The sequence below is a fragment of the Moschus berezovskii genome, chromosome 8 (genome assembly GCF_049115385.1).
Source record: "Moschus berezovskii isolate FMDL1 chromosome 8, NW_MosBer_1.0, whole genome shotgun sequence".
NCBI classification, from domain to species: domain Eukaryota; kingdom Metazoa; phylum Chordata; class Mammalia; order Artiodactyla; family Moschidae; genus Moschus; species Moschus berezovskii.
In genome coordinates this window covers 99,901,498-100,189,855 of record NC_142467.1, presented here as the reverse complement: position 1 = coordinate 100,189,855, position 288,358 = coordinate 99,901,498, and the positions used below count along the sequence as shown (strand labels likewise).

Genomic DNA, 288,358 nt, shown 5'->3' with positions numbered 1-288,358 from the left:
TTTCCTACAGCCCCCTTCCGTTCCGTTCCGTCGCTCAGTCGTGTCCGACTCTTTGCGACCCCGTGGACTGTAGCCTACCAGGCTTCTCCGTCCATGGGATTCTCCGTCCATGGGATTCTCCAGGCAAGAATACTGGAGTGGGTTACCGTTTCCTTCTCCAGGGGATCTTCCCGACCCAGGGATCGAACCTGGGTCTCCCGCATTGGAGGCAGACGCTTTAACCTCTGAGCCACCAGGGAAGCCCACAGCCCCCTTACTCTCCTGTAAGTAAGCCCTGCAGTCTTCAAAGCCAAATGTTTTGGGGGCTCATCTACCCAGTGCAGGACACCTAGGCTTGGGAGTAAGATGGGGGCAGGGCTTGGACCCCCTTGCTCCTTGGGACAACTTCTGCAATTATAACTATCCTCCTGTTGTGGGTCATGAGTCTTGACTCTAACTTTTATCTACCTTTCCTACTGGTCTCACTGTGGGTCCTTCTTCCTATCTTTACCTGTAGATCTTTTCAGCTAGTGTTCAGGTCTTTCTCATCAATAGTTGCTTGGTAAATAGTTGTAATTTTGGAATCCCTATGGGAGAAGGTGAGCTCAGGGTCTTCCTACTCTACTGTCAGGAAACATCTAACATGAGGTTTCCTGTGTGCTGTTTTGGATCTGTCAGGAATTCTCTGTTCCTTATTAATTCCTGAATATTCAGGAATTAAGAGGAGAGGCAAGCCTCTCCTGGGGGCTGAGGAATCCAGGCATTTCCTTCATTAGTTTTTCTATACGGTGACAAGTACCCTCTTCCTCTTTATGAACTATTTGGTAAAAGTGACTATTTACAACTCTCTCTTTCATATGGATGACCTCATGTTCCCTTGATAACTTGTAAGTTTTGATTTTATCTCTGCTGAAAACAGCTATCTTGTGAGACAGTCTAAATACCTACACAATGTTGAATAAAATGCCTTTGCTCCAACAGAGCTTTTGTCCCCGTGTCTTGCTCACGCTCTCTCTTCCTCTCTCTCTTTCTCACCCTCTCTCTCTTTTTCAGGCTAATTTCTGGGGCGTAGAGGCTCTCTGGGTTCACTTTCCTGCCCGGGCTTCTAAGACTCTCTCGAGAAGGCGCTCTGTGCCTTCACCCCATCGAGAGGGCGCCTGAGGCCTTCGTGAACAGAGCAAGCCCCATGCCAGGGGCTTTATTGGCCTTCTGCGTAAACCAAGGAATATCAGCCTTGTTCTCTCTCCTTTACTTTCTCATGGGTCGACTCTGGACCACCAGGTTCCGGTCCATTAAAGGACCAACAAGTGGTGCCCAGAAGGTACATGTAGGCAGATTCAGATGGAGGACCTCAGGAGGCCTATTGAGGCCAATAAGTACTAAGACATGGGTAACAGGGCTGGAAAGCCCCATCGCTTTTCTACTATACTTCAAAACTTATTTAAAGTTCAGGGACTTAATGAAATGTATGCTGATTTTTTAGCAAGAAACTGCTATTTCCCGTACTGTAATTGGAGAAAAAGTCAAAAGGCAGCTGGAGAAATTACTTGCTTATGAAAATGCAAATCAGGAATGTCAAAAAGTTAAAGCTCCAATTCGTGAGACAGAGACAAGTATTGATTATTTAAAGGCTTGTCGCAATCTACGATTAGAAACTCAAAAGATGCAAATGGTAGCTGAAACAATGGTTGCTGCCTTTAGAAAGGGAAATGAAAGATGCTTTATGTAAGGTCGAAAGGGCCCAATGATGTTAAACAAAAGAACCCAAACACTAAAGAGATAATGTAACAGGCTTTAATGGCTGTGCACCCCCGGGCGGAACCCCAAGACCTAACAGAGCGAGGTCAGGAAGTCCGCCCTGAACAAAGGCAGAGAGCGACTTATATAGCCGTTCAGTAAGGAGCAGCCTAATTCTTCCCAAAAAAGGCGAGGCCTAGAGTGGTGGTCTCTCATAGGTCAGTTAGCCAGGGGGCAAGACTGGGTTGGTTGCCCGATCTGCTCAAGGTTGTGCTGACACAGCAGAATAGTTCTTGCTATTTCTGGGCAGAATGCTATTTCTGGACAGGAGGTTAGGAGGGGCTTCCCTGGTGGCTCAGAGGTTAAAGCGTCTGCCTCCAATGTGGGAGACCCGGGTTCGATCCCTGGGTCGGGAAGATCCCCTGGAGAAGGAAATGGTAACCCACTCCAGTATTCTTGCCTGGAGAATCCCATGGACGGAGAATCCCATGGACGGAGAAGCCTGGTAGGCTACAGTTCACGGGGTCACAAAGAGTCGGACACGACTGAGTGACTGAACAGAACGGAATGTAATCTCTACCAGGAACCAACACCTATAGGACATTCCAGTAGTGGGGGAGGGAATGAGAGAATAGAGCACAATAGTCAGCCTTTTTCCGCCAGTGGGAAGAAGAAAAGGGGGGAAGGGAAGAGGCCAAAATGGCCACTGAGGTCCAACCTTACACTTTACATGTAAAAATAAGAACTATTTAAAAAGAGACTGCCCTGAAAAAAGCTAAAAAAAAAAAAAAAGGAAAAAATAAAAAAAGTAAAAATAAAAAACCTCCAGGAATCTGCCCTTGCTGCCATAAAGGAATGCATTGGGCCAAAGATTTTAAGTCTAAATTTGACATAGAAGGAAAACCTATTTCAGGTAACTCCAAGCAGGGGACTCCCCCCGCCAGGTCCCCTTCAACAAAAACCAGGGGCAAATTCCATCTTTTCCCTGAAACCCTCAACATCTGGCAGTGCTGCCATCGATATACCAGCTTTGTTTTTAGATAACTTGAAGTTAATGAGCTCTATATAAATTCATATTCACGTGAACTAAAAAATATTCAATATTAAATATGTTTATTTAAATGTAAACATAATTTAAATATAATTGCTTGCTAGTCTATTAAGACATGTCTTAAGTCATCAACATTATATAATACTTTTATACCTAGGTTTAACTTAAACTAAATTTGTCAACAAAAAGGTAACTATATATATATAAATATATAAATGAGATGAAAACTTTTAGATAAACTCTATTAAAAATAATTATATTTTTAATAAACTCTATTAAAAATAATTATATTTTAATAGAATAATCTATTATTATATTATTATAATCTAAAAGAATCTCTTAGGATTGGGATAACTTAAATTTCTAGAGTTGTACTAAACTAAATAATAAAAGTTTATTAAATAACTAGGTCATTTCCAAATAAAATAAGATTTTAAAACATTAATTACTAAACATTAACTTCCTCTTACAAAAAGTTTTTCTTACAGAAAAACTAGAGAGATTTTAAACTATTAATAAATTATAATGTATAATATATAAAAATATAAATATATACTTTTATATAATAAATATATATTATGATATAACAAATATATTCACCAATCTATAAAATGCTAATATACAAGACACTTCATAGTTGCTAAAAAAAAAATGTAAGATATATGCTTTTAATAAAAAGATACAAGATATGGCAAACTCAGATATACATTCCACATTCTTCCTAGGGGCCACTGCTCATTTAACAAACAATACAACTATTAAAATAACTTATAAGTATGATAAGCCTATTTGGACAGAGAAATGGGCCCTCACCAAAAAAAAAAAAAGAAAAATTACAAACAGCTAAAAAACTTATAGTTACACAATTAAAATGAAAACATATTGAAGAATCTTGTTCTCCTTGGAACTCTCCTATTGTTATAAAAAAGAAATCTAACAAATGGCATCTCCTAACAGACCTTAAAAAAGTTAATGCATCTATGAAACCTATGGGTGCATTACAACCAGAAATCCCATCATCTACCACTATTCCTCAAAATTGGCATATTATTATTATTGATTTACAAGACTGCTTTTTTAATATACCTTTACACCCTTTAGACCGAGAGAAATTCGCTTTCTCTCTCCCTTATCCTAATCATATTGGCCCTCAAAAACAATACCAACAGACTGTACTCCCACAAGGTATGATTCAAATTTTCCCACCATGTGTCAAAGCCTTTGAGCATATGAGAAAGCAATTTCCTAACTTTCTTGTTAATATATATTGTTTTCGGCTCCATCTATCTTAAAAACTCAACACGTTTTTGATATAGCTCAACTGTGCTTAAAAAATTCTAGATTAATTATTGCCCTGAAAAAATTCAAACTTCTACACCTTACCATTACTTGGGGTTTGCTGTTAATAGACAACACATTAATAATAGACAACCAGCTAACTTAGATCAGTACTGATAAACTATCAACCTTAAATGATTTTCAAAAACTCTTAGGTGATATTAATTAGATTAGACCTTCTTTAGGTCACCTGACCTGCCTCTTGAGAAACCTGTATGCAGGTCAGGAAGCAACAGTTAGAACTGGACATGGAACAACAGACTGGTTCCAAATAGAAAAAGGAGTACATCAAGGTTGTATATTGTCACCCTACTTATTTGATTTCTATGCAGATTACATCATGAGAAACGCTGGGCTGGAAGAAGCACAAGCTGGAATCAAGATTGCCAGGAGAAATATCAATAACCTCAGATATACAGATGACACCATCCTTATGGCAGAAAGTGAAGAGGAACTCAAAAGCCTCTTGATGAAGGTGAAAGAGGAGAGTGAAAAGGTTGGCTTGAAGCTCAACATTCAGAAAATGAAGATCATGGCATCTGGTCCCATCACTTCATGGGAAATAGATGGGAAAACAGTGGAAACAGTGTCAGACTTTATTTTTGGGGCTCCAAAATCACTGCAGATGCTGATTGCAGCCAGGAAATTAAAAGACACTTACTCCTTGGAAGGAAAGTTATGACCAACCTAGATAGCATTTAAAAAGCAGAGACATTACTTTGCCAACAAAGGTCCGTCTAGTCAAGGCTATGGTTTTTCCCGTGGTCACGTATGGATGTGAGAGTTGGACTGTGAAGAAAGCTGATCGCCGAAGAATTGATGCTTTTGAACTGTGGTGTTGGAGAAGACTCTTGAGAGTCCCTTGGACTGCAATGGACTGGTTGGCCAGTCCATTCTAAAGGAGATCAATCCTGGGTGTTCATTGGAAGGACTGATGCTAGAGCTGAAACTCCAATACTTTGACCACCTCATGCAAAGAGTTGACTCACTGGAAAAGACTCTGATTCTGGGAGGGATTAGGGGCGGGAGGAGACAGGGACGACAGAGAATGAGATGGCTGGATGGCATCACCGACTCGATGGACATGAGTTTGGGTGAACTCCGGGAGTTGGTGATGGACAGGGAGGCCTGGCGTGCTGTGATTCATGGGGTCGCGGAGAGTCGGACACAACTGAGCAACTGAATTGAACTGAATGTTTAGCAACCTTTATGTGCTTTTGGCTATCTGTATGTCTTCTTTGCAGAAATGTCTACTTAGATCGTCCCTTTTGTTTTTGTTTTTTTTATATTCAACAGCATGAGCTCTTTTTGTTGCTTCAACTGCAAATATGTTGTCCTATTCTGAGGATGGTCTTATGTTTTCCTTTGCTATGCAAAAACTTTTTTTAAACTGTACAGTCTTATTAAGTGGCATTTTACAGAGGGGTTGGAACTTAAGTCTGCGAGTCAAGAAAAATTGAGAAAACAAGAATGGGGGCGGGGGGGCATGTGCTCCAGGTACAACAAACCAACTGTTTTCTTCAAGAAAGAAAATGTGATCACAGTCCACTTTTTGGCTCAATTATTTTAAAAAGGAAACACAAAACACATAAAATGAAAGTTACTGTACACAAAAGGAGACAAAATCTAAATTTTTACCTTCTGTCATATGAATGTGTGCTAAGATGCTTCAGTCATATACAAGTCTTTGTGACCCTATGGACTGTAGCCCCAGACTCCTCTATCCATAGGATTCTCCAGACAAGAATACTGTGCACAAAATCTTGTAAGAGTAATTAGATCCAATTTGTTTATTTTTGTTTTATTTTCATTACTCTAGGTTGTGGATTGAAGAATAGATTGCTGTATTTATGTAAAAGAGGGTCCTGCCTGTGTTTTCCTCAGAGTTTAATAGTGCCCAGCTTTACTTGAAAGTCTCGAATCCATTTTGAGTTTATTTTTGTGTATGGTGTTAAGGAGTGTTCTAATTTCATGTTTTACATGTAGTTGCTGCTGAATGGTGGCAATGGCAGGAATTCAGAGTGATCTGATGGTCTGGCACTGGGAGCCTGGCATGTGGGAAATTTTAGATCAGTGCTCCCTATGTGCCTAGAAAACTGCAATGTCAACAGTTATAACATATATAAGGCAATTGTACTTCTATTTCTACTGATAAATGAAAAAACTATAAATTATAGGTAAAATAGGAATGCACCTGGAAACCCCTGCCACCCCGTGGCCACAGCGTTATTGACGTATAACTAAATGACTAATAAAATTCCACTTAAAGATTACAACGTGATGGTCTGATACACTTGCACTGTATCGTACTATTGAAATGTCCTAAGACAGTGGATCTTCAGCATTCCGACCACACACACAAAACTGAAGGCAACTAAGTGAAGAAATTGATGTATTGTATCCAGGCAAGTCTTTGGTTCCCAAGAGACTGCATTGCAAAACTCTTTTCCATTGTAAAAAACCACTTTATCCACTGGTTTATTTGAAAAGCTAAAAGAAGTGAAAAGCAAAGAAGAAAAGGAAGGATATAAGCATCTGAATGCAGAGTTCCAAAGAATAGCAAGGAGAGATAAGAAAGCCTTCCTCAGCGATCAATGCAAAGAAATAGAGGAAAACAACAGAATAGGAAAAACAAGAGATCTTTTCAAGAAAATTAGAGATATCAAGGGAACATTTCATGCAAAGATGGGCTCGATAAAGGACAGAAATGGTATGGACCTAACAGAAGCAGAAGATATTAAGAAGAGGTGGCAAGAATACACAGAAGAACTGTACAAAAAAGATCTTCACGACAGAGATAATCACGATGGCGTGATCACTCACCTGGAACCAGACATCTTGGAATGTGAAGTCAAGTGGGCCTTAGAGAGCATCACTATGAACAAAGCGAGTGGAGGTGATGGAATTCCAATTGAGCGATTTCAAATCCTGAAAGATGATGCTGTGAAAGTGCTGCACTCAATATGCCAGCAAATTTGGAAAACTCAGCAGTGGCCACAGGACTGGAAAAGGTCAGTCTTCATTCCAATCCCAAAGAAAGGCAATGCCAAAGAATGCTCAAACTACCACACGATTGCACTCATCTCACACGCTAGTAAAGTCATGCTCAAAATTCTCCAAGACAGGCTTCAGCGATATGTGAACCGTGACCTTCCAGATGTTCAAGCAGGTTTTAGAAAAGGCAGAGGCACCAGAGATCAAACTGCCAACATCCGCTGGATCATGGAGAAAGCAAGAGAGTTCCAGAAAAACATCTATTTCTGCTTCATTGACTATGCCAAAGCCTTTGACTGTGTGGATCACAATAAACTGTGGAACATTCTGAAAGAGACGGTAATCCCAGACCACCTGACCTGCCTCTTGAGAAACCTGTATGCAGGTGAGGAAGCAACAGTTAGAACTGGACATGGAACAACAGACTGGTTCCAAATAGAAAAAGGAGTACGTCAAGGTTGTATATTGTCACCCTGCTTATTTAACTTGTATGCAGAGTACATCATGAGGAACGCTGGGCTGGAAGAAGCACAAGCTAGAATCAAGATTGCCGGGAGAAATATCAATAACCTCAGATATACAGATGACACCATCCTTATGGCAGAAAGTGAAGACGAACTAAAAAGCCTCTTGATGAAGGTGAAAGAGGAGAGTGAAAAGGTTGGCTTGAAGCTCAACATTCAGAAAATGAAGATCATGGCATCTGGTCCCATCACTTCATGGGAAATAGATGGGGAAACAGTGGAAACAGTGTCAGACTTTATTTTTTTGGGCTCCAAAATCACTGCAGATGCTGATTGCAGCCAGGAAATTAAAAGACGCTTACTCCTTGGAAGGAAAGTTATGACCAACCTAGATAGCATATTAAAAAGCAGAGACATTACTTTGCCAACCAAGGTCCGTCTAGTCAAGGCTATGGTTTTTCCCGTGGTCATGTATGGATGTGAGAGTTGGACTGTGAAGAAAGCTGATCACCGAAGAATTGATGCTTTTGAACTGTGGTGCTGGAGAAGACTCTTGAGAGTCCCTTGGAATGCAAGGAGATCCAACCAGTCCATTCTAAAGGGGATCAATCCTGGGTGTTCATTGGAAGGACTGATGCTAAAGCTGAAACTCCAATACTTTGGCCACCTCATGCGACGAGTTGACTCACCGGAAAAGACTCTGATGCTGGGAGGGATTGGGAGCGGGAGGAGACAGGGACTACAGAGAATGAGATGGCTGGATGGCATCACCGACTCGATGGACATGAGTTTGGGTGAACTCCGGGAGTTGGTGATGGACAGGGAGGCCTGGCGTGCTGTTGTTCATGGGGTCGCAAAGAGTCGGACACGACTGAGCAACTGAACAGAACTGAACTGAACACATATTGTTAGAAGGCATCCATTAAGTGTACATTTTATACATTTCAGGATATTTGTAGATACATGCAATCATCATGACGATTAAAAAAATATAAATATATATATATTTTTATGGACTTCCCTGTTGGCCCATGGTTAAGAATCCACTTTTCAATGCAGGGAATAGGAGTTTGATTCTTGGTTGGGGAATTATGATCCCACAAGCTCATGATGGACCTATGCCTTCACACCACAACTAGACATAAAGTCTATGGGGTGCAATGAAAGGTCCTGCGTGCTGCAAGGAGATATACTACAACTAAGACCAGACACAGCCAAATAAAATAAATATTACAATAAAAGAATTTAAACAATTTTAAAATAATTTATTTATTTACATGACTGAGTCAGGTCTTAGCTGTAATACAGAGGATCTTCGATCTTTCTTAAGGCATGCTGGATATTTTAGTTGTGGAATGAGAACTCTTAGTGAAAGAGTCAATTCCTAGGCAGGTTGATAAGAAGTCTGGGGGTCCCCAAGGAGAGAGGGGTCTGGAATTCTCAAGGAGGAGGAAAGGACAAACTTTTTTTCCCCTATACATTCCTTTCTGCTGCTGCTGCTAAGTCACTTCAGTCGTGTCCGACTCTGTGTGACTCCATAGACGGCAGCCCACCAGGCTCCCCCGTCCCTGGGATTCTCCAGGCAAGAACACTAGAGTGGGTTGCCATTTCCTTCTCCAATGCATGAAAGTGAAAAGTGAAAGTGAAGTCGCTCAGTCATGTCCGACTCTTAGCGACCCCATGGACTGCAGCCTATCAGGCTCCACCATAGAGTACCGGAGTGGGTTGCCATTGCCTTCTCCGCTACATTCCTTAGGATTATATAATAATAATGTATCCTGCTTGAGGACATTTTCTGGAAAAAACCTGGCTAATCCTGTAATCTTAAAATATAAATTATGGGAGTGGGTCTAGTAAGGTCTTTACAACCTCCAGACATTCTTTTGATTCACTGTAATAAGTAATTAAAAAGTATATAACTCCATTGCTAACACTAGCAAGGGGGCACTCTTTCTGCCCCCTTCTGATGTCTATGTCAGAAGCTTTCTCTATCTCTTTTATACTTTTACTCTATTATACAAAAGCTCTGAATGACTGAGCCTCGTCTGTGGTCCCAGGTTGAATTCTTCTCCTCCAAAGGCCAAGAATCCCAGCATCTTTTATGGTTCAGCAACAACCTTTCATTAGTTGTGGTGTGCCAGATGAAGTTCCTGGAACAAGGATGGAACCTGGGTCCCCTGCACTGGAAGTATGGAATCTTTGACACTGGACCATCAGAGGAGTCCCATCGTGAGATAATTTGATGAAAAGTAATCAATGCCTCATGTTCCAGAAATCTTGAAAGAGTTGTTTTAAAGTTTATAATTATGTTGTGTTTACTAAGCATCTTTCTTCAAGTGCATCCTTAAATGGTAGATTTCCACAAATTTTAGAAATGAATACTAATGTGTTAATTCTGTAAATTATCTTTCAACACAAGTACGTAATGTTTAAAGGTAGAGATTTTTCCTTTAATCAGATAATTGAGTTTTTTCTCTTCCCATTTGAAGTCTGTTGAATCCCTGGGTGAATTTCAGTGTTATTTCTAGAATGCAACTAGAGTTAAATGTTTATAATGGTCTGTTCATTCACAGGTAATGGGCCATTGAAAAAAATGAGTTTGATATTTTATTTAAATGCTGATTTCTGTTTATGTGGCTGTGGTACTTGAGATCTTTGTTGCAGCATGTAAACTCTTAGTTTCAGCATGTGGGAGCTAGTTCCCTGACCAAGGATGGAATAAGGGCCCTTTGCACTGGGAGCACAGAGTCTTAGCCACAGGACCAACAGGGAAGTCCAGACAGTTTGGTAGTATGATTTGTCTTTCCTTCTGACTGGTACTTGTTGAATAGACTATGAGACTTGTGATAATACAAAAATAAATCTAGAGTTGGAGATATCCTGCTTGTGAATAATATTAGACATAGATTTTCTAGAATCTATTCCCTTTCTGGTTCCATTTTACATTCATCTGTATGTGACTTAAGAACAAATTCAAAGACATACATTCCTCAGATATTGGGGAACCAACACCATACTGAGACCTCTCCATCATCTGTAACACAGTCTGAATCCTAATTTTTTAAATTTATTTTTTATTGGAGGAAAACTGCATCACAAAGTTGTGTGGGTTTCTGCCATATATCAACATGAATCAGTAATAGGTTTACATATGTCCCCTTGCTCTTGAACCTCCTCCCACCTCCCACCCCATCGCACACTTGGGCAATGATTTAATAATGAATCATAATTTATTATTATTTTTTGCACTGCCATGCAGCATGCAGATCTTCCGCAACCAGGGATAGAACTGTGCCCTCAGATTTGGACGTGTGTATTCTTGAGATGGAGAAGCTCCATTGCAGTTAGCAAAAACAAGACCAGGAGCTGATTGTGGCTCAGATCATGAACTCCTTATTGCCAAATTCAGACTTAAATTGAAGAAAGTAGGGAAAACCACTAGACCATTCAGGCATGACCTAAATCAAATCCCTTATGATTATACAGTAGAAGTGAGAAATAGATTTAAGGGACTAGATCTGATAGAGTGCCTGATGAACTATGGGCAGAGGTTTGTGACACTGTACAGGAGACAGGGATCAAGACCATCCCCATGGAAAAGAAATGAAAAAAGCAAACTGACTGTCTGAGGAGCCCTTACAAATAGCTGTGAAAAGAAGCGAAGAAAAAAGCAAAGGAGAAAAGGAAAGACATAAGCATCTGAATGCAGAGTTCCAAAGAATAGCAAGGAGAGATAAGAAAGCCTTCCTCAGCGATCAATGCAAAGAAATAGAGGAAAACAACAGAATAGAAAAGACAAGAGATCTCTTCAAGAAAATTAGAGACACCAAGGGAACATTTCATGCAAAGATGGGCTAGATTAAGGACAGAAATGGTATGGACCTAACAGAACCAGAAGATATTAAGAAGAGGTGGCAAGAATACACAGAAGAACTGTACAGAAAAGATCTTCACGACGAAGATAATCACGATGGCGTGACCACTCACCTGGAACCAGACATCTTGGAATGTGAAGTCAAGTGGGCCTTAAAAAGCATCACTACGAACAAAGCTAGTGGAGGTGATGGAATTCCAGTTTCAAATTTCAAATCCTGAAAGATGATGCTGTGAAAGTGCTGCACTCAATATGCCAGCAAATTTGGAAAACTCAACAGGAGCCACAGGACTGGAAAAGGTCAGTCTTCATTCCAATCCCAAAGAAAGGCAACGCCAAAGAATGCTCAAACTACCACCCAATTGCACTCATCTCACATGCTAGTAAAGTCATGCTCAAAATTCTTGAAGACAGGCTTCAGCAATATGTGAACCGTGACCTTCCAGATGTTCAAGCAGGTTTTAGAAAAGGCAGAGGTACCAAAGATCAAATAGCCAACATCCGCTGGATCATGGAAAAAGCAAGAGAGTTCCAGAAAAACATCTATTTCTGCTTCATTGACTATGCCAAAGCCTTTGACTGTGTGGATCACAATAAACTGTGGAAAATTCTGAAAGAGATGGGAACACCAGACCACTTGACCTGTCTCTTGAGAAACCTGTATGCAGGTCAGGAAGCAACAGTTAGAACTGGACATGGAACAACAGACTGGTTCCAAATAGGAAAAGGAGTACGTCAAGGTTGTATATTGTCACCCTGCTTATTTAACTTGTATGCAGAGTACATCATGAGGAACGCTGGGCTGGAAGAAGCACAAGCTGGAATCAAGATTGCCAGGAGAAATATCAATAACCTCAGATATGCAGATGACACCACCCTTATGGCAGAAAGTGAAGAGGAACTCAAAAGCCTCTTGATGAAAGTGAAAGAGGAGAGTGAAAAGGTTGGCTTGAAGCTCAACATTCAGAAAACGAAGATCATGGCATCTGGTCCCATCACTTTATGGCAAATAGATGGGGAAACAGTGGAAACAGTGTCAGACTTTATTTTTGGGGGCTCCAAAATCACTGCAGATGCTGATTGCAGCCATGAAATTAAAAGACGCTTACTCCTTGGAAGGAAAGTTATGACCAACCTAGATAGCATATTAAAAAGCAGAGACATTACTTTGCCAACCAAGGTCTGTCTAGTCAAGGCTATGGTTTTTCCCGTGGTCATGTATGGATGTGAGAGTTGGACTGTGAAGAAAGCTGATCGCCGAAGAATTGATGCTTTTGAACTGTGGTGCTGGAGAAGACTCTTGAGAGTCCCTTGGACTGCAAGGAGATACAACCAGTCCATTCTAAAGGAGATCAGTCTTGGGTGTTCATTGCAAGGACTGATGCTAAAGCTGAAACTCCAGTACTTTGGCCACCTCATGCAACGAGTTGACTCACTGGAAAAGACTCTGATGCTGGGAGGGATTGGGGGCAGGAGGAGAAGGGGACAACAGAGAATGAGATGGCTGGATGGCATCACTGACTCAATGGACATCAGTTTGAGTGAAGTCCAGGAGTTGGTGATGGACAGGGATGCCTGGTGTGCTGTGATTCATGGGGTCGCAAAGAGTTGGACACGACTGAGCGACTGAACTGAACTGATTCTTAAACACTGGACCACCAGGGATATCCCAGTCTAAATCCATTTCAATCTTTGATCTTTCCCAGCATTGAGACTTTCCAATCCCCACTGATTTGGTACTTCAGGTAAAGAATCTGAAAACACTTTGCCCTGGTTAGAAGTTTGAACCCTGTAGCCCAGATGGGATGCAAGGTTTCTTTTCAAACACAGTGTGAGATAATTCATTAAACAGTCTTATGTATATTTCATACTGGAAGGAAATTTTTGGTCAGGTTTTGCTTCAAACCCTAGTGAACTTTGACATGTAAATAACTACAGTGTCCCAAGGAAATTGATTCCTGTTTTTTTCTGGTAGAAGTAACACACTAAATCTTTCCATAAATTGGGGTCACCTGGAAACTGTTCTCCCTCCCTTTCTGATACCAGAAAGACAGACAGCTGATATCAGTTATATGTAGAATCTAAAATATGTCACAAATGAATTTGTCTAAAAAACAGAAACAAATTCACAGACATCTAGAATAGACTTCTTGTTGCCATGGGGGAGAGATGATGGTAGGAGGGATGAACTGGAAGTTTCAAACTGGCCTAATTAAACTATTTTGCATAGAACAGATCAACATCAAGGTCCTACAGTATAGTATAGGGTCAATATCTTGTGAAAAACTCTAATAGAATAAAATATAAAAAACAATGTCATATACAATGGAATCACTTTGCTATATAGCATAAGTTAATGCAACATGGTAAAACATCTATACTTCAATAACATTAATTTTTTGAAAACTGTAAAGTCTTTCAGAAAAGGTTCACTGGCAGAATGGTCCTATCTTTCTCTCAAGCCATCTTTTATTGTCTCATAATTTACATAAATTTATAAGCCTTGATTATGTTATAAGAGAGATTAAAAAATGTTACCTAGGATACAAGGAACTGAATTTATGTATTCTATAACCCCAATACAGTGACTTAAAAAAATGAAATCATAAAAATAACCAATAGTTCCCTTGCCTTACTAATATGATACAATGAAGCTTCTTACTAATTAAGTTTAACTGCATGAGAAAATTTTTGCCTTGAAGAAAATGATTCCAGTCATCAGTGATAAAATAAACATCTGAAAGCATTCAATAAAGAAAAACACCTTGCTCCCTTGCATAGCAATCCAATTCTCTAACACAAGTGCAACTCCTAGAAGAAGGCCTTTAAGTGCCCTCTTACTGTTACATACCACAGTCTTATGGGCTTGTAACATTCGTTTCTTCTTAATTTTTATTGAAGTATAGTTGATTTGCAATATTATTTCAATTTCTGCTACAGCAAAGTGATTTTATATATATATATACAAGTATATCTCATTATATATATTTCTACTTTATTACAGGATGTTGAGTACAGTTTTCTGTGGTATACATTAGGATATTGTTTATCTGTATTCATTCTTAATAGAATTTATTTCATCACAGTAATTGACTACAGGAGAGTTATGATCTTAAGGGTCACTGGCACAAAGGTATTGAAACATCCCATGATTTAACTTTTACAGTTAAAAATTAGAAATTACTTTTGATACAAAACTGTAACTATATCTAAGAAAATGGCCTGAGGATGAAGTAGCTGAAATTCTATGCACAGGATAAAACTGTTATTGTATAATGATTAACTGAAAAAAACTGCAAGGTTTTAAAGAATACTCATAAGTAAAATGGGAACTTTATTCTTTCCAGAAATGAAAAATTAGTTTCTTAGCTAAGAAAAGCTTCCAAAAGACTCAGTAAAATACTTGAAACTACAAAAAACTGTTTCACCAAAAAAACAAACAAAAAAACCCCAAAGGCTTCCTGACAGAAGGAAGGTGTTTATTCTTATGGGGAAACAAAAAGTCTTTTCCACATCGTTCATATTTTATAGGATTCCTGTCCAGTGTGAATGTTTTCTTACCTCAGCACATAAGAGGAAATGAAGGTTTTCTTGAATATTTTTCAATCATTGGATGTCTATAGTATGGGTTCTTAGATGTTTACTTAAATGAAATTGATATCTATAACTTTTACCACTTTGATGACACTGATACAGTTTCTGTCCAGTGTGACTCCTTTCACGCATCTTAAGAGAAATGGAATTAATGAATGCTCTCTCACATTCCAGTTTAGTATGTGTTATTTTGTGTTTCTGGAGGCTTTCCTTATATCTGTAGGCTTTCCCACATTCCATACACTCAGAGTTTTTCTCCACTGTGGATTTTTTCATGCCTTCGAAGAGAGCTGGACAAAGAGAATACTTTAGAACATGTTTTACATATATATGTTGTCTCTCCTGTGTGATGTCTTTTGTGTGTCTCCAAGGAACTCAAATAACGGAAGGTTTTACCACACTGCTTACATTCATAGATCTTCTCTGCCCTGTGAATTCTTTCATGTTTTTTAATTCTTTCAGGACTTTTATTAAAGGCTTTTCCACATTGTTTACATTGACATGGTTTCTCTACATTGTGACTCCATTCATGCTTTCAAAGATCACCAGAAGAAATGAATCCTTTCTCATATTTCTGACATTTGAAAGGTAAATCACCAGTGTGTGTTACCATGTGTCTTCGAGAAGTTACTTTCCCCATGAAGGCTTTCCCACACTCTTTACATTCATAAAGTTTCTCTCCAGTGTGAGTTCTTTTGTGTTCTTGGAAGGAGTTTTGATATGGAAAAACTTTTCCACATTGTAAATATTCATAGCGTTTCTTGCCAGTGTGACTCTGATCATGTATTTTAAGATAACTGAAATTAATGAATGCTCTCTCATATTCCTTAAATTTATAAGGGCCATCTCCAGTGTGCTATCATGTGTTTCTGGAAGCGTTCCTTAAATCTGAAGACTTTCCCACATTGTATGCACTCATATGGTTTTTCTCCACTGTGGATTGCTTCATGTTTTTGAAGAGCACTAGCACAAGTTGATACTTTAGAACATATTTTACATACATATTATGTCTCTCCTGTGTGAACACTTTTGTGTGCCTTTAAGGAACTCAAATTATTGAAGGTTTTCCCACACTGGTTACATTCATAGGGTTTCTCTCGCTATGAATTCTTTCATGTACTAGAACACTTTCAGGACTTTTAAATGCTTTTCCACAGTGCTTACATTGATAGGGTTTCTCTCTATTGTGTTTCCTTTCATGACTTCTAAGCCAACTGGGAGTAAGGAATGCTTTCTCACACTTCTGACATTTATAAGGTAAATCTCCAGTGTGTGTTAACATGTGATTCTGGTAAGTTATTCTCCACAAGAAGGCTTTCTCACATTTCTTACATTCACAGGGTTTCTCCCCCATATGAGTTTTTTTGTGTTGTTACAAAGAGTTTTGATATAAAAAAACTTTTCCACCTTGTAAACATTCATAGGGTTTCTCTCCAGTGTAACTCCTTTCACGTGTTATGAGGGCACTGGGAGAAAAGAATGCCTTCCCACATTCTTTGGATTTACATACCTTCTCAGGGTACTTTTGATAGTCTCTTGATTTGTCTTCAATGTGACATTTCATGTATCTAGTAAGGGGTGAACCACTCATGAAGGTATTTTCATATGCACTGCATTCCCATGGTTTTAAATCAGGACTTTTCCCCCTCATTTTGAGAGTTGTAATAGGATAGAATTTTTCTCCAAAGGAAAAAAGAAAACTTTTCTCCAAAGGAAAAAAAAAAGAACTTTTCTCCAAAGGAAAAACCTTTCACAGAGTTTCTCTATCATTGAACTTCTGCAAATAATAAGAACAACATTCTAAATACCTTTATTATTTTACATTTTTGTATTTATTAAAATTTATAGGAATAGTGAGGTTTTCTATCTTGTGTGAATTGTAACAATTTGAATACACAGAATGCTTTCCAACAGAATTTCAACCTTTCTATTAAAGAGTGATATTGAGGGCTTCCCTGGTGGCTTAGTGGTAAAGAATCCACCTGCCAATGCTGGAGACATGGGGTCAGTCCTGGGTCTTGGAAGATTCCATATACCGCGGAGAAACTAAGCTCTTGGACCACAACTATTGAGACTAAACTCTACGGCCTGAGACCAAAAGTACTGAAGCCCAAACTCTACAACAAGAAATACATAAATAATAAAATTATTTAAAAATAAACTTATATTCAAATATAGAGTTTATAAATATGAACTGTAAACAAATTACATTGGAAACATGGAACATTTCTTCCATATTTAAGAAAATATTTTGGAGAGACATTTTCAAGAATAAATAAATTTGAAGATGGGGCTATGTCTTTTCTTTGATTCCTATAAAATTTTCATTATACACCAAGATCTGTACATGAGACACGCTGTGTATCACGAATATGGCTCACCTAAATTTTTTCCCATGATTTTTCTCCTGTTCATCAATGTTATGATCTGGCTGTTTTGCCACTGAAATGCAGAACCAGAAAAAAATATGATCCAAAGTACTAGAAATTAAAGAAAAATTCAGTGGATTTTAGGTCCATGATGAACTCTGACCCTGCCCGGTTTCTGTGTCATTCTTTTTTTCCCCACCATGTTATGTAGCTTGTGGGATATTACTTCTTGAACCAGGGATTGAACCCAAGCCAGAGCGGTGAAAGAGTCAAGTCCTAACTTTTGGACTGCAGGAGAACCACCCTTTCTTCCCTCATAGTTTCTCTACCAATGTATTGTTTTCCACACTCCACATCTTTGAACACTATAGACAGGTTAGAAACATTTCTCTAATAGATCAATGAAGGCAATTTTGTCATTCTTACCTACTGATGCCAGGTTCCTGATGTTTTCCAACATCACATCTCTGTAGAGTTTCTTCTGTGAGGAATCCAGTAAAAGCCACTCCTCGCGGGTGAAATTCACAGCCACATCCTCAAAGACCAATGAGTCCTAAAACATCCAAAAATATGTGCACAGTGAGATGCATGAGACTGACACACTAAACATCTATACTCCATTTGTAAATGTTATGCAGCTTATGTATGATTCTGTTCTTTAACAAGAGTTATGCTATGACTTGATCATGAGAAACTTATACACTTCCTCAATAATGGAATAGCATCATGAAGAAACGAAATTATTTACACATCATTTCTGTGGTCACAGTATTACTTATATCACAATCATGGCCAAGCCAGAGAATGGAGGGAAATGACAGAAATCCTTTACAAATGAAACAAATACAATTTCAGGAACACTGATTTCTTGTGGAAAAATTCTTTCATCTTCTTCCTTATGGTCTACATTTTACACTACCCCATGGGGCAGATGATCAACATTGCATAGGGTTTCAATGAATAAAAACCCAGTAAAAAAACTGGAAAGCCTTTTCTAATTGTACAACCTAACATCAGAGGCCAGGTGACCAGTACAACTCAAATTTGACCAAAGCCCAGCTGTCCACACTGTTCCAATGTCCTCCAGGTCTTTTGAAAAAAATCACTTGCCGGAATATAAATATTCTGCTGAAGAAACACTGCCTTTAGTTGGTTGAGAATAATCACAGAATCTCCTTTTCTCTTCTCTCTACATAAAACTTGATGCAGATATCAAGTGATTTCAACCTTAGACCTCGGAGATGAAGAATCACTAACAATATGTTAGACCACAAAATTTACTCTACCCAAGTGCCTCTGGGCACTTTGAACCAAACTTTAAATACACAGTACAATTACACACCAGAAAGACTCTTTGTCATCACACACTAACAGTATATCCTGGGTCTTACTGCCTTAAGCACAGGTTAAGAGCTACAGCTACATCAACATCCATAACACTTTGAGGGTGAATTTTCCTGTGATCATAAAATATGTGAGGGTATCATCATTGGCTTAAGCTTCTATCCTGGAATTTCAAGAACAAGTGTTTCGCCAGCAGCCACTATAACCCCAGAGAGGTGTAAATCTGGTCTGATTTGTGAATTTAAATATTGTGATTCTGCATCTCACAAGAAGAGAATGAAAAACTTGAAATAAAGAAGTTATCCCACAACCATCAGAGCATGACTGAAAGGTCAAGCTGGAGTCCTAATATTGAGATGAGAAAAGAAAGACATTTAAAAAATATTCCTCAAATATTTTGCTCTAAAGGCCTGTATGCCCCAAACACCTGTTTCACTAGAGTTTAACACAAAGACTAAAAATATAAAAAAAACACCGAACAAAATATTCATGAAACCTGACATGACATGACATTTTTTAATGGAATATTTCAGGTACAGCTAGTGAAAATAACTGAATGAAAAGAGAGACAGAAATCACAAGCACTGAGGTTTTCCTAACATTAATGACAGACAACACCTGTCCAAGGACAGAAAAGTCAGCAAGCTGCAGCAAAGATCCAAAGCAGTCAACGTAAAGAAGATGAGAATAATAATAATAATCTGGCAAATAAGAAGTTGAAACTTCAAAAACAACGGGGCAAGACTTATCCTAATTTTGGAAGAAAATCAGTATCTTCCTAGAGAGCCACATTGAAGTTGGACAAAGAAAAGGAAAGGCAATTCAGATGAAAATAAACTTTTTTTTTATCAAATAGTGTAAGAATTAATAGATATTCACAAACACACAAATAAAATGAATGTTGACACAGGGCTTACATATTTTACCAGAAAAATCCTCAAAACCCTTACAAATCTAAATGTAAAGCACAAAAGTAATAAACTCCTGCAAAATTTCACAGAAGGAAATTAAGTCACCTTGGCTTTGATGATTAATTTTCAAACAACAAACACAAGGCCTATAAAAGCAAATAAGTATAATTTCACGTCATTAATAGAAAATACCTCTTCTGAGAAAGAGAGTGTTAACAGAATGATAAGCCAAGTCACAGGACAGGAGAAAATATTTGCCAATCACTTATGTGATAAATGGGGCATTCTGGTAGCTCAGCTGAAAGAGTCCATCTTCAATGGACTGGTTCGATTGGAGAACCAGGAGACCCTGGTTCGATTCCTGGGTCGGGAATATTCCCTGGAGAAGGGATAGGCTACCCATTCCAGTATTCTTGCCTGGAGAATCCCCATGGACAGAGGAGCCTGGTGGGCTGCTGTCCATAGGGTCACAAAGAGTCAGACACTACTGGGCAAATAAGCACAACACCACACATATAATAAATGACTAGTATTCAAAACAGCCCCACAACTATGAAAACCAATAGTAAGAAGACAAAATAATCCAATTAACAATGGGCAAATGATCTCAACAGCTGACCAAAAAGCATATACAGAAGGGAAACAGAAAATATGAAAACAAGCTGAACATTAACTGTCAACTGGAAAGTGCAAATAAAACAATAAACCATCACTGCACACTCATGACTATCAAGAAAAACATTCAGAATACCAATTAGATGTGAAGATCATCCTCATTCGCTGCTGTTGTTGTTCAGTCGCTAGGTGGCAACTGTGAGTCCCACTCTCTGTATCCCCACGGACTATAATTAACTATTCCAGACTCCATAGTGGTGCTCCAGGCAAGAATACTAGAGTGTTTTGCCATTTCCATCTTCATGGAATCTTCCCAGAGCAGGGATCCAGCTGGAGGCTCCTGAATTGGCAAGGGGATTTACAGCTGAAGAAAATGAAATTTGATACCCCTATCTAGGAAGACAGCAGCATTCTTTGAAAACAAAATGTACTGTTACTAAGTATCTTAAGACCCATCTATACCACTCCTTGTTATTTGTTGAAATGAGGACAACTCTTGTATTCACACAAAAGTCATACACAAATGGTTGTATGGGGCCCAGGGAGCAGAAGTTAACAGGTAAGCAACAAATCCTGCAAGAGTCAAATAATCAGTGGTACATCCATACAATCAAATACTGTTCACTAATGAAAAGGAATGAAGTGTTAATATCAAACTATGAAAACACATGAAGGAAACTTGTATTAAAACTGTACTGCTACCTGAAAGGAGCCAATCTGAGAAAGCTAGAAACTGTGTGATTCTAAGTATATGAAGGGTTTCAAGTACTTCCCCTCCACAGGGACTTAGCTGGGCACTTAGCCGGAAGACAATGAACCCAGGCTCTGCTCCCCACTACAGGTGCTCTGCACCACCACTAAAATGTTAAATACACAAATCTTGTTTGACCAATTCAGCAAAAACACTCAAATCCAGTGTTTATGTGGAAATGAAAGAAGACACGTACAAGTCACGTCTACTACTTCACCCAGAAAAACCACAAATAACTATTCCTTTCATAAAAATATATGTCAATCATTATTTTCAACACAAGTAATCCTACTTGAATACTGTTTGTCTGCAACTGTAAATCCTGGAATGCCATTAGAAATCGACCAAAAGTAGAGCGCACCCCGCCCCCATGATTTCACTATATTCACTCAGGGAATGAAACAAAGTGAAACAAGTGGAATATAAGAATGGACTATTTCCCAACTGACATTCCCATCTTAAGTCTTCCGAAATATTGTATACGGTTCGTTAAACTCCATTAATTAAATATATCTTACAGTATAGAAAAAAGAAACTTAAAGGAGTAGATCTAAAGGGGACTCACAGGGTAGTTCGTCAATAAAAGTCCCCCCCCCCAAAAAAAAGGAAAACCTTTATGAAAGGATTTCCTATGGAATATCTGTTCCCAGTAAAAAATCGGGTGAAGAATGGCTATCAGACAACCAACTTCCAGGCGGTTACCCTCGGCTTTCCGCTAAGGTAAAATACCTATGGTTGTCTCCCCCACATCCCGGAAAAATGCCATCCAAGACTCTGAGCAAATAGGATAAAAAAATTAAAATATTGGGTTTGTTTGAAATGCACCACAGAGACGATCATTTCAATCGGAATCTTGGGAATGAGGTGAAAGACCTGGAAGTTTAATGATTACTGCCAGTCATAAAAAGGGCTTCCCTGATGGTCACAGGCCAAAATACCACCGGCCAATGCAGAAGACGCAGGTTCCATCACTGGTGCTAAAAAATCCCCTGGAGAAGTAAATGGCAACCCCCTTCAGTATTCTCACCTGGAAAATTCCACGGACAGAGGAGCCAGGCGGGCTACAGTAGTCCATGGGGTCCCAAAGCATCGGACACGATCTAGAAACAAAGGCCTGGGAGTCCTCAGACAACATCTAATCCTACGACCTGACCCAGGAGAACGAATAGCGATTGTCCCCTGAAGACCATGCACGTGGTCACGCACAATCTTGGGAAGAAGGGCTGTGCACGCCGAACTTCCGGAGAGCGGTGACCTGGCCAGACGCCCGGGTGTGGGGCCATCCCCCGCGCTGCGAGCCAGAGGGGACTGAGGTCCGACTGGCGCCCCAGGCCCCGCGTATCCGCAGACTCCGGCGGTGACCCCGAGGAACCCGTAGCTGGCTTCGGTCGGTAGCGACCAGTCCCACTCCGGTGTCAGTAACTCAGTCAGCGGACTCACCATTTCAAGTTGCTTGGAAGGTGCTCTGAGTCCCGCCCAGGAGCTCCAAAACCTGCGCACATCGCAGGGCTTCTGAGAGCTAAGAGCTACCAGACCGGTGAAACCGGAAAGACACCCGTCCTTCTCCGCTGTGGGAGAAAGGAAGCCCAGCAATTGGCGCAGAATTGCCCCGCCCACGTGCCTCAGCGGCCTCCTGGTTGGACAGATTAAAATGTCCCGCCCTCTCCTCCTGAGTGACAACCTGTGGGAGGTGGGATTGGACCTCCCCTGGCCTGTTACTTGTGCTTGGAAAAAGAATAGTTTTGAGGTCTATGATTCCTGATTCCGTTTCAAGATGGAGTAAGTACAGATAAGATGGTGGCCCTGGCCAGTCCTCCTTGGGACAAAAGGGTCTCAGATCCTCCCGGGGTCAAGGGCTTGGCGTAAAATTGTGTGGCCAGGAATGGAACTGTGCTTCTTAAGAAAGGCAGACACTGAAATGTGAACTCACCGTCTCTAATAAAGGGGTCGCTTCCATTTTCATTTTTGGACCTACGGAGGGCTGAGCTTTCCACCCATCCCTGCCCCAGCCCCACTCATTAGGTCCCCCTTGGCTCTGGCAGGAGGTCTGAATCACTCAGCCTTACCTGGGTGCCAGCACGAACCTCAGTCAAACCACACCCTGTCAGGTCTCAGGTGTACGTTTTACACCAGAAGAAATTTTATTGACTAAGTTATTAATTTGTTAATTTTATTCCAGTGTAGCTGATCTACAATGGTGTGCGAGCCTCAGTAGAATAGCAGGTGAGTCGGTCACATATTTATACACGTTGTAGTTTGGTCATTAAGTCGTATATGAAACTTTTGTGACCCTATGGCCTGTACCTCACCAGGCTCCCCTGTCCATGGGATTTCCCAGGCATAACAACTGTGGTGATTATTGTATGTATCTGCAAATATATTAAAAGCATAAAAATGATTAATTAATGGGTGCCTTCTACTGGAGGTGGTGGTGGGGGGGTGGCCTGTAATACTCTCCAGGTATGTTCCAATTGACAGTATCATTTCTTGTTTTTATTCTATTATGGGAAATAGGAATACAGTTACATTACATATATTTTAACTGTTGACATTACAATATTTTGTTGGTACTCAGGTGGTTTCAAAAATCACTCAATCTAAGAAATGGAATAATTTATTCAAGACAGATTTGAGGATTATAATCTGGGAAGAGCATCTCAGATAGCTCAGCATAGGAGGAGTTGTGGAGGACAGCAGAAGCAATCCAGGCCTGGGAAAACTGTTAAAGAACCAGAAGTGCCTGGCAGGGATACATGCCAGGGCAGCCGCAGAAATGACTCCACTGAGCAGCCATCCTCCTGCAGCTTGTCACTCAGGCACGAAGGGGTGGGGTACTGAAATCTACACAGCCAGGAGGCCAGGAAGGCAAGTGGAAAGGTCCACTGGCCAGTTTCTAGTTGCCATCCTGTGTGGGTGGGTTTTGCTAACACTTGTGGGTTCCTGGTAGTTCTTGAGTATCTTCTGTGACTTCTGTTTGTCTTCAGAGTCTTTAGGAGGGACTCAGACCTTCTAAAGAGTCTGTTCAGAAGGCCTTGCTACTTTGGATTTCTAACCTGTTGATCTCATTTCTTTTATTAAAGAGTTTGAGATGCTAGCCCAACCTTTCATCCCAAGAAATAGTCAAACTTGGTCATGCTTTGTAATACTTTTTTCATAATGCTGGTTTGTGGTTACTAGTATTTGTTGAGATTTTTGAATCTATATTCAGAAAAGAAAATGGTGTGTGTTTCTTTGGTTATGTTTTTTCTTGTTTTTTTCCTTTTTTGGTAGTTCTCATGTGGGTATAAGAGAAAAACTGGTGTCAAAAACGGAGTGTGGAGTATTGTCTGCGTTCTATTATTTACAATAGATCGTAAAAATCAGTAAATAAATTTGGCACCAAGGGGAGCAATCAGAGTCCATTACACACAATGCCTAAATAGTGTCTTAACCAAATACACTTGTTCTCGCCAAGGAATCAAGAAAGTCCAATTCCCTCATTAAAAAAAAAGTTTTTGGCTGCATTTTGCAGCATGGAAATAGGTTTCCCTTGTAGCTCAGCTGGTAAAGTAAATGCCTGCAATGCAGGAGGCCTGGGTTCGATCCCTGGGTTGGGAAGACCCTGTGGAGAAGAGAAAGGTTAGCATTCCAGTATTCTGGCCTGGAGAATTCCATGGACTGTTTAGTTCCTGGGGTCACAAAGAGTTGGACATGACTGAACAACTTTCACTTTCACACAGCATGGGGGATATTAGTTCCCAGACCAGGGATACAACCTGTGCCCCAGTGGAAGTCAGTGGAGTCTTAAGCACTGAACCAACAGTCAGTCAGTGTTACCCTTGTCCCTTCCCTGTACAAAGAGGCTGTATGAATGGTTGACAGATAATTTGAATCAGAGAGGCAAAACTGACTTTGGCAAAGAGAAGAGTGCACTAGAAATTTAAGAATTTATTGCCAGCCCTACATAAAGCCCATCTAGGGTGGAAAAGGTCTTCGATTCGAGATTCCAAGTCCCAAACATTTGGAAAAGGAGATTCCACGTGTCCTACCACCGCCCAGAATCCTTTTCACTAACATCCATCTTGACTGACCAATATGTAGGCCACCAGGAAGGACCCTGAGTCATAGTGACTGGCCAAAGACAACCCGGAAACTAATCCCATCACCATTAAATCCGGGCCCTGTGGCAGAGCAGTTCTCCTGGGTTCCCTTACCCTAATGCTCTCTGCCTGGACACAATTCATTTCCCAGTGTTAGACAAGAGCTCCCTTTCATAACGCCCAGGGCAACAGTCCCGCTAAACCTGCGAATCTAAGGGACCGAGGTCTGATCAGCACCACAGAGCCTCGCACAGTCACACACTCTGGCGGTGATCAGGAGGAGACAGGGTCCAAACAAGGTCGGTTCAGCCGCTCCCAAAGAGTCCATCTGCTGTGGCCACAGCCGGATCAGCACGCTCACCATGTCCAGGTTCCTTGGTCTATCCGAGTCCCGCCTAAAGGACGCCAAAGACTAGTGCAGATCAGGGGGCCAAACAAAGACTTGAAAGTTACCGGGCAAGTGAACCACACAGGAAACAAGGGCAACCTTTTTCGCGGTTCAAGAAAGTAAAGAAGTGTAGATAAAATCGCGGCATCGCCCCGCCCACTTGCCGGGGTGGCCCCCTGGTTGGACAGATCCTAATGCCCCGCCCCGCGGGCCTGACTGACGGCCTACGGAAGGTGAGGTGGGACTTGTCCCCCCAAGTATGTTTGCTTTCTAAGAGTACTTTTTCCTGATCCGGGACTGCCTCTACTGTCTTCTCCAGATCTTCCTGCACTGGCATTCCTGATTCTTGTATAGTTCGAGATGAGGCAATGAAGAAAGGAAGACGACCTCAATAGAGACAGGTTACCTTTATTCAGGCAAGGAGAGGCGATGGTCTGTCTAACAACCAGGCTGAGCACGGACGGGATCAGGGAGGTTTCATTTTTAAGGCGAGATTTGCGGAAGCGCTACGGAGACATTTAGTCAGGCGGGGCGTTCTGGGTAATCTTTAGCTGAGACGGCAGTTTGCAGTTAACAACAGTGGGGTCCCGGGCAGGGGGTTAAAAGTCTTGGGCTCATGCAATCTACCCGGAGCATCAGGGTGGGACTTTTAAGTTCAGCTTTGTTTTCCCCGAAGTCAGGTGGTCCAGCACAGGCCTATCTCCTTTTTCCAGGCCCGAGGACTCCTTCAATTCTGTTTCAAGATGGCGCAAGTATAGAGAAGAGGATGATCCAGGTCAGTCCTGCCTGAAACTTGAGCCTCTTGGGTCCTCTAGGGGCAAAGGCTTGGTGTAAAACTGTGTGGCCAGGCATGGAACTGTGCTTCTTGTTAAGAAACGCGGAACTTATGGTGAACTCACCATCTGTAATAAAGGACTGGCTCCATTTTCATTTTTGGTCTTTGACAGCGCTAGCCTTCCACCCATCTCTCCCCTGTTGCCACTCAATGGATACTTAAACTAAAGAATCCCAGAGCTCGTGGCTCTGCTAGGAAGTGAATCAGCCAGCTTAAGGGCATGCGAGGACAAGTCTCAGGATGTGAGGAAGGTACATTAAGTGCTCAGGTGGACATTTAAAACTGGAAGAAATTTTATGAGTTAATTAATTTATAATTTTTATTGGAATATAGCTGATCCACAATGCTGTGCTAGCTTCAGTTGTCCAGCATGGTGAACAGTCATGCACATACATATATCAGCTCTTAGTAGATTTTTCTCACATAAAGGCCATTACAGAGTACAGAGTAGAGTTCCTTGGGCTACAAAGCAGGACCCCATCAGTCATCTGTTCTATAGATAGTAGCATGTACACTTCCATCCCAGTGTCCCAATTTATCCCTCCTCCCTTATTCCTTGGTAATGACAAGTTTGCTCTGCACATCCCCGACCCTACCTCTGTCCTGCAAACAAGTTGATCCATGTGTCCTGGTCCGTGCGTGGGTTGGAAAAGAATTTCCAGACATGAGGCAGAACGACAGAAGAATAAAGTTTGTTAGAGTGGGAGAAGCTGTTAGAACAGTGGGCCGACTCGACTCAAGGGGGAGCCAAAGGCTTTTGAAGACTTCTGGCCAATTTTTATAGGTTCAAGCCAGAAAAATTCCTACTGGAATGGTGGCATTAGGTGATTGGGTAGAATGCTATAGGGTGTATAGGATGAGTACTTTACATTATATGGGATCAGGGAACTGGCCAGTTTATATCCAGAGGCTCATGGCAACAGTTGCTATGGGGCTTGGTCAGTTCCAGATATTTTTATCCTGTGACCGTGGTATAGAGCTCTGCACCACCTGTAAGCGACATCATGTCTCAAGGAAGAGCCTATTCAGACTCTATGCTAGGTCTGCTTCTTTTTTTTACTGCTTTTGTTATTAGTTTTGCTCAGAGGCTCTGTGATATCCAACTCTTTGAGACCCTGTGGACTTTAGCCCACCCGGCACTTCTGTCCGTGGAATTTTCTAGGCAAGAATACCTTAGTGGGTTGTCATTTTCTACTCCAGGGGAGCTTCCTGACCCAGGGATCCAACTCACATCTCTTGCCTCTCCTGCACTGGTACATGTGAAAGTGAAAGTCGCTCAGTCATGTCTGAATCTGCGACCCCGTGGACTATACAGTCCATGGAATTCTCCAGGCCAGAATACTGGTGTGCTTAGCCTATCCCTTCTCCAGCGGATCTTCCCAACCCAGGAATCGAACTGGGTTCTCCTGCATTGCAGGCGGATTCTTCACCATCTGAGCCACGAGGGAAGCCCCAGCTACCACGGAAGCCCCAGGAAGCGAGCACAGGGAGCCAGGCGTGGGGCCAGCGGTTACGAGCGGCAGCGGAACCCAATGAGGTGAAGAAGGGGGAAGGCGATCACCAGGGGGCTCCGGCCGACCTGCCCCGTCCTGGGTGAGGACAGTCTCCGGCCACTCTCAGTCCACAAGGGATGCTAGCGCCGCCGCGACGGCGTGGAGGAACCAGGGAGCGGGGCCTAAGTCACTGGCCCAGAGCCTTGGGAACGGCTGAAGCTCCCTCTTGTCCTCCGACGCAAGGGGCGGGAGGCACTGGCATGGCGGCCGGTCCACAGCGGCCGGCCGGGGACCGGATTCGCCCTCTTCTGAGCGCACCCGAGCTGGACTGGACGCGGGGCACGAGTGCTTCCCCTGGTTCGGCACGCAACGACGTCAGCGGATGGATGGCGGCGATGGGCAACGGAGCTGGACCGCGGCAGGCCCGGGGAGAGAGACGCACCAGGGCTCGGCCCCGGGGATCAATAGACAGGACGGACGAGGCTGACGGACAGACGGAGACGGGCACCGATGGGGTGCGGCCATGTAGGACTACATCATGAAGACTCGGCAGCAGCAAACAACCGGCCGTGGACGTGGGTGGCCTCGAGCCACCGCGAGGATCCATAGGGCCCTTCAAAACGACCCGGAAGTGAGTCAGCCGCTTGCATTTTAGGCAGATTTTTTACCTCTTGGCCACCTTTGTTATTATAAATAAGTGAAGAACTGCCTTAGGGAACCCTGCCCCTCCCTGGAAGAGATTAACACCTTCCCTCCCTAGTGGCAGAGACATTACTTTGCCAACAAAGGTTAGTCAAGTCAAAGCTATGGTTTTTCCAGTAGTCATGTATGGATGTGAGAGTTGGACTATAAAGAAAGTTGAGCATGGAAGAATTGATGCTTTTGAACTGTGGTGTTGGAGAAGATGCTTGAGAGTCCCTTGGATGGTAAGGAGATCCAACCAGTCTATCCTAAAGGAAATCAGTCCTGAATATTCATTGGAAGGACTGATGCTGAAGTTGAAACTCCAATACTTTGGCCACCTGATGCGAAGAACTGACTCCCTGACTGCCTTGAAAAGACCCTGATGCTGGGAAAGATTGAAGGCAGGAGAAGGGTTCGACAGAGGATGAGATGGTTGGATGGCATCACCGACTCAATGGACATGAGTTTGAGTAAACAACGGGAGTTGGTGATGCTGGTGAGGCCTGGTGTGCTGCAGTCCATGGGGTGGCAGAGTCCAACTCGACTGAGCAACTGAACTGTCCGAAGAACTTTTAAGAAAATAAGGTAGGAGATCCCTGGAGAAAGAGAAACACGCATGGCTTTCTTGACAAGAAGAAGCCGTTTCTGGGTTAACATATTCTGTGATCTAAGCCTGACCTGGATGCTTGCCCTTGAACAGGTCTGAGCAGTGATCTTAAAGGAACAAAGGAATTGAAAGAACAGAGAAAAGGCAGTCAAACACTGCCTAGTGCAGTGATACAGTAGGGTCCTAGTCCTTCCTTATGGGAGATACATAACAATATATCTTTCAGTTATGTAGGAACTAAGGCCTCTACCCACGTGTAGGATGGAATTAGGAAGTTTGACCCTCCTGATTTCAATCAACTATAGCTTGGACTCTGTCAAATTCCTGGATAAAAAAACATTAATATCCTAGACAAAGTGCGTGCTAATCACCTCAGTCATGTCCAACTCTGTGACCCCGTGGATTTTAGCCCACCAGGCTCCTCTGTCCATGGGATCCTCCAGACAGGAATAGTGGAGTGGGTTGCCATGCCCTCCTCCAGGGGATCTTCCGGACCCAGGAGTCGAACCTGTGTCTCTTATATCTCCTACATTGGCAGGCAGGTTCTTTACCACTAGCGCCACCTGGGAACCCATCTTAGACCAAAAACACCTTGTAATCAGTTCCCTCAGGACTGCTTCCAGCCAAATTTTAGAACACAGTGCAATTACAGGCCAGAAAAACTCTTTCTCATCATACCCTAACAGAATACACTGGAGCTTACTGCCTTAAGGAAAAAGTTAAGTGCTACAGTGTACAAGGGAGTTCTCCTACATCCACAATAGTTTGATGGTGAATTTTCCCATGATTATAAAATATGTAAGGGTTAAATCATTGGCTTCCTTCAAAAGAATATAAAGTCTCCTTGTAATTTCAGGAACAAGTGTTTCCCAAGCAGCCACTATAACCACTGACAGGTGAAAATCCAGTCTTTGATTTGTGTGAATTTAAACGTTGTGATTCTCCATTTCACAAGAGGAGAATAAGAAACTTTGTAATAAACAAGTCCTCCCAGAGCCATGAGAGCACTGACTTCAAAGGGCAAACTAGTGGGTGTCCTACAACTGGGAAAGAGAAAAGAATGAAGTTTCTTAAATATGGTCCAAATATTCTGTTCTTAAGTCTTGTATCCAAGAAACTCTGTTTCACCAAAATCTAACACAAAGACAAAAACATCAATAGAGGTATAACACAATATCCTGGAATCCTGGCATGACCTTTATTTTTTTTCATTTTTAAATTTATTTTTTTGGCTGCCCTGTGTCTTTGTTGGGCTTCTCTGGTAGTTTAGATGGTAAAGAATCTACCTGCAATGTAAGAGACCTGGGTTCCATCCCTGGGTTGGGATGATCCCCTGGAGAATGGAATGGCTATGCACTCCTATATTCTCGCCTGGAGAATGCCAAGGATAGAAGAGCTTGGTGGGCTACAGTCCGTGGGCTCCAAAAGAGCTGGACATGACTGAGAGACTAAGCACACAGCACATGTGTCTTTGTTACTGCATTCTGGCTTTCTCTTGTTGAGGGGTGACTCTAGTTGCAGTGCATGGGATTCTGATTGTGGTGGTTTCTCGTGTTGTGGAGCACAGGCTCTCAGGTGCAGGAGTTGCAATATTACCTGCAAATGGGCTCAGTAATTAGGGCACACTGAGTTTAGAATGTGTGGGCTTTAGTAGTCGTGGTACACGGGATAGTGGCCTCATGGCATGTGGAATCTTCCTGGACAAGGTTCAAACCCGAGTCACCTGCTTTGATAGGCAGATTCTTAACCACTACACCACAACCAAAATCTTATAGCATGACCTTCTTTAACAGAAAATTTCAGATACATATAATGAAAATAACTGAGAAAAGACAGAAGGAACAACCACTGAGATTTTCCTTTTATTACTGACTGACAACATTCACAGATCCAGGAAACTCCCTAAAGGGTAAAAGTGAAAACATCTAAAAATTGAAACCAAAATATATGCACAAAGTATAGAAAAAAACAAAGGCTAAGAGCATTTATTGTAAGAAGCCAGAAGTAGAGTTTAGGTAGGGAGAAACAAACACTAGAATGAAATTGTAGTTCTTTTCATGAAGAAAAAAAAAAAAACAATGAAAAACAAAAATAAGCGAGAACTGAGACTTCCCTGGTGGTCCACTGGTTAAGAATCTGCCTTGCAATGCAGTAGACATGGGTTTGATCCCTGGTTTGGGGACTAAGATGTCACACGCTGCAGGACAACTAAGTCCATGTGCGTCACAACTGCTGAGACAGTGTTCTAGATCCTATGAGTCAAAACTATAGAAGCCTGAGTTCCCTAGAGCTGGTGCTTCGAAACAAGAGAAGACATAAGATGCTGTGCACTGAAACAGAGAGCCCCTGTGGTAAAACAAAGATCCAGTGAATACAAAAATAAATACGTAAATATATGAGCCAGAACCAAGTGGAATGAAATATTTAAAGTTCTGAAATTAAAAAAAAAAAAAAACTTTTCTAGATTTCTGTTAGGAAGCAGAATTATTCTTAAAATTAAGAAAGATAATGCCACAAAGCTTCAGGGAATTTTTCACTAGTACACCAACTTTGAAAGACAGGCCTAAAGATTCATCAGAAAGAATGTAAATTATGGATGAGGATTAAAAGAGGAATAATGCTAAACACCTTTTATATTTCTTCTATAACAGATGACATGTCTACAATAATTTAGCAACAATGATGTTGGGAATGATAACTTTTGTGATTCAGTGAAATAAATGACAGTCATGTGGTGGCTAAGATGGTAGAGAATCCACCCGCAATGCAGGAGACCTGGGTTCGATTCCTGGGTTGGGAAGATCCCCTGGAGGAGGGCATGGCAACCCACTTCAGTATTGCTTGGAGAATCCCCAAGGACAGAGGAGTCTGAGGGCTATAGTCCATGGGGTTGCAAAGAGTTGGAGATGACTGAGTAACTAAGCGCAGCATGTGGAAGGGGACAGAGGAGGGGAACTGAGAATAGTGTGGAGTGAGGTACCTGCACGGGCTTCCCTGGTGGCTCAGAGGTTAAAGCGTCTGCCTCCAATGCGGGAGACCCGGGTTCGATCCCTGGGTCGGGAAGATCCCCTGGAGAAGGAAATGGTAACCCACTCCAGTATTCTTGCCTGGAGAATCCCATGAACGGAGAAGCCTGGTAGGCTACAGTCCACAGGGTCGCAAAGAGTCGGACACGACTGAGCGACTGAACGGAGGTACCTGCACAGCCACTGGAGAGGTACTGTGTTAAATTGCAGAGGATGAATGTTAATTCTAAATGTATACTAAAATCTCAAGGATAACCACGTGAAAACCTTTTAAAAAATGGATAGGCTAAGAAAAGAAAAAAGGATGCATGAGGTAAAATGCTCATTTAAATCCAGAGAAAGTAGGAAAGAAGAGAAAAAACAAAAGAATAAGAGTGACAAAAAGAAACTGTAAAACTGTGGTAGTTATTAATCCAACTGTATTAATCACCATCTCAATCATCAATGGTCTCAATATATATGAAAGAAAATTTTACAGAGATGGCGGAGGAATAGGACGGGGCGACCACTTTCTCCCCCACAAAATCAACAAAAGAACATTTGAACGATGAGTAAATCCCACAAAACAACTTCTGAATACCTGCAGAGGACATCAGGCACTCAGAAAAGCAGCTCATAGTTGTTGAAAGGAGGTAGGAAATAGATAAAAAGATAAAAAGAGAGACAAAAGAGGGAGGGACGGAGCTCCCTGGAAGGGAGGCTTAAAAAAAAAAAAAAAAAAGAAGTTTCCAAACACCTGGAAACACTGGCGAGTGGAACCTCAGAGGGCCGCATAACTGGGAGACAAAATACATAATTAAAACTCACAGACTAAGTGCCCAGAGGACACTCTCAGCGGAGAAGCGTCGCACGGCCCGTGCCCCCCACTAGCAGGTGGGGGCTGGGCAGGGAGGCGTGAGCAGCAGCGCTTAGAGGGAGAACCAGGCTTGAACACCCCAGGGCAAACTGAGGGCTCGAACTTAAGATACCAGAGCAGCGGTTGCAGCTGAAGGGCGAGAGGGCTGGGAAAAACCTGCGAAAAGCCCCAAGCCAGGACTCCGCCAGCCCCGCCCACAGAACAGGGCGCTGACGTGGGCAGGGAGGGCAGCCAGCGCCAGGGCGGGGGCAGCCGCGGCCCCAGAGAGGCTTCCCGTGCCAAGCTGCAGGCAGGCTTCCTTGCTGGCCAGGACTTCTTGGGTTCAGGCTGGTCGATATCCGCCTGAGAAAGTGTGCCGGTTGTACTCCCAGAAAACTGAGCAGCAGGGACTGGGTAGGCGATAAGTCGCAGTGACCGCGCTCGCCAAACGCCTGGTCACCTGAGCTGCTAGGACCGGGGAAGGCACAAAACGCAGGTCCAGCCAAGTCTGCGCCTTTGTCGAGTACCCAAGGACCTGAACCCGAGCCGCTCAGACCTGGGAAGGTCATGCAACCCCGTGCCAGCCGCGGACAGCTCCCAGCAGAGCAACCTAAAGCCTAAGCAGCATAAACAGGGAAAGCACACACGCCTCGAGCGGGAGCAATCCCAGTGTAGCCGAGACACTGTGAGCACTCCCCACAGACGCCAGGGATATTTGTTAGCTGTTCCTCCCTCCCCATAGCAGGAATGAATCGGTGAGCTGGGAAAAAAAAAAAAAAGTGTCCACCACCGCATCCTGGTGTCAGGATGGGAATTAGACACTGAGGAGACCAGAAAACAGAAGAGCTTTTTCAACAGAAGGAACTGCCTTGGAAGTAACAGAGGGAGAAGACTTGAGCCTACTGCAAGAATAAGACTGAAAACCAGAGGCAGAGGCTTAAGGCCAAATCCTGAGAACACCAGAGATCTCCTGTTCCAGAGAACATTAATTGATAGGTACTCATCAAATGCCTCCATACATACACTGAAGCCAGGCACCACCCAAGGGTCAACAATTTTCAGTGAAAGACATACTATTCAAACTATCCAGCAACACAGGAGAACAGCACTGAGTTTCAATAGACAGGCTGCCCAAAGCCACTCCAAACCCACTGACATCTCAAACTCATTACTGGACACTTCATTGCACTCCAGAGAGAAGAAATCCAGCTCCACCCACCAGAACATCGACACAAGCTTCCCTAACCAGGGAACCTTGACAAGTCACCCATCCAACCCCACACACAACGAGGTAACTACTTAATAAAGAGAACTCCACAAACTGCCAGAAGACGGAAAGGCCACCCCGAACACAGCAATATAAGCAAGATGAAGAGGCAGAGAAATACCCAATAAATAAAGGAACAGGATAAATGTCCACCAACACAAACAAAAGAGGAAGATATAGGGAACCTACTTGATAAAGAATTTTGAATTTTAACTGTGAAAATATTCAAAATCTGGAAAGCAAAATGGAGTTACAGATAAATAAACTGGAGAAAAGGATTGAGAAGATGCAAGAAATGTTCAATAAGGAATTAGAGGAAATAAAAAAGAGTCAGTATACAATGAATAATGCAATAGATGAGATCAGAAACACTCTGGAGGGAACAAACAGTAGAATAACGGAGGCAGAAGACAGGATAAGCGAGCTAGAAGATAGAATTGTAGAAATAAATGAAATAGAGACGGAAAAAGAAAAAAGAATTAAAAGAAATGAGCACAATATTAGAGACATATGGGACAATATTAAATGCCCCAACATTCGAATCATAGGAGTCCCAGAAGAAGAAGACAAAAAGAAAGACCATGAGAGAATACTTGAGGAGATAATAGTTGAAAATTTCCCTAAAATGGGGAAGGAAATAATCACCCAAGTCCAAGAAACACAAAGAGTCCCTAACAGGATAAACCCAAGGCGAAATACTCCAAGGCACATATTAATCAAGTTAACAAAGATCAAACACAAAGAACAAATATTCAAAGCAGCAAGGGAAAAACAACAAATAACACACAAGGGGATCCCCATAAGGATAACAGCTGATCTTTCAGCAGAAACTCTTCAGGCCAGGAGGGAATGGCAAGACATACTTAAAATGATGAAAGAAAATAACCTACAGCCCAGATTACTGTACCCAGCAAGGATCTCATTCAGATATGAAGGAGAAATCAAAAGCTTTACAGATAAGCAAAAGCTGAGAGAATTCAGCATCACCAAACCAGCTCTCCAACAAATACTAAAGGATCTTCTCTAGACTGGAAACACAGAAAGGGTATATAAACTAGAACCCAAAACAATAAAGAAAATGGCAACGGGATCATACTTATCAATAATCACCTTAAATGTAAATGGCTTGAATGCCCCAACCAAAAGACAAAGGCTGGCTGAATGGATACAAAAACAAGACCCCCCATATATGTTGTCTACAAGAGACCCACCTCAAATTGAGGGACACATACAGACTGAAAGTGAAGGGCTGGAAAAAGATATTCCATGCAAATAGAGACCAAAAGAAAGCACGAGTAGCATACTCATATCAGATAAAATAGATTTCAAAACAAAGGCTGTGAAAAGAGACAAAGAAGGAAACTACATAATGATCAAAGGATCAATCCAAGAAGATATAACAATTCTAAATATTTATGCACCCAACATAGGAGCACCGCAATATGTGAGACAATTATTAACAAGTATGAAAGGGGAAATTAACAATAACACAATAATAGTGAGAGACTTTAATACCCCACTTACATCTATGGATAGATCAACTAAACAGAAAATTAACAAGGAAACACAAACTTTAAATGATACAATAGACCAGTTAGACCTAATAGATATCTATAGGACATTTCACCCCAAAACAATGAATTTCACCTTTTTCTCAAGCGCACACGGAACCTTTTCCAGGATAGATCACATCCTGGGCCATAAATCTAGCCTTGGTAAATTCAAAAAAATTGAAATCATTCCAAGCATCTTTTCTGACCACAATGCAGTAAGATTAGATCTCAATTACAGGAGAAAAACTATTAAAAATGCCAACATACGGAGGCTGAACAACACGCTGCTGAATAATGAACAAATCATAGAAGAAATCAAAAGAGAAATCAAAATATGCATAGAAATGAATGAAAATGAAAACACAACAACCCAAAACCTCTGGGACACTGTAAAAGCAGTGCTAAGGGGGAAGTTCATAGCAATACAGGCACACCTCACGAAACAAGAAAAAGTCAACTAAATAACCTAACCCTACATCTAAAGAAACTAGAAAAGGAAGAAATGAAGAACCCCAGGGTTAGTAGAAGGAAAGAAATCGTAAAAATTAGGGCAGAGATAAATGCAAAAGAAACGAGACCATAGCAAAAATCAACAAAGCCAAAAGCTGGTTCTTTGAGAAGGTAAATAAAATTGACAAACCACTAGCCAGACTCATCAAGAAACAAAGGGAGAAGAACCAAATCAATAAAATTAGAAATGAAAATGGAGAGATCACAACTGACAACACAGAAATACAAAGGATTATTAGAGAATACTATCAGCAATTATATGGCAATAAAATGAATAACTTGGAAGAAATGGACAAATTCCTAGAAAAGTACACCTTGCCAAAACTGAACCAGGAAAAAAAAGAAAATCTGAACAGACCCGTCACAAGCACGGAACTAGAGGAAGTAATCGGAGATCTTCCAACAAACAAAAGCCCAGGTCCAGACGGCTTCACTGCTGAATTCTACCAAAAATTTAGAGAAGAGCTAACACCTATTCTACTCAAACTCTTCCAGAAAATTGCTGAGGAAGGAAAACTTCCAAACTCATTCTATGAGGCCACCATCACCCTAATCCCAAAACCTGGTAAAGATCCCACAAAAAAAGAAAACTACAGACCAATATCACTGATGAACATAGATGCAAAAATCCTTAACAAAATTCTAGCAATCAGAATCCAACAACACATTAAGAAGATCATACATCATGACCAAGTGGGCTTTATCCCGGGAATGCAAGGATTCTTCAATATCCGCAAATCAATCAACGTAATACACCACATTAACAAACTGAAAAACAAAAATCATATCATTATCTCAATAGGTGCAGAGAAAGCCTTTGACAAAACACAACATCCATTTATGATAAAAACTCTCCAGAAAGTGGGAATAGAAGGGACATATCTCAACATAATAAAAGCTATATATGACAAACCCACAGCAAACATTATCCTCAATAGTGAAAAACTGAAAGCATTTCCCCTAAAGTCAGGAACAAGACAAGGGTGCCCACTCTCACCACTACTATTCAACATAGTTCTGGAAGTTTTGGCTACAGCAATCAGAGCAGAATAAGACATAAAAGGAATACAAATTGGAAAAGAAGAAGTAAAACTTTCACTGTTCGCTGATGACATGATCCTCTACACAGAAAAACCTAAAGACTCTACCAGAAAACTACTAGAGCTAATCAATGAATACAGTAAAGTTGCAGGATATAAAATCAACACACAGAAATCCCTTGCATTCCTATACACTATAAGAATCCCTCTCATTCCTATAATAATGAGAAAATAGAAAGAGAAATTAAGGAAACCATTCCATTCACTGTTGCAACGAAAAGAATTAAATACTTAGGAATATATCTACCTAAGGAAACAAAAGACTTGTACATAGAAAACTATAAAACACTAGTGAAAGTAATCAAAGAGGACACTAATAGATGGAGAAATATACCGTGTTCGTGGATTGGAAGAATAAATATTGTGAAAATGAGTATACTACCCAAAGTAATTTATACATTCAATGCAATCCCTATCAAGCTACCAATGATATTTTTCACAGAACTAGAACAAATAGTCTCACAATTTGTATGGAAATACAAAAAACCTAGAATAGCCAAAGCAATCTTGAAGAAGAAGAATGGAACTGGAGGAATTAACCTGCCAGACTTCAGGCTCTACTACAAAGCCACAGTCATCAAGACAGTATGGTACTGGCATAAAGACAGAAATATAGATCAATGGAACAAAATAGAAAGTCCAGAGATAAATCCTCGCATCTATGGACACCTTATTTTCAACAAAGGAGGCAAGAATATAAAATGGACAAAAGACAGTCTCTTTAACAAGTGGTGCTGGGAAAACTGGTCAGCCACTTGTAAAAGAATGAAACTAGAACACTTCCTAACACCATACACCAAAATAAACTCAAAATGGATTAGAGAGCTAATGTAAGACCAGATTCTATAAAACTCCTAGAGGAGAAGGTAGGCAAAACACTCTCCGACATAAATCACAGCAGGATCCTCCAAGACCCACCTCCCAGAATATTGGAAATAAAAGCAAAAATAAACAAATGGGACCTAATTAAAATCAAAAGCTTCTGCACAGCAAAGGAAACTATAAGCAAGGTGAAAAGACAGCCTTCAGAATGGGAGCAAATAATAGCAAATGAAGCAACTGATAAAGGATTAATCTCCAAAATATACAAGCAGCTCCTGCAGCTCAATTCCAGAAAAATAAGTGACCCAATCGAAAAATGGGTCAAAGAACTAAACAGACATTTCTCCAAAGAAGACAAAGATGGCTAACAAACACATGAAAAAATGCTCAACATCCCTCATCATCAGAGAAATGCAAATCAAAACCACAATGAGATACCATTTCACACCAGTCAGAATGGCTGCTATCCAGAAGTCTACATGCAATAAATGCTGGAGAGGGTGTGGAGAAAAGGGAACCCTTTTATACTGTTGGTGGGAATGCAAACTAGTTCAGCCACTATGGAGAACAGTGTGGAGATTCCTCAAAAAACTGGAAATAGAACTGCCATATGATCCAGCAATCGCACTCCTGGGCATACACACCGAGGAAACCAGAATTGAAAGAGACACATGTACTCCAATATTCATTGCAGCACTGTTTATAATAGCCAGGACATGGAAGCAACCTAGATGTCCATCTGCAGATGAATGGATAAGAAAGCTTTGGTACATATACACAATGGAGTATTTTTCAGCCATCAAAAAGAATGCATTTGAATCAGTTCTAATGAGGTGGATGAAACTGGAGCCTATTATACAGAGTGAAGTAAGCCAGAAAGAAAAACATCAATACAGTATACTAACGCATATATATGGAATTTAGAAAGATGTTAACCTTAACCCTGTATCAGTTCAGTTCAGTCGCTCAGTCGTGTCCGACTCTCCGCGACCCCATGAATCACAGCACGCCAGGCCTCCCTGTCCATCACCAAATCCCGGAGTTCACTCAAACTCATGTCCACAGAGTCGGTGATGCCATCCAGTCATCTCACTCTCGGTCGTCCCCTTCTCCTCCCGCCCCCAACCTTTCCCAGCATCAGAGTCTTTTCCAGTGAGTCAACTCATTGCATGAGGTGGCCAAAGTATTGCAGCTTCAGCTTCAGCATCAGTCCTTCCAATGAACACCCAGGATCGATCTCCCTTAGAATGGACTGGTTGGATCTCCTGGCGGTACAAGGGACTCTCAAGAGTCTTCTCCAACACCACAGTTCAAAAGCATCAATTCTTCGGCGATCAGCTTTCTTCACAGTCCAACTCTCACATTCATACATGACCATGGGAAAAACCATAGCCTTGACTAGATGGACCTTTGTTGGCAAAGTAATGTCTCTGCTTTTCAATATATTATCAAGGTTGGTCATAACTTTCCTTCCAAGGAGTAAGCGTCTTTTAATTTCATGGCTGCAATCAGCATCTGCAGTGATTTTGGAGCCCCCAAAAATAAAGTCTGACACTGTTTCCACTGTTTTTCCATCTATTTCCCATGAAGTGATGGGACCAGATGCCATGATCTTTGTTTTCTGAATGTTGAGCTTCAAGCCAACCTTTTCATTCTCCTCTTTCACTTTCAACAAGAGGCTTTTGAGTTCCTCTTCACTTTCTGCCATAAGGGTAGTGTCATCTACATATCTGAGATTATTGATATTTCTCCCAGCAATCTTGATTCCAGCTTGTGCTTCTTCCACCCCAGCGTTCCTCATGATATACTCTGCATATAAGTTAAATAAGCAAGGCGACAATATACAGCCTTGACGTACTCCTTTTCCTATTTGGAACCAGTCAGTTGTTCCATGTCCAGTTCTGACTGTTGCTTCCTGACCTGCATACAGGTTTCTCAAGAGGCAGGTCAGGTGGTCTGGGATTACCATCTCTTTCAGAATGTTCCACAGTTTATTGTGATCCACACAGTCAAAGGCTTTGGCATAGTCAATGAAGCAGAAATAGATGTTCTTCTGGAACTCTCTTGCTTTCTCCATGATCCAGCGGATGTTGGCAATTTGATCTCTGGTGCCTCTGCCTTTTCTAAAACCTGCTTGAACATCTGGAAGTTCACGGTTCACATATTGCTGAAGCCTGGCTTGGAGACTTTTGAGCATGACTTTACTAGCGTGTGAGATGAGTGCAATTGTGCGGTAGTTTGAGCATTCTTTGGCATTGCCTTTCTTTGGGATTGGAATGAAGACTGACCTTTTCCAGTCCTGTGGCCACTGCTGAGTTTTCCAAATTTGCTGGCATATTGAGTGCAGCACTTTCACAGCATCATCTTTCAAGATTTGAAATAGCTCAACTGGAATTCCATCACCTCCACTAGCATACAAGACTGCAAAAGAGACATAGGTATATAGAACAGTCTTTGGGACTCTGTGGGAGAGGGTGAAGGTGGGATGATTGGGGAGAACGGCATTGTAGCATGTATATTATCATATGTGACCAGTCCAGGTTTGACGCATGATACAGGATGCTTGGGGCTGGTGCACGGGGATGACCTGGAGGGAGGATATGGGGATGAGGGAGGTGGGAGGGGGGTTCAAGAAAGGGAACACATGTACACCCGGGGTGGATTCGTGTCAATGTATGGCAAAACCAACCAATATATTAATGGAAGGTAATTTGCCTCCAATAAATTAAATTTAAAAAGATAAAAAATAAAAGGAGAAAAGTAATCATGAAAAAAAATTTTTACAGTAAAATCGGATTATTTGTTTATTTTTATTAAAGGAGAGGTGCTTTACAATGTTGTGTTAGTGAGAGAGTTAATTCCTAGGCAGGTTGATAAGAAGTCTGGGGTCCCTGAAAAGGAGAGGGGTCTGGGGCTCTCAAGGAGCAAAGGACAAAGTTTTTTTTCCCTCTACATTCCTTAGTCTTAGTCACATAAAACGTTTTTTTTTTTTTTTTTCTTCTCTCTCTCTCTAAGCCTGGAACTGATGATTACACAACTCGGTTTAAACTCTGTACTAGTGATTATATAACAGTGTATCCTGCTTGAGGACAGTTTCTTCTTCCTGAAAACCTTCTGACTAATCCTGATATCTTAGAATGTGTATTATAGGCGTGGGGTCTGGTAAAATTTTCACAAACTTGAGATATTTTGATTTATTGTAATAACTAATTAAAAAAGTATATAACTCCCTTGTTAGCACTAGTGAGGGGGGCACTCTCCGTCCCCTTCTGATGTCTATGTCAGAAGCTTCCTCTGTCCCTTTTCATACTTTCATCTTGGGGGATCTTCAGGACAAGGCAAGAATGCTCAGAGCTCTAGACTCTGCTTTCTCAGTATACACATTTTCTGCCTTACCTTACTAACTCTACAGTGTGCTTGTGTGAATGAATGACATGCCCTGTGCAAAGCAAGTGATGAGCCCTGCTCTGCGGTTTCACGATGCCTCATGACTGAAGGCAGCCCCCAAAAGGGGAGCCTTGTTGGGGGTTTATACCTTCCCATCAATGCCAAGAGACACTCAACATCCCTGTGAGGGGAGAGGCCAGAGATGGCCGAAGAGTGTGGACTGAACTTTCCTCTCTTGGTCACCTTTTTCTGGTCTCTTTGACCATTTCGTAATTGCGTGGGGAATTAGAACTACTAACACAATCTGTCAGGTCATAGACTTTCAAGGGACTTGTGATCCGTGCTGTTACTATGTACTTTTGCTTGGACTCCGAGCTTGGTAGTCATGGAAGCACCTAGCCTTACTAGGAATCGAAAGTTACAGGAGCATGTTTGGGAGTGAAGCGTAACTCTAGCTCCGTGAACATCTCTCAGGCTAGAGGTCTTGGCTGCCAGCGACCAAGACCCTTGGTTGCCCTGACCTGTCGCTGGTCAGGGGCCAGAGACCTGAAAGTGAGTCTTTTTCACTGCTGTATCTCCTGTCTATGTGGATAGAAGCACTGCTGGTGACTATGTAGTTTTTGAGGACAAAGATCGGGAATTGCAGGATCTGGTCAGATTGGAAATGCAATGGGCTTCTTCCTTTGGTAGCGCTAGCTCTTAGTGAACCAGAGGAGGTTCTCTGGTGGCTTTTGTCTCAACTCCCTAGATATTCCTTTTGTGGAATCTGTGGGAATGAACTGGAAGGATTGGCCCTAGTATCCTGAAGACAGAAATCACTTTTTCCTCACTGGCCAACCCTCCACCACCTCTTTTGTTGTACTGGTGTGGTGACACTCGGAAGGGACATCATGGTTGTTGTTCACCCCTTTATGACTCACCATTTCTATGGCAGTCAGGACTGTACTCAGGAATGTACATGGGCACATGTAAGACGGATGCTTTCCCTAGTAGTCCTAGCTTGAGAAATATTCTGGGAAACTACTCTGGCAAATCAAACAAAGGTCTTGGTAGTGTGGAACTAAATTGGTCTGGGATACCATCAGATCTACCCTTGGTGTATCTCCACTCCCATCTCGGTGATAGACCCCGCAGGGACGAGTAAGATATCTGTGTCGGTAAGGGACAGACTAAGTCCGACCAGGAAAGGAAAGCTTCAGTGGAGAGTCTGTCTACAACCCCATCTAGAACAGGGAAAGACACTTCCAGTGGAAAACTGCCACGACTGTGGATGCCGCTTTTTTCTCTCTTACAGATGGGAGCTAAAAGTTTCAAAACCACTCCTTTAAAATGTATTAAAAAAACAACTTTGGGACACGTTTGATCCCCAGAATTTAAAAAGACATGCCTGATCTTCTTCTGTGATACTGAATGGTCATAGTATCCTTTGGAAGACTGGGAACGCGGACCTGTTGAACGATTTCAATTACTACTGTTTTACAACTAGACCAGTTCTGTAGAAAATAAGGGAAATGGGTAGAAGTGCCTTATGTGTTGTTCTTTATCTCTCTGAGAGACATGCCAGACTTATGTCTTAAGGGTACAGATTTGGGTGTGAAACCTTCAGCTCCCTCCTGTTCTCTTACTTTGCCCCTTTATCTGGGACTCCCAACTGAACAGGCTGAGAGTTGGGGCACCCTTCCAGGAGGGGTTGCCTCAGTCTTGGGAGAAATTCAAACAGTACCAGTTGCAGTTGAGACTATTTAGAGGATCCAAAAAGTGCATAGAAGACTTCTACAGGAGTACCTGTACAAGACTGTAAAGACTACCAACTTTACAGATGGTATATTATGGTAAAGAAGATGAGGAGAAAAATAACAGAAAAAAAGAACCAGGCAAAAGACTGAAGTCCCAACAATGGCTGTTAGATCTGCTCTGAAATAGCCTGAGGAAAAGAAGTACATAGAAGACTTTACTTTATGACCTTACTTGGTGAGATGTAATGTATGTCTTGAAACAGACACTGACTCCTGACTCGAAAACTTGAGTTCTGGGGGAAGCTACTACTTTTGGAGATGAACGGCTTGAACGTGAGACAAGGGGCAAGAGGGAACACAAAATAACCCTCTTTCCTACTGGGAACCAAGTGGTTCCAATAACAGAGCTGCTTTGCTGGATGTATTCCTGAAGGACTTAAGCAAGCACATGCTAAGACTTTAGACTATGCTAAGTTGGCTGACATAGAACAGGGAGAGAAGGAAACTCCTGATAAATTCCTAGATAGACTATGGGAGGCTCTCTACAAGTTTACTGATGTCAATCTTCAAAGTGCAGAAGGAGGAATGATCTTAAAAGATAGATTTCTCACTCAGTCAGCTCTAGATATCTGCTCTAAGTTATGAAAACAGGCGTTTGGACCAAATCAGTCTTTAGGAAAACTGTTGCAGCTGCCTCAGACAGTATTATGGTAGAGACTATGAGGAGGAAAATAACAGGAAAAAAGAACCAGGCAAAGGACTGAAGCCCCAACAATGGCTGTATATCTGCTCTAAAACAGCCTGAGGAAAATGCCCAGAGGAACCCAGGTGAAAAGGGACGGACTTGCTATTACTGTGGGAAGGAGAGGCATCTCAAGGGAGATTGCCCTCAGACATCTAAGCTGACCCCGGCTCCATGTTCTGTCTGTAAAGAACCATACGGGGGAAGAACCTGCCCTCTGAGCTGTAGCCCCAGGGGTCGGACTTTCAAGACAATTGGGATTGAAGGTGCCCCAGGGGTCCCCACACAGGCTCCCATCGTAATTACACCTGAGGATGGACATGAGTTTGAGTGAACTCCGGGATTTGGTGATGGACAGGGAGGCCTGGCGTGCTGTGATTCATGGGGTCGCAAAGAGTCGGACACGACTGAGCGACTGAACTGAACTGAACTGAGCCTCAGGTATTAATAACTGTGGAGGACCAATCAGTCAATTTCTTTTGGACACTGGGGCAAATTTCTCCGCTCACTAAAGCCCCTGGTCTGCTTTCCTCCCGATCCACTACCATAATGGGGCTATCTGGATGAGTCAAACGTTATTATGTCAGTCATTCTTTAAACTACAACTGGAGCTCTGTGCTATGTTCACGAGTTTCTAATCGTGCCAGAGTCTCCCTCACCCCTTCTGGGGAGGGATATACTGAACAAGGTCCAGGCCTCTGTTTTCATAAATATGGAACCTACTATTTTTAATGGAACAAACTATAAATCCTAGAGTGTGGACTGATGGAAAAACTATGGGTTGAGCACAAAATGCTGTTCCTGTCGTTATCAAGCTCAATGACCCTCACTTATTTCCACATCAAAAGCAGTATCCACTAAAGCCCGAGGTTAATGACTGGGCAAAATCTTACTGTACTGACTTCTCATGATGTAAGTGGGATCTTAAACTCTAAAGTTCAGAGCAACAATGCTCTACCTTTAAAGCTGCTGTAACTCAAGGGGTGTCAAAAGCTCTAGGAACAGAATACCACTTACACTGTTCCTGGAGAGCCCAATCTTCAGAAAAAGTTGAAAAGATTAAAAGACATTATTAAAAGATTAAAAGACATTATTAAAAGACACCCGTGTAAGCTAACTCAGGAAACACAAGACAGTTGGTTTACAGTTCTACCTGTAGCTTTAATGAGTGCTAAAAGTGTCCCTGCTGGGAGAAAAATCAATAGCCTCAGATATGCAGATGACACTACCCTTATGGCAGAAAGTGAAGAGGAACTCAAAAGCCTCTTGATAAAAGTGAAAGAGGAGAGTGAAAAGGTTGGCTTGAAGCTCAACATTCAGAAAACAAAGATCATGGCATCTGGTCCCATCACTTCATGGGAAATAGATGGAAAAACAGTGGAAACAGTGTCAGATTTTATTTTTTTGGGCTCCAAAATCACTGCAGATGCTGATTGCAGCCATGAAATTAAAAGACGCTTGCTCCTTGGAAGGAAAGTTATGACCAACCTTGATAGTATATTAAAAAGCAGAGACATTACTTTGCCGACCAAGGTCCGTCTAGTCAAGGCAATGGTTTTTCCCGTGGTCATGTATGGATGTGAGAGTTGGACTGTGAAGAAAGCTGATCGCCGAAGAATCGATGCTTTTGAACTGTGGTGCTGGAGAAGACTCTTGAGAGTCCCTTGGACTGCAAGGAGATCCAACCAGTCCATTCTAAAGGAGATCAATCCTGGATGTTCATTGGAGGGACTGATGCTGAAGCTGAAACTGCAATACTTTGGCCACCTCATGCAGCGAGTTGACTCACTGGAAAAGACTGTGATGCTGGGAAAGGTTGGGGGCGGGAGGAGAAGGGGACGACAGAGAATGAGATGGCTGGATGGCATCACCGACTCTGTGGACATGAGTTTGAGTGTACTCCGGGAGTTGGTGATGGACAGGGAGGCCTGGCGTGCTGTGATTCATGGGGTCGTGGAGAGTCGGACACGACTGAGCGACTGAACTGAACTGAAAAGTGTCCCTAAGAAGGGACTGTCTCTATGACAGACTGTTCTTGTGCACAGATATTGTTATAGACCCTGAAGCCTTAAAATTAACTATGTGACTCAGCTTTTAGCTTTTCAACAGACATTACTGGGAGGTTAACTCCTGACCCAGCCTTTGAGTCAAACAAGCTGCTGTTTGAGCCAGGAACCAAAATGGGCCTGAGAATCTAGGTGGGCTTGCTTCTGCTGACCCCCCAAATCCTGAGTCTGCCTTTGACTCCCAAGACAATGCCTTCTGGTCCTGGACTCATTCCTATGCTGCATTCCACAATCTATCGAATTGCTGGGTCTGCAGAGAACTCCATTCCTCATCAATGGAAGATTTCCCATGGTGGGTTTCTCCACTTCAAGGAAAGGACCTTTTTCAACTCTGTGATGACATCTAACAATCCTAAAATGGACTGGTATTGGGGCTTCCCTGGTGGCTCAGAGGGTAAAGAGTCTGCCTGCAATGTGTGAGACCTGGGTTTGATCCCTGGGTCAGGAAGATCCCCTGGAGAAGGCAATGGCACCCCACTCCAGTACTCTTGCCTGGAAAATCCCATGGATGGAGGAGCCTGGTAGGCTGCGGTCCATGGGGTCGCTAAGAATCTGACACGACTGAGCAACTTCACTTTTACTTTTCACTTTCATGCATTGGAGAAGGAAATGGCAACCCACTCCAGTGTTCTTGCTTAAAGAATCCCGGGGGCGGGGGAGCCTGGTGGGCTGCCGTCTATGGGGTCGCACAGAGTCGGACACGACTGAAGTGACTTAGCATCTGCAGCAGCAGACAGCATATTAAAAAGCAGAGACATTACTTTGCCAACAAAGGTCCATCTAGTCAAGACTATGGTTTTTCCCGTGGTCATGTATGGATGTGAGAGTTGGACTGTGAAGAAAGCTGATCGCCGAAGAATTGATGCTTTTGAACTGTGGTGTTGGAGAAGACTCTTGAGAGTCCCTTGGACTGCAAGGAGATACAACCAGTTCATTCTAAAGGAGATCAGTCCTGGGTGTTCATTGGAAGGACTGATGCTGAAGCTTAAACTCCAATACTTTGGCCACCTCATCCGAAGAGTTAACTCACTGGAAAAGACTCTGATGCTGGGAGGGATTGGGGGCAGGAAGAGAAGGAGACGACAGAGAATGAGATGGCTGGATGGCATCACTGACTTGATGGAGGTGAGTTTGAGTGAACTCCGGGAGTTGGTGATGAACAGAGAGGCCTGGTGTGCTGTGATTCATGGGGTCGCAAAGAGTTGGACGTGACTGAGCGACTGAACTGAACTGAACTGAAGCAATAGCTGTATATCAAACAGTCAGGGCTACAGGAAATCCAAGATGGCCACTTGGTTTTTCCTAGCTCCCTGACAAACCTCATTTTTATTTGATGCGATAAAGCATTCTTGGCTGCAAGGTTAATGCCCTCACAATGAAAAATATTTATGTTTCACTGAACATTAAATCCTAGTTTTGTTACTCACTTCTGAGATAGTTCTGTGTCATTATATTATTTAAAATTTAATTGTTAAAAGGACACTCTAATTTTGTTTCTAAAGTTTATATCAGTAGTCAATCTTTATATAAAGATAAAATGCTCCATGATGTACAACCAGGAGATTAACACCTGAATATAACCATTTAACCAAGTCAGATGACCTGGGGTATATTGAGATATACCTAACGAAAGTTCTTGACTTAAATTCTTGCTTGTGACCTTACTAATAACTGCTAGTTACATTATTTCTATGTTGCCTGTTTCAGAAAATTATTGTCTCTTACATTACCAAGTGGGCTTCCCTTGTAGCTCAGTAAAGAATCTGTCTGCAAGGCAGGAGACCTTTGATTCTTGGGTTGGGAAGATATCCTGGAGAAGGAAATGGCAACCCACTCCAGTATTCTTGCCTGAAGAATCCCAGGGACAGAGGCTACAGTCTATGGAGTCACAAGAGTTGAACATGACAGCGACTAAACCACCACCACCATCACATTACCAAGTAAGTGACTGAGCCACTGATAAAATAATGATATATATATATAGTTCCATATGAGATCAATGATTGTAATAATGTAACTCTAGATATGGGAAGAGGCACTGAGTGGCTTGTCAATGGAGTCTTTGCTAGACCTGGAAATGAGCCTTTCCAGCACCATGGGACACAATGGCTATGAAATGCCCGCAAAGCATGGTGAAATCTGGGGCTATGAAGGGGCCCTGCTGACTGGAAACTGGCACTTGTAGACTGCCTCTGCAAAGATTAAATCATGGCCACTACTGTTGCTGAACTTCAACAACACTTGAAATCAATTCAGGGTAGATATCAGAAATTAGGCACTCAATCTATGCTCTGGAAAAAAATGGACAAAACAGGTCTTCAGATAGATGTTTTCAAGTAATGGTTGTTTTTTTTTTCTTTTTGTTATGAGCCCAAATTCTTGAATCTTTTCATACCTACAGAAACACTAACATAATGGACCAATGTCTGGTGCTAATTCTCCTGTCTAGCTTTTCTTCTAGGTACCTTAACAGCTCTTCTACTTTTATGCATCTTTAATCCTCTTGATCTAATCCCTTGAACCTATTTGTCACTCCCACTGTATAATCATAAGGGATGATCTGGGACTCTAGATGTGCTGTGACATAGGTCTTCCCAATGCTGTTTGAGTCTGGATGTTGGTCAAAAACCCAATTTGGTGATGTATTCTATGCTCTTTCAATTTCTCTTTTCTTGTAATGTCAGCATATTGAAAGTAAGCTAGATAACTCTCTAATAAATATTTGTATTATTTATTGTATATAACGAGTGCCTTATTTTGGTAACAAATCCTCTGAACCCGAGATGAAAGTGAAAACTTTTGGCAAAACAATTTACATAAATTTACAGGCCTTGATTACATCATAAATGAGATAAAAAAATATTACCTAGCATATGGAAGAACTGAATTTATGTATTTTATAACACTGTCTCACTGATAAAAAAATAAAATATGAAATCATAAAAATGACTAATAGTTCCTTCTCCTTACTAATAAGATTGAATGAAGCTTCTTACTATTGACCTTTAGCGATATGAGAAAATTTTTGCCCTGAAAAAAATGCTTCCAATCATCAATGACAAAATAAACAATGAAATCATTCAATAAAGAAAAACACCTTGCTACCGTGCATAGCAATCAACTCCTCTAACGTAAGTGTGACTCATAGAAGGCGTTCTTGTGACCTCTTACTATAACATACCACAGTCTTATGGGGTTTGTAATCTTTTCTTAATTTTTATTGAAGTATATTTGATTAGCAATATTAGGGAAATTTCTGCTGCACAGCAGTGATCCCATTATATATGTTCTTTCAGATCAGTTCAGTCGCTCAGTCATGTCCGACTCTTTGTGACCCCATGAAGCACAGCATGCCAGGCCTCCCTTTCCATCACCAACTGCTGGAGTCTACCCAAACCCATGTCCATTGAGTTGGTGATGCCATCCAACCATCTCATCCTGTCGTCTCCTTCTCCTCCTGCCTTCAATCTTTCCCAGCATCAGGGTCTTTTCAAATGAGTCAAATCTTCCCAGCAGGTGGCCAAAGTATTGGAGATTCAGCTTCAACATCAGTCCTTCCAATGAACACCCAGGACTGACCTCCTTTGGGATGGACTGGTTGGATCTTCTTGCAGTCCAAGGGACTCTCAAGAGACTTCTCCAACACCGCAGTTCAAAAGCATCAATTCTTTGGCGCTCAGCTTTCTTTATAGTCCAACTCTCACATCCATACATGACCACTGGAAGAGCCTTGACTAGACAGACCTCTGTTGACAAAGTAATATCTTTGCTTTTTAATATGCTGTCTAGGTTTGTCATAACTTTCCTTCAAAGGAGTAAGAGTCTTTTAATTTCATGGCTGCAATCTCCATCTGCAGTGATTTTGGAGCCCAGAAAAATAAAGTCAGCCACTGTTTCCACTGTTTCCCCATCTATTTGCCATGAAGTGATGGGACTGGATGCCATGATCTTTATTTTCTGAATGTTGAGCTTTAAGCCAACTTTTTCACTCTCCTCTTTCACTTTCATCAAGAGACTCTTTAGTTCTTCTTCATTTTCTGCCATAAGGGTGGTGTCATCTGCATATCTAAGGTCATTGATAATTCTACCAGCAATCTTGATTCCAGCTTGTGCTTCCTCCAGCCCAGCGTTTCTCATGCTCTCATGTAAGTTAAATAAGCAGGGTGACAATATACAGCCTTGACGTACTCCTTTTCCTATTTGGAACCAGTCTGTTCCATGTCCAGTTCTAACTGTTGCTTCCTGATCTGCATACAGGTTTCTCAAGAGACAGTTCAGGTGGTCTGGTATTCCCATCTTTTCAGAATTTTCTAGTTTATTGTGATCCACACAGTCAAAGGCTTTGGCATAGTCAATAAAGCAGAAATAGATGTTTTTCTGGAACTCTTGCTTTTTTGGTGCTCCAGGGCATGCTGGCAATTTGATCTCTAGTTCCTCTGCCTTTTCTAAAACCAGTTTGAACATCTGGAAGTTCACAGTTCACATATTGCTGAAGCCTGGCTTGGAGAATTTTGTGCACTACTTTACTAGCATGTGAGATGAGTGCAATTGTGTGGTAGTTTGAGCATTCTTTGGCATTGTCTTTCTTTGGAACTGGAATGAAAACTGACATTTTCCAGTCCTGTGGCCACTGCTGAGTTTTCCAAATTTGCTGGCATATTGAGTGCAGCACTTTCACAGGATCATCTTTTAGAATTTGAAATAGCTCAATTGGAATTCCATCACCTCCACTAGCTTTGTTCGTAGTGATGCTTCCTAAGGCCCACTTGACTTCACATTCCAGGATGTCTGGCTCTAGGTGAGTGTGAATGATCACACCATCGTGATTGTCTTGGTTGTGAAGATCTTTTTTGTACGGTTCTGTGTATTCTTGCCACCTCTTCTTAATATCTTCTGCTTTTCTTAGGTCCATACCATTTCTGTCATTTACTGAGCCCATTGCTGCATGAAATGTTCCCTTGGTATCTCTAATTTTCTTGAAGAGAGCTCTAGCCCTTCCCAGTCTATTGTTTCCCTCTATTTCTTTGCACTGATCACTGAGGAAGTCTTTCTTATCTCTCCTTGCTATTCTTTGGAACTCTGCATTCATATGCTTATGTCTTTCCTTTTCTCCTTTGCTTTTCACTTCTCTTCTTTTCACAGCTATTTGTAAGGCCTCCTCAGACAGCCATTTTGCTTTTTGCATTTCTTTTTCTTGGGGATGGTCTTGATTCCTGTCTCCTGTACAGTGTCACAAACCTCCGTTCATAGTTCATCAGGCACTCTTATCAGATCTAGTCCCTTAAATCTAGTCTCACTTCCACTGTATAGTAATAAGGGATTTGATTTAGGTCATACCTGAATGGTCTAGTGGTTTTCCCCACTTTCTTCACATAAGTCTGAATTTGGCAATAAGGAGTTCATGATCTGAGCTGCAGTCAGCTCCCGGTCTTGTTTTTGTTGACTGTAAAGAGCTTCTCCATCTTTGGCTGCAAAGAATATAATCAATCGGATTTCGGTGTTGACCATCTGGTGATGTCCATGTATAGAGTTTTCTCTTGTGTTGTTGGAAGAGGGTGTTTGCGATGACCAGTGCATTCTGTTGGCAAAACTCTATTAGACTTTTCCCTGCTTCATTCCATACTCCAAGGCCAAATTTGCCTGCTACTCCAGGTTTTTCGTGACTTCCTGCTTTTGCATTCCAATCCCCTATAATGTAAAGGACATCTTTTTTCGGTGTTAGTTTTAGAAGGTCTTGTAGGTCTTCATAGAACTGTTCACCTTCAGCTTCTTCAGCATTACTGGTTGGGGCATAGACTTGGATTACCATGATATTAAATGGTTTGCTTTGGAAACAAACAGAGATCATTCTGTCGTTTTTGAGATTGCATCCAAGTACTGCACTTCAGACTTTTTTGTTGAGTATGAAGGCTACTCCATTTCTTCTAAGGGATTCCTGCCCACAGTAGTAGATATAATGATCATCTAAGTTCACCCATTGCAGTCCATCTTAGTTCACTGATTCCTAGAATGTCAGTGTTCACTATTGCCATCTCCTGTTTGACCACTTCCAATTTGCCTTGATTCATGGACCTAACAGTCCAGGTTCCTATGCAATATTGCTCTTTACAGCATCGGACCTTGCTTCTATCACCAGTCCCATCCACAACTGGTGTTTTTGCTTTGGCTCCATCCCTTCATTCTTTCTGAAGTTACTTCTCCACTGATCTCCAGTAGTATATTGGGCACCCACCGACCTGGAGAGTTAATGTTTCAGTGCCCTATCTTTTTGTCTTTTCATACTGTTCTTGGGGTTCTCAAGGCAAGAACACTGAAGTGGTTTGCCATTCCCTTCTCCAGTGGACCACATTCTGTCAGACCTGTCCATCTTGGGTGGCCCCACTATGCTCACTTTATTTTAGGATGTTGACTACAGTTTTCTGTGCTATACATTAGGATCTTGTTTGTCTGTATTCACTCTTAATAAAATTTATTTCATCACAATATTTGACTACAGAAGAGTTGTGACCTTAATGGTCCCTGGCACAAAGTCACTGAAATGTCCCATAATTTAATTTTTACAGTTAAAAATTAGAAATTATTTTTGATATAAAACTAAATCTAAGAAAAAGGCCTGAGAATGAACTAGCTGACCTATGCACAGGATAAAACTAACTGATACTGTGTAATGATTAACTGAAAAAAACTGCAAGGTTTTAAGGAATACTCATAAATAAAAGGGGAACTTTAATATATTCTTTCAGGAAACGAAAAAGTTTCTTAGCTATTGAACAGTTCCAGAAGAGTCAGTAAAATATTTAAATCAACTACAAAAACTGTTTCACAAAAAAACCACACACTTTTAATGACATAAAATACAATAAAAAACATATTGGGGGTTATATTTGAGTAACAAAAAATACCCAAAGGCTTCTCGACAGAAGATGCTTATTCTTACATGGAAACAAAACGCCTTTCCCACATTGTTCATATTTGACAGGATTTCTGTCCAGTGTGAATATTTTCATACACTTGCACATGAGAGGACGTGAAGGTTTTCCTGAATATTTTTCAATCACTGGATGTCTGTAAAGTATGGGTTCTTAAATGTTTATTTATATATGATTGGTATCTATAACTTTTACCACATTGATGACATTGATACGGTTTCTCTCCAATGTGACTTCTATGATGTATCTTAAGAGATCTGGCATTAGTGAATGCTTTCTCACATTCTTTACATTTATAAGGACCATCTCCAGTATGTGTTATCATGTGTTTCTGGAAGTAATAGTTAAACATGTAGGATTTCCCACATTCCTTACACTCATAGGGTTTTTCTCCAGTGTGGATTCTTTCATGCTTTTGAAGAGAGTTGCAGAAATCAATACTTTAGAACATGTCTTACATACATATGGGATCTCTCTTGTGTGATGTCTTTTGTGTTCCTTTAAGGAAGTCAAATAATTGAAGGCTTTAGCACACTGGTTACACTCATAGGGTTTCGCTCCTCTGTGAATTCTTTCATGACTTTGAATACTTTTCGGACTTTTAAAGGCTTTTCCACATTGTTTACATCTATAGGGTTTCTCTCTAGTGTGACTCCTTTCATGCTTTTGAAGATCACTTAAAATAATGAATGCTTTCTTACATTTCTGGCATTTAAAAGGTGACTGTCTAGTGCGTGTTACCATGTGTCTTCGAAAAGTTATTTTCCATAAGAAGGCTTTCCCACATTCTTTACATTCATAATGTTTCTCCCCAGTGTGAGTTCTTTTGTGTTGCCGGAAATAGTTTTGAGATAGAAAACTTTTCCACATTGTAAACATTCATAGCATTTCTCTCCAATGTGACTCTTCTCATGTATTTCAAGAGAACTGGAATTATTGAATGCTCTTTTACATTCCTTACATTTAAAAGGGCCATCTCCAGCGTGCATTATCACATTTTGTTGGAGGCTTTCAACACACTCCTTACACTCCTTACACTCATAGGGTTTTTGAGTGTGGATTGCCTCATGCTTTCGAAGAGAGCTGGCAAAAGTCAATGCTTTAGAATATGTTTCAGATACATATGGCGTCTCTTCTGTGTGAAGACTTTTGTGTGCATGTAAGGAATAAAAATAAATGAAGATTTTACCACACTGGTTACATTCATAGGCTTTTTCTCCCCTGTGAATTCTTTCATGTATTTGAATACCTCGAGGAGTTTGAAAGGTTTTTCCACATTGTTTACACTGAAAGGGATTCTCTCCATTGTGGCTCCTTTCATGATATTGATAATGACTGAAGAAAATGAATGCTTTCTCACATTTCTCACATTTATAAGGTAAATGTCCAGTGTGTGTTACCATGTGTTTTAGAAAAGTTATTTTCCACATGAAGGCTTTCCCACATTCTTTACATTCATAGGGTTTTTCCCCCGTGTGAGTTCTTTTGTGTAGTAGGAAAGATTTTTGATGTGGAAAAGCTTTTCCACATTGTAAACATTCATAGGGTTTCTTTCCAGTGTGACTTCTTTCATGTATTCCGAGAGCACTGGGAGAAATGAATGGCTTCCTGCATTCTTTACACTTATATAACTTCTCAGGGTACCCTTGATGCTCTCTTGGATTGTCTTCAACATGACATTTCATGTGTCTAGTAAGGTATGAAAAACTTGTGAAGGTTTTTCCACATGAATTGCATTTCCATGGTTTTGAATCGTGAGTCTTTTTCTTCATTTTGTGAGCTGAAATAAGATTTTCTTCGAAGGAACTAATGTCCTTATTTTCAGGCAGTTTCCCTCTCATAGGACTTCTGTAAATCATGAGAATAACATTCTTACTTTCTTTATTCTATTACATTTTTGTATTTATTACATCTTACAGGGATAGTGAGGTTTTCTATGTTGTGTGAATTGTTACAAGCTGAATATATTGAACGCTCTTCAACAGATCTCCAACCTTTCTATTAAAAAGTGATATTGAGGGCTTCCCTGGTGGCTCAGTGGTAAAGAATCCAGCTGTGAATGCTGGAGAAATGGGGTTGATCCCTGGTCTGGGATGATCCCACCTGACATGGAGAAAATAAGCCTTTGAAGCACAAGTACTAAGTCTGTGTTCTAGCAGCCCAAGAGTCAAAAGTACTGTAGCCTGAGCTCTGCAACAAGACAAGGCACTGCAATGAGAAGCCTCCTCAATGCAACAGAGATAGCCACCACTCTCGACAAGTCGAGAAAAAGCTGGGCACCAATGCAGACCCAGCAGAACCAAAAATAAATACATAAATAAAATTATTTTTAAAACCTGATATTCAAATACAGTTTATGACTATGAACTGCACACAAATTACACTGGAAACATGGGACATTTCTTTTACATTTAAGAAAATATTTCTGGGAGACATTTTCAAGAATAACTAAATTTCAAAATGTGGCTATTTCTTTTCTTTGGTTCCTTTAAAATTTTCATAACAGAACTAAATTCACACATGAGACATGCTTTGTATCATGCAATATGGCTCACCTTAATTTTTTCCCATGGTTTTCCTCCAAATCTTCAATGTCATGATCTTGTTGTTTGGCCGCTGAAATGCAGAAACAGAAAAATGTTCCAAAGTATTAGAAATTATAGAAAAATTCACTGGATTTTAGGTCCATGATGAACTCTCACCCTGCTCAGTTTTGATTTCTTTATTTTTTCCCCCACCATATTGTGCAGCTTGTGGGATATTGCTTCCTGAACCAGGGATTGAACCCAAGCCAGAGCGGTGAAAGAGTCAAGTCCTAATTTTTGGACTGCAGGAGAACTGCCCTTTCTTCCCTCATAGTTCCTCTACCAATGTATTGTCTTTCCACACTCCACATCTTTGAACACTACAGACAGGTAAGAAACACTTCTTTAATAGATCAATGAAGGCAATTTTGTCATTCTTACCTACTGATGCCAGATTCCTGATATTTTCCAACATCACATCTCTGTAGAGTTTCTTTTGTGAGGAATCCAGTAAAACCCACTCCTCCTGGGTAAAATTCACAGCCACATCCTCAAAGGCCAATGAGTCCTAAAACACCCAAAATATGCACACAGTGAGATTCATGAGAATGAAACACTAGACATCTATGTGTGTGTACGTGCTTAGTCACTCAGTCATGTTTGACTCTGCAACCCCATGGACTGCGGTCCACAAGGCTCCTGTGGCCATGGGGATTCTCCAGGCAAGAACACTGGAGTGAGCTGCCATGCCCTTCTCCATTTATAAATGCTATGCAGCTTATGTATGATTCTGTTATTCTATGACTTCATCATGAGAAACCTACACTCCACACTTCCTCAATAATGGAATAGCATCATGAAGAAATGAAATTATTTATACATCATTTCTGTGGTCACAGTATTGCTTATATCACAATCATGGTCAAGCCAGAGAATGGAGGGAAATGACAAAAATCCTTTACAAATGAAACAAATACAATTTTAGAAACACATTTCCTGTGAAAAAATTCATATTCTTCCTTATGATCTACAATTTACAGTACCACATGGGGTTTCAATGAATAAAAACCCAGTAAAAAACTGGAAAGCCTTTTCTAGTCATATGACCTAACATCAGAGGCCAGACCAGTATAACTCAGAGTTTGAACAAAGTCCAGCTGTCCACACTGTCCCAAAGTCCTCCAGGTTTTTAGAAATCACCTGAAGCTGCCTGAATATAATATTCTTCTGAAGAAATACTACCTTTAAGTTGGCTGATAATAATCACAGAATCTCCTTTTCTCTTCTCTCTACATAATAAAACCTGATGCAGATGGAAGTGATTTCAACCTTAGACCTCAGAGATGAAGAATCACTAACAATATGTTAGACCACAAAATTCACTCTACTTAAGTGCCTCTGGGCACTTCCAGCCAAATTTTAAACACACAGTGCAATTACACACCAGAAACACTCTTTCTCATCACACACTAACAGTATACCCTGGGCCTTACTGCCTTTAAGCACAGGTTAGGAGCTACAGCTATATCAACGTCCATAATACTTTGAGGATGAATTTTCCTGTGATCATAAAATATGTGAGGGTATTATCACTGGCTTCCTCCAAAAGAACATAAAGCTTCTATCCTGCAATTTCAAGAACAAGTGTTTTGCCAGCAACCACTATAACTACTGCCAGGCATAAATCTAGTCTGTGATTTGTGAATTTAAATGTTTTGATTCTCCATCTCACAAGAAGAGAATGAAAAAAGATGAAATAAAGAACCATCAGAGCACAACTTGGGAAGTCAAGCTAGAGCCCTAATACTGGGAAAAAGAAAAGAAAAACATTTAAAAAATATTCCTCAAATATTTTGCTCTAAAGGCCTGTACCCTAAAACACCTGTTTCACTAGAGTCTAACAGAAAGATTAAAAATACCAAAAACACAGAACAAAATATTCATGAACCTGGCACGACATTTTTTAAAGGGATATTGCAGGTACAGCTAATGAAAACCACTAAAGAAAAAAAGAGACAGAAATCACAGGTACTGAGGTTTTCCTAATTAATGACAGACAACATCTATAGAGCCAGAAGCTCAGTGAACAAAAAATGAAAACAACTAAAACGGGGACCAATGCATGTTATATTCAAAATACAGAAAAAAACAAAAGCAAAGAGAAAATAATGTAAAAAGCCAGAGGTACACTTTTATGTATAGGAAAAGACTAGAATCAGATTGGACTTCCTTCTGGGACAAAACATAAACTAAAGCAAGAACCAAGTTGACTGAAATATTAAATGATTTCATATTTTAAAAATTGCTAGAATTTTGTTAGCAAGCACAATTAGGAAAAATTAAGAATACAAAGCTATTTTGAGAAAAAAATTGAGGGAATTAGTCATTAATATAACAAGTTTGAAAGATACCTTTGAAAATTCATTAGAAATGGGTATTTGCTGGTGGTCAGTGGTTGAGAATCCACCTGCCAATGCAGTGGACGTGAGTTTGATCCCTGCTTTAGGAAGAGCCCACATGCAAAGTGGCAACTAAGCCAATGGGCTGCAAGTACTGACTCTGATCTCTAGAGCCCTAGAGCCAGAACTACTGAGCCAGCATACTGCAACTACTGAAGCTCTTGCCCATAGAATCGATGCTCCACAAGAAAAGGCATCCCAGTGAGACACCTGCTCACTACAACTAGAGAAAGTCAGCGTGTAGCAAGGAAGAGCCAGGACAGACATAAATAAATAAATAAATCTTTAAGAAAAAATTCATCAGAAAGAATATAAATTATGCAGGTGGACTGACTAAAAGTGGCATTCTTGTTGTTGTTCAGTTGCTCAGTCTTTTCTGACTCTTTGTGGTCCTAAGGACTGCAGCACGCCTGGTGCCTCTGTCCTTCACTATCTCCTAGAGTTTGCTCAGATTCAGTGATAAACATGTAGTCATTATGACTACAAGGGAAGAAAGAAATAACGAATATAAGGAAGACACACAGGGGAAATGAAAACTTAAAGGACTTAGTAAAATCAGGCATCCATTTGTCATCACAAACAAGAAATAGAGGCAACTTCTACTTTCTAAGAAAGAACATGTTCCTGAATTCTGTAGGTAAATTCAAATAGTCATTCTGTGGCACATAACTATGTCTGTGAAACATCTGAAAGATACTTCAACAACAGATAACTCTTGGTTAAGGAGACATATTCAGAATCTTCCTTGGTAGCCTAGTGCTTAAGAATCTGTCTTGCAATGCAAGGGATGCAGGTTAAGAACTCTGCTCTAGGAACTGAAGTCCTGCATGTCCAGGGGCAACCAAGCCTGCCTGCTTTAGAGCCCCTGCTCCATAACAAGTGAGGCTGATGTGCCTGAACTACAGAAAAGTCAGCAAGCTGCAGCAAAGACCCAGAGCAGTCAACATAAAGATAATGAGAATAATAATAATCTGGAAAATAAAAATTTGAAACTTCAAAAACAACGAGGTAAGACTTATTCTAATACTGGAAGAAAATAAGTATCTTCCTAGAGAGACACATTGAAGTTGGACAAAGAAAAGGAAAGGCAATTCAAATGAAAATAAACTTTTTTAAACAAATAGTGCAAGAATTAATAGATATTCACAAACACATAAATAAAATGAATGTTGACACAGGACTTATATATTTTACCAGAAAAACCCTTAAAACCATCACAGATCTAAATGTAAAGTACAAAAGTAATAAACTCCTGCAAAATTTCACAGAAATTGAAATTAAGTCACCTTGGCTTTGATGATTTTCAAACAACAAACACAAGATCTATAAAAGAAAGTAAGTATAATTTCACTTCATTAGTAGAAAATGCCTCCTCTGAGAAAGAGAGTGTAAAAAGAATGATAAGACAAAGAAGGCAGCTGTGGTGGCGGCGGCAACAGCGACGACGGTGACAGAGACGGAGGAAACAGAAGATGGCTGATTTTTTGAAAGGGCTGCCTGTCTACAACAAAAGCAACTTTAGCAGCTTCCACGCCAACTGTCTGTGCAAAGCCTCGAACCGACGTCCACCAGTCTACCTGCCCACTCAGGAGTACCCGTCTGAACAGATAATTGTGACAGAAAAAACAAACATTCTTTTGCGCTACCTCCAACAGCAACGGGACAAAAAGAATGCCGCGGAGAAGAAAGACCAGGAGCAAGTGAACCTCGAGGCCGAGAGCTGGGCGTCCCCGTGCAAGATTCCACGGATCTATAGCCAGGACTGGGACGACTGGGACGAGGACCCTTGAGACTCGTGGCCCCACTCAGAAGCCTCCTGTGCTGTCTGGTCCTCGCCTGCCCGCCGGCCTGCCCACGCCCCACCGTTCACACCACTTTCAATATGATAAAGCCAATGTATTTATTTTCCTTGTGTTTTTATTGATGCTGTAAACTTACCAACTTATGATTAAAGGGGATGTCAGACCCACTAATGTGATGTTGGTAGGTGTATTGGTTTTTTTTTTTTTTTTTTAGGACAAACAAACAACAAAAAAAAAGAGAATGATAAGACAAATCACAGGATAGGAGAAAATATTTGCAAATCACTTATGTGATAAATGGGGCTTCCTGGTAGCTCAGCCGATAAAGAAAGAGTCCGCCTTCAATGCAGTAGACCCTGGTTCGATTCCTGGGTCGGGAATATTCCCTGGAGAAGGGATAGGCTACCCATTCCAGTATTCTTGCCTGGAGAATCCCCATGGACAGAGGAGCCTGGTGGGCTGCTGCCCATAGGGTCACAAAGAGTCAGATATGACTGAGCAACTAAACACAGCAGCACACATGTGATAAATGACTAGTATTCAAAATAGCCCCACAACTATGAAAACTCAACAGTAAGAAGACAAAATAATCTAATTAACAATGGGCAAAAGATCTGAACAGTTGACCAAAAAGCATATACAGAAGGGAAATAAGAAATACGAAAACAGGCTGAACATCAAATGTCAATTGGAAACTGCAAATAAAACAATAAGTTGTCACTACACACTCATGACTGTCAAGAAAAATACTCAGAATACCAATTAGATGTGAAGATCATCCTCATTCACTGTTGTTCCTGTTCAGTCGCTAGATGGCGACTGTGAGTCTCACTCTCTGTAACCCCAAGGACTGTACTATTCCAGGCTCCATGGGGGTACTCCAGGCAAAAATACTAGAGTGTTTTGCCATTTCCTTCTCCATGCAATATTCCCAGACCAGTGATCCAACTGGAGACTCCTGAATTGACAAGAGGATTTACTGCTGAGGAAAATGGAATTTGATATCCCTATCAAGGAAGACAGCAGCATTCTTTGAAAACAAAATACACTGTTACTAAGTATCTTAAGAGGCCTGGCATGCTGTGATTCATGGGGTCGCGGAGAGTCGGACACGACTGAGCGACTGAACTGAACTGAACTGAACTGAAGTATCTTAAGACCCAGCTATACCACTCCTTGTTATTTGTTGAAATGAGGACAACTCTTGTATTCACACAAAAGTCATACACAAATAGTTGTGTATGGGCTCGATTCCCAGGGAGCAGAAGTTAACAGGTAAGCAACAAATCCTGTAAGAGTCAAATAATCAGTGGCACATTCATACAATCAAATACTGTTCACTAATGAAAAGGAATGAAGTGTTAATATCAAACTATGAAAACACATGAAGGAAACTTGTATTAAAACTGTATTGCAACCTGAAAGGAGCCAATCTGAAAAAGCTAGAAACTGTATGAAGGGCTTCAAGTACTTCCCCTTGGAGGATACAAGGGGTCTTGCTGCTGCTGCTGCTAGGTCACTTCAGTCGTGTCCAACTCTGTGCGACCCCATAGACGGCAGCCCACCAGGCTCCTCTGTCCCTGGGATTCTCCAGGCAAGAACACTGGAGCGGGTTGTTATTTCTTTTTCCAATGCATGCCTGCATGCTAAGTTGCTTCAGTTGTGGCCAACTCTGTGCAACTCTATGGACAGCAATCCACCAGGCTCCTCTGTCCACGGGATTCTCTAGGCAAGAATAGTGGAGTGGGTTGTCACTGCCTTCTCCTCCAAGGGGCCTTAGCCGGGCCCTTAGCCTGAAGACAATGAACCCAGGCTCTGCTCCCCACTACAGGTGCTCTACACCACTAAAATGTTAAATACACAAATCCTGTTTGACCAATTCACCATTCACAAGCCACAGTCTACTACTTCACCCAAAAAACCACAAATAACTTCCTTTCATAAAATATATGTCAATTATTATTTTCAACACAAGTAATCCTACTTGAATACTTTTTATCTGCAACTGTAAATCCTGGAATGCCATTGGAAATCGACCAAAAGTAGGGCGCACCCCGCCCCCATGATTTCACCATACTCACTCAGGGAATGAAACAAAGTGAAACAAGTGGAATGTAAGAATGGACTATTTCCCAACTGACATTCCCATCTTAAGTCTTCGGAAATATTGTACAGGGTTCGTTAAGCTCCACTAATTAAATATATCTTACAGAATAGAAAAAAGAGTCTTAAATAAATGAGTAGATCTTCTGAAGGGGACTCAAAGGGTAGTTCATCAATAAAAATTTCAACAACAAAAAAAAGGAAAACCTTCATGAAAGGATTTCCCATGGAATATCTGTTCCCAGTTAAAAAAAAAAATCGGGCGAAAAATGGCTATCAGACAACCAACTTCCAGGCGGTTACTCTCGGCTTTCCGCTAAGGTAAAATACCTACGGATGTCTCCCCCGCACCCCGAAAAAATGCCATCCAAGACTCTGAGCAAATAGGATAAAAAATTAAAATATTGCGTTTGTTTGAAATGCACCGCAGAGGTGAATAGTTGATCATTTAAATCGGAATTTTGGGAATGGGGGAACGACTTCGAAGTTTAATGATTACTGCCTGGGCTTCCCTGATGGCTCACTGGCAAAAATACCGCCGGCCAACGCAGAAGGCGCAGGTTCCATCCCTGGAGCTAAAACATCCCCTGGAGAAGTAAATAGCAACCCCTCCAATATTCTTGCCTGGAAAATTCCACGGCCAGAGGATCCAGGGGGGCAACAGTAGTCCATGGGGTCCTAAAGCATCGGACACGATAGAGAAACTAAAAACCAACAAAGAGCTACTACCTGGTGCTAAGGTCTTCGAGATTCCGCTTCCCAAATCTTTGGAAGAATCAGAGGAAACCGGGTGCCTGCCGAGTAAAAAGACAGCCTGGGAGTTCTCAGACAACATCTAATCCTATGACCTGACCCTGGAGAACGAGTTGCGATTGTCCCCTGAAGACCATGCACGTGGTCACGCACAATTTTGGGATGAAGAGGGGCTGCCCGCGAAGAGCCGCGGGAAGAGGCTCCAGGGCCGAAGTTCCGGCGCGCAGTGACAGGAACAAATGCCCAGGTCCCGGCTGCTGGGCCAGCCCCCGCGCTGCGAGCCGGAGGGGACTGAGGTCCGAGTGGCGCCCCAGTCCCCGCGTAACCGCAGACTCCGGCGGTGACCGTGAGGTGCCGGATCAAACCGTGGCCGGCTTCGGCCGGTAGCGACCAGTCCCACCTCGGTGTCGGTAACCCAGTCAGCGGACTCACCATTTCAAGTTGCTTGGAAGTTACTGAGTCCCTCCCAAGAGCTCCAAAGACCTGCTCAGATCGCTGCTGCTGCTGCTGCAGGGTTTCTGAAAATTAAGAGGGACCAAATGGGTGAAGCCGGAAAGACACGGATCCTTCTCCGCAGTGGGAGAAAAGAAGTCCGGGCATTGGCGCAGAATTGCCCCGCCCACCTGCCGTAGCGGCCTCCTGGTTGGTCAGATTCCAATGTCCCGCCCCTTCCTCCTGAGTGACAACCTGTAGGAGGTGGGATTGGACCTCCCATGGCCCGATGCTTGTGCTTGGATAAAGAATAGTTTTGGGTCTATGATTCCTGATTCCGTTTCAAGATGGAGCAAGTACAGATAAGATGGTGGCCCTGGCCAGACCTGCCTGGAACAAAAGGGTCTTAGGTCCTCCCGGGGTCAAGGGCTTGGTGTGAAGTTGTGTGGCCAGGCATGGAACTGTGCTTAAGAAAGGCAGACACTGAAAATGTGAACTCACCGTCTCTAATAAAGGGGTCGCCTCCATTTTCATCTTTGGTCCTACGGAGGGCTGAGCTTTCCACGCATCCCTGCCCCAGCCCCACTCATTAGATCCAGAAACTCAAGAATCCCTTGGCTCTGGCAGGAGGTCTGAATCACTCAGCCTTACCTGGGTGCCAGCACGAACCTCAGTCAAACCACAGCCTGTCAGGTGTCTTCATTAACTTCTCAGGTGTACGTTTTCGACTGGAAGAAATTTTGACTAATTTATTAATTTGTTAATTTTATTCCAGTGTAGCTGATCTACAATGGTGTGTGATTGTAGAATAGCAGGTGAGTCAGTCACATATTTATATATGTTGTAGTTTGGTCACTAAGTCATATATGAAACTTTTGTGACCCTATGGTCTGTAGCCCAGCAGCTTCTCTGTCCATGGGATTTCCCAGGCATAACTTAACTGTGGTGATTATTGTATGTATCTGCAAATATATTAAAAGCTTAATAATGATTAAATAATGGGTGCCTTCTACTGGTGGGGGGTTGGACCAGAATACTCCCCAGGTATATTCCAATTGACAGTATCGTTTCTTGTTTTTATTCTATTATGGGAAATAGGAATACTGTTACATTACATATATTTTAACTGTTAACATTACAATATTTTGTTGGTACACAGGTGGTTTCAAAAATTAATTACTCAATCTAAGAAATAATTGGAATAATTTATTCAAAACAGATTTGAGGATTATAATCTGGGAAGAGTATCTCAGATAGCTCAGCGTAGGAGGAGTTGCGGAGGACAGCAGAAGCAATCCAGGCCTGGGAAAACTGTTAAAGAACCAGAAGTGCCTGGCAGGGATACATGCCAGGGCAGCCGCAGAAATGGCTGAGCAGCCCTCCTCCTGCAGCTTGTCACTCAGGCACGAAGGGGTGGGGTACTGAAATCTACACAGCCAGGAGGCCAGGAAGGCAAGTGGAAAGGTCCACTGGCCAGTTTCTAGTTGCCATCCTGTGTGGGTGGGTTTTGCTAACACTTGTGGGTTCCTGGTAGTTCTTGAGTATCTTCTGTGACTTCTGTTTGTCTTCAGAGTCTTTAGGAGGGACTCAGACCTTCTAAAGAGTCTGTTCAGAAGGCCTTGCTACTTTGGATTTCTAACCTGTTGATCTCATTTGTTTTATTAAAGAGTTTGAGATGCTAGCCCAACCTTTCATCCCAAGAAATAGTCAAACTTGGTCATGCTTTGTAATACTTTTTTCATAATGCTGGTTTGTGGTTGCTAGTATTTGTTGAGATTTTTTGAATATATATTCAGAAAATAAAATGGTGTGTGTTTCTTTGGTTATGTTTTTTCTTGTTTTTTTCTTTTTTTTTGGCAGTTCTCATGTATGTATAAGAAAAACTGGTGTCAAAAAAGGAGTGTGGAGTATTGTTTGCATTCTATTATTTACTAGATTGTGAAAATTGTGAAAATCAGTAAATAAATATGGCACCAAGGGGAGCAATCACAGAGTCCATTACACACAATGCCTAAATGGTGTCTATAAACAAATACACTTGTTCTACCCAAGGAATCAAGAAAGCCCAGCTCCCCCATTAAAAAAAAAAAAAAGGTTTTGGCTGCACCTCACAGCATAGGGGATATTAGTTCCCCGACTAGGGATCCAACCTATGCCCCCTGCAGTGGAAGTTCAGTGGAGTCTTAAGCACTGAACCAACAGTCAGTGTAACCCTCCTCCCCCCACTACAAACGTGCTGTATAAATGGTTGCTAGATAATTTGAATTGGAGAGGCGAAACTGACTTTGGCAAAGAGAAGAGTGCTCTAGAAATTTAAGAATTTATTGCCAGTCCCACATAAAGCCCATCTAGGGTGGAAAAGTTCTTTGATTTGAGATTCCAAGTCCCAAACATTTGGAAAAGGAGATTCCATGTGTCCTACCACCACCCAGAATCCTTCTCACTGACATCCATCTTGATTGACCAATGTGTATGCCGCCAGGAAGGACCCTGAGTCAGAGTGACTGGCCAAAGACAACCCAGAAAGTAATCCCATCATCATAAAATCCAGGCCATGTGGCAGAGCAGTTCTCCTAGGTTCCTTTACCCTAATGCTCTCTGCCTGGGCACAATTCATTTCCCAGTGTTAGACAAGAGCTCCCTTTCAGGACGCCCCAGTGCTGCCGATCAGCACCACAGAGCCTCGCAGAACAGACTCTGGCGGTGACCACGAGGAGATGGTTCAAACATGGTCGACCAAACATGGTCGGTTCAGCGAGTCCCAAAGAGTGCCTCTGTCATGGCCGCAGCGGGATCAGCACACTCACCATGTCCAGGTTCCTTGGTCTGTCCGAGTCCCGCTTAAAGGACGCCAAAGACCAGTGCAGATCACAGGGCCAAACAAGGTACTTGAAAGTTACCAGGCAAGTGAACCACACAGAAAACAAGCACAACCTTCTCTCCAGTTCAAGAAAGTAAGGAGGTCCAGGTTCAATCATGGCATTGCCCCACCCACCTGCCATAGTGGACTCCTGGTTGGACAGATCCTAATGCCCCGCCACGCGGGACTGACTGAAGAAGGTGAGCTGGGACTTGTCCTTCCAAGCATGTTTGCTTTCTAAGAGAACTTTTTCCTGGTCTGGGACTGCTGCTGCTGTCTCTCCAGGTCCTCCTGCACTGGCATTCCTGATTATGTTTCAAGATGGCGCAAGTATAGATAGGAGGATGATCCAGGTCAGTCCTGCCTGGAACTTGTGCCTCTTGGGTCCTCTAGGGGCAAAGACTTGGTGTAAAACTGTGTGGCCAGGCATGGAACTGTGCTTCTTGTTAAGAAACGTGGAACTAATGGGTGAACTCACCATCTGTAATAAAGGGACTGGCTTCATTTTCATCTTTGGTCTTCAACAGCGCTAGCCTTCCACCCATCTCTGCGGTGTTCCCACTCAATGGATACTTAAGCTAAAGAATCCCAGAGCTCGTGGTTCTGGTAGGAAGTGAATCAGCCAGCTTAAGGGCTGGCGAGGACAAGTCTCAGTCAAGCCACAGGATGTGAGGAAGATACATTAAGTGCTCAGTTCAGTTCAGTCGCTCAGTTGTGTCTGACTCTTTGCGACCCCATGAATCACAGCACGCCAGGCATCCCTGTCCATCACCAACTCCCGGAGTTCACTCAAACTCATGTCCATCGAGTCGGTGATGCCATCCAGCCATCTCATTCTCTGTCGTCCCCTTCTCCTCCTGCCCCCAATCCCTCCCAGCATCAGAGTCTTTTCCAGTGAGTCAACTCTTCACATGAGGTGACCAAAGTATTGGAGTTTCAGCTCTAGCATCAGTCCTTCCAATGAACACCCAGGATTGATCTCCTTTAGAATGTCCTGGTTGGATCTCCTTGCAGTCCAAGGGACTCTCAAGAGTCTTCTCCAACACCACAATTCAAAAGCATCAATTCTTCGGCAACCAGCTTTCTTCACAGTCCAACTCTGTACATTTAACACTGGAAGAAATTTTATGAGTTAATTAATTTATAATTTTTATTGGAATATAGCTGATCCACAATGCTGTGCTAGCTTCAGTTGTCCAGCGTGGTGAATCAGTCATGCATATACATATATCAGCTCTTTGTAGATTTTTCTCCCATATAGGCCATTACAGAGTACAGAGTAGAGTTCCCTGGGCTACAAAGCAGGACCCCATCAGTCATCTATTCAATAGATAGTAGCATGTACATGTCCATCCCAGTGTCCCAATTTATCCCTCCTCCCTTATGTCTTGGTAATTACAAGTTTGCTCTGCACATCCCCGACCCTACCTCTGTCCTGCAAACAAGTTGATCCATGTGTCCTGGTCCATGCATGGGTTGGAAAAGAATTTCCAGACATGAGGCAGAACGACAGAAGAATAGTTTGTTAGAGTGGGAGACGCTGTTAGAACAGTGGGCTGCAGGTGGTCCAATGATTGAGACGCTGAGCTTCAACTGCATTGGGTGTGGGAGCAATCCCTGTTTGGGGAACTAAGATCCTCCATGCTGCACAGCTTGACAGAAAAAAAAAAAATAACCCATCTTCAAATACAATCACAATCTAGGTACTGAAGGTGTTCCCTTCCTACCCTGAATCCAGCCTTATTGCTTTGGCCACAGAGGCAGTAACAAATGTGACGCAAGTAGAGGCTTAAAAACACCTGGGCTTTGGTATGTACTTGTTGTCTTGCTGTTTTTGGAACCTGTGACCATCATGAGAAGAACACCAGACTAGCCTACTGGATGACGAGTGACCTTCTATTGACAGCCAGTCAACCACCAGACTCATGAATGAGGACATCAACCCCTGGCTGACTTTAAAGCACATGTGAGCCTGGCTGACACCTTGTGGAACAGAGAGAGACTCTTAGCTAAGCCCAGACCATAGCATCACAATGGCTGTTGTGATGAGCTGATAAGTTTGGGGATGGTTTCTAACATACACATATGTGCAAATAACGGATACAATAAGCCATAGGAAAAAGCAAACAACCAATGAAGAAAGAAAAAAGTTATTTGCAACTCATATCACAAAGGGTTTCCATTTCTAAGATTAAATTTGTATAAAGCTTGTATAAAGTTCTTATTATAAAATATAGAAGACCAACAACCCAAAGGAAAAATGAGCAAAGGATGTGAACAGACAGTTCACAGTAAGGGAAAGACAAAAAGCTTTTTGAAAATATGCTCAATCTCATTCATAATAAGATACATTCAAACTAAAACTATGCTGAGATGCTATTTTCACCGATCAGATTGGTAACAGTAACAGCACACTGCCCTGGCACTTGTATACTGCAAGTGGGTGTATAACCTGATGGAGGGTAGCTATGAACATGACATTGCCCAAGTGTGATCCAGTAATGTGCTTCTAAGAATTTATTGTATGAAAATTTATCATATGAAAACACAAAGTGGTATACTTAAAAAAAAAAAAAAAGAACAGTGGGCCGACTCGACTCAAGGGGAGTCAAAGGCTTTTGAAGGCTTTTGGCCAATTTTTATAGGTTCAAGACAGAGAAAATTCCTACTGGAATGGTGGCATTAGGTGATTGGTTAGGATGCTATAGGGTATTTAGTAGGATTAATATTTTACATTATATGGGGTCAGGGAACTGGCCGGTTTATATCCAGAGGCTCATCGCAACAGTTGCTATTGGGCTTGGTCAGTTCCAGAGATTTTTATCCTGTGACCATGGTATAGGGCTCTGCACCACCTGTAAGCGACATCGTGTCTCAAGGAAGATCCTATTCAGACTCTATGCTAGGTTTGCTTCTTTTCTTTTTCATTGCTTTTGTTATTAGTTTTGCTCAGAGGCTCTGTGATATACAACTCTTTGAGACCCTGTGGACTTTAGCCCACCCGGCACCTCTGTGGAATTTTCTAGGCAAGAATACCGAAGTAGGTTGTCATTTTCTACTCCAGTGGATCTTCCTGACCCAGAGATCCAACTCACCCACATCTCTTGCCTCTCCTGCATTGGTACATGTGAAAGTGAAAGTCATTAGTCATGTCTGAATCTGCGACCCTGTGGACTATACAGTCCATGGAATTCTCCAGGCCAGAATACTGGCGTGCTTAGCCTATCCCTTCTCCAGCGGATCTTCCCAACCCGGGAATCGAACCGGGGTCTCCTGCATTGCAGGCGGATTCTTTACCAGCTGAAACAGGAGGGAAGCCCCAGCTACCAGGGAAGCCCCAGGAAACGTGCACAGGGAGCCGGGTGCGAGGAGCAGCGGCGACGAGCGGCAGCGAAAACCCAACGAGGCGAGGAAGGGGGAAGGCGATCACCAGGGCGCTCCGGTCGATTCGCCCCGTCCCGGGCGAGGACGTTCTCCCGCCCACGCTCGGTCCACAAGGGACGCAGAGCGCCGTCGCGGCGGCGTGGAAGAATGATAGGATGACCCCCGTGGCAGATCGGCCTTCCAGGCGGGGCCGGGAGCGAGGCCTGGGAAAGTAGCCCGGGGCCTCCCGAACGGCCGAAGCTCCCTCGCATCCTCCAGCCCAAGGGCCGGGCGGCGCGGGCAAGGCCGCCGGCCGGGGACCGGACCCGCGCTCTGGCGAGCACAGCCGGGCAGGGCGCGGTGTGGGCACCCGCGCTCCTCCTCATCCAGCACGGAAGGACGTCGGCGGACAGACGGGGGCGACGGGCAATGGAGCGGGGCCTCGGCGGGCCCGGGGAGCGAGACGCACCAGGGCGCGGCCCAGGGGATCAATAGACAGACGGACGAGGCTGACGGACGGACGGAGACGGGCACCGACGGGGTGCGGCCACGTAGGCCTACATCACGAAGACGCGGCAGCAGCAAAGAACCGGCCGTGGAGGTGGGTGGCCTCGAGCCACCGCGAGGGTCCACAGGGCCTTTCAAAACGACCCGGAAGCGAGTCGATCGCCGGGGCAAGTCTCAGGATATCACCGCCAGAGGCCTCCAGCACGGGGGCGGTCCCGCGGCACCCAGGACGCCGAATGGCCTCCCGGGCTCCCGCGCGGCCACCCTCCCTGGGCTCGCGCCCACCACCGCTAACACCCAGAGCCACAGCCGGCCTGGGAGAACGCTCTCCCGCCGCTTACCGCGCCCCACGGCCCTCACGCACTACTCCGTCCGGGACGCCACCCACGTGAGGCGAGGCATGTTCTGTCCCAGACAGGGGAAGCGGGCGCGGGCGGCCACCCGTCTAGGACCAGGTCAGGGGTGCGGGGTTGGGGACGGAGGGAAGGCCAGCAGAGACGGGGAGGGGCGGCAACCATGCACAGCGAGGGCCGCGGGACAGGGACCAGAAAGGCCGAGACATGGACGGGCCACCAGGAAAACAAACGCGGGGTCCCACCGCCACACACACGACGGCGGTCCCCTGCCGCCTGGGACGCCGGACTGCCCACCCCTCCCCACCGGCCACCCCGACCCCCACCCCCGCCTCCCACAATCCAGCCCCGCCAAGGCCGGGGAGACCCTCGTGCCACAGCTCTAGCATGCTGCGGGAAGGTCCTGGTTACCCATCTCATCTGTCTGTCTGTTGCAGGAAGGGGGACCCCTTCCAGGGCCTGAAACTGGGCTCTTGTCTGACACTGGGACATGAATTGGCTGAGGAGACACATGTGCTGACAAAGCAAAGCCCTTTATTGGGGAAGGGCGCCAGGGGCGGAGAGTAGTAGGGTAAGGGAACCTAGGAGAACTGCCCTGCCAGGTGGTTTGCAGTCTTGACTTTCATAGTGATGGGATTAGTTGCTGGGTTGTCTTTAGCCAATCATTCTAACTCAAGTGTCCTTCCTGGTGGTGCTCATCTCCTTCAGCAAAGATGGATGCCACTGAGGATTCTGGGAGGTGTTCAGACATGTGGTGTCTCTTTTTGACCTTTTGTGAACTCTTCCGGCTGGTGGTGTCTTATTAGATCCATGTTCCTTACCAGGACCTCCTGTCATAAAACAACTGGTGGAAATGGTTACTATGGTGCCTGGCCAGGGTGGGCGGTTTCAGTCAGTGTGCTTCCCCTAACAACTCCCCTCTGGAGACTTGATGTTCAAGATATTTACACTCAAGAGTTGAGGGTGATGACAGCCTCTCATTGGATGAATAATTGAAGCAGTTGATTTATTGTAGGAGATCCGTACATTTTTTTCTATGTGACCTATTTTGTGATGAAGAGTCTTTTGTGATGAAGAGTCTTTTGTGATGAAGAGTCGCTTGCTGGGGTGTGTAAATAAATTGACAATTCCTGTAACTGATAAGGAGAGGACATGGGTTAGAAGTCCTCTGATTAACCACAACATATCAATAGATGTAGGAAAGGATTTAGAAAAAGTTCAGCATCTGGGTTCCCTGCTGGTCCAGTGGTTAAGAGTCCACCTTACGATACAGGGGACACTGGTTTCATCCTTGATCCGGGAAGATCCCACATCCCACAAAACAACTAACAAGCCCATGTGCCAAAACTACTGAGCCTGCACTTTAGACCCCTTAACAAGAAAACCCACCGCAATGAGAAGTCCATGCATGGCAACTAGAGTTGTAAGAATGGGTTAGCATAAGAACGGCCATCTTAGAGGCCGGAAAAACCATTTTTACTGAGTATGTGACTTGAGGGAAGAAGAACTAGAGAAAACCTGGGAGACAAGTTAATCGTAAGTACCAAGAATGTGGGCGGCTGTGACACTGAAAATTAGGTAAACCGGTCTGATAAGTTTATCTCGTTAAGACACCAGGATAGAGATATGCACAGCTTTGTGTGTGTCTGGAAAATTCCTGTGAGTTAGGTAATTTAGAAATATCATGATTTGAAAATGCTATATAACCCCTTGGCTCTGAGTGCTTGGGGTCCTTGTTGAAACCCGCTGCGTCGGGCAGACACTTGGACCCCAGCTAGCTGGAAATAAACCTTGCTGTGTGTCTTGCATTATCGTGAGTGTCCTCTGTTCCTTTGAGGGAAGGGTGACTCCAGACTCTAACAGAGTAGCCCCCACTTCATTAACTAAAGAAAGCCAAGTGTAGCAACAAAGACCCAGCACAGCCAAAATAACTAAAAACTATTAAAAATATTTTCAACATTCATCTATGATAAAACCCCCACAAGTGTGCACTGGAAACATCAATGTAAGGATAGCCATACATGACAAACCCAAAGCTAATAGATGCTCAGTCACTAAGTCATGTCTGACTCTGACCCCATGGACTGTAGTCCACCAGGATCCTCTGTCTATGGGATTTCCCAGACAAGAATATTGAAGTGGGTTGCCATTTTCTTCTCCAGGGGATTTTCTCAACCCAAGGATCAAACTTGAGTCTTCTGCATTCGCAGGTGATTCTTTACCATTTTGGCACTAGGGTTTCCTTTTACTCCCCTAAAACAAGGCAATTCCAGCCTCATATACACCTTTACCTAAAGACACAGGTTCCAAGCAACATACATACCAGCTGAGGACCACCTTAACAAAAGGCCTAAGAAAAAAAAAGAAATTACCAGAACTTCCAACTCTATTATTTTTCACAGTGCTGAATCTTAGTTGCTTGTGCATGGGCTTTCTCTTTGGTGAGCAGCTGCGCCACCAGGGAAGTACCCAAGTTCTGGGGACTTTACAAGACCAGAAGTGTGGCTCAAAAAAAAAAAAAAAAAAAAATCCAAAGCCCACCAATCCTTTTACCACTACCAAAACTTCCCCTATTCTTCTGAAGAGGCTTGTAAGTATTAAAGAGGAAACAGCCATCCTAGGAAGGATGTTTGAAATGCAAATATCTTATCTTCTCCTGAGTCCTTATCTTTGCCTTTGTTTTAAAATGAAACTTGTAAAATGCAAATGAGATAAGAACTTTGGGTGAACGTTAAGAAATAATTATGTTTTGAAAAAAATATATGTTTTGGAGTCTCTCCAGATATTGAACAACTTGAAACTTAAAATTGTGCTAAAATTAGTGATGAAAAATTTGTGGAAAATACACTCAAATAAAGAGTTTTGTACACGATCAGCCAGAACTGAGTAAGTTTAAATAGGTTTAACTGAGTAAAATGAATTTTTAAAAGGAAGCCATGCAAAACCTTAATTTGGCTTTTCTCTTTTAAAGACAAGCCTTTTAAGTATGTTGAACTGCCTTTGGTAACAGATTTTAAATTTCTTTACCTTTTAATTTTGTGTTTTTGCCTTTGAAACTTTAAAAAAAAGATTTATTTATTTTTGGCTGCGCTGGGTCTTCTTCTAGTGGCAAGCAGGGGCTACTTTTCATTGCGGTGTGTAGGCTTCTCACTGGTGTGACTTGTTTTGTTGCGGAGCACTGGTTCTAGGTATGCAGGCTTCAGTAGTTGTGCCTCATGGGCTCAGTAGCTGTGGTGTGTGGGCTTAGTTCCACTGTGGCAAGTGGGATCTTCCTGATCAGGGTTGGAACTCGTGTTCCCCATATTGCAAAGCAGATTCTTAACCACTGGACCAGCAGGGAAGCCCTGCCTTTGAAATCTTATTCTTACTTTGGCTAAGTGAATAACTTGTTTTATGGTGACCTGTGATTCTATTGTGTTTTAAAACCCTTTTGAATTTTTGAAATCAAATTATAATGAAGTTTCTTTGACCTCTGGCTAACTTTGGGATACTTCAAAGGGCCCTTGAAACAACTCAGAGATACTAAACTAATAGGTTCATTTGGTATGTTAAGTCACATGGGAAGTATAATCAAATGAGTAATAAATCTTCTTAGGTTATATTGTATAGTAAAAATTGATTATGTCCTAGTAAAATATCAGTCATAATTCTAGTTATTATCTGAAAGTATTGTATGTCACAGCAGTAAGAAAGTTACCTTGTCAGTTTTCTTTGTAATCAGATTTAAATGTGCCTTCTTAAGTCTTTTGTCACTATAGATAACTATGGTTTCACTCTGGTGCCTTTTCAAAAATGCCTTCTCCAGGAAGATTTATAAAAAGGACTTTTGGATAAATACAAGTTTCTGATTTCCACATCATACTGCTAAGCTGGGTAAGAAATCAAAGAATTCTAATGGGAAATCTGATGGCTTCATAAAGCTGTTAAACAAAAAGGATTAATTATATAGGGCTAAGTGAACTGGAAAATAATGTTATAATTTTTATGGCTTCTATCTAAAAAAGTTACTGGCTTATATCTGTTACCCAGGGGTAAGGAAAATCTTCCCCTTAACCTCATTATGATTTAGAAATGTAGTAAATTAAACCTTTTTAAGAAGAATTGAAAGATGTACTTATTTATGTCTACCTGGTTAATCGTGCCAGTACATATGCTTGTCTCAAAGATTAAGCTATGCATATCTGGATGTGCACAGCTGGTACAGTGTAACTGTAGATAGCTTATTAAATCATTTATGGCCCCTTTGGCTGCCCAGTTATTGCAACTGGATTACAACTAGTTATACTAGTCATTGTTTTCATTTAATGTTTATTTTCAAATTGTGCTTTGTGTATCCTTGTTGCAGTATATCTTTTTCAATGTTACTAGCTACATTACTTATATCTTGGCTAATTTTTAAGATTGTTGTCTCTCCATTTTTTAAAAAAACATTTATTTGGCTGCTCTGGGTCTTAGTTGCAGCATGCAGGATCTTTTAGTTGTGGTTTCTGGGATCTATTTCTCCAACCAGGGATTGAACCCAGGCCCCCCTGCATTGAGAGGTCGAAGTCTTAGGCACTGGGCTACCTGGAAAGTCCCCATAAGACTTACAGCATTCTGTAAGACATAAGACTCTTACAGTACCTAGTACATATCCAGGTCTCCAGCAAAAAACTTACATGTGTAAACATCTTGAGGAAATACAAAATAATTGCAATAGTATGGCTGTAGGTATGGGAAGAGGCAACAAGAGAAAAATGTCTCCTGGATCATAGTTAGGCCCACGATCCAGAGAATCTTTAATTATTGATGGGAATCTAATTCAAAATTTTTAACACCTGGAGTGGCACATCAAGCATTTTCAACCGACCTGGGATGAGCCTCCCAGGGTCATGGAAGAAAATTTGATTATGAAATGTCTCCCAAATATTGGTCAAATTCCTGACCAAGAGCAGAGGATCTGAGAAATGCTGCCATATCAGTCATCAGTGATTGCAGCCCTTCAACACAAGTTGGTGAACAATAAGGAAATTTGGGATATGGGACACAGGCCCCCAGATCAAGGAAATTATTTCAGTGAGCCCAAACTGTTGCATCTTCCCATACATAGAAAAGTCCTACTTGCCTTAATTTGAAATTTAGGTTGTCAATATTTCTAACTATACAGGTATAAAGTAGACACTTTCCAAAGAAGAACAAGGAAGACAAATCTCAACATTTGGAATCTTGGTAGTGATGGCAGATACTCCTAGAAGATCCATGTGATGAAGCAATTAGAATGATCACCACCCTATTTCCCACAGGATTGTGTAGCGGACATTGACTGGGGACACTACAGTCTGGCATCTTCTCAGTCTGCCAGTTTTCCGAATAAAGTCATATTCCTTGCCTCAACACCTTGTCTCTTGCTTAACTGGTCTGAAAAGGCAGAGGAACCAGAGATCAAATTGCCAACACCCGCTGGTTCATTGAAAAAGAAAGAGAGTTCCAGAAAAACATCTATTTCTGCTTCATTGACTATGCCAAAGCCTTTGACTTTGTGGATCACAATAAACTATGGAAAATTCTGAAAGATATGGGAATACCAGACCACCTGAACTGCCTCCTGAGAAACCTGTATGCAGGTCAGGAAGCAACAGTTAGAACTGGACATGGAACAACAGACTGGTTCCAAGTAGGAAAAGGAGTACGTCAAAGTTGAATATTGTCACCCTGCTTATTTAACTTATATGCAGAGTACATCATGAGGAACGCTGGGCTGGAAGAAGCATAAGCTGGAATCAAGATTGCTGGGAGAAATATCAATAACCTCAGATATGCAGATGACACCACCCTTATGGCAGAAAGTGAAGAGGAACTCAAAAGCCTCTTGATGAAAGTGAAAGAGGAGAGTGAAAACGTTGGCTTGAAGCTCAACATTCAGAAAACAAAGATCATGGCATCACTTGATCCCATCACTTCATGTGAAATAGATGGGGAAACAGTGGAAACAGTGTCAAACTTTATTGTTTTGGGCTCCAAAATCACTGCGGATGCTGACTGCAGCCATGAAATTAAAAGACGCTTACTCCTTGGAAGGAAAGTTATGACCAGCCTAGATAACATATTAAAAAGCAGAGACATTACTTTGCCGGCCAAGGTCTGTCTAGTCAAGGCTATGGTTTTTCCAGTGGTCGTGTATGGATGTGAAAGTTGGACTGTGAAGAAAGCTGATTGCCGAAGAATTGATGCTTTTGAACTGTGGTGTTGGAGAAGACTCTTGAGAGTCCCTTGTACTGCAAGGAGATCCAACCAGTCCATTCTAAAGGAGATCAGTCCTGGGTGTTCATTGGAAGGACTGATGCTAAAGCTGAAACTCCAATACTTTGGCCACCTCATGAGACGAGTTGACTCATTGGAAAAGACTCTGATGCTGGGAGGGATTGGGGGCAGGAGGAGAAGGGGACAACAGAGAATGAGATGGCTGGATGGCATCACTGACTCTGTGGACATGAGTTTGAGTGAACTCCGGGAGTTGGTGATGGACAGGGATGCCTGGCGTGCTGTGATTCATGGGGTGGCAAAGAGTTGGACACGACTGAGCAGCTGAACTGAACTGCAGCGAACAGAGTGAGCTTGGACTCGGTCACAGATCCACTCTTAGCAAATTTCAGTTGTACAATACAATGTGAAATATCAGATTGAAACAGGAGGGCAGGGGGGAGGGGCACAACCTTTAAAGAATTGCATAGCCATGAAATGAACCAAGTAGGTTCAAGGGGGTAGAAGATTTGGCTTCTAGTGATATTTGAGCCTCATTTTATGCTTATTTTAATATATTAGCATCTGAATGACACACTCACGAGCAGCATGACACTTCCAAGACTGACCATAAAAGGTCAAAAAATTGGGTAATGGCCCAATTTCTAGAACTTCCCTGTTCCAAATGAAAGAAGAATCAAACACTTCCACTCCCTATGAAATTACCCAGCTGATATAGAGTAACCATGGCATATTTCTGGCCTGTTGCCCAAGCCATATGCTCTGAGATTCTTTAGCTTAAGATGCCTAATGAGTATCTAAGGGAATGGTGTAGGGATGGGTGGAAAGCTCAGAACTTTCAAGGACCAAAGATGAAAATGAAGCCAGCCTCTTTATTTATGTTTACGAGTCTGTGGACAATTTCTAAAGTCTTTATTGTATTTGTTACAGTATTACTGGGATCTTAGCTCCCTGGCCAGGGATCAAAGCCAGAACCCCTGCAATGGAAGGCCAAGTCTTAACCACTGAATTGCCAGGGAAGTCCCCTGGACATCCTCTTATCTATAATTGTTGATGTTCAGTCACTCAGTTGTATCCAACTCTTTGTGACCCCATGTACTGTGGCATGCCAGCCTTCCCTGCCCTTCATAATCTCCCAGAGTTTGCTCAAATTCATGTCCATTGAATTGGTAATTCCATCCAACCATCTTGTCCTCTGTTGCCCCCTTCTCCTTCTGCCCTCAGTCTTTCCTAGCATCAGGGTCTCTTCCAATGAGTCGGTTCTTTGCATCAGGTGGCCAAAGTATTGGAGCTTCAGCTTCAGCATCAGTCCTTCCACTGAATAGTTAGGGTTGATTTCCTTTAGAATAGACTGATCTTCTTGTTACACATGATGGCAGAGTAGAAGGATGTGTGCTCATTTTCTCCTTTGAGAACTCCAAAATTGCAACTTGCTGTTGAACAACCATTGACAGGAGAATTTTGGATCCCACCAAAAAAAGATACCCCACCTCCAAGGGCAAAAGGAGAAGCCCCAACAAGATGGTTGGAGGGGTGAAATTGCGTTTAGAATCAAATCCCATACCCACCAGAGACTCTCAGAGGGCTCAAACAAAACCTTGTGTGGACCAGGACTCAAGAGACCCCACAGAGACTGAGCCAGACCTCCTTTTGAGTGTTTTGAGTGTCTCCTGTGGAGGCATCGGTCACTAGTGGCCTGCCGCAGGGACAGGGGCTCTGGCTGCAGCAGACCTGGGACATGTGGTATGTGCATTAGCCCCCTTGGAAGAGGTCACCATTAGCTCCACTATAGAGCAGACGACCCACAAACTGCAGAACACTGTTAAGAAAGTTCTAGGACCCACGACAGATTTTTCAATCTGGGGATCCAGCAAGGGGACAGAGAACCCACAGGGAATTTGACTTTGGAGGCTAGTGGGATTTGATTACAGAACTTCCATAGGACTGGGGAAACAGACTCTTGAAGGGCACAAGCAAAACCTTGTGCACACCAGGACCCAGGAGAAAGGTGCAGTGTCCCCACAACAGACTGAGTCAGACTAGCCTGTGAGTGTCTAGGAGTCTCCAGTGGGCATGTGGGTCGACAGTGGTCTGCCACAGTGTCAGGGGCACTGAATACAACAGTGCGGGCATAAGTCCTTTTGAAGGAGTTTGCCATTACTGCCATTACCCCTACCATAATTTGGCCTCAGGTCAAACAACAGGGAGGGAAGACAGGCCTGCCCATCAATAGGTAATTGGATTAAAGATTTACTAAGCATGAAAAGATATGTGAGAGTTGGACTGTGAAGAAAGCTGATCATGGAAGAATTGATGCTTTTGAACTGTGGTGCTGGAAAAGACTCTTGAGAGTCCCTTGGACTTCAAGGAGATCCAACCAGTCCATTCTAGAGGAGATCAATCCTGGACGTTCATTGGAAGGACTGATTCTAAAACTGAAACTCCAATACTTTGGCCACCTCAAGCGACGAGTTGACTCACTGGAAAAGACTCTGATGCTGGGAGGGATTGGGGGCGGGAGGAGATGGGGACGACAGAGATTGAGATGGCTGGATGGCATCACCAGCTCGATGGACATGAGTTTGAGTGAACTCTGGGAGTTGGTGATGGACAGGGAGGCCTGGCGTGCTGTGATTCATGGGGTCGCAAAGATTCGGACACGACTGAGCGACTGAACTGAACTGAACTGAAGCATGAAAAGAAAGTGAAGTGACTCACTTGTGTCCAACTCTTTGCAACCCCATGGACTTTAGCCTACCATGCTCCTCCGTCCATGGGATTTTCCAGGCAAGAGTACTGGAGTGGGTTGCCATTTCCTTCTCTGGAGTATCTGCTTGACCCAGGGATCGAACCCGGGTCTCCTGCATTGTAGGCAGACTGCTTTACAGTCTGAGCCACCAGGAAAGTCCTCCTGAGCATGGACCCACCCATCAGAACAAGACCCAGATTCCCCCACAGTCAGTCTCCCATTAGGATGCTTCCACAAGCCTCTTATCCTTATCCATCAGAGGGCAGACAGAATGAAAACCACAATCACAGAAAACTAACCAAACTGATCACATGGATCACAGTCTTGTCTAACTCAATGAAACTATGAGCATGCCATGTAGGGCCACCCAAGACCAATGGGTTATGGTGGAGAGTTCTGACAAAATGTGGTCAACAACGGACTCCAAATTGGGAAATGAGTACATCAAGGCTGTATATTGTCACCCTGCTTATTTAACTTACACGCAGGGTACATCATGAGAAATGCCAGGCTGGATGAAGCACAAACTGGAATCAAGATTGCCAGCAGACATATCAATAACCTCAGATATGCAGATGACACCACACTTATGGCAGAAAGTGAAGAAGAACTAAAGAGCCTCTTGATGAAAGTGAAAGGATAGTGAAAAAGCTTGCTTAAAACTTAACGTTCAGAAAACTAAGATAATGACATCCAATCTTATCACTTCATGGCAAATAGATGGGGAAACAATAGAAACAGTGACAGACTTCATTTTCTTGGGCTCCAAAATCACTGCAGATTGTAACTGCAGCCATGAAATTAACAGATGCTCCTTGGAAGGAAAGCTACGACCAACCTAGACAGCATATTAAAAAGCAGAGACATTACTTTGACAACAAAGGTCCGTCTAGTCAAAGCTATGGTTTTTCCAATAGTCATGTATGGATGTGAGAGTTGGACCAAAAGAAACCTGAGCGCTGAAGAATTGATGCTTTTGAACTGTGGTGTTGGAGAAGACTCTTGAGAGTCCCTTGGACTGCAAGGAGATCCAACCAGTCTATCCTAAAGGAAATCAGTCCTGAATATTCATTGGAAGGACTGTTGCTGAAACGGAAACTCCAATACTTTGGCCACCTGATGCGAAGTGACTCATTGGAAAAGACCCTGATACTGGGAAAGATTGAAGGTAGGAGGAGAAGGGGACGGCAGAGGATGAGATAGTTGGATGGTATCAAGGACTCGATGGACATGAGTTTGCGCAAGCTCTGGGAGTTGGTGATGGATAGGGAAGCCTGGCATGCTGGAGTCCATGGGGTTGCAAAGAGCCGGACACGACTGAGCAATTGAATTGAACTGAACTGATCTTGGTGTCCAAGGTACTCGCAAGAGTCTTTTCCAGTATCACGGTTTGAAAGCATCAATTTTTGTTCATTTATCTGTCTATGAACGTGTAGGTTGTTTCCATTTCTTGCTGGTATTTTTAGTTCTGCTATGAATATTGGGATGCCTAGAGCATTTCTAACCCATGCCTAACATTCCAGAAAACTTTCAACATGAAAGAGCTGTTTTAAAAGTTTACAATTATGTAGTGCTTACTAAAGATCTTTCTTCAAGTGTAACTTTGAATGCTGCAATTCTACTAATTTTAGAAATGAATACTAATATGAGCTAATGCTGTAAGTTGTCATTCAACACTAGTGTTTGTGTGTGTGTGTGTGTGTCTGTGCACTCAGTTGCTCAGTTGTATCCGATTCTTTGTGACCCCATGGACTGTAACCTGCCAGGCTCCTCTGTCCATGGGTTATCCCAGGCAAAAATACAGGATTGGGTTGCCATTTCCTAATCCAGGAGATCTTCCCTACCCAGGGATTGAACTCATGTCTCTTCCAGCTTCTGCATTGGCAGGTGGATTCTTTACCGCTGCCACCTGGGAAGCCCTTCAACACTAGTACATAAGGTTTCAGTTCAGTTCATTTCAGTTGCTCAGTCACGTCTGACTCCTTGCGACTCCGTGGACTGCAGCACGCCAGGCTTCACTGTTCATCACCAGCGCCTGGAGTTTACTCAAACTCATATCCATCACATTGGTGATGCCATCCAACCATCTCATCCTCTGTTGTCCCCTTGTCCTGCCTTCAATCTTTCCCAGCATCAGGGTTTTTTCCAATGAGTCAGTTCTTTGAATCAGGAGGCCAAAGTATTGGAGTTTCAGCTTCATTATCAGTCCTTCCAATGAATATTCAGGGTTGATTTCCTTTAGGATGGACTGGTTTCCCTTAGGCTAGATCTCCATGCAGTCCAAGGGACTCTCATAAGTTTCAAAGGTAGTAATGTTTTCCCTTTAATTAGATAATGAGTTTTTTCTTTTCCCATTTGAAGCCTTTTGGATCCAGGGGTGCATTTAACTGTATTTGTCGTATGCAATTAGATTTAAATGTTTATGATGTTCTACTCATTCTCTGTTTATGGGCCATTGAAAAAATGACAGCTTGATATTTTATTTAAATATTTATTTCTGTTTATTTGGCTGCAGCACTTGGGATCTTTGATCTTTTTTGGGGGGATTGGGGCAGTATTTTTGTTGCAGAATGCAAATATATTTTATATATTATAAAATATATAATATATATTTTCGGTGAGAAAGATACATTTTGTTTGTGTTGAGAATGGGAGCCTTTTTAAAATTTCCATTCTATTAAATACTTGAAATACATTTTATGTTTGACAAGGATATCAGTGTATACTGTTACGTAAAGTATGATTTGTCTTTCCTTCTGACTGGTATTTGTTGAATAGACTATGAGATAATACAAAATATGTGCTAATACAAAAAAATCTAGAGTTGGAGAGGTCCTGTCTGAAAATAGAAAGATTTTCTAGAATCTATCCCTTTTCCGCTTCTATTTTAGCATTCACAGATAGCTCACTTGTACATGATTTAAAAGCAAAATGCAAAGAAAACATACATTTCTCAGATTTTAGAGCCCAAACACCATACTTGAGACTGCTCTATCTTCTGTAACATAATCTGAGTCTTAATTTTTAAAATTTAACTGGAGGATAATTGCTTTGCAATGTTGTGCTGGTTTCTGTCATACACTAACATGAATCAGTCATAGGTATACATATGTCACCTCCCTCTTCAAACTCCTTCCCACCCACTTGTACCCCGGAATCCTATTTTTTTTTTTTGGCATTACCATGCAGCACATGTATCTTCCCCAACCAGGGGTAAAACTCATGCCCCTGGTGGTTCAGACAGTAAAGAATCTGCCTGCATTACAGGAGACCCAAGTTCGATCCCTGGGTCAGGATTATCTCCTGGAGTAGGGACTGGCTAACCACTCAAGTATTCTTGCCTGGAGAATTCCACTGACAGAGGAGCCTGGTGGACTACAGTCCAAGGGGTCGCAAAGAGTCCGACGAGACCGAACGGCTTTCACTTTTGTTCTTACACATTAGACCACCAGAGAAATCTCAGTCTAATCTAATTTAATCCATTTCAAACTTTGATGTTTCCCAGCACTGAGCCTTCCCTCCTCCCTTTCTAGCCCCCATTGATTTGGTACTTAAGGTAAATAATCCCAGAACAGGTGGCCCTACTGAGAAGTTTGAACCCTGTAACCCTAGCTGAGTGCAAGGGTTCTGCTCAGTTTAACAACAGGGTGTGAGAAGTTTCATTAAGTTCTCCTGTGTACATTTCATATAGGAAGGAAATTTATTTTTGGTCAGTTATTGCTGCAAACCCTACTGACCTTTTTTTTTTTTAATTCATAATTGGGTCTTTATTCAGTATGTAGTGTGAGGTGGTAAACAGAGCATAGGCTTTGCAGTTTTCCTTGCATGTACCTACTAGCTCTAAGTTTTATTAACTTTATGACTGATATAATCATTTTCCTCTTTTAGTTTCAGAGTTCTATTTTATTAAAAAAATGCAAAAAGAAAGAAAGGAGGGGAAGAATGAAGAGAGAATAAAAAGGAGAAAAGGAGGAGGAGGGGAAGGAGAGAAAAGGAGGGAAGAAATAAATGAAGATTAGTATCTTTTTCACCAAAATGTCCTGATAATAAGTCAAAATGAGGTAATTTGGAAAATAGAGCAGGCCTTCAGTAAATATTTTGCTTTCTCTTTTTTTCCCTTCTCCCTTTTGGACTTAATCTTGGAGTTTATACACATTTTCTTGCTGTTGTTTAGTCGCTGTCACGTCTGACTCTTTTGCAACCACTTGGACTGTAGCCCGCCAGGTTCCTCTCTCCATGGGATTTCACAGGCAAGAACACTGGAGTGGGTTGCCATTTCCTTATACACACTGCTGCTGCTGCTGCTAAGTCGCTTCAGCTGTGTCTGACTCTGTGCGACCCCATAGACGGAAGCCCACCAGGCTCCCTCATCCCTGGGATCCTCCAGGCAAGAACACTGGAGTGGGTTGCCATTTCCTTCTCCCCTACTGAACTTTTAAATGTAAATGACTATAGTGTCCATAGGGAGAAGGAAATGGCAAGCCCCTCCAGTATTCTTGCTTGGAGAATCCTGTGGATAGAGAAGACTGAAGGGCTGCTGTCCATAGGGTCGCACAGAGTCAGACATGACTGAAGCGACTTAGCATGCATGCATGCATAGTGTCCATAAGGCAATTGATTCTTTTTTTTTTTTTTCTGGCAGAAGAAACACATTAACTTTTCTCCCTTCTCCCATCTCCCTTTTTGAGGTATCATTGACTAAAATCTTTCTCCTTCTGTTAGGACCACAATGTCTTGATTAACTTTTCTTAGAAGACAGTTTTGAAATCAAGTCATGTTAGTCTTACTACTTTATTTTTTTTTTTAAGAATGATTTGTCCATTCTGCCTTCCTTGTATTTCCTGATAAATTTATGAAACAGATTGTGTATTACACTTACTGTTGTGACTGTGGTAGATATTACATTGTCTCTTAGGTTATTACATATAGTAATGCCACATCAGCAACATAAGACCGCCTATCTGTGAAACTGGCATGTTTTCTTATTGGTTTATATGCTTAACTGTTTGAACATGTTTATAGATTTCTGAGTATTCAGTTTATATTTCTTTTGTTACATGTGTTTCTCTTTGTTTTCTTGCATTTATTCTTTTGTAAATACATTTCTTAACTTCATTATCAGAATGTTCATTGTAAGTGTATAGAAACAGAATTATTTTTGCCTTGATCTTGTATCTTACAAACCTGTTGAATTCAAATGATCAGTTTCTTTAGTTTTTCTAGTGGGCCCTAGATTTTCTATATATAGGATACTGGATTGAAAGTAGAGATGGTTTTAAAGCTCCCTAACCAATCTGCCGGAGAAGACAATGGCAAGCCACTCCAGTACTATTGCCTAGAAAATCCCATGGATGGAGGAGCCTGGTAGGCTGCAGTCTGTGGGGTCGCTAGGGGTCAGACATGACTGAGTGACCTCACTTTCACTTTTCACTTTCACACATTGGAGAAGGAAATGGCAACCCACTCCAATGTTCTTGCCTGGAGAATCCCAAGGACGGGGGAGCCTGGTGGGCTTCTGTCTATGGGGTCACACAGAGTCGGACACGACTGAAGTGACTTAGCAGCAGCAGCAGCAGCAACCAATCTGCATTCATTTTATTCCTTTTCTTGCTGAGTGGGTTCTTGGCCTAAATCTCTAATAAACTGTCAAATATAAGGAAGAGATACAGTTTATTAGTTATGGCTAGGGAAAACATTCACTCTTTCACCTTTAAACATAATATTTGGTGTTTTCCACAGCTGTTCAGTATAAGGTTAGAAAATTTCAGGCTGCTTTTGGTATGCTGAGTGTTTTAATCATTCAGGACTATTGGATACTGTTAATTATTTTTTTGAGTCTGTTGCCACTCTTTTTTTCCCCCCTAAATGAAGGCCTTAGAGAACATTTTTTTTTCATAGATTTTTTAGTAATTTATTTATCTTTGGCTGTACTGGATCTTTGTTGCTGTGCAGGCTTTTCTCTAGTTGCACTGAGCAGGGGCTACTCTGTTACAGAGCACTTCATTGCGATGGCTTCTCTTGTTGTGGAGCATGGACTCGAGGGCACACAGACTTCAGTAGTTGCAGCACATCCTTACCCACCATGCCTAAAGTGTCTATAAATAAATATATCTGTCCTAGCCAAGGAGTCAAGAAAGCCCACCTCCCCCATTTTATTTTTCACTTTTTCCCAAAACTTTAAACTTTTAATTTTGTATTGGGGTATAGCTGATTCTCCCCCAATTTTTTTTAAAGGGATCTCATTCCTTGACCAGGGAATGAACTCAGGCCCCCTGCATTGGCAACATGGAGTCTTAACCACTGGACAACTAGGAAGTCCCTCTCCCCAAATTTTTAAAAAACTATTTGGCTGCACCTTGCAGCATGGGGGATCTTGGTTTCCCAATGAGAAATGAAGATCATTCTTTAAAAAAATTTTTTATTGAAATATAGTTGATTTATAATATTGTATTAATTTTGCTGTACAGTGATTCAGTTATGCATTGTATATATACTTTAAAAATATTTTTTCCATCGTAATTTATTACAGGATATTGAACAGTTTCCTGTGCTATATTGTAGGACCTTATTTACCTGTAATCATTCTTATTGGAATTGATTTCACCCCAATAGTTGACTAGAGATGTGATTTTATGGATCACTGGTAAGACCGCACTGATAATACCTATGATTTAACTGTTGCAGATAAGAATGAGTAAGAAATTATTTTTTTGACAAAAACTGTGACTAAATTTTTAAGAAATTGGTCTAAGGATAATAGCTGATAATAGCTGACATCCTATTTACAGGATATAACTGACTGATACTGTATAATAATTAAATGAAGAAAACTGCAAGGATTTCAGAATATTCATAAATAAAACAGGTACTTTATTCTTTGGGGTAATGAGAAACAAAATGTGTCATCTAACAAATGCTTCAAAAAATAGTTGGTAAAGTATTCAAAATGAGTACAAAAATGACTGCTCCAGAAAAAATTCAGTTTTAGTCATAGAAAATAAAATACAATTAAAAAAACACATTGAAGGATTATGTTCAACTACAAGTAATCGGAAACAGCCACAGCCTTTGTGACAGAAGGAAGGTGCTTCTCACAAGGAAACAGTGGGTCAAGGATGGCACTGCACAATGCTCTGGAGAAGCAAACTGATACGCAGGAGAGAAACAAAGACACAATCCAGAGAAGAGCAGTATCAGATAATATTCCCAGCCATAAAGCACTGAAATACTGTCGTAGTAGACACAAGAGGCCTTACAGAAATTCAGACTCTGCTGGATCTTTGATGTGGAAGCTGTGAAGACATCAGGGGAAGTTATACTTCTTAATATGAATGGAAATCAAACATTGGTTGCTGGTGCTGAGGCTACTCTTGACTGCTGCTGCTAAGTCATTTCAGTCGTGTCCAACTCTATGCGACCTCACAGATAGCAGCCCACCAGGCTCCTCTGTCTCTGGGATTCTCCAGGCAAGGATATTGGAGTGGGTTGCCATTCCCTTCTCCAACTCTTGACTATAGGGACACATAATCTTGATGGAAAATGGTGTCATTGAAGCTCTTATGTATCTGCCTCTCTCCCAGTGTGGGAACTCCAATACCTGAAGAATGTCCTCTTTGCATCTGGTTTTAAATCACAGACAAGTGAGCTACTGATGAATGCTGATATGGAACCACAAAGGGGATGGATTCTGGAAAGTCCAGGTCCTGATACTACTCAGAGGCAATATATCTCCAACTCTAGATTTTTTGTATTATCACAAGTCCCAAAGTCTATTCAACAAATACCAGTCAGAAGTAAACACAAAAAGAAATAGGAAAAATCATAATTTACATAACAGTATACTCTTTGACACCCAGTCATACATACAATTTATTCCAAGTAATTAATAGAATGGAAAATGACAAAAGGCTCCTACATGCACCACCACCAAAAGGGATCTTTCTCAGTAAAAACTGTATATGTAATTAGAAATATCTAGGAACTGCCACATATACTACTAGAAAAATCCCTACAAATACCAAACTGCCATGTTTCAATGGCCCATTAACAGAGAATGAATAGAACATTATGAAAATTTAAGCCTCACTGCATACTAGAAATACATTTAAATTCATCCATGACTCCAACAGGGTTCAAATGTGAGAGAAAAAACAACTAACTGATTAAAGGACAAATTACTACATTTAAACCTTATGTACTATTGCTTAAAAACAGCTTACAGAATTACCTAACATTAATACTTGTTTCTGAAATTAGTTCAGTTAAGTTCAGTTCAGTCGCTCAATTGTGTCCAACTCTTTGCGACCCCATGAATCACAGCATGCCAGGCCTCCCTGTCCATCACCAACTCCCAGAGTTCACCCAAACTCACGTCCATAGAGTCTGTGATGCCATCCAGCCATCTCATTCTCTGTCGCCCCCTTCTCCTTCTGCCCCCAACCTTACCCAGCATCAGAGTCTTTTCCATTGAGTCACCTCGTCGCATGAGGTGGCCAAAGTATTGCAGCTTCAGCTTTAGCATCAGTCCTTCCAATGAACACCCAGGATTGATCTCCTTTAGAATGGACTGGTTGGATCTCCTTGCAGTCCAAGGGACTCTCAAGAGTCTTCTTCAGCACCACAGTTCAAAATCATCAATTCTTCGGCAATCAGCTTTCTTCACAGTCCAACTCTCACATCCATACATGACCACTGGAAAAACCATAGCCTTGACTAGACGAACCTTGGTTTGTCTCTGCTTTTTAATATACTATCTAGGTTGATCATAACTTTCCTTCCAAGGAGTAAGCATCTTTTAATTTCATGGCTGCAATCAGCATCTGCAGTGATTTTGGAACCCAAAAAAATAAAGTCTGACACTGTTTCCACTGTTTTTCCATCTATTTCCCATGACGTGATGGGACCAGATGCCATGATCTTTGTTTTCTGAATGTTGAGCTTCAAGCCAACCTTTTCACTCTCCTCTTTCACTTTCATCAAGAGGCTTTTGAGTTCCTCTTCACTTTCTGCCATAAGGGTGGTGTCATCCGCATATCTGAGGTTATTGATATTTCTCCCAGCAATCTTGATTCCAGATTGTGCTTCTTCAAGCCCAGTGTTCCTCATGATGTAATCTGCATAGAAGTTAAATAAACAAGGTGACAATATGCAGCCTTGACGTACACCTTTTCCTATTTGGAACCAGTCTGTTGTTCCATGTACAGTTCTGACTGTTGCTTCCTGACCTGCATACAGGTTTCTCAAGAGGCAGGTCAGGTGGTCTGGGATTACCATCTCTTTCAGAATGTTCCACAGTTTATTGTGATCCACACAGTCAAAGGCTTTGGCATAGTCAATGAAGCAGAAATAGATGTTTTTCTGGAACTCTCTTGCTTTCTTCATGATCCAGCGGATGTTGGCAATTTGATCTCTGTTGCCTCTGCCTTTTCTAAAACCTGCTTGAACATCTGGGAGTTCACGGTTCACATATTGCTGAAGCCTGGCTTGGAGAATTTTGAGCATGACTTTACCAGCGTGTGAGATGAGTGCAATTATGTGGTAGTTTGAGCATTCTTTGGCATTGCCTTTCTTTGGGATGGGAATGAAGACTGACTTTTTCCAGTCCTGTGGCCACTGCTCAGTTTTCCAAATTTGCTGGCATATTGAGTGCAGCACTTTCACAGCATTGTCTTTCAAGATTTGAAATAGCTCAACTGGAATTCCATCAGCTCCACTAGCTTTGTTCGTAGTGATGCTTTCTAAGGCCCACTTGACTTCACATTCCAAGATATCTGGCTCTAGGTCAGTGATCACGTTATCGTGACTATCTTGGTCATGAAGATCTTTTTTGTACATTTCTGTGTATTCTTGCCACCTCTTTTGGTCGTGAAGATCTTTTTTGTACATTTCTGTGTATTCTTGCCACCTCTTCTTAATATCTTCTGCTTCTGTTAGGTCCATACCATTTCTGTCCCTTATCGAGCCCATCTTTGCATGAAATGTTCCCTTGGAATCTCTAATTTTCTTGAAGAGATCTCTTGTTTTTCCTATTCTGTTGTTTTCCTCTATTTCTTTGCATTGATCGCTGAGGAAGGCTTTCTTATCTCTCCTTGCTATTCTTTGGAACTCTGCATTCAGATGCTTTTATCTTTCCTTTTCTCCTTTGCTTTTCGCTATATTTTAAAGACATGCTTGAAGAAAGACCTTTAGAATCACAAGATAGTAATAAAAATTCCCCCCCCCCCCCCACTGAGCTGTATCTTAGTTGTGGCACTCACAATTTTCATTGCAGCATACGGGGTTTATTTTTTATTTTTGGCATGTAGTATCTACTTCCCTGATCAGGTATCAAAGTCAGTTTCCCTGTGTTGTGAAGTTTAAACTGCTGGACCACCAGGGAATCTCCTGTAAACTTCTTTAACACTGACTCCAGAGTACATCAACTCAGTAGTTGTAGCAGAGGGGCTTAGTTGCCTGGGGGCATGTGGCATCTTAGAGATAAAGAACAAATAAAGAACAAACTCATGACACCCCTGCCCCCACCATTAGAAGGCGGATTCTTAACCACAGGCTGCTGCTGCTTCTTGATTGCTCGGTCATGTCTGATTCTGTGTGACCCAAAGTGGTGTAGCCCACCAGGCTCCTCTGTTCATGGGAATTCTCCAGGCAAGAATACTGGAGTTGGTTGCCATGCCCTCCTCCAGGGGATCTTCCTAATCCAGGGACTGAACCCGGGTCTCCTGCACTGTAGGCAGATTTTTTTTACCACTGAGCCACCAGGGAAGCCCTTAACCACTGGACCACCAGGGAAGTCCCAGTCCCAGTCCCAGTCCAAGTCCCTGTAAACTTTAAAAACAACTCAGGACTATCCTTGTTAACCAGTGGTTTAAACTCCAAGCTTCCACTGCAGTGGGCATGGGTTTAATCCCTTCTCAGGGAATTAAGATCCCACATGCCACACAGCATGGTCAAAAAATAAATAATTATTATTATAAATAAAAACAAAACCTTTCATGTTGAAGGTTTTCTGCAACATTATGCATGGATTGCTTTCCATCAGATTTCTCACGTTACTTATATTTCCTCTCCATGGGAGTTTTCACATGTATGGAGGAGCCTGGTAGGCTATAGTCCATGGGGTCACAAAAAGCCGGACACAACTGACTGACTTCACTTTCACTTTCAAGATCAGAAAAGCACTTCCCACATTTTTCACACTTTACATGATTTCTGTCTGGTGAGTACTCTGTCTTTGAATGACTGAGAGAAAAAGGAAGATTTCCCACATTCCTATCATTCATAGGGTTTCTGTCCAGTGTGAATTCTTTCATTTACTTGAACGTAAGTGGAAGGTTTTCCTACATATTTTACATTCTTAAGGTTTTTCTTTACTATGGATTCTTTCATGAAGTTTCAAAACATTTGGAGTTCTACAAGTTTTACTGTATTGGTGACATTCATACAGTTTCTCTATAGTGTGACTACTTTCATGATTTTAGAAGAACTGGAATTAATGATGTTCTCTCATTCTTTACATTTATAAGGTCCATCTCTAGTGTGTGTTATCATGTGTTGCTGAAGGGTTATATTCACTGTAAAGGATTTCTCACATTTATAGAGTTTTTCTCCACTGTGGATTCCTTCATGATTTTTAAGAGAACAGGCACTATTCAATACTTTAGAACATGTTTTACATACATATTGTGTCTCTCTTGTGTGATGACTTTTGTGAACCTGGAAGTCACTGAAATAATTGAAGGTTTTACCACATCGCTTACATTCATAGCATGTATCACCTCTGTGAATTGCTTCATGTATTTGGACACTTTTAGGACATTTAAAGGTTTTTCCACATTGCTTACATTGATAGGGCTTCTCTCCATTGTGAATGTATTCTTGCATTCAAAGGTGACTGGGATAAAAAAATGCTTTCTCACATTTCTGACATTTATGCGGTACATCTCCAGAGTGTGTTACTGTGTTTTCAAAAAGTTGAATTCCACAGGAAGGTTTTCCCACATTCTTTACATTCATACGGTTTCTCTCCAGTGTGACTCCTTTCATGTATTCAAAGAAAACTGGGATAGGGTTTCTCTCTGTTGTGACTCTTACATGTATTTTAAGAAAACTGCTTTTCTCTTCTCTCAGTTCAGTTCAGTCGCTCAGTTGTGTCCGACTCTTTGTGACCCCATGAATCACAGCATGCCAGGCCTCCCTGTCCATCACCAACTCCCGGAGTTCACTCAAACTCACCTCCATCGAGTTGGTGATGCCATCCAGACATCTCCCTTCTCCATCGTCCCCTTCTCCTCCTGCCCCCAATCCCTCCCAGTATCAGAGTCTTTTCCAGTGAGTCAGCTCGTCAAATGAGGTGGCCAAAGTATTGGAGTTTCAGTTTTAGCATCAGTCCTTCCAATGAACACCCAGGATTGATCTCCTTTAGAATGGACCGGTTGGATCTCCTTGCAGTCCAAGGGACCCTCAAGAGTCTTCTCCAAAACCACAGTTCAAAAGCATCAACTCTTTGGCGATCAGCTTTCTTCCCAGTCCAACTCTCACATCCATACATGACCTTTTTGGCAAAGTAATGTCTCTGCTTTTTAATATGCTATCTAGGTTGGTCATAACTTTCCTTCCAAGGAGTAAGTGTCTTTTCACTTCATGGCTGCAAGCATCCACATTGATTTTGGAGCCCCCCAAAATAAAGTCTGACACTGTTTCTACTGTTTCCCCATCTATTTCCTGCTGGGAGCCAGTGAGTGAAATCCTACCCATGGCAAAGGTCAACTGGGGAAGAGGCCTGATGGGCAAAGGCTAATCAGGATTCGAGGAACCCCCTGGACTTACCTGAGCATCAACCCAAAAGAAAACTGGAGTCTGACTGCCTTACTATCTTACATCTCTTACCAAGTCCTCTAATACTTACGGGGGCTTCCCCCAACCACCTTTCTCTGAAAACATTAATTCAGAGCTGTAGTTAAAAAGTTCTCCTCAGCTTAATAGGAGTGTTCCAATCCAAGCCCTTCTGATAGCTTTCTAACTTGCCTGACAAATTTGTCCAGGCTTTTACAACTACGAATGTGACTGTTTACAGCCTCCCAGCCATGCAAGGACAGAAAGCCTAATATTCTAAAATACAAGAATCTGTTGAAGAAGTTAAAATCATTAGAATAGTACTAAAAAATATTTCATTGTTGAATCAATGCTTGCTGCAAAGTTTCCATATTTTCTATTGTATCCTTGGAAATATATTAATCACATATAGAGAAAATAAGTAGTAGCCTTTGATTTAACCACATCAGATCTTAAGTTAATAAATTCCTTTCTTGTAGCTCACTACACCCTTGCCTTATAGGAATGTAACCTTGTCATGTGTCTTTGGAGAATAGTGCCTGACTTTAGGAAAATCACCTTGAAAGAATATAAGCCTTTTTCTAGCTAACTAACCTTTGTTAGGAGAGAGGGCCATAAACTGTTAGCAGGCCTCCTGGCCAGAAGATGATGTAAACCACCTAAAACTTTTGTATATCATGAGACATACCAAAATAAGCCCTGATCCTGATAAGGGTCAAGATTGCTGACCCTGCATGATTCTGGCGTGACTCTATATCTCCCTTTCTCTGTTTTTTATGTGCACAACTTAGGGTATAAAAGCAGCACTGGAAAATAAAGTTTTGGGCCTTGCTCACTGAAGCTTGGTCTCCCCGTGTCGTTTTTTCTCTTTCCATCCCTTTCTCTATTCTCCTTTTTCTGGTTGAGATCCTTGGAGCGCTGGGCCCTCTGTGTTTACTTACCTGCCTGGGCTTCTAAGACCCACACGAGGGGGTGCCCTGGTGGGGTGCCTCCAGTGATTCAAGAGGGCGCCTGCAGCCTACGTAAACAGAGCAAACCCCATGCTTGGGTTTTCTTGGTTTCCTGCGTAAACCAAGGAATTATCAGCCTCTGTCTCTCTCTTTTTCTCTCTCTCTCTCTCACTGATACCGATGCCGTTCATCCCGAGGATACCCTGGGTCCATATCAAGACAGGGCCCCGATAATTTCCCATGAAGTGATGGAACCAGACGCCATGATCTTAATTTTCTGAATGTTGAGCTTTAAGCCAACTTTTTCACTCTCCTCTTTCACTTTCATCAAGAGGCTCTTTAGTTCTTCTTCATTTTCTGCCATAAGGATGGTGTCATCTGCATATCTGAGGTTATTGATATTTCTCCCAGCAATCTTGATTCCAGCTTGTGCTTCTTCCAGCCCAGAGTTCCTCATGATGTACTCTGCATAGAAGTTAAATAAGCAGGGTGACAATATACAGCCTTAACATACTCCTTTTCCTATTTGGAACCAGTCTGTTGTTCCATGTCCAGTTCTAACTGTTGCTTCCTGACCTGCATACAGGTTTCTCAAGAGGCAGGTCAGGTGGTCTGGGATTACCATCTCTTTCAGAATGTTCCACAGTTTATTGTGATCCACACAGTCAGGCTTTGGCATAGTCAATGAAGCAGAAATAGATGTTTTTCTGGAACTCTCTTTCTTTCTTCATGATCCAGCGGATGTTGGCAATTTGATCTCTGGTGCCTCTCCCTTTTCTAAAACCTGCTCGAACATCTGGGAGTTCACGGTTCACATATTGCTGAAGCCTGGCTTGGAGAATTTTGAGCATGACTTTACTAGCGTGTGAGATGAGTGCAATTGTGCGGTAGTTTGAGCATTCTTTGGCATTGCCTTTCTTTGGGATTGGAATGAAAACTGACATTTTCCAGTCCTGTGGCCACTGCTCAGTTTTCCAAATTTGTTGGCATATTGAGTGCAGCACTTTCACAGCATCATCTTTCAAGATTTGAAATAGCTCAACTGGAATTCCATCAGCTCCACTAGCTTTGTTCAGGGTGATGCTTTCTAAGGCCCACTTGACTTCACATTTCAGGATGTCTGGCTCTAGGTCAGTGATCACGTTATCGTGACTATCTTGGTCATGAAGATCTTTTTGTACAGTTCTTCTGTGTATTCTTGCCACCTCTTCTTAATATCTTCTGCTTCTGTTAGGTCCATACCATTTCTGTCCTTTATCGAGCCCATCTTTGCATGAAATGTTCCCTTGGTATCTCTAATTTTCTTGACGAGATCTCTAGTCTTTCCTGTTCTGTTGTTTTCCTCTATTTCTTTGCATTGATCGCTGAGGAAGGCTTTCTTATCTCCCCTTGCTTTTCTTTGGAACTCTGCATTCAGATGCTTATATCTTTCCTTTTCTCCTTTGCTTTTCGCTTCTCTCCTTTTCACAGCTATTTGTAAAGCCTCCCCAGAGAGTCAGTTTGCTTTTTTGCATTTCTTTTCCATGGGGATGGTCTTGGTCCCTGTCTCTTGTACAATGTCATGAACCTCCGTCCATAGTTCATCAGGCACTCTATCTATCAGATCTTGTCGCTTAAATCTATTTCTCACTTCCACTGTATAATCATAAGGGATTTGATTGAGGTCATACCTGAAGGGTCTAGTGGTTTTCCCGACTTTCTTCAATTTAAGTCTGAATTTGGCAATAAGGAGTTCATGATCTGAGCCACAGTCAGCTCCTGGTCATTTTTTTTGCTAACTGTATATAGCTTTTCCATCTTTGGCTGCAAAGAATATAATCAATCTGATTTCGGTGTTGACCATCTGGTGATGTCCATGTGTAGAATCTTCTCTTGTGTTGTTGGAAGAGGGTGGTTGCTATGACCAGTGCGTTCTCTTCGCAAAACTCTATTAGCCTTTGCCCTGCTTCATTCCGTGCTCCAAGGCCAAATTTGCCTGTACTCCAGGTGTTTCTTGACTTCCTACTTTTGCATTCCAGTCCCCTATAAAGAAAAGCACATCTTCTTTTGGGTATTAGTTCTAAAAGGTCTTGTAGGTCTTCATAGAACCGTTCAACTTCGGCTTCTTCAGCGTTACCGGTTGGGGCATAGGCTTGGATTACTGTAATATTGAATGGTTTGCCTTGGAAAGAACAGAGATCATTCTGTCGTTTTTGAGATTGCATCCAAGTACTGCATTTTGGACTCTTTTGTTGACCATGATGGCTACTCCATTTCTTCTAAGGTGTTCCTGCCCACAGTAGTAGATATAATAGTCATCTGAGTTAAATTCACCCATTCCAGTCCATTTTAGTTCACTGATTCCTAGAATATCGACGTTCACTCTTGCCATCTCCTGTTTGACCACTTCCAATTTGCCTGATTCATGGACCTAACATTCCAGGTTCCTATGCAATATTGCTCTTTACAGCATCGGACCTTTCTTTTATCACCAGTCACATCCACAACTGGGTATTGTTTTTGCTTTGGCTCCATCCCTTCATTCTTTCTGGATTTATTTTTCCGCTGATCTCCAGTAGCATATTGGGCGCCTACTGACCTGGGGAGTTCCTCATTCAGTATCCTATCATTTTGCCTTTTCATACTGTTCATGGGGTTCTCAAGGCAAGAATACTGAGTTGCTTGCCGTTCCCTTCTCCAGTGGACCACATTCTGTCAGACCTCTCCACCGTGACCCGCCCGTCTTGGGTGGCCCCACACAGCATGGCTTAGTTTCATTGAGTTAGACAAGGCTGCGGCCGTGTGATCAGATTTTCTGTGATTATGATTTCAGTGTGTCTGCCCTCTGATGCCCTCTCACAATACCTACCGTCTTACTTGGGTTTCTCTTACCTTGGGGTATCTCTTCACAGCTGCTCCAGCAAAGTGCAGCCGCTGCTCCTTACCTTGGCCAAGGTCGGGCCTCCTGACCTTGAACGTGGAGTAGTTCCTCTCGGCCCTCCTGTGCCCGCACAGTCCTGGTGTCTCAGATGGTAAAGCGTCTGCCTCCAATGCGGGAGACCCGGGTTCGATCCCTGGTTTGGGAATATCTCCTGGAGAAGGAAATGGCAACCCACTCCAGTACTCTTGCCTGGAGAATCCCACGGACAGAGGAGCCTTGTAGGCTACAGTCCATGGGGTCGCAAAGAGTCCGACACGACTGAGCGACTTTACTTTTTTCTCTCAGTTCAGTTCAGTCCCTCAGTCGTGTCCGACTCTTTGCTACCCCATGAATCACAGCACGCCAGGCCGCCCTGTCCATCACCAACTCCCGGAGTTCACTTAAACTCATGTCCACAGAGTCAGTGATGCCATCCAGCCATCTCATTCTCTGTCGTCCCCTTCTCCTCCCGCCCCCAATCCCTCCCAGCATCAGAGTCTTTTCCAGTGAGTCAACTCGTTGCATGAGGTGGCCAAAGTATTGCAGTTTCAGCTTTAGCATCAGTCCTTCCAATGAACACCCAGGATTGATCTCCTTTAGAATGGACTGGTTGGATCTCCTTGCAGTCCAAGACTCTTGGGACTCTCAAGAGTCTTCTCGAGCACCACAGTTCAAAAGCATCAATTCTTTGGCAATCAGCTTTCTTCACAGTCCAACTCTCACATCCATGCATGACCACGGGAAAAACCATAGCCTTAACTAGACGGACCTTGGTTGGCAAAGTAATGTCTCTGCTTTTTAATATGCTATCTAGGTTGGTCATAACTTTCCTTCCAAGGAGTAAGCATCTTTTAATTTCATGGCTGCAGTCAGCATCCGCAGTGATTTTGGAGCCCAAAAAAATAAAGTCTGACACTGTTTCCACTGTTTTTCCATCTATTTCCCATGAAGTGATGGGACCAGATGCCATGATCTTTGTTTTCTGAATGTTGAGCTTCAAGCCAACCTTTTCACTCTCCTCTTTCACTTTCATCAAGAGGCTTTTGAGTTCCTCTTCACTTTCTGCCATAAGGGTGGTGTCGTATATATAATTAGATGAAGTTAGAAAATTAATTCAAACTTAGACCTTAGACTGAAGAAGAGGCTATAATATCTTAGACCACAAAACTCCTAAACGCGGGTGACTCGGGGCTGCTTTCAGCCAAATTTTAGAAGACATTGTGCAATTATATGCAAGAAAAGCTCTTTCTCATCACACCCTTATAGTACGTCCTGGGTCTTATTGCCCTTAAGGGACAGGTTAAGAACACAGTTTACAAGAAAGTTCACCAGTATCCATAATACTCTGATGGCGATTCTTCCCAGATTATGAAATAAGTAAGGGTTTCATCACTGGCTTCATCCAAAAAAACATAAAGTCTCCATCCTGCAATTTCAGGAGTAAGTCTTCCAAGCAACCACTATGGCTACTGACAGATGAAAACTTAGTCTGTGATTTATAAATCTAGAACTTGTGATTTTCGATCTCACAAGAACAAAAATATTCAAAATAAATCTCTGAAACCATCAGAGCAGAACTTCAAACTAGTGTCTTAAAACTGGGAAAGAGAAAAGAGAGACATTTAAAAAACATGCCTGACTAACAAACACATGAAAAGATGCCCAACATCACTCATTATCAGAGAAATGCAAATTAGAACCACAATGAGGTACCAACTCACGCTGGTTAGAATGGCTGCTATCATATAAGAATCCAGTTTTCTGGGGAGGAAGGAACAAGATGGCAGAGGGATAAGACGGCGAGACCACTCTCTCCCCCACAAATTCATCAAAAGAACATTTGAACGCAGAGTAAAGTCCACAAAACAACTTCTGAATACTGGCAGAGGACATCAGGCTCCCAGAAAAGCAGCCCATTGTCTTCTAAAGGAGAGAGAAGAAACCCAGCTCCACCCACCAGAACACCGACACATGCTTCCCTAACCAGGGAACCCGGACAAGTCACCCATCCAACCCCACACACAGCGAAGAAACTACATAATAAAGAGAACTCCACAAACTGCAAGAAGAGGGAAAGGCCACCCCAAGCAAAGCAATATAAGCAAGATGAAGAGGCAGAGAAATACCCAGCAAGTAAAGGAACAAGATAATTGCCCACCAACACAAACAAAAGAAGAAGATATAGGGAATTGACCTGATAAAGAATTTCAAATTTTGGTGGTGAAAATGATTCAAAATCTTGAAAGCAAAATGGAGTTACAGATAAATAACCTGGAGAAAAGGATTGAGAAGATGGAAGAAAGATTTAATAAGGACTTAGAAGAACTAAAAAAGAGTCAATATACAATGAATAATGCAATAGATGAGATCAGAAACTCTCTGGAGGGAACAAACAGTAGAATAACAGAGGCAGAAGACAGGATAAGCGAACTAGAAGATAGAATTGTAGAAATAAATGAAACAGAGAGGAAAAAAGAAAAACGAATTAAAAGAAATGAGGACAAAATTAGAGACCTCTGGGACAATGTTAAACGCTCCAACATTCGAATCATAGGAGTCCCAGAAGAAGAAGACAAAAAGAAAGACCATGAGAGAATACTTGAGGAGATAATAGTTGAAAACTTCCCTAAAATAAGGAAAGAAATAATCACCAAAGTCCAAGAAACCCAGAGAGTCCCCAACAGGATAAACCCAAGGCGAAATACTCCAAGACACATATTAATCAAATTAACAAAGATCAAACACAAAGAACAAATATTAAAAGCAGTAAGGGAAAAGCAGCAAATAACACATAAGGGGATTCCCATAAGGATAACAGCTGATCTTTCAACAGAAACTCTTCAGGCCAGAAGGGAGTGGCAAGACATACTTAAAGTGATGAAAGAAAATACCCTACAGCCCAGATTACTATACCCAGCAAGGATCTCATTCAAATATGAAGGAGAAATCAAAAGCTTTACAGACAAGCAAAAGCTGAGAGAATTCAGCATCATCAAACCAGCTCTCCAACAAATGCTAAAGGATCTTCTATAGACAGGAAACACAGAAAGAGTGTATAAACTTGAACCCAAAGCAATAAAGAAAATGGCTACGGGATCGTACTTATCAATAATTACCTTAAACGTAAATGGGTTGAAATTTTCAAAAAGGCTAGGAAACAATTCTCATAGCCATCAATAGTTCAGTGTTGAGTTCATGAATAGTTTTTAAAGTTTGGGACAAACTGTAGTATTTGCTATTTGAAGTACTATTTGTATTTGGCATATTACGATGTAACATTGGTCTTCATTTCCAACTTAAAACGCCTAAAAATGCCTAACAGGTTTTTAGATTTGTGAATTTTAGTTGAAATGTATTTTATGATGTTACTAAACCTGCAGAAATATTGAAATATTTCAGAGAACTTATTCACTGTACATTTAATTTATTTTATTTAGAAAAGTTATGAACTGTAGAAAGTTTTACTTGTTGGGTCAAATGCTTGTTGCTTCAAATGCTTGTTGCATTTGAAGTGCTAGTTACAAGAAAATCAAATACCTTCAATGTATAAATGCTATTAAGTTTTTAAAGGACTCGAGTATAAGTAAGTTTGTTTAAAGAAATTTCGTCTGTTCAACTTGAATCAGCTTTGTCAAACATTAATTAAAAGCCTCATTTAAATAAATAAATAAATAATGGTGGTGGGAGGGAGGGTTGGGAAGCTGGCTGGAGGTGGAGGTGGTGAAGTTTTTAAATCTAATTAAAAATGAAGTTGCATTTCCATTTTCCAAAACCACCCATCCACCAGCGTACTGTGTCACTAGACATTATGTACGATTTTACTTTGCGACAGAAACCATTACATTTAAAAATTCATTACAGCAAGGTTAGTTAGACACATGATGGATGCAGCTTTAATCCTGCCATATATTATTACAGTTAAAATGTAAATGATGAAAAATATTTTGTGCTTATCAGCATTTATGTGGAAATGTGTTTTACAGTGATATATGGTGTTATATTTCTATTATTGTGATGAAAAAGAAAGCAATACAAAAAGACGAAGTGTTTATTAAAACATGAAAAAAAAAAAAAGAAAGAAATGGTTTTGCATCACTAAAGAGATTATAGAAAGTAAATAAGCTAGATCCGACCTGTTTTATGTAGTAATTTTATAGTTTATTTTAATTATTTCAGTTGTAAAATATTGTTATACTGTTAATTAGTTCTGATTGTTCATATTAAACTATTGAAATGCAAAAAAAAAAAAAAAGAATGGCTGCTATCAAAAAGTCTACAAACAATAAATGTTAGAGAGGGTGCAGAGAAAAAGGAACCTTTTTACACTGTTGGTGGGAATGCAAACTAGTACAGCCACTATGGAGAACAGTGTGGAGATTCCTTAAAAAACTGGAAATAGAACTGCCATATGACCCAGCAATCCCACTGCTGGGCATACACACCGAGGAAACCAGAATTGAAAGAGACACGTGTACCCCAATGTTCATCGCAGCACTGTTTACAATAGGCAGGACATGGAAGCAACCTAGATATTCATCAGCAGATGAATGGATAAGAAAGCTGAGGTACATAGACACTATAAAATATTACTCAGCCATTAAAAAGAATGCATTTGAATCAGTTCTAATGAGGGGATGAAACTGGAGCCTATTATACAGAGCAAAGTAAGCCAGAAAGAAAAACACCAACACAGTATATTAACGCATATATATGGAATTTAGAAAGATGGTAATGATGACCCTATCTGTGAAACAGTGAAAGAGACACAGATGTAAAGAACAGACTTTTGGACTCTGTGGGAGAAGGTGAGGGTGGGATGAATTGAGAGAATAGCATTGAAACACGTATATTACATATGAGAAACAGATCGCCAGTCCAGGTTCGATACATGAGACAGGGTGCTCAGGGCTGGTGCACTGGGATGACCCTGAGGGATGGGAAGGAGAGGGAGGTGGGAGCGGGGTTTAGGATGGGAACACATGTACACCTGGGAAGGATTCATGTGAATGTATGGCAAAAGCCACCACAATATTGTAAAGCAATTAGCCTCCAATTAAAATATTAAAAATTAAAAAAAAAACAACATGGCTGAAATATGACGTTCTTAACTCCTGAACCAAAAATACTGTTTCATCAGAGTCTAACATGATAAAAAAAGATAAAAAAAACAGAACAAAATTCGTGAATCCTGGCATGACCTTCTTTAACAGAAAATTTCAAGTATATACAATGAAAATAAGTGACAGAAAACAGATAGAAATACCAAATGGTCTAAAATATTTACAGTTTTGAAGTTAAAAAGAAACAACCTTCCTAGAAGTTTATTATTAATAGCAAGCATGTATGTTTAGTTGCTCAGTTGTGTCTGACTCTTTGCAACCCTGTGGACTGTAGCCTGCCAGGCTACTCTGTCCATGGGGATTCTCCAGGCAAGAATACTGGAGTGGGTTGCCATGCTCTCCTCAAGGAGATCTTCCCAACCCCGGGATTGAACCCATGTTGCCTGCATTTCAGGCAAATTCTTTACCATCAGAGCTACCAGGGAAGTCCAAGAATACTGGAGTGTGTAGCCTATTCCTTCTCCAGGCGATCTTTCCTATCCAGAAATCGAACTGGGGTCTCCTGATTTGCAGGCAGATTCTATACCAGCTGAGCTGCCAAGGAAGCCCTAATAGCAAGCATATAAATTCCTTCCATTTTTGTCTCAGAATGGCCTTATTTTTCCTTACTTTTTAATAGCAAGTGTAATGATCCTTAAAACTTAAGAAAAAATAAGGCCATTCTGAGACAAAAATGTAAGGAATTTGTCACTAGTATACCAACTTTGAAAGACCTGTTAAAAAATTCACCAGTAAGTAGTGACCTACATGAGAAATGAGAAAAGAATCTAAAGAGAAATGTACAAGTATACGTGTAACTTATTCACTTTGCTGTGTACACTTGAAACTAACACTGTAAATCAGCTGTACTCCAATTGTTTTTATTTTTGTTGTTCAGTCACCAAGATGTGTCCAACTCTTTGCAACCCTATGAACTGCAGCACGCCAAACTTCTCTTAACAGTATAGCCTTGACATACTCCTTTCCCAATTTTGAACCAGTCTGTTGCTCCATGTCTGCTTCTAACTGTGGCATCTTGTCCTGCAAATGGGTTTCTCACAAGATAGGTAAGGTGGTCTGGTATTCCTAACTCTTTAAGAATTTTTCAGTTTGTTATGATCCTCACAGTCAAATGCTTTCATATAGTTAATGAAGTAGAAGTAGATATTTTTTGGATTTCCCATGCTTTTTCTATGATCCAATGCATGTTGTCAATTTTATCTCTTGTTCAAAAATCTTGCCTGTATGTCTGGAAGAGTTCTTGGTTCAGGTACTGTTGAAGCCTAGCTTGAAGGATTTGGAGCAGTACCTTGCTAGCATATGAAATGAATGCAACTATACAGTAGCTTGAACATTCTTTGGCATTGCCTGTCTTTGGGATTGGAATGAAAACTGACCTTTTCCAGTCCTGTGGCCCCTGCTGAGTTTTCTAAATTTGCAGGCATACCAAGTGCAGCACTTTAACAGCATCGTCTTTTAGGATTTGAAATAGTTCAGCTGGAATTCCATTATCTCCACTAGCTTTGTAGGAATGAAAAGTGGTGTGTCCACTTTAGAAAGCAGTGTGAATATTCCCCAACCAACTAGACTTGCCGTATGATCCAGCAATCTTACTCCCGGGGTATGTACCCAGAGAGAACTCTAATTTGAAATGATACAGGCACCCAGTATTCATAGTAGCACTGTTTACAAGAGCCGAGACATGGAAACAACCTACATGTCCATCAACAAATGAATGGAAAAAGATGTGGTACAGATATACAATGGATTATTACTCAGCCATAAAAATTGAAATAATGCCATTTGCAGCAAAATAGACCTACAACTATTCATACTAAGTGAGGTAAGTTACACTGAGAAAGACAAATACTGTATGGTCACTGACTTACATGTGGTATCTCATATATCACAAATAAACTTATTTTCAAAACAGAAACAGACTCACAGACAAAGATATGAATAAATAACTAGTATTCAAAATAGCCAAGAACTATTAAAACCCAACAGTAGGAAGACAATCCAATTAACAATGGGCGAAAGATCTTAAAGAACCATTGACCAATTGACCAAAAACAATATACAGAGGGAAACTGAAAATATGAAAACATGCTGCTGCTGCTGCTAAGTCGCTTCAGTCATGTCCGACTCTGTGCGACCCCATAGAGGGCAGCCCACCAGGCTCCCCCGTCCCTGGGATTCTCCAGGCAAGAACACTGGAGTGGGCTGCCATTTCCTTCTCCAATGCATGAAAGTGAAAAGTGAAAGTGAAGTCGCTCAGTCGTGTCCGACTCATAGTGACCCCATGGACTGCAGCCTACCAGGCTCCTCCGTCCATGGGATTTTCCAGGCAAGAGTACTGTAGTGGGGTGCCATTGCCTTCTCCGATATGAAAACATGCTGAACATCAAATGTCAATGGAACTTGCAAAGAAAACAAAGAGCTAACACTACACAATTATTTAAAGACTGAAAAACAAAACACTCAGAACACCAAATAGAGGTGAAGATCATCTTCATTCACTGCTGCTGCTGTTGTTGTTCAGTCACTAGGTCCTGTCTGACTCTTTGTGATCCCATGGACTGTAGCCCACCAGGCTATAGTCTCCCAGGTTGATAGGTGTCCATCCAATATGCTATTAGGGAAGAGCAGAGAAATAGGTCCAGAAAGAATGAAGAGCCTGGGGCAGAGCAGAAATGATGCTCAATTGTGGATGTGTCTGGTGGTAAACATAAAGTCCGATGCTATAAAGAACAATGTTGCATGGGAACCTAGATTGTTAGGTAAATTGGACAAGGTCAGGTAGGAGATGGCAAGAGTCAACATCGATGTTTTAGGAATCAGCAAACTAAAATGGATGGGAATGGGTAAATTTAATTCAGATAACCATTATATGTACTACTGTGGGCAAGAATCTCTTAGAAGAAATGGATTGGCCCTTAGATTCAACAAAAGAGTCCGAAATGCAGTATTTGGGTGCAGACTCAAAACTGGCAGAATGATCTCAGTTCTTTTCCAAGGCAAAACATTCAATATCAGAGTAATTCAAGTCTATGCTCCAACTACCAACACTGAAGAAACTGAAGTTGAGCAGTTCTATAAAGACCTAAGAGACCTTCTGGAACTAACACTGAAAAAAGATGTCCTTTCATCAGAGTGAACTGGAATATGAAAGTAGGAAGTCAAGAGATACCTGGAGCAAGTTTGGCCTTGGAGTACAAAATGAAGCAGGGCAAAGGCTAACAGAGTTTTGCCAAGAGAATGCACTGGTCATAGCAAACACCCTCTTCCAACAACACAAGAGATGATTCTACACAAGACATCACTGGATGATCAATACTGAAATCAGCTTGATTATATTCTTTGCAGGCAAAGATGGAGAAGCTCTATACAGTCAGCAAAAACAAGACCTGGAGCTTACTGTGGCTCAGATCGTGAACTCCTCATTGCCAAATTCAGGCTTAAATTCAAGAAAGTAGAGAAAACCACTGGACCTTATTCTACCATCCAGTGGAGTTGACCAACAGATTCAAAAGATTAGATCTGGTAGACAGAGTGTTTGAAGAACTGTGGACAGAGGTTCGTAACACTGTACAGGAGGTTGTGACCAAAAGCAACTCCAGTAAAGAGAAATGCAAGAAGGCAAAATGGTTGTCTGAGGAGGCCTTACAAATAGCTAAGAAAAGAAAAGTGAAAGGCAAAGGAGAAAGGGAAAGATGTACGCAAATGAATACAGAGTTTCAGAGAATAGCAAGGAGAGATAAGAAAGCCTTCTTAAGTGAACAATGCAAAGAAATAGAGGAAAACAATAGAATGGGAAAGACTAGAGGTTTCTTCAATGATATTGGAGATACTAAAGGAACCTTTTATGCAAAGATGGGCACAATAAAGGAGAGAAATGGTATGGACCTAATAGAAGCTGAAGATATTAAGAAGAGGTGGCAAGAATACACAGAACTATACAGAAAAGGTCTTAATGACTGGAATAACCACGACGGTGTGGTCACTCACTTAGAGACAGACATACTGGAGTGTAAAGTCACGTGGGCCTTAGGAAGCATCACTACGAACAAAGCTAGTAGAGGTGATGGAATTCCAGTTGAGTTATTTCAAATCCTAAAAGATGATGCTGTTAAAGTGCTGCAATCAATAGGTCAGCAAATTTGGAAAACTCAGCAGGGACCACAGGACTGGAAAAGGGTTAGTCTTCATTCCAATGCCAAAGAAAGGCAATGCCAAAGGATGTTGAAACTATCATACGATTGCCCTCATTTCATGTGCTAGCAAGTTTATGTTCAAAATCCTTCAAGCTAGGCTTCAGCAGTAGGTGAACCAAGAACTTTCAGGTGTTCAAGCTGGATTTAGAAAAGGCAGAGTAACCAGAGATCAAACTGCCAACATCTGTTGGATCATCGAAAAAGCCAGGGAATTCTAGAAAAACATCTACTTTTGCTTCATTGACTATGCTAGAGCCTTTGACAGTGTGGATCACAACAAAATGTGGAAAATTCGTCAAGAGATGGGAATACCAGACCACCTATCAATCTCCTGAGAAACCTATATGAAATTCAAAAAGCAATAGTTAGAACTGGATATGGAACAAGGACTGGTTCAAAATTAGGAAAGGAGTACGTCAAGGCTGTATATTGTCACCTGCTCATTTAAATCATATGCAGAGTACTTCATGCAAAATGTTGGACTGGATGAATTACAAACTAGAATCAAGACTGCTGGGAGAAATATTATATCAACAATCTCAGATAACACTCTAATGGCAGAAAGTGAAGAGGAACTAAAGAGCTTCTTGATGAGGGTGAAAGAGAAGGGTGAAAAAGCTAGCTTAAAACTCAACATTCAAAAAACTAAGATCATGGCGTCTGGTCCCATCACTTCATGGCACATATAAGGGGAAAGAGTAGAAGCAGTGACAGACTTTATTTTCTTGGGCTCCAAAATCACTGTGGATGGTGACTGCAGCCATGAAATTAAAAGATGCTTGCTCCTTGGAAGGAAAGTTATGACAAACCTAGACAGCATACTAAAAAGAAGAGACATACTTTGCTGACAAAAGGTCCATATAGTCAAAGCTGTGGTTTTTCCAGTAGTCATGTTCAGATGTGAGAGCTGAACATAAAGAAGGCTGAACACCAAAAAATTGATGCTTTTGAATTCTGCTGGAGAAACTCTTGAGAGTCCCTTGGATGGCAAGAAAATTGAACCAGTCAATCCTAAAGGAAATCAACTCTGAATAATCATTCAGGGTTGAAGCTCCAGTACTCTGGCCACCTGATGGGACGATCAGAGTCACTGGAAAAGACCCTGATGTTGTGAAACATTGAGGGCAGGAGAAAATGGGGGCAACAGAGGATGAGATGGTTGGATGGCATCATTGACTTAACAGCCATGAGTTTGAGACTACTCTGGGAAATAGTAAAGGACAGGGAAGTCTGGCAAGGTGCAATCCAAGGGGTCACAAAGAGTCGAACACAACTTAGTGACTGAATAACAACAACAAATGTATATTAAGACCCAGCAATACCCCTCTGTGTTATTTGTCCAATTGAGGGCGACTCTTATAGTCACACAAAACTCATACACATACCTGTATGGATTTAATTCACAACTACCATAAGTTAACAGGTAAGCAACAAACCTGACTCAAACAATCAGTGTTAAATCCAACCATAAGATCAAATACAGTTCACAGTAAAAAGAAATGAAGCATCAAGCTATGAAAACACATATGACGGAAAGCATAAAAGTGTATTGCTACCTGAAAGAAACCAGTCTGACAAAGCTACAAACCATGATTCCAAGTACATGAGGGCCTTCAAGTACTTCTCCTCCCTTCCCCTAAGCTCCAAGGCAGCCTTAGCCTGAAGACACTGAAGGTGCTCTTGACCACCACTGAAATTTAAATACACAAACCCTCTTTGACCAGTTCGGGAAAATCACTCAAAGTCAGTGTTTCTGTGGAAATGAAAGAAGAAAATTATAAGCCACTTCTGCTAGCTCTCCCAGAAAATCCCTCATATCTATTCCTTTCAGAAAAAAAGTCAATCATTATTTCCAAGGCAAGTTTGTTATTACACAATTAATCATACTCGAATACTTCTTGTCTGTGAGTCTAAATCCTGGAATATCAGAACAAGTGTCCAGAAGAACTCTTCATATTCACTCAGGGAATGAAAAGAGGTGAAACAAAAATTCTTCACAGCACAAAAATGTAATACTTCATATTTTCTTCCTGTGAAATTCACCTCTCTTCAGTTCAGTTCAGTTCAGTCGCTCAGTCCTGTCTGACTCTCCACAACCCCATGAATCACAGCAGGCCTCCCTGTCCATCACCAACTTCCGGAGTTCACTCAAACTCATGTCCACAGAGTCGGTGATGCCATCCAGCCATCTCATTCTCTGTCGTCCCCTTCTCCTCCCGCCCCCAACCTTTCCCAGCATCAGAGTCTTTTCCAGTGAGTTAACTCGTCGCATGAGGTGGCCAAAGTATTGCAGTTTCAGCTTTAGCATCAGTCCTTCCAATGAACACCGAGGATTGATCTCCTTTAGAATGGACTGGTTGGATCTCCTTGCAGTACAAGGGACTCTCAAGATTCTTCTCCAACACCACAGTTCAAAAACCTCTTGGCAAATATTGTATACAGTATTTCAAGCTCTAGTAATTAAATACATCTTACAGTGTTGAATAAACTTAAATAAGTGAGTAAGTCTTTTAAAGGGGACTAACGTAGGGACGGGCAGGGTAGATCGTCAAGAGAAGTTTAAAAAAAAACCTCCACAAAAAGATTTCCTATGGAATATCTGATCCCAGTAAAATATTGAGAGGAGAAACGATTTCATACAACCTACTTCCCAGGGGTTATTCCCGGCTTTCCGGGCAAGTAAAGTATCTACGTTTGCCCGCACCCCCGCCCCACCCTGCAACCTGCGCCCCGGAAAAATGCCATCCAGGACTCCGCACAAAGAGGATAAAAAATTAAAATATTGAGTTTCTTTGATAAGCACCGCAGAGATGAACAGTTGATTTGAATCGGAGAGGCGAAACTGACTTTGGGAATGAGGGGAGAGATCTGGAAATTTAATTATTCATGGCCAGTCCTACAAAAGACTTCTCGGTGGCTAAGCGGTAAAGAATCCGCTTGCCAATGCAGGCGCTGCGGGTTCGATCCCAATCTCGGAATATCCCCTGGAGAAGGAAACGGCATCCCACTCCAGTATTCCTGCCTGGGAAACCCCGTGGACAGAGGTGCCTGGCGGGCTGTCCATGGGGTCGCAAAGACTCAGACACAACTGAGTGATGAAACAACAGAGGTGGAAACCCCCAACTAGAATACCAACCCCTATTTAGAATAACAACTTTCTTCCTTCTGCCTCTGTTATCTTGCTTAAACAGCTTTTGCTCACCACCTCCGCTTCTGTAATCTTGCTTGCTCATTGTATCGGCTGGAACCTAAGTTGCCTGAGGAGGGGGGATCTGAGTTGCTTGAAGGAGAAAGTCCCGAAGACCCGAAGTCTGTGCTGTATAAAATATACCCAGAACAAAGTCCGGGCGCTCGGTCTCTGGAGGCAACTCTGCTGAGCCCGCACTGGTGCTGAATAAACCCGGTTCTGCATCTTCCAGTGCCCCTCGTCTCTTTCTGCCGCCACGGTTTCTATAACACAACGACAACAAAGAGCTACTACTGCTGCTGCTGCTGCTAAGTCGCTTCAGTCTTGTCCGACTCTGTGAGACCCCATAGACGGCAGCCCACCAGGCTCCCCCGTCCAGGTTCCAACTGCTCAGGCCAAAATATGGGAATCATCTTTGACTCTTTTTTTCCCCACACACCACATTTGATTCAGCAGCAAATGCTACTGGCTCCATCTTCAAAATATATCCAACTCTGACTTTATCTCACGATCTCCACATCTATTAATATCACCCTGTTCCACCATCACCTCCTGCCTGAATTACTATAGGGGCCACATTAACTGCTCTTCTTGGTCTGCTCCTACCTTGTCCCTCCTCCAGTCTTCTCTTAGCACAGCAGCCAGAACAATCCTATTTCAACAGAAGTCAGACTTTATCAATTCTCTGATCCACCCCCTAATCCTCAACCATATCACCCACCACTCCCCATCTTGCCCACTGTGTGCAAGGCCATCAGGCTGTTTCTTTAATAAGAAAAACACATTCCCATCTCACGGCCTTAGACATGTTTCCCCTGCCTGAAATACTTTCCTCAGAGAGCTAAATAGCAAACAAAGAGCTACTAAACGGGGGATAAATTCTTCGATTTGAGATTCCGCTTCCCCAAATCTTTGGAAAGCTCAGAGGAAACCATGTGCCCACGGCACAGAAAAGACAGCCTGGGACCCCTCAACCGACACCTAATCTCACTGTTGGACCCTCTGGAACGAGTCTCGATTGTCTACAGAAGACTGTGAAAGTGGTCAGGACACAATCTCGGGGAGAAGAGGGGCTGTGGGCGCACAGCCGCCGGGAGAGGCTCTGGGGCGGAAGTTCCTGTACGAAGTGACCAGACCGGACGCCCGGGGTCCCGGCTGCCAGGCCAACACCCCTGCTGCGAACCAGCGGGGACTGAGGTCCTAGCGGCGCCCGAGACCCTGGGTATCCCCAGACTCCAGGGATGACCCTGGTGCTGGGTCAAAAACTGGCCGGTTTCCGCTAGTTCCGATCAGTCCCTCTCCGGCGTCCGTAACCTGGATCAGCAGATTCACCATTTCTAGTTGCCTTCCAAGAACTCCAACGACCAGTGCAGATCACAGGGCTACTGAACGTGAGCGTAACCAGGCTAGGGAATCAGGAAAGACACTAGACCTTCTGCTCAGTAGGAAAAAGGAAGTCCACGCCAGGGGGTGTTGCCCCGCCCACCTGCCTCAGCGGACTCCTGGTTGGACAAATTCCAATGCTCTGCCCCTCCCGCCAAATGGCAACCTGTCGTAGGTGGGATAGGTCATGTCCTTGCCTGGCACTTTTGCTAGGTTAAGACAATTGTTTCCTCGCCTGAGATGGACTCTGCAGCTCTGCAGTAGTTTGTTTCTTTACAGCACTGAACTTTACTTCCATCACCAGTCACATCCACAACCGGGAGTTGTTTTCGCTTTGGCTCCATCTCTTCATTCTTTCCGGTGTTAATTCTCCACTTTTCTCCAGTAGCATACTGGGCACCTACCAACCAGGGGAGTTCATCTTTCAGTGTCATATCGTTTTGCCTTTTCATACTGTTCATGGGATTCTCAAGGTAAGAATACTGAGGTGGTTTGCCATTCCCTTCTCCAGTGGACCACGTTTTGCTTATTTAGCTTATATGCAGAGTATATCACTCAAAATACCAGGCTGGATGAAGCACAAGCTGGAATCAAGATTGCCAGCAGAAATATCAATAAACTCAGATATGCAGATGACACCACCTTTATGGCAGAAAGTGAAAAAGAACTAAAGAGCCTCTTGATGAAAGTCAAAGAGGAGAGTCAAAAAGTTGGCTTAAAACTCAACCTTCAGAAAACTAAGATCATGGCATCCAGTCCCATCACTTCATGGCAAATAGATGGGGAAACAATGGAAAAAGTGACAGACTTAATTTTTTTAGGCTCTAAAATCACTGCAGATGGTGACTGCAGCCATGAAATTAAAACATGCTTGCTCCTTGGAAGAAAAGATATGACCAACCTAGACAGAATATTAAAAATTAGAGACATTACTTTGCCAACAAAGTTCCATCTAATCAAAGCTATGGTTTTTCCAGGAGCCACGTATGGATGTGAAAGTTGGGCTATAAAGAAAGCTGAGCACCAAATAATTGATGCTTTTGAACTGTGGTGTTGGAGAAGACTCTTGATAGTCCCTTGGACAGCAAGATCCAACCAGTCCATTCTAAATCAAATCAGTCCTGAATATTCATTGGAAGGACTGATACTGAAGCTGAAACTCCAATACTTTGGCCACCTGATGCGAAGAACTGACTCAGAAAAACCCTGATGCTGGGAAAGATTGGAGGCGGAAGGGGGGCAACAGAGGATGAAATGGTTGAATAGCATCACCAACTTGATGGACAATGAGTTTGATGAGCAAGCTCTGGGAGTTGGTGAAGGACAGGGAAGGCTGGCGTGCTGCAGTCCATGCAGTTGCAAATAATTGGACATGATTGAGCGACTGAACTGAGTTTGTTTCTTCTAAGGAATTTATGCATTTCCTCTAGCTTATCTTTTAAAATATAATTTATTTATTTATATCTGCCTGTGCTGGGTCTTTGTTGCTGCACAGGCTTTTTTCTAGTTGCAGGGAGCAGGGACAACTCTGCAGTTGTGGTGTGTAGGCTCTCCTTGCGGTGGTTTTTCTAATTGCTGAGCAAGGGCTCTAGGGTACTAGGGCTTGGTAGCTGTGGCCCATGGGCTTAGTTGCTCCAAGACATGTGGGATTTTTCTGGATAAGGGAATGAACCCGTGTCTCCTGTATTGGCAGGTGAATTCTTTACCACTGAGCCACCAGAGAAGTCCTGTAATCACTTTTTTTTTACCCTATAATTCTACTTTTTAAAAATATTCAATTGAAGGATAATTGCTTTACAGAATTTTGTTTTCTGTCAAACCTCAACATGAATCAGACATATGTCCCCACCCTCTTGAACCTCCCTCCCAATCCCACCCCTCCAGGTTGATACAGACCTCCTGTCTGAGTTTCCTGAGACATACAGCAATCCCCATTGTCTATTTTACATATGGTAATGTAAGTTTCCATGTTGCTCTTAATATAATTTATTAATAGAATTTACTTCACCCTAGCATCTGACTAGAGCTATGATTTTAGAGGTCACAGGCAAGATGGCACTGAAACAATCTTTTTAACTTCTGCAGATAAGAAATGAGGGACTTGCTTGGTGGTAAAGTGGTTGGGAATCTGCCTGCCAATGCAGAAGACACAGGTTCTGTCCCTGGTTGGGTAGGATTCCACATGCCATGGGGTAACTGGGCCCGTGTGTCACAAATACTGAAGCCCACGCACCCTAGAGCCTGTGCTTCACAAGAGTAACCATCACAATGAGATGTGTGCACACCACAACTAGAGAGTAGCCCCAGCTTGCCACAACTAGAGAAAGCCCAGGTGCAACAACAAAGACCCAGCACAGCCAAAAATAAACTAAAAAAAAAAAAAAGAGTAAGAAATTAGTTTCATGAGGAAAATTGTAACTAAAAGAAAATGGCCCAAAGATAAAGTAGCTGACCTTGTACTCACTCACAGGATAAAACTGACAAGACTGTATAAATGATTAAATGAAGAATAATGCACAGTTTTTCTGAATGGGTGCTTTAATATATTCTCTGAGGACATGAAAAACAAACTTGTTGGCTAATTGACAGTTCAGAATATCAGTAAAATATTTGATATGACAAAACCTTCTGTTTCACAAAAAATTCAAAGTTTTAATCATACAACAGAAAATACAATAAAAAACACATTGAAGGATTATGTTCAACTACAAGTAACAGGAAACACCCACAGCCTTCCTGACAGGAGGAAGGTGATTCTTCTCACATGGAAACAATTGGTCAAGGATAGCAGTGCACAATGCACCAGAGAAGCAAACTGACACGTAGGAGAGGAACAAAGATACAATCCAGAGAAGAGTGGAATCAGAGGATATTCCCAACCACGAAACTCTGAAATACTTCTCTTGTGGATACAGGAAGCCTAACAGAAAAAATTCAAACTCTGCTGGATCTTTGATGTGGAAGCTATGAAGACGTTGGGGAAACTATACATCTTTAAAAATGGAAATCAAACTGGTTGCTGGTGTTGATGATACTCTTCACTACAAGTTCACGGAGTTTAGAAAATAAGCTGGAAGATGCTGTCCTTGAAGCAAACTGTCTGTCTCCCAGGGTGGGGGCTCTAATATCTGAACAATGTCTTTTTTACATCTGCTTTTAAATCACACACGGTGAGCTACTGGTGAATGCTAACAAGAAACCACAAAGAGGATGGATTCTAGGAAGTCTAGGTCCTATCTCTAATTTGACATCTTTAGGATTAAAACAAGTTTCATGGTCTATTCAGGCTTCCCAGGTGGCGCACTGGTAAAGAGTCCACCTGCCAATGCAGGAGATGGGTTCAATCTCTGGTTCGGAAAGATCCCCCTGGAATAGGAAATAGCAACCCATTCCAGTATTCTTGCCTGGAAAAATTCCATGGACAGAGGAACCTGGTGGGCTACAATCCAAAGGGTCGCAGGGTCAGATATGACTGAGCACACACACACACACAGGCAAACAAGCAGTCTGTTCAATTATTAGCCAGAAATAGAAAAAACAAATAGGAAAAATCATAATTTACCTAGTAGTATGCTCTTTGACATCCTCGCCATACATAATATTAATTCCAAGTGATTAATGGAATGGAAATGGAAAAAGGCTCCTATACTCACCACCACCAACTGGAGTGGGTTGCCACGGCCTCCTCCAGGGGATCATCCCAACCTAGGGATCGAACCCAGGTCTCCTGCATTGCAGGTGGGTTCTTTACTGTCTGAGCCATCAGGGAAGCCCAAGAATACTGGAGTGGATAGCCTATCCCTTCTCCAGGGGATCTTCCTGACCCAGGAATTGAACAGGGTCCTCCTGCACTGCAGGCAAGATTCTTTACAAGTTGAGCCACCAGGGAAGCCCATAAAAAAGGGCACAATATATATATAACAGGTTATATGTCTAGGAACTGCCACACTGGCACTGAGCCGGACCCTGTGGGGCTCCTGGGGACAAGGCCTTTCTGTGTCCATCTCTTTGATTACAGGAAACAGCCTTCACTCAGCTTCCATGAGCTTCCCTGAGTTCCAGTGGGCTGAGGCAAGCAGCTGTTAATCAGGGAAGGGAGGGGGTGCAAGATCAGGGATAAAGAGTCAAGAGCAGCCTTGGGGCAAGGTCCTGATTCCCCATCAGTGAACACACACAACAATATCTTTGAGCTATTTTGCAGAAAGTGAAACCCCCTCAGGTGGGAGAAGTTAATGATCAAGGAGGGTATGCTGCCCACAAACAGGTAGACCCCAGACCAGTTGGACCTCAGGTTGATGATGCTGACTCCAACTTGCCTCACCACCCACCCATCAGAAGAATGTCCATGAAGTGAACCTCTTTGAACAATTACTATAAAACTTTCTCACTCTCTTCCCCAAGTGGGAACACATGGTTTTGAGGGCATTAGCCTGCTGTGTCCCCCTTTGCCAAGCAAAGAAACAAAGTTATCCTTTTCTATTACACCCAAAAAGGAAAAAAAAATCACTATTTGAGTAAAGGAAAACTTACTACCTTTAAAACTTATGTACTATGGTTGAAAGATAACTTACAGAAAAAACTGACATTAATATTCCTTTCTGAAATGAGTATAAATCCACCATTTAAGGTTAAACTTGAAGAAAGATCTTTAGTAAACACAACACATTTATAAATTTTAAAAACAATTCCTTTGGGACTTCCCCAGTGGTCCAGTGGTTAAGACAATGTGCCTCCACTGCAGGGGCATGGCTTCCAGCACTGGTTGGGGAACTAAGATCCTACATGTCAAAGAAGTTGAGGTCAAAAGAAAATACTAATAAATAAAAATAAAACAACTCTTTCATGCTGAAGGTTTTCTGGAACATTAAGCATGGATTACTTTCCATCAATTTATCTCATGTTATTTACATTTACGCATCTTCTCCATGGGAGTTTTTCCATATAATGATATCAGCCAATTGAAGTATTTCTGAGACTGTTTACAAACAAGGTTTTACCTAGTAAATACTTTCATGGTTCCAGAAACTAAGATCAGAAAAGCCTTTTCCACATTCTTCACATTTTATATGATTTCCGTCCAGTGTGTAGTCTCGTGGGTCTTTGAATGACTGAGACACAAATGGCAGATTTCTGACATTTCCATCAAATTGACAGATTTCTGTCCAGCGTGAATTCTTTCATGCACATCAGCGTAAGTGGAACATAAGGTTTCCCTTTCATTTTTACATTCAGTGTCCCCTCTGTCAACTATGGGTCCTTCGATGTATTTTTAAAAATGATGGATACCGGTACCATTTACCACACTGGTCACATTGATATGGTTTCTCTCCAGTGTGACTCCTTTCATGTACTTTAAAAGAACTGGGATGAATGAATACTCTCTCACATTCTTGACATTTATAAGGTCCATCCCCAGTGTGTGTTATCATGTGTTTCTGAAGGGTTACATTCAATAAGAAGGCTTTCCCACATTGCATACACTTATATGGTTTTTCTCCAGTGTGAATTCTTTCATGATTTCGAAGTGACCAGGCAGTATTCAATACTTTAGAGCATGTTTTACACACAAACGGTGTCTCTCCTGTGTGATGTCTTTTGTGTGCCTGGAAGGACCGCAAACGTTTGAAAGCTTTACCACACTGCTTACATTCATAAGGTTTCTCTCCCCTGTGAATCCTTTCATGTATTTCAATAGTTTCAGGACTTTCAAAGGTTTTTCCACATTCTGTACATTTATAGGGTTTATGTCCTTTATGAGTGCTTTCATGCATTCGTAGGTGACTGGGATAAATGAATGCTTTCTCACATTTCTGACACTTGTAAGGTAAATCTCCAGTGTGTGTTCCCATGTGTTTTCGAAAAGTTGTGTGCCACGCGAAGGCTTTGCCACATTCCTTACATTCATAGGGTTTCTCCCCTGTGTGACTCCTTTCATGGGTTTTCAGAGCACTAGGAAAAATGAATGCTATTCCACATTCTTTACATTTATATACCTTCTCACGGTACTTTCGGCGATCTCCTGATCTTTTTTCAATGTGACATTTCATGTGTCTAATAAGGGATGAATGATACATGAAGACTTTCCCACACGCTCTGCATTCCCACGGTTTTATATCACGAGTTCTCTTCACATTGGGAGTTGGAATAAGGTTGAAGCTTTCTTCAGAGGAATTAATGTCTTTCTTTTCAGAGCGTCTCTCTGCCTTGGGAGTTCTGTAAATCATGAGAATACTATTAATGATTTTTTTTTTCTTAGTTACATTATATTGTCTTTATTAGGATTTATAGGAATAGTGAAGTTTTCTATCTTGTGTGACTTGGTAGAAGTCAAATAAATGGAATGCTGTTAACAGGACTTTCCCTTTTCTATTAAAAAGTGATATTCAAATATAGGCTTTATGAATACTGACTGCACACAAACTATATTTCAAACACAGAACATTTATATCAAATTTAAGAAAATTTGAGGGAGACATTTTCTAAGATGGAGCTATTTATTTTGTTTGCTTCCTTTAAGGTTTTCATAAGATTCTCACATGAGACATGAGACATGCTTTGTACTATACGTATGGCTCACCGTAATTTTCTCTCCTGGTTTTTGTCCTGATCTTCAATGTCATGATCTTCTTGTTTTGCTTCTGAAATGCAGACCCAAAAAAAAGATCCCAAAGTATTAGATGTTATAGAATGTTATGTCCATAATAAACTCTGACACTGCCCAGTTTCTTTTTTTTCTTTTCACCTCCCTGTACATCTTGTGGGATATTAGTTCCTTGACCAGGGATTGAACCAGGGCCACAGCAGTGAAAGTGCTGATACTTAACCTCTGGACTGCCAGGGAATTCCCTTTTTTTTTTTCCTACTTTCTTTACCAGAGTCCTCCCTTTCCACATTCCACATCTCTGAACAGTATAGACAGATAAGAAACACTTGCTCTCTGATTGACAAAGGGAAGGAATTCTTCACTCTTACCTACTGAGACTACATTCCTGAAGTTTTCCCGCATCACATCTCTGTAGAGTTTCCTCTGTGAGGAATCCAGTAAAACCCACTCATCCAGGGTGAAGTTTACAGCCACATCCTCAAAGGCCAATGAGTCCTGAAACACCCAAAATATGTACACAGTAAGATGCATGAGACTGACAGCACTAGATACCCACACTCCATTTATAGGAGGGTGATGTACTATTTTGTTGTTTATAAAGAGTTTTTCTATGACTTGATCATGAAAAACTTACTCTCCACATTTCCTCAATAATTTGACAGGATCATGAAGAAATGAAACCATTTACACATCATTTCTGTGGTCACAGTGTCACTCATATCACGATCATGGCAGAGCCAGAGAATGTAAGGAAACATTAGAAATCCTATGCAGATGAAATAAATACCATTTTAGGAACCATTTAGTTCTTGTGAAAAAATTCTTTCATATTCTTATGGTCTACAATTCCAGTACCCCATGGGGCAGAGGATCCAGAGCGCATGAGGTTTCAATGAATAAAAATGCAGCAAAAAACTGGACAGTGTTTTCTAGTCCTATCACCTAACATCAAAGCCCAGGTGGCCTGCAGAACTCAAACTTTTAACAAAGCCCAGCTGGCCACACTGTCCCAAGGTCCTCTAAGCATTTAGAAGAAATCACATGCAGTTGCCTGAATATAAATACTCTTCTGCAGAAGCACTGCCTTTAAGTTGTGTACTAATTATCACAGAGTCTGTTTTTCCTTTTTTTCTATAAAAAAAACTTGATGCAGGTAGAAAGCGATTTCAAACTTAGACCTCAGTTATGGAGAAGAAGCAATGATACATTAGGGACATTCCTGGTTCCTAAATTATATATATTTTTTTAAAAAAGTGATATTCTAATATAGGGTTTATGAATACTGGTGGTTCAGTATTTAGGAATCTGCCTGCCAATGCAGGAGTGCTATTCGCTCAGTCGTGTATGACTCTTCGCGACCCCTTGAATTGTAGCCCACCACATTCCTCTGTCCATGGAATTCTCCAGGCAAGAATACTGGAGTGGGTTGCCACTTCTGTCTCCGGGGTCCTTCCCAACCCAGGGATTGAACCCACATCTCCTACATTGTAGGCAGACTCTTTAGTGTCTGAGCCACCAGGGAAGCTCCCAAAGCAGGAGACAAAAGTTCAATACTTGGTCAGAGAAGATCTCACATGCCCCAGGGCAACTAAGCCCATGGGCCACAACTACTGAGCCTGTATTCTAGAGCCCCGTGCTCTCTGCAACAAGAGAACTAACCACCACGAGAAGCCATAAAGAAAATCTGTGTGTGGAGCGAAAATCCAGTAAGTTAAAAAAATAAAAAATCAAGACTACAAAATTCCTATACTCAGGTGCCTCAGGGCAGCTTCCAGCCAAATTTTAGACCATATAGGGCAATTATGTGCTGGAAAATGTTTTTCATCACACTCTTAACGTACACCCTGAGACTTACTGCCCTTTAGTAATAGGTTAAGAGCTACAGTTTACAAGAGAGTTCACCAATGTCCATAACACTCTGATGGTGAATTTTCTCATAATTATAAAAGATATAAGACTTTCATTACTGGCTTCCTTCAAAAGGACATGAAGTCTCCATCCTGCAATTTCAGGAACAAGTGTTTCCCAAGCAGCCACTACAGCCACTGCCAAATGAAAATCTAGTCTGGGATTTGTGAATTTAGAAATCATGATTCTCCATGTCACAAGAGGAGAATAAAAACTTGAAATAAACAAGTCCTCCCAGAGTCATGAGAGCACCAATTCAAAGGGCAAACTGGTGTACTGAAAATGGAAAAGAGAAAAGAAATGACTTTTTAAAAATGCCCCAAATATTCTGTTCTTAGGGCCTGTTACCAAAAAACTGTTTCACCAGAGTCTCATATAAAGACAAAAAATATATAGAACACAATATCCATGACCCTCACATGCCCTTCTTTAACAGAAGACTTAGATACGTATGAAGAAAATAACTGAAGGAGAAGAGAGACAAAAATAAGTAACAACCGGTAAGATTTTCCTAATAGTAATGATGAATCTCAGTTGAACAAGAAAAATGAAAACACATAAAATGGAGATGAAAGTGTATTATAATCAAATAAAGAAAAAAACAAAAAAACAAAGGCAAAGAGACTATACTGTCAGAAGGTAGAAATACACTTTTGATATAGAGAAACAAAGACTAGAATCAACTTGGAGTTCTTTTCAGGAAAACAAAAAAATACAAGCAAGAACCAAATGGACTGAAGTATTTAAAGACGAACAGACACACAGAGATTAGAAGGAACCTGACAAAATGATAAAAAGGTCCATTCTCCAAAAAACTGTCTTTCACAGGTACCTACATAGCAACAAAGCAGCAAACTATATAAGGCAAGACATGAAAAACGCAGGGAGGACTCCTGGGCAATGATCTGGAGAAAAACATGATTAGAAAAGACACATGTGCCCCAGTGTTCATTGTAGCACTGTTTAACAATAGCCAAGGCATGGAAGCAACCTAAATGTTCATCGACAGAGGAACAGATAAAGAAGATGTGGTATATACATACAATGGAATATTACTCAGCCATTAAAAAGAATGAGATGATGCCATCTGCAGCAACATGGATGGACCTAGAGTGTCATACTGAGTGAAGTCAGACAGAGGAGAAATATCTTAAGATATCCATTACATGTGTAATCTAAAAAGAAATGATACAATGAACTTACTTACAGAACAGAAACAGACTCTCAGAATGAGTTTATGGTTGAGGGTGGAGGGAGGAGACAGTTAGGGATGGACATGTACACTGTTATGTTTAAAATGGATAACCAACAAAGACCTACTGTATAGCACATAAAACTCTGCTCAATATTATGTAGCAGCCTGGATGGCAGGGGAGTTTAGAAGAGAATAGGTACATGTATATGTATTACTCAGTCCCTTCCCTGTTCACCTGAAACTATCACAACATTGTTAATTGCCTATGCTGCTAAGTCACTTCAGTCGTGTCCGACTCAGTGCGACCCCATAGACGGCAGCCCACCAGGCTCCCCTGTTCCTGGGGTTCTCCAGGCAAGAACACTGGAGTGGGTTGCCATTTCCTTCTCCAATGTGTGAAAGTGAAAAGTGAAAGTGAAGTCGCTCAGTCATGTCTGACTTGTAGTGAACCCATGGACTGCAGCCTACCAGGCTCCACCATCCATGGGATTTTCTAGGCAAGAGTACTGGAGTGGTTTACCATTGCCTTATCCCAGTACAAAATAAAAAACTAAAAAAAAAAAAAAAAAAAATTGAACTGAACAGCACCATGAAACAACTCAATTTAATTGTAATCTAAGAAATGATCAATGTGACAAAAGCAAAATTGACATTCTTTTCAAATACACATGGAACATTCAACAAGAGAGAACACTTTCTGAAACATAAAACTAACTTAAGGGGCTTCCCTGATGGTCTAGTGGTTGAGAAACCACCTGCCAATGAAGAGGACACAGGGTTGATTCCTGGTACAGGAAGATCCCACATGATGACGGGGCAACTAATCCTGTGCATCACCACAACTACTAAAACTCGCCCACACCTACAGCCTGAGCTCCATAAGAGAAGATACCACAATGAGAAGCCTGCACACCACAACTAGAGAGTAGTCCCCACTCACCACAAGTAGAGAAAGACCGTGCTGCAAGGAAGACCCAGCACAGCCAAAAATAACTAGTATTAAAAAAAAAAAACTTAACAAATCTAAAATCATGTAAACTATGTTCTTAGAATTCAAAGGCATTCCTCTAGCAATCAATATAAGCAAGAGTTGGAAAATCCCCTAACACACAGAGATTCAACAGCATATCTCTAAACAATAAATGGGATGAAAGAAGTCTCAAGAGAAATTAAAATTTATGCTGAGCTAAACTATGGGATGCTGCAAAAGCAGTATCTACAGAGAAAATTATGCCATCATCAAATACACTCAGAAAAAACAAAGATCTGTAAATAATAATGCAAGCATTTATCTTAGGAAACAACAAAGAGAAGAGCATAAAATCACAAAGAAAGTGGAATAAATTATAAAAATCAGAAAGCAAATTAATATAATTGAAGGAGAAAAAAATTTAAGCCAGATCTTTGACAAGATTAATAACACTGATAAATATCTAGTCAACAGGAATACAAAGGTAGATAGAAATTATTAGGATCAGAAAGGGACAGAGAGGGAAATGAAAATTTAAAAGGATTTTGTAAAACCCAGCACCCACTTATAATCACAAATAAGTAACAGAGGGAATATCTACTATTGGTGAAAGAAGATATTCATGAATCCTGTCGCTAAAAGCAAATATTTATTCTCTAGGATATAATTGGACTTCCCAGGTGGCTCACATGGTAAAAAAATCAGCCAGCCAATGCAGGAGATGTGGGTTCAATCCCGGGGTTGGGAAGACTCCCCTGAAAAAGGAAATGGCTACCCACTCCAATATTCTTTCCTGGGGAATCCCATGGACAGAGGAGCTTGGTGGACTATAGTCCATGGAATCACAAACAGCTGGACACGACTAAGCGACTAACATTTACTTTCTACACTTCACTTATCTCTGTGAAACATCTGAAAGTTTCTCCAACAATAGATAACTGGAGTTCCCAAGACTGAAAGAAAATCAATTGTTCTCCTATAGATCCACAGTGAACTTGGACAATGAAGGAAAGGCAATTCAAACAAAATCTTTTAAACAAATATGGCTGGAAATAATGGATATTCACAAACACACACACACAAACAAAACAAATGTAGGCACAGGATTTATACATCTCACCAAAAAACCCTGAAAACATATCACAGATCTAAATGCAAAATGCATAAGTGGGACTTCCCTGGTAGTCCAGTGGCTAAGACTTCACGTTCCCAAATGCAGGGAGCTCGAATTCAATTCCTGGTCAGGGAACAGGATTCCACATGTCAAAACTAAGACTTGGCACAGTCAAATAATATGTAAATAAATGAGAAAATGCTTTTTAAGATTCAAAAGTAACAAACTTCTGGAACATATCATAGGATGAAATCTAGGTCACCTTGGGTTTGGTGATGAATTTTCAAATGTAACAACACAAGGTCTGAAAAAGAAAAAAGTATAATTTCACACTATTAAAATAAAAAACAAAGTATTTTCTATGGAGGTGATATATGTGTTGCTGCTGCTGCTGCTAAGTCGCTTCAGTCATGTCTGACTCTGTGCGACCCCATAGATGGCAGCCCACCAGGCTCCCCTGTCCCTGGGATTCTCCGGGCAAGAACACTGGAGTGGGTTGCCATTTCCTTCTCCAATGCATGAAAGTGAAAAGTGAAAGTGAAGTCGCTCAGTCGTGTCCGACTCTTAGCAACCCCATGGAGTGCAGCCTACCAGGCTCCTCAGTCCATGGGATTTTCCAGGCAAGAGTACTGGAGTGGAGTGCCATTGCCTTCTCCAGATATATGTGCACATACAGCTGATTCATGTTGCTGTACAGTAGAATTGTAACATTGTAAAGCAATTATGAAAGTGAAAGTGTAGTCACTCAAGTGAGTCCAACTCTTTGTGACCCCATGGACTGTAGCCTGCCAGACTCCTCTGTCCATGGAATTCTCTACGCAAGAATACTGGAGTGTATTGACATTTCCTACTCCAAGGGATCTTCCCGACCCAGGGATTGAACCTGGATTCCCTGCATTGGCAGGTGGGTTCTTTACCTGCCACCAGGGATGCCCTAAGATGGGGGGAATGGAATTTGGTACCCTTACCATGGAAGACAGGAGCTTTCTTTCAAAACAAAATATACTCTTAGTATGTATATTAAGGCCCGCAATCACACTGTTATTTGTCCAAATAAGGTTGACTCATATTCACACAGAACTTGCACATAAATACCTGTAGGGCTTTATTCACAACTGTCATGAGTTGAAAGGTAAGCAAGATATCTTGAAAGAGTCAAATAATCGCAGTATATCCACATGATGAAATTGTTGTTCAGTTGCTCAGACATGTCCAACTCTTTGTGATCCCATGGACGGCAGCATACCAGGCTTCCCTGTCCTTCACCATCTCCTCCTCAGTTGTCCCCTTCTCCTCCCACCTTCAATCTTTGGCAGGTGCATTCTTTACCACTGAGCCACCAGAGAAGAAATCAAGCTATGAAAACACACCAGGAAAGCTCAAAAGTATATTGCTAACTGAAAGAAGTCAATCTGACAAAGCTATAAACTGTATGATTCCAAGTATATGAGTGCCTTCAAGTACTTCCCCTTGAAGGCTCCAAGGGGGCCTTAGCCTGAGAACACTGACCTCTCTACCACCACTGAAATTTTAAATATACAAACCCTGTCTGACTAATTCAGGAAAGTCACTCAAATCCAATGTTTATGTGGAAATGAGAGAAGAAAATTACAAGTCACTTTTACTACTCCACCCTGAGTATCTATTCCTTTGAGAAAATATATATCAATTAATATTTCCAGGGCAAGTTTATTTTCCACATAATTAATCACACTTGAATACTTTTAGTCTGCAAGCCTAAATCCTATAATGCCGTTTGAAATCAACCAATAGCACAGTCCAAAATAAATCACCATACTCATTAAGGGAATAAAAAATAGAAAAAAATTCTTCACAAATGGAATGTAATACTAGAATTTAGTCCCCCCTGAAATTAACCTCTCTTTAGCTCTTACCAGTTTCTATTAATTAAATACATTTTATACTATTAAAAAAAAAAGAAACTTAAATTAAGGAGTAAATCTTTTGAAGGGGAGTTAACATAGTGACTGACAGGGTAGATCCAGAAAAGTTTTCAAAAAATCCTCTAGGTGGAGTCCCCGGTGGCTCAGAGGTAAAGACAGGAGACATGGATTCCATTCCTATTCTGGGACGATCCCACATGCGGGGGAGTTACTAAGACAGTGCTCTAGAGATCAGAGCCAACTACTGAGCTCACCTGCCCTGAGACCCCTGCTCTGAGGCGGCAGGGGTGACCACTGCAATGAGAAGCTCGAGCAATAAAGCCAAGAAAGGCCCCCGCTTTCCGCGACTGGAGAAGGGCCCGCGCAGAGGAAAAGGCCCAGCACAGCCAAAAATGAATAAATAGATTAATAAAAAAAAAAATCCTCCACGAAAGAACTTCTTCTAGGATATCTGTTCTCAATTAAAAAAAAAAAATCGGGAACGGAAAGGATTTCATACAACCTACTTCCCAGTGGTTATTTTCGCGGCTTGCCGCTCAGGTAAAGTATCCACAGACCGCCCTCCCCCCGCCCCGCCCCGCCCCTTGCAAATATGCCATCCACGACTCCGCGCCAAGACTGCGCAAACAGGATGAACAGTTCGGACATTGCTTGTGTTTAAATGAACCGCAGAGACAAATAGCTGATAAGTATTTTGAATCGGAGAGGAGAAATCGACTTTGAGAATGAAGGGAGCGATCTGGCAATTTAATGATTCATTGCCAGTCCTACAAAGCTGCTCTTAAGGTCTAAGGTGTTCAATTTTAAGAGTCCACTTCCGAAATATCCGGAAAACTCAGAGGAAACCCGGCGCTCCCCCTCTCCTTCCTGCAGAAAAGATGGTCTGGGACCCCTCAGACAACAGCTAATCCCATGACAGAACCCTGGACAACAAGTTCCGATTGTCCCCTGAAGCCCGTGCACGTGGTCAGCGCACAATCTAGGGGAGAAGAGGGTCTGCAGGCGCAGAGCCAGCGGGCAGAGGCTCCGGGGCGGAAGTTCCTTCCGGAAGTGACAAGATTGGACGCCTGGGGACCCAGCTGCCGGCCAACAACCCCGCTGAGAACCCGAGGGGACTGAGATCCGAGCGGAGCCCCAGACAACACCTATCTGCACGGGTGAACACTAGGGGCCAGGTCAAAATGGCGGGTTTCCGCTGATTCCCACTAGTCCCACCGCGGCGTCCGATGCCCTGGTCAGCACACTCACCATTTCCAGGTCTCCTGGGACTGTCTGATCCCCTCCCAGAGCGACAGAAGATGCAGGAGAATGACCAGGCCAGTGAAACAGACAGAACACGAAACCTGCGCAGTGCGAAAAAGAAAGGAAGTCCACGTAGCGGGACATCGCCCCGCCCATCTGCCTCAGTGTCCTCCTGGTTGGACAGATCCTAAAGCCCTGCCCCTTGTGCCTAAGTGACAACTTGCAGGAGGTGAGGTGAGACCAGACCCCCGCGCCTGTCACTTTTGCTGCGTTGTTGTTATTGTTGTTGTGCTTAGCCACTCAGTCGTGTCCGACTCTTTGAGACCCCATAATAGAAGACTTTTTCCTGGCTAAGATTGCTTTTAGTGTCTTCTGCAGCTCCTCCTGCACTAGGATTCCTGATTCAGTTTGAAGAAGGAGCAAGTACAGATAAGAGGATGGCCCAGGCCAGACCTGCCAGGAACAAGGTTTTTGAGTCCCCCAGGGGTCAAGGGCTTGGTGTAAGACTGTGTGGCCAGGCATGGAATGTGCGTCCTTTTAAGAAAATCAGACACTTAAATGTGAACTCCCGTCTGCAGTAAAGCGGCCTGGTGCATTTTCATCTTTGGTCCTTGACTGCTCTGAGCCTTCTACCCATCCCTGCACCACCCCCTCTCATTAGGTACTTAAGCTGAAGAATCCTAGAGCACTTGGCTCTCTGTTGCTGCTGCTGCTGCTGCTGCTAAGTCACTTCAGTCGTGTCCGACTCTGTGTGACCCCACAGACGGAAGCCCACCAGGCTCCCCCATCCCTGGGATTCTCCAGGCAAGAACACTGGAGTGGGTTGCCATTTCCTTCTCCAATGTGTGAAAGTGAAAGTGAAGTCACTCGGTCATGTCTGACTCGTAGTGACCCCACGGACTGCAGCCTACCAGGCTCCTCCATCCATGGGATTTTCTAGGCAAGAGTACTGGAGTGGCTTGCCATTGCCTTCTGTTAGGAGGTCTGAATCACTCAACCTTTGCTGTTGCCAATGTTGCAGGAGAAGCCAATTCTGACTCCATGTTAAAACTGTTTCTTTGACTTGCTTTTCATTGCTTTTGTTATTACAATCATACATAATGACAAACCCTTGACCCCTGGAGGACTCAAAAACCTTGTTCCTGACAGGTCTGGCCTGAGCCATCTTCTTATCTGTACTTGCTCTTTCTTTAAACTGATATATAAGCTTCCCTGATGGCTCAGTTGGTAAAGAGTCTGCCTGCAATGTCAGAGACCCAGGTTAGATCCTTGGTGGGGAAGATCCCCTGGAGAAGGAAATGGCAACCTACTCCAGTATTCTGGCCTGGAGAATTCCATGGACAGAGGAGCCTGGTTGGCTGCAGTCCATTGGGTCACAAAGACACTGAGTGATTAACACTTTCATTTTCAATGGCCTGCCTCAGAAGACCCTGCCAAAGGGCGTTTGTTCAGATCACAGGGAGATAATCTGACTCTGCCCCCTGTGAAAAGAAGAGATTGACACATCACTTCCAAAGGCTAGCCATTCCCTGAGATGTTTTGTAAGACTGATGGCCCTTTTTGCTTCACTTCCTCATTGTCTCTCCCTCTCTATTCTGGCTTTTTAAAAAAAATTTTAATTGGAGTATAATTGCTTTACAATATTGTGCTGGTTTCTGCCATGCATCAACATGAATCAGCCACAGGTATACATATGTGCCCTCCCTCTTGAACCTTCATCCCATCTCTCACCCCCATCTCACCCCTCTAGGCTGTCACAGAACACTGGATGGAGCTCCCTGAATCACACAGCAAATTCCCACTGGCTATCTATTTTACATATTGTTGTTGTTCAGTTACTAAGTCGTGTCCGACTCTGAGAATCCACCGGCTGCAGCAAGGTCAGACTTCCCTGTCCTTCACTATCTCCCGGAGTTTGCACAAACTCATGTTCATTGAGTCAGTGATGCCATCCAACCATCTCATCCTTTGTCACCGCCTTCCCCTCTTGCCCTCACTCTTTCCCAGCATCAGGGTCTTTTCCAATGAGTCTGCTTTTGCATCAGGTGGCCAAAGTATTGGAGCTTCAGCTTCAGCATCAGTCATTCCAATGACTATTCAGGGTTGATTTCCTTTAGGATTGACTGGTTTGATCTCTTTGCTGTCCAAAGGACTCTCAAGAGCCTTCTTCAGCTGGCCGGGTTGTGGGCTGTCTGGGGGTGAGGGGATCGTTGGCTGGCGGCCCGGTCTGGGCGCATCCCGGCAGTGGCAGCGCCTGAGCCTTCCTCGCCGGCAGGGGCCTGCCCTTGACCCGCCCCTCCCCTTGCCCCTTCCTTCCCCCGCCCTGTCCCTCTCTCCGCCCCCTGGCAACGGAGGGCGGGGCAGCCGTGTTCCCGTCCCGCCTACTGGGTCTGTTCCTCATCCCCGGACCCTCCGGGGACGTTTCGCACACTTTGGCGGAGGACAGGCTCGTGACTGGGGAGGAGGCGCTGGAGGGGGAGAGGGGGCACCCACTTCCTCCTGCTCGCCGGCTGCCTGGCCTGGGACCGCTTCCCGGCGTCCTCGCACCCGCCCCTCGGCGCGGCGACCCACCCTCTCCTCTCCCCAGCACCCCCGCTTCTCTCCGCGGGCGCCCGCCCTCGACCGGCACTGCCGGTCCGCTTGGCCCTCCGGGCCCGCTCTCCAGCCGGCACCCTCGCCTCTCCCGCCCAGGGCCAGGCTGGTTTCGGAAACTCCCTTACAGCAGCAGGCAGAGCGCAGGCTGGAGCTAGGAGAAAGCGGTCGGCAGTACTCTCACATGGTTAAAAAACCCCCAAGGGCAAAGGAAGAGCTGCACTCCGAAGTCCTGCTGCTACTGCTACCCAGATAGCCCCCAAACTCCAAAATCTCCCTTAGAAAAAACACGGTATGATACATCCCTTGGTCTGCTCACCAAGAAGTTCATTGAACTACTGAGCCAATCACCTGATGGGGTCTCAGATTTGAACAAAGCAGAAGAGGTGCTGAAGGTGCAAGAGAAGGATTTATGACATCCCCAACGTCCTGGAAGGCATCCACCTCATTAAGAAGTATGAAAACAACATGCAGTGGATGGGCTGCAGTCCATCTGAGGACAGGGGCATACTGGCCCAGTGTCAAGCCCTGTCAAAAGTGACCGAGCTCAGTCAGGAGGAGAAGAAATTAGATGAACTGATCCAAAGCTGCACTCTGGACCTCAAACTGTTAACAGAGGATTCCGAGAATCAAAGGTTAGCTTATGTTACATATCAAGATATTCGAAAAATTAGTGGCCTTAAAGACCAAACTGTTAATAGTTGTGAAAGCCTCTCCAGAAACATGACTTGAAGTGCTTGACCCAATAGAGAGCCTATAAATACTTTTGGCAAGCACCCAAGGACCCATTGAGGTTTATTTGTGTCCAGAAGAGACTGAAACACACAGTCCAATGAAAGCAAACAACTGGGACCACAAAGGGAATATCCCTAAGCCCACTTCCAAAGACTTGGCTTCAACCAACTCAGGACATAGTGGTTGCTTGATTTCTATGACAAACCTTTGTCCTCTGGCCTCCCCGGCCAACCTTTTACAGCAGACTGAGGACCAAATTCCTTCCAACCTATAAGGACCATTTGTGAACTTACTGCCTCCCTTGCTCCAAGAGGACTATCTCCTAAGCCTCAGGGAGGAAGAAGACATCAACGATCTCTTTTATGCTTACGATTTGAAAAGCTTCTGCTGGTGGAAGACTGTGTGTAAGTTGATTATCCTTTGTGTGAACTCCCTTTATAAACCAATACTTTTTTATTATGAAACCAGAACATGTGTCATGCAGTGTTGTCCCTTCCTCCTTTTTTCCTCCAAGATAGTATCTTGAAGTAAACTACAGATTTCAGAACAAAGCTGACATTTGAATGAATTAAAAAACAAACAAACAACTGCCTATCAACGCACAGTTACAGGCTCCCCTGGGAAAGCCCTGCCTTGCCCCAGGCTCCAAAATCTCCTGGATGAGTCTTCCAGTGAGAAAATGTGCAGTCAGGTGCCTCTCACCCGTCCTCTGCCTCCCCTGCTCCCTCCCTCCTGGATTGGCTTGCTGTGTCTAAGGGATGATGGGCTGTAAAACGGGGTCTGGCCACCTGGCTCATTCAAAAGCATCAATTTTCCTTAATAACATTTGTGCCTTCTCCGCGGAATGCGTCTTTGGGGTCTGCTAATTTGGGATGGAAACTGCAGGCACTGTAAACTTGAAATCATGCAAAAGTATGAAATGGATTTCTTCAGCTCTTAGGAATATTTAAATTACTCTCATACTCAGTTTAAGCCATGGACTGCGTGTACCACTCCGAGGCCAAGAGATCTTCCACATCCTTTGGGATGAAGAAACTGTTCTCGAATATTCGTCCAGATACAGAGTTCTGCCCCTCTAAGCTGTTGTGGAGTTTCCTGTCTCCATAAACCCCTCCCACTCTCTTGCCCCTGTCGGGGGAGTTTGTTATTTCCTCGGGTCTGTCTTGTCAACAAAAATTTGAAGCAACAGAGGAACCAGTGTTACAGCTCCATGTTACAACTCAGTTTTTATTTAGAAAGTAAAGGAAAATACATCCTCCAGTTGTGAGGGCATGCCAACCCAAAAGACCGGAAGAGAAGAGAGGCCCCCTGGCCCAATTTTGGCTCCCTTTTTTATATGTTTTTTTCTCCTTCCCCTGAGCCTTCTCTGTGTAAATTGGTCTAGCCTGGAGAGCTGTTTGTTTTACCTGAGGTTCTCTCTCCAATCTTCCGACCTTCCTTTGTTCTATTTTAGCGGGCTTTCTCCTTCCTTATCTTTTAGCCACCGCCATTCTGGACTCCTTTTTCCTATTCTGACTACCTAACACCCCCAATGTATTTGTAAGTTTGAAGTTTGTAGCAAGTGCCTACTTAGGAGTTCTTTGTGGATTGTTTTAGTTTTTTTTTTTTCTTTTTCTTTTCGTTTTTTAATCTGCCATTTAAGCATTCCTGGGCACCCATCAACCATTTCAATTTAATTGTTTACTTTGAAGCAGTTTTTCCTAATTAAAATTATTTTAAGCAGAGGTAGAGAACCTCTACGGATCAGAGCATGTGTGATCTAAGGCTTAACAGCCTCGGGGATGATCTTCACCCCATCTCGCTTTCTGCTCAGAGCGAGTGGAGCTCGCTGACAGGGGGGCGGCGCATTGGAAAGAACCAGGCCAGATGACACCGCAGCCCCAAGGAGCAGCAGTTGTGGATGGAGCCCTCCGTCCCGTGGGCTTCCCAGGCCCCCTGTGACGGGGAAAGGGCTCTTACACTGCACTCAGGGAGATGGCTTCTCAGAATGGGGGCGGATGGAGAGGCCTCTGGGGAGGACACCCCCCGTCGTGAGTAGCATGCTCTCAGTGGCACTTCGCTTCAGCCCTTGAGAGGAGGGAGCTCCCACTGTGTCGGGGGTTACAGGAGTCCTGGCCAGAACTTCCTGTTCCCCCTTCCACTGTGAAGGAGCAGGTTGGACCAAGGAAAGCTGGGGCTGTAGAAAAAAACGTAGCGCAGGGTGCCAGGGCATCTCCCACTTAACTCTTCAGGAATGGCATCCCAAGTCGGAGTCTTCCTGACAGTGGCAAAATCCTACCAGTTGAGTTCAAGAATGGCTTTCCCAGGAGGGAGATGGCCATCTCCCGCTGGGAATGTGGCAGAGCACCTCACATCCATTCTTTGGATGCTAATGACTGTGGGAATGAGGGAGTCATCTAAAAAATAAATAAATAAACATCAACATAAAGAACAGTTGAGTTGAATCACTGTTGTGCCCAACAGAGTGGGAGGTGCATGGAAGGCACTTGATTCAACAGGATGGGAAAAAAAAATACTGGGTTGGCCAAAAAGTTCATTTGGGCTTTTCCATACCATCTTATGGAATATCCCTTACTTATATCCCTTAGGAAAAGTACAAAACAAACCCACGAAAGCCCAAGCTGATGACAGGCAATCCCCTTGGTGCTGTCAGACCCTGAGTCAGGGTAGAGGGTTCAGGGTCCTCCACTCCTGCCTCTGGAGTTTCCTGTCAGGCCTGAAGCTGTCCACAGGCTTCTAACCGAGGTCCTGCCCTGGCCCTGCACTGTACACCACTCGAGCTGCAATTATGCCTCCTGACAGAGCTGTGCTGAAACCAGATAGCCCTGAACATGGGACCCCCTCATTCAGATTCCCGTTATGATTTGGAGCCTGTAAGCAGCACTCCAAGAGCTCAGCACAGCTGTGGAGACCCCTGTGAGACAAGATACAGCTGATTCTGGGACCCCCACCATAACCTACTTGTTTGGGGGGGGCTCCCCTCTCCTGGGTCCCTTGCCAGGTGTCAGGTGATGAAGGAGGTCACCCCTTCCCAGACCCTTAGGCTCCCTGTGAGCTCCTTAGGATTCCCTGAGTGAAGAGCAAGGAGAGTTCATAGACTTCAGAATGATTATCTCCACATTCATATGTGATCCAGCTCTTCACACCTTAGTTGGGACATTCTGCTGAAGGAGGGGACTCAAGGGTTCACAGCAGACCTAGCGTCAGCCTGTCATCTTAGCCCTGACCAGCAGTTGGCTTGGACAGCATGTGTTTACAAATCCCTGGGCGATCGATCATCTAAGAGTTGATGATAAAAGAATTCTGGGAATCTCTTCCCTACTAGGTACCCACGATGTACATCAAGGTAACACTTGTCTGTATATTTGTTGAGGCCTCGCCAGGACACTCTTATCCACATCAGAGCCCCAGGTACTGCTGATAGTAAGCAAGGCACTCATTTCACTTCTCAGGACATCTGGTGGAACACGGCATTCAGTGGAGTTTTACCCTCTCTTCCAAGTCTCAGGGTTCAGGCCTCATAAGAGTACCATAATGGCTCATTGAAATAAATTCAAATCAGTTGAATGAAAGATGACCTTTTCCAGTTATCAGTCATCATCCGAGATGAATATTAATGCATCTGTCTTTATTTTTTTTCCTAATAGACTTATTTATGGCAGTTTTAGGTTTATAGAAAACTTGATGAGAAATTAAACAGAATTCCCACATAACCCCTGTGCCTCCAGTTATTTTGCCCTATTTTTAATAATTTGTATGACTGTGGTATGTTTGTTACATTCAGTGAGCTAATATTGATGCATTAAAATCTACATGTAAAATTGCTTTGATTCTGGGTTTTATGGGGTTGGTCAAAAAATTCCTTTGGGTTTTTCCATAAGATGTCACAAAAATTCCAAATGAACTTTTGACCCACCCAATAAACTGTCTGGACTTTGATGTTAGGAAATAACATGTCTTTCATTTCTGTATCTTGTACTTTCACCCTTCTAAAAATCCCTGTGCTCCACCTCTTAATTTCTCCCTCCCACCCCATATCATTGGCTACCAAAGATCTTTCACTTTCTCATAGTTTTGTCATTTCCAGAAAGATATAATCACTTAGCAATCTTATTTTAAGGTTTCTCCATGTCTTTTTGGCTTGATACCTCATATCCTTTTGTCACTGAACAATATTTCTTTGAATGGATATTCTCATGATCATTTTCTCTATTGTTTATTGGAGGATATCTTGGTTACTTGTAAGGTTTGGCAGTCATGAATAAAACTCTTATAACAATTCATAATTAGGTCTTTTATGAACCTAAGTTTCAGCTCATTTGGGGAAATAGAAAGGGTCATGCTAGAGTGGATGGAAAGAATGGATTTAGTTTTAAGAAACTGCCTGTTTTCCAAACTAGGCAGTTCTAGTTCGGTTCAGTCGCTCAGTCGTGTCCAACTCTTTGCAACCCCATGGACTGCGGCATGCCAGGCCTCCCTGTCCATCCTAACTCTTGGAGTTTACTCAAACTCATGTCCACTGAGTTGGTGATGCCATCCAACCTTCTCATCCTCTGTCGTCCCCTTCTCCTCCCACCTTCAATCTTTCCCATAAATCTTTCCCAGTCAGGGTCTTTTCAAATGAGTCAGTTCTTCTCATCAGGTGGCCAAAGTATTGGAGTTTCAGGTTCAACATCAGTCCTTCCAATGAATATTCAAGACTGATTTCCTTTAGGATGGACTGGTTGGATCTCCTTGCAGTCCAGGGGACTCTCAAAAGTCTTCTCCAACACCACAGTTCAAAAGCGTCAATTCTTCAACACTCAGCTTCTTTATTGTCCAACTCTCACAATCCATGCATGACTACTAGAAAAACCATAGCCTTGACTAGACGGACCTTTGTTGGCAAAGTAATGTCTCTGCTTTTTAATATGCTGTCTAGGTAGGTCATAACTTTTCTTCCAAGGAGTAAGCATCTTTTAGTTTCACGGCTGAAACTAGGCATATGATTTTACATTTCCACCAATAGTGAGTGAGGGTTCCTGTTACTGAACATCTTCTCTATTGTTTGGTGTTTGGTCTTGATGATTTGATTTGAGCCATAATAGTAAGTATCTAGTCGTATCTCATTCTTCTTTTATTTGCAGCTACTACTGACATATGATGTCGAGCATTTTTTCTCATGCTTCTTTATCATTTGTATATCTCCTTTGGTGAGGTGTGTGTTCAGATACGTTGTCCATTTTTGTTTGTTTGATTTATTGATTTGTTTTACAAAGATTTTCTCCCAGACTTCAGCTTGTGTTTCTAATCTCTTAACACTGGGTTTCACAGAACAAGTTTTCATTTTAGTGAAGTCAAACTTAACAAATTTTTTCTTTGCTTGAGCTTGCTCTTGGTGTTGTTTCCAAAAATTAATCACCAAAGCCCAGGTCACCTAGATTTTCTCCTATATTATGTTCTAGGAGTTTTGTAGTTTTTCATCTTATACAAGATCTATAATTCACTACAGTTAATTCCTTTGGAAGGTTTATGATTTGTGTAAGTACATTGATGATGTGGTAGGTTTTTTTGTTGTTATCTTTGTTCCCGGCAAGTGGTTTTCTAGCTTTTCCTGGCACTATTTGTTGAAAAGACTGTTTTGTTTTGTTTTTTTCCATTAAATTGATTTTGCTCCTTTGTCAATGATCAGTTGAGTATATTTGTTTGGATCTATAGCAAAACATGAACTTTTGTACATTAACTGTTTATTATTTGTGACAAAGTATTGACTTTTGTATTACCATTTATCCTTCAACCTTAATCTACTCTCATTTTAGTTCAAAGAGTTTTCTTTGTTATTGTTGATTCTTTGAGTTTTTCTTCCATAATCATGTCGTATGTGACAAAAGACAGTTTTATTTACTACTTCACATTCTATACACCTTTTATTTCCTTTCCTTGTATTTCCTTTTATTGGATTCGCTTAGACTCCTGGTACAGAGTTGACTAGGCCTGGAGAGAAAGGGGACATCATTGCTTTCTTCCTAATCTTACCAGGAAAGTATCTAGTTTCTCACCATTACACTTACTGTTGACCACAGATTTCTTGTAGGTAGTCTTTCCCAGGAAGAGGAACTTCCCTTCTGTTTGTAGTTTGCTGTTATGAATGTATTTTGTCAAGTGCTTTTACAGTTTATTTTCTCCCTTTTTATTCCTGATATTAATAGTCTGTATTTTCCCCTCAGCTTGCATGGATGTACCTCAATTTTATTAATATTCTCAAAGAGTTTGGTTTTGGTTTTGTTGATTTTTCTCCATTGGCTTCCTCTAATTGCATTGATTTCATCTCCAGTTTTTATTATTTTTCTTCTTATGTTTAGTTTTGGTGTAATTTGTTCTTTTTCTAGTTTTGTAAGATTAGGCTTAGATAACTGATTATAGATCTCTCTTCAAGTGTATGCCTTCAATGTTATAAATTTCCTGTAAGCACTGTTTTTGTTAGATCCCACACATTTGATAAATTGCATTTTCATTTTGTTTAATTCAAAATAATTTTTAATTGCTCGAGTCTCTTTTGATCTGTGAATTATTTAGAAGTGTGTTGTTGGGACTTCTCTGGTGGTCCAGTGGCAAAGACGATGCATTCTCAAAGAAGGAATCCCAGGTTCAATCCCTAGTCAGGGAATTATATCCCATATGCTGCAACTAAGACCTGGCACAGCCAAATAAATAAACACATTAAAAAAAGAAGTGTTGTTTCATCTCCAAATATTTGAGGAGTTCCCAATGCCTATTATAGATTTCTAGATTAATGCCTTTGTGGTCTGAAAGCATATATGATTTCTTTTCCTTCAGATTTGTTGTGTTTTATGTTCAACAATGTGTGTTGTCTTCATGAATTTTCAGTATGCACTTGGGAAGAATGTATATTCTGTTGTTGTTTAATGGAGTTAGTCCATTAAATTGAATGGTTTTCAGTTAAATCCAGTTGTTTGAGAACACTGTACAATTCAACTGAGGCTTTCCTGATTTTCTCCCTCCTGGTTCTCATAGTTATGGATAGAGAAGTGTTTAAGTCTGCAGTAATAATAGTGGAGCTGTCTGTTTCTCCTTGCAATTCTATCCGTTTTTCCCTAATGCATTTTGCCACTTTATTGGGTACAAAAGCACAGGGATTGCCTTGTCTCCTTAGAGATCTGACCCCTTTATCATTATGTAATACCTCATTTTATCCCTGTACTTTATCTAAAATTAGATATTTGAACTATTTTTTAATTTTAACATGATATATCTTTCCATATCTTAGTCTTATTCCACCTGTCTTTGATGTTAATGTTGGTTTGTTACAGACAACACATAGTTTTGGATGTTGTTTTTTTTAATTCACTCTGACAGTATCTGTCTTTCAGTTGTTGTATTTGGACCATTGACTTTTTTTCAGGATGTATTTTATATGCTGCTTTTTAAAAATTTATTTTCAATTGGAGGATAATTGCCTTACAATTCTGTGTTGGTCTCTGCCATACATCAACATGAATCAGCAATGCTGTGCTTAATCTCTCAGTTGTGTCCGACTCTTTGAGACCCCATGGACTGTAGCCCGCCAAGCTCCTCTGTCCATGGGGGTTCTCCAGGCAAGAATACTGGAGTGGGTAGCCTATCCCTTCTCCAGGTGATCTTCCTGACCCAGGAATCAACCTGGGGTCTCCTGCACTGTTGGGGGAATCTTTACCAACTGAGCTACCAGGGAAGCCATTAGCTATACATATGTCCCCTCCGTCTTGAACCTCCATCGCACCTCCCATCCCTTCCCACTCCTCTACATTGTCACAGAACACCTGATTTGAGCTCCTTACATCATACAGAAAATGTCCACTGGCTATCTTTTTGCATATGGTAATATATATGTTCTGAATAGTCATTGAAAGGACTGAGGCTGAAGCTGAAGCTCCAATACTTTGGCCACCGGATGCAAAGAGTGGACTCATTGGAAAAGACCCTGATGCTGGGAAAGAGTGAGGGCAAGAGAAGAAGGGGACAACAGAGGATGCTGGGGTGGCATCAATGACTCAGTGGACATGAGTTTGAGGAGACTCAAGAAGATAGTGATGGACAGAGAAGCCTGGCACGCTGCGGTTTATGGGGCTGCAGGGAGTCAGTGGCTGAATAGCAACAGCAACAATGTATACATTTCCTTGCTATTTTCTCAACTGGTCCCATCCTCTCCTTCCCCAACTGTGTCCACAAGGTCCACAAGTCTGTTTTCATGTCTGTGTCTCCACTGCTGCTATAGACCATTGGCTTTCAAGGTGATTATTGATACAGTTGCATTAATATCTATCATAATTTTTTTAGACTCAATTTTAATGTGGCTCACTTTTAAAGTCTTTATTGAATTTGTTTCTGTTTTATGTTTGTTTTTTTGGCCAAGAGGCATGTGGGATCTTAGCTCCCAGACCAGGGATTGAACCCATACCCTCTGCATTGGAAGGTGAAGTCTTAACCACTGGATCAGTGGGGAAGTCCCCCTATCATAATTTTTGTGGTTTCTATCTGTTGCCTTTTTAAAAAATCCCCGTTTGTTTTCTGCCTCCCCTGTTACGTCTTCTCTAGCTTTGAGAATCTTACCTGATCCTATTTTTTCTTCTCCTAGCATATCAGTTATCCTCTATTTACTTTATTATTGGTTGCTCATGAATTTGTAGTATACATTTACAGTTAACCCAAGTTGACCTTCAAGTATCACTAAACCACTTCACTGGTTGTATAAATTCTTCCTGACAGAGTATTCCCAGTTTCTCTCTCCCTGTCCCTTTCAATGTTGCTGTCATTCATTTTACTTCTGCATAAGTTATAATTACCAAACAAATTATTTCATTATTATTTCGAACCAGTGTTATCTGTCAGATTATTTAAGAACTTTAAAAAGTGATATTTTTCCTTTGTTTTTTCTCCAAATCTCTCCCTTTATCATTTGCCTCCCTTGGGAAGAATTTCCTTTAATATTTCTTGCAAAGCCAGTGTACTGGTGACAAATTCCCTAATGTGTTTGTCTCAAAGTCTTTATCTCTTCCATACCCTGGAAGGATAATCTTGCTCAACACAAAATTCTAGTTAGATCCTTTTTAAAAAAATCAACACTTTAAATATTTGATTCACGAATAGTGCAACCACTTGGTCAACTGTCCGGCAGTTTCTCAAATATTAAACCTATAATTATCATATGACCCCACAGTTCCTTTCTCAGCTATATGCCTATGAAAAATGAAAACATATGGTCAACAGAAATTTAGAGATGAAAGTTACATCGATGTTACTCACAGTAGCCAAAAAATGAAAATAATCTAAATGTTTGTTAACAGATGAGAGATAAGAGGATAAACAAAACATTTTATCCATCTAGTGAAGTATTATTTGGCCATAAAATGAAGTATTGGTGAATGCTACCACATGGATGTACCTTGGAAAAATCATAAATGAAACCAATCACAAAAACCGTATGTTACATAATTTTATTCATTTGCAAGCCCCAAATAAGGACATCTGTAGAGACAGATAGTAGATTAAGATTTTCTAAGGCTGGGCACTGAAAGATGAAGATGGGATATTTAGAGTGAAAAAGTGTAGAGACATTTCTTTTTGAGATGGTAAAAATCTTCAAACATTGACTGCGGGAGTCATTGCATATATCTGGGAATATACTGAAACCTTTGAATTGTTGAATGTGATGCATTGTATGGTATGTATGTTATGTCTCAATAAAGGTGTTCATATAAATTAAATACAGAAGAGTTCTGTGATTCAATCTTGTAGGCATATTAGAGTTTCCAGATTAATTAACACATCCATCACCACACATGGTTACTTTTTGTGTGTGTGGTGATATCAATTAATCCAGTGGTCCCCAACCCTTTAGACACCAGGGATACACTTAATTTCTATTATTATTGCCATCAGCTCTAGCTCAAATCATCTGGCATCAGATCCTGCAGGTTGGGGATTAAGTGTTTATCTACTGTCTTGGCTGATTTCAAGTATAAAATGTAGAATTCCATATATTAAATCATCACATTGTAATCTTTAAATACAGACAGTTTTATTAGTCATACCTCAGTAAAACTGGTGGGGGCAGATTTCCAGATATTTCCTGTTTACATAAAGTCTGTTTTTCTTCTATCAGAGAAAATCAGAATTAGTTGCCTTAGGGACATTAGAGTCATTTACATTTTGAAGTTTTCTAGAAATGCAGGCAAAAATCTGATCTAAAATAGATTTCTTTCAATGGGAAGGGAGTTTGGGGGAGACTGGATACACATATGTATGGCTGAGTCCCTTTGCTGTCCGCCTGAAACTATTACAGCATTGTTAATTGGCTATGTTTGTGTTAGTTGCTCAGTCATGTCCGACTTTTTGCGACTCCATGGACTATAGCCCATCAGGCTTCTCTGTCCATGGGATTCTCCAGGCAAGAATACTGGAGTGCATAACCATTCACTTCTCCAGGGGATCTTCCCAACCCAGGGATCAAACCAAGGTCTCCTGCATTGTAGGCAGATTCTTTACTGTCTGAGCCACCAGGGAAGCATATTCCAATATAAAATAAGAAGTTAAATAAAATTTCCTTCCCATGTTAAGTGTGAATTTAGTGAAACCTGTTGATGAAAAAATTAATCTAAGAAAGAAATGGATAATCTTATTTGAGCCACATTGAGGACTATAACCTGGGAACAGCTCCTCAGAAAGCCCCAAGGACATAATATATGCCTATTAGATGTTAAAGCACAGTTATATAAGATTTTGAGACAGAGGACTGTATGTTAAATGATGGATTATTGACAGTTTACACAGTCCAGGTCTACATGCACAAACTAAGTACGAATATGGATCATAGGTATTCGTGACCCCTTACAAGATTAAGCAAGAAGGCTAGCTCTTATGGAGTTATCTTGAGACTAGGAGAATATTGCTCTATGATTGATCAGGTATTTCTACCGGTTGGGGAGGTTTGGCTGATACATAATGCTGATACACAGTACAGAGTAGAGGGGAAGGAGGAGGCCAAAGGGCAGAGAAAAATCTTTATGTTTAAGTTCTCCTTGGCTTGCCTTAGAATACGAATTTTTATTTCATCACCTGACAGTTTAATGAAACATCTCACACTCCGTGCTTAGACTGAGTCCTTGCACTCAGGTTGAGGCTATTGAGTTCAGACTTCCTGCAGATCCAAATGCCCCGGGGTTTCTTTCATTTAAGTACCAAATAAGTGGGGGTGTATACATCATATAACCCCAAAAGCCAATACAAAGTAGTTTCAAAAGCTGCAAAATTCCACGATAAAGGAATCAAAAGGAAAGAAATACAAATGGTGTGCTGCCCCGCAGTACGGAATCGGGGCGGAGCGTCTCTCGGATCTCAGTCGCCTCTGGCGAGCAGCTTGGGCGGTGGACCTGCGACCGGACCCCGGGCGTCCTGTCCATCACTTCGCGCGGCTTTTAGTCCTGGCCCTGGAGCTTCCCTGGGACAGTCAGGCCGGGGGTTGCTGGGGTTCGTTAGTGGGAGGAGCTGTAGACTGAGTATGCGCGGTCCCTTCTTTTTCCCAGGGGTTCATATGTTTTCTCCAGAGTTTTGCAGATATTTGGGAAGCAGAGTCTCAAATCCGTGCTCCTGTCCCCTTCACTTCCTGGGATGATAATAGATCCCTAAATGTTGAGATCCCTCACCTCCTCCCCCACGCCAACTTCTAATTCACAACATTATAATCAATTAACTATTTGCGTTCCGGCTGCATGTCAAACAGTCCCAATATTTTAATCTTTTTTTGCCAGAGCCATGGAATGCTGTTTTTAAAAGATTTATATTTGTCTGTAGCTGTTTTCATGAGAGGAAAGTGAGAGTAACCATTTAGAACTCGGTTGCATCAAATCTCTAGCCTCTCCCCCTAATCTTTGCTGGATACAACAGCCTATAGGAAGTGCTTTGGGTGGAGGGTCTTTTTGTAAATTTTCCAGGGCGTTTTGTCTTGTCAGCATGGCCCCTCCCTGGATTTGTCACCTCGAAAAGATTTTTTCACTTATTTGTCTCGGTTTTTCAATAGAGGTAAAATGTAGTTGATCAATAGAACTTGAAAGTATAAACTAGTTTCAAAGAGGCAAACAAGACGGTGCATTTTAGAAGAAAATAATATATTCCAGTAGTTCACATTCCATTTGTATAGGATTCTTTCACTCTTTATTCCCGAGCATGTGAAGGAAGTTTTTGAGGTCTGTTCTGTACTTTTGGATGTTTTCAAGTAAATTTCCAGAGCTTAGAGTTTGCAGAGCAGAAGTGAGTGTTCCAGTGTGATTAGACATTTATGAACCAATTTCTTTCCCTGGAAACAATTACCTAACACCTTTTTCTGAAAGGAATAGATATTTGGGGTTTTCTGTTTGAACTCGTCAATAAAAGTTGCTCAGTCGTGTTCAACTGTTTGCGACCCCATGACTATACAGTCCAGGGAATTCTCCAGGCCAAAATACTGGAGTGGGTAGCCTTTCCCTTCTCCAGGAGATCTTCCCAACCCAGGGATGGAACCCAAATCTCCTGCATTGCAGGAGGATTCTTTACCAGCTGAGCCACAAGGGAAGCCTGGCAAATGCTTTACAATTTTTTCCCTTCTTTTCTATGTAAATGCTGGGTTTGAGTAACCTTCTGGACTGTTCACACACTGGGTTTGTGACATTTAAAGTAATATCAACCCTTTTCCAAAGCAACTGCAGCATGGAGCAGAAGCCTGTGGTTGCTGAGCCAAGCTATGGTTCCCTTTGCCTGCACAGGGTGTTAGGGTCCAGAGTCGCCCTTCCCTCAAAGGAACAGAGGACACTCATGATAATGCAAGACACACAGCGAGGTTTATTTCCAGCTAGCTGGGGTCCAAGTGTCTGCCCGACGCAGCGGGTTTCAACAAGGACCCCGAGCACTCAGAGCCAAGGGGTTATATAGCATTTTCAAATCGTGATATTTCTAAATTACCTAACTCACAGGAATTTTCTTTACACACACACACAGCTGTGCATATCTCTATCCTGGTGTCTTAACGAGATAAGTTTATCAGACCTGTTTACCTAATTTTCAGTGTCGTAGCCGCCCACATTCTTGGTACTTAAGATTAACTTGTCTCCCAGGTTTTATCTAGTTCTTCTTTCCTCAAGTCACATACTCAGTAAAAATGGTTTTTCCGGCCTCTAAGATGGCTGTTCTTATGCTAACCCATTCTTACAAGGGAAGTACTTCAAGGCCTGTTGGATCCTTCCTAGAGAACCTCCTTCTGCTGGTGTCCACACCCACCATAGGACTTTATATTGAGAAAAGCTACCGAATCCTGGAACGCTGGGGACACATGAGCACACGGGTTGGAGGTGGGTGGGGCATGATGGAGTTTCTGAGTTTGTAGTTGTGCTTCCTGAGGTCTGGTCATTTTTGAGTTCTATGTTGAAGTTTTGCAAAGTTTTGCATTCAGAATGTAATTGATGCATGTTAGGAAAGTCTGAAGGTCAGGTGTTCTGTCTCGTGGACAAAGGGTTGATGAATTTGGGAGTTCATTTATATGAGAACCTTAAACAGAATCAAGCTCATCATTTCCTTACTTGTGAGAATAGAAGCCTGAGGGAGGGGGACCCTCCATGCTTCTGGGGAAGGAGAGGGCGTGTGGCTGCTCAGTTGTCCCTGCCCTTCTTCACCAGGGACTGACACACTGTAGATGTGACACACGCATCTCAACCAAGAGTGTTTAGAGCCTTTCTGAATGTGGGGTGTGGGTTTTTTTTCAAGTTTTTTTTTTTTTAATAATATGGACCATAAAAGTCTTTATTGAATTTATTACAATATTGCTTCTGTTTTAGGTTTTAAATTTTTTGGCCCTGGCGTGTGGGATCTTAGCTCCCCAACCAGGAATTGAACCCACACCCCCTGTATTGGAAGGTGAACTCAGTGGACCACCAGGGGAGTCCTGGGTGGGGATGGTGTGATTTTTGTTTTTTTCTTTCTGAATTGTAGAAAAGCATACTACATATCTGTGTTGATTCCATTATTTGTGTTTCTTTCCTTTTGATTCCTTTATCATGGAATTTTGCAGCTTTTGAAACTACTTTGTATTGGCTTTTGGGGTTATATGATGTAAGTTGATTGACTTATCTTACAGCACAAGATAAGAAAATTGTGGAACCAAGTAGAATTTTGGTTCCATTTAGGCAAGAGAACCTTAAGATGTAAGAGATATGGGTATTTGAAAGTTCTCAGGTGCTTTTTCCATTTTTAGGTCAGTGTTTATCCTTGTCTCTGGAGAACTTTGACTTCTAAGAGGCTATACTTTTCCTCAGGCAAATGATTTCCTATTTTAATGGATGTGGGGAAAAGGCAGTTGAATTTCTGTTTTCACTGATATGAGGAAAACACCTCAGAGCTTATGGAAATCTTTGAAATTCTTAATATATTTCAGGGCTTAATTGAAACCCCTAATGTATTATTATAATATACTACTCATTCTGTAAATATCTGTGTTAAATATAGTGGAAGGAAGGCTTCCCTGGTGGTGCAGTGGTAAAGAATCCACCTGCCAATGCAGGAGACTTGGGTTCGATCCCTGGCTGGAAATACCCCCAGAGGAGGAAACCCACTGCAATATTCTTGCCTGGGAAATCTTATAGACAGAGGAGCCTGTCAGGCTATAGCTGATATAGAGTGTCCAGACACAACTAAGCAACTGAGTACGCATCATAAAACATATCGCTCTTCTTGGAAAAGATCAAAATTCAAACTTTGAAGTATGATTTCTACTTAATTCATATTGCTTTCATACCATTGTGAAGTTGAAAAATTGTAAGTTGAAGCATCATAAGTTGGGGGCAGTTGATAGAAACTTTTTTTTCCCCCTTGTTGTTTTTGTTAGAAAGGAATTTGTAAATTTTTTTACGGTCTGTGGTTTTATATCTGTTAAATGTTTAAAGGATTAAATCTTGAAGTGATTTCCTATGTGGAAAAGTTTAATTTCAAAAAGCAAAAACTAGGGACTTCCCTAGTAATCCAGGGGCTAAGACTTTGAGTTCCCAATGCAGGGGGCCTGGGTTTGAGCCCAGGTCAGGGAACTAGATCGCACATGCCACAACTAAGACCCAGTGCAACCAAATAAATAAATATTTTAAAAGATTAAAATAAAAAGCAAAAGCTAATTAAAAATAATGATTAATTGTAGGAAAATACAGCATATGTAAATTTCTTATTTTCATTAAGTAATGCATGGGATGAAATTAAAAGACGCTTACTCCTTGGAAGGAAAGTTATGACCAACCTAGATAGCATATTAAAAAGCAGAGACATTACTTTGCCAACCAAGGTCCGTCTAGTCAAGGCTATGGTTTTTCCTGTGGTCATGTATGGATGTGAGAATTGGACTGGGAAGAAAGCTGATCGCTGAAGAATTGATGCTTTTGAACTGTGGTGCTGGAGAAGACTCCTGAGAGTCCCTTGGACTGCAAGGAGATCCAACCAGTCCATTCTAGAGGAGATCAATCCTGGGTGTTCATTGGAAGGACTGATGCTAAAGCTGAAACTGCAATACTTTGGCCACCTCATGCGAAGAGTTGACTCACTGGAAAAGATTCTGATGCTGGGAAGGATTGGGGATGGGAGGAGAAGGGGACAACAGAGAATGAGATGGCTGGATGGCATCACCGACTCGATGGACATGAGTTTGAGTGAACTCCGGGAGTTGGTGATAGACAGGGAGGCCTGGCGTGCTGTGATTCATGGGGTCGCAAAGAATCAGTCACAACTGAGCGACTGAACTGAACTGAACTGAACTGAATGCATGGAAAGGTTGAATAAAAAATTTTTTTTTAAAAAAAATTCCTAATATAAAAAACTTATGGTGTTGGAGAAGACTCTTGAGTCCCTTGGACTGCAAGGAGATTCAACCAGTCCATCCTAAAGGAAATCAGTCCTGAATGTTCATTGGAAGGACTGATGCTGAAGCTGAAACTCCAATACTTTGGCTACCTGATGTGAAGAACTGACTTAATTGAAAAGAGCCTGTTGCTGGCAAAGATTGAAGGTAGGAGGAGAAGGGGACGAAAGAGGATGATATGGTTGGATGGCATCACTGACTCGATGGACATAAGTAAACTCTAGGAGTTGGTGATGGACAGGGAGGTCTGGCATGCTGCAGTCCATGGGGTTGCAAAGAGTCGGACATGACTCAGTGACTGAACTGAACTGAAGATAGGAAACTAACCTACATATCCTGCTCTATTTTGCTCTTATTCCAGCCACCCTGGAGTAGGAAATGGCAACCCACTCCAGTATTCTTGCCTGGAGAATTCCATGGACAGAGGATCCTGGTGGACTACAGTCCATGGGGTCGCAAAGAGTTGGAGACAACTGAGCGAATAACCCTTTGAAATAAGCAGTTTTGATTACTTCCTGATTTCATTTTGTTAGTGTTTCCTTGTATAAAAACAAACCAGTGCGAATGCTTACTGGGTTTGTTCTTATAATGAGCTGTCAGGGGTTCACATATTTGATGTTTGCCTAGTACTATAAGGTAAGTCTCATCCTTCCCTTTTATCCTGGTGCTTCTTACCTGGACAGGCTGATAAGAAAGCCTAGAGGTTCTTGCTTTGTGAGCTGCTGTTTGCTGGGGAGCTTTTCCTATGCCCTGTGCTGACTGCCCCTGTGTAGCATGGTTGACCCCACCAAGCCTGAGTTCTATACACAGAGAACACCGAGTTGGAAGTTTTGGTAATTCCTTATTGTTTCTGAGTAGGAGTATGGGAATTAGGCCTTTGTTAAACTAGTGCTCAGTCAATGTGTTGGCTGGAACCTGCCTGTGTTTTTAAGTAAAAATGTAACTGAGGCTGGGATTGCCTGCTCTTAGGAGAGGAAAAGCCTGATTATATCCTGTGAATGAGGTGAGCCCTTCAGATGGTCACTGCTTAAAGAGCAGTTATTTCAGAGAAAAAGCATTTGGAAAAGGTGGCCACTAGGTGGCAGGCTGAGCCCACGCCTAATAGCAGAGGGCTCAGTAGTCAGTCCGGAGAAGGCAATGGCAAGGCACTCCAGTACTCTTGCCTAGAAAATCCCATGGATGGAGGAGCCTGGTAGGCTGCAGTCTGTGGGGTCGCTACAAGTCAGACATGACTGAGCGACTTCACTTTCCCTTTTCACTTTCACACATTGGAGAAGGAAATGGCGACCCACTCCAGTGTTCTTGCCTGGAGAATCCCAGGGACGGGGGAGCCTGGTGGGCTGCCGTCTATGGGGTCACACAGAGTCGGACACGACTGAAGTGACTTAGCAGCAGCAGCAGCAGCAGCAGTCAGTCAGTCAGTCACAGACACTTTGTGACCTCATGGACTGTAGCCCGCTAGGCTCTTCTTTTCATGAGATTCTCCAGACAGGAATACTGGAGTGGTTGTCATTTCCTCCTCCAGGGAATCTTCCTGAGCCAGGAATCGTACCTGCATCTCCCGTGTCTCCTGCTTTGCAGGCAGATTCTTTTACCTTTGAGCCACTGGGGAAGCCCTTCACCAGAACTTTTATGTACATCTGCTGCTGCCCCGCCTCTACTGCAGCAAAGCTCCTGACCCTCTGAGTTAGGGGGACAAAACACATACACAGCAAAGGGATTAGTTCAAACCAGTTTAAGCCTGGGGTGCTTAAACTCTATAAAATAACCAGTTATCATGGAGGAGGTCTCTGATCCTGATCCTGCACTAGTGTGCACCTCTCTGGAAGCAAACATTTATGAATGCCAGGGTAGAGAGGACACACTCTTTTCTGGGACTTAACACATTATTGGGGTTTCCCTGAAAGAGGAGAGTGAAAAGGTTGGCTTGAAGCTCAGCATTCAGAAAACAAAGATCATGGCATCTGGTCCCATCACTTCATGGGAAATAGATGGAAAAACAGTGGAAATAGTGTCAGACTTTATTTTTTTGGGCTCCAAAATCACTGCAGATGCTGATTGCAGCCATGAAATTAAAAGACGCTTACTCCTTGGAAGGAATGTTATGACCAACCTTGATAATATATTAAAAAGCAGAGACATTACTTTGCCAACAAAGGTCCGTCTAGTCAAGGCTATGGTTTTTCCCGTGGTCATGTATGGATGTGAGAGTTGGACTGTGAAGAAAGCTGATCGCCGAAGAATTGATGCTTTTGAACTGTGGTGTTGGAGAAGACTCTTGAGAGTCCCTTGTACTGCAAGGAGATCCAACCAGTCCATTCTAAGGGAGATCGATCCTGGGTGTTCATTGGAAGGACTGATGCTAAAGCTGAAACTGCAATACTTTGGCCATCTCATGCGACGAGTTGACTCACTGGAAAAGACTCTGATGCTGGGAAAGGTTGGGGGTGGGAGGAGAAGGGGACGACGGAGAATGAGATGGCTGGATGGCATCACCGACTCTGTGGACATGAGTTTGAGTGAACTCCGGGAGTTGGTGATGGACAGGGAGGCCTGGTGTGCTGTGATTCATGGGGTCGCGGAGAGTCGGACACTACTGAGCGACTGAACTGAACTGAACTGGTACCTCAGCTGGTAAAGAATCTGCCTGCAGTGTGGGAGACCTGGGCTCGATCCCTGGGTTGGGAAGATCCCCTGGAGGAGGGCATGGGAACCCACTCTAGTATTCTTGCTTGGAGAATCCCCATGGACAGGGGAGCCCAGTAGGCTGTAGTCCATTGTGTCGCAAAGCGTCGGACACGACTGAGCAACTAAATACAGCAGCACATACAGCATAACCCATTATTGACCAGGGTATTCTTGCAGAAACTAACACTTGTGGCGTTAATGCTTCTCTAGTCAATAATGTGTTAAAATGTAATCTAGGGAAGAACAGGAGAGAAGGAACAAAAGGAAAAAGATATTGAAAAAGGTCCACAATTTTTCAGTTGGAAATACAAAACGCACTAAAAGAATTTACAGGAGTTTCCCTGGTGGCACAGTGGTTAAGACTGTGCTCCCAATATGTGTGTGTGTATTGGGGAGTGGTGGGCTGGGTTCGACCCCTGGTCAGAGAACTAGATCTTGCATGCCACAACTAAGACCCTGCATAGTCAAACACACACACACACACACATATGTATATTTTAATAAGAATTTACATAGCTAAAAAGATGAAAAGGACAATCCTTGCCTTTTGGACCTCTAGAATGTAGGTTGTTTTTTGTTTGTTTTTGTTTGTTTTTTTCCTTTGTTTGTTTGGTTTTATTATGTTTTTTAGCTGCAGCCTGCAGGATCTTAGTTCCCCCACCAGGGATCAAACCCATACCCCTGCATTGGGATCACAGTCTTAACCACTGGACCACCAGGCAAGTCCCCAAAACTTAGGTTTAGAATCAGTGTTACTGTCTCCTATAATGAAAGAATTTACAAACCTTCCTATAGTTACTCACTGCAAGGTCTCGTATTTGTTGTACTTAAATTTATACTGCATGATCTTAGAGGAACTGCTGAATATAATATAGAGGACATATTGGTATACTTCAGAACCCTGCCTGTCCTTATGATCACAGCGTCCATTGTTGTAAAATATCCGGTAGTGAGCAGGAAAGCTCTGAACCAGTAAATCATACAAATTAAGTTCTTGCTACTTCCAAATTGCCTTCACAAAATGAAATTCCATGGTCCTTATGCCTTAGTTAAATTAGTGATATGGTCCAGTACAAGTTAAAAAGGGCTTTTGAGGATTGAAAAGTGTTGTTAGAAACCTTTAATTTTGGGATTATGTAAATTTGCAGTTATCCCCAGTGCTTCTACTTTGAACAGACTCATTTGACCTGTTCTTAAGCCTAGAAAGAGTTACAGACACCTCACAGTGGAATGCCACAGTCTTGAGGCTGTTGTCCTAGCAAGTAAACCCCTTATTCCCAGTCTCCAACGTTGTGGAAATGACTGACTCCATCCACTCAGCAGCTGCTGAACATTCTACTTTCACAGATTTGGCTAAGTCTGTTCTGTTCAGTGTCTGTTTCAGCAGCCCGTCATCTGCATTTGGCCTTCTCCTCTGAAGGGACATGGATAGCTTTACCTGGTTACCCTGGGGGAACCTCGGCACCATTGCCACTGCATGCAGCCTCAGCGGGTAGGGTCTGTCCTGCATCCACTTTGTGCCATGAGCAGAGGGGTGACGTGGCATTAATGACATCTCTTCTGAGGAAGTTCATTTGACATTTAGGACATCAGATCAGATCAGATCAGATCAGTCGCTCAGTCGTGTCCGACTCTCCGCGACCCCATGAATCACAGCACGCCAGGCCTCCCTGTCCATCACCAACTCCCGGAGCTCACTCAAACTCATGTCCACAGAGTCGGCGATGCCATCCAGCCATCTCACTCTCCGTCGTCCCCTTCTCCTCCCGCCCCCAACCTTTCCCAGCATCAGAGTCTTTTCCAGTGAGTCAACTCGTCGCATGAGGTGGCCAAAGTATTGCAGCTTCAGCTTTAGCATCAGTACATACGATATTGAAAAAGGAGGGTTTGTTTGGATGGGCATTGCTTCAAACATATGAGGCCTTTCCTCAAGGAACTTCATTTATGTTGATATTTTTTATTTTCTCATAACCAGCAGTGCCAGATAATCAGACAGGTTTCTGACCATAGGTAATATTTATGGGCTCCTTCTTCCAGAAAAAACAAACAAACAAACAAACATATGAGGCCTGGATATCCTTTAATGGATGCATTTAAAAAAATAATAAACAGAAGGCTTCCCCCTTCCTGATACCATGAAGAAATAGCAGTAGTCCCTCTCAGCACCCACAACATTGTCTAGATTTCCTAGATGTTTTGGAAGCAACAAATCCCTTGTTTACAAGTTTATTGGAGTGCATTTATGCTGTTACTTGCAAATTGGGCCACCTTGAACCGAAATTCCCTACTACAAAAGGCTCGAAACTGTTCAATTTGCCTTACAAAAAGCACACCACAGGGGCTTCAGTACCTACCTCATATACCTCCTGGTTACCCATGATGCCTTACATTGTAATTTCTGTCTCTCTCTCTTTTTAAAATTTTATTTATTTATTTTTGGCCTCACTGGGTCTTCATTGCTGCATAAGTGGTTGTGGCAAATGGGGGTTACTCTCTAGTTGCAGTGGTCAGGCTTCTCATTGCAGTGACTTCTCTTGTTGTGGAGCACAGGCTCTAGGGTGCGTGGGCTTCAGAAATCGTGGTGCAGGGGCTTAGTTACTCTGTGGCATGTGGAATCTTCCCAGACCAGGGATTGAATCTGTGTCCCTTGCATTGGCAGGCAGATTTTTTAACCTATTGGACCACCTGAGAAGTCCTCTCTCTTATCTTAGTAATGATCACAAGATATTTATCAGTTTCATTAATCATGTCAGAGAACCAGAGAACCAGCTCTCTAATTGCAGTGCACAGGCTTCTCATTGTGGTGGCTTCTCTTGTTGCAGAGCATAGGATCTAAGTGCATGGGCTTCAGTAGTTGTGGCTCACGGGCTTAGTTACTCCATAGTATGCGGAGATTCCTGTTTTAGAGGAGTAAACCTTTCATAGTCTATTGGGAGCATGTGATATCATCAGCTGAGGAATTCCTGTGCTCAGGGATATAGCTGCTGTGTTGCACTTAGTTGTTCAGTCGTGTCCAACGCTTTGTGACCCGGTGGACTGTAGCCTGCCAGGCTCCTCTGTCCATGGGATTTCCAGGCAAGAATACTGGAGTGGGTGGCCATTTCCTTCTCCAGGGGATTTTCCTGACCCAGGATTTGAATCCATGTCTCCTGTGTCTCCTGCGTTGCAGGTGGATTCTTTACCACTGAGCCATCAGGGAAGCCCAGGGATTGAGCTGTCATGCTCCTTTACTCCCTAGGGGAGCTTGGATGCAACTGTATGTAGGAGGGCAGCCTCTAGAGTGGCTACTCAGGAAACAACTTCCTCCTGAATGGAAAATGATTTTTTGTTCTTTTGGAGGAAAGTACTGCTGACACCTTTATATAATGTATCACGGACAAATCCACCATCTGACTGTTATGGACTAGAAGAAGCTCCCTTGCAATCTTCAGCTTCTTAACTTAAAAAAATAATTTGGCTGCATCAGGTCTCAGATGTGGCAAGTGAGACCCTCGTTGAGTCATGCAGGACGATTTGTTGCTGTGTATGGGCTCTCTTGTGGCGTTTGGGCTCCAGAGCACACAGGCTCAGGGGTTACGGAGTGAGCCCAGTTGCTTTGCAGCATGTGGGATCCTAGTTCCCTGACCAGGGATTGAATCCGCATCACTTGCATTGCAAGACAGACTCTGGATCACTGGACCACCAGGGGAGTCTCATTAACTTTTGAAAAAGTGTCAGCAGGGCCCAGGAGAGATTATTGTGGTTCTGTGGGAAACACTTTTTTGGTATGTTATTATCTCTGTGTGTGTGTGTACCAAAAATTGGCTGGAAACAGTTTTGATGTACACAAACATAGGGAATTTATAATCTTAAGTTTTTATGCCTTCTTCCTCATGTCTGAGCTCTAAGTTACAAATAACCTTCTAACCTGTCAAATTGAACAAAGAGAAAAAGAAAGAACTGGGTTTGTGATAAATATTACTCAAAGTGGAAGCTGTGTTTTTCTGCAAGAATATTTTCATTCTAAGTTAGCAGCATCTGATTACTTCTAAGGGCTTGGAATACTTTAGGACAAAATGACCAGCTGGACCTTGTTAAAAGTTGGATGCCACAGGCCTCCTGAACTCTCGTATTTGGTGATGGGAATAGAACGCTATGTTTTTATTCATTTTACCTTCATACAGACTTGAGCCTCTCTCATGGAATGTGTAGATGGTGGGTAGTAAAGAAGGAGAGGAAGGAGTTTTTCTCTCAACAAGTGGGTGATCTTGAATTGATAATATTTGTTTCATTTGTGTAGTATTTCTGCCATTTCTCAACACACTGTGGACCCTGCCACTAGATAGCAACAGATTTGTAATGTGGGGCTTCCCTGGTGGCTCAGTGGTAAAGAATCCAGCTGCCAAAGCAGGAGACACGAGTTTGATCTCTGATGCAGAAAGATCCTACATGCCTCGGAGCAGCTAAGCCCATGTGCCACCACTGCTGAGCCCATGTGCAGCAACTACTGAAGCCCATGGCCCTAGAACCTGTGCTCCACAACAAGAGAAGCCACCTCAGTGAGAAGCCTGAGCACTGCAACTAGAGAGTAGCCCCCACTTGCCACAACTAGAGAAAAGCCCACACAGCAACGAAGACCTACTGTAGGCAAAAATAAATAAAACAGACTTGTAATGTGATCACAGTAAAATTATGTAAGGATTTTTCACATGTTTATGATACTGTTAAATTCACGAGGAAGTAAGCATGGACAGAGAGTTTCTAATGAACAAGTCAAAAATACATAAATGGGAAATAACAGAGTCATAAGTAACCCTCCTATAAGTGGAGTATGGATGTACAGAGCTGTCAGTCTCACTCATCCTACTGTACACATATATGGGATGTTTTAGGACTCAGTGGTCTTTGAGGATGTGACTGTGAACTTCACCCTGGAAAAGTGGGCTTTACTGGATTTTTCACAGAAGAAACTCGACAGAGATGTGATGGGGGAAACCTTCAGGAACCTGGCCTCAGTAGATAAGGATGACAATTGACCTTCACCTTGTCAAAGGACATGTTTTTCTGCCCATCAGTATTTTTCTAAGAGGTGGAATGTGTAAAGGGAGGACATTGGTAAATAAATAAATTAGGTATTGTCACAGCTCATAGTAGAACTAGAGTCTACTGATTTTTCTATAACTTCTAACACTTAGGAACAACATGGGAAGATCATGACATTGAAGATCAGTACAGAAATCAGGGGAGAAAATGAAGGTGAGTGGCATTCACAGTAGAAAGCAGTATTTCACATGAGAATTATGTCATTGTACAATATTTTAAAAAGAAACAAGGTAATCCATGCTTCAAATGTATTGCTCCTCAAAATTTTCACCAAATTACTTTCTTATATATGATATAATGTTCAGTGTTTGCAAAATAGTTCACTTGGAAACAGAATTAATAAGTCCTATATATAAATATCACCATTTTGGTGAGTCCTCTTGTGGAGTACTAGGTATATTCAATTTAGAACAATTCACATGTGATAGAAAAAACCTATGCTTTTGCTATAAATTGTAAAAGTGTAGCCAAAGCATTTTTAATAAATATGAAATCATTAACAAAGAGATCATTAATACTTCCTTTTTATTTTTTTTTGCAGAAGTCAGAAGGCAGAGAGAATCTGTGAAGGTAAAGAGGATAGTCCCTGTGATAAAATGTCAAGCTTATTTCAAATTGCAATCTGAACAAGAAAACTCTTATCAGAGTAAGACCATGGGGACACAAACCATGTGGAAAAGACCTCATGCATCATTCCTCCCATAATAAGTCCACCAGAAGTCACATTGAACACAAGCCATATGAGTATCAGGAAAATGGAGAGAATAAATGCAATGTATGTGGGAAAGCCTTTAGTTACCTGCAGTGTTTTGAAAAACATAAAAGAAATTACAGTGGAGAGAAAACCTATAAATGTAAGAAATGTGGGAAAGCCTTCATATGGCTCAGAACTTTGCAAAGACACTTGTTAACACATAGTGAGTGTGCCTCTTGTAAGTATAAATCCTGTGGGAAAACTTATAGTTCTTCAGCTTCACTTCAGAAACATGAAAGAACCCACACTGGGGAGAAATCTTATAAATGTAAATGTTGTGGAAAAGCCTATAGATATTATCAACCTTTCTGAACACAAAAGAGGACTCATACAGGAGAAAAATCCTACGAATGTAGAAAATGTAGTAAAGCATTCAGTTGTCTCAGTTCACTCTGAATACATGAAAAAACTCATACCAGAAGGAAACCTTATGACTGTAAACAATGTGGTAAAACCTTCAGATACTACCCCTCCTTCAAAACACAAAAGAGTTCACACAGGAGAGAAATCCTATGAATGTAAGTCATGTGGTAAGACTTTCAGTTCTAACATAGATTTCCGAACACATAAAAGAAATCACAATGAAGAAAAACCCTACCAATGCAAAAATGTGGTAAAGCCTTCAGTTGTCCCAGTTCTTTTGGGAAACATCAAAGAATTCATACTGGGGAAAAACCTTATGAATGTTAAGGAATGTGGAAAAGCCTTTAGAGCTCTTGCAAGCCTTCATGTGCACTTGATCACTCATACTGGAGTTGGACCTTATAAGTGTAAGCAGTGTGGGAAAGCATCTATTTCCCCCAGTTCATTTCAAATGCACCAAAGGAGTCACACTGGAGAGAGACCCTATGAATGTAAACAGTGTGGCAAAACCTTCAAGTATTACCCCTCCTTTCAAAAACATGAAAGAACCCACCCTGGAGACAAACCTTATGAATATAGGGAGTGTGGAGGAGCTTTTAGTTGTTCAATCTCACTTTGAATACATGAAAGAACACACACTGGAGAGAAACTCTATGAATGTAACCAGTGTGGAAAAACCTGCAGAGGTTATACTTCCTTAGAAATGCACCGAAGAATTAATATTCTACTAATGTAAACAATGGAAAAGCCCTCAGATGTTGTTAAGTTTTCAAAGACATGAGAGAAATCACACTGGAGAAAAACCCTACGAGTATAAAAAATGTCATAAAGTGTTCAGGTGTCCCAGTTATCTTCAAACATGTGAAAGAACTCACACTAGAGAAAAACCCTATGAGTGTAAACAATGCGGTAAAGCCTACAGAGGATATGGTTCCTTACAAACCCATGAAAGGACTCACACAGGAGAGAAACCCTATGCATGTACAGAATGTGGAAAAACTTTCAGGTGGTACCAGAGTTTTCAAAGACATGAGAGAACTCACACTGGAGAGAAACCCTATGAATGTAAAGAATGCGGGAAAGCCTTCAATCATCCCACTTCCTTCCGAAGGCATGAAAGGACTCACCTCACAGGGTAAAACACCTTGACTGTAAAGAGTGTGGGAAAAACTCCAGTTGGTCTTCATCATTAAATGTTAAAACTCCCACCAGAAATTACTCCCACCAGAAATAATAATAATGTTACTCATGTGAGTAACATGAGAACTCATAGCTTGATGAAAATTAATCTGGGTATAATGTTCCAGAGAGCCAAAGAATTGATGCTTTTGAACTATGGTGTTGGAGAAAACTCTTGAGAGTCCCTTGGACTGCAAGGAGATCCAACCAGTCCATCCTAAAGGAGGTTGGTCCTTGGTGTTCATTGGAAGGACTGATGTTGAAGCTGAAACTCCAGTACTTTGGCCACCTGATGCTAAGAGCTGACTCTTTTGAAAAGACCCTGATACTGGGAAAGATTGAGGGCAGGAGGAGAAGGGGACGACAGACAATGAGATGGTTGGATGGCATCACTGACTCACTGGACATGGGTTTGGGTGAACTCTGAGAGTTGGTGATGGACAGGGAGGCCTGGCATGCATGGGGTCACAAAGAGTCAGACACGACTGAGCGACTGAACTGAACTGAATGTTCCAGAAAACTTTCAACCACAAAAGAATTGTTAACAGGTTGTAAATATATTGGGTTTATCAAGCCTCTTTCTTAAACGACATCACTAGAGTGTGAGTTTCTACTAGTTAGTTTTATACATGAGTATTGGGGTGATATAATTCTGCAAGTCATCTTTCAACAGTAGTTGTTCAGTTCCTCAGTCATGTCTGGTTCTTTGCGACTATAGCCCACTAGGCTCCTCTGTCCTTGGAATTTCCTAGGCAAGAATACTGGAGTCTGTTGCTCCAGGGGAATCTTCCCGACCCAGCAATCGAACCTGTGGCTCCTGCACTGGCAGGTGCATTCTTTACCACTGGGCCACCAGAGAAGCCAGTCAACAGTAGTACATGAGATTAAAAGGTAGTGCTTTTCCTTTGAATCAGTTAATATTTTCTCTCTCCATTTGAAAGTCTATTGGATCCATGGGTGAATTGAAATGTATATCTGATGCGTGTGTAGTCAGGTTTCATTTTTTATAATTTTATTCTGTATTAAGAAGCAATTGGAAAATTTGGTCATTTGTTGGGATTTTCCTACAGGATATCTGGATTCTGGACAATTCCTGGATGTCTTTATAGTCTGTTTTCTGTGTTTTCTCTTTAACAACAAAGCTCCTTTTTTGGGAGTTTCATGTGAATAATTGTTTTTATATTTGGACCTTTGCTTGTTGTCCTTCCTCTGACTGGTATTTGGTGACTAGATTTCGAGAAGAGAGACCTGTGATGGGACAGATATCTGATTCTCTATGTAATGTTAGAAACAAAATTTTCTAGCATCCATCTTATTTATGGTTCTATGGTAGAATTCACTGATAGCCTTACTTGCATGGGATTTGGAAAGCAGAAGCAAACAAGGCATTAGTCAGAGTTTGGAGGCACCATACATGAAGAGAGACGCCCATATATGGGCTTCCCTTGTGGCTCAGCTGGTAAAGAATTCTCCCACAATGTGGGAGACCTGGGTTCAATCCCTGGGTTGGGACGATCCCCTAGAGAAGGGAATGGGCTACCCACTTCAGTATTCTGGCCTGGAGAATTCCATGGACTGTGTAGTCCATGGTGTGTCGCAAAGAGTCAGACACAACTGAGTGACTTTCACTTAAGGATACTATCTTTTAGCCCATCATTTTGGATTCTTTGACCTTCCAATCAAGAGTACCTCAAAACCACCAACAGTGTTTGTTTTCCATTTTTGTAGAGCTGTAGGTTTCCACTAATGTCTTCCCAAGATCCACATCAAAGATCCACCGGAATTGGGATTTTTCTGTCAGGCTTCTTGTGTCCACCAAGAAGCTACTTTGGATTTTACTGTTTGGGAGTATTGTCTGATTCCACTTTTCTCTAGATTATATCCATTTAAAGTCTAAAGTGTTTAACAAACACTTTATGCTGTTAATGGTGCTAGCGAGTGTGTTTTCCTGATTCACCACGACACCTACAGTGGTTCAGTGAAAAAACAAGGGAGTTTGTTTCTTTACTGCATTGTACATTGGCTGCCTTCACCTGATCTTTTATTTCTGAAAATAAACTCCTTCCTTGTGTTGGTGTGTCCTGTTCTTGTAGTTGACTATAATCGCTCAATATGTTTTAAATTATGTTTGTATGTAAGAAGTCTGTGAGTTTCTTTACCACAGGAATGCTTTGGTAGTTGTTTCATAGAAACATTTTATTAACTATTCTCTAAACCATCACATGCTAACAAACACTGTGTTTTTAATTTCTTGAGAGGATATATGAAAATGACCCATTATAATGATCAATTTTCAGGTAAACTTTGTAATTTTCTTCCTTTGTTCATTATATTTTATAAGTCAAGATTATGTCCATATGAATCCAGGTGTTTTTTCTGCCAAGAAATTTTTCTGTTTTTTCTTTTTAGTTTTAATTTTTTTCATGTAGCTAATTTCTTAATTGTTCTTAATACCCAGAATCAGGTGGGGTTTTTTTTTTTTTTTTAGTTTGTTTGTTTTTTGGCTGTGCTATACAGCATGCAGGATCTTAGTTCCTGGACCAGGGATCGAACCTGGGCCTTCTGCACTGGGAGCATGGAGTCCTAGTCACTGGACCACCAGGCAAGTCTGGGATTTACAGTTTCTGAGAGTGAGGTATTAAACAGTAAAAGAGCATCTACAGTATTAGCATCATGCCTGGTATGCTTCAAGCTGTGTGTTGGGGAGTCTCTGCTTTAACCATTCAGTTAGATTCAGTGCAGAAAAAAATGAAAAAAGGGACTGTCTTTATTATTTTTTCTCTCAGATCTTTCCCCTGAGTTTTATTCATCTTTAAATCCAAAGTAGACTCTATCTCTCTAGAGTTTGCTGCCACTCTGGGATTCAGTCTTCCCAGATACCAAGTCCCAGGGCTGACTGCAGAATCGTGGCTGACCCACTCATTCCTCTTAGTCTATTTCCCACCTTGGAGGACCTGTGATGAAGGAGAGGAGTCAGTGAACATCCTGGTGAATCTGAACATCAGAGACTAAAGTAGTTCACAAGGAACTTGAGACTGCCAGGGCTTTGGGGAAGGGGGTGCAGAACATGGAGGAATAGAGATGGGGTGATATCTGCCCAGGAGTCAAGGAGAGAGGTGTTCAGGGGGAGACTAGGAAGGTAAACCTCACTTAAGTGGGATGTTGATTTTGTTCGTCTGTGCCTATTTCACCAATCCTGGTGTCCCTGAGGGTGTGAAACCATCAGACAGAAGTTGCAGTTGTCTTCACGACATAACGAAGGGGAGACCTTTTCTCTCAGTCCACTGTGAACCAGGCCAAGAAAGGCCTGAAGGTTGTGTCCAACCAACGTGGTTTATTTCTGTTCCAACCAACCTCCTTTGGAACCCGTCTGGGAAAAGGGGACTTGAGCAGGTGTCACTGCAGCTTCCTCAGATCCAGGTGTGGCAGGTAACAGCCCATGCTATTGGGCTGGTGTTGTTGAACCTCATACTCTGCCTCCTTCTTCCGCTGGTGGACAGTGACCTGCGAGGGTGAACAGAGGGCTCAGAATGGACCAGTCATCTACCCAACTATGGGAGGCTACAGGCCAAGGATATGGCCACAACCACAGAGACCTGCTCTTCCTGTGTGTCTCTCTTCCTGTTTTCTCTTTTTCTCTTAATTTTCTCTCAGTCTCTCCTTTCCCCCTCTTTTTCTTCTTTCTTCCCTTTAACTCTCCATTTTTTCCCTACCATTTTCTCTCTGATGGCCCCTTCATTTTTTTATCTTTAAAAAAAATTTGGTTTTTTGTTTCTTTTTTCTGATATCCCCTTCATATCTTGTCTCCTTCCCCTAACCCCAGCTTAACTGATATTCAGTAAATTGCATATATTTTTCAAAATGTTTAAAGTTTATTAGAATTAGACATCTTTCAAAGAATAAGTATGTAGTCTTTTTTTTTTTTTCCATTTACTTGAAATGTGATCAGTAGTGTGCATGGTGGGTTCATTAGCTTTCAGCATCTGCTTGTAAACTTGGAATCAAATAACAGAAGGAATATGTATTCCAAGTTATATATATATGTTTTAAATTATTGGATCATGGTGGTCTAGCTGCTAAGTCATGTCTGACTCTTGTGACCCCATGGACTGTAGCCTGCTAAACTCCTCTGTCCGTGGTATTCTCCAGGCAAGAGTACTGGAGTGGGTTGCCATTTCCTTCTCCAGGGGATCTTCCTGACCCGAAGTTTGCCTCGGTCTCCTGAATTGCAGGCAGATTCTTTACTGACTGAGCTACAAGGGAAGCCCCTATTGGACCATAATTGTTAACAAATACTGGTTGTCTATATCAGTCAGTTTTAGTAATATTAATACTGTCTTTAAAATTTTCCTTTACCTTTTTTCATACTCTGATCATTTAGTGATATGTGACAGTACTTTGGACAGGGAGGCCTGGCGTGCTGTGATTCATGGGGTCGCGGAGAGTCGGACACGACTGAGCGACTGAACTGAACTGAACTGAACTGACAGTACTTTAAAAAATTATTTATTTATGGCTGTGCTTGGTCTTTGTTGCTGTGTATGGGATTTCTCTAGTTGTGGTGAGTGGGAGTTAGGGCTGCTCTCTAATTGTAGTGCATGGGCTTCTCATTGTGGGGGCTTCTTGTAGCTCTTGAGCTCTAGAACTCAGACTGAGTAGTCGTGGTACATGGGCTTTGTTGCTCTGTGGTGTGTGGGATCTTCCCTGACTGGGGGTTGGACCCATGTCCCCTGCATTGGCAGATGGAATCTTAACCACTGGACCACCAGAAGTCCTGCAGCATTATTTTTTTAATCAACTCACTTTACTAAAGAAAATAAAAATGCTAAATATTTTAGCTTTTGAACAAAATCATGTAAGCTTTTACATTATTAGGAAAATTGTATTATTCAATATTTTCTATTATTGTAAAAATTATACCGACTTCCGTTTCTAGTAATACATCACTGAGTAATTTGGACTAAATTTATTATAAAGATAGCTAGAAAACTTAGACAGAATGAAAAAATGCCTATTTGAAAACTTTGGAGAACAAATAATGTTACTAGACTGGGATATATAAGATGATGGAGGTCCTGAGAAGGATCCTATTCTTAGGTAAACTGTATACATTTAAAGTGAATGATTTGATGTTTGGATTATAAACTTATTGAACCATCCCTGTAATCAAAATAAGGAATGCTCATTATTCCTCCAGTTTCCCTCATGTTCTTTTGTAATTCTTTCTCCCCTGCTGTTTACAAACACATTATTCCCAGACAACCACTGGTCTGATTTCTATCTTCAGAGATTAATAAGTATTTTCCAGAGTTTGTTTATAAATGGAATCTGACAATAAGTATTCTTTTTCCTCTAACTTCTTTCATTCAGGATATTCAAATTCAAATTATTTTGAGATTTATCATTGTATATGTTAATAATCCAGTATTATTGCTAAACAGTATTGAATTGTGAGAATATACCACACTTTGTTTACCCATTCACCTGTTGATGGACTTCTTGGTTTGTTTTTTAGTTTTTGGCTAGTGCAAGTATTATTATGAACATTTGTGTACAAGTCTTTGTATAGATATGTGTTTTAATTTCTCTTAGACAAATTCCTAGGAGGGAATGGTTGCACAGATATATATAACTTTGAAAATTTATTTTTAATTGAAGTATAGTTGATTTACAATGTTGTGTTTGTTTCTGCTGTACAGCAAAGTGACTTAGTTATATACATATATATGTATAGTTTAAAAATATTCTTTTCTATATTATGGTTTATCCCAGGATACTGGATACAGTTCCTGTGTTAAACAGTAAGATTTTGTTGTTTATCCATTCTATATGTAATACTGTGTGACTACTAACCCCAATGTGACATTTACTTATTTTTACTGTAATTGCTCTACAGTGTTATGTTAGTTTTAGGCATGCAGCAAAGTGAGTCAACTATATATATACATATATCCACTCCTTTTTAGATTTCCTTCCCATTTAGTGGAGAAGGGAATGGCAGTCCACTCCAGTATTCTTGCCTGGAGAATTCCATGGACAGAGGAGCTTGGCGGGGCTACAGTCCATGGGGTCATAAAGAGTGGGACATGACTGAAGCGACAAACACTTTCACTTTCCCATTTAGGTCACCACAGAGCACCCAGTGTAACTTTTAAAGATGCATCCAAGCTATTTTTCACCAGCACTATAGGAGAGTTCCAGTTGCTTCATATCTTCACCAACACTTGTTCTCGTCATTTTGATTTTAACCCTTCTCGTGCATAGTGGTGTCTCATTATAACTTGCATTTACATTTCCCCAGTGACAAACGTTGTTAAGAAAAGGAAAAGGCAAACCCCTTACAGACTAGGAGAAAATATCTGCAAAACACATCCCCAGCAGAGGACACGTCCTTATAATATATAAAAAGCTCTTACAACCTGATAGTAAGATGACAACACCTCCTTGCTTACCAAGAAAAAAATGATCAGGCCCATGATGAGCACCAGGAGTCCTGCCAGGCAGATGAGGATGATGGCCCAGAAGGGGAGGTCTGGGGAGACAAGTCCTGGTGTGAGACACCATCTATCATTCTGCCAGGGCCCCTGCTTCTGCCTCCCGCTTCCCCCCACCACTGACCCCAACTGTGCCTCAGAAATCCCAGTCTTGGGTTGATCAACTTTCATCATCATCCAATACCCTGGGTATGTGGTTCTTTTCAATGAGGCAAAGAACCAGAATATTCCCTCTCCACCCTGGGCTACAGCATCTTTGAGGCTTACCAGAATTTTCAGTCACGACATCGTTTCTGTTGGGAGAATACCCTGAAAGTGGATGAAATGGAGAACACATGTGAGTGTGTTTTACTTTTTTAAATAAAACTTTTCAAATATACACAAATAGAACCACATCATAAACATCCATCATCTAGAAGTAAAAATATTTATTTGATCCAGTTAAAACAATATTATTTGTTGTTTAGTCACTAAGTCGTGTCTGACTCTTTGTGACCCGATGGACTGTAGCCCACCAGGCTCCTATGGACAGAGAAGCTTGGTGGGCTACAGTCCGTGGGATTTTCTAGGCAAGAATACTGGAGTGGGTTGCCATTTCCTTCTCCAGGGGATCTTCCCCACCCAGGGATTGAACCTGAGTCTCTTCCATTGGCAGACAGATTCTTTACCACTAAGCTACCAAGAAAGCCACAAACAATATCATACCTAGCATATAACTACTTGGCTTCCCAGGTGACGCTAGTGTAAAGAACCTTCCTGCCAATGCAGGAGATGGAAGTGATGGGGGTTTGATTCCTGGGTCAGGAAGATCCCCTGGAGAGAGGTACGACCATCCACTCCAGTATTCTTGCCTGGAGAATCCCACTGACAGAGGAACCTGGAGGGCTATAATCCACAGAGTCGCAGAGTCTGACATGACTGAAATGACTTAATATGCACACACGTATGTATTAACACTTGCCACACTTGTTTCATACCATAATTCCATTGAAATATTAAAGCCATGTAGACATAATAATGTTTCACCCCATTTTAGTTTGCATCACTGGAAAGTGAGGATACTTTACTACATAATAACAAAGCCACAATCACACTACAAGAGTGTGATATTTCAAATCATACCTCTGGGAATGGACGGATGACTGGTGATGGACTGAACTGTCTTATGCTAGTGGAGGGGAGAATGGGTCATAGGAGTTGACAAGACCATGGGATCTCTCTAAATTTATAAATTCCTACTCAAAAGCCCTCTGCCTATGAACACATTCACTCCCTTTTCCCTTTACTGAGTTTTTTTAATACTTATTTTCCAGGATTCACCTAGACTGTAATTTCTTCCAGGAAGCCTTCTGATTACCACTCCTAAGTGTGGATTGGTTCATATCAAATAATTCATTGTTTTCAGAGCCTATTCTTGTTATTTCCAACTGCAACATAAACTATATGAGAACTGATTAGCACTGACTGGCAGAGAGTTGTAGGCCCTCCTTGCTTGTACAACCTCTCCCTAGCCAAAATCTTTTTTCTTTTTAATTTTATTTATTTCTGATTTTAATTGAAGTATTCTTTTTTTTTTATTGGAGTAAAATTGCTTTATAATGTTGTATTAGTTTCTGCCTTACAACGAAATGAATCAACCATAAATATATGTATATGGCCTCCTCCCTCTTGTCCCATCTCTCCTCCCCAGGCAAATTCTTAAGATGTGCTGTGTGATATAAGCAGCAACAAGTGCCTTTTTAAAATTAATTTTAATGAAGTAAAGTTTAAAAAAATCTGGTACTCTGTACTATTAAAATTCAGTAACCATAAAAGCCAGTCACAATAAGTGAAAGTGAAAGTCGCTCAGTCGTGTCTGACTCTTTGTGACTCCATGGAATTCTCCAGGCCAGAATATGGGAGTGGGTAACATTTTCCTTCTCCAAGGGATCTTCCCAACCCAGGGATTGACCCAGGTCTCCTACATTGCAGGTGGATTCTTTACCAGCTGAGCCACCAGGGAAGTTCAACAATACTGGAGTGGGTAGTCTACCCTACCCCTTCTCCAGCAGATCTTCCTGACCCGGGAATCAAACCAGGGTCTTCTGCGTTACAGGCAGATTCTTTACCAACTGAGCTATCAGGGAAGTCCTCAGTCACAATAACCACACTTATACTCAGGAGTCTCATGTGATGTATGCTCTGGGCAGCACAGATATAGGACTTTCCATCATTAAGAAACTTCTACTGCATTATGCTGTCTAGGAGAGATGGCAAGTGTCTCCTGTGTCCCACTGTGTATTGTTTCTTCTCCCTCAGTGATAGGTAAAGTCTGGGAGACTGTGCCACCTCTGCCAGCCTGGGACAGTTCAATGCTGACTCATCCTCTGGTCTCCAGACTCCCAGGAAAGCCCCCGTGTGAGGAAGTTGGAAGCCCTCATTCCTGCCCCAATGATCAGGGAGTCTTACCATCCACAAGGAGACTGTTCCTGTCCAGGGTGAAATTCTGCAGCTGAGTCCCATTCTTGGTCAGACGTAGGAATTCCTCATAGATGACAACTTGGTACGGACTCCGAGTCAAATGTGAGAAGTTACACTGAGCGTTTACCCCAGTGTGGTTGCTTGGAGGGACAGACCTGGAAGGATACCAGGGATGAACAAAGTATCTGGAGTTCTACCCCAATTCTAGGTTCTCTGCTGGTCCTGTCCAGAAGAACTTTCTGCAATGATGTAAACATACTGGATACTGCAGTATCCAGTGCAGTCATTATTTGCCCCTTGTTACCGAGCACTTAAAATATGGCTAGTGTGGGATTTCCCTGGTGGTCCAGTGGCTAAGACTCTGTGCTCCCAATGCAAGGGACCTGAGTTAAATCCCAGGTCAGGGAATCAGATCCCATATGCCACAACTCAGAGTCTGTATGCCACAACTAAAACAGATTCCTCATGCTGCAATTAAGACATGGCAGTGGCTCAGACGGTAAAGAATCTGCCTGCAATGTGGGAGACCCAGGTTCAATCCTTGGGTCGGGAAGATCCCCTGGAGAAGGGAATGGCAACCCACTCCAGTATTCTAGGCTGGAGAATTCCATGGACAGTCAAATAGTAAATATTAAAAAAAAAAAAAGGGTTAATCTGCACATTATGAAAGCAAACCAGAGAGAAATAAATCAAATTTGCCTCAAAAGAAAAAAAATGACTAGTGTTAAGTGCGAAACTGAATGTCTCATTTTATTTATTGGATTAATTTATAAATAAATAAGCACAAGGAGAATATTTTGAAATGCTGGAGTAAGGACTCCCGAAAATCTGTAAAAACAATGAGAACACTGGTAAACAAGGCCAAAATCAACGTTTTCAGAAGTCTAGAAATGAACCGAAGGCTGGCAACAAGCCAAGCAGCAGAAAAAATGTTTTTATCTTGGTAAATGGAGTCAATGTTATGGCATTATGGCTTGCACAGTTCTCATTCCACTCTCACAAAGGACTCAATAACTGTGAAAACCGTAAGGTTAGAACCAGTTAACTCATTAGCATGGGTCCTCCTCATTCTTCCCTCACACCCATCCCCTAGCAAACAATTTCCTTTCTCCCTCTGGGGATTTACTCTTCTGGACAACAGGCATTCCATTTATGTGAAATGTATGTAAATAGAATCACATACTGTGTGGTCTTTTGTGACTCATCTCTTTCATTAGAATAGTGTTCTTAAGAGGGAGGTGATAGAGGTATAATTATGACTGATTTGCATTGTTATACAGCAGAAAACTGAAAGCATTAGTTGCTCAGTCATGTCCAACTCTTTGCCACACCACAGACTGAGGCTCACCACGCTCCTCTGCCCATGGGATTTCCTAGGCAAGAATACTGGAGTGGGTTGCCATTTCCTCCTCCAGAGATCGAACGGGTGTCTCCTACAGTTCCTGCATTGGTAGACAGATTCTTGACCACTGAGCCACCAGGGAAGCCCCAGTGGTTAGGTAACAGTTCTATATTCCTAGGGCTCTCTTCCATAACAGCTAGGAACTGAAAGACTACAGCAGTGGGGACACTTTTAAAGGACCATACAAGTCTCCAAAGTGATCAGGTCCTGAGCTGGAACTCACCTGAATGCTGAAACTTCACAGTCAGAAAAACTAGTCTTGATGCTGCTGTTTCGGAAGAGTTGGTTGAGCTGAAAGATAGGGCAACATTTCCTCAGTCAGAATCCATGACTCTGTGGCACTGGAGAATGCCAATTAGCCAATGAGTAAACTGCCCCATTTATTTATTTTTCTGTCGGTCAAATGATAAAGAATGCCCACTCCCATTGCAGAGGGCATGGGTTCAATACTTGGTCAGGGAGCAAAGATCCTGCATGCTGCACAGTGCAACCAAGAAAACAAAAAAGAAAAGAAAAACCAGCCCAGGTATGTACACCAAAGCATGTCCTGTTCTAGGACTTGGGCTAGTAACTGAACCTTTCCATGGCTGTCTCTTCATTTGTAAAATGCAAATAAGAACCTGTCTTTATGAACTATTAAAAACAGAAGTCACCTTCTGGATAACCAAAAAGGATCTACTGCATAGCACAGGGAACTAGACATAGTATTTTATAATAACCTACAATTGAAGATAATCTGAAGAAGGATATATATAAATATATATATATATGAATTAATTATATTCTGTACATCTGGAACTAACCCAATATTGTAAATAAACTATACTTCAATTTAAAAAAATGTCCAGGGTACTTCCCCTGGTGGTCCAGTGGTTAAGAATTGCCTTTCAATGCAGGGGATACAGTTTTGATCCCTGGATGGGGAACTAAGATCCCATAGGCTGCAGGGCAACAAAGCCCACCAGCTGCAACCACTGAGCCCACGCACTCTGGAGCCCGTGTGCCACAACTACAGATGTCTGTGTGGTGCAACGAAGACCTAGCACCACCAAAATAAAATAATATACAATAAATAAAATTAAAAAATGTCCAGATGCTAAACTGAAAAAAAGAAAAAGGTAAATGTGCACACTAAAAAAAAAGGTCACCCTCTGACTCCTCAGTGTCCATAGGTCAGTCTCTGCAGAGGAACAGAGTGGGCACAGAAACCCATTCTTACCGCATCCTCAATATTTCTCTTGTTTCTCTGGTATTTGGGAGTGTCTGGGTGCTTCATGTCCTGAGAATAGAATAGGTTGGTGACAGTGAAATTTAGCTGGACTTTCTGAAAACTGGGACTGATCGTTGGTTGGTCTGTTGGTAGGTGAACTGACAGCTCCGCTTCTAGAATAAAAGGAAAGTGAAAGTTCCCATCAGGGGAAGTTTTCAACAAAGAAGTCATTAGAGTCAGTCTACTTATTCCTGACACTGTGGACTGAGCTGGGTTTTTAAAAGTGGATTACAGGGACTTCTCTGGTCCCCCAGTGATTAAAGATCTGCCTTGCAATGCAGGGGATGGGGATTTGATGCCTGGTCTGGGAACTAAGATCTCACATACTGTGGGACAACTAAGCCCACGTGATGCAAAAGAGAAGCCAGTATGCTGCAACTAGAGAAAGCCTGTGTGTGCAATGAAGAAGACCCAGGGCAGCCACCCCCCACCAAAAAAAAGTAGGCTACAATCAAAAAGAATGAAATAATACAATTTGCAGCAACATAGATGGACATAGAGATTATCATACTAAGTGAAGTAAGTCAGAAAAAGAAAGACAAATGCCTATGACATTACTTACATGTGGAATCTAAAATATGATATAAATCAACATATCTATTAAACAAAACCAGACTCACAGACATAGAAAACAGACTAGTAGCTGCCAAGGGGGAAGGAGATAGAGGAAGGAGGGAATGGGAGTTTGGGATTAGCAGAGGCAAGCTATTATATATAAAATGGATAAACCACAAGGTCCTACTGTATAACACAGGGAACTATTAATATATTCAATTGTCTGTGACAGACTCTAATGGAAAAGAATATGAAAAAGAAAAGTACATATGTGTGTATGTTCTTTTTGTTTAATCGCTATGTCATGTCCGATTCTTTTGCGACACCATGGACTGCAGCCTTCCAGGCTCCTCTGTTCATGGGATATCCCAGGCAGGAATACTGGAGTGGGTTTTCATTTCCTTTTCCAGGGGATCTTCCCAACCTAGGGATCAAACCCATGTCTCCTGCATTGGCAGGCAGATTCTTTACCACTGAGCCACCTGGAAAGCCCATATACATGTATAACTGAATCGTTTTACTGTATTGAAGAGGGTATCATAACATTGTAAATCAACCGCACTTCAAGGAAATTTTTTAAAAAATTGGCTACTGAAGACCATCTGACCACCTTGAATCCATTCATCTGTCTGCCTGTCCAGCTGTCCACTAAGCATTGTGAGAGTTCACTAGGTTGTGGGGAAGAGGAGATTGGATTTCTCTGGGGCAGTTGGCAAGTGCTGACCATTCCAGTGGGCATCCGTCATCTTTGCTGATCTAGGTCCCTATTTTGTCTTTCTCCCCCTTCCCAATCATTGTCCTGCTAGAGGACAGTCATCAGAGGATGAGCTTTCTAAAGCTGAGCTCTGAGTGTGCCATGCTCCTCCCCAAACCATTCCAGTGCCCAGGAAAGTCTCTGCCCACAGCTTTAGCCACAGCTGTCACCCATCTTATGTCAGGGTGTATGCTCCAGCCACACCAAACTCCTTATAGCCTCCTTCAACAACATGCTCTATCTTCTAGGCTACAGACACATGTGGCTCAACTCCCCATCTCTTCCCTTCAGCTAAGTCCTATTCTCCTTCAGATTTGTTTCTTTATCACTTCCTCCAGAAAACTTTCCAAGAGAGAGTGCAGTAATCCCTCTTTGGAATTCCCACAGACTTTCGGAATTCCTCTGTCATAGCAGCAACCACAATGTATCATCAGTGCCTATTTATTTTCATGGCATATACATTTAATGAATAAATAAATGAATCAACCAATGTATGACTCATAACTGCAGCCTAAGAAGGAAACCCAGGATCCTTCCCATTCTGGGTTAGAAAAACTGACATGTAAAATAACCATTCTGTTGGTTTCAATCGCTGGATTTTCTCTTCCTGTCTCCTGTTGGATGACATTGCCATCAATCATCAGCATGGGCTTCCAGAAAGCCTCTCCTCTTTTCCTCTGCAGCCCCTATCCATGTTGTTCATCCAGAAGCCCTATCCTTTTTCATAAAATCATCTTCTGGACTTCCCTCATGGTCCAGTGGTTAAGATTCTGCCTGGCAATGCAGGAAGGCCCTGGTCTGGGAAGATCCCACATGCCGTGGGGCAACTAAGCCCACACACACATCACAACTAGCCCATGCTCTGGAGCCTGACAGCTACAACTACTGAAGTCCAAGTGCCTAGAGCACGTGCTTCACAACAAGAGAAGCCACCACAATGAGGAGCCTGCACATTGCCACTAGAGAGTAGCCCCCGCTCGCTGCAACTAGAGAAAGCCCACTTAGCAATGAAGACCCAGAACAGCCAAAAATAAATAAAAATTTTAAAAAGACTGAGAATATACAGTAGTCATGTACGGATGGAAGAATTGGACCATAAATAAGGCTGAGCACCAAAGAATTGATGCTTTCGAACTGTGGTGCTGGAAAAGACTCTTGAGAGTCCCCTGGACAGCAAGGAGATCAAACCAGTCAACCCTAAAGGAAATCAACCCTGAATATTCATTGGAAGAACTGATGCTGAAGCTGAAGCTATAATACTTCGGCCACCTGATGCGAAGAGCCGACTCATTGGAAGAGACCCTGATGCTGGGAAAGATTGAGGGCAGGAGGATAAGAGGGCAACAGAGGATGAGATGGTTGGATGGCATCACTGACTCAATGGACATGAGTTTGAGTAAACTCCGGGAGATAGTAAAGGATAGGGAAGCCTGGCATGCTGTCGTTTATGGGGTCATAAAGAGTCAGTTGGACATGACTTAGCGACTGAACAATAACAAAAGAATTTTTAAAAACACATTTTACAGCCACCAACATATACCCCACTCTATGTCCCACCTGTCACATGCACATCTGTCAGCTGGTAGGTGGCACCCAGCCAGTGGGATGAGGCATTCAGGGTCTTGTCTAGAAATACTTGCTTCACCATGTTGGAGTCCACTCTGGAGGAGAACTGGGCCTTGATGGTGACCGATATGGGATCCGACCTGGGAACAGAGACCATGGAATCTCAGCCAGCACCCAACACCAGCAGTGTGTCCTGAGTTCCTGCTTTGTAGAGTCAAAGACCTAAGGGTAAGCACCGCAGAATCTGACTGCCTTCTTGCTCCAGGCAAGAGAAGAGATCCTGACCAAAAAGGGAAAAGCTTCTAGGAGTTAGGAAGAGAAGCAATAACACTAACAATAATGAATGTCTATTGTGGACCTCTAAGAAGTGACTTCCACACTCCTTCCCTATCACTCTGGTAGAAGCTATAATTACAATCTGTTGTTTAATCACTAAGTCCTGTCCAACTCTTCATGACCCCATGGACTGCAGCCCAATAGGCTCCTTTGTGGGATATTCCAGGCAAGAATACTGGAGTGGGTTGCCATTTCCTTCTCCAGGGGCTCTTCCTGACCCAGAGCCCCTGTCTCCTGCATTGGCAGATGGATTCTTTACCCTGAGCCACCAGGGAAACCTATTTTTATAATTATCCCCGTGTTAAAGGCAAAGGAACTGAAATTACTAACATTCAAAGTCAGCAGCATGTCCCACGATCCTCCCTCTCTCTAGTATAGATGTTCTAGGCCTCTACTCATTCTTCAGAGATGTGGATTCAAACCCAACTTCTGTGCCTCAGTTTTCCCATGTGAACATGGGGGATGCACGTATTGCATCTCTCACGCGAGAATGTTATGAAAATGAAATGAGATGATCATGCATGAAAGTACTCAACAGGAAGCCTGGCCATGGTAAATATTATTAGGTTACTATTAGCGGAAAGTTGTATTTCCCAAGAAGGAGGTGGGTGCAGGGAGATGGTGAATCCATGAGGGTAACCCTTTTCCTGTACCCCAAAGACCTATGGAAGGAGATGGTAAGATTAGCTGTCAGGGATGTGGGGAAGAATGGGCACCATGTCAATGACTTCCAGTCCAAGGAATGTGCCAGCCAGTGTTCAGAGCCTTGAGCTGCCATCTCAGCCAATGCTTCCAGTCGCCTCAACTTACGTCAAGTTGGTGACCAGGCAGTAGAGGAATACGTCTTGTAGTTGGCTGTTTCTGTAGACTTTGGTGACCTAGAATAAAGGGGAGGGAGGCTGGGTGAGATGGAGGTCTTCTGGGGCTGGAGGGGGCCACTGGAGCCAGAGAGGAACAAACATAAGTCTTGAAGCAAGGGAGACGAGAGTTCTGATCCTGGGTCTGCCCTTAACTCCACTGTGTGCCCTTAGGCACAATGTTCCCTTTTCTGAGCCTCAATTTTCCCATCTGAAAAGTGGGGAGGCAGCTAGGGTACAAACTCTGGAATCTGAAATAACCTAAAACATGTAGGTAAAGGGAAGAGTTGAAACAATCACTTAATAGATGCAGGGCAGGACTCCTCTGGTGGTACAGTGGATAAGAATTCACCTGCTAATGCAAGGGATATGGATTCGATCCCCGGTTAGGGAAGATTCCACATGCTGCAGAGCAGCTAAGACTATGCCACAACTACTGAACCCGTGCTCTGGAGCCCAGGAGCCACAGCTACTGAAGCCGGTACACTGACAGACTGTGCTCCACAACAAGAGAAGCCACCGCAATGAAAAGCCCGTGCACCACGACAAGGAGTAACTCCCGCTTGCCACAACTAGAGAAAGCCCGAGTGCAGCAGTGAAGACCTAGCACAACCAAAAATAAAATATGATAATAATAATAAAAATGGAAGGGGAATAGCTTAGAAAAATATATGCATGTCAGACTGAGGAATGAGAGGGGCACTCAGGGTAAGGAGAGATGGGAGGGGTGAGAAAGACCCCCACCTTGTCATTGATGTCCCACATCAGGGCGATGTTCTCTGATGACGTGGGGTCTGGGTTGCTGAGATTCCAGTTGATGATGTGGAAATTTAGCTGGTATTCCCTCTGGATAGATAAACTCTGGGGTGCATAGCCTGGAGTCACAGAGAGGAAGAAAAGACAGACAAAGACTCAGTTTTTAGCACAGAGACATGGTGGCCCAGGTGACACCCTACCTACCATCATAATCAAAATCAGGTCCATGTGTTGGAGACTTTAGGGGCTCTTGAATGGAAAGTCACCCCGTAGAGGAGGAAAACTGGAATTTTATAAGAAATCTCCAGAACTGAGCTTTTCTGCTTGAGCTTATGCAGTTCCTGCTTCCTGGAATGCTCTTCCACCCTCCTCTTTTCCAGGAAAACTCCTATTCCTACTTCAGGAGCCCATTGAGATGGATCTCAATAAGAGCAAGCACTCATCTGTCTTGTTCTTGTCATGTCCAGTGCCTAGTATAGTTTCAGGCACATAATATCTTCTTCCAGGAAGTACTCCTTGACTTGCCATGCCTCTGCACTCCCATGGCACCCTGTTAATAATAGTGTCTCTGCCTTTTCTGTGTCCCCAAGTGGTATTTTTAAAGTTTATTTTATTGAAGTGTAGTTGATTTACAATATTGTGTTAACTTCTACTGTGCATGCATGCGTGCTCAGTCACCTCAGTTGTGTCTGACTTTTTGCAACCCTGTGAACTGTAGCCCACCAGGCTCCTCTGTCCATGAGATTCTCCAGGCAAGAATACCGGGTTGCCATGCCCTCCTCCAGAGGATCTTCCTGACCCAGGGATCGAACCCAGGCCTCCCACATTGCAGACAAATTCTTTACTTCTGAGCCACCAGGGAAGCCCAATTTCTACTGTACAGTACAGTAATTCAGTTATATATATATCTTTCATATTCTTTTCCATTATGGTTTATCCCAGGATATTGAATATAGTTCCCTGTGGTATATACTAGGACCTTGTTGTTCACCCATTCTATGTACGATAGTTTGCATCTACTAACCAAACTCCCACTGGATCTCTCCCCCATTCTCCTCCCACTTGGCAACCACAAGTCTGTTCTCTGTGAGTCTGTTTCTGTTTCATAGATAGTTTCATTTGTGTACTATTTTAGATTTCACATATAAGTTATATCACATGGTATTTGCCTTTGTCTTCTGACTTACTTTACTTGTGTCCCTAAGTAATCTTTAATTCCCTTGATTATGACTTTTTCAGGAATAGAACTTGTGTATTCTATCTCCATGCCAAGAAAATGGCTTGGTACAGAATAGTCATGCATATGAGTTTGTTGAATGAATGAATGTGAATTGCAATGGATCCCCAAATATTAGGGCTGAGATACTCAACTTTCATTTGTTCACTCATTCGTTGGGTATTACAATGTACCAACATATTAAGAACAGGATCCAGTGCCATGTTAAACAAACACTAATTCTGTAGAGTTGGACCATTAAATAATTGCTGTGAAGTGTAATAATTGTTGGGCTTCCCAGGTGGTGCTAGTCAAAGAACCCGCCTGCCAATGCATAAGAGTGCCCTGGGTTCAATCCCTGAGACGGGAAGATCTGCTGGAGGAGGGCACTCCAGTATTCTTGCCAGGAGAATCCCATGGACGGAGGAGCCTGGCAGGCTACAGTCCATGGGGTCACAAAGAGCTGGACATGACTGAATCAACTGAGCACGCACGCATGTGATAAGTGTTGGCCTGGTGCTCAGCTAGGAACAATGGGACCATGTTCAGCGGGGTTTCTCATCCTCAGAACTACTGAAATTTGAGGCTATAAATTCTTGGTGGTGAGGGTCTCCTGTGCATTGAAAGATATTGGTTACATTCTTGGCCTTTATCCACTAGATGCCAGGAGCTGCTGTGATAATCAAAAATGTTTCCAGACACTGCTAAGTATCTCTCAGTGGGGCAGAAATCACCCCCAGGTAAGAACCACTGCCATGGAAGAACCTTGCATTGAACTTCAGTCCCAAGAGATCCCATGTGTTACACATTTTGGTTTTGAATGAAAATTCATTGACATTCATTTGGTCAAAGAGTTTCTTGCTATTTTCCTGAACTGACAAGAAAGACCAATCCCATGGAGGTTTGGAAAGTGTTCCCCAAATAGAACTTGGGCTGACTTGTTCAAGAGGAAATAGAACAGGGACAAGTAGTGATCATTGTTAATCCAAGTTTAGCATAAACACTCACCATTGATGAAGAGGCTGTCCTTGACCAGAGTATAGAAGCCCAGCTGGGTGACACCATGGGTCAGTTGGCTCAGCTCCCAGTAAAGCTTCTCTACGTCCAGCCTGTGGCCCATGGGGTCAGGGTGGTAGGTGCAGACAACATCCACACTGGTGGTTGCACCAGCCTTCTCAGATCTAGGGAGAGAGAGGTGGGAACTCAAGAGAGAGGTCTTGAAACCTCCTGATGTGGGGCCAAGAAGAGGGAGAAGCAAATGAGAGGTCAGTGGGAAGACTGAGAAAGGGGTGGACCCCAAAAGTGGTCTTTACTGGCAAATATTCAGGAAAAGGTCTTACTTGAGGGAGATCAGTCTGCAACCTGAGTAGAAGGGGCCCAGGCTGCTCTTCTGGAACAAGGATCCGAGCTGGGGAGGTAGGAGAAAGATGATGAGCAGAAAGGACAGGCACTGGGGCAGAGGATACATGGGAGTGATCCCACCAGTGGTTTCTGGGACCAGCACCTCACCAGGCGGTGCAGGATCATCTTGGTGGAGTTGAACATGGCGGCGCCATCGCTCATGTCTGATGAGTATGGAAGGTTGGAGATGGTGAAGTTAAGTGTGAGGGTCTTCAGGTTGTATCCCATAGCTGCAATAAGACAGTGGGATAGATGGTTATCACTGAGAGCTGGCCTGGAACCACATCAGAGTTCCATATTCATTGTAATTGGTTGTCCTCCAGTAGCACTGTCACCCACCAAGTCAAAACCAGTGATATCTGTTCAGCTCCTCCTCCCTCATCTCCAGTTAATACCAGTTGTACTTGCAGAACAGTTCTTACATACATCCCTGCTCTGCATCCCTGTCACAGCTCAGGTCTTATCTTCTCTGACCTGGTCTGACACCCCAGCAGCCTCACTGGATGCCCTTACTAAAGGATATTCTCTATACCGAACACTAGAAGAAATTTTCTAAAATAAAAACCTTGACTATTGTCACCACTGTTCTAGGACCACTTGTGGCTCCCTATGGCCTTCAGCACTAAGTTCAACTCTTTCGATCTGGCACTCAAAGTCCTTCTTAATCTGGTTCTTGCCAACCTTTTAGCTTAATGTGTCCATTTACTTCATCTACACAAGGATTTCCCTAGTGGCTCGGACAGTAAAGAATCTGCCTGCAATGTAGGAAACCCAGGTTCAGTCCTTGAGACTGGAATAACCCCTGGAGAAGGGACAGCTACCCACTCCAGTATTCTTGCCTGGAGAATTCCATGAACAGAGGAGCCTGGTGGGCTACAGTCCACGGGGTCACAAAGAGTCAGACACGACTGAGCAACTAAGGGATCCATCTACTCCAGGTTAAGCTTTAAACCTCATGCAAACCAAATTCCACTCAGTTCTCCCTATATGCTATGCTGTTTTTGACCACTGACATTTTTGCTCATGGAATTCCACCAGCCAGGAAAACTTCTCATTCCTTATTTGCCTGGATGGCTCTTACTTTTACTTAAAGACTTGGGTCATATGAAAGTTTCTCCAGAAAGTCTTTCCCTTCTAAATGGTGCCAGATGCCTTTCCCCAAGACACAAATTATAATAGTCTGTTAGTCTCACAAGAGTGGGGGCTCCATGAGGGCCAGCATCAGATTGAATTGTTGGCATAATCTTTGATATTATATTATATTGAGATTATATTGCCCTAAAGCCAGAACTGCAGACCCTGGCCTCCCTGCTCCTATGTTACAATTGGCCGGTGGATGTGTGGGGCTGGAGAGCTTCTCTTGGGAAGGAAAAGGGGCCCCCGATACCTGTTGATTCTGGTTGCACAGGTGATGGTGAAGTAGGAAGGAATGTGGTAGCTGGTGCAGGAGCTGTGGAAAGGGGAAGTATTAGGGAGGAACAGAGCCCACCCCCAGACTTGGAGAAGCCCCCCAGGCTCAACTGGGCTGTATAAGTGGTTGTCCAAGGACAACCATTCATAGGTTTACCATTAATGAGTGAGAGCAAAGGAATCATTGCGTAAGTAGAGGGATGAACAAACCTGTGAATGAAATGAACCCAAGAGAGTGGGTAAACAAGAGAGAGACTGAACAAAGAGGACAGACAGATGGAAGGGCAGAAATATGGACAGACAGATGGCATACCTGGATGGATCAGAAGAAGAATGGACAAAAGGAGGGTCAAAGAGAAGGAAGGAAGGATAAACACAAGGAAGAAAAGTTGAGAGATAGATGGAAGTGCAGAAGGAAAGAAGGAAAAACAGGTGTATAGGCAGAAGGATGGTTGGATGGATGAATGGATAGATGGATGGATGGAAGGAAGAAAGGGAGGGAAGGGGGAAGGGAGGAAGAGGTCTGAGAGCAGGTATAACTGGGAGGATGGAAGAAAGGATTGGTGGAAAGATAGGTAAAGTGATCATTACAAGCATGAATGGACAAATATGGCCAAACTGCTGAGTAGCCACTAGAGCTTGCACCTGGACACAATGACCCCTTCTGCCTCTCCTATAAAAGATTTTGTTATCAGGAAGCAGAGACTACAAGGTCATTATATGACCTCAACCCTTATTACTGTAGGGAATGCTCATTCAAATTTCTTTCTCTAACCCAGAAGGGTGTGGAAAATTCGGAAAGCCAATATCATGGCTGTGGGTACCAAAAAGATACCAAGGACTCAACATCCTTTCTCCCACTGACACCTTGTTCACACTCAGGAGATGCAACCTGAGTTTGAGGCAAGCTCCCTTTGTCAGAGAGAAGAAAAGTTAGGCTCAAGACCACTGGAGGCTGAAATGGACAGTGGATGAAAAGATACCTACTTGTAGGAGGCTCATCTGGACCACGTTCATTATAACCTGGAAGCAAAAAAGCCACACATTAAGGGGAGGTGGAGGAACAAGCCCAGATATCCCTGCCTTTGTCCACGTGGGATTCCTTTCTGGATGCCACTCCCTCTGTACCAGGTGAGTGTCTGTGCAGCTTCTAGGATCAGACTCAAATGTCATCTCCACAACTAAGGCTTTCCTGACCTTTGGATTAGAAATTAATTGTGGGACTTCCCTGATGGTCCAGTGGTTAAGACTCCATGCTTCCAATACAGGGGGTGCAGATTTGATTCCTGGTTGGGGAACCAAGATCCCACATACTGCACAGTATGGCCAAAGAGAAAAGAATAAAATGGGCATCATAAAGGACCAGGATGTCTCCCTGCCTACCTGATGGGGCAATGGTGATGAGAAAGTGTGAGTTGTTAAACTCTATTCCCAGGCTGGGGACAGACAAGGGAACCAGAGTATAATTTCAGTCAACTTCATCACAGCTGTGCACTGACCATCAGGGACCCCCTTAAGGGTCACCCTTTCAAATGCTGTTACTTTCTGGATTTGAGGATCATTCCCAGTGTGTCTGAAGCTTGGACCTCCTAGATGTTCAGAGTGCCTGCCTTCCTTCATGGCTAGAGGCCCCATCCAAGAGAGAGGCCCATCCTGGTCAAAAGTGAGGAGTGGGACACAGGAAACTCTACTCAATACTCTGGAATGGTCTATATGGGAAAAGAATTTTTTAAAAAGTAGACATTCAGTTCAGTTTAGTTCAGTCGCTCAGTCGTGTCCGACTCTTTGCGACACCATGAATCACAGCACACCAGGCCTCCCTGTCCATCACCAACTCCCGGAGTTCACTCAAACTCATGGCCATCGAGTCAGTGATGCCATCCAGCCATCTCATTCTCTGTCATCCCCGTCTCCTCCCACCCCCAATCCCTCCTAGCATCAGACTCTTTTCCAGTGAGTCAACTCGTTGCATGACGTGGCCAAAGTATTGGAGTTTCAGTAGACATATGTATATATAAAAAAAATAAGCAAAAATTTTTAATCATTCCAATTGCACATTTAAATAAAATGATGGCAGTTTAAATCACTAAATAAAAGGAAGAAATAAAGGAAGTCAATGACTTAAAAAAATTACACCAAACTGATGTAGAATTTAGTATTATTTTTTAATCTTTTTAAAAATTTTTATTTAATAAATGGTATAAAGCACAATGCCAAAAACATTAACAGTTAAAATTTCACCAAATGAAAAACACTATAGAATACACAGTTGTAAAAAGCCACATTATTTTACAACTGCCTCAAGCTGCAAAAAGAAAAAAAAACCCCAATGCCATACCTAAGTTATCCCTCTCTCAAAATAATACCATTTATGTTATAAACCATGAGCACCCCACCAAAAGACGGGAACTGCTTTTGTTAATTCATATATATATATATATGACTGTATCACTTTGATATACACCTGAAACAAACACAACACTGTAAATAAAATATAGTACAATATAAAATAAAAATAAGTAACAGACCTTTGGGGCTTTATACTGAGTTAGAGTTCCTATCAGATGGATAACAGCACCACAGCTGTACTGAATCCTCATGAAGGAGGCACACGAATGACTGGATTACAAGAGTTACAGGAATGAGAGCTGCTCACTTCCCAGAAACTACAGCTCACAGAAAGCCAACAAAGGCACGAGATACAGACCATTTACTTATGAGTGTGTAAAACTCAAGAAAGTCCACATTATTCCTACAACATGTTGAAAGTGCTTCAGAATTCACACAATACTAATTTTCTTTTGGTTCTGGTTAAATTATATATACCAGTTTATAGCAGATGGTAAAATATGTAACTCTGTTCAAAGTTTTAAAAGTTTACTTAAGAATAGATTCTTGTATTTCTATGCCACCTTTATAGTTCTGGTTTCTCGTTTCTTAATTAGTAAATTCAGCGTGCAGGTTCTATCCCAGGCTAATTTATACACTTCCGGAAGGAACGGCCTCTTAAATCCACAGAGCGTTGAGGTGGGGAGCCCCCAGCCACGTCAGATTCATTTCACATATGATAATATACATGTTTCAATCAATTCTCCCAAATTATCCCACCCTCGCCCTCTCCCACAGAGTCCGAAAGATGCTCCACACATCCGTGTCTCTCCTGCTGTCTCGTATACAGGGTTATCGTTATCCTCTTGCTATATTCCATATATATGTGTTAATATACTGTATTGGTGTTTTTCTTTCTGGCTTACTTCACTCTGTATAATAGGCTCCAGTTTCATCCATCTCATTAGAACTAATTCAAATGTATTCTTTTTAATTGCTGAGTAGTACTCCATTGTGTAAATGTACCACAGCTTTCTTATCCATTCATCTGCAGATGGACATCTAGGTTGATTCCATGTCCTGGCTATAGTAAACAGTGCTGCAATGAACACTGGAGTACATGTGTCTCTTTCAGTTCTGGTTTCCTCGGTGTGTATGCCCAGGAGTGGGATTGCTGGGTCATATGGCAGTTCTATTTCCAGTTTTTTAAGGAATTCCACACTGTTCTCCATAGTGGTTGTACTAGTTTGCATTCCCACCAACAGTATAAGAGGGTTACCTTTTCTCCACATCCTCTCTAGCATTTATTGCTTGTAGACTTTTGGATAGCAGCCATTCTGACTGGTGTGAAATGGTACCTCATTGTGATTTTAATTTGCATTTCTCTGATAATTAGTGATGTTGAGCATCTTTTCATGTGTTTATTAACCATCTGTATGTCTTCTTTGGAGAAATGTCTGTTTAGTTCTTTGGCCCATTTTTTGATTGGGTCGTTTATTTTTCTGGAATTGAACTGCAGTAGTTGCTTGTATATTTTTGAGATTAATCCTTTATCAGTTTCTTCATTTGCTATTATTTTCTCCCATTCTGAAGGCTGTCTTTTCACCTTGCTTATAGTTTCCTTTGCTGTGCAGAAGCTTTTAATTTTAATTAGTTCCCATTTGTTTATTTTTGCTTTTATTTCCAATATTCTGGGAGGTGGGTCATGGAGGATCCTGCTGTGATTTATGTCGGAGAGTGTTTTGCCTATGTTCTCCTCTAGGAGTTTTATAGTTTCTGGTCTTACATTTAGATCTTTAATCCATTTTGAGTTAATTTTTGTGTATGGTGTTAGGGAGTGTTCTAGTTTCATTCTTTTACAAGTGGTTGGCCAGTATTCCCAGCACCACTTGTTAAAGAGATTGTCTTTTCTCCATTGAATATTCTTGCCACCCTTGTCAAAGATAAGGTGTCCATAGGTGCATGGATTTATCTCTGGGCTGTCTATTTTGTTCTATTGATCTATATTTCTGTCTAATGCCAGTACCATACTGTTTTGATGACTGTGGCTTTGTAGTAGAACCTGAAGTCTGGCAGGTTGATTCCCCCAGTTCCATTCTTCTTTCTCAAGATTGCTTTGACTATGCAAGGTTTTTTGTATTTCCATACAAATTGTGAAATTATTTGTTCTAGCTCTGTGAAAAATACCGTTGGTAGCTTGATAGGGATTGCCTTGAACTTATAAATTACTTTGGGTAATATATTCATTTTCACAATATTTATTCTTCCAATCCATGAACATGGTATATTTCTCCATCTATTGGTGTCCTCTCTGATTTCTTTCACCAATGTTTTATCGTTTTCTATATATAGGTCTTTTGTTTCTTTAGGTAGATATATTCCTAAGTATTTTATTTTCATTGCAATGGTGAATGGAATTGTTTCCTTAATTTCTCTTTCGATTTTCTCATTATTAGTGTATAGGAATGCAAGGGATTTCTGTGTGTTGATTTTATATCCTGCAACTTTACTATATTCATTGATTAGCTCTAGTAATTTTCTGGTAGAGTCTCTAGGGTTTTCTGTGTAGAGGATCATGTCATCTGCAAACAGTGAGAGTTTTACTTCTTCTTTTCCAATTTGTATTCCTTTTATGTCTTTTTCTGCTCTGACTGTTGTGGCCAAAACTTCCAAAACTATGTTGAATAGTAGTGGTGAGAGTGGGCACCCTTGTCTTGTTCCTGACTTTAGGAACAAGACAATTTCAATTTTTCACCATTGAGGATAATGTTTGCTGTGGGTTTGTCATATATAGCTTTTATTATGTTGAGGAATGTTCCTTCTATTCCTGCCTTCTGGAGGGTTTTGATCATAAATGGATATTGAATTTTGTCAAAGGCTTTCTCTGCATCTATTGAGATAATCATATGGTTTTTATTTCTCAATTTGTTAATGTGGTGTATTACATTGATTGATTTGAGGATATTGAAGAATCCTTGCATCCCTGGGATAAAGCCCACTTGGTCATGATGTATGATCTTTTTAATGTGTTGTTGGATTCTGATTGCTAGAATTTTGTTAAAGATTTTTGCATCTATGTTCATCAGTGATATTGGCCTGAAGTTCTATTTTTTATGTGGCATCTTTGTCAGGTTTTGGGATTAGGGTGATGGTGGCCTCATAGAATGAGTTAGGAAGTTTACCTTCCTCTGCAATTTTCTGGAAGAGTTTGAGTAGGATAGGTGTTAGCTCTTCTCTAAATTTTTGGTAGAATTCAGCTGTGAAGCCGTCTGGACCTGGGCTTTTGTTTGCTGGAAGATTTCTGTTTACAGTTTCAATTTCCATGCTTGTGATGGGTCTGTTAAGATTTTCTATATCTTCCTGGTTCAGTTTTGGAAAGTTATACTTTTCTAAGAATTTTTCCATTTCATACAAGTTGTCCATTTTATTGGCATATAATTGCTGATAATAGTCTCTTATGATCCTTTGTATTTCTGTGTTGTCGGTTGTGATCTCTCCCTTTTCATTTCTAATTTTATTGATTTGGTTTTTCTCCCCTTGTTTCTTGATGAGTCTGGCTAGTGGTTTGTCAATTTTATTTACCCTCTCAAAGAACCAGCTTTTGGCTTTGTTGATTTTTGCTATGGTCTCTTTTGTTTCTTTTGTATTTATTTCTGCCCTAATTTTTAAGATCTCTTTCCTTCTACTGACCCTAGGGTTCTTCATTTCTTCCTTTTCTAGTTGCTTTAGGTGTAGAGTTAGGTTATTTAGTTGACTTTTTTCTTGTTTCTTGAGGTATGCCTGTATTGCTATGAACCTTCCCCTTAGCACTGCTTTTACAGTGTCCCACATGTTTTGGGTTGTTGTGTTTTCATTTTCATTCATTTCTATGCATATTTTGATTTCTCTTTTGATTTCTTCAATGATTTGTTCGTTATTCAGCAGTGTGTTGTTCAGCCTCCATATGTTGGAATTTTTAATAGTTTTTCTCCTGTAATTGAGATCTAGTCTTACTGCATTGTGGTCAGAAAAGATGCTTGGAATGATTTCAATTTTTTTGAATTTACCAAGGCTAGATTTATGACCCAGGATGTGATCTATCCTGGAGAAGGTTCCGTGTGTACTTGAGAAGAAGGTGAAATTCATTGTTTTGGGGTGAAATGTCCTATAGATATCTATTAGATCTAACTGGTCTATTGTATTGTTTAACTTTTGTGTTTCCTTGTTAATTTTCTGTTTAGTTGATCTATCCATAGGTGTGAGTGAGGTATTAAAGTCTCCCCGCATTTAGTATTAGATGCTGTGTCATTTGTGAGTAGTGATGGTTTTGCTTCTTCCTTGCTGGTTTGTGTGCTGTTTCTTTTTCTTGTCTGATTGCTGTGGCCAGGAATTCCAATGCTATGTTGGGTACAGGTGGTAAGGGTGGGCATCCTTGCCTTGTTTCTGGTATTGAGGGAAGGGCTTTCAGCTCTTCACCATTGAGTGTGATGTTGGCTATGGGTTAGTCAAAGCTGGGTTTGTTGTCTTGGGATGTGTTCCCTCTGTACCACCTTTGATGGAGGCTTCAGTTGTGAATGGGCAGTGAATTTTGTTGAGTGCCTTTTCTGCATCTGTGATCATGAACTGATCATGTGATTTCTATCCTTCCTTTGTTGGTATGTGTTGATTGATTTGTATATGTTGGACCATCTTTGTATTCCTGGAATTGACCTTACTTAAGCATGGCTATGGTTTTTCCCATGGTCATGTATGGATGTGAGAGTTGGACTGTGAAGAAAGCTGATCACCGAAGAATTGATGCTTTTGATCTGTGGTGCTGGAGAAGACTCTTGAGAGTCCCTTCAGGAGATCCAACCAGTCCATTCTAAAGGAGATCAATCCTGGGTGTTCATTGGAAGGACTGATGTTAAAGCTGAAACTCCAATACTTTGGCCACCTCATGCGACGAGTTGACTCAATGGAAAAGAGTCTGATGCTGGGAGGGATTGGGGGTGGGAGGAGACGGGGACGACAGAGAATGAGATGGCTGGATGGCATCACCGACTCGATGGCCATGAGTTTGAGTGTACTCCGGGAGTTGGTGATGGACAGGGAGGCCTGGCATGCTGTGATTCATGGGTTCGCAAAGAGTCAGACAACGACTGAGCAACTGAACTGAACTGAACTGAAGCATGGTGTATTAAAAAAGAAAGTGAGAAGTGGGGAATGGAGACAAATATGAGCTATTCTTTCCCTAAGTCTCCCCTAGAAAAATTTTTTTTTTTGGCCATGCCCTTCAGCATGTGGAATCTTGGTTCCCTGACCAGGGATGGAACCCATGCCCCTGCATTGGAAACATGGAGTCTTAACAACTGGACCACCAGGGAAGTCCCTAGAAAGATTCTTCTATGAGTTAAATGCATAGAATGGAGCACAATGTTGGATCCTGAAAACAGTCTTGTACCCTGACTCTGCCACTCACCCACTTAGGCAAATTACATAATCTTTCAGAACCTTCTTTGTCTATAAAATGGGTTTGATCAAGGACCAGCTTTGCAGGGGGGCTGTGTGAGTTCAGTGTGGAGTCAAGATTTACACCTGAGTATGCCTCAAGGTTTCCCCTAGAGAACTGACTAGCTAATAGAGATTCTTCTGGAGTTAGGGTGTGGATCCAGTGAGGTGGGCTGAGAACCACTCACCATTGAGGTAGAGACTGTCCTTGTCCAGAGAATAGGGACCCAGCCGGGTGATGCCATGGGTCTGTCTGCTCAGCTCATGGAACACCTGCTTGGCCAGCAGACCAGGGCCACTGGGGGACTGCCGATAGGTGCAGAGGATGTTCACACCTGTCTTGGCACCATTCTTCACAGACCTGCAGAAGAAGAGGTTGACCTTTGGGAGATGCAGTCCACTTGGCACTTCTTTACCTGTGGTCACCACATAAACCTCACTTCCTGTGTTCCAGCCTTATTGAACCATTCTTAGTTTCTTCACCTTCTCATACTCCCTCACCCTAGGGTCTTTGCACATGCAGTCACTTCTGCCTGTAAGTTTCTCCCCTTCTTTCTTTACTTATGTAATTTCCTGATCATCCTCAGGTTGCCACTTACATATTTCATCCTCCTCCTCCAAGAAGTCTCCCAGACTGGGTCAGGTTCCATTCAGTTTTCCACAATATCCCATGCTTGTCGAATCACAACCCTGGTTATCTTCTATGTGAGCATATGTTATTTGTCCCTATTCCCTCCAGATGGTAACCTCCATGAAGTCAGGGAATAGGACAAACCCAAGTGAAAACCCAAGTCCTACTGAATGGATTTTAAAATGTGGTTCATCCATACAGTGGGATGTTATTTGGCCTTAAAAAAGAAGGCTGCAGCACAGATGGACCTTGAGAACATTATGTTAAATGAATTAAGCCAGTCACACACACGCAAACATACTGTAGAATGTACACTTCTATGAGGTACCCAGAGTCGTCAAGTTCATAGAGACAAAAAATAGAATGGTGGTTGTCAACATTTAGGGGTAGATGGAAATGAGGAGCTGTTGTTTAATGTTTAATGGGCATAATATCAGTTTTGTGAGTTCTGGAGCTTGGTTGCACAGCAATGTAAATATATGTAACAGCACTGAGCTATATGGGCTTCCCTGGTGGCTGAGCGGTTAAGAATCCACCTGCCAATGCAGGAGATGCAGGTTCAACCCCTGGTTTGGGAAGATCCCCTGGAGAAGGAAATGGCAACCCCATCCAGTATTCTTGCCTAGGAAATCCCATGGGTAAATGAACCTGGTGGGCTGCGGTCCATGGGGTTGCAAAAGAGTCAGAAATGACTTATCAACTAAACAACGACTGAACTATACACTTAAAAATGGTTCAGATGTAAGTTTCATGTGGTGTGTATTTTACAATTAAAAAAATCAATTTGACATATGGTAGATATTCATGTAATAGGAACTCTATGGTAGGGAGAGATTAGAAGGGTTTAGAGTTGTTTAGCCCCTGAATCCCTTGATCCTTGATAAGACCAATCCTACAAAATGTGATACAATAGACCCTAAAAAAGGTTCTTGCAAAACCAGAACTTCAAAAATGCATACATGTATACATGGAATCTAGAGAGATGGTACTGATGAACCTACTTGCAGGGCAGCAATGGAGATGCAGACATAGAGAACAGACCTGTGGACATAGGCTGGGCAGGAGAGGATGGGATGACCGGAAAGAGTAGCATGGGAACATACACACTGCAATGTGTAAAACAGAGAGCCAGTGGAAATTTGCTGTATGACTCAGGGAGCTCAAACCAGTACTCTGTGACTACCTAGAGGGGACATACGTACACCTATACCTATGTATGGCTGATTCATGTTGATGTATGGCAGAAACCAATGCAATGTTGTAAAGCAATTATCCTTCAATTAAAAACAAACTTAAAAAAAATGCATGCCTGCAGTGGCATTTACACTTCCACAAATGCTGAGAAGAACTAGGTGTCTAGTGCTAAAGAAAGACATGCTAAAAAAATGTTCCCATTACAAGAAAAAAATGTAATTACATGTTGATGGGTGTTAACTAAATGTATTGTGGTAATAATTATTTTATAACATACAGATATATCGAATCATTATGTTGTACACTTTAAACTATTAATAATACAATGCTATATGTCAATTACAACTCAATAAAACTAGAAAAAATGAAATAACATGACACACAAAAGGAAAAAAGGAAAGAAAACATTAACCTTCCTTAAAAGGCCAGTATAAATTCATGTGTGGGCGTGTGTGCTAAGTCGCTTTAGTCGTGTCCAACTCTTTGCGACCCTGTGGATCGCAGCCTGCCAGACTCCTCTGTCAATGGGATTTCCAGGCAAGAATGTTGGAGTGGGTTGCCATTTCCTGCTCCAGGGGATCTTCCCAACCCAGGGATTGAACCTGTGTCTCCTGCTTGGCAGGAGGACTCTTTACCACTGAGCCACCTGGGAAACTGCTCTCCCATTTCCATTTCTTTATGCTCTCATTGCCTTTGAAATCACTTTACTTAGATATTTATTCTGCTACTAGGTATCAGTTTTATTGACTAGATGTGGGCAGGTCTACTGCCTGCCACCCAAGTAGCACCTGCCTCAGAGGCTGTGCCATCAGTGTCAGTTGAATGAAAATATGAATGAAAAGTGCTTCACCCATACCAACAGTTCACAGGCTGACCAGGAGAAGTGAGATTAACTGCTCAGTGGACATGGAGTTTCTGCTCAGGGTGATGAGAAGTTTTGGGAGTAGACAGTGATGATGTTAGCACACCATTGTGCATGTAATCAATATTGCTGAATTGTACACTTAAAGATGGCTAAAAAGGCTAATTTTACATCGGTATTATTTATGTTATTGGGCTTCCCTGGTGGCTCAGTGGTAAAGAACCTGCCTGCCAAAGCATGAGACATGGGTTCCATCCCTGGGTCGGGAGGATCCCCTGGAGAAGGAAATGGCAACCCACTCCAGTATTCTAGGCTGGAGAATCCCATGGACAAAGGAGCCTGGAGGGCTATGGTCCATGAGGTCACAAAAGAGTTGGACATGACTTAGGGACTAAAACAATGATAACAATAACAAAATTATGTTATCACAATTTAAAAAAATTTATAATGTAATGTGAAAAAATGGATGTAGAACAGGACCCTCCAAGGATAGCCTGCTGCCTCTGGGGGCAGCTCCACAGCCAGGAGTCCACGTCCTTAGACGGTGTGCCGGTGGTGGGGGTGTTCTCACCTTAGGGAGATGACCCTGCAGCCCACATACCGGGCACCCAGGCTGCTCCTCTGGAACAACGGGCTGAGCTGGAGGAAGGAGAGAGCCATTGGTGGTCACATGTGGGCATCAGTCCACAGGAGGGGCACGACGGGGTGAGCGGGGGAAGCAGGCATCATCTCACCAGGTGCTGCATGAGGGTGTCTGTGATGTTGAACTTGTGGGAGCCTGGGTGACCCATGTCTGCAGAGTAGCGCAGGTTGTCGATGGTGAAGTTCAGCGTGAAGGGCTCCTCACTGACCTCCCCAGCTACAGTAGGTAGAGAGAGAGTCCAGGCTTACTGGGAGCTTGTGTCCCATTGTCCACCCAGGTGGGGCTTCCAAGGGTCCTGTGCCCGCTTCCCAATCAACCTGAAGGTCACTTGCTGGTGTGACAGCTCCAGCAACCAGTGAAGGTTGGCTTAATGATTTGGGGACTCGTTTTTTGCACCCTGATGTAGGCGTGGAGGGCTCTGTGAAAACACTGGCGGCTTTGTCCTTTCCCAGGAGAAAAGGGCACTGATGACCCCAGACATCTGTCATAGTCTCTCTGCTCTCCATCTCTCTGTCTCTATGCACATGTATTTATATTTAAATATGAATTTACAAGTGAATGTATACTATATAAACATGTAATTTATATATTATATGCTGCTGCTGCTAAGTCACTTCAGTCGTGTCCGACTCTGTGTGACCCCAAAGACGGAAGCCCACCAGGCTCCCCCGTCCCTGGGATTCTCCAGGCAAGAACACTGGAGTGGCTTGCCATTTCCTTCTCCAATGTGTGAAAGTGAAAAGGGAAAGTGAAGTCGCTCAGTCGTGTCTGACCCTTAGCGACCCCACAGACTGCAGCCCACCAGGTTCCTCCACCCATGGGATTTTCTAGGCAAGAGAACTGGAGTGGCTTGCCATTGCCTTCTCTGATATATTATATAGTATGTAATATATAAATGAATATACATATCTTCCCATATATATATATGTGTGTATATACATATATGTATATTTCTTTCTCTTTCTCCTCCCCTTACAGCCAGGTGTGCCAATCTTTTATGCATTGGATAAAAACCCCAACAATCTAGCAGCTATAACCAACCTTTTGGCAACTCAGTGAACTGATGTGTAAGATAATATAATAATGACTCCTGCTTCAAAGGTTGTTATGCAGTTTCAACTAGTTAATTTTTGTAAGACTTAAAATTTAAGCACAGTGCTGGGAACAGATGGATCAATAGTTGGGGTGACTTGTATAGACCCCAAGAGAAGTAGAATAAATGAATGTGTGATGCAAGTGAGACCAGAGCCCCCTTGACTTGACTCTAGACTAGATAAGCACAGCAGGAGCTAAGTGATTAAACGAAAACTTTTCACTGGGATAAAAGTTTACCTCTTCTCTCCCCTCCTTTCCCTCCATTCCTGTCTATGCATTACTGCGTCCGGGTTTCCTTCTGTTCACCTTTCCTTCCATCCTTCCATATTTCTTCCCAAACATTTGTCCTTTCTTCTTCCTTCTAGCCTTTCTTCCTTTTTTCACCCACTTATCCGTACCTCTATCCGTTTGTCCTTCCTTTCTTCTATCCACCCACTTATCCATCCATCGACTCATCCGGCTCACTCTTTCCCTTCCTCTTCCCAGTCTTCTCTCCTTCTATGATCCTTCTGTCCCTCTTTCCTTCAGTCCCTGCTTTTTTCCATCCATCTTTCCTTGCTCCCTCCCTCCCTCCATCATTTCCTTTCTTCCATCCATCCATCTTCCTTTCGTTCCATTCATTCCTATTTCCCTCCTCATATCTGTTTATACACCCTCCCTCCTTCCCTTCACGTCCCTTCTTCCATTCATCTTTCTGCCTTTCATCAGCCCTTCCATCTTCTCTCACTTCTCTGATCAGTGACGGACCCAAGGACAGTTTGAGACTGTTGAAATAACACACTCCTAAGGCAAGGGTGAGTTTCCCTGATGTGTTAATGGTAAAGAATCTGTCTGCCAATGCAGGAGATGCAGGATACGCGGGTTTGATCCCTGGATTGGGAAGATGCCCTGGAGGAGAAAATGACGATCTACTCTGGTATTCTTCCCTGGAAAGACTCATGGACAGAGGAGGCTGGCGGGCTACAGTCCATGGGGCACAAAATGTTGGACATGACTTAGTGACTGAGAAAGACAAGGGCGGTAGATTCTTGAAAACCTACAAAGTTCTCATTACAGGATTTGCTGGGAATGCATTTTGGTGAATACCTATTATGTCTGGTCTATGAACTAGAACATAAGCGTGCACCAAAAATCAGCATGTCTTTTGTGATAAACTCACTATAAATAGCAAGAAGTGACAACATGAGTTTTGGAATTGCATGAACTCTTGGTTTTCTTATTTATCTGCTGTCTACCTTGGTATTCTGAGTCTGAGTTTCCTCAACTGTAAAATGGAGCAAAATCACATGACTATACGGAGAATTAGTATAGAGGTATAGAGTGTATATACTTTAATGAATTAGTATACTAGGTATAGAGTGTATATACTTTAATGAATTAGTATACTAGGTATAGAGTGTATATACTTTAATGAATTAGTATACTAGGTATAGAGTGTATATGCTTTAATGAATTGTCCCCCCCATTCACATGCTGAAGCCCCAGTCTCAGTTCCTCAGAAGGTGACTGGAGACCTCCCTGGTGGTCCAATTCATGGGACCTGGGTTTGAGCCCTTGTCAGGGAACTAAGATCTCACATGCCAAAACTAGGTGTCTGCATGCTGCAACTAAAAAAAGATCCCACATATGCAACTTAAAAAAAGGTCCTGGATGCCACAACTAAAGATCCTGCATGCCATAACCGGGACCCAAAGCAGTCAGATAAATAAATAAATAAAATATTAAAAAAGAGTACCAAGGGCATGGTTTTAGGAGAATTAAAATGCAAGCCATATGAAGGTCAGAATGTAGTGGGATAACGCTGTTGTTGTTTTTCAGTCACTCAGTCATGTCTGTCTCTTTGTAACCCACCAGGCTCCTCTGTCCATGGAATTCTCCAGGAAAGAACACTGGAGTGGGTTACCATTTCCTTCTCCAGGGTATATTCCTGACCCAAGGATTGAATTCACGAGTCCTGCATTGTGGGCAGATTCTTTGCTGCTGAGCCACCAGGGAAGCCAGGTGGGAGAACATAAATGTATCTAAAACCTCTCAGGTGGGAACGTCCCACCAGGATCCAGGAGAGAGAGAAGGGATGAGGTAGGGACCTTCCAGAAGCTTCCCTCATGGAGGACAGAGGGTGAAGGAGAAAAACTGCTTTCCAACCCCAAAGTGGAGGTGGGCCAGGAAATCCAGGCCGGGCACACTCACTGGTGGTAGTGGTGGCCAGGGCTGCATAGGTGTAACCTGCAGAGAGAAGATGAGAGAAGCTGAATCAGCACCGGGGTGAGCATAAAAGATTAAGGGATATACGGTATTTGTTCTTCTCTTTCAGACTGTGATACAGAATTAAGTAAGTCAAAAAGAGAAAAACAAATATTGTATATAAACGTATATATGGGGAGTCTAGCAAATGGTCCTGATAAACCTATTTTCAGGGCAGGGAATAGAGACACAGACAGAGAGAACGGACATGTGGACACAGCGGGGAAGGACAGGGTGGGATGAATGGGGAGATTAGCATTGATTTCCACACACTGTGTGTGTGTGCTGAGTTGCTTCAGTCACATCTGACTCTGTGTGACCCTATGGATTGTAGCCTGCCAGGTTCCTCTGTCCATGGGATTCTCCAGGCAAGAATACTGGAGTGGGTTGCCATGCCCTCCTCCAGGGGATCTTCCTGACTCAGGGATCGAACCCACAACTCTTATGTCTTCTGCATTGGCAGGCAGGTTCTTTACCACTAGTGCCACCTGGGAAGCCCTTATATACTCTGCTATGTGTGAAATAGCTAGCTAGCAAGCTCCAAGAGTTGGTGATGGATAGGGGAGCCTGGAATACTGCAGTCCATGGGGTTGCAGAGTCGGACACAACTGAGCAACTGAACTGAACTGGGAAGCTATTGTATAGCACAGGGAGTTCAACTCAGTGCTCTGTGATGACTTAGATGGGTGGGATGGGGGCGGGGTGGAGGCTCAGGAAAGAGGAGGGGTATGAATACTTCTAGCTGATTCACATTGTTGTACAGCAGAAACCAACACAACACTGTAAAGCAATTATGTGCATGCATCCTCAGTTATGTCTGACACTTTGTGACCCCATGGACTGTAGCCTGCCGGGCCCCTCCAGGATTTTACAGCCGGCTAGGTCCCTCTGGGATTTGCTAGGCCTCTGTGGGATTTTACAGGAGAGAATACTGAAGTCGGTTGCCATTCCCTTCTCCAGGGAATCTTCCTGACCCAGGGATCAAACCCTCTCTCCTGCATCTCCTGCATTGGCAGGTAGATTCTTTATCACTGAACCACCAGGGAAACCTCAATCTAAAAAAAAAAAAAAAAATGAAGGAAGTTATTTCAAGGAAAAATTGAAAACATGTTATTGAGAATTTGAAGCATTTTAATGGATTCATGTCATCATTGCTATTAGAACAATAAAATTAAGCAAAAGTAGTGGCTCAGATGGTAAAGAATCTGCCTTCAATGCAGGAGACCTGTGTTCAATCCCTAGCTTGGGAAGATCCTCTGAAGAAGAGAATGGCAACCCATTCCAGTATTCTTGCCTGGAGAATTCCATGGACAGAGGAGCCTGGCAGGCTACAGACCATGGAGTTGCAAAGAGTCAGATATGACTGAATAACTGACACTTTCACTTTCATATAAAAAATAAAATAAAAAAATATTATACATTAAAAAAAGATTCAAGAAGAGGTAGGATTTAGGGACCTATGTGGGGAAAGCAGAGAAGAAGAGGTGGTGGAGGGATGTTTGAGAAGAAGCAAGCAGGCAACAAGATTGGGTGGAACCAAGTTATTACTTCATCATAATGAAGACAACCCAGACCAGAAGGAGAAAAAGACAGATCAGAACTCCCTTTAGAAGAATGAAAACAACGGTTACTCGAGTCCCCCTCCTCTTGAGAGACCATGGCTATAATGTAGTCCCTCACCATTCACGTAGAGACTATTTCTGTCCAAACTGAAGGAGCCCAGTTGGGTGATGCCATCTGTCTCACGGCTCAGTTCCCAGTACAGCTGCTGTTTGTTCAGTGTGGGTCTTGCGGGGTCAGAGTGGAGGCTGCAGACTGCATTCACTCCAGTGGCTGCTCCCCTCTTTTCAGGCCTAGAGAAGAAAAGATGTAGGAACGTGGAGTACTAAGGAGGAGTCCGTCTAGGTGTGAAAGGGAGGAGGCTAAGGGAGATGCTGAAGGCATTAGCTTGGAAGCCTGCAGGGGTTCTCCTAAGTGTCTTTCATCTGAGACCAGCCCCTAGCAACTCAGGACAGAAACATTTTAATTTTCAGGGGCGTTCCCTGGTGGTCCAGGGGTTAGGACTTGGTGCTTTCACTGCCCCGCTTGGGTTCAATCCCTCGCGGAAGAACTAAAATCATGCATGTGATGACAAAAAAAAAAAAAAAGAGAGAGAGAGAGAGACTTCTCTGGTTGTCCAGTGGTTAACAGTCTGCCTGCCAATGCAGGGGACATGGGTTTGATCCATGGTCTCGGAAGATCTCTCATGCTGCAGAGCAACAAAGCCGGTGTGCCACAACTACTGAAGCCAGCGCACCCTAGAGCCTGAGCTCCACAGCCAGAGAAGCCACCACAAACAGAAGCCCATGCACCACAACTAGAGAGTAGCCAGCCACAACTAGAGAAAGCCCGCACAGCAACAAAGACCCAGCACAACCACAATAAATGAAAGCATAAATAAATAAATCGATTTCTTTAAAAAAAGGAATTTGCAGATAGGCATTTGCACTGATTATCCCACTTCTTCACAGAGGAGAGCTTTCATTTGAAACAAAATATCATACAGATTCTGTAAAAAACAACATGATGCCTTGTTTCCAAGCGCTGAGCATAGCACTATCTGGGCATGAAGAAGGCATGAGGGGTCATGGTGGGCACTGGAGCTCAGTACTTTCAGGAACATGCCAAGCCACTGAGTCCAGCGCCTGGTGCAAGAGGGTCCATCTGGGGGGTCTCACCTGAGCAACTCCAGCCTGCAGCCAGCAGAGAGGGGGCCGACACTGGTCTTACTGAGCAAGGCCCTGAGCTGGTGGGGAAAGAGAGGGAGGTGAGCTGAAGGGACGAGAGGATACACGGGGACAAGGTGCACCTAACAGAGGCCGTCCAAGGGCTCTCACTCGATGCTGTAAGATCCTTTCGGTGTTGCTGAACTTCTGAGAAGATGGGCGCCCCATGTCCTCCGTGTAGTGCATGTTGGTGATGGTGAAGTTCAGGGTGAAGGACACCAGGTGAAGGTCAGTGGCTGCAGTGGGGGAGGAAGAGAGGGATGTCCAATTTGGGCCAGAGTCATGGCCAAGGTTTCCTGGGAGACTGGGACTGACATATACACACTGTATCTGCTAAGTTGCTTCAGTCGTGTCTAATTCTTTGAGACTATGGGCCATAGCCCACCAGAGTCCTCTGTCCATGGGATTCTCCATGTAAGAATACTGGAGTGGGTGGCCATGCCCTCCTCCAGGAGATCGAACCCACATCTCTTACATCTCCCTCATTGGCAGGCGGGTTCTTTACCACTAGTGCCACCTGGGAAGCCCATATATACACTACTGCATATAAAATAGACAATTAATGAGAACCAACTGTACAGCAGAGGGAACTCTACTCAAGGCACCAGAAGCAGATTAAGGAAAGCTGTAGGCGTCTCAAGCTGAAGGAGAGAACATTCTGGAATTGCCAAGACATTAGGAACCTTCGTTCATTCATTCTGTGAACACTTATTGAATACCTAGTATGTGTGAGGTTCTGTGTTGGACTCTGCACACCCAAAGATGAATAAGGCATGGGACTTCCCTGGTGGCCTAGTCATTGAGATTCCACTCTACCGATGCAGGGGGACCAGGTTCAATACCTGGTCAGGAAACTAGATCTGGTGTGCCACAACTGAGAGTTACCATGCTACAACTAAGACTTGATGCAGCCAAATAAATAAAATATTAAAAAAAAGATGAGTAGGGCATAGTCTCTCAGTGTGGCCACTGGAGTGATCAGGTCATTATGCCGCAGGGGAAGCTGGGGGTGGGGGATGGTGTGCAATTCCAGGATGGGCACCCAGCCAGGGACTGAGGAAAGATTCTTAGAGGAAGCATCATTTTAAGTGTAACCAAACCTAAGAGTAAGAGTGAGGTGAATAGAAACAGAGCAAGTGTTAAGCACAGGGAACAGCGTGGCTATAGTCCTGGCAGGAGGGCAGAACAATTACACTCAGAATGAAGTGCATTGGCCATGAAGAAGTGTAGACGTGAGACTGGAGGGATCCTCTGAGCCCAGAAAACTGAGGTAGTGGCTATGCAGGACAAGGGTCTGGACTTGATTTGTAGACCAGATGGGGTCATCCAAAGATTGTCCACAAGCAGGGAATGAGGGCACTCCCCTGGTGGTCCAGTGGTTAAAAGTCCGCCTGCCAATGCAGGGGACAGGGGTTTGATCCCACGCCCAGGAAGATTCCACATGCCACAGAGCAAATAAGCCCATGTGCCTCAACTACTGAGCCTGTGTGCTGCAACTGCTGAAGCCTGAGCACCTGAAGCGCGTGCTCCACAACAGAAGCCACTACAATGAGAAGCCTGTGCACCGCAACTAGAGAGGAGCCCCTGCTCGCGGCAGCTAGATCAAGCCTGCAAGTGGCACGGAAGACCCAGCACAGCCAAAAGTAAACAAATAAAAGAGAGGAATTATATGGACAGAGGCACATTGGGAGGGACACTGCAGCTGCTGTGGGGAAAACTGTAGGAAGCCAGTGTGGAAAGTACTGCAGTAGTCCAAACGCTGGTGGCCCAAATAAAGATTAAGCAATGCAGATGCAGAGGAAAGGAAAGACTCTCAAGACATTCTGAAAGGAGATGATTTTGTGATGGATGGATGTGCGTGGTGAGCAAGAGGGAGGGCCTAAGCTGGCACTCATGTCCCTGCCTTTGGTGATGGGAAGAAGGAACAAGTTTGGGAGAGGATGATGATGTTAAGGGTCAGAGACCAAGAGGTTGTGTGATGTCTGGCAGCTGGGCGGACCCAGAGTCAGAAGCTGCTGTGCGGTGAGGGCTGGACTCAGAGTTTAGATTCTGAATAACTGGATCCTAAGCAGCCAGATGGCCCTTAACCTCCATGGAAATGGATGTGTTTACCCAGGGAAGGTGAGTAAGCAATGAAGGAAGAAGTGATCTTGTGGGAATGATTTTGTAAAAATGGCTTGGGTACCAGTAAAAGCCTTCCTACCTGTGGGCTTGGAGGATGGAGCCAGAGAAGACACTGGGAAGAATGTGGAGGTCCCAGCAGCTGAGGAAAAAGACACCAGAAATGAAATTGAGTGGTACATCTGTAAAGAAATAGTGGCAGTGGTGGTGGTTCTAGTTATAAAAATGTGCCTCTTTTCAGTTCAGTTCAGTTCAGTTCAGTCGCTCAGTCATGTCTGGCTCTTTGCGACCCCATGAACCGTAGCACACTAGGCCTCCCTGTCTATCACCAACTCCCGGAGTTCACCCAAACCCATGTCCATTGAGTCAGTGATGCCACCCAACCATCTCATCCTCTGTCATCCCCTTCTCCTTCTGCTCTCAATCTTTCCCAGCATCAGGGTCTTTTCAAATGAGTTAATTCTTCTCATGAGATGGCCAAAGTGTTGGAATTTCAGCTTCAACATCAGTCCTTCCAATGAACACCCAGGACTGATCTCTTTTAGGATGGACTGGTTGGATCTCCTTGCAGTCCAAGGGACTCTCAAGAGTCTTCTCCAACACCATAGTTGAAAAGTATCAATTCTTTGGCATTCAGCTTTCTTTTTGTCCAACTCTCACGTCCATACATGACTACTGGAAAAACCATAGTCTTGAATAGACGGACCTTTGTTGACAAAATAGTGTCTCTGCTTTTTAATATGCTGTCTAGGTTGATCATAACTTTCCTTCATTTTTTAGCAGTGGATAAAGAAGACGCTTGTATACACACACACACACACTGGAATATTACTCATCCACGAAAAAGAATGAAACAATGCCATTTGCAGTAACATGGATGGACCTAGAGATTGTCATACAGAATGAAGTAAGTCAGACAGAGAGGGAGAAATATGACATCCATTACACGTGGAATCTAAAAAGACATGATAAAAATGAACTAACTTATAAAACAGAAAGAGACTCACAGACTTAGAGGACAAACTTAATGGTTGCAGGGGTTGGGGGGGAGGATGGGGGAAGGGACAGTCAGGGAGTTTGGGATGGACATGTACACTCTGCCATATTTAAAATGGATAACCAACAAGGACCTACTGTATAGCACAGAGAACTCTGCTCAATGTTATGTGGCAGCCTGGATGGGGGGGAGTTTGGGGGAGAATGTATATATGTATATGTATGGTTGAGTCCCTTTTCTGTCCACCTGAAACTATCACAACATTGTTAATTGGCTATACTCCAATATAAAATAAAAGTTAAAAAAAAATAAAAACAAAGAAACAAAATATGTGTCTTTCTCTGCCCCATTTAGCCTGCAGTCAGGGCACCATTCTCAGTTGTGTGTATTGGAGAGGGGAGGAGAGGTGACTCCTGCCACCTGCAATTCAGTCCACATTTGCTATGCATGTCCTCTGGACCCCTACCACCCAGAGGGGTATAACAGGAGGGAAGGGCTGGCTGGTTAAACAACGCTTGTTTTTCAGGGGCAGAGAGGTGGTCACAGGCACATAGAAATACTCACTGTTGGCAGTGGTGGCTGCGGTCCGATGGGAGTAACCTGTAAAGAGGGGGTGAGACGGTGAGGAAGGGGAGGGAGAGATGTTTAACGAAGAGACAGCTTGGCCATTGGAGAGATGGCAGCTGGACCGATATGGCTCTGCGTCATTAAAACGAAGACCGAGTGCTCACCGGGAAGGGATCAAAGTCTACTACTGTCCTCCATCTCCGGAGAGACAAAGGTGTGCTCTGCTGTTGTTTAGTCGATAAGTCATGTCGGACTCTTTGTGATCCCATAAACTATAGCCCACCAGGCTCCTCTGTCTGTGGGATTTCCCAGTCAAGAATACTGGAGAGGGTTGCCATTTCCTCCTCCAGGGGATCGTTCTGACCCAGGGATTGAAACCAAGTCTCCTGAATTGCAGATGGATTCTTTACCACTGAGCCACCTGGGAAAACCAAGGTGAGCTCTAAGCACCTTGAAATATGAGTCCCTAGTGGAAGTGCAGAACCCTTCTGTAGCAGAGCCTATCCAGTGGGGATGAAGAGACCCACCCCCAACATAGCCCCTCACCACTGATGGAGGCACTGTCATCACAGAAGCTGGGAGAAAACATCCCAAGTGCTTGGGTTGGGGACCTCATCATCTTGGGGAATCCAGGAAGCAAGGGGCTACACTTAGGACTTTAGTGGGTATTGGTCTCTGTTTCCCTAAGGTTGGAGGGAGATGGGGGTAGGGAGAAGAGGCAGTAGGTTCCTGGACTCTTCTGTTCCTAAGGGCTAGGATTCAGACAGAGGGTTATAGAGACTTCTGAGGCCTCTTAATACTCACTGCTAGCGGTGGTGGCCTGAGTTTGGTGGTTGTATCCTACACACGTAAGGGGAGGAAGGGAGAAGAGGGGGAAGGGTGAGTCAAAGTGAAGAAAGGATAGGGAGAACGTGGGGCCTTTGGAAATGCAAACATTAAAAAAATGGTGGTGGTCTTCCCTGGTGGTCCAGCGGTTAAGAATTTGCCTGCCAATGCAGGGCACATGGGTTCAATCCCTGGTCCGGGAAAATTCCACATGCTGAGGAGAAACTAAGTCCATGCACCACAACTACTGAAATCCACAAGCTCTAGAACCCATGCTCCGCAACAAGAGAAGCCACCACAATGAGAAGCCTACACACCACAACCAGAGCGTAGCCCCCCTCACTGCAACTAGAGATTGCACGGCAACAAAACTCAGCAGAAACAAAATAAGTAAAAAGGATGGCAGACCCTCACCATTGACGTAGAGACTATCCTGGTCCAGGGTGTAGGGGCCCAGCTGGGTGACACCATGTGTCAGCTGACTCAGCTCCCAATACAGCTGCTCTCTGTCCAGCCCAGGGCCCACTGAGTCAGGGCGGTGGGTGCAGACAGCATCCACACCAGTGGCTGCTCCATTCTTTTCAGGCCTGGGAAGAGCAGCAGGAGAGGAGGATGACAATAAATGGAAACTCAAGGGGTAAGGGAGGGTATCGAGATCTCTGGGGACAGGACAGGAAGGGGGCAGGGGAAATGGGAAGGCTGGTAGAGAGGTGAGAAGTCAGACTTAGATTTTCTGAGAGCACAGATTTCCAGCCAACCTGGGACTGTGAGCAGAGTTGGTGGTGGTGGTGGTGGGAAGTATTTCAATTAAATTGCAAATCTGAAGCCTGCTTCTTTCTGGGATAGGGGCAACAGAGCTCACACTTGAGACAGATGAAGAGCTGGATCGGTGAACAGCTGGAATTTGGGATTAAAGCAGGTGAAGAAGGCATGCTTCTCTTGAGAGAAATCATCAGGATAGAATTGAAAACCTAAAGGAAATGCCCTCATTGGTCAAGAGGAGGGGAGGGGGGGACATTCAGAAGGATGACCAGGCTAGGGGCTCAATCCTGCTGATAGTCTGCAGAATCTGGGGACTGTTGGGGGAAGCCCTTGGTCCTTAAGTCAGTGACTCCTGAATGTCACCTCAGTTGAGAATACAGGGAAGACAGGAAGGAAGAAGGTCATACTCCTTGGGCCTGGGAGCACTCGAAGCAGCTCTGGCCACCTACGCCAAGGTCTTACCTGAGCGATGTCAGTCTGCAGCCTGAGTACAGGTGGCCCACACGGGTGTTATTGAACAAGAGTCTGAGCTATAGAGGAGGGAGAGGGAGAATAGGAAGTGTGAGGATTGGGAGGACAGATGTGATATGGGTGTGGATGGCATCCGTGGGAACACAGGTGAGGTAGGTGGGGCTTGTGTTTGGTGGGCGGGGCAGGAGTGAAGTTGGCGGGGCTCTCACCAGATCCTGCAGGACTCTCTCTGTGTTGTTGAACTTCCAGGAACCAGGGTGATGCATGTCCTCCACATAGTGCAAGTTATTGATGGTGAAGTTGAGGGTGAATGGCACCAGGGCAGGGCTGGCTACTGTAGTAGGAGTTTGCGAGAGATATCCACTGAGCTTACCCTATGCTCAATAAGCTGGGGAATAGGTCATCCCACCTGCATGTCTTCAAGATTGGGGAGGGTCTTCCTCCAGCATGGGTAGTTTCCATAGGGAGGAGATCCCAAACATCACCCTCACTGGAAGCGCTGGGGATAGTTATGAAAAAGTGCACTAAAGAGTAAACATTGGGTTGGCCCGAAAGTTCTTTCGGGTCTGTCCATGTGCTATAACAGGAGCACCCAAACAATTTTTAGGCCAACCCAATATATCCACAGGCAGGAAGCAAGCATATCTGACCCTTCAATTAGGGAAAATTCCAGACAGATATCCTGTTTTGTTTTGGTTTTTTTTTTTGAGTTTTTTTTTTAAAAAAAAACCAATTATTTTTCTGAGATTCATCTATTATTGTTTTTAAATTTTTGTTTGAAAAAAGGCTTGCATTGCATTTTTATGGGTAAGGCTCTGCTTTAAGTACCTTCCCTACATTTTAACTCATTTACTTCTTGAGGCAAAACCTTTGGAGGGAGATAGTATTCTTATCCCCATTTTACAGATGTAAAAACTCAAGGGAAGTTAAGTAATTTGCCCCAAGCCATTTAATCTATAAGTGGCAGAGCATCCAATGAATCCAGCTGTGTGGTCCAGGAGTCTGTGCTCCTAACCCCTCCACTTAGGACCACTGGCAAGCCCCACCTGTAGTGACCACTCACTCTGGTCTGAGTGGTCAGTGGTGAGAACTCCTTTGGAGGCCCTACCTGATGAGTATCTAGAGATTCAAGCAAGCCAGCGATAATGATATCTCAGACCCTCAGTCGGGTCAGTGGGTGGTATTGAAATCTACTCTGGGCCAGTTGGAGGCCAGAAATGGGAAGCTGGCCTCTGATCGAGCCAGAGTCTGCCTAAGCCCCTGACCAGGACCTGTGAGACAGCTATACTTGTAGCTCATGCTATTCCTTTCTTTTCTGGAAATAAAAACTAAATTCCCTGAAAGAACCAACCCCTCTCACCACCAAATCTCACCCATGATAATGCTAATTGTAATTCAGTGTTTACTTGTACATTCACATCTTTCGTCTCTGTCTTTCATGTTGGAAGCCTATCTAAGACTTGCCCTTTCTGTTCTCTTTGCTACTGTATCACCAGGGCCTTTATATAGTAAGTGCTACTTATCAAATGAATGAATGAGTGTGATGATCTCCAGTGACCAAGTGCACAAGATCTTTGCAGGAAAAAAGTGCAGAGAGGAAGCTCCTACCTGTAGAGACCGAGACTGGGGCCATAGACGTCTCTGGGAAGACGGTGGAGGTCATGGCAACTGAGAAGGAAACATAGTGAGGCAAATATAGTGGAAGAGAGGGCTTCTCCACTCAAGGAGGGCCCATCATGGAACCTTAAGATCCTTTTCCTGTTCAGCCTAAGGGCTGTGCCAGGCTTGTCTTTTCCCAGCCGGAGAGTGAAAGGAGGGAAAGTCCAGAGGCTTCCCCGTGCCTTCCACCTCTGGGTACATGGACTAAGGATAACAGGGAGGAAGGATGGGCCCCAGGGCAGTGGAACATTAGGGCCCACAAATGACTACTCACTGCTGGGCGTGGAGTTCAGGGCCTGACGGGTATAGCCTGCAGAAAGAGAGGGAGAGAAAAGGTGAAGGTGTAAGGATGGGGTGGGAGTGGCAAGAATCTGGGCCTTTTGAGTTTCTATGAATCTATTTATTTAATAGATTTAATTTATTTAGTACCCACTGGTAAAGAATCTGTCTGCCAAGCAGGACACACTGGTTCAATCCCTGGGTCAGGAGGATCCCATGGAGAAGAAAATGGCAACCCATTCCAGTAATCTTGCTTGGGAAATCCCAGGGATAGAGAAGCCTGGAAGGCTACAGTCCATGGGGTTGCGAAAAAGGTGGACATGACTTAGTGACCGAGTCACTATAACAGCGATTTATTTAAGCAGTGTTCATGGTGCACCCTCAAAGTTCAGACCGTATAGACAAACCTTAGAGAATGCAATGAAAACAGAGAGAAGACTTTTTAATAGATTATTTTTAATGTGGACCATTTTTAAAGTCTTTTTTGAATTTGTTACAATATTTTTTCTGTCTTATGTTTTGGCTTTTTGGCCACAAGGCATGCAGGATTTTAGCTCCCTGACCAGGGGTGGAACCCTCACCCCCTGCATTGGAAGGTGAAGTCTTAACCATTGGATCAGCAGGACAGTCCCAGGGAAGATTCTCTGAATCAGGTCATCTGTTGTCTATCCCTCTGCCATCTCTCCCCCTCACCCTCTCTGAGTGTCTGATCCTTCAATGTATCTCCAGAAATGCTGTGAACGAGGGAACAAACCAAAAGTGCAGGCTAGTTTGAGACAAGCTCAAACACTCCCCATACCCGATAGGAAGACAGGTGATCTGAAATGTGTGTCCTGAACCCAGGGCACAGTCTGCAGTGAGCCCCACGAGGAACCAGGAGGAGGTCCTGAGCATAGCTCATGGTGTGGTGAAAGGCGGGGAGGAGCAGTTAGTGCGACAGGGTCAAGGGAGATGTGGGGACCCGCTATGCGTCAAGGATACTCTGGTGCAATAACAGGCGTTTCAGTGGGTAGAGGCCATCAAGGATTCCCCATCAGCATCCTCTCATCAGGAGAGAAGGCCTTGAGGGTGGAGTCAGTTCAAGATTAAAAAGAAACCATGAGGGGCTTCCCTGGTGTCTCAGTGATACAGAATCCACCTGCTAGTGCAGGGGACATGGGTTCGATCCTTGGTCTGAGGAGATCCCTCATGTTTTGGAGCAACTAAACCTGTGCACCACAGCTAATGAGCCTGTGCTCTAAAGCCTGAGAGCCACAACTATTGAGCTCAAGTGCTGCAACTACTGAAGCCTGTGTGCCCTTCTTCACAACAAGAGAAGCCACTGCAATGAGAAGCCTCAACTAGAGAGTAGCCCCCGCTCAACTCAACTCAAGAAAGCCCACACAGCAAAGATGACCCAGCATAGGCAATAGATAAATATATTTCCTTTTATATAGATCATGAAGCCAAGATCTGAATCAACACACCCAGAGCACACAGCCAAGCCTCTAAGGGCAAGACAAGGAGCGTGATCTCAAGTTTGAGCTGCTTACCATTGACGTAGAGACTGTCCCTGTCCAGGGTGTAGGGGCCCAGAAGGGTGATGCCATGGGTCAGGTGGCTCAACTCCCAGTACAGCTGCTCTCTGTCCAATCCAGGGCCATTGGGGTCAGGGCGATGCATGCAGATGGCATCCACTCTAGTGGCTGCGCCATCCTTCTCAGGCCTGTGTAAAAACCTCCATATGGTTGGTCCAACTAGCTCTCCATCTGTCCATCTTGCCCGCCCTCTCTTTGCCACCCCTAAGGCAGAAACCTCAGAAGCCTGAACTAACAAGAAAGCTGCTGGGATCACCCTCTGTGTTTTTTCAGTCTTCTAATTTTACTGAGACTTTCAATGGCTAAGTCAAAGATCTCTCTTGGTAAATGTCACATTGCACTTGAAAATATTTGGGTTATTTTCAAATATCTTTTGATATTGATTTCTAACACAATTCCACAGTGATAAGAGAACAGACTCTGTATGATTTCAATACCTTCAGGCTATGAAATTTTTGCACCTTGTTTTATGCCCCTGGATATGTTCCAGTGTCTCCCAGTACATAGTCTATGGGAATGTGAATAGAATTTGTATCCTACAGTTGTGTGAAAACTGTATAAATCTTAATATCACATTCCTATACGTAATTATTCCCTGGAGAAGGACATGTTAACCCACTCCAGTGTTCCTGCCTGGAGAGTCCCGTGGACAGAGGAGCCTGGCAGGCTATAGTCCATGGGGTCACAAAGAGTCAGAGACAACTGAGGGACTGAGCACACACCTTGCAAGGATGTAATGAAGGCAGTGGAGGCAGTGCTATTTAAGGGCTAGGAGTTTGGCTTTAGAACCTGAAATGCTGGGGTTGTTCTGTGTGACCTTCACAAATTACTTAATCTCCCTGAGCCTCAGTTTCTCCTTTTGTTCTTGCTTCCTGAGTCTGTGCAGAAGACTTATGATTAAATATAAAGTAACAGCACACTGCCTTGGGTCTTAGCACTTGTTAGTTGCTGGTATTATTGTTGTTGTTAATACTTAGTATCCATGAACAGTAGTCATTCTAAGCGTGAGTGAAGTCAGGGAGCTGGTAGATTATGGTCCCATTAACCTGTTGGCTGTGTTGTTGGGGAGGGTCTTACCTGAGCAAGGCTAGTCTGCAGCCCAAATAGAGGGATCCCAGACTGCTGCTATTCTTGAACATGTGTTTGAGCTATTAAAAAGGAGAGGGGAGTTGAGAAGGAACCACTGAGAGAGGCCAGGAGGAGCTGGGACATAGGTGGACTAATAGGTCGGGTGGGTGGGACTGGCACCAGTGGGCGGGGCTGGGGCAAAGTGGGTGGGACTAGTGTTAGTGGGTGAGGCTGGCACTGATGGGCGGGGCACTCACCAGACCCTGCAGGATCAACTCGGTGGCATTGAATTTCCAGGAACTGGGGCGCTGCATGTCCTCCTCGAAGGCTAGGTTGGTGATGGTGAAGTTGAGGGTGAAAGACATCAGAAGAGGGACTCGTGCTGCATCAGAGGAAAGAAAAAGACCACTCCTGAGTCAGACCTGGGCTGAGCGCTAAGATAACTTCCAGGGACAGAAATGGAGGGCCCAGATATGAGGAAGAAAAGATTCCTAGCTGGCAGGCCACCATAGGACCAGAGACAGAAGGCTAAATAAGGAGTAAAGCAAAATGCTGTTAAATGCAGTAGGGTGCAAATTCATTAGGATGGCTATTATTTTCTTAAAAAAGAAAGGAAAAGAAAAAAGAAGTGTTGGGAATTCCCTGGCAGTCAGTGGTTAGGACTCCACCTAGTCTTTCACTGCTGAGGGCCCAGGTTCAATTCTTGGTGAGGGAACTAAGATTCTGCAAGCCATGCCATGTAAAAAAAAGATACTGTTGGTGAGGATATGGAGAAATGGAATCTTCATGCATTGTTGGTGGAAACGCTGGTGGAGTTGCTATAGAGAACAGTTTGGTGGTTCCTCATAAAGTTAATTCACTCCTAGGTATGTACACCCAAAGAATTGAAAACAGGGACTTGGAGACTTGAAAACAAATGTTCACAGCAGGAGCATTCACAGTAGCCAAAAAGTGGAAGAAACCTAAGTATCCATTAATAGATGAATGGATAAAGAAAATGTGATATATACAATGGAATAGTATTCTCTATAAAAGGAATTTAGGAAGTCAAAAGATACCTGGAGTAACAGGCAAATTTGGCCTTGAAGTACAAAATGAAGCAGGGCAAAGGCTAACAGCTTTGTCAAGAGAACGCACTGGTCATAGCAAACACCCTCTTCCAACAAGACAAGAGATGACTCTACACACGGACATCACTAGATGATCAATACCGAAATCAGATTGATTATATCCTTTAAAGCCAAAGATGGAGAAGCTCTATACAGTCAGCAAAAATAAGACCAGGAGCTGACTGTGGCTCAGATCATGAACTCCTTATTGCCAAATTCAGACTTAAATTGAAGAAAGTAGGGAAAAACCATTAGACCATTCAGGTATGACCTAAATCAGATCCCTTACAATTATACAGTGGAAGTGACAAATAGATTCAAGGGATTAGATCTGATAGACAGAGTGCCTGAAGAACTATGGATGGAGGTTCATGACATAGTACAGGAGGCAGTGATCAAGACCATCCCCAAGAAAAAGAAATGCAAAAAGGCAAAATGGTTTTCTGAGAAGGCCTTACAAATAGCTGAGGAAAGAAGAAAAGCCAAAGGCAAAGGAGAAAAGGAAAGATAAACCCATTTGAATGCAAAGCTCCAAAGAATAGCAAGGAGAGATAAGAAAGCCTTCCTCAGTGATCAATGCAAAGAGATAGAGGGAAACAATAGAATGGGAAACACTGGAGATCTCTTCAAGAAAATTAGAGATACCAAGAGAACATTTCATGCAAAGATGGGCACAATAAAGGACAGAAATGGTATGGGCCTAACAGAAGCAGAAGATATTAAGAAGAGGTGGCAAGAATACACAGAAGAACTATACAAAAAAGATCATCATGACCCAGATAACCACGATGGTATCTAGAACCAGAACCACCTAGAACCAGACATCCTGGAACACGAAGGCAAGTGGGCCTTAGGAAGAATCACTATGAACAAAGCTAGTGGAGGTGATGGAATTCCAGTTGAGCTATTTCAAATCTTAAAAGATGATGCTGTTATCCAGTCCCAAAGAAAGACAATGCCAAAGAATGCTCAAACTACCGCACAGTTGCACTCATCTCACATGCTAGCAAAGTAATGCTCAAAATTCTCCAAGCCAGGCTTCAGCAGTATGTGAACTGTGAACTTCCAGATGTTCAAGCAGGTTTTAGAAAAGGCAGAGGAACCAGAGATCAAATTGTCAACATCTGTTGGGTCATCAAAAAAGCAAGAGAGTTCCAGAAAAACATATACTTCTGCTTTATTGACTATGCCAAAGCCTTTGACTGTGTAGATCACAACAAGCTGTGGAAAATTCTGAAAGAGATGCGAATACCAGACCACCTTACCTGCCTCCTGAGAAATCTGTATGCAGGTCAAGAAGCAACAGTTAGAACAGGACATGGAACAACAGACTGGCTCCAAATAGGAAAAGGAGTACATCAAGGGTGTATATTGTCACCCTGTTTATTTAACTTATACGCAGAGTATATCATGTGAAATGCTGGGCTGTATGAAGCACAAGCTGGAATCAAGACTGCTGGGAGAAATATCAATAACCTCAGATACGCAGATGACACCACCCTATGGAAGAAAGCTAAGAACTAAAGAGCCCGAAAGTGAAAGAGGAGAATGAAAAAAACCGGTTTAAAACTCAACATTCAGAAAACTAAGATCATGGCATCCAGTCCCATCACTTCATAGCAAATAAATGGGGAAACAATGGAAACAGTGACAGACTTTATTTTTTGGGCTTCAAAATCACTGCAGATGCTGACTGCAGCCATGAAATTAAAAGACGCTTGCTCCTTGGAAGGAAAGATATGACCAACCTAGACAGCATATTAAAAAGCAGAGACAGTACTTTGCCAACAAAGGTCTGTCTAGTCAAAGCTATAGTTTTTCCAGTGGTCATGTATGGATGTGAGTTGGACTATAAAGAAAGCTGGGCACTGAAGAACTGATGATTTTGAGCTGTGGTGTTGGAGAAGACTTGAGAGTTCCTTGGACTGAAAGGAGATCCAATCAGTCCATCCTAAAGGAAATCAGTCCTGAATATTCATTGGAAGGACTGATACTGAAGCTGAAGCTCCAATACTTTGGCCATCTGATGCGAAGAACTGACTCATTGGAAAAGACCCTGATGCTGGGAAAGATTGAAGACAGGAGGATAAGGGGATGACAGAGAATGAGATGGCTGGATGGCATCACCAACTCAATGGACATGAGTTTGAGCAAGCTCTGGGAGTTGGTGATGGACAGGGAAGCCTGGCATGCTACAGTCCATGGAGTTGCAGAGTCGGACACAACTGAACTGAACTGAACTGATAAAAGGAATGAACTTCTAATACTTGTACAGCATGGATGAATCTTAAAAACATTATGCTAAGTGAAATAAATCAAACATGAAAAGACAAATACTGTAGATTCCCCTCACATAAAGTTACCTAGATTAGGTAAACTCACAGAGGCAGAAGAGAGAATAGAGGTTACCAGGGCTGGGCATGGAGGTTAAGGGGATTTAATGTTTAATGGGTTTGGAGTTTCTGTTTGGGATGCTGCAAATTTTCTGTAAATGTATGGTGGTGATGACTGTACAACATTGTGAATAAACACTTAAAAATTGTAAATAAAAAAAAATCTAAATAGTAAATTCCATTGGTTCCATAGTAAATTCTTTCAGCCCCTTACCAGTCATGTGACCAGGGGCATGTTACTTAACTTGTCTGCCTATCTCCATTTCTTTATCTGTAAAATGGGGAGAATTATGCATTGTAGAGAAATTATGAAGGTTAAGTGACTGTTAAAAGAGTCAGCACATTTCAAGGACATTATGCTGAATGAAAGGAGCCAATTTTCAAAGGTTACATGTACTTATATAACATTCTCGAAATAACAAAACTATAGAGATGGAAAACAGATTAGTAGTTGCCAAGGGTTTGAGTGGGAAAAATTGTTGTTTGTCGTGTCTGACTGCTTGAGACCCCATGGACTGTAGTCCGCCAGGCTCCTCTGTCCTTGGGATTCTCCAGGCAAGAATAGTAGAGTGGGTAGCCATTTCCTTCTCCAGGGGAGGCTCCTGACCCCGGGATCAAACCCAGGTTTCCTGCATTGCAGGCAGATTCTTTACTGTCCGAGTCACAAGGGAAGCCCTTAGTCGGGGGAGCAGGAGACTAAAATCTTATTCTCTCTGCCTAGCACAGAACACATATGCAATAAATATTTGTCACACTAAAATCCTTGGTACTCCTTGTGGTAGGTGTTTTATGCACATTTTCTTTCTTTTTAAATTAATTTTTAATTGGCATATAGTTGATTTACTCACATTTTCATTTCATTTTCACAACGACTACCAAGTACTATTATTCTTACTTGGCAGGTGAGGAAACTGAGGCACCGAGAGGATAAGTAAATTACCCATGGGCGTCAGAGCTGGATGGATGAAGAATTCATATTCCACGCCCTTGAGGAATTTAGAGCAGTGCACGGGCAGCCCATGGTAGTGCTCATTGTTTCATTGAAGCTTTTCTCTGAAACCCATGGGTCCTAGCTTTGAGACTTCCTAGAAGGATCTGGGGGCTTCCCTGGTGGCTCAGACGGTAAGGAATTCACCTGCAATGCGGGAGACCTGGGTTCGATCCCTGGGGTGGGAAAATCCCTGGAGGAGGGCACAGTCACCCACTCCAGTCTTCTTGCCTGGAGCATCTCATGGACAGAGGAGCCTGGCGGTCTACAGTCCATGGGGTCGCAAAACAGTCAGACATGACTGAGTGACTAAGCACACACAAAGATCTGGAGAAAGAATTCACCTACCTGTGGAGCTGGGGAAGTGGGTTGGCACCATGGAGGTCCCTGGGAAGGGTGGGGAGGTCCCAGCAGCTGAGGAGAAATGGTCTGGAGTGAGAATAGGGATTCCAAACGGGGCATGGATGCCACCATGTGCATCTTTCTGGTCCAACTGGAGCCACTGTATGTAGCGGGCATTGGATGAGACACCCAGGTCCTCCCATATCTCTGCTCCCTGAGGCTCTGGAAGGAGGGGATCAGTGTCTGTCCACCAGGGGCCTGGAGCACACGGTTATTAAGGTCTTGAGTACTCACCACTGGGGGTGGAGGCTGAGGTCCGTTGGGTGTAACCTGCAATGAGAAATGGAGACAGGATTGGGATGTAAGCAGGAAAGAGATGGCCAAGATAGAGCTCAAGGACCAACACACCCCACCCTCAACTGAGACTTCAAGTTGCAAAGCAGCAGTTATGATGGAGGAACAACTGTATCTTGCTCTTAAAAGGCTTGTGACCCCATGGACTATAGTCCACCAGACTGAGAAATCAAAGACCCAGTATATGTCTTCATGGGTTCACAATTTACTGTTGTTGTTTAGCCACTAAGTCATGTCCAACTCTTTGCAACCCCATGGACTGAAGTCTGCCAAGCTCCTCTGTCCATGGGATTTCCCAGGCTAGAATATGAGAGTGAGTTGCCATTTTTTGCTCCAGGGGATCTTCCCGATAGTGAAACCTGCGTCTCCTGCCTTGGCAGGTGGATTCTTTACTGCTAAGCCACAAGGGGAGCCCTTGCAATTTATTGGGGAAGATACATACACTGACATTTCTAGAACATGGGCTCTAAATTTGTGCTTTTCTAGAGGAGATTTTGAGATATTACTGGGGGAAGATGAATGGCCAGCCTCTTGGGTCCCCACTGGCTACAGGCAGGTTGATAGTATCTTTCAGCATCATCATCTTCTTTTTTTTTAAATTTATTTATTTGGATGCACCAGGTCTTGGTTGTAGCGTGTGGGATGAAGTTCCCTGTTAGGAGCAGTGTTAGTTGCTCTGTTGTGTCCAACTCTTTGCAATTCCCATGGACTGTAGCCAGCCAGGTTCCTCTGTCCATGGGATTCTCCAGGAAAGAATACTGGAGTGGGTTGCCATTCCCTTCTCCAGGGGATCTTACCAACCCAGAGATGGAAGCTGGGTCTCCTGCACTGCAGGCAGTTTCTTTAGCATCTGAGCCACCAGGGAAGTTACCTAACCAGGTATCAGACCTGGGACCTTTGCATTGGGAATGCAGAGTTGCAGCCACTGGGTCATCAAGGAAGTTCCAAGTCTCTTTCATCTTCTGGAGAAAAGCTCTGTGCCTCAGACAAGCTTATAAATCAAAGTCCTGGAATGCAGGAATGCAAATGGAAGAGCCCATGGGCTTTCTTGAGCCATCAAGAGAGATTGCTCAAGTGGGAAATGATACACAGGATGGGTCCTGTGGCAAACTGGAGAATCCCATCCCTTCTGGGAGGGCAGAGTATCAGCTTCAATGTGTGCTAACAAAAAGGACATTCAGATTTTGCTCATCTCTGACAGTGAAAGCATTTGATGAGTGTCTCTCCTCTATTATGTTTAAGATGGAGAAAATGATTCTTTCTAGAGTTTTGATCACTAAATGGCAGGACACATGACATACAGTTAGAATGCAAAGTCAATCCATAAGTGATCTATGTATATGTATAAGGTATTTTAAAATTTTTATTTTATATTGGTGTGAAAATGTGAAGTCGCTCAGTCAAGTCCGACTCTTTGTGACCACATGGACTATACAGTCCATGGAATTCTCCAGGCCAGAATACTGGAAGGGGTAGACTTTCCCTTCTCCAGGGGATCTTCCCAACCCAGGAATCAAACCCAGGTCTCTCATTTTGCAGACAGATTCTTTACCAGCTGAGCCACCAGGGAAACCCATATAAGTGTAGTTGATTTGCAATGTTGTGTTGGTTTTGGGTGTGCAGTGGGGGTGATTCAGTTATACACACACACACACATATATCCACTCTTTTTTAGATTCTTGTCCCATGTGGGTCATTACAGAGTATTGAGTGGAGTTCGCTGGGCTGTACAGTGGGTCCTTGTTGACTTTCTATTTTTCATATAGTAGTATGTGTATGTTAACTCCAGACTCCTAATTTATCCATCCTCCCCCTTTTTTTTGCGTAAGTGTTCAACTGGAAATTTTCTTGTACAAAGTTTAATCCCTCTATATGAAACTTTTATCCCAGTTTTACTGACAAAGAAACTGAGGTTTAGAGGGATTAAATAAATTATCCTAAGTCACAAGCCTGATTTTATCCCAATCTGTGGAGTTCCGTTCCTTCTTTCACACCATCCTTTACCACTCAGTTGTGTCTGACTCTTTTCGACCCGATGGACTATACAGTCAATGGAATTCTCCAGGCCAGAATACTGGAAGGGCTAGCCTTTCCCTTCTCCAGGGGATCTTCCCAACCCAGGGATCGAACCCAGGGCTCCCATATTGCAGGTGGATTCTTTACCTGCTGAAAAACCAGGGAAGCCCAAGAATACTGGAGTGGGTCCTCTCCAGTTGATCTTCCTGACCTAGGAATTGAACCAGGGTCTCCTGCATTGCAGGAAGATTCTTTACCAGCTGAGCTACCAGGGAAGCCCACTTAGAACTACTCATAAAAACCTAAGAAGGGCTTCCTAAAGAATCTGCCTGCCAATGCAGGAGATGGGGGTTCGATCCCTGGAGAAGGAAATGGAAACCCACTCCAATATTCTTGCCTGGAAAATCCTATGGCCAGAGGAGCCTGGCGGGTTACATATAGTCCATGGGGTTGCAAAGAGTCTGACACAACTTAGCAACTAAAATAACAATAACAACCTAAGAAAGATAACACTGTTGGAAATAGCTGATATGCATTAAAACAAAAAACCTTTAAAATATGTTAACATTATTTAGATGGAATATTACATTGGTTTGTCTTCTAAAAAAACAAAAGATGCTCACCATTGACATAGAGGCTGTCCTTGTCCAAAGTGAAGGATCCCAGCTGGGTGACACCATGAGTCTCATGGCTCAGTTCCTGGTACAGCCTCTCTCGGTCTAGTTTAAGGCCCATGGGGTCAGGTCGGTGAGTACAGACAGCATCAACTCCAGTGGCTCTTCTGTTTTTTTCAGGCCTGGGTACGGTAGGACACAGGCATAAGGAGGTGGGAATTCCGGAAAAGGGCTCTGAAAAGCCTCACTGAGGGAAGGAACTGGGAAGGGAAAACTGGAATGGTTTTGGTGTTGGGGGAGAATTGGAAATGACTATGCCAGCCAAGGTCCCTGAACTGTGGCATCTAGAAATACTGATATTTGTGCTAAACTGACACTCATAACAAGGCATCACACACCGTAACAACAAAAGCAGGACAGAGGGGATTGGAAGGAAGGAACCTGAGGGTTCAACAAGGTTAAAAAGGGCAGTGTCAAATTCCTTAAATTCCAGCCTTGCCACTCAGCTGCTGAGTGACTTTGGCTAAGTCTCTCAACCTCTCTGTGGCTCAAATTTTTCATTCATTAAATGAGGTAATAGTATAGACCTCACAGTACTTAGCACTTAGCTCAATAAAAGGCAGCCAAGTTTGCTACAAATTAATAGGGCCAGTGTTCTTGGTGAATGGAACCTGTGATGAGAGAGACTGAGTTTTTTGAAAACAAAACAAAACAATAACAAAACAGTGCGGTCAAGCTGCCAGTCTAGGGTGGAGGTGGGATGGGGGATGGTATCGCAGAGCCAAAAACATCTCAGTGGATCAGTGGAATCAGTGGAAATGGGAAGACCTAGAATCATGTCTGGAGGGCAAGAATGACTATCTTTGGAGCTGGGGGCATTCCATTCTCTGAGAAAAGGTCAGTGACTGGGAGATGTCACACAAGGGAGTAGGGTACCCTGAGTATACACATGGGGTTTTTCACATGCTGAATTTACTCTCAGTACTTGAATATGTAAGAGATTGTTGGGCTTCCCTGGTGGCTTGGGGTAAGGAATCTGCCTGTTAATGCAGGAGACAAGGTTCGTTTGATCCCTGATACAGTAAGATTCCACATGCCGTGAAGCAACTAAGTCTGTGCGCCACAACTACTGAGCCTGTGCTCTAGAGAGTAGCCCCCACTTGCCACAACCAGAGAAAGCCCATACACAGCAACAAAGATCCAGCATAGCCAAAAATAAATAAATAAAATTATTAAAAAAGATTGTGAATAATTTATTGCATGCATAGATATAATGATGCACCCTCTACAGCAAGCTTTCTTAACCTTGGCACCATGAACATTTCAGGTCAGGTAATTCTTTGCCTTGGGAGACTGTCCTGTGCATTGCAGCATATTTAGCAGCATCCCTGGCTTCATTCACTAGATGTCCTCAGTAGTAACCTCCACTCTTGAATTGTGACAACCAAAAAAATGTCTTGGACTTCCCTGGTGGCACAGCGAATAGGAATCTGCCTGCCAATGCAAGGGACATGGGTTTGATCCCTTGTTCGAAAAGATTTCACCTATTGCAGGGCATCTAAACCCGTGGACTACAACTGCTGAGCCTGTGCTCTAGAGCCCAAGAGCCATTAACTACTGAGCATGAGTGCTGCAACTAGAGCCTGTGCTCTGCAACGAGAGAAGCCACTTCAAGGAGAAGCCTTTGCAGCACCACTAGCGAGTAGCCCCCACTCACTGCAACTAGAGAAAAGCCTGCACAAAACAACAAAGACCCAGCACAGCCAAAAAGAAATAAATAAGTAAAATGATTTTTAAAATGTCTCCAGATATTGCCAGATATCCCCTGGGAGTGAAATCGCTCTTGGTTGAAAACTACTGCTCTCTAGTGGTGAAGCTGACGTGATTATTTGTTTCCTTGATGAGTTCCAGAAGAAACATCTTTCTGAAAAGTTCTACCTTCTCTCCTGGGAAGGAGAATCTAAGAGGATTTTGCATTTTCTGGTCAGAAACACAGTGTGAGGCAGGGTAGAGCTGGTGGTCAGCTGTCCCTGGGATAGTGGGCACAAGATCTGAGGGTCTAGGTCTTGGTCACCACCCCACCCACTTCCCCGCATTACCTGGGTGTCTACCCTGGCGTTCTCACCTGAGCAAGGTCAGTCGGCAGCCGGAATACAGGAGTCCAATACTGCTATTCTGGAACAAGGGTTTGAGCTGGGGATGAAAGAAACGGAAGTGAGCATATGATGCTCAAGGGTCTGGGCAGGACATGGGTAGGCACTGGGAGGGGTTCTCACCACGCGATTCAAGATCCTTTCCATGGTGCTGAATAGCTCAGATCCTGAGGGACTCATGTCCTCTGTGTAGTACAAGTTGGTGATTGTGAAGTTGAGGGTGAAAGGCACCAGAGAAGGGCTCATGCCTGCAGCGGAAAGGGAGAGAGAGGTTCATTATGACCTCTGGCTGGGATGGCTGTAAACGGTGGGTCCAGTGTTGTCACCTTAGACTCAGCATCCAGTGAGGCAGGCTTAATATCCAACCCGTGTCACCCTTGCATCCCGCCAGACTTAGAGAAGGCTAGGGGCCTTCATACCCGAAGGATAATTTTAGCTGGAAAAAGAACCTCAACTGTTTTCAGCCTGATGTGTCTAAAGATAAACAGCTATTAGATATTTCTGTGGGAGGAAGAGAAGCAAAGTCACTTGACCATCCCCAGCGGCAGAGACCTCCCATAGTCTCTGACTTTATCAGGAGAAAATGTGCAACTACCGAATGGTCAAGACTGTTCCCCCCATGAAAGTTACCCCTCCTTCAGTGTCAATAACCATCATTGAAGAGTGCATTTTATTTTTTAATCAATAGTTTCAAGCTGAAGTACAGTTATTTACAATGTTGTGTGAATTTCTGCTGTACAGCAAAGTGAAAAAGTTGAAGCCATGGTGGCTGAAACTTTCCCAAACTTCTTTAAAACATACATTTTCAGATTCAGGAAATTTTATAAAATCCCAAAGAGGAGAAACTCAAAGAAAGCCATGCTCAGATGCATCATGATCAAACCATTGAACACCAAAGATGAAGAACAAATTGTGGATACATCTAGAGACAAATGGCAGCTTCAGTCATGGAGTGACTTGATTTATAGCACATGTCACATTTTAGACATTTTATATAATCAGTTAAGCTGATCAGGGTGGAGAAGTGAGGAAGTGGAAAGTATGCATCCTGCCTATAACGTGTAAAAAGTTTGCAGTGTCTTGACTTGCAAAACACAGAATTCCTGAAGGCAGAATTCAGATTATGAACCACTAGCTTATATATCATAACTCTGGATTCACATGGTGGGATTAAGGTTTAAGGATGTTTACCCTCCACCATGACCCATATAGTCAAAGCTATGGTTTTGTCATGCATAGATGTGAGAGTTGGACCATAAAGAAGGCTGCTGCTGCTGCTGCTAAGTCACTTCAGTTGTGTCCGACTCTGTGTGACCCCATAGACGGAAGCCCACCAGGCTCTCCCTTCCCTGGGATTCTCCAGGCTGAGTACTGAAGAATTGATGCTTTCAAACTGTGGTGCTAGATAAGACTCTTAAGAGTCCCTTGGACAGCAATGAGATGTTTGCAGAGACTCAAAACAGTCAATCCTAAAGGAAATCAGTCCCAAATATTCATTGGAAGGACTGATACTGAAACTGAAGCTCCAATACTTTGCCCACCTGATGAGAAGTGCTGACTCATTGGAAAAGACCTTGATCCTGGGAAAGATTGAAGGCAGGAGGAGAAGCGGGCAACAGAGGATGAGATGGTTGGAAGGCATCACTGACTCAATGGACATGAGTTTGAGTAAACTCGGGGAGATGGTGAAGGACAGGGAAACCTGGCGTGCTGCAGTCCATGGGGCTGCAAAGACTCAGACACTACTTACTTAGCAACTGAACGACAGTGCTCACCCTGGGCCATGATGTAAGCATGATAAAGACCCTAAGACTCAAATAAAAAAAAAAATCTTGGGACTTTCCTGGTTTAAGAATCCAACTGTCAGTGTAGGGGACACAGATTCGATCCCTGATCTGTGAAGATTCCACATGCCTTGGAGCAACTAAGCCTGTGTGCCACAACCACTGAGCCCATGCAGCTAGAGCTTTTACTCTGAAACAAGAGGAGCCATTGCAACCAGAAGCCATTGCACTGCAATGCAAGAAAGCCCACATGCAGCAATGAAGATCCAGGGCAGTGAGAAAAAACAAAACAAAAAACTTAAGGGCTTGGGTAAGACAGGTTTTATGGTATAAACCAAGTCCCTGTACCAGGTACCTGGAGATTCAGGAGCCCTCAGATGAGAATATGGAGCAAGAATCAACTCAAGACTAAGATCCTAAACGATTTTCTGGATGTTCAAATAAAATCCACCAATTCGAACCTATACAGATTGCTACATTCATCCAATCAATAAATATAAAGTGAATGCTGATCAGATGCTAAGCTCCAGGGTGGCAAATACACAAAGACTGAATAAAGCAAACTGGAGTAAATTCCATGAAAGAAATACTCAAGGTGATATGATAGAGAAAAACCCGTGTGCCAGGTATGGATTCAGGAGAAATGCTGTCTCATTTAAGTGATTTTGGAAGGTCTTTCAGTGAAGGTGATGATCAAGCTGAAATGTGAAAGTTAAATAAGTTGCTAGGCATACCTCATCTCCAGAAAGGGCTACTAAAAAGGCAAGACAGAGGTTAGGACAGTAGAAGAACAGACAAGCCTCTGATGTGGCCAAAGCTTACAAAGTGTGAGAGAAAATGTGGGACATGATGAGGCTGGGTGGCCAACAGGGACCAGACAGTGCAGAGTGGAAGTTTCCTAGGTCCCAGAGAGCAGGTCCTACCTGTAGAGCTGAGAATGGGGGACAGAGGTGTGGAAGATTCCAGAGACAATGTGGAAGTCACTGGAGCTGAGGAAAAAAAATGGGGAAAATGATTGAGTTCCATCTGGAACAGATTGTAGAAGCAGAAATTTTTCATTGGAATTTGGATTTCTATCTTAAATTTTTTTTTTATGTGGACCATTTTTTAAGTCTTTATTGAATTTGTTACAATATTGATTCTGCTTTAGTATTTTGGTCATGAGGCATATGGGATCTTCTACAGGTGGCTCAGTGATAAAGAATCCACTTGCCAGTGCCGGAAACGCAGGAGATGCGGGTTCAGTCCTTGGGTTGGGAAGATCCCCTGGAGAAGGGCATGGCCACCCACTCCAGTATCCTTGCCTGGAGAATCCCATGGACGGAGGAGCCTGGTGGGCTATAGCCCGTGGGGTCACAAAGAGTTGGGCACAACTGAGCAAGCATGCACGCTCCCCGACCAAGGATCAAGCCCTCACCCCATACACTGAGAGGAGAAGTCTTAACCACTAGACCAAGAGGGAAGTCCCTGTGTTTCTATCTCAAGTCAGAACAAGAACTTGGGTAGGTTAGGAGCTGCTCTGAGGCTACAGCTGGGCATTTAGGGAGGAGGCATTGGGAACTTCTTTCTTGAAAGATGTGCTCTGGGGAATAAGGGTCCAGTGGGCATTGAAGAGGCACAGTTTAAATACTCACTGCTGGTGGTGGGCGTCCAGTACTGACGGTTATAACCTGCAGAAAGGGAGAAAAGAGTACAGAAGGACTGTTAGGATGGGTTAGAGTTAAGGAGTTGGATGGCAGACCTAGAAATGAAATTCACAAATTTTCTGAGATCCACGGGAACAATAATGGTTACATCTTATTCTGTGCCCTTCTGTACCTTGTCCTTTGAAAATAACAATGAACATCATCACTATTGTTATTGTCAAAGTTTTTAAAATTAATTTTTATTGGAATATAGTTGCTTTACAATGTTGTGTTAGCTTCTACTGTATACGGATACAGAAAATAAACGTATAGATGTTGTTGTTCAGTCACTAAGTTGTGTCTGACTCTCTGCAGCCGCACAGACTGCAGCACATTAGGCTATCCTGTCCTTCACTATCTCCCAGAGTTTGCTCAAACTCACGTCCATTAAGTCAGTAATGCCATCCAACCAATGTATGGACACCAAGGGGGAAAGACACAGTGGGAGGAATTGGGAGATAGGGATTGACCTGTATACACTATTGATACTATGCATAAAATAGCTATTAAGATATTTATAAGAACCTACTAATAAGAACCTACTTTACAGCACAGAGAACTCTACTCAAGGTGCTTTGGTGAACTGAATGGGAAGGAAGTTCATAAAGGTAGGGATATATGAATATGCGTGGCTGGTTCATTTTGTTGTACAGTAGAAATTATTGCCAAAATTAAAACACAATAATATCTGGCTCTATTTATTGGGAAAGCCTCAGAAAATAGTGCTAAACACTACAGAGATATTGGGGCAAATTTATGCTTGAGTGTGTGTTCCGAGCCTTATCCACACTCAACCTCTAAAGACAGTTTTGTCCTTGCTCTTTCACCTTCTCTGCCACCAGGTGGGGAGAGTGGTATGTGGAGATAAAGGTACAATGAGACGGAAGAAAGGGGATGCATGTGGTTCAAAATAGAGAAAATTTGGATCTGGGGTTGGGTAGTGAGAAAGAGAATAGATTCAAAAGTCAGATGAATGGTATAAAGATTGGAGCCTGAAAGAAACTGGGGAAAAGAGAATTTTTTTTTTTCAATGATGATGCATTTTATTTTTTTATTTTTTAAACTTTTTATTTTGTATTGGGGTATATTGGATTAACAACGTTATGATAGTTTCAGGCAAGCAGTGAAGGGACTCAGCCATACATATACATGTATCCATTCTCCCCCAAACTCCCCTCCCATCTAGGCTGCTACGTAACATTGAGCAGAGTTCCCTGTGCTATACAGTAGGTCCCTGTTGGTTATCCATTTTAAATACAGCAGTGTGTACATGTCCATCATAAACTCCCTAGCTGTCCCTTTCACCCATCCTCTGACCCCGCCCCGGGCAAACATAAGTTCATTCTCTAAGTCTGTGATTCGAGAAGAGAGTTTTTTATGATGTTCTTTCCATCATGGATTGCATGTCTTTGATATTCTGAGGGACGTGAGTGAAGGCTGGACTAAGGGGAGCTCTGTGATTTACCTGGATTGTTGCTAGATCATCTCATCTGATTGTCAGGATAATCCTGTATGGTACGTGTGTTTAGTCCATTCTGAAGATGAGACCTTAGAGCCTGGAGAGATCACATGGCTTGCCCAGCATCACATAAAACAGAGCTCTGTCACTCACCAATCTCCATACTGTTAATATGCTTTCAGTTAGTCCCAGTCCTGGAGTTAAACCTTCTATAGATACCACACAGGATGTGCTATTGTCAATCCAATAAAATATATATTCCGAACCATACATAAAGGACATTTCCAAGCTGACTTAGAAGGGAAATAACTAATCAAGCATTAGGTTGGATTGTTGACTAGAGATCATCAAACCCCCTCTCTTCCTGTCCTGACAGGCTTGCACTGGATGGTCTACAGTGTTGCCTTGTGGTTCAGAACTTGGAATTTAGACTTAACCTTCCATTTGAGTCTTGACTCTCCCTTGCATTATGGGTGGATTATCTGGGGCAAATGATTTCCTGCCTGAATGCAGGATGGATGTCTCTAAAAATGAGTGGAATAAGTCACAGAGTTTGGGATAAAGTTAATATGAGATCACATAAATAAAGTCCTTATCATAATTCCTGGCACGTAAGAAATTTTGGTAAGAATTAGCTATGGTTGCAGTTATTAGTCTTGGTGGGGCACTGTTGCCAATGTTGCTGTGGTGCGTTGTGTGCATGCATGCTCCATCATGTTCTACTCTTTGCAACCCCATGGACTGTAGCCCACCTGGCTCCTCTGTCCACGGAATTTTCCAGGCAAGAATACTGGAGTGGGTTGCCATTTCCTCCTCCAGGGGACCTTCCCAACCCAGGAATCAGACTCAAATCTCCTGCATTGGCAGGCAGCTTCTTTACCACTGAGCTACCTGGGAAGCTCAGGTATATATTTCATTACATATCACAATTAATATAAATAAAGTGCGCAATAAATGTAACGTGCTTGAATCATTCCCAAACCATCCCCCCTCCACCTCCACTCCGGTTCGTGGAAAAATCATCTTCCACCAAACCAGTCCCAAGTGTCAAAAATGCTGAGGACCACGGGTCTAGACAGTTCTTCATGGTGAGGAGGGTGCCTTTTGCATTGTGGGATGTTTCCCTGATGCTGGGAAAGATTGATGGCAGAAGGAGAAGAGGTGACAGAGAATTAAATGGTTGGATGGCATCACCGATTCAATGGACATGAACTTGGGTAAACTTCAGAAGATGGTGACGGACAGGAAAGCCTGGCATGCAGTCCATGGGGTCGCAAAGAGTCCGACACGACTTGGCGACTGAACAAGAAATGTTTAGTAGCACTTCTGGCCTCTAACCACTAGATGTCACTAGCGCCCCTCCAGTGATGACTTGAAAATGTCTCCAGACATTGTCAAATATCCCCTGGGATGCAGAATCTTCCCACGTTGAGAACTGTTGGTATAGCAAGACATTGAGACTGTAGGAGACCCTGGCTGCAACACGGACACTCACCATTGACATAGAGGCTGTTACTGTCCAGAGTGTAGTTGCCCATCCTGGTGACACCATGAGTCAGCTGACTCAGCTCCCGGTACAGCTTTTCTCTGTCCAGCCCAGGACGTGTGGGGTCAGGATGGTAGGTGCAGATGGCATCCACTCCAGTTGCTGCTCCATCCTTTTCAGTCCTAGGATGGCAGGAACAGAGGAACAGGGGCATTCAGAGATGTGGGTGAGTTACACACTTTTTTCATCTTGAAATAGGCTGGGACCTGGGATGTAAGACTCTTTGATGCAGGGCTTGCACTTGGACAAATGTCTCCTCCAGCAATAAAATAGGAAGAAAATATAATGGGCTAAAAATAACTGAGTGTATCGCGCATGTGCTCAGTTGCTCAGTTGGGTCTGTTTGTGACCCCATGGACTGTAGCCCGCCAGGCACCTCTGTCCATGGGATTTCCCAGGCAAGAATACTGGGGTGGGTTGTCATTTCCTTCTTCAGGGGATCTTCTCGACCCAGGGATTGAACCCATGTCTCCTGCATCTCCTACATTGGCAGGCATATTCTTTACCACTGCCCCAGCTGTTGGGGCAAATTATGGATAACAAAATACAAAGAGAACAAACAAACAAAAAAATCCCAACTGCCACTTAACATAAACAGGGGTTTGGGAGCATAAATAGAATATTACGCATGCACCTTGCACACAGCACCACCAAATCGGTGGGCAGACCACCCAAGTCACCCCTCTGGCCTCACCCCTGGAAGAACCCCTATCCTCACCCCATGTAAGGGACCAGTTTGCTCCACCCCTCAGGGAGCAAACAAACAAGGGAGCCGTTGCTTGCTCTCACTCCCCCACTGCTTCAGCAGGAACTCCAATAAAGCCTTGCCTGAATTTCCTGTCTGGCATCTGGTCAATTTCTACTAAGAAAGAAAAGAACCCTGGTTGGTAACAGTCTCTCTCTTAATGAATCCTCCTGCCAATGCAGGAGACAGAGGTGGTGCAGATTCGATCCCTTGGTTGCGAATATCCCCTGGAGGAGAAAATGGCAACCCATTCCAGTATTCTTGCCCGGAGACTCGCATGAACAGAGGGACCTGGTGGGTCCATGGGGTCTCAAAGAGTCGGATACGACTGAGCGACTAAACAACAGCTGCCCCACCACATCATAAACCACAGGTCTTCCCCTCCAGGTGAGCTGGCCTGTAACAGTGCAGCCCTCAGGTTGTGTGTGTGTGTAGGGGGGAGCCTTGCCTTACCTGAGCAGGGTCAGTCTGCAGTTAGAGTAGAGTGGGCCGACACTGGTGTTCTTGAGCAGAGGACCAAGCTGAGGGCAAGGTGAGAGGGAGGTGAATGGCAGGATCCAAGCTGCTGGCTGGGGTGAGGATGAGGCACGCCAGCTCAGGGAGTGAAGGGCTCTTACCAGGTGATTCAGAACCTTCTCAGTGAACCTGAACTTCTCGGATCCTTGGTGCCCCATGTCTGGGGTATAGAACAGGTTGGTGATGGTGAAATTAAGGGTGAATGGCACCAGGGCTGGGCCCGCGTCTGCAACTAGAGGGAGAAAGAGAGAGAGGAGACCCGTCAGTCTTAGGTCTGAGCTGTTCAAGGCGGGGTGGGGAGGGACTAGTGGCATCTCTCTGGTCATCACTGTACAGTAGTTGAGTCAGACTGAGATAGCCCCCTGGGATACCCTCCCACTCCTCAGTCAGCCAGAAGAGGAGAGGAGAAGGGGCCTTTGTCTTAGAAGTGTGACATCAATTTGAAAGGGAACCTCAACTCTCTTATCCCAGAGTGTCCAAAAGGTTGACACGTTATGGGCTATTTTGATTGGAACAGGAACTACCAAGACCTTTTGAGCTCAAGCTTTAGGCCACAAATACTTGAAAAAAGTCAAGAAAATCGAAACAGCAGTAACTCTTTAAAATGTGCATTTTATATATTCTATTAATCCTAACTTATGGTTACCAGAGGGGGGAAGGAGGGAGGAGGAATAAACTGGGAGATTGAAACTGACATATATATACTACTATATATAAAATAAATCACTAATAAGGACCTACTATATATCACAGGGAACTCAACACTCTGTAATGACATGTATGGGTCATTACATGGTCTATATGGGAAAAGAATCTAAAAAAAGAGTCGATATAGATGTATGTAGAACTTTGCTGTACACCTGAAACTAACACAACATATCTTAATAAAAATTGAAAAAAAGTGCATCTTATATAGTTCATGGACAAGTCTACATTTCTTAAAAATTTTTGAATGATATAAAAATTTTTACACACTTTTAAATTTGCAACTATTTCCATTTATAGTTATTACAAAATATTGGCTACATTCCCTGTGCTGTACAATATATCCTTGAATCTACCTTACAATCAATAATTTGTATCTCCCCCTCCCCACTTCTGTATCGCCCTTCCCCAACTCCCACTGATAACCACTACTTTCTTCTCTATACCTGTGAGTCAGCTTCTTTTTTGTTATATTAACTAGTTTGTTGTATTTTTTTAGATTCCACATATAAGTGATGTCATACAGTACTTGTCTTTCTCTGTTTGATTTATTTTACTAAGCATAATGCCCTTCAAGTCCATCCAGGTTGCTAACCAATGGCAAAATTTCATTCTTGTTTAAGATGGAGTAGTATTCCATGGTGTGTGTGTGTGTGTGTTGTCAGATCTTTATTCATTCATCTGTTGATGGACACTTAGGTTGCCTTCATAACTTGACAATTATAGATAGTGCTGTTCTGAACACTGGGGGTGCAGTGTCTTTTCAGATCAGTGTTTTTGTTTTTTTTGGCTATATATACCCAAGAGTTAAACTGCTGGATCATATAGTGGTTCTACTTTTAGTTTTTTGAGAAACTTCCAAACTGTTTTGCTCGGTGGCTACATCAATTTACATTCCCACTAACAGTGTACAAGGGTTCCCTTTTCTCCGCATTCTTGGTAACAGAATAGCAATAATTTCCAGAAAGGAACTATTCATAGAAAGAGAATAGAGATCAGCTAGGGAAAAGCTATTTTCTAGGAGGTGGTGTCTGAGCAAGAACGTGCTGAGATGAGATCTGGAGAACAAGGAACAACCAAGCACAGCTGAGATCCTAGAACAGTAAGTTCCAAGAACAGTAAGGATGGACGGATGTTTGGGCCCTGCAGGAACAGAAATGAACCTGGACTAGGGAGCAGAGGAGACAGTGGGATGGGCTGAGGCTGTGTGGGCATCAGGGTCCAGACCATGCAAGAATCCATCAGTCATTGAATGGAAGTCAAAGTTTCATGAGATCCAAAGATTAGATTCCTACCTGTAGAGCTGGGGATGGAAGTCGGAGATGCTGGAGGTCCTGGAGAGAAGGTGGAGGTCACTGGAGCTGAAAGAATAAAATTTCTGGGGCCTTTCATAAAGCTATGAGAGGCAACAGAGGTTGATGGAAACTTGCATCTGTTCCTTGGCTTAACCTGAGATTTTGCTGGTCTGAGGCTATTGTGGGGCTGAGGATTTGGGGAATGGGGCATGCGCTCCTCCCAGGGAGGAGGCTTAGGGGGGAAGGGTCCCAGAGTCATGGAAACATTTGAGCCCTCATTACTCACTGCTGGTGGTGGGGATCCAGTACCCATGGTTGTAACCTGTAAGGAGAGAAAGAAAGAGAGCATAAGATGAGGGGAGAACATTAAGAAAGGAGCGAGGTGTAGAACGAGAAACAAACTCACAGACCTTCCTGAGTATTTTCTTTAAGATTCACCAATAGATAATGATGGTTCTTCTTTATTTCAAAATTTTTTTTGGCCACACAGTGCAGCATGTGGGATCTTAGATCCCTGACTAGAGATCAAACCTGTGCCCCCTGCATTGGGAGGGCAGAGTCTTAATCACTTGACCACTGGGGAGGTCCTGATGGTTACTCTTTGTAAGTGAACTGCCTCTTACTCTAGTCCTTCTGTTTAATTTCATCTTCATAACCATTAACCTCAAAGAAAACAATGATCAAATCACTTTCAGTATTGTTGAGAATTTACCAGCTGCCTGGAATGTTATCAACCTCACCAAGTGAATGTGTTAGTCTCTCAGTCATGTCCAACTCTTTGCCACCCCATGGACCTGTCCATGATATTTTCTAGGCAAGAAAACTGGAGTGGGTTGCCATTCCCTTCTCCAGGAGATCTTCCCAACCCAGGGATTGAACCCCATGTCTCCTGCATAGGTAGATGGGTTCTTTACTACTGAACCACCCAAGAGGACCCTATCCATGATCCAGAACCATATTATTCAAATCCTCTTTCCCCCCTTTCCTCTTATTCTCCAATTGTAACTCTCTGGCTGACTCCCAAGTCTCTCTCCCCCCCTTTCTGTTACTATCTCAATGGAGTGGGTGGCCATTCCCTTCTCCAGGGGGTCTTCCTGACCCAGGGACTGAACCAGGGTCTCCCACATTGCAGGCATCTTCTTTACCGTCTGAGCCACTTGGGCTTTATCAGATGAACAATAAGGACAACAACTTCCTGTGAGTGTTTTCAGCCTTATTTGTGTTTCTTCATCCATGATATACAATTTTGTCCTTGTTCTTTGAGTCTCTCCCACTCCCCAACTCTCCAAAGACAAAGCTTGAGCTCTGATAGCATAGTTCTTGGACTTCTGTGATATTGGGATTGAGATAGTGAGAGAGAGGGAGAGACAGAGAGAGACTTGGGGGTTAGCCAGAGAGTATAAAGTTGGAGAATAAGAAGAAATGGGGAAAGAGGATTTGAATAAGTATGGTTCTGGATCACAGCTAGGATCCTCTTTGGTGACTCAGTGGTTAAGAAAGTGTCTACCTATGCAGGAGACATGGGTTTGATCCCTGGGTAGGAAAGATCCCCGGGAGAAGGAAATGGCAATCCACTCCAATACTCTTGCCTGGGAAATTCCATGGACAGAGGAACCTGGTGGGCTACTGTCCATGGAGTTGCAAATGAGTCAGAAATGACTTAGAGAATAAACAATAACAACAAAGAAATGTAACTGAAACTTATACTTATTTTGTATTTGATGGTTCGAAAGAGTTTATTGAAATAAAACTCCTCTCTGAGACTGGGCCACATGGTGCCCAGTTAACTTGAGTTATTCAGGTTTTATCTCATTTGACCCTCACACTAATCTTAGGTGACTTTAAAAAAGAACTTCATTCTAAAAAATGGACAAAAGTCTAGAGAGGTCATGATTTGCCCAGGGCCACAGAGTAAGTAAAAGGCAGGAACAGGGCTTAACGGAAGCAAGACCTATAATTCACCAAAACCCATAGTAGTTAACTACTGCTTTTAGGTAATTCTTAAGGACTGCTGCTGCTGCTGCTAAGTCACTTCAGTCGTGTCCGACTCTGTGTGACCCCATAGACGGCAGCCCACCAGGCTCCCCCGTCCCTGGGATTCTCCAGGCAAGAATACTGGAGTGGGTTGCCATTTCCTTCTCCAATGCATGAAAGTGAAAAGTGAAAGTGAAGTCGCTCAGTCGTGTCTGACTCCTAGCGACCCCATGAACTGCAGCCAACTAGGCTCCTCCGTCCATGGGATTTTCCAGGCAAGAGTACTGGAGTGGGTTGCCATTGCCTTCTCCAATTCTTAAGGACTCAGTTCAGTTCAGTTTAGTCACTCAGTCGTGTCCGACTCTTTGCGACCCCATGAATCACAGCACACCAGGCCTCCCTGTCCATCACCAACTCCCGGAGTTCACTCAAACTCATGTCCATCGAGTCGGTGATGCCATCCAGCCATCTCATCCTCTGTCGTCCCCTTCTCCTCCTGCCCACAATCCCTCCCAGCATCAAAGTCTTTTCCAATAAGTCAACTCTTCGCATGAGGTGGCCAAAGTATTGGAGTTTCAGATTTAGCATCAGTCCTTCCAATGAACACCCAGGACTGATCTCCTTTAGAATGGACTGGTTGGATCTCCTTATAGTCCAAGGGACTCTCAGGAGTCTTCTCCAGCACCACGGTTCAAAAGCATCAATTCTTCGGCGATCAGCTTTCTTCACAGTCCAACTCTCACATCCATACATGACCACTGGAAAAACCATAGCTTTGACTAGCCTTGGTTGGCAAAGTAATGTCTCTGCTTTTTAATATGCTATCTAGGTTGGTCATAACTTTCCTTCCAAGGAGTAAGCATCTTTTAATTTGAAATACAAAACAGATTTTAATCCAAGAAGAAAGAAATTGTCCAAGGTGATATAGTGAGGACATAATTAATTAGTTTAAATTGTCATATTAGAGGTCCTTTATTTTTTGAATATTTGTTTCTATTTACTTATTTATTTGGTTGTGTTGGGGCTTAGTTGTGCCACATGGAGTCTTTACTTGTGGCATGTGAACTCTGAATTACAGCATGTGGGATCTAGCTCCCTGACCAGGGATAGAACCTGGGTCCTCTGCATTGGGAGTCTTAGCCACTGGATCACCAGGGAAGTCCTTAGAAGTCCTTTAATATGCTTTTCCATCCTAATATTTGAGCTTGGTATTTAGCTGGGTTAGTCTGCAGTGTAGCCTAGTAATTAGGCAGGCTTAGATTTTAGAGTCAATTTAGGTTTGAGTCCCAATTCTACCACTTGTATTAGTTCATCTGGTTTTGGAAAAACGGATTTCTCTTCCTGAGCCTTGTTTGTTCCTCTGTAAAATATACATAAAAATCCAAAAATATACATAAAACTCCAAATATACATAAAACTCCATGTTGGGCAGGATTACCAAGGCATAATACATACAACGCTCTAGAACATGGGTCCCTCAATAAATACTAGCCTTTAGTACAGGTGTTATTGTAGGTATTGTTGCTAAGAGCATTATTGCAAAGGAATTTGTTGCTAAAAACATTACTAACAGCTTTGTTGTTTGTTTCTTGGGTGGGGTGTAGTTCCAGCAGGCCCTTGGAGAGTGAGTAAAGGACCACAGGCTGTTATTGGGAAAATAAAGAAGTGAGGATTAGTCACTGCATTGCAAACCCATTGTTTCTTGGGAAAGAGTTAACCCCAGTGACCACCATGGGCTTGCTTTCTTCCATTTGGGCTTGCGTGTTCCATTTGGGCTTCTGTGAAAGGTCATTGGAATGAAGAAGACTTTGGAGGGAACCTTTATTCCAGACCTGAAAAGTTCCTTTTAAGTTGTTCTCAGGGGAGAGAACTGAGTCCCTATGTAAATTCTAGGTTGTTCCAGAACTATGAAAGTGGATACAGAGAAATCACACTGCAAGGAGACCCCATCTGGGGAGCAGGAGGAGACCCCAGCTAGCACAGAGCTACTTACCATTGACATAGAGACTGTTCCTGTCCAGGGTGTAGTGGTCCAGCCGAGTGACACCCTGGGTCTGCTGGCTTAGTTCCCAATACAGACGCTCCGTGTCCAGCCTGAAGCCTGTGGGATCTGAGCGGTAGGTGCAGACTGCATCCATCCTGGTGCTTGTTTCATCCTTATCGGCCCTGGGGAAGAATGGACACAGGAATGGGAACATGAAGGACACTTAAAGGTTGGATGCTCTTGACAATGCTTCCCCTTCAATTGCACTCCTCAGTTTTTATTTTTAAAAAATTCTTATTGGAGGATAGTTGATTTACAATGTTGTGTTAGTTTCTGCTGTACAGCAAAGTGAATTAGTTAGACATGCATCCACTCTTTTTAAGATTCTTTTCCCATATAGACCTAGGCCATTACAGAGTATTGAGTAGAGTTCCCTGTGTTTTAGAGTAGGTCCTTAGTTATCTATATAAATGAGTTATCTGTTTTGTTTAGAGTAGTGTGTACATATCAGTCCCAGTCTCCTAATTTATCCCTCCCTGCACCTTACCTGCTCGTAACCATAAGTTTGTTCTCTACATCTGTAACTCTATTTTCATTTTGTAGATAAGTTCATTTTTACCCTTTTTAAGATCACTTCCCTGTTTTAAAAAAATATTTATTTGTTTTATTTTATTGTTTTGGCTGTGCCAGGTCTTCATTGCGACATGTGTGGGCTCTAGTTCCCTGACCAGGGATGGAACCCAGCCACCCTGCATTGGGAGTGTGGAGTCTTAGCCACTGGACCACCAGAAAAGTCAGCACTCTTCCCTGGGTTTCATCTGCTTTTTCAAACACATCTTTTTCCATCTTATGTGGGGCTCCAGATCCCTCCAGCTCCTAAGTGCAATAATTTGCAGGGCTACTCCTTAGCTCAATTTCTTCTTTTCATCCCCATTCTTTTTTTTAAATTTTAATTTTTTAAACTTATTTTTTATTGGAGCATAGCTGCTTTACAATGTTTGTTAGTTTCTACCATAGAGAAAAGTGAATTAGCCATATGTTTACATATGCACCCTCCCTTTTGTACTTCCTTCTCATTCAGGTCACCAGAGTGCATTAAGTAGAGTTCCTTGTGCTATATGTTATGTTCCCATCAGTTATCTATTTTATACATAGTAGATCAGTAGTGTATATAAGTCAATCATAATTTTCCAATTCCGTCCATCCCCTCTTCTGTCTTGGTATCCATTTATTTGTTCTTTACATCTGTGTCTCTATTTCTGTTTGGCAAATAAAATCATCTATGCCATTTTTCTAGATTCCACATATGTGCTAATTTATGATATTCGTTTTTCTCTTTCTGACTTATTCACTCTGTATGATGCTCTCAAGGTCCATCCACATGTCTGCAAATGACCCAATTTTGTTCCTTTTTATGGCTCAGTAATAGTCTCCTCATTCTTTTTATTAATTGATTCAAGCTCATTGTTTCACCTACCAGCCCCTAGTACTCTCCCTGTCTACTCATGAAGGTAAATACAGATAGTGACCACTCCGTTAACCATTGAGTCCTGCTTGGGCCCTGGGGTTGGGGTTGTAAAGATCTTAGGGAGGACAATAGTTTTCTAGGACAGGGAGCATGTGGAATTGTGGTGCTGAAAAAGACTCCTGAGAGTCCCTTGAGCTGCAAGGTGATCAAACCAGTTAATTCTAAAGGAAATCAACCCTGAATATTCACTGGAAGGACAGATACCAAAGTTCCAATACTTTGGCCACCTGATGTGAAGAGCAGACTCATTGGAAAAAGACCCTGTTGCTGGGAAAGATTGAAGGCAGGAGGAGAAGGGGGCAGCAGAGGATGAGATGGTTAGATTGCATCACTGACTCAATGGACATAAATTTGAGCAAACTCCAGGAGATACTGAAGGACAGAGGAGCCTGGCGTGCTGCAGTCCATGGGGTCCCAAAGAGTTGGACATGACTGAGCAACTGAACAACAACAGCATGTGGAAGGGAAACCCAAGAGGATCATAGAGCTTGGAGAATGTGAATGAATCACCCCATGGCTGGCTGTGACATTGTGTAACAACCTTCATGGAGCCTGAAAGGGGGGGATTTTATTTTCACGTAGGCAAATCCAAAGGCTGAGGTCAAGTCTTTGGGAACACATGTTGGGTGGGCAACCAAGTTTGGAGAAAAACAGAGAAAATGAGTTAAGAAGAAATAAAGGGAAAAATGGTTCAAAAATATCTTTGTCTTGTGGAAGCAACTTAGATGTCCATCGACAAATGAATGGATAATTAAGATGTGGTACATACAAACAATGAAATATTACTCAGCCATAAAAAGGAACAAAATTGGATCATTTGTAGTCACGTGGATGGACATAGAGTCTATCATACAGAGTGAAGTAAGTCAGAAAGAGAAATCAAATTATATTAATGCATATATATGGAATCTAGAAAAATGGCACAGAGGAACCTATTTGCAGGGGAGGAATAGAGAAGTTGTAGAGGAAGGCCGTGCAGACACAGGGGAGAAAGAGGGGGGTAGGATGAATGGAAAGCCTAGTGCTGCCATGTAGACACTGCTGCTGCTGCTGCTAAGTCACTTCAGTCGTGTCCGACTCTGTGTGTCACTTCTCGTGTCTTCCTCTCCATAGACAGAAGCCCACCAGGCTCCCCTGTCCCTGGGATTCTCCAGGCAAGAACACTGGAGTGGGTTGCCATTTCCTTCTCCAATGTGTGAAAGTGAAAGGTGAAAGTGAAGTCGCTCAGTCGTGTCCGACCCATTGCTACCCCATGGACTGCAGCCTACCAGGCTACTCCATCCATGGGATTTTCTAGGCAAGAGTACTGGAGTGGCTTGCCATTGCCTTCTCGGCATGTAGACACTACCATGTGTAAAACAGAGCTAGTGGGAAGCTACTGTATATCACAAGGAGCTCAGCTCGGTGCTCTGTGACAACCTGGAGGGGTGGGGTAGGGGTGGGGGTGGAGGGAGGCTCTTGAGGGAGGGGATAGATGTATACTTAGAGCTGATTCACTTTGCTGTACAGCAGAAACCAACCCAATATTGTAAAGCACTTGTGTGTTCCATTGCTCGTGCGTGTGTGCGAGCTAAGTCATTTCAGTCGTGCCTGACTCTGTGAACCTGCCAGGCCCCTCTGTCCATGGAATTTTCTAGGCAAGAATACTGCAGTGGGTTGCCATTTCCTACTCCAAAAGCAATTATACTCCAATTAAAAAATGTTATATATAAAAAGAACTAGTTCCATGAAAACATATTTTAAATAAATAAATAAAAGAAAAAAAAAAAAAACTTTGTCTTGAATTTAAGCTGACCCTACGGTGATTCACCCAAAGCAGCGGCTTTTTCAGGAAGGAAGAAAGATCCCATTCCTCTCTCGTCTGGGAATTCTGCTTGCTATTATCCATGTGCTTCAAAGTATTCCCATCACGTGTCCCTATAGCATAGTACAGTAGTTCTCAAAGTGCAGCCCAGACACCCCAAAAGTTCCTCAACCTTACAGGGCATCCACCAAGTGAAAAATATTTTCATAGTTATACTAAGATATTATTTTCACTTTTACTCTTTCAAGGGTATACAATGATTTTTTTTTTCCTCCAGAGGCCACAAGGTGAAATATTGTAAAATATGGAATGCAGAAGCATATATTCTGCTGTGTCTTCCACTAAAGCCAGACAGTAATATTGTGGAAAAATAGAAACAATGACCCCCTTCCTCATTATGCTTTTCTTTTGGTGGGGGTGGGGATAGGAGAAATATGGCTATTATTCACTCATTCTTCTTCTTTTTTAATGTTTTGGCCATGTCACGTAGCATGTGGGATCTTAGTTCCCTGGGAGATGTCTCACCTGAGCAAGGTCAGTCTACAGCCGGTGTACTGGGAACCGATGCTGCTGTTTCTGAACAAAAGCCTGAGCTGGAAAGAATGAGAGGGAGATGAGTGAGAGGGAACAAGATAGCAGGGTGTTGGGAGGTCGAGGCAAGGTGGGCATTGGTGTGGGTCTCTCACCAGCAGCTGCAGGTTTCTCTCAGTGGCTTTGAATATCTTAGAGTCCGAGTTTCCCAGGTCTTTGGTGTAGTGCAGGTTGGTGATGGTGAAGTTGACAGTAAAAGGCATCAGGAAAGGAACTGCAGCTGCAATGGCTGGGAAAGTAAAATGAGGCCAGTCCTGAGTCAAGCCTGGGCTAAGGGCGGGAGCTAAGGCTCTGAGGACACACCTTAGCTCCATTGCCCAAATGGGGGTCTGGCATAGGCTGTCCCACCTGAGACACCCCATGCAGCGGTCCTTGTCCAAGATCCTCCCGTATCAGCTGACCAACCATCCCAATTTCCTTGGGATTACGTGGATTCTAGGGCATCCCTGGTGGCTCAGTGGTAAAGAACCTGCCTGCCAATGCAGGAGACACAGGTTCAATCCCTGGGTCAGGAAGATTCACTGGAGGAGGATATGGCAACCCACTCCAGTATTCTTGCCTGGGAAATCTCATGGACAGAGGAGCCTGGAGTGCTATAGTCCATGGGGTCTTAAAGAATCTGACATGACTTAGTGACTAAACAGCAACAACAAATAGGAAGGAAGTTCTGATAAACACTACAACATGGATGAACCTTGAAGATATCATGCTAAACAAAATAAGCCAGACACAAAAGGAAACATACATTGTATGATCCCTCTTATATGAAATACCTATAATAGGCAAATTTGTATAGACCATGAATAGATTAGATGTTACCATGGGCTGAAAAGAGTGGGAAAGGCGGGATTTTTGACTAATGAGTTCACAGACCCTGTTCAGGGTGATAAAAAATTTTGAAAACAGGTAGTGGAGATGTTTGCACAACAGTGTCAATGTAATTCAAGCTGCTGAATTATCCATTTACATATGATTGGTAAATGTATATACTATTTCATATATGCCCAGTTGCTTGGTTGTGTCCAACTCTTTGTAACTCTATGGACTATAGTCTGTCAGGCTTCTCTGCCTCTGAGATTTTTCAGGCAAGAATACCAGACTGAATAATACTCCAATTATTTCATATATATATACTATATTTTATCACAATAAAAACACTATTCTTACTTGTTCCTGAAGTGACAGTCACAGAGGCCAAGGTGGATGTTCCAGGTGTGGTCACATGGGCAAAAGGACTTCCAGCCAGTGTGTTGAAAGTCGTTGTGGTCTCGGCCACAGTGGGGCCTGAACCTGTGGCAGCTAAATGAGTGGTCTCAGCAGTGGCGGTTTTCAGGATAGTGGTTGTACTTAATCCTTCCACATGACTGGTTTTAGGTTGCATTGTAGTCTTTGATGGTCTCAAGGTCACAGTGTCCCCTGTCACAGTTTTGGGAAATTCTGACAGTTCAACTGAGGTTGTAGGTGGTGAGGTTTCTGTGTTCCCAGAAGTTACAGTATAAAACTTACCAGTTGTTGCAGGTGTCCTGGAAGGTCCAAGACTGTCAGGGGAAAGAGTCAGAGCAGGGAGGCTTGTACTGGCCTTGGCTTCAGGACTTGTGGCCAGTAAACCTGTGGTCTTTGGTAAACCATGGGAAATAGCTGACATTGCAATAGTTGTGCTGAGTTCTGTCTCCTCAGTTGAGACTGAGGCTGTTTCTGCAGGAACACCAAGTGAAACAGTTGGATTTAGAGCAACTCTGGCTGTCATGGTCACAGGTATGGTGAGGAGAGAGAATGTTTCTGGTGGACTGAGAGAAACAGTCTGAGATGGAAGAGCTGTACTAGTCTCCAACTCAGGCCAGATGGATGGTGAGGCTGTGGTTTCTGGTAAATGAGGAAAAACAGTTGAAGCAGGAGAATTTGTGCTTGTCTCTGCACTGGAAGAGGTGACTAATAAGGCTGTGGTTGCTGGTTCACCAGGAGAAAGAGTCACAGGTAGAATAGCCATAGTGGTGTCTGTCTCAGAGTTCACCGTATCTGGTAAACTAGGGGAGACAGTTGTAGCTGGGACAGCTGAACTGGTTTCTGTCCCAGGTCTGGTGGCCGTTGAGGGTGTGGTGTCAGATACACTATGGGAAACACTGGGGGTTGTCCTGGGAACAGTTGGACTGGTCTCTTCGGGATGGGTGACAAGTGAGACTGTTGTATCTGGCTTTCCAGGAGAAACAATCAGAATTGGAACAGCTGAACTTGTTTCAGTCTGGGTGACCCCTGAGGCTGTAGTCTCTGGTTTCAGTGTGGAGTTAGTCTGAGTTGGAAAAGTTGTATTGATCTCTGTCACGGAATTGGTAACCAGAGAAGTCACCAGCCCTGATACACCAGGTGAGACAGTTGTAGCTGGGACAGCTGAACTTGTTTCTGTCCCAGGACTGGTGGCTGTTGAAGGTGTGGTGTCTGATTCACTCTGGGAAACTTTGGAGGTTGTCCTGGGAACAGTCGGGCTGGTCTCTTCAGGATGGGTGACCAGTGAGACTGTTGTATCTGGCTTCCCAGCTGAAACAGTCATAGTTTGAACAGTTGAACTGGCTTTTGTCTCAGAATGGGTGACCCATGAGGTTGTGGTCTTTGGTTCATGTGGGGAATCAGTCAGAGCTGGAAAAACTGTACTGGTCTCTGTCCCAGAACTGGTAACCAGTGAAGTCACCATCCCTGGCACGCCAGGTGAGATAGTTGTAGCTGGGACAGCTGAACTGGTTTCTGCCCTAGGACTGGTGACTGTTGAGGATGTGGTGTCTGATTCACTCTGGGAAACATTGGAGGTTATCCTGGGAACAGTTGGGTTGGTCTCTTCAGGATGAGTAACCAGTGAGACTGTCATATCTGGCTTCCCGTGGGAAACAGCTATAGTTGGAACAGCTGAACTTGTTTCTGTGTGGGTGACCCCTGAGGCTATAGTCTCTGGTTTGTTCATGGAATCAGTCAGAGTTGGAAAAACTATACTGGTCTCTGCCATGGAACTGGTAACCAGTGAGGTCACCAGCCCTGGAATACCAAGTGAGACAAGTGTAGCTGGGACAGCTGAACTGGCTTCTGCCTCAGGACTAGTGTTTGTTGAGGGTGTTGTGTTTGATTCACTATGTGAAACACTGAGGGTTGTCCTGGGAACAGTTGGGCTGGTCTCTTCAGGATGGGTGACAAGTGAGACTGTTGTATCTGGCTTTCCAGGAGAAACAATCAGAATTGGAACAGCTGAACTTGTTTCAGTCTGGGTGACCCCTGAGGCTGTAGTCTCTGGTTTCAGTGTGGAGTTAGTCTGAGTTGGAAAAGTTGTACTGATCTCTGTCACGGAATTGGTAACCAGAGAAGTCACCAGCCCTGATACACCAGGTGAGACAGTTGTAGCTGGGACAGCTGAACTTGTTTCTGTCCCAGGACTGGTGGCTGTTGAAGGTGTGGTGTCTGATTCACTCTGGGAAACTTTGGAGGTTGTCCTGGGAACAGTTGGGCTGGTCTCTTCAGGATGGGTGACCAGTGAGACTGTTATATCTGGCTTCCCATGGGAAACAGTCATAGTTGAAATAGCTAAACTTGTTTCTTTCCCAGAATGGGTGGCCTCTGAGGATGTCATTTCTGGTTTGTGAGTAGAATCAGTCAGAGTTGGAAAAGTTGGAATAGCTGAACTGGCTTTTGTCTCAGAATGGGTGATCCATGAGGTTGTGGTCTTTGATTCATATAAGGAATCAGTCGGAGTTGGAAAAGTAGTACTGGTCTCTGCCTCAGAACTGGTAACCAGTGAGGTCACCATACCTGGTATACTGGGTGAGACAGTCATAGCTGGGACAGCTGAACTGACTTCTGCTGCAGGACTGGTAGTCACTGAGGATGTGGTGTTAGATTCACCCTGGGAAACATTGGAGGTTGTCCTTGGAACAGTGTGGCTGGTCTCTTCAGAATGGGTGACCAGTGAGACTGTTGTATCTGGCTTCCGAGGGGAAACAGTCATAGTTAGAATAGCTGAATTTGTTTTTGTCCCAGAGTGGGTGACTGCTAAGGCTGTTGCTTCTGGTTTGTGTGTAGAATCAATTATAGTTCTAAAAGTTGTACTGATCTCTGCTCTAGAACTAGTGATCAGAGAAGTCATAACATCTGGTACACTAGGGGAGATAGTTGTAGTTGGAATGGCTGAACTGGCCTCTGCCTCAGAAGTTGTAGCCATTGAGCGTGTGATGTCTGATTTACCATGAGGGAAACTTGGAGTTGTTCTAGAATTAGGAGTATTGGTCTCCATAGAATGCATGACCCATGAGGCTATTGTCTCTGGTTTGTGTGAAGAACCAGTTGGAATTGTAAAAGCTGTATTTGTCTCTGTCCCAGAACTTGTGAAAAGTGAGGTCACCAACCCCGGCATAGTAGAGAAGACAACTGAAGTAGCTGAACTGGCCTGCACCCCAGGATGAGTGACCAATGAGGCTGTGGTCTTTGGCTCAACAGGAGAAAGTGTCAGAGCTGGATTAGCCATACTAGCATTTGTTTCAGAACTGGTAGCTTGTGGGTTCACTGTATGTGGTACACTAGTGGAAACAGTTAGACTTGGAATAGCTGGACTGACTTCTGGCTCAGAATGAGTCACCCATGAGGCTGTGGTTTCCATTTGACCTGGAGAAGCAGTCAGTGTTGGAAGAGTGGTACTAATTTCTTCCCCAGAATTAGTAATCAGAGAGGTCACCAACTTGGATACACTAGGTGAGACAGTTGTAGCTGGGACTGCTGAACTAGATTCTGTCCCAGGACTGGTGGCTGTTGAGAATGTGGTGTCTGTTTCAGTATGGGAAACATTGGGGGTTGTCCTGGGTAAAGTTGGACTTGTCTCTTCAGGATGGGTGGCCACTGAGATGGTTGTATTTGGCTTCCCAGGTGAAACAGTTATAGTTGGAACAGCTGGACTTGTTTCAGTCCCAGAGTGGATGATCCCTGAGGCTGTTGTCTCCGGTTTGTGTGTGGAATCAGTCAGAGTTGGAAAAGTTGTACTAGCCTCTGCAACAGAACTGGTAATCAGTGAGGTCATCATCTCTGGTACACCAGGTGAGATAGTCATAGCTGGGACAGCTGAACTGCCTTCTGTCCTAGGACTAGTGGCTATTGAAGGGGTTATGTCAAATTCGCTCTGGGAAACATTGGGGGTTGTCCTGGGAATACTTCGGCTGGTCTCTTCAGGATAGGTGACAAGTGAGACTGTTGTGTCTGACTTCCCAGGGTGAATAGTCATAGTTGGAATTGCTGAACTTGCATCTGTCTCAGTATGGGTGACCCCTGATGCTGTTGTCTCTGATTTGTACATAGAATCAGTCACAGTTGGAAAAGTTGTACTGGTCTGTGCCACAGAACTGGTAACCTGTGAGGTCACTATCCCTGATACAGCAGGTGAGACAGTTGTAGCTGGGCCAGTTGAACTGAATTCTTCTGTAGGACTTGTAGCCACTGAGAATGTGGTGTCTGATTCACTATGCGAAACATTGGAGGTTTTCCTGGGAACAGTTGGGCTGGTCTCTTCAGGGTGGGTGACCAAAGAGACTGTTGTATCTGACTTCTCAGGAAAAACAGTCATAGTTGGAACAGTTGAACTGACTTTTGTCTCAGAATGAGTGATCCATGAGGCTGTGGTCTTTGGTTCATGTAGGGAACCAGTCAGAGTTGGAGAAGTTGAACTAGTCTCTGCTGTGGAACTGGTAACCAGTGAGGTCACCATTCCTGATACACCAGGTGAGACAGTTGTAGTTGGGACAGCAGAACTGACTTTTGCCCCAAGACTGGTGACCACTGAGAGCATGGTATCTGATTCATTATGGGAAATAGGCATTGTCTTGGGAACAGTTGGGTCAGACTCTGGAGGCTGGGTGACCAAGGACACTGTTGACTCTGATTCATGCAGGAACCCAGTCAAAGTTGGAAAGGTTGTACTGGTGTCTGTCCCAGAACTAATAACCAGTGAGGTCACCATCACTGGTTTGCTAGGTGAGATAGCCATCACTGAAGTGGCTGAACTGGCTTCTGCCCCTGGACTGGTGGTTGCTGAAGATGTGGTGTCTAATTCTCTAGGGGAAAAATTCAGAGTTGTTCTTGAATTCGGTGTGCTGGTCTCTGTGGAATGGAGCCATGAGGCTGTTGTATCTTGTTCATCAGGGGAGACAGTCAAAGTTGAAAAAATGGAACTGGCTTCTGTCCCATGATTGGTGACCCATGAGGCTGTTGTCTCTTGTTCATGGGGGAAATCAGCCTTAGTTGGAAAAGTTGTGCTGGTCTCTGCCCCAGAACTGGTGGTCAGTGAGATTTCCACCCTTGATACATCAGGAGAGACAGTTGAAGTTGGAACACTTAAATTGGCCTGTGCCCCAGGATGGGTAATCAAGGAGACTGTTGTTTCTGGCTTACCAGGGGAAACAGCCAGAGTTTGATCAGCTGAGCTGGTCTCTGTCCCAGGACTAGCAACCTGTGAGGTCACCATCCCCAGTACCTCAGGGGAGACAGTTGGAGTTGTAACAGCTGTACTGACTTCTTTCCCAGAACTTGTAGTTGTTGGGGGTGTGCTGTCTGATTCGCTATGAGAAACATTCAAGATTGCCCTGGAAACAGTTGGACTGGTCTCTGCAGGATGGGTGACCCATGAGGTTGTGGTCTCTGGTTCATCTGAGGAAACAGTCAGAGTTGGAACAGCTGTACTGGTTTCTGCCCCAGAACTAGGGACTAGTGAGGGTGCAGTCTCTGGTTCTCTACTGAAAATAGATGAGGTTGTCATGGGAACTACAGTTCTGGTCTCTACCCCAGAACTAGGGACCAGTGAGGTTGCAGTCTCTGGCCCTCTACCGAAAATAGATGAGGTTGTCATGGGAACTGCTGTGCTGGTCTCTACCCCAGAACTAGGGACCAGTGAGGGTGTAGTCTCTGGTCCTCTATTGAAAATAGATGGGGTTGTCATAGGAACTGTGGTGCTGGTCTCATCTCCAGGTCTGGTGGTCAAAGAGGCTGTCATCTTTGGACTGTCTGGGGTTGTGATGATCGTCCCTATTGTGCTTGTGCTGGCTTTTTTATCTGATGTCCTGAGGAGAGGCAGCATTCCTGAAGAGGGAGTAGACACTCTGGCAGTCACTGTCACTGTGGTCTTCAGAGCTGAGGCAGTGTTCTCTGTCCTCCCTGTCCCTCCTGTTGGCAATCCTGTGAAGGGTAGGATGGACACAAAATCGGGACAACATGATTACTATTTACTGGGTTGGCAATTGCTTATTTTGTCTCCACGTCAGGAAAGGGAGAGAAATGTCTCTGCCTGGTATGTGCTGAGGTCCTTCTGGAATGGGAAAATGCCCTCACCTTACCTGGGGCTTCCCATGTGATGCTAGTGGTAAAGAACCTGGCTGCCAATGTAGGAGATGTAAGAGATGCAGGTTCGATTCTTGGGTACGGAAGATCCCCTGGAGGAGAGCATGGCAACCTACTCCAGTATTCTTGCCTGGAGAATCCCATGGACAGATGACCCTGGTGGGCTTCAGTCCATGGGGTCACAGAGTCAGTCATGACTGAATCGACTTAGCATGCATGTTCCTTGCCTGACTCACCTTGGGCTGCACCTCCTCCATGAATTATTTTTTGTTGTTGTGGGTTTGTTTGAAAGTATTTATTTAAAATAGGAACATAATTTAAAAAAATCAGTTTCTGAGTTAATTATAAATATTAAGGGTGTGAAAATAAAAAAGAGAACAATGAAAAATTGAAAATGGAAACCAACATAAGTTTTTTCCCCCACTCAGGTAGAAATCAGAAAAATAACAGAAACAAAATTTAAAAACATAATGAAGTAAAACTCTCCTTAACAAAGAACCATGCACATAAAATGAAAGAGCTCTCTGAAAGCCAAATAAATTGAATTGCTCTTTTTATTAAAAATAGACACAGGTGGCAGCTATGTTGCCCAAATTCCAGAGAGTATAAATAACTCAGAACCATACTGGAATAATCTCTAATCTAAAATGAGTGAAAGTAGAAAAAGAAAGAGAGGAAAGGTATGAAAATTAGATCACTGTTTTTTTCTTTTTTTGATTGGGCCCTGTAGCTGTGGTTAAGATTGTGCACTTCCAATGCTGGGGATGCAGGTTTGATCACTGGTTGGGGAACTAAGATCCCACATGCTACATGGCACAGCCAAAAAACTCCTAATGAGGACTTATTGTATAGCAGAGGGCACTCTAGTCAATACTATGTAATGGCCTATATGGAAAAAGAATCCAAAGAGTGGATAGGGACTTCCCTGGTGGTCCAATGGCTAAGATTCTGTGCTCCCAATGCAGAGGACCTGGGTTTGATCCCTAGTCAGGAACTAGATCCCACATGCCACAACTAAGAGTGCATGCTGCAACTAAGACCTGACACAGATAAATAAATAGTTTTTTAAAGAGGGGATATTCAGAAAACAAAGATCATGGCATCTGGTCCCATCACTTCATGGGAAATAGATGGAAAAACAGTGGAAACAGTGTCAGACTTTATTTTTTTGGGCTCCAAAATCACTGCAGATGCTGATTGCAGCCATGAAATTAAAAGACGCTTGCTCCTTGGAAGGAAAGTTATGACCAACCTTGATAGTATATTAAAAAGCAGAGACATTACTTTGCCAACCAAGGTCCGTCTAGTCAAGGCAATGGTTTTTCCCGTGGTCATGTATGGATGTGAGAGTTGGACTGTGAAGAAAGCTGATCGCCGAAGAATTGATGCTTTTGAACTGTGGTGTTGGAGAAGACTCTTGAGAGTCCCTTGGACTGCAAGGAGATCCAACCAGTCCATTCTAAAGGAGATCAATCCTGGGTGTTCATTGGAAGGACTGATGCTAAAGCTGAAACTGCAATACTTTGGCCACCTCATGCGACGAGTTGACTCACTGGAAAAGACTCTGATGCTGGGAAAGGTTGGGGGCGGGAGGAGAAGGGGACGATGGAGAATGAGATGGCTGGATGGCATCACCGACTCTGTGGACATGAGTTTGAGTGTACTCCGGGAGTTGGTGATGGACAGGGAGGCCTGGCGCGCTGTGATTCATGGGGTCGCGGAGAGTCGGACATGACTGAGCGACTGAACTGAACTGAACTGAACTGATATGTATATGATACAGGAAACATTCACTTTGCTGTATGAAGCTAACACAACATTGTAAAACAACTATCCTCCAATAAAAATTGAAAAAAGTTACATCATCATTATTTTGTTCCTTTGCTGTCTCCTCTACTGGATTGAGAGAGCTCCGCGGATGCAACGCCAAAGTATTTTCATCTATGTATCCTCAGTTTACGTCACAGTCTCTAACACACAGTAAATTAATAATAAGAATTTTTAGAATTAAGTGAATATGTGAAGCTGACACATTCAACCTTGAACTAAACTCACTCAGCCATGTTAGGAGGGAAGGAAAAGTAACATACACCTGGTAACTACTTGACAAAGATCCAACTGGGACAGGGAAGCCCATGACAACTCCATATAGTTCTTTGTCCAAAGAAACAGGGCTTCCCTGGTGGCCCAGTGGTGAAGAGTCCACCTGTCAGTGCAGGAGACACAAGTTCCATCCCTGATCTGTGAAGATCCCACATGCTGAGGAGCAACTAAACCTTTGTGCCACAACTACTGAGCCTGTGCTGTAGAGCCTGGGAACCACAACTACTGAGGCCCTGTGTCGCAACTACTGAAGCCTGCATGCCCTAAACCCAGTACTCCATTATAAGAGAAGCCACTGCGATGAGAAGCCCGAGAACCACAACTAGAGAGTATCCCCTGCTCTCTGCAACTAGAGAAAAGCGTGCGCAGTAACAAAGACCCAACACAGCCAAAAATAAATGAATAAAAGAAATAAATAAAAAATTTTAATTTTTTAAAAAAGAAACATTTCATCTTTCTCAAGCAAGAAATAAAAGCATAAGTCAGATTATTGGAAGATAAAATGTTGAACCTACCTGTAAGACTAGCAGATGTGGATGCCTGGGGAATATGGATGGTGGTGCCTCCATGGGCTGCTTCATTGGGTATGTTTGTGATATGCTTCACAGTGCCATCAGTCGCTGTAGAAGAAGGTAGGGAAGAAACCTAAGGTAACTCATCTTTTCCAGAAGGAGAACATGATCTAAATGGATCCACTTAATTGACTACACAACTCAATTCTTCTCAACCATCTGTATGGACTGGAACCAGGGCAATATGTCTTGAGTGGCCACACCCGTTCATAGATCCATTCATTCACCCAGAGATTCATTCATCTATCCACCCCTATATCTACCCGATTATTCTTTCATCCATCCATCCTTTTATCCTTTCTTCCTACCGTGCATCTTTCTTTTCATATTTCTCTCTTCTTTCTTTGCAACTTTTCATCCCTATTTCTTCAATCTCTATTTCCTTTGGTCCTTCCTTCCATCCATCTTCCTTATTTTCATCCTTCCCACCATGTATTCATCCTTCCTTCTATACACCCCTCTTTTCTTCATTCGTCTCTCTCTTCATTCTCCCTTTCTTCCTTCCTCCCACCCAACCATAGTTCTACCTTTTTACCATTCCATTCATCACTTGCTTTCTGAACACCCATCACTCAACTACCAAGCAATGTTTTAAGAATGCATCAATCCCATTCATAACCAAGTTATGAACTGTTAAAGCTAGTTTGAAAAATAAATCACCCTTCTGTACATATTGCCTAGTGAACAGGTGCTGGAGTAGTTGGAGAGCCTCACTGGATTTGTGTCCAGAACAAAATCTGTGGTTGAACTCAACTTATCCATGGAATGAAACTCCTCTAATTTCCCTTCCTCATCTGCTGTTCTTTTGAATGTGGTATTTCTCCTCCTAGGTCTTAAGGTCCTCCCATATCCACAGATACTTTTCCCCTCAGTTTTCATTCACTCCTTTTTCTTTCCCTTGCTGATTTTGTTCTCAATATAGAAACAGGCTCAGTTTAAAGGGGGAATCTCTCCTTTTATTTATGTATTAGTTTGCCTGTCATTTCAGTCCCCTAAAACTCAGTGATGCTCCTTTCATTAGAATCTTTGAGGACCACATGTTGTCAAAGAACTTCTCACCTTATTTCAACTTGGCTCTTCTGCAGCATTTGACAGAACCAACCATTGCTTGTTAAAGTCTGGCTTCTAGGAATCTCCTGCTTCTTCTCCTACCTCTCTGACCATTCCCGCCTAGCCATTATGTTAACAGCATGGTTCCCAGTGCCATGCTTTTGCTTATATAGTCTGAGTTCTTACTACTTACCAGCTTTAATGATCTTGAACAAATTACTCAACCTCTCTCTATAGCTATATAACTCATTTGTAAACTGGGTTTATAATAATTCCTTCTCAAACAGTGTTCAAATGGGAATTAAACAACTTACTAGAATAGCATTTGACACAGAAGAAGTGTTCTATAAACATTTGTTGCTGTTATTATTATTGCCATCATTAGCATTAGCAGTAATGTTAGAACATCCATCATGGTACTCTAATTACTCAACTGCTTGCTTACTTAGTTTTGTTTTCCCAATGCCCATCTCAGTGCCTGTAAATGAAAACAGATCAACATATAGTTTTTCTGAAGGAATTTCTGGTGCAGTAATAGACTCCTAAGGCTTCCCTGGTGGCTCAATGGTAAAGAATCCGCCTGCCAATGCAGGAGGCGTGGGTTCAATCCCTGGGTTGGGAAGATCCCTTGGAAAAGAAAATGGCAACCCACTTGAGTATTCTTGCCTGGGAAATCCCATGGACAGAGGAGCCTAGTGGGCTACAGTTCATGGGATCACAAAAAAGTTAGACATGATTTAGCAACTAAACATCAACACTCAATCAGACTCTTATTTAATGCCATTTCCTTCTCTAGGGTATCTTCCTGACCCAGGAATTGAACCTGGGTCTCCCACATTGCAGGCAGATTCTTTACCATCTGAGCCACCAGGGAAGCCCAACTTCTTTTTTACCTCTCAGGAAAGAAGCCAAGCCTCAAATAATGAGAATGTAGGAGCTGTGGGTCCTTACTTGTTGACTTTGTTGAGTGTGGAATAACTTGAAAAGAACTTGTCACTGTTCCAAAACCAACACTCCCTGTCATTCTAGTGTCCATAATGGGTGGCAAAGATGTCCTGTATGACTGGGTCCAAGGCTGCAGAGTACTGGTCATAACCAAGGGTAATTCACTAGTCCTTCTGCTTTCTGTGTCAAGGTTGGTGTCTACTGTGCTTGGGGTGGCTGGGGAGGAAGTAATCCAATGGGAAAGGTAGCTCATTGAAGGATCAGTGGTATGTAAGGTTGAAGAGGTGAATGGTGTTGAAGCTGAAGAAGGTAGACCATCTGCAGTGGTGAACCTGGTATCCTCCTTGGGGTCTGATTCTGTCCTAGAAAATGGACCATCTGAGGAGGTAGCTGAGATGGCATCTGGAACTCCAGATGTGGCAAAGGAAGCCGTGGCCTCTGACACAGGAGATGTCAGTGTGTTAGCAAGAATGGTCTCAGCTGAAGACAGCATATCTGTGTGCAGGTGATGAGTAGTTGCTGATACAGGCATAGAAAGACTGGATTCTGGGAGAGTTATGCCAGCAGACCCTATTACTGAGGGAGAAGTATAAAAGTGTGTGACTGTTTTCGCTGGAATGTCAGTATCCTGTGTAGACAGAGACTGAACTGGGGCTAATGATGTCACAGAAGAGGTAACATCTGTCTTGGGACTCTTCAAACCATGAGTGGACAGAGCCGATGCAGGTGTGTTCGTGAGTGTGCTGGAGCTGAAACCCAGGGTTGTGCTTGTCTCCTGCAGTCCAGGTGTCAGGTGGGAAAGTTTCTTGGTCTCAAATGTTGTGGTCTCAAAGGAGGAAGGCTTTGATGTGGAAAAAGTGGTCCCATCCATGGAAGAAGCAGGATATGTGATCCTGGAAGACTCAGAGAAAATTGAGCCAGGGGAACTAAGTACATGGCCAGAACTTCTGGAACCCTCAGTGGTCACTGTGGTGTGTATGGAAGGAAGAACTTTCACTGTATCTGTGGAGAATTCAGAAGTGGAATGAGTCTCCATGGTAGGACTACTCAAAGGTGGAGGTAAAGTGGTCACTGGTTTGAATGCGGTGCTCAATTTCTCCGTGGTCTTCATGAGACCCCTGGTGAGAAGTGAGGTAGCAGGGGTGGGAGAGGAGGGGCTCCTCCCTGGTACTATGGGGGACTGAGGGGAGGGTGACGTCATGGCAAGTGAAGGCACTGAGGAATATGGAGAGCTGGTTGATGTGTCCAAGGTAAGTGTGCCCTGTGTGGATGGCTCTGAGTCAGCTGGGGTAGAGGAATGAGCTTCACGTCCAGAACTTGTATTGGCCCCATGGGTCTCAGCTGTGATTTTGGAAGGCTGAATCGCCTCTGTACTTGTGGAGACTCCAGAAGTGGACAGTATCTCTGTGGTGGAGCTGATCTCAATCGAAGGTGAACTGGTCACAGGTCCCAAGCCAGTACCCAATGTGTCTGTGGTCTTCACCAGATCATGGGTGAAAAGTGAAGTCACAGGGGTAGGAGAGGAGGGGCTCCTCCCTGGTAATGTGGGAGACTCAGGGGAGGGTGATGTCATTGCAGATGAAGTCACTGGGTAAGATGGAGAGCTGGTTTCTTCCACAGAGGCAGGGCTTGTCCAAGACACATCCTGGGGACCCCTGCTCAGGAGAGTGCTCATCTCTGAGTGTGTAAAGCTCTGCGTCACAGCTGGGTGAGTCCCTGCCCCAGAGGCTTCGGTCACTGTGTTCAAGGTAAGTGTGCCCTGTGATGTAGCCTCAGAGGGACCTATCTGGGTGGCGATGGTCATTTCTGCAGATTCTGTGGTCACGGGGGAGGTAGAGAGGCTGGTGATGATGCCTTTAGGAGTGTCTGGTGACATGGTGGACTGAGTGGGGCCAGGGCTGGATGTGCTGGTGTAGGAGATGGGTTGTGTCTTAGAGAGCTCAGTAGTCGTACCATTGGGCACTTTGGAAAGAAGAGTGATTTCCTCTGTGGTTGAACTGTTCTGCTGGATGGCGCTGGTCTCCCTAAGTTCCGGGCTCAGAGAGGATGTGGGGTGTGTCTCAATCATCGTAGTTTCAGTAGAGCGAGACACTGGTGTGGAAACAGGGTTCTCTCTAGAGCTGGAAGGAGTAATGACTGGAGATGTGACATCGGATGGCTCTGAGTCAGATTGGGTAGAGGAATGGGCTTCACGTCCAGAACTTGTATTGGCCCCATGGGTCTCAGCTGTGCTTTTGGAAGGCTGAATCGCCTCTGTACTTGTGGAGGCTCCAGAAGTGGACAGTATCTCTGTGGTGGAGCTGATCTCAATCGAAGGTGAACTGGTCACAGGTCCCAAGCCAGTACCCAATGAGTCTGTGGTCTTCACCATACCATGGGTGAAAAGTGAAATCACAGGGGTAGGAGAGGAGGGGCTCCTCCCTGGTAATGTGGGAGACTCAGGGGAGGGTGATGTCACGGCAGACAAAGTCACTGGGGAAGATGGAGAGCTGGTTTCTTCCACAGAGGCAGGGCTTGTCCAAGACACATCCTGGGAACCCCTGCTCATGAGAGTGCTCATCTCTGAGTGTGTAAAGCTCTGCATCACAGCTGGGTGAGTCCCTGCCCCAGAGGCTTCGGTCACTGTGTTCAAGGTAAGTGTGCCCTGTGATGTGGCCTCAGGTAGACCTGTCTGGGTGGTGATGGTCATTTCTGCAGATTCCGTGGTCATGGGGGAGGTAGAGAGGTTGGTGATGATGCCTTTAGGAGTGTCTGGTGACATGGTGGACTGAGTGGGGCCAGGGCTGGATGTGCTGGTGTAGAGAATGGGTTGTGTCTTAGAGAGCTCAGTAGTGGTATCATTGGGCACTTTGGAAAGAAGAGTGATTTCCTCTGTGGTAGAACTCTTCTGCAGGATGGTGCTGGTCTCTCTAAACTCAGGGCTCAGAGAGGATGTGGGGTCTGTCTCAATCACTGTAGTTTCAGTAGAGTGAGGCATTGGTGTGGAAACATTAGTCTCTCTAGAGGTGGAAAGAGGAACAGTTGGAGACATGATGTTGGATGGCTCTGAGTCAGCTGGGGTAGAGGAATGAGCTTCACGTCCAGAACTTGTATTGGCCCCATGGGTCTCAGCTGTGATTTTGGAAGGCTGAATTGCCTCTGTACTTGTGGAGGCCTCAGAAGTGGACAGTATCTCTGTGGTGGAGCTGATCTCAATTGGAGGTGAAAAGGTCACAGGTCCTGAGCCAGTACTCAATGTGTCTGTGGTCTTCACCAGATCATGGGTGAAAAGTGAAGTCACAGGGGTAGGAGAGGAGGGGCTCCTCCCTGGTAATGTGGGAGACTCAGGGGAGGGTGATGTCATTGCAGATGAAGTCACTGGGTAAGATGGAGAGCTGGTTTCTTCCACAGAGGCAGGGCTTGTCCAAGACACATCCTGGGAACCCCTGCTCAGGAGAGTGCTCATCTCTGAGTGTGTAAAGCTCTGCGTCACAGCTGGGTGAGTCCCTGCCCCAGAGGCTTCGGTCACTATGTTCAAGGTAAGTGTGCCCTGTGATGTAGCCTTAGAGGGACCTGTCTGGCTGGTGATGGTCATTTCTGCAGATTCTCTGGTCACAGGTGAGGTAGAGATGCTGGTGATGATGCCTTTAGGAGTGTCTGGTGACATGGTGGACTGAGTGGGGCCAGGGCTGGATGTGATAGTGGAGGAGATGGGTTGTGTCTTAGAGAGCTCAGTAGTCGTATCATTGGGCACTTTGGGAAGAAGAGTGATTTTCTCTGTGGTTGAACTATTCTGCTGGATGGCGCTGGTCCCCCTAAGTTCCGGGCTCAGAGAGGATGTGGAGTCTGTCTCAATCATCGTAGTTTCAGTAGAGTTAGACACTGGTATGGAAACAGGGTTCTCTCTAGAGCTGGAAGGAGTAACAATTTGAGATGTGACATCAGATGGCTCTGAGTCAGCTGGGGTAGAGGAATGAGCTTCACATCCAGAACTTGTATTGGCCCCATGGGTCTCAGCTGTGATTTTGGAAGGCTGAATCGCCTCTGTACTTGTGGAGGCTCCAGAAGTGGACAGTATCTCTGTGGTGGAGCTGATCTCAATTGAAGGTGAACTGGTCACAGGTCCCAAGCCAGTACCCAATGTGTCTGTGGTCTTCACCAGACCATGGGTGAAAAGTGAAGTCACAGGGGTAGGAGAGGAGGGGCTCCTCCCTGGTAATGTGGGAGACTCAGGGGAGGGTGATGTCATTGCAGATGAAGTCACTGGGGAAGATGGAGAGCTGGTTTCTTCCACAGAGGCAGGGCTTGTCCAAGACATCTCTTCAGCACCTGTGCTTATGGGAGTCATCATCCCTGTGTGTAGAAGTCCCTGAGTCACAGCTGTGTGGGTCCCCACCATGGGTGTTGTGTTTGATGTGTCCTTATCAAGGGTACTGGGTGATGTAGCTGCAGGAGGACCTTTTATAATGGTGACAGGTATATCTGTTGATTCTGTCACTGTGGGGAAAGTAGAAAGTCTTGTGATAGCTTCTGTCGGGATTACTGGTGACACAGTAGAAATGGCAGGGCTTAGACTGAGCACATCACTAGAGGAGATGTCTTCCATCCTTGTCACCTCAGTAACAGAACCAGTGTTCATATCAGGAAGGACAGTAGTTTTCTCTGTGGATGAGCTGGTTTTCTTGGAAGTGCTGGTTTCCCTCATTTCAAATATCAAGGAGGAACTTGTCTCAGCTTCAATTCTTAGAGTCTGAGAGAAGCTAGACATTGGGGTGAAAACTGTGGTTTTCCCTATGGCGATGGCTGTATTCATTGGGAATACAGTTTTGGATGGTTCTGAGCCAGTTGAGACAAAGGAACGTGATTCGTGTTCATCATTGGTGGTCCTCATATTGGTTACTGCTGTGTTTTTGGAAGGTTCTCTGCTTAAACTTTCCTCCTGCTGGGTGCTTGTATCCCTCAGTCCAGCGCTCAAGGAGGATGTTGGCTGTGTTTCAATCTGTACAGTTTTGGAAGAGTCTGGAGTTGATATGGAGACACTGGTGTCTCTTATGGTAGAAGAGATAGCCATTGCAGATGTGGCTTTGGGTGACTCTGTGTTGGCTGGGACTGTGAATTGTGATTTGTGTGCTGAACTGTTGATCCCCATATCAATTACTGCTGTGATTCTTGAAGAATGAGTTGTTTCTGTATCCCTGGTGGCTTCTGAAGAGGTTAGTATCTCCTGTGAAATGTTGTTCACACTTTCAGGTGTACTGGTCACAGATTCCAAGTTTTTGCCCAAAACTTCTGTGGTTTTTCCCAAGTCAGAGGTGAGAACTGAGGTTGTGGAGACAGGAGAGAAGGTACTATTCCCTTGTAACATGAAAGGTGCAGAAGGTGAGGTTGTGGCAAAAATGGGTGCTGGGGAAGATGGAGAGTTGGTCTCACCCATGGAGGCAGGGCTTGTCCAAGACATATCTTCAGGACCTTTGCTCATGACAGTGGTCATCTCTGATTGTGGAAATTTCTGAGTCACAGCTAAGTGGATTCCTTCCCTGGAGGCCAGAGTTGATGTGTTCAAGGTCAGGGTACTTTGTGTTGTCAAGCTTGGAGGAGCTGTTAGGGTGGTGATGGTCATTTCTGAAGATTCTGTCATGAACATGGATGTAGAGGGGCTGGTTCTGCTTTTTGTAGGTGTGTTTGGAAAAGATTCGAAGTGAGAAGGACTTGGAACGGATATCCTGCTAGATGAGGTAGCTTGTGTCCTGGTGACCTCAGTAGTAGCATCATTTGTAGACACATTAGAAATGGCAGTGCTTATTTCTGTAGCAGAGATGTTCTTCTGGTACATATTTGTCTCCCTAAACCCAGTATTCAGAGAGGACACTGACTGTCTCTCAATCTTTATAGTCTCAGATGAGCCAGACATTGATGTGAAAGCAGTTATGTCCCCCATGGTAGAGGAGGTAACCACTGAAGATGTAGCTTTGGATGGCTGTGTGGGGGGCAGGACAGGAGAGTGTGATTCATGTCCAGAACTGGTAGTCCCTACATGTGTCATTGCTGTGTTTGTAGAAGGATACATTGCTTTTGTTTCTGTGGTGACTGGCATCTCAAGTGAGCTGCTGCTCAAATCTGGTGGCAAACTGGCATCAGGTTCCAGGCTGGGCCTCAATGTGTCTGTGGTCTTCCCCAAGCCAGAGTTCTCAGACAAGAGTTGTGAGGTCACAGGTAGAGGAGAGGAGGTACTTTGCCCTTGTAATGTCAACATAACATGAGAGGATGAGGTTGTGGCAGAGACAGGTGTCACAGAAGACAAAGAGGTGGTTTCTTCCACAGAAGGAGGATTTGTCCGTGATACACCTTCAGGACCTTGGCTCATTACAGTGATCATCTTTGATTGTGGAAATCCCTGAGTCACAGTCAAGTGAGTCCCTGATGAGGAAGCTGTGGCTAATGTGTCCAAGGTAGGTATACCTAGTGATGTAGCACTAGAAAGACTTGTTTGCATGGTGATGGTCCTTCTTTCAGATTCCATCATGTCAGGGAAGGTAGAGGGCCTGATGATGTCTGATGACCTTGTGGACTGAGTTAGATCTGGGCTGAAAATTCTGTCAGAGGTAGTGACTTCTGTCCTGGACCCCCCAGTAGTAGCAAAATGACTTGGGGAATGGACAGTGCCGATCTCTGTGGTTGAGTTGGTATCCATGTAGGTATTGGACTCCCTCAGTTCAGTGGTCAGAGGGTTATCAAGCTTTCTTCCAGCCCCTGTGGATTCTGGCCAGGTGGTTGCTGGTGCTGAAACCATGGTATTCCCCATAATGGAGGTAGTGTCCATTAGGTATGTGCCCATGGATGACTCTGAGTGAGTGGGGACAGTGGAATGAAGGTCATGCTCAGAACTCGAGGGCCATACTGTTGTATCTACTGTGTTTGTAGACGGGTGAATTACCTCTTTGTCAGTGGTAGGTTCAGAAGTTGCTCTTCTCTCAGATGGGCTGTTTTTCCAAATTGGAGATGAAGTTGTCCCAGTTTCCACGTTTATGCCCAGTAGATTCGTGATGCTTAAGGAGCCCAGGGAATCAGCAACCTCCTTGATAGTCCCTCCTGAGGCAAAAGAGACCTTGGGGATCAGAGATGTGTTTGAGCTTTGTTTTTTCACTGTCCAGGTGGAAACACTTGCCTCCATTGTAGAAGTCCTTATTTCATTCTTCTGGGGAGTTGGAGATGGCATTCCTACTGTGTGTGAGATTAAACCCAGAGTTGTTGCTTCTGGTATAGATACATGCCCTGGATCTGCAGCAGCTGTGGTGGAAAGCTGGGTAGAACTCTTCTCTGCTTCCTTGATAGCAAGATCTGACCTCTCCGATAAAGTGACTTTAGGGCTACTTACTACTGTGGCAGGAGTGACCCTACTTGTAATGTCCCCTATGGAGATTTCTGGCTGAGAGGTAGTTGTGCTGCTCTTGTTCTCCAAAGGGAGTTTGGGAGGAGTTGCGACCCCTTGATGAGCTGAGGTAGTGGTTATGACTGATGACACAGAACTCCTGGTAACCCAGTCAAGAGTGGACAGAAAATCAGGCAGAGGAGTGGATGGGAGGACCTTGGAGATAATCTTTGTATCTGGATGGTCCGTAGAAGCCATTGAGACATGCATGGCTTCCGTTTGTCTTCTGCTGGGAGTCCAACTGGTGCTTAAAATGTCAGCAAATGAGGTGCTCATCCTCTCAACAACAGAAGTTGAGATGGGCACAGATGCAGTTTTGTCTAAAGGACTCGATGTTCTTATACTTGTGCTGGCCTCTGTCTTTTCAGCTGAAGCATAGGAGGATGGGATGGTTAGGCTGGTTCTGACGACAGTCACAAGGTCATGGGGGGTAGCCTCAGAGCCTGACTCAGTGCTTGATGGTAAGGATGAAATTGTACCCATTGCAGAAATTGCTGTAGGAGAACCTGTGGCTTCCAAGCTTGAAGTCATGTTTGTGATGGCCCAGGGACCAAACGATGGGGCTGGTGAAGCTGTGGATGACCACATGAGTGGGTGCTCAAGAGCAGATGTGCTGGTCTCTGTGGCCAGGGTGCTGTCCATGGTGCTCACACTCTCCTTTGGGTTTGGCATGGTAGTCAGGACTGAGTTGCTTTCCATGGTGGTGATGATACTTGGAGTGAGGGCTGTGGTTACATCCATGGTGCTCACTGCTGCAAGAGATGAGGTCTGTGATAGTTGCCCAAGATTAGAGGCAACATCACTGGTCACTACACTTGTAATGGCTGCCAGCATCTTAGACCCCTTTGAGGGGAATGTGACAGATGATGAAGAGGTTGTTTTTCCTTCTGAGGCATTAGTGAGGCTGGTTATGGCTTGGCTTTCAGAGGTCAGAGTTGCTAATATGGTTGGTTCTATGGAGGTTTTAGGCAACGTGTCTATTGTCCCAGGAGATCCACCAAGAGTCAGGTCCCTCCCAGTTGTCTGCTCTGACCTCGGGCTAGCAGATGAGTAAGCTTCACTCATGGATATGCTTACCTGCTGTTCATCTGTTATTGTCTTTTTACTCAGGACAGTGGAAGGAATGACTGTGGGGCCAACCTTTGTCTTGGTTATAAATTCAGTTTTATTTGCCTTTGAGCTCATGGTTACTGTCTGGGTTGTCACAGAGCCTGGGATGGCTTCAGAGTCTTTAGGACTAGTGGAAGCTGTGCTCAGAGAGACATGTGTGTCCACTGTGGTCCCTGTATTGGAGTCAAGCCATGTAGAGAAGAAATTCATTCCAGTTGTCCTTGGAATCTGAGTTGGGCTGCTTGGTGGACTAGTCCCTATCGTGACTTTAGGAACTGACCCTAGGGGGATAGAGGACACTGTGCCCGGTGACTTGTTGGTCCCTTCTGGAGTCCCAAGGTGAGTGTTGGTCCAGTCCTCAGGTAGGGAGGCTGAGACCCAGTCTGTAGTTGTTGTCTCTCTTGCTGGTGACTTGGCTGCTGTCATGAATCCTGTGGGTGAGTGAGGGAGGCTGATGCGGCCACTCCCTGTGGCCATGGACCGAAGAGTGCCTGGTTCCACAGTGGTCACCATAGGGACAGCTGCTGTTGAAGTCTTCTGAGAATTTTCCAGAGTGTACCTGGTCTCTGGGCTGATGCTGGGCTCCTGGGAGCTTATGATTTTCAAGGCTGTAGCCATTTCTGGGCTTCTTGTGGACATACCTGTGATTAGAAAGTGAGTTGGTAGGAGATATGCAAACGGTACAGAAAGGGTGTCCTCCTGGTTGACAGTATAGTTTGTTCCTTCCTGTGATTTCAATTCAAAATATTTCCTTCTTCTCTAGAAAAGACAATGTTGACCCTTTCCTACCACACTTCCAGAGTCTGGACACCAGGGAACATACTGACCATCCCAAAGATGGATCAAAGTGGGTTGGGGTTAGGGTAAGCGGGGTGAGGGCTTTGACCTCTGTTGTCTGCTCAGGAGAAACTGTTACCTGGAACCCAGTGTACTGCATACCCTAAAAAGAAAGACTCTGTACAAGGAAGGGCGTGATGAATCTGGCCTCTACCCCTGCTAGAGACTTTCCCTACTCTGTTTTTACTTTTCTCCTTGGTGCCTGCTCTTGCTGAACCAGTTTCAACTTACAACTTGCAGCCGCCTCTAGATGTCTGGAATCTTAGTTAACTGAAAGGCCACATAAAGATTTCTATTTATGAAGCAAGAGACTAGAAGGGCTACAGAATTCTTTTTCTTTACTTTCAACCTCTTTCAAATTCATCTGTCTCCCTGAACCCTTTTCCCATCCTTGAGGAGAAGGACATGTAACTGCCACAGGGGTGAGAAAAGCTCAACCTTCTAAGAGCACTCTTCCTGGGGACTACTTTTTCAGATTATTCTCACTATGTTAGCATGGCCAAGGACCATGATCCTTCTTCTACTGTAACAAAAGAAACCTATATTGCCTTAAGGATGTCTGTGTCCTCCCTATCAACACAAGATTCCAGTGATGATCTCTGATTTAGAAACAGAAAGTGGGCAGACAACTGGCCCTGTGACATTTTCTGTTGCTGAATTGATTGGCTACTATTAAGAACAATACAAATAACTAGGGTGAAGCAATAAACGTGTTCCATGAATACAATCTCTAGGAAAAAAACAATCAACATCCTCAGAGGGGCAAAAAGCCAAAGAAATCTATTTCAAACCTTGTCATTTTACTTCCTTAAACAATAAACTTTTGACCCCAGAGATGAGGGGAAAGGACCCAAATGGGATAGCCTTGAAGGAAATAGGGATGATGGGCTTCCCTGGTGGCTCAGTGGATGAGAATCCACCTCCCAGTGCAAGAGGCGTGGGTTTGATCCCTGGTCTGGGAGGATTCCACATCCTTGGAGTAACTGAGCCTGTGAGCCACAACTTCTGAAGCCCTCACACTCCAGAGCCCATGTTCTGCAACAAGAGAAGCCACCTCAGTGAGAATTCCCTGTATTGCAAGTAGAGAGTAGCTCCTGTTCTCCACAACTCCAGAAAAGCCCGTGTGTCAACAAAGACCCAGCACATCCAAAAATAAATAAAATTATAAAAGGAGATACAGATGGTGCTCCTACTTACCCACACTGATCGTAGTCATAAGAGATGCAGGATTACTGGTTGGCCAAGTGGTACCTCCATGTTCTCCTTGACTTGGCTCCCTGGTGACAGTGGCCACAGACTCACCTGGCCCTGAAGTAGAAGACAGAGGTGTTACCTTTGATTCCCTAAGAATATGGATCTGTGAAGACCGTTCTCACTAGACACTGGATTAGCAATGCCCTCATTTATCTCTCAGAAGGGATTTAAAGAATAACTGTCTCCTTTACATTAAATCTTATATTAAATCAAACCCTCAAGATGGTCATAAGGGATGAAAAGCTTTTTGTTAATTGTGGGAACTTCTCATCTGATTGGTTTCAAGAAAATAATTTTCTGACAAAAAAAGAACATAATATTTTCCTTTTTTAAAAAAATTATTGAAGTATGTTCGATTTACAGTGTTGTATTAATTTCTATTATACAGCAAAGTCATTCAGTTACACATATTATATATTCCTCTTCATATTCTTTTCCATTATGCTTTATCACAGGATATTGAATATAGTTTTCTGTGCTATACAGTAGGACCTTGTTGTTTATCCATCCTATATACTGTAGTTTGTATCTGCTAATCCCAAACTCTCAATCCTTCCCTCCCCAGCTCTGGCCCACTTGGCAACCATAGTCTGTTCTCTATGACTTTAAGTTTGATCCTGTTTCACAGGTATGCTCATTTGTGTTGTATTTTAGGTTCCACATGTAAGTGATATTATATGGTATTTGATAGCAAGTCTGTGCACTGAAATGAAAAATCCCGCATGACTCAATGAAGATCCCACATGCTGCTACTAAGACCCAACACAGCTAAATACATAAATATTTTTAAAGGTAGGTTCTGCCTGCTGCTGCTGCTGCTGCTGCTAAGTCGCTTCAGCCGTGTCCAACTCTGTGCAACCCCATAGACGGCAGCCCACCAGACTCCCAGCCCTGGGATTCTCCAGGCAAGAATACTGGAGTGGGTTTCCATTTCCTTCTTCAAGATTCTGCCTGCTGCTGCTGCTAAGTCACTTCAGTTGTGTCCGACTCTGTGCGACCCCATAGACGGAAGCCCACCAGGCTCCCCCCCGTCCCTGGGATTCTCCAGGCAAGAACACTGGAGTGGGTTGCCATTTCCTTCTCCAATGTGTGAAAGTGAAAAGTGAAAGTGAAGTCGCTCAGTTGTGTCCGATCCTTAGCGACCCCATGGACTGCAGCCCACCAGGCTCCTCCATCCATGGGATTTTCTAGGCAATAGTATTGGAGTGGCTTGCATTGCCTTCTCCGAGATTCTGCTTAGGAGGTATTAAAGCAGATCCCTGACAGCCATCTTCTCCCATTCAGTCACATCCACAAAAGCTTAGAACTCCAAAGCAAAGGAATTCAGGGTTCTTACTTGTAAATGGGGTGGAATTGTCAAGGACTGGAGCAGATCTGAACTCTGCACCAGAGGAGCTCTCCTTGCTAAGTGTAGTCTCAGCTATGCCAGATATGGGGACCTTCGGTGGTTCATCTTTAGCCACTGAAGTGGTGATGTCCACAGTGGTCATCCCAGGGGTCCTGTCCTCTCCTGTAGCAGTGCTCAGGGACCAGCAGTAATCTTCTGGGGATCAAATACCTGGGAAAGTGTTGGTTTTCTGAGACTGAATGTTTGTGGATAATGTGACTGGTGTCAGTTCTGAAGCAGGAGGAAGTGACATGAGGACTGTGGCTTCCCGTGCTTCAGCGGAACTGGAGGAAGGTAAGATGAAGCTGGGAAAGGAGACTGGGGAAAAGAGAAATTTGGTTTCTTCTTTAGAGAAAAAGCTTCCCCATGATAGTGTCCCTGGACCTCTGCTCACAGGAGCAGTCATCTTAGTCATATCCAAGGGTATCCTTTCCCAGAAATCTGTGATTGTTTTGTCCAGAACAACTGCATCCCCAGGCTTCATCCTAGTGGGACCTGTTGATGATGTAAAGCTAATATGTAAAGATTCCATTGTAGAACTGTTGGAAGAGGAGGTAGAACTATTGGCATTGGTTTCTTTGACGACATTGGATATCCCCAAGGACCGAGTAGGGCCTGGGCTACATATTCTGTCCAGAGATGTGAACCCAGTCCTGGTGACATCAGTAGTAGCAGCACCATACACCTGAGAAGGGATCGTGCTTCTCTCTAGGGCTGAGCAGGTCTCCCTAGGCCCAGAGGTTTCAGTGGAAACATGTTCTTCCTGAGTCCTGGTAGACAAAGGATGAGTGGAAAATGTCTGAGTCAGGTTGGTGGTCTCCACAGTGGATGTAGTGACCACTGAAGAAATGGTCTTGTGAGACACTGAGTGTGCAAGGGCAGAGGAACATGGCTCAGAACCAGAACTGATAGCCTGATGAGTGGTCACTGCTTCTTCTGTCAAATGATTCATCTCTGTGCCTGGGGTGGTCTTGGAAATGGCCAGTCTATCATGCGAACTACTGATCAAAATTGGAGATTTCTTGATCCCAGATTCCGTGCTTGTGCCCACAAGCTCTGTGGTCTTCAGTTGTCCAGAAAAGTGAGAGAACTCCTTGATTGTCTCCAGGGAGATGGAAGAGATTGATGCTATTTCTGTGGTCAGTTGTGTGGTCAAAGTTGTCTGTACTTCACTTCTAGAGATGGATGGATCTGTCATCTCCAATATAGGAGCCCCTAGGCTATGTCCCTGCGCACTGGAATTGAGGGTTAGGATTCTCACAGGAGATGTGATCTCTCCAGGAAGAGTCACTGAAACTGTGGACTTCTGTCTCGAAGATATAGAAGTCATGGTAGGAGAGAGCACGGAGCTCTGCTCTGGCTCTCCACTGGTGAGCACAAGATCTCTGGTGATGGACACTTCGGTGCTACTGACTGTCTGAGGCAACGTGACCCCATCTGTCATGGTCCTCAGAGGGAATGGCAGCAATGAGATGGATGAGTTATCAATGGATCCTGAAGTGACTCCTTGAGATCTTGTGGTTCCAACATGAACTGAACCTATTATAGACGCTGAAGACACAGACCTTCTAGGGACCAAATCCAAAGTGGAGACATCAGGCATAAAGGCTGGAGGGGAGCCATTGTCAGTCTGTGTGCTTGGCAGCTCAAGAGAAGTAATCAAAACAGGAAGGGCTGTTATTTCAGATCCTTGGGGAGTTGAATTTGTACCTGAAATCTCAGAGTGCTCACCTCCTGGTCATCAGGAAAAGTTGCAGTGGGAGAAGGTGTGCTTATGTTCCTTGGACTTAACGCTTCTGGTCTTGTGCTGAGGTCAGTGATTTTTATCTGAACAAGGGGACTATAGAGCACCCAGAATCATTCCAGTGAAAATTGAAGAATGATGGGTAGATTCTGTTGCTGTGGCCGTTGCTAAGGATGATGATGTTCTTCCTGTCTTATTGACCCCAGGAAAATCATGTAAGTGGCCAGCTGTGCCTGTGGAAGTCCATGGAGAAGTCCCTGGTGCTTGGGTGCTGTGTGGGGTTTTGAAGCCTCCTCTGTGGGGTAGGCATTAATGGTGAAACTGACCTCGTTCCCTTGGGGCTGGAGGTGATGACCTCCTGAGTGAGGTCCCCACCCTCGATTGTTAGCTCTGCAGGAAATGATGTCAGAGAAAGGGCCCCAGGTGGAGATGTAGTTTCAATGGTTTCCTGTCCTGTGATGGACTCAGACTTTGGCCCCATTGAAAAGAAGCTAGCCAGTGGTCTCTCTTGCAACACTGATAAGGCTGATAGTAGTTGAATCTTCCGGTCTACCAGAAGTCCAAGACTGAAATAATGTCGGCTCTGGAGGTGGTAAAGTTTTGTCTGTATCCACAGAGGAGACACTCAGTGTCAGGTCACTTCTGGCTGTCTGCTCTGACCTTGGGCTAGCAGAGGAATAAGGATCACCCACAAGTCTATGTATTATAGCTGCTATTTAGCTGTCGTTGTCTTTTTACTCAGGGCAATGGAAGGAAAGACTATGGAGCTGACCCATATCATGGTTCTGAGTTCAGATTTATCTGTCACTGAACCTTTGATTACTTTTTTTTTTTGGCCACACTGCTCAGCATGTGGGATCTTAATTCCCTGACAGGGAATCAAACCCATGACCCTTGCAGTGGAAGCATGGAGTCTTAACCACTGGACTGCCAGGGAAGGCCCAACCTGGGGTTACTTTGGTGATTCTAGCAAAGTTGGTTACAGAGTCTTGAAGGCTGGTGGGGCATGTGCTCAAAAGGGCATACATGTTCATTATGGTCCTTCCTATGGAGCCAAGCCATATGGATAAGTCCATTTCAATTGTCTTAAGAATCAGAATTGAGCTGACTCACTGAATATTCCCTATGAAACAAGGGAGGATATTGATCCTCTTTTTTAAACTTTTATTTCCTTCCTTATACTTTGAGTTTATTCTGTTCTTTTTCTTTATTTATTTAAATATTTTTTGGCTACAGTGGGTCTTCATTGCTGCATGTAAGCATTCTCTAGTTGCAGCAAGCAGGGGCTACTCTCTAGTTATGGTGCCTGGGCTTTTCACTGCAGTGACTTCTCTTGTGGAGCATGAGCTCTAGGGTGTGTGGGCTTCAGCAGTTGTGGCACACAGGCTTAATTGCTCCACAGTGTGCGAAATTTTCCCAGACCAGGGATTAAACTTGTGTCCCCTGCCTTAGCAGGGATTCCTAACCACTGTACCCCTAAGGAAGTTCCCTTCTTCCTCTATATTTTTATACACTTTTATTTTTCTCATCAAAAAAGAGCAGAAACCTTTTATCTTCTAGCACAGAGGGACATGTCAAATTATTATCATATATTTATACTTTTATTAGAATTCCTCAGAATTGTAAACAATTGAACATCATATCAGGAAAAAAACATGGAACATCAACATCCTTTAAACTTGTACCACTTATATATTTACACATAAAGTTACTGTATATATAAAAAATATTTTCAAAGACTCATGGGCTTGGGGATATTTAAAAGACACTTGCCACATTTGAATATTTACTAAAAAAATTCCACAAAATAATTTCAAACATTAAGCTACTGCAAAGAAACAGCAGATGTAAAAAAAAATGATAAACATATAAACTTTCAAGAATGGCCCAGACAAACTCTCAGTGAAGTTTTGCATCATTCTAAGCATTTTAAGTGAATACTTCCTCTCAACGACAAGCCATGTATCAAAAGCTGTAACAGTGGACAAGAATTCTTTCGCTTTCTGCACCATCTTAGCAATGAATTGATCTATAAAATAAACCTATGGCATCTCACTTTTATGTTTTCCTGCTCATGGCAACCCCTGATCTACCTGAGTGATAGTGCCTATTTTAGGAAAGCCCTTCATACTTGTCCGCTGACTTGTAGAGTCACTATATTCATTCCTAAGTGGAAGCAATTAGCTCTTGTGGATATAAATTATCAAACAGAAGCAATTAATGTTAGAAGTCAGATTAGAAATCTCCCTAAAAATGAGTATCAATAGCCTCTGAGTACAAAAGTAGAAAGTTGTGATTATCTACCAGAATCTGGAACATAGGCAATCAATTATCTTACTTCAAAGCGAAACTGTTAGTCAGTCACATCTGACTCTTTGCGACCCCATGGACTGTAGCCCACTAGGCTCCTCTGTCCATGGAATTCTCCAGGCAAGAATACTGGAGTGGGTTGCCATTTCCTACTCCAGAGGATCTTCCTGACTGAGGGATCAAACCTGCATCTCCTGCATTGGCAGGCAGATTCTTTACTGCTCAGCCACCAGGGAAGCCTCTTACTCCAAAGACCAGGAGAAAAGACTCAAGCATTATGTACCAAAATATGATCATACATACCCACGCTGATGGTCTCCAGAGATGTGAAGCTACCCATTGGCTGTGCAGTGCCTCCAGGTTCCTTGCCACTTAGATTCATGGTGGTGGTTGCCACTGAGCCTGAGGGAGAAGGGGATGGAAGTGTCAGTCTCCCATTCAAGTAAGATCACATACACAAGAAGTGTTCTTGCTAGATCCTGGCTCAGTATCTGAGCCTCATCTGCCTCTGAGAAAGCACTCTGGAAGGAATAATTCTCTTATTGGCATGAAATCAAACCCACAATATGACCTGGGTCTTAATTATAGAAAATAGTGGGACTCTGAATGTATTGGCCTCAAGCAAAAACATTTGGTGATAGTATGTCTCCATCACTTAAAAAAATATATTGAGGGCTTCCCTGGTGGTGCAGTGGTTAAGAGTCTGCAATGCAATGTGGGGGACACAAGTTTGATCCCTGGTCTGGGAATTTCCCACATGCCATGGAGCAACTAAGTCCATGTATCACAACTACTGAGCCTGTGCTCTAAAGCCTGGGAGCACTACTCCCAGGAACTACTGGCAGCTACTGAAGCCTGCATGCCTAGAGCCTGTGCTTCACAACAAGAGAAGCCACCACAACGAGAAGTCCATACACCGAAACTAGACAGTAGACCCACTTGCTGCAACTAGAGAAAGCCAGCACACAGCAACGAAGACCCAGCAGAGCCAAAAATAAACAGCTGAATAAGTAAAATTAAAAAACACTGGATTCTCCTTTATTGATGGCCACACTGTGGCATGTGGGATCTTAGTTTCCAAACCAGAGATTGAACCTGCATCCTTGGCTCAACTACTGGACAATCAGGGAAGTCCTTCCATCACTCATAATGTGTGAATTCACCATTGTTTAATTTTTCACTCCTATGGTTTGGACTCCACATAAGTAAAATCAGAATAATATCTAGAGTTATTATATCTGGTTAGTTAACATATAAAAATATTTCTTGATTACTCATTTTGTCATTTCTTTTATCATTCTTTTATAATTATTATCACACACACTCTACCTCTGGGGAGGAAAAAGCTAGGCTCCGGCTGGAAGGACCTGAATCTGGGCTCAAGGATGCTAAAAGTGTCACTAGTTGCATATAGATAGTAGAATGACCCTATGAGATATGTGGAAACTGAAAGGGGAGGTGAAAGATACTGCAGAGACTTTGTAAGTGAGAGCAGAAGGAGATGAAGACAAAACATGGAGCTGGTTGCTTCTAGCAGAGCCGGGCACAGGAGATGAGGTTGGTGGTTCTGGCATTCTCAGAACTGGTATGTGAAGGCTGAAGCTGGATGTGTTAGTTGATTAAAGGTGAGGTTTTGGGGGTGGGGGTTTCTCTGGTGGTCCAGTGGCTAAGACTCAGAGCTCCCAGTGCAGGGGTGCATGGGTTCAATCCCTGCTCAGGGAACTAGATCCCACATGCTGCAACTAAGAGTTCGTATGCTGTAACCAGGAGTTCGCCTGCTGCAACTAAGACACAGCTCAGCCAAATAAATAAATAAATAAAATAAAAATAAGGTAGATGCTAGGGGCAGAGACTCTCCCTTCTGACAACTCCATTGAGGGAACTGAGGTGGAATACCCAGGGGGACCAGAGGTGTGCTTCCGTATAAGGAAGTCATAGAAGGTAACTTGAGCTGTTCCCATTTACTAGTTTCAATTTTATCCCTTAACATGCTTGTGGTGACTCTCCTACTGAAAAATGTGGTCACTGTGACTTTGTAAGTGAGAACAGAAGGAGATGAGGATAAAATATGAGCCAGTTAAAAGATGAGCCAGTTGCTTCCAGCAGAGCCAGGCACAGGAGATGAGTGAATTGCAATTGTTTGTGGAGTCAGAGGTGGGCTGGTTCCATCCCCAGAAAGTGTAATCCCACCAGGGGTCAAGTGATAGAATGCATCAGAAAACGTGCCAACTGGGAATTCCCTGGTGGTCCAGTGGTTAGGATTCTTACTTTCACTGCCAGGGATTGCAGGCTGGATCCTTGGTTGGGGAACTAAGATCCTACAAGCCAGACCCATGGCAAAAAAAGGAAAGAGAGTAAAGAAAGAAAAAGAATATTACTCAGTCACTAAGAAGAATTAAATAATGCCATTTGAAATATCATATGACATCCCTTATAGGTGGAATCTAAAAAGAAATGATTCAAATGAACTTACAAAACAGAAAGAGACTCATAGACTTAGCAAATGAACTTATGGTTGCCAGGGGAAGGGATAGTTAGGGACATTGGGAAAGTCATGTACACATTGCTATATTTAAAACGGATAGCCAGCAAAGAGCTATTGTACAGCATATGGAACTCTGCTCAATGTTATGTGGCAACCTGGATAGGAAGGGAGTTTGGGGCAGAATGGATGCATGTATATGTGTGGCTGAGTCCCTTTGCTGTTCACCTGAAACTATCACAACATCGTTTGTTAATCCAGCTATATCCCAATACAAAATGCTTTAAAAAAATAAAAATTAAAAATGTTAACAAAATGGATAACTAACAAGGACCTACTGCATAGCACAGGGAACTGTGCTCAATGTTACATGGCAGCCTGGAGGGGAGGGTAGTTTAGGAGAGAATGGACATACGTATATGTATGGCTGAGTCCCTTCACTGTTCACCTGAAGCTATCACAACATTTTAGTTGGCTATATACCAATACAAAATGGGCTTCCCTGGTAAGTCAGTCGGTAAAGAATCCGCCTGCAATGCAGGAGACCCTGGTTTGACTCCTGGGTCGGGAAGATCCTCTGGGAAAGGGATAGGCTACCCACTCCAGTATTCTTGGGTTTCCTTGGTGGCTCAGCTGGTAAAGAATCCACCTGCAATGTGGGAGACCTGGGTTCGATCACTGGGTTGGGAAGACCCCCTGGAGAAAGGAATGGCTACCCACTCCAGTATTCTGGCATGGAGAATTCCATGGACTATTCCATGGGGTCACAAAGAGTCGGAGACGACTGAGTGACTTTCACTTTCAATACAAAATTAAAAGTTCAAAAAATAAATAAAATTTTTAAAAAAGAAAGTGTGCCAACCAATTGGCTTGAGGGCTGGAGCTAGAAGTACCCACTGATTGAAATGGAGACATTGAGTTTGGGACACTGTTCTTGGCCAAGAAAAATCTGTAATTGTCTCAGAGGGAGATGAGGTTCCAATGGGCAAGTGGCTTATTCCCATCTTTCTTTCACATTCAGAGCCCCTTGTGGATTTTACATTGGTGGGAGCTAGGGAATGAACAGTGACTGGGCCACTTGTGTCTCTGCTGTGAGTGTGGCCACGGGTGCTTCCCTAACAGAAGTCCTTTCCATGGAGGTCGCTGTTGGAGAAGTAAGTCTAGGGACCACCACAGAAGCAAGGAGAGAAAAGGCAGAGGCTGAAATAGTGGTTGGTGCAAAATGTCATCTTGAAAGTGTTGAAATGAAATGGTTAGTCGCCCAGTCATGTCTGACTCTTTGTAATACCATGGACTGTAGCCCACCAGGCTCCTCTGTCCGTGGAATTCTCCAGGCAAGAATACTAGAGTGGGTTGCCATTCTCTTCTCTAGTGGATCATCCCAACTCAGGGATCGAACCCGCAAATACTGAGCCACATACTGCAACCCACACACACTAGAGCCTGTGCTCCACAAAGAGAGAAGCCACAGCAATGAGAAAGCCAGGCACTGCTACTAGAGAGTAGGGTCTGCTCTCCACAACTAGAGAAGTGCCCTTGCAGCAACGAAGACCCAGCACAGTAAAAAATAAATACATAAGTAAAATTATTAAATAAAAAATTAAACTGGTCTCTGGCCAGATTCTGTTTAGACATACAGTGAAATAAATAAAAGTGCCATTGTTGGATATCATGACTGCAGAAGCAAAGCAGAAGTCCTAGATGGGTGAGAATGGCTGTCCTGGTGGAGTTTGTAACTGAGGCACTGCTTGTGTCTCTGAGTTAACTCCCTAGGTGGGAGGTAGAAAACTGAGTTGAATGTGTGCTGTGTGTTTCCATGGTGAGGAAGCTGTGGGTAGGGGGCATAGATGATGACCTAGGTGGTCATTAAACTGAAAGTAGAGGTCTTAGGTTGAAACACGGATAGATTCAAAATTTCCCTTGGTTTCCTCTCCAGTAGGTGGGCCTTCCCAGGAGGCTCAGTGGTAAAGAATCCGTCTGCCAATGCAGGAGACACAGGTTCGATCCCTGGGTCAGAAAGATCATCTGAAGAAGAAGGAACTGGCAACCCATTCCAGTATTCTTGCCTGGAGAATCCATGGACAGAGGAGCCTGGTGAGTACAGTCCATGGGATCACAAAAGATTCGGACATGACTTAGCAACTAAACAGTGTTAACAATAAATAGGTGGCTGTTGGTCTTGCTGAGGAGGAAGGGGTGAAGAGAGAAAAGTGGATTTCTTTTGAGAAATGTTGACAAGGTTGAGGGGACAAGGATCAGCTGATCCCTCTGAAGCCGAGGGGGTGAGTGTGGGGAGGGTGGGTGAACCTGTGATATCAAGAGACCAAGCCCGAGGACACGTTTGTCCCTCTGCCCGAGAGAGACGAGAGAAACAGAGAGGAAGTCATACCTCTGACTCTTTCAGTGCTTGCTTCTGCATTACTGAGTGTACTGGACAGAGGGGAGGCCGAGCTGGGCTCTGTCTTTGCTGTGGTCTCAGGGGTCTCCGTGTGCACAGGGGAGGTGAACTTAAGATCTGAAGCTGTGCCGAGCCCTGATGCTGTATCATCAGGAATTGAAGTGGACATCAACAGAGGAGGACTGGTGCTTTTCATGATACCTCCTGCAGGGCTGGTTTCAGAAGGGGAAAAATGATGTCTGGAGGTTGATGGAGTCAGACTCCAGCTGCTTGGCTCCCCAGAATCAGGATTCCCTGTAGATAAGACTTCTGGAATTGTGGAAGAAACCTTGCTTGATGTTGGGGCTGTCCCTGCTGGAGCACTTGAGCCAGGAGCCACTGTGGTCACTGCTGTAGCCATGGACACTGGGGCACTGCTGACGGCAAGGGTCAAATGTGTAATCGTTTCAGAGGAAGCTGTGTCTCTGCTAGTTAGGTAGGGTGTATCCTGGCTGGTCCTTGTGTCGCTGTCGCCTGTCTGAGAGATCTCAGTGGGAGATGTAAACTCCTCAGTGGTTTGTCTGGTTGTGGCTTCTAGGGTGGGTGTGTCTGAAGATGTTTCTCCAGGTGATGTTGTTTCAGTGAAGCTTATACTTGGCTCAGTGGACTCAGAATTCACCCAGGTGTCATAGGAGATGTTGTTATGGCCTGTCTCATTGGTCAGTGTTTTCTCTGCAGAACTTGTCTCTGTCTCCCAAGTGGGCTGGGGTTCAGTTGAGGGTTCACTTGTACCTGCATTGGTCCATGATGCTTCTCTTGGGGTGCTGGAATCAAGTGTCCTGGAGATGTCTGAGCTCTCAGGGGCAGTTGTGCTAGGCCTGTGTCTTTCAGAAGTGATGTGTGGTGTTCTGAGCTCCCATCCTGAGTAGGATTTTGAGACCTGAATTGAGCTTGTCCCCCTGCCGTCAGCAGAACTGAAGCCTGGGGAGGGGGCAGAGGTGGTGGCCGAATTATTCTCCCTTCCAGGAGCAGAGGTCACAGATGGAGCCACAGGTGCTGTCAAAGGTTCTCTGGTATGTTTCTCAGTCATAGATGGATGAGTACTGGTCTTCCCTATGACAGAGGTGGTAGAAGGGGATGTGGTTTTCACTCCTGGAACCTGGGTGATGCCGAGGGTGGCCAGACCAGCTGAAACTTCCGAAACCAAGGTGCTGGCTGTTGCGATGCTAGGTGAGTCTGTGGCATCAGGGGATGTACTCAGCATGAGGACAGTCCTTGCTGTCCCTTCTCCTGATGGAGATGAGTGGCCCCCAGGGAAAGTTGTACCTCTGACTTTTTTGGCACTAGTTTCTGCCTCAGTTGGCGTTTGGACGATAGGGAAAGCCGAGCTGGGCTCTGTCTTTGCTGTGGTTTCTGTATGCATGGGGGAGGTGACCACATGGTCTGCAGCTGTGCCGATCCGTGATGTTGTATCACCAGGAGTTGAGGTGGACAGCAGCAGAGGAGGGCTGGTGGGTATCATGCTGTCTCCTGCAGGGGTGCTGTTGGGAGAGGAGAAGTGATGTCCAGGGTTGGACGGAGTCAGAACCTGGCTGGTTCCCGCCCTAGAATCTGGCTTCCCTGTAGATAACATCTCAGGTATTTTGGAAAAAACCTTGCTTAATGGGGGGGTTGTCTCTGCTGGAGCACTTGAGCCAGGAGCCACTGTGGTCACTGTTGTAGCCACAGACACTGGGACATTGCTGACGGCCAGGGTCAAATGTGTAGTTGTTTCAGAGGAAGCTGTGTCTCTACTAGTTAGGTAGGGTGTATCCTGGCTGGTCCTTGTGTCGCTGTCGCCTGTCTGAGAGATCTCAGTGGGAGATGTAAACTCCTCAGTGGTTTGTCTGGTTGTGGCTTCTAGGGTGGGTGTGTCTGAAGGTGTTTCTCTGGGTGATGCTGTTTCAGTGGAGCTTGACCTTGGTGTGGTGGAGCCAGCAACCCCCCAGGTAATAGGGGAAACGGTGACAGGACCAGTTTCACTGGTCAGTATCTTTATTCCAGGACTTGTCTCTGTCCACCTGGTGAGCTGGGATCCAGGTAAGTGTTGACCTGTACCTGCACTGCTCCATGATGCTTCTGTTGAGGTGCTGGAAACAGGAGTCCTGGAGAAGTCAGAGCTCTCAGGGGGAGCTGTGCTTGGGATATGTCTTTCAGAAATGGTGTGGGGGCTTCTGAGTGTCCTCCCTCGGTGTGATGGAGAGACCTGAGTAGTACTTGTCTCTCTGCTATCAGTGGTGCTCAAATTTGGGGAAGGGTCAGAGGTGGTCATCCAATTACTCTCCCTTCCAGGAACAGAGACCTCAGGTGGAGCTGTAGATCCACTGAAGGTTTCCTTGGTCTCATTTCCAGTTAATGATGGATGGATATTGGTCTTCTCTGAGATGGAGGTGGTGGAAGAGGATGTGGTTTTCACTCTTGGAACCTGGGTTATGCTGAGGGTGCCTGGTCCAGAGGACCCTTCCCAAGTCAAGGTGCTGACTGTGGAGATGCTGCGTGAGTCTGTGGCATCAGGGGATGTGCTAAGTGTGAAGACACTCCTTGTTGTCCCTTCCCCTGAGGGAGATGGGTAGCCCAGAGGGGAAGTAGTACCTCTGACTCTTTCAGCACTGGTTTCTGTATGACTTGATGTTCTGGAAAGAGGAAAAGCTCGGTTTGGCTCTGTCCTTTCTGTGTTCCCAGGGGTCTCTGTGTCCTTGGAGGAGGCGACCGTGTGCTCTGAAGATGGGCTGGACCATGATCCTGTAGGATCAGGACTGGAAGTGGACAAGAACAGAGGTATGCTGGTGGGGGTCATGAGGTCTCCTGGTGGGCTGGTGTCAGGAGAGGAGAAGTGTTGCTCAGCGTTGGATACAGTCAGAACCCCGCTCGTTCCCTCCTTAGAATCTGGCTTCCCAGGCATTTTGGAAGAAGTCTTTCTTGATATTGGGGTTGTCCCTCCTGGAGCACTTGAGCCAGGATCCAGCATGGTCACTGCTGTCAACATGGACATAGGGGTAGAACCAAAGGCCGGAGTCAAATCTGTAGCTGTTTCAGCTGGAGCTGTGGCTCCTGTAGGTAGGGATTTTGTATCCTGACTGATACTTGTGTCACTGTTACCTGTCCGTGTGATCTCAGTGGAAGGTGTAATCTCCTCAGGGGTTGGACCAGCTGTGGCTTCCAGGGTGGGTGTGTCTGAAGATGTTTCTCCAGGTGATGCTGTTTCAGTGAAGCTTGTGCTTGGCTCAGTGGACTCAGAAACCACCCAGTCATTAAGGGAGGTGTGGATAGGGTCTGTCCCAGCAGTCAATGTTTCCTCTGTAGGACTTGTCTCTGTCCCCCAGGTGGGCTGGAGTTCACTTGAGGGTTCACTTGTACCTGCGCTGGTCCACATTTCTTCTGATAAGGTGCTGGAATCTAATGTCCTGGAGACGTCAGAGCTCCCGGGGGCAGTTGTGCTGGGGCTATACCCGTCAGCAGTGGTGTCAGGACTTCTGAGCTCCCCTGCTGTGTGTGATGGATAGACCTGAGTAGAACTTTCTTGCTGGCTGTCAACAGTGCTCAAATTTGAGGTGTTAGAGGTGGTACCCCAACTGTTTATTCTTTCAGTAACAGAGGTCTCAGGTGGAGCTATAGAGGCACTCAAATTTCCCCTGGTCTCATTTTCAGCCATTGTTTGATGGTTGATGGTGTTCTCTGGGACAAAGATGGTAGAAGGAGATGTGATTGTGACTCCTGAAACACTGGTAAGGTTGATGTTCTCAGGACTCCTTTGTTCTCCAGAAGTTAAAGTACTGGTTTTGCTGATGCTGGTTGATTCTGTGGTTCCTGTGGGTCTAGAATTCTCCAGTGTGATGTGGGTGTTGCTGCCTGGTCTTGTCAAGGACTGGGTAGACATCATTGATGCAGTGGGGCCTGTGGGTTCAATTAGGGATGGGTCATTGTTATCTCTTGGTGTTCAAGTTTAAGACTAGTCCTCTGGAACTTCCCTGGTGGCTCAGTGGTAAAGAATCCACCTGCAAATGCAGGGGACACGGGTTCGATCCTCGGTTCTGGGAAGATCCCACATGCCAAGGGGCAACTAAGCCCGTGTGCTACAACTACTGAGCCTGTGCTCTAGAACCCATGTTCCACAGTAAGAAGCCCGAGCACAGCAAAGAAGAGTAGCTCCACTTTCTGCAACTAGAGAAAGTCCTCAGACAGCAACAAAGATCCAGCGCAGACAAAAATAAATAAATAAAATTTTAAAAGAAAAAATATAGTCCTCTGAGTGGAGTTGGCTGCTACAGACCTACTTTGCTTTGCATGTGCACTCAGTCATGTGTGACTCTGTGACTCTATCGACTGTAGCCCTCCAGGCTCCTCTATCCATGGGACCTGCCAGGCAAGAATACTGAGTGAGTTGCCATTTCCTCCTCCAGGGGATTTTCCCGACCCAGGTCTCCCACACTGCAGGTGGATTCTTTACCATTGTGCCATCTGGGAAGCCTACTACCGAGCTCCTGCAGTTTTATTTTGTGGTGTGAGATTTAGGTAGAATCTCTGGGCTCTCCTGGACAAAGCTGGGTCTGTATGAACTGTTATGTAGTGGAGGCTGGAGGAAACATGGGCAACTCTTCTGATTAAGAATACATAAGTTGGGTGGAATGAACTGGGAGGTTGAGATTGACATATATACACTGCTGCTGCTACTGCTAAGTCACTTCAGTCGTGTCTGACTCTGTGTGACCCCATAGATGGAAGCCCACCAGGCTCCCCCATCCCTGGGATTCTCCAGGCAAGAACACTGGAGTGGGTTGCCATTTCCTTCTCCAATGTGTGAAAGTGAAAGTGAAGTCACTCAGTCGTGTCCGACCCTTAGCGACCCCACGGACTGCAGCCTACCAGGCTCCTCCATCCATGGGATTTTCTAGGCAAGAGTACTGGAGTGGCTTGCCATTGCCTTCTCCGATATATACACTACTATGTATAAAACAGATGACTAATGAGAACCTACGTATAGGCCAGGGAACCCTACTCAGTGCTGCGTGGCGACTTAAATGGGAAATAAATCCAAAAATGAGGGGCTATATACCTAATTTGTAGCCTCTGATCTGTTCTGGACTATCTTTGATTGGTTTGTGTGCTGTTATGTGGAAAATATCTGATGATATGGTTAGATCTGAGCTTCCCTGTGAGCGCAGTGGTAAAGAACCCACCTGCCAATGCAGGAAACACAGGTTTGATTCCTGGGTTGGAAATATCCCCCAGAGGAGGAAATGGCAACCCATTCCAGTATTCTTGACCTGGGAGAATCCCCATGGACAGAGGAGTCTGGCGGGCTAACTAACTAACACAACATTGTACAGGGTTGGCCAAAAAGTTCATCTGGTTTTTCTATAACACCTCATGGAAAAATCTTTACAAACTTTGAGGGCAACCCAATAAATCAACTACGTATGTGCTTAGTCACTCATTTGTGTCCGACTCTTTTTGACCCCATGGACTGGAGCCCACCAGGTTCCTCTGTCCATGGGCTTTTCCAGGCAAGAATACTGGAGTGGGTTGCCACGCATCAACTATACTCCAATAAAAAAATTTAAAACAGAAACAGTTCTTTGTCTCTGAAGCATCCTCCAAAGTTCATGTCCCAGATGAGCCACGCTTTCAGAGACATAACTGTGAAGAAAACAGGGACTCAAAAAAAATAGGTTGAACATTGTCCCCAAGGATGTCCCCAAAGCAGGACTCATGACAGGACTGGGGACCGAACCCTGGCTGAAGAAGAGGTATCTGTGGGTACCACTTGACACAAACCCAGAGGTTTCTTCGGAAGGCCCTGTGGCAGTAGAGAAAGGGGTGCAGAGGGAGAGGTGGCAAGCTGAAGGCCTCTGTAAGAGCCTGGGGAGAGCTCAGCACTGAGCTCATCCTGGGGCTCTCAGAGGAGCCGTGAGTGACGGAAAAGATGCTTTGCTTGTCTTGCCATCAGTGCCGCAGCACCTGAGCTTGGGTTCTGCTTTGCACAGAGCGGACGAACCTGCATCCCCTTAGGCTATCAGGGCAGCGGTCAGGACTGGGGAATGAGGCTGCAGACCAGTAAGTCTCATCAAGTGAGATTTTTTGCCTTTATTATTCATGCCGCAGATATTTCCTGCATACCTACTATTTCCAGGTACTACGACAGGCTGCATTTGGCAATGTCTGGAGAGTTGGGAGTCCCTTGGACTGCAAGGAGATCCAACCAGTCCATTCTAAAGGAGATCAATCCTGGGTGTTCATTGGAAGCACTGATGCTAAAGCTGAAACTCCAATATTTTGGCCACCTCATGCGAAGAGTTGACTCACTGGAAAAGACTGATGCTGGGAAAGGTTGGGGGTGGGAGGAGAAGGGGATGACAGAGAATGAGATGGCTGGATGGCATCACCGACTCTGTGGACATGAGTTTGAGTGAACTCCGGGAGTTGGTGATGGACAGGGAGGCCTGGCGTGCTGTGATTCATGGGGTTGCAGAGAGTCGGACATGACTGAGTGACTGAACTGAACTGAACTGAACTGGAGACACTTTGGGGATTCCCAGGTGGCTTCCCAGAGCAACTCAGAGGTACAGAATCTGCCTGCCAGTACAGGAGACACAGGAGACTTGGCTTCCATCTCTGGGTTGGGAAGATCCCTGGGAGAAAGTAATGGCAATCCACTCCAGTATTCTTCCCAATCCAATGGGCAGAGGTGCCTGGCAGGCTACAGTCCATGGGGTCACAAAGAATTAGACATGACTGAGCATGTACTCATGGAGACATTTTTGGTTGTCATGATTCGAGGGTCGGTTGCTATTGGCATCTTGTGGGTAGAGACCAGGGATGCTGCTTAATACCTTCCAATGCACAGGTCAGTGCTCCCACAACAAAGAATGATCCAGACTCAGATATACTGACCTCTGTGCCCAATTGAGAGACTGTTCTAGTGCGCTTGGTCTAAGCTTACAGCTGTTTCATAGAAAAAGCAGATAGGAACCCAATTTAGTGGGTTGTCAACAGCACCAAAAATGTAAGAGGATAACAGAATAAGGCATCAGGGCACAGTGGGTGCAGCAGGGGTAAATGATTTAACAAAAAAAGTATTTTTAGATACACACACACCTAAGCACATAGCTGGTCACAATGTACAATGTATTTCTTTTTTATGCCCTCATAGCTCAGTTGGTAAAGAATCTGCCTGCAATGCAGGAGTGAAAGAGTCACTCAGTCACATCCGACTCTTTGCAATCCAGGCCAGAATACTGGAGTGGGTAGCCTTTCCCTTCTCCAGGGGATCTTTTCAACCCAGGGATCGAACCCAGGTCTCCCACATTGCAGGTGGATTCTTTACCAGCTGAGCCACAAGGGAAGCAATGCAGGAGACCCTGGTTTGATTCCTGGGTTGGGAAGATCCGCTGGAGAAGGGAAAGGCTACCCACTCCAGTATTCTGGCCTGGAGGATTCCATGGGCAGAGGAACCTAGTGGGCTACAGTCCATATATTCGCAGAGTCAGACACACAGAGCAACACACACACACACACACACCCCTCTCCCTCTTGGACTTCCCTCCCAGCCCATCTCCCATCCACCTTTCTAGATCATCCCAGAGCACCGAGCTGAACCTCCTGTGCTATACAGCAGCTTTCTACTAGCTATCTGTTTACACACGGTAGTATATATGTGGGTGCAGGCGTGCATGCTAAGTCGCTTCAGTAGTGTCTGACTCTTTGCAAACCCATGGACTGTAGCCCGCCAAGCTCCTCTGTCCATGGGGGTTCTCCAGGCAAAACTACTGGAATGGGTTGCCATGCCCTTCTTCAGAAGATCTTCCTGACCCAGGGATCAAACCCAGGTCTCATGTCTTCTGCATGGGCAGGCAGGTTCTTTACCACAAGCACCACCTGTGAAGCCCTAGTGTATATATGTCAATTCTAATCTCTCAATTCATCCCTGCTTCCCTTCCCCCAACAATGTCCATATGTCTGATCTCTATGTCTGCTTCTCTATTCCTGCCCTGCAAATAGATTCTTCATATTTTTTTTAAAGATTCCACATATACGCATTAATATACAATATTTGTTTTTCTCTCTCTGATAGTTCACTCTGTCCTGAAGACTCTAGGTCCATCCACATCTCTGCAGATGTATTTCTTATTATGGATCCCAGTCAAAAAATCTGCAAGATGTTCCTGCATCAGCTCATCCTCTGCTATCTAGCTCCGCCTGGCTCCCTTCCCCATCCCATCTCTTCTCTCACACTGGTGTCACTGGGAAGGGAGCTGGTGTCAGCATCAGTGGGCATTTACAGAGCCAGGCTGCCTGGAAGAGAGGTCCAGCTCTCCCACGGACCAGTGGCATGACCTTGGGCAAGTCACATAAACTAACAGTGCCTCCATTTCAGTTTCCTTATCTGCAATGTGGAAGTGATAAGGGTACCTACTTCATCAGGCCACTAAGAGGATTAAATGAGTTAACCTATGTAAAGGGTTTAAAATAGTGTCTGGGACTTCCCTGGTGGTCCAGTGGTTAAGACTGTGCCTGCCAATGCCTGGGACACAGGTTCTATCCCTGGTCAGGGAAGATTTCATATGCTGTTGGGCAATTCAGCCTGTGTGCCAGATGACTGAGCCCACACATCCTAGAGCTCGTGCTCCACAACAAAAGAAGCCACTGCAATGAGAAGCCCATGCACCACAACTCGAGAGTAGTCCCCGCTTGCTGCAACTAGAGAAAGACTGTGCCCAGCTTTAAATAAATACATTTATTAAATAAATAAAATAAAAAATCCCATTGTCTGGTATATATTGCTTTTGACTGTTGTATGAGTATAATTTGTCAAAATTCACCAAAGACAGTGGACTGGATGTGAATTAAAATCTAAAAACATAAAATAAAATAGAATAATAAAAATAGTTGAAAAATATTATTATTACCGTGGCTCATTTTAGCATAGCACTTATCAGAATGTTGTTGTTATTATTATTATTATTATTGTTAGAAGGAGGATGTAAATGGGATCAGAGTGGGATGTAAATGGGAGTGGGTCAGAACCAGAGAAGTGGGAATCAGAATAAGAATCAATGATGGGGGGCTTCCCTGGTTGTCCGGTGATTATGAATCCACCTGCCAATGCAGGGGACACAGGCGAGGAAGTTCCCACATGCCTCAGAGCAACTAAGCTCGTGTGTCACAACTACTGAAGCCCACACATCTAGAGCCCATGCTCTGCAACAAGAGAAGACACCACAATGAGAAGCCCGAGCACCCCAACTAGAGAAAGCCCATGAGCAGCAACAAAGACCCAGTGCAGCCAAAAATAAATAAATAAAATTTTAAAAAAAGAATCAGTGATGGGGAGCAGGGGTCAGATTCACTGTATCTTGTGGCTTAGTTGCTAAGTCACGTCTGACTCTGGGACCCCATAGACTGCACCACGCCGGGCTTCCCTGTCCTTCACCATCTCCTGGAGCTTGCTCAAACTTATGTCCACTGAGTCAGTGATGTCATCCAACCATCTCATCCTCTGTTGCCCTCTTTACCTCCTACCTCAATCTTTCCCAGCATCAGGGTCTTTTCCAATGAAATGGCTCTTCGCATCAGGTGGCCAAAGCATTGGAACTTCAGCTTCAGCACCAGTCTTTCCAATGAATATTCAGGACTGATTTCCTTTAGGATGGACTGGTTTGATCTCCTTGCTGTCCAAGGTACTCTCAAGAGTCTTCTCTGGTACCACATTTCAAAAGCATCCATTCTTTGGTGCTCAGCCTTCTTTATGGCCCAGTTCTATTGGGGAGTCCCAAAACTGGGTGCCCAAAGGACAGCTGTCCCAGAACAGATATTGCAAGTGGCTGGCAGGTCCAATGGAGATGAGTGAGACTGGTCAGGATGGGTAGGGGACAGCCAGGCAGGGTGCCCTGCTCAACTCCAGTGTCTGTTCCCTTGACTGTTGAGAGGTCTGGCTGCACGCATGCAGCTCCTGGGATGTCTCCTCCTGGGCCAGGACCCAAGGTGGGGTCACAAGGAGGTGAAGCCCAGCCTGGACAGCAGAGGAAATGCCAAGCCCAGCTCTACCCTCAGGAGGGGCCTCAGGTAGTGGACTGAGTCCCTTGGTCCTACCCTGCCTTGCTGGCCTACTGTGCACCCCCCAAGGGACTGCTGGTTGGGTAGGGGTCCTTTGGGGGTTTCAGCACCAACTGAAGTCCTACCTTCCCTGGGAGGAGAGATCTAAGGGCTCCTCTCCCTCCCTGAGAAAAGTGAGGACATACTGTCAGCAGAGAAAGAAGAGGACCCAGCAGGGTTCCCACGGTGGCTCAGTGGTGAAGAATCCACCTGCCAATGTCGGGGACACAGGTTCAATCCCTGGTCTGGGAAGATCCCCAGACCGGGGAGCAACTAAGCCCGGGTGCCACAACCACTGAGCCTGTGCTCTAGAGCCCAGGAGCCGTAACTACTGAAGCCCACGCTCCCTACAGCTTGTGCTCCACAGCAAGAGAAGGCACTGCAACGAGAAGTCTGCACAGCACAACCAGAGGAAAGCTCTCACAGCAACGAAGACCCAGCACAGGCAAAAACAAATAAATAAGTTGCTTTTTTAAAAAAAGGCGAGGACCCCTCATAAGAAAAAAGAGCTGGTTTTGCCCTCTCCCTGTCTCACACACACTGTCTCACATACATAGGCACACTTACACAAGTGCACACACACAGCCAGAACTCAAGTCCCGGTGTCCTGGGTTTCAAGCTGGTCCTGCCCCCACTCACTCCACAGAGCCTCAGTTTCCCCATTTTCAAAGCACAAATAACATCAGAGCCCACCTGCCTCTGGGTTGCACAGGGTTTTACTGGGATGCGTTAGTTCATTGACCCACAGGCGGTTTCCCCTCACCCCGCTCTACTGACGAGAGCAATCCACCCTAGCACACTCCAGCACCCCAGATTCTCTGTCCAAAATCTCTCCTCCTTATCACCATTTTAATACTTATGTGTGCCTGGTTGCTCAGTCATGTCCAACTCTTTGCTGCCCTTTGGACGGTAGGCTTCCAGGCTCTTCAGCCCGTGGGATTCTCCAGGCAAGAATACTGGGGTGGGTTGCCATTTCCTTCTCCAGGGGATCTTCCTGACCCAGGAATCAAATTGTTATCTCCTGTGTGTCCTGCATTGCAGGCGGATTCTTTACCCACTGAGCCATCAGGGAAGCCCCTCTTAATACTTAAATACATAATTTATTTACTGTTGATAGGGGTTTTGATCTGCCTCCCCTGCCAGAATGTCAACTCAGCAGGGATCTCTGTGTTGCTCACAGCTGTATCCCCATGGCCAGAACAGTGCCTGGCATGCAGTAGGTGCTCAATAAATTGTCACTGAACAAATGACTGAATGAATGAATCACTGTGTAATAGTCTTGAGTGAAGAGGTGAGGACCTCCCCAGTAGAGTGAAGATGCACAGGGACCCTTAATGTGAGGGAAAGGGGGACCCCCTCCAACCGAGAATGAAGATGCCCCTCTCCTGGGGAGAGTGAGGACACCCCTAGAAACCAGACACGAAAGAAAAGGGTGAAAACTCCATCCAGTGGGCTGGTGGGATGTAGTTGTTGTTTAGTCACGAAGCTGTGTCCGACTCTTTGTGACCCCATGGGCTGTAGCCCACCAGGCTCCTCTGTCTGTGGGGTTTCTCAGGCACGAATACTGGAGTGGGTTGCCATGCCCTTCTCCAGGGGATCTTCCCGACCTAGGTATCGGACCCACATCTGTTGCATCTCCTGCACTGGCATGTGGATTCTCTACCATCGTGCCCCCTGGGAAGCCAGGATATTGGCCCCTAGACTGCTGAGGTGCATATGAAAAGAACAATTTCAGTGAATCCAGACTCTTGCATCTTCCCGTACTTAGAAAGGCACTAAATTCTTTAACTTGGGCTATCTGGTTTTCCTCCTGTATTTCTTTTTTTTTTGGCTGTTCCTTGCAGCATATGGGATCCTACTTCCCTGACCAGGGATGGATGGAACAAATACCCCCTACACTGGGAGTGTGGAGTCTCAACCACTGGACCACCAGAGACCCTGGTTTTCTTTAATTAACAGTCATCTTTTGATGTTCAGACTACCTGCTCTTTGTTGCAAAACTTTTATATAACCTGGTTCTTCCCCTCGCCTCCTCGGAGCAGTTCTCTCAGTGTTACTTGAGATGCTGCCTCCTGGGCTTGAAGTCCTAAAAGTTTCCGCCAAATAAAACATAACTCTCAACTTCTAAGTTGTGAGTAATTTTTACTTTGACAAAGGGGTGATGAAGGGCAGTTGCTGTCTACCCTGGGGGATGGGGGCACCCAAAGGCCAGGAAACAGCCAGGAGAGGAGAAACACTCCTCAACTCTCGGTCTTTTCCAGGTAGAGGGTGAAGTACAGGGCTTAGGAATCATCCAGAAATGGGGGTTCGGATCCCTTCCCTCACTTGTTAAGAAATTTTTTTTAACCTGATGCAAAGAGCCAACTCATTGGAAAGACCCTGATGCTGGAAAATATTGAGGGCAATAAGAGAAGGGAGTGGCAGTGAAGAGATGGTTAGGTAGCATCATCGACTCAGTGGACATGAAATTGAGCAAACTCTGGAAGACTGTGAAGGACAGGGAAGCCTGGTGTGCTGCAGTCCATGGGGTCACAAAGAGTTGGACACGACTTAGTGACACAACAACAACAAAATAGTTGCTTTACCATGCCATGCTAGTTACCACTGTACAGCAAAACGAATCAGCTATATACATACACATGTATGTGTGCATGCTAAGTCGCTTCAGTTGTGTCTGACTCTTTGCAACCCCGTGGACTGTAGCTTGCCAGGCTCCTCTGTCCAGGGGATTCTCCAGGAGGAATACTGGAGTGGGTTGCCATTCCCTTCTCCAGGGGATCTTCCCAACCCAGGGATCAAATCCTGGTCTCCTGGGTTTCCTGCATTGGCAGGTGGGTTCTTTACCACCAGTGCCACCTGGGAAGCCCATACATATACATATATCCCCTCTTTTTTTGGATTTCCTTCCCATTTAGGTCACCACAGAGCACTGAGTGCTTGCTGTGTGATTTTAAACAAAGGGCTCAGTCTCTCTGAGCCTGTTTTCTCTTCCGTAAGATGGAAGGCAATGTGCTGCCACTCTCACCCATTCAAACTCAACCCAGAAAATGCAGGTGAAAGCCCTGGTGCATAGTAGGTCCACAGTAGAAAATGATGATTACTGTGGGCTTCTGGGAACTTGTCAGGTTTCAGCCACCCAGTTAAGGAGAGGAAAAGTACAGGATGCAGATGTAGAAGAAGATTCACCGGATGGGGTCTAGGGTGGAGGGAGAGGTGAGAGGGGAATGGATCTCCACCAGCTCTGGAATTTTTAAAATTACCCTTTAGGGAGATAGAAACTCAGAGAGGTTAGGCATCAGGTGCAAGGACACACAGCCTGTCAGCGCCGGATTTACATTTCTTTTCGTCTCTGCCCAGGAATCGAGTGAGTCTTTTCCAGAATTAAAGTGAAGCGTCCTGAAAGGTGTCTGAATTGACCTGCCAGGGGAACCCCTCCCCGACAGACTTCCTGTTTACTATGGAATTGATGGGCAATTGGGGAGGGATGTCAACCCTTAGTCCAGGCAACCAGCCCTCCTTAGGGCAGGAGCAAGAGCCCGCTCAGTTCACATGGCCCTCGGCACCTGAGTCTGAGGGAGCCTCGGGGTCAAAAGCAGTTAAACAGCCTCTGTTTGTGGTGACGTGCTTTGGGGACAGCTCAGGGGACACGCCCCATCAGAGGTGGTAGAATTGTCCGGTACAAACCCGCCCACCATTCAGGCCATTGTGTAGGTGCCTTTCAATGGCGTCCAACCGCAAAGTTTTTCCGGGGCCCAGAGCTGTCCTGGGTGACTCAGGGCTGGGGGCTGGGGCGCCCTCTCCACCTGTTCCAGGACCGGCAGAGAGTGAGGCTTGAGTTGGGGAGGGACTAGGAGGTGGCCCACCCACCCTGGGTGGCTTCCAGGCTGCCACTATCTGGGGACTGAGCCCCTGATAATGGGGGAAAAAGGATGCTCCCACCCTCACTCCCCTTCACTCTCTAGAAGCTTCTGTTTTGCAGCCAAGCATTAAGGACAGTCCTTTCTCCTGGGAGGAGTAAATTAACAGATATTTAAGCACCCGGCACGGTGCAGGAGATGAGGGTTCGATTCCTGGGTTGGGAAGAGCCCCTGAAGGAGGAAATGGCAAGCCACTCTGGTATTCTTGCCTGGTAGATCCCATGGACCGTGGGGCCTGGTGGGCTATAGTCCTTGTGGTCACAAAAGAATCAGACATAATTTAGTGATTAACAAACAACAACAGTGTAGATGGCGGTTTTCAGGTTATTTTGTGCACCAGAGGGCTTCCCTGGTGACTCAGACAATAAAGAATCTGCCTACAATGCAGGAGACCTGGGTTCAATCCCTGGGTTGGGAAGATCCCCTGGAGAAGGGAATGGCTACCCACTCCTGTATCCTTGCCTGGAGAATTTGGACACCAGAGTGGTTTGGCTGGAGAGCCCTAATTTCCTGCCCAAGGGGTAAAACAGTGAGGGGGGTGGTGGTGGTGGTGGTGGGGAGTCCAGAAGCCCTGGAGCCACACATGGAGAGTCTTGGACCTTCTTTTGGTAGAGAAGAGAGCCTGGTTCCTCTCCCCAACACCAAGCTGGAGTCTCACCTCTTCCTGAGGCCGGTGGGCTTTCTCTGGTTAGCCAGGCCCAAGCTGACCCCCAAATGACTAACAGGCCTATAAGGTCCCCCTTGGGGTCCAAGAACACACCTTCCTTAACCCTCACCAGCTGCCTTTCTGCTTCCACCCATCCCCTCAGCATCCCCTGATTGTGCAGCCCAAATTCGCTCACATCACATCAAAGAACCCAAATACACTTTGCAGCTTCCTGTCTCCTGGCCTTTGCCCCCTCGGTTGTCCCTGCCAGGAGTGTCCTTTTCCTTCTTCCACTGACCTCATCTGTAGAAATTCCAGCCAACCCAACACTGCCCTGTAGTTTTGGGGAAACTTCCCCCTCTCTGCAACCCTAAGGTGACAAAGCTCTTGCTCAACTTTGTACCAAGAGAGACTGGGCACCCCTCTGTCTTGCCCACCAGCCTGGAATTCCTGCAAGCCTGGGGCTGTGACTTGCTCACTTCATATCTGACAGCTGAACACAGGTGCTGAAATCAGAGGTGTCAATAAAACAACAAAAAAACAAAAAAATTGGAACTTCCCTGACTGCCCAGTGCTTAAGACTCCAGGTTCCCAATGCAGGGGGCACAGGTTCGATCCCTAATCGGGGAACTAAGATCCCTGAACACTATGTGGCTCTGTCAGAATATATAGAATAAAATAAAACTCATCATAAAAAAAGAAACAAAAACCCAAATGGATAACCAATAAGGACCTACTGTACAGCACATGGAACTCTATATTCTGTGATAACCTGTATGAGAAAAATCTAAAAGAAGAAGGAATATATGTACATAAATTACTGAATCAGTTTGCTATACACCTGATACTGACACGACATTGCAAATCAACTATCTGCTTAGTCGCTCAGTCGTGTCTATTTGCGACCCCATGGACTGCAGCCTGCCAGGCTTCTCTGTCCATGGGGATTCTCCAGGCAAGAATACTGAAGTGGGTTGCCATGCCCTCCTCCAGGGGATCTTCCCAACCCAGAGACTGAGCCCAGGTCTCCCACGTTGCAGCAGATTCTTCACCGTCTGAGCCACCAGGGACGCCTGTAAATCAACTATACTCCAATTAAAAAAAAAAAAGCGCCCTAGGAAATGAACACGTCAGTGAGCCAGTGAAAGGAGGAATGCCTGGCCATCTCTGATCCTGCAATATTTAATTCCCACTGTAGCCATCCTGTGACGTCTCCTCCAGTCAGTGTGGAAAACCAGCCCCACCTGGCTGACTGTGATGGAGGCCTTTGCCAAAAAAGCAGAAGCCCTCTGCGGACTGCCCTGGAGGGGGCTTGGGAAGCCTGTCCATCTGTCCCTCTCTCCTCCAGGTATGTATCTGCCTCCTCCGCTGACCCCAACCCAGCCCGGCTTACCTGGCCAGCAGGTGAGGAAGAGGCTCACGGTCAGAGCCACCAGGTGCCCTCGCTGATGGCGCCCCGGGCATGCAGGGTCTTCCCTGCCCATGCTCCTGCCCACCCTCCTGCCCACCTGTCTGGCAGTGCTCCTCACACCCCGAACGAGCCCCAGTGACTGAACCCAGCCCAGCCTGGCCGGACTTCTGGGAGGATGGTGAGGACACGCCTTGCTGAACTTCCTAAGAGGGGCAGGGCTTGCCCTAGGGGGAAGCAGTGGTTCTGTGGCTGGCAAAGGTCAGCTGGCTTTATTCAGCGGCCTCGTGATGACTAACGCCTACAGACTGATACTGATACTGGGCAGGGCCCTGTGGGGCTCCTGGGCACAAGCTGTTTCTGTGTCCCACACCTCCATTTCTTTGATTATAGGAAACAAACCTTCATTCGGCCTCTAAGACCTTCCCTGAGTTCCAAGGGGCAGATTCAAGCAGTTGTTAATTAGGGAAGGGATGGGGTGTAAGACCAGGGAGAAACTAACAGTAAAGAGCGGCCTCGGGGCAAGGTCCTGATTCCCATCAATGGATACACACACAACAATATCATTGAGCTCTTTTGCAGAAACTGAAACCCGCTTCAGGTGGGAGAAGTTAATGATTAATAATGGTGTGCTGCGCACAAGCATGTAGACCCCAGACCTGTTGAACTTGAAGGTTGATGATGCGGACTCCTAACCTCACCACCGATCCCTCAGAAGAATATCCACAAGCTGATCATACCCTCTTTGAACAATTACTATAAAACCTCTCACTCCTGTTGGCTCAGTGATAAAGAATCCACCAGCCAGTGCTGGAGATGCGGGCTGCATCTCTGGGTCACGAAGAATACCTCGAGAAGGGAATGGCAACCCACTCCAGTATTCTTGCCTGGAGAATTCCATGGATAGAGGAGCCTGGTCGACTACAGTCCGTGGGATTGCAAAACGTCGGACAAAACTAACACACAGCACAATCTTCCCCAAGAGAGAACACGTGGTTTTGAGGGCATGCGCCCGCTGTGTCCCCCTTTGCTTGGCAAAGCAATAAAAATCTCCTTTTCTACTTCACCCGGAACTCTTCTCTGATATTTGATTCAGCACTGGTGTACAGAGAAGCTGAGGTCAATACCCTCTGTGAAGAGGGGCACATGGGACCTCCACACACCAGACGAAACCTGGCTCCTGAAAAGCCTGCTGCCAAACCAAGAGATGCCCTGAAGTGGCCGTCTGGCTGGGCTTAAAGGCAAACAGAGGTCTGGGCATAGATCTGTCCTAATCTTTCAAGCCCCCTGGGTTTTACCTGGCTGACAACTTCCTGCTCAGGAGCTGGCACTACCAGACTGAGCCGGGTGGACCCTCCCTGGGGGAGGCACGGCTGGCTCAAACTGTTTTGGAATGTGCAGGAGTGGACGGGAGATTGCATTCCCATGTGAGAACTCTCTGGCTGCTGGGGGAGTGGAGGGCTGGACTTGGAGTACCCTTGGGGAACCCTGCAGAACCGCCCTGTGCCACCCCTGGACCCCTCTAGGACCCACATAGTCAGCATGGAGGATGTAGCTAAGCCATTCAGCAGCCCCCAGGGGCAGAGAAGGCCAGGAGGGGCTGACCTGGGATTATTCTGCCTCTTCCTTGAAAACCAAGTGGGCTTGAAGGTTACTTATCATCCCAAGCCTGGACTGTTACAACAGCTGCCCCTAAAAACTGCCTCTCCCCTACCGTCCGCCAAACACAGACTGTGCCAGGGTGAGCCTCCTTAGGTACGTGATCCTCAGTGGCCCCCATGCTCCTGCCTCATCCAGGGGCTCAGGAGATCCCCATCCTCCCTCCTGGCCCACCCCTCAAGCCTCTAACAGCCAGAGGAGTGGGTTTATCTTCTCATCCAGGGGATGACACAAGAAGGCACCTCGTGTGAAGGTGACAGGCAGGGGCTACCCCACAAAACCTCACATCTCTCCTGCATCTGGCTGCTGTTGTTGTTTAGATGCCCTGGTACCCAGAGCCAAACTCCATGCATCTGTAGTCAAGGCGAGCTTATCAGAACACTCCCACACCCAGCTCCTTCATGCTCAATGCAACTTCCTGCTAACCTGTTCTCCCTTCTTGCCCTAATGATCTCAGTTCATTCGTTCTCAGCTCAGACACACTCTGAGCCCTGAATACCCTTCAGGCATGCAGCCTGGCCAAGATGCACAAGTGATCAAAATGGGCTGACAGAAGCACTGTAGTGGCCCAGTGGCTAAGATTCTGAGCTCCCAATGCAGGGGGCCCAAGTTAGAGATACCCGGTCAGGGAACTAGATCCCACATGCCGCAACTAAGACCTGACACAATCAAATAAATAAATAAGAAGTCAGTTGGAGATACCAGTCCCAGACTGGGAAGGGGTCTGGGGATCAAGGAAGGCTTCCTGGAGGAGGTGCCACGTACACCAAGTCTTGAAGCTGGAGCCAGCTGGGCCAGGGGAGTTGGGGAGTGGAGAAAGGAGTGTTCTGGGGAGAATACACAGCAATAGCAAAGACTGGAGGTAGAAGGAAGCAGGAAGTGGAGTCTGGCTTTTGTCCAAATCCTCTCCCTTGGTTGTCTGCCTGGGCACCCCCTCCCTTCCTTAAGAAAACAATCACAGAGAAACAGAGGCCAAGTCAGAGAGTCCAGAGGGAGATTACAGGGTTCGGTTCCCCCTGCCTCACAGAGGGGAAAATTGGGTACTGGAAAAGCAATAGGACCAACAAGATCTGTGACAGAGGGGGACCAGACCCCTAGATTCTTCAAACTCTTCCTGATTAAGCAATTTATTTATTTACTTATTTATTTATTTTTGGCTGTGCTGGGTCTTCATTGCTTTGTGCCAGCTTTCTCTAGTTGAGGCAAGTGGGGTCTACTCTTCATTGCAGTGTGCGAGCTTCTCATTGCTGTGGCTTTTCTTGTTGTGGAGCACTGGCTCTAGACATTTGGGTTTCAGTATTTGTGGCGCATGGGCTTCGTTGCTCTGAGGCATGTGGAATTTTCCTGGACCAGGGATCAAACCCATGTCCCGTGCATAAGCAGGTGGATTCTTATCCACTGTACCAGCAGGGAAGTCCTGTTTAAACGATTTAAATCTTCTGTCTCTCCAGAACACGAAAGCAAGTACTTCCGAGCACCATCTGGGAGTCCTCAGGGTCCAGGAGCTGCCCTGCTCTTCAAGGGATGCACAGGGATTTATAGGGTTAGGTTCATGATGGGTAATCATGACTTCACAGTTTATTGAACACCTACTATATGCTAGGCATGGCGTCCAGTCGTCATTGAGACCCTGAAGCTAGGTGTCACTCCCACAGCAGTTCCCTAAAGTGGTTGCTACTCATTGACCCCATTGCAGAGATGAGAATGCTGAGGTTTAGGGATTTGCCCCAAATCATGCATCTAACACACAACAAAGCTAGGGCTTGAACTCTCTTTTGATGAAGAACAGTGCTTCTCACCTAAGGGCTATTTCCCACCCCACCCCCTATTCTCCACCCCTCCAACCTCCCCACCACCGAGGACATTTGGCAATGCCTAGAATCATTTTGTGGGTCTTTCATGATAGCTCAGTGGTAAAGAAACTGCCTACCAATGCAGGAGATGCAGATTCGATCCTTGGGCCAGGAAGATCCCCTGGAGAAGAAAGTGACAACCCACTCCAGTATTCTTGCTTGGGAAACCCTATGTACAGAGAAGCCTGTTGGGCTACAGTCAAAGGGGTTGCAAAGAGACCAACACGACTGAGTGACTGAACAACAATAGTCATTTTCGGTTGTCATGAGGAAAAGGGGAGCTGCTACTGGCATCTAGTGGACGGAAAACACAAACGTTGGTGAATAGCCTACAGTGCACTGGACAATAAATTATCCAACCCCAAATGTCAATAGTGACACTGATTAAAAAACAACAACAAAACCAAAATAACATGGCCACTGAGCACTTGAAATGTGGCTAATGTGACTGAGGAACTGAATTTTTAATTTTGTTCAATCTGAATTAAAAGTGATAATCCTCAGTTCAGTTATCAGAAAATTTATGAGTAGGTTGGAACAGCACAAATGTGTGCATTTTTCTTTTTTAAAGTTGATTTTATTGAAATACAGTTGATTTACAATGTCTTGTAAATGTACTGTACAGCAAAGTGATTCAGATATACAGATAGTTAGATGTACATATGTATGTATATCTGTCTGTATCTATATCTATGAATATCTATCTATAGATATGTGTATCTATCTACATAGAATAGTGATTCTAAAGTGATTCAGATATATATAGATATGTGTGTATATCTATATGTGTATATCTATCTATAGATCTGTCTATATATATTCAGATACACAGAGAGGTGTACACACATAGAGAGGCATACACATACAAAGAGAGGTATACACATACGGAGAGAGGTATATCCATATATAGAGAGGTACATATACATAGAGAGAGGTATACACACAAGGAGAGAGGTATACCCATACAGAGAGAGGTATACCCATATGGAGACAGGTATACCCATACGGAGACAGGTATACATATGTATAGAGAGGTATACATGGACTATACGGGTATGGTCCATGGAATTCTCCAGGCCAGAATACTGGAGTGGGTAGCCATGCCCTTCTTCAGGGGATCTTCCCAACCCAGGGGTCAAACCGAAGTCTCCCACATTGCAGGCGGATTCTTTACCAGCTGAGCCACAAGGGAAGCCCAGGTACACATATACATGAAGAAGTGAAGTGAAGTGAAGTCGCTCAGTCGTGCCCGACTCTTTGCGACCCCATGGACTATAGCCTCTCAGTCTCCTCCGTCCGTGGGATTCTCCAGGCAAGAGTACTGGAGTGGGTTGCCATTTCCTTCTCCAGGGATATTCCCAACCCAGGGATCGAACCGGGGTCTCCTGCATTGGAGGCAGACGCTTTAACCTCTGAGCCACCAGAGAAGCCATATATATTCAGACACACATGTATGTATATTCAGATATACATTCTTTTTAATGTTCTTTTCCATTATGGTTTATCCCAAGATACTGAATATAGTTCCCTATGCCATACAGCAGGAATTTGTCGTTTATCCATTCTATGCACAATATAACAGTTTGCATCTGCTAATCCCAATCTCCCAATCCGCCCCTTCCCCACCCCTTCCCCTTGACAACTCCAAGTCTGTTTTCTAAGTCTGTGTGTCTGTTTCTGTTTTGCAGATAAATTCATCTGTGTCATATTTTAGATTCCACATATAAGTGATACATAGTATTTGTCTTTCTTTTTGATTTACTTCACTTAGTATGATAATCTCTAGGTCTATCCATGTTGCTGCAAATTACATTATTTCATCCTTTTTATGGGTGAGTAGTATTCCATTGTATATATGGACCACACCTTTGTCCATTCAGCTGTTGATGGATCACTAAACTGTCTCCCCTAAGTTAGTGGTTCTTGCACCCGTGACAAGAATGGAGTGGGATCCATATTCCCCTCTCTGCCCCAATGATGTTTAACTATGTCAGGAGGGCCACTTGGGAACTGGGAAAGATGAGGGCAGGTCTCTGCATGCTCTTCTCTCAGGGGTCTGCCTGCCCCTCTGTGGGCACACATTGCAACTGTGGGGCCCAGGTGCTCTGGAGTCCACGTGCCACAACTAGAATTGGCGCATCACAACCAAAGATCTCACACGATGCAACAGAGATCCTGTGTGCTGCAACTAAGATTCAACACAGCCAAATAAATAAATAATTGTTTAAAAGTTCTATAACTCACACAGGACTGTGCAGTGATGCAGTTTGAGTTTCCATTCAAAATATGTTTAAGAACACACAAGACTAACAGATGGGGATGGAAGTCAATGATGTTCTGAGGATGGAGACACTGTTTGGAAAAGGAGCATGAAGGAAAGTTCTAGAGCAGCAGTTCTCAATCGAGGGCAATTATGCCCCCCAGGGGACATTTGGTGCCATCTGGGGGACATTCTGGGCTGTCCAAACTAAGACGCATTCTCAAAGAAGACATACAGATGGTCAACAGGTACATGAAAAGGTGCTGAACATCACTAATCATCAGGAAAATGCAAATCAAGACCATAAGGAGATGTCACCTCAACCTCTTACAATGGCTGTTTTTGAAAAGACAAGAGATAGTTCATAGCAGCACTGTTCACAACAGCCAAGGCGTGGAAGCAACCTAAACATCCATCAGCAGAGGGATGGATAAAGAAGATGTGGTTCATGAATACAGTGGAATACTACTGAGCCATAAAAAAGAATGAAATAATGCCATTTTCAATAACGTGGATAGACCTAGTGAAGTAAGCTGCTACTGCTACTGCTAAGTCGCTTCAGTCGTGTCCGACTCTGTGCGACCCCATAGACGGCAGCCCGCCAGGCTCCGCCATCCCTGGGATTTTCCAGGCAAGAACACTGGAGTGGGTTGCCATTTCCTTCTCCAGAAGTAAGCTAGACAAAGACAAATATTATATGATATCCTTTTTATGTGGAATCTAAAAAAAAAAAAATTACAAATGCACTTGCATACAAAACAGAAAGAGACCCATAGAAAACAAACTTATGGCTATCAAAGTGGAAAGGAAGAGGAGCAGGGATAAATTAGGTTGGTATTAACATATACACACTACTATACATAACACAGAAAACTAACAAAGATCTGCTGTTTAGCTCTGGGAACTATACTCAGCATTTTGTAATAACCTATAAGGGAAATAACATACAAGGAAAAAATAGTTTCCCTGATAGCTCAGACTGTAAAGAATCTGCCTGTGTCAGGAGACCTGGGTTCGATCCCTGGGATGGGGAAGATCCCCTGGAGAAGGAAATGGCAACCTATTCCAGTATTCTTGCCTGGAAAATCCCATGGACAGAGGAGCCTGGTGGGCTACAGTCCATGGGGTCACAAAGAGTCAGATATAACTGAGCGACTTTCATAACAGAAAATAATCTGAAAAAGAATATAAATATATGAATCACTACTCTGTATAACTGAAACTAACATGATACTGTAAAATGATTACATTTTGATAAAAAAAAGCAAAGAGTTTAGCACCTTAAGATAATCATATATACAATATATATACATGCACACACACACACATATATATGTATATATAAACTGCTATAAAAAAGAAAAGAGACAAAAAAGGCTAGTGTGAAGGTGGAGAAAAGGGAATCCTCATGCACTATTGGTGAGAATGCAAATTGGTGTATTAAAATATTTAATTTAAAATGTTAAAAATATTTTAAATATTAAAAATACTTGATTTAAAATATTTTAAATAGAACTACCATAGAATCCAGCAATCTCACTTATGGGTGTTTATCCAAAGGAAACAAAATCACTATCTAGAGAAATATCTACACCTCCACTTTCATTGCACCATTATTCACAATAGCGAAGACATGGAAACAACTTAAGTGTCCATCAATGGATGAACGGATTAAAAAAAGCATCACACACACACACAGTGGAGTATCATTCAGTCATAAACAGGAGAAATCTTGTCATTTGTGATGCCATGGATGCACCTGAAGGGTATCATGTTAAATGAAATGTCAGGCAGAGAAAGACAAGCACTGTATGATCTCACATGAAATCTAAGCAAACCATATTCAATAATACAGAGAACAGGACTTCCCTTGTGGTCCAGTGGTTAAGACTCTGCCCTTCCACTGCAGGGGACACGGGTTCAATCCCTGGTCGGGGAAGTTCAACAAAAAAACAATTGAAACAAAACCAAGCCAAAAAAAAAAAAAAAAAGGACAGATTGGTAGTTGCCAGAGATGGGGAATGCGGTGTGAAGGAAATGGGTGAACATAGTCAAAGGGTGCAAACATCCAAGAAACAAAGAACAAGTGAGAGGTGATGTGTGGGTGGTGGCTGGGGTCAAGGTTAATACCTTGCAATGCACATGAGAGCCCCTCCCAACAAAGAAACGTCCCGCTCCAAATGTCAGTGCAGTAGAGACTGAGAAACTATGTCCTTGCAGAAAGGAATGTCCTATACCTTGTGCGGAGCGAAGGTTACACGTAAGTAAAAATTCATTGAGTCATGCGCTTATGACCAGGGCATTGTGCACTTTACAGGGTAGCTGTTATACCTCAACAAAAAGGTTTTTTTTAGGGACTTCCCTGGTGGTTCAGTGGTTGACACTTAGCCTTATTCAGGGGGTGTGGGTTCGATACCTGGTAGGGGAGCTAAGATCCCACATGCCTCGAGGTGAAAAAAAACAAAATATTAAGAAAAAAACAAATAATGTTGTAACAAATTCAATAAAGACTTTTAAAAAAGTTTTTTAAACTTTAAAATTTAATTTAATTTTTATTTTCTATTGGAGTACAGTTGATCTGGGCTTCCCAGGTGGCACTAGTGGTAAAGAACCTGCATGCCAATGCAGGGGATGTAAGAGACCTGGGTTCGATCCCTGGGTGGGGAAGATCCCCTGGATGAGGGCATGGCAATCCACTCTAGTATTCTTGCCTGGAAAATCCCGTGGTCAGAGGAGCCTGGTGGGCTACAGTCCATAGAGTTGCAAAGATTTGAACAAGACTGAAGGAATTTAGCACACATGTGCAATTGATTTACAATGTTGTGTTAGTTTCAAGTGTACAGCAAAGTGATTCAGTTATACATATACATATACCTATTCTTTTTCAGATTCTTTTCCCTTCCGTTCCGTTCCGTTCCGTCGCTCAGTCGTGTCCGACTCTATGCGACCCCGTGGACTGTAGCCTACCAGGCTTCTCCGTCCATGGGATTCTCCAGGCAAGAATACTGGAGTGGGTTACCGTTTAAGTTCCCTGTTCTATGCAGTAGGGTCTTGTTGATTTTCTATTTTATGTTTAGCAGCCTGTATACATTAATCCCAAATTTCTAATTTATCCCTCCCCACTTTTCCCCTCTGGCCAACAAAGGTCTGTCTAGTCAAGGCTATGGTTTTTCCAGTGGTCATGTATGGATGTGAGAGTTGGACTGTGAAGAAAGCTGATGGCCGAAGAATTGATGCTTTTGAACTGTGGTGTTGGAGAAGACTCTTGAGAGTCCCTTGGACTGCAAGGAGATCCAACCAGTCCATTCTAAAGGAGATCGATCCTGGGTGTTCATTGGAAGGACTGATGCTAAAGCTGAAACTCCAATACTTTGGCCACCTCATGCGACGAGTTGATTCACTGGAAAAGACTCTGATGCTGGGAGGGATTGGCGGCAGGAAGAGAAGGCGACGACAGAGAATGAGATGGCTGGATGGCATCACCGACTCGATGGACATAAGTTTGAGTGAACTCTGGGAGTTGGTGATGGACAGGGAGGCCTGGCGTGCTGTGATTCATGGGGTCGCAAAGAGTCTGTCATGACTGAGCAACTGAACTGAACTGAAGTTTGTTTTTGAAATCTGAGTCTGTTTCCACTTAGCAAATAAATTCATTTGTATCATTATTTTTTAGATTCCCCATATAAGTGATATCATATAATATTTAAAATAGTTTATATGCAATTGGCAGAGGGTAATGTTGAACCAAAGCCTGTCTGAATAATATTGCTGCTACTGCTAAGTCACTTCAGTCGTGTCTGACTCTGTGCGACCCCATGGACTGCAGCCCAGCAGGCTCCTCCATCCATGGGATTTTCCAGGCAAGAGCACTGGAGTGGAGTGCCATTGCATAATATTGAATAATATTGGGTTGGCC

General features: G+C 43.6%; 3 protein-coding genes and 3 pseudogenes across 4 annotated transcripts; 2 read left to right on the top strand and 4 right to left on the bottom strand.

Moving 5' to 3' along the window:
• Window positions 1-52,109: 52,109 nt before the first annotated feature.
• On the bottom strand, window positions 52,110-63,284 carry LOC129559415 (uncharacterized). Its single transcript, XM_055431150.2, is given in 6 exon segments — window positions 52,110-53,509; window positions 53,512-53,939; window positions 53,942-54,928; window positions 55,636-55,696; window positions 56,047-56,173; window positions 63,155-63,284. Coding segments are annotated over 6 exon segments (1,914 nt in total). The 5' UTR covers window positions 63,158-63,284; the 3' UTR covers window positions 52,110-53,201.
• A 6,156-nt stretch (window positions 63,285-69,440) lies between these two features.
• LOC148777156 (uncharacterized) lies at window positions 69,441-70,626 on the bottom strand (annotated as a pseudogene).
• A 41,683-nt stretch (window positions 70,627-112,309) lies between these two features.
• LOC129558799 (uncharacterized) lies at window positions 112,310-124,869 on the bottom strand. Of its 2 annotated transcripts, none has more exons than XM_055430234.2 (5): window positions 124,733-124,869; window positions 122,676-122,936; window positions 116,762-116,888; window positions 116,367-116,427; window positions 112,310-116,002 (listed from the first exon to the last, which is right to left on the bottom strand). In XM_055430234.2, exons 2-5 carry the CDS (start codon window positions 122,700-122,702, stop codon window positions 115,033-115,035), a joined length of 1,185 nt encoding a protein of 394 aa, XP_055286209.2. In that variant the 5' UTR covers window positions 122,703-122,936; window positions 124,733-124,869; the 3' UTR covers window positions 112,310-115,032. The 2 variants fall into 2 exon arrangements, with proteins under 2 accessions (XP_055286209.2, XP_055286210.2); XM_055430235.2 differs by having other exon boundaries at window positions 122,676-122,911; window positions 124,733-124,859.
• LOC129558199 (transcription factor E2F3 pseudogene) lies at window positions 124,783-128,461 on the top strand (annotated as a pseudogene).
• A 23,831-nt stretch (window positions 128,462-152,292) lies between these two features.
• Window positions 152,293-155,154, top strand: LOC129558203 (uncharacterized; annotated as a pseudogene).
• A 1,080-nt stretch (window positions 155,155-156,234) lies between these two features.
• MUC16 (mucin 16, cell surface associated) lies at window positions 156,235-278,788 on the bottom strand. Its single transcript, XM_088839034.1, has 53 exons — window positions 278,656-278,788; window positions 262,581-266,501; window positions 258,013-258,111; window positions 252,212-252,322; window positions 241,666-250,818; window positions 239,608-239,712; window positions 230,807-236,827; window positions 229,735-229,868; window positions 229,574-229,641; window positions 225,726-225,898; window positions 222,045-222,080; window positions 221,759-221,824; window positions 219,860-219,990; window positions 219,696-219,763; window positions 218,447-218,619; window positions 215,442-215,477; window positions 214,731-214,796; window positions 212,147-212,271; window positions 211,996-212,063; window positions 209,880-210,052; window positions 207,181-207,216; window positions 206,893-206,958; window positions 202,312-202,436; window positions 202,064-202,134; window positions 200,942-201,114; window positions 199,405-199,440; window positions 199,080-199,139; window positions 197,681-197,805; window positions 197,463-197,530; window positions 196,653-196,825; window positions 195,411-195,446; window positions 193,932-193,991; window positions 191,840-191,964; window positions 191,681-191,748; window positions 190,644-190,816; window positions 188,910-188,945; window positions 185,716-185,840; window positions 185,553-185,620; window positions 182,483-182,655; window positions 175,485-175,520; window positions 174,475-174,537; window positions 173,196-173,317; window positions 173,027-173,094; window positions 172,695-172,867; window positions 170,459-170,589; window positions 169,668-169,735; window positions 168,513-168,661; window positions 165,596-165,759; window positions 164,600-164,667; window positions 162,963-163,129; window positions 160,782-160,823; window positions 160,473-160,552; window positions 156,235-157,524 (listed from the first exon to the last, which is right to left on the bottom strand). The coding sequence occupies exons 1-53, from the start codon at window positions 278,744-278,746 to the stop codon at window positions 157,417-157,419; spliced, it is 24,054 nt and encodes an 8,017-aa protein (XP_088695160.1). The 5' UTR covers window positions 278,747-278,788; the 3' UTR covers window positions 156,235-157,416.
• Between the last annotated feature and the right edge of the window lie 9,570 nt (window positions 278,789-288,358).

Excerpts from the sequence above, each read along its gene's own strand:
- LOC129558799 (XM_055430234.2), bottom strand. The coding sequence starts at position 122,702 with ATGACAGTTGTGAATAAAGCCCTACAG. Across the intron at positions 116,889-122,675 it reads TTGTGAATAAAGCCCTACAG|GACTCATTGGCCTTTGAGGA; the intron begins GTATTTATGTGC and ends TGGGTGTTTCAG. Across the intron at positions 116,428-116,761 it reads CAGGAATGTAGTCTCAGTAG|AAGCAAAACAAGAAGATCAT; the intron begins GTAAGAGTGAAG and ends TCTGCATTTCAG.
- MUC16 (XM_088839034.1), bottom strand. The coding sequence starts at position 278,746 with ATGGGCAGGGAAGACCCTGCATGCCCGGGGCGCCATCAGCGAGGGCAC. Across the intron at positions 170,590-172,694 it reads GGACAGCCTCTTCATCAATG|GCTATGCACCCCAGAGTTTA; the intron begins GTGAGTGTTTAT and ends CTGTGACTCCAG. Across the intron at positions 165,760-168,512 it reads GACAGATGTGCATGTGACAG|AAGCGGAGCTGTCAGTTCAC; the intron begins GTGGGACATAGA and ends CTTTTATTCTAG.